The sequence below is a fragment of the Dipodomys spectabilis genome, unplaced genomic scaffold (assembly GCF_019054845.1).
Source record: "Dipodomys spectabilis isolate Male_0828 unplaced genomic scaffold, ASM1905484v1 ptg000459l, whole genome shotgun sequence".
In the NCBI taxonomy this organism is placed as follows: domain Eukaryota; kingdom Metazoa; phylum Chordata; class Mammalia; order Rodentia; family Heteromyidae; genus Dipodomys; species Dipodomys spectabilis.
The window spans coordinates 377,426-665,783 of record NW_024871136.1 but is presented as its reverse complement, the minus strand read 5'-3'; the positions used below and the strand labels follow the sequence as shown (position 1 = coordinate 665,783).

The 288,358-nt window shown below is 35.0% G+C and overlaps 1 protein-coding gene across 2 annotated transcripts; it reads left to right on the top strand.

Moving 5' to 3' along the window:
- The first annotated feature begins 155,639 nt into the window (after window positions 1–155,639).
- Window positions 155,640–284,436, top strand: Hdx (highly divergent homeobox). 2 transcript variants are annotated; one of them, XM_042668590.1, is made up of 10 exons: window positions 155,640–155,694; window positions 189,763–189,909; window positions 196,656–197,765; window positions 217,992–218,045; window positions 243,685–243,831; window positions 250,373–250,580; window positions 258,792–258,871; window positions 261,978–262,061; window positions 278,771–278,893; window positions 284,311–284,436. In XM_042668590.1, the coding sequence occupies exons 2-10, from the start codon at window positions 189,763–189,765 to the stop codon at window positions 284,434–284,436; spliced, it is 2,079 nt and encodes a 692-aa protein (XP_042524524.1). In that variant the 5' UTR covers window positions 155,640–155,694. The 2 variants fall into 2 exon arrangements, with proteins under 2 accessions (XP_042524524.1, XP_042524525.1); XM_042668591.1 differs by lacking the exon at window positions 155,640–155,694 and adding an exon at window positions 186,472–186,486 and having other exon boundaries at window positions 189,742–189,909.
- The last annotated feature ends 3,922 nt before the right edge of the window (window positions 284,437–288,358 follow it).

The following is a 288,358-nucleotide window of genomic DNA, read 5'->3' as shown; positions in this document are numbered from 1 at the left end:
AATATTTATGAAGTATCATAACTGTTACATGTTGCAGCATATATCTTATTAGAGTAAATTTAAATAAGTATCAAAAGCTTCTGAAAGTTAAAAGGTATGCAAAATTGATATCTCCCACCACCACAAAAATAATCTTCATGAAGTTCAGCAAGTACATATTATTAAGAGATGTGAGCATCACTTATTTATTAGGAAAAGGAGCTCATATCTAAAATAATTCCTCCACACTCCTGCCATCTCACCCACTTCCTTTCTCAATTTGTACTTTAAAGTGAGTACCAGAATGAATCAGTCCTCTTTGGAGTTCATAACTTATTCAGAACTTATTAGGTGTTTATCATCTGAATGCCAAAAGGAATGCTTACAACCAAATATTTTTTATATTACTTTTGTTTGACTTTCTAGATACTCCCTTCAATTATACTACATTATACTACATGGCTTTCTAATCTGAATCATTAATTTGGGAAATATTTCATATTTAGTCTCCAGCGGTCCCCAGAAAAATCAGGTCTATGATTCTTCAGAATGGAATTTTCTATTTAAGCCTAGTTTTAAAGACATAATTTTTTCGCCCCATTAATACAACACTCTTTCACTGTTGCTACTATGCTCCTTCACCAAACTCTTCATCCAACCTTCCTCCTTCACTAGAGGGTTTTCTAAGGATTTATATGTAGGTGCCCATCATTTTTCAATAGTAATGCATGTTTTAAAGAGTACCCAATATTGTAAAGTTATCTTTACTTCAAATTATTCTGATACTTATTTTAGATGAGGCAAGTTAAAATAGCTGTTTATGATTTATTAGCACGTATAACAGTATGAACCAAACACATTACTTGTCCAGTGTTAGTTATGGTCAACTCCTATTGAACTTCCTCAGTATATACAATACTGTCTGATACTCTATTATATAAAGTACTGTGGTTTTCATAACATCTTGGTTTATAACTAAGCATGCCACAAGAGTAATCTCTGACTTTAAGTGGTTTCAGATTGGTTACTTTCTCTAAGTTATGGCTAATATCAAATGATCCATAATGGAGAACTGCTACATCCTCTCTAATTTTCTGATTTATAGCTCTCATTTCTCACTAATGGAAATAATATTAGGAGTGGATTTTAACTTCATACTTATTCAAATAGATTGTTAGCCACAGATGCAATGCAATAAAGTGAAATTTAAAAATCATAATACTTTATAAATAGCTTTTTAAATATGTACTTTGCACAATATTATTTTATAATTAATTTATCTGTAGTAATCTCTACAATGTTGAAAAGGAACCAGGTAACTTCAGGGGATGAATGAGGTTGTGAAAAATGGGGAGAAGAAAAATGATGGAAGGGCTGACAAAAATCAACATGCATTGTATTCATAAATTGAAAATTTGAATTACCATCTCTTGGCCCTCTGCTGGAAAAGTAGAATCAAGTCTCAATAATGCCTTTTTAATTCTATCCTCTAGTATTATAGACATAGGACAGTACTGTATCATCCCTCTGTGAATATAAATACCTTGTACCTGCTTTATGATAAGTAGTAGTGACTGTGCTTTATCAGAGCTGTTTTTAATGATGTTACTAAAGAATTTTTTTCTTTCCAGATGATGATTGAGAAGTTAATTAAAAAAATGGTGCCAGGTACCACAACAGTAATAGAACTTCACATTTTTCTGGGGTTTTGTTTTTTATCTTTTTTTTCTTTTTATTAATGGATGTGCTGGATGTCTAATTTTGTTCAGATGACTGCAGAACCTGGAAAAGCTGTTGCTGCTATTGATGCATAACATAGTGCTATTATTGGTCTTTTTATATAAATATAAATATATATACATATATATAATTTGAATTTTTGGAAACTTTAGCTATGCTGTCAACTTTGGAAAAAGTATCCCAGTTTACTGTGTTGAGTTGGCATTGTACAGAAATCAATAGCCATATTGGTCTAGAAATGTTAAACTTAATTTTTTCCATTTGTACAGGGGTAAACACACTGTATTAAATATGTAAGGCCTTATCTATGTGGGTTTGATTAGAAACTAATAAAGTATTCTCTAAATAAAAAAAAAGAAAATTTGTACTTAACCTCCATTTTTACAGCTACTTAGAGATAATAATAATAAAGAAAACAAAACATCTGAATACATTTTGTTGTCTCAGCAAGTGTGATATAATTACTATAACTGAAATGTGTTCCACATCAAAGACACAGTAGGCATTTCAGTATATTATGGAAATAAAAATACCATATAAGATGATAGCTGCTATTGGTAATATGAGATTGGACTAGATATGTATCCTTTGAGATGATTCCAAAGGCATTTTTCAGTGTCTTTTAGATCCAGATAGTCTTTTGATAATTTCTTAAAATAGTAATAGAGCCTAAAATAATGTAAACTATATCTGATCATAATCTTACTATAATAAATGGTAGCTTCTGGCTGGGTCCTTACTGAAAAGAGAGAACATAAGTTTTGGTCTCTTTCACTCTTATTGTGTGTGTGTGTGTGTGTGTGTGTGTGTGTGTGTGTGTGTGTGTGTGTGTGTGTGTGTGTGTGTGTGTGTGTGTGTGTGTGTGTGTGTACTTGTGCCATTCCTGAGCCTTGAATTTAGGGCCAAGTGCTGTACCTAAGATTTGTTTTGCTCAAGGCTAGCTACAACTCCGTTTTTTGCTTTATTAGTGTGCTTAATTGGAAATAAGATTCTCACAGACTTATTTCCTTGGCTGGCTTTGAACTACAATCCTCAGACCTCAGCCTCCTGAGTAGCTAGGATTACAGACTTGCGCCAGCAAGACCAGATTCACTCTTATTAGCCTACCTAATTAGGACCACATCTTGGCAAACTCATTTAAAGTTAATTATCTCCAAAAGACCTCTCTCTAAAGGCAGTTACAGTGTCACTTAGGGTTCCAATATGTGAACAATATGGGGACACAGATTAGCAGTAGCTATCAAGTTCTATGATATCTTTCCTCAATGTCTTTTTTCTTTTTTGCCAGTTTCAGGGCAAATAAGAGTCTCACGGACTTTCTTGCCCGGATTGGCTTCGAACTGTGATCCTCAGATCTCAGCCTCCTAAGTAGCTAGGATTTCAGGAAAGAGCCACCAGCGCCTGGCTTCTTTCCTTAATTCCTTGATCAGTAATTTTCAAAAACTGATTTGTTGGAGGAGACAAAGGAAAAACTAGAATGAATAGAGAATTTACACAAGAGAAATCAACTGCAATTACAGAAGTAGAATTATAGATACGCATGGCTAATTTTTATTAACTGTTGTAGCAAAACAGACTCAGCATCTTCTGAGAGCACTTATATCTCAGAAATGTTGTCAAAAGGCCACTATATCCATAAGAAATGAGCATTGCCATAAAATTAAAATGGCTTTTACCTAGGATAGGGCATTCTACTGCTTGAAACTAAATAGCTTAATAATTAAGTACCCATTCATTATATGCTTACGTTTATCAATGATGAATAGATTTTCTAATATATCTTTGTTACATGTGTGTATATTATGTGAATTATATGTGAAATATTTTTAAATGAACTATAGATTCTGCCACCACTTTTCCAAGATATATTTATTTCCTTGAAAATGTGACTAAGCTTACAATAAAGAAAGTTTATTTACGAACTATAATGCATTTACTGTGATAGGCAAAAATGACATCCTAAAGTTCTCAAGATGAATTACCTGGGAAAGGAATAGTCAGGACTTGATTAGAGGACAACATGGTTTTATGAGCTCTGGTGCTAGACATTAGAAGCCCAAGAAAGTTAATGTTAGCATATTTATTTATTTATTTCAAAAAGTGGTGCTTTTCTCATGTGATGCAGATATTCCTGGATATTTCAGCTGTAACTCCAGGTCAGGTTTCAATGAAATGCTAGAAACCATGATTGAAAAGAAATGATTTATTGTAACTTGATGAAGACAGTAACTACTACATAATAATAAAGGTTGCCCCTTACCTTCATATATATATATATATATATATATATATATATATATATATATATACACACATATATACATATACATATATATATGAGAACTCTTAAATAGAGAACTACAGCGTTATGAGGAAACTATAGTGTGTCTACCAGTCCAGATTCTTCAGAGATAGTCCTATTCATGTGAGATTTAAAAAAAGGAGACTCTGCAATCATGAATTAATTCTCAGAGTAGCCATACACTAAACTTCATCTGAAAGATTCAGTTAAGGGGTAGAAGAGACCAGAATCATATGGATTTTAGACTTGCCAATCATTTCACATGAACCACAGAAAATTGTCATTTTATAAAAGTCATTATCTGGCAATTTATCAGTGGTCTCTACCCAGAAGGAATGGCAACATCTGAATCCCTATCAAGTGGACTTACACAAAGATACCATATTAGAGAGTTAATTGTGGAACCCCATTATGTCCTCCAAGTTGAATCTAAGGGAAGCAACATTGATAGGATATGGGAAATTTCCAAAGTGATAGTCTCCAGGCCTTCACTAAGGGAATTTCCAGAGGATGAACCTCAAGAAAAATAAGACGGGAGGAGTTCCAGGAAGATGGCGGAGGAGAAGCTTGAATCTGAACAAGCTCTTGCATAGAAAGCAGTTTTAGAGTTCCAGTGAACAGTCCTAAGCCAGAGAATCACACCAAGTGTGCCATCACAGGACAGAGAGTTAGTCAAGAGAGGGGAAGCCAAGGAGACACATCTGAGTGCTTGCCAGCAGCTGCCGCTGCGGCGGCAGGGCCGTGGCGGCAACCACCGCCGCGGAGTCATACCTGAGACACAGAGAGTCCGGGACGAAGGAGCCAGATGCAGCGGACGAGCGGATTCTACTCAACACCAGCAAGAACCGACAAGGAGCGGACATCTTCATCCTGCAGTTTGCAGACCGGAGACGACCCAGGATCCAAGACTCAGCGTGAGTAGAAGCCCGACGTCCTCACTCCTTCTCAGGGAGCAGAGGAGGGAAGGCCACCCCTCCCCCCCCAGCACCGGTGATCTCCATCTTGGATACCGACAAAGCTCGGAGGAGCTGCTAGCTCCAGCTCAGGCCTTGGAATAAAACGAGTCATTTAGCAGGTCACAAGAACTTAACGGCGAAGTGACCTCACAGACTCAGTTCCATCCAGGGAAAAGTCACCCAGCTCAGGCGCCAGCCATTGGAGTGGCTCTCCTCACTGGGTAACCAGAGCCAGAGGCTGCCCCTCCCTCTAGCAGCCTCCACAATCAATTGAAAAACAGAAACCCTGAGAATGGCTCCAGGGTGGGCGCTGTGAGTTTTTTCACAAAATAGCCCCAGGGAAAAGCTACTGTTTGTTGAAAGGCCTCAACTCTACCCAGAACCTAGCCTCATCACTGCATCCCCCTCTTTTGTGATTCTCAAAGCAGATCACCCTCCCAGTAAACTAACCTGGGAGGGGGATCTCAAAATCTTGGGTAAAGCAGAGCATTTTTCTGCCTGTTCCAACAAACTGACTTAAGAAACCAATCAAGCCACAGGACCTCAAGCTGACCAGAGACTCCAACAAGAGGCTGGTTACAGACAAAAGGGAGATACAGGCTTCTTCCCACCCCTCCCCCTCCAAAAAAAAATCAAAGAACTTTTTTTTTTCTTCTTCTTTTCTTTTTCTTTTTTTTTGTTACCTTATATATATAAAAAAAATTTTTCCTTTTCTAAAACTTTTATTAATCTTTAATTTTTGCCTCTTCTGAAAAAATAATTGTTTTCCAGTAACTTTTTTTTTTCTCCTCTTATAATTTTTATTTTAGGAATACGTGAATGTGCGTTTTCCTTTCTTGTCTTCTTTCTCTTTTTCTTTATTTCTTAATTATCTTTTTGTTTTTTGTCTAGCTCTACTGAACTTCTGATCTTTTCTTCTCACTTTCCTATCCTTTCTACCTTTTCCTCTCTTTTGTTCTTCTTTATGTGACTTAACTCTTGCCCTGCACATCCTCAGATAAACCCGTAGTTAACTAGTAGACCCTATCCCCCATTGTGTACACACTTAATCCACAAATTTATTACTCAATTCAAAACCTCTGAGACTTAAATTCATTAATAGCAGTACTACCTCTTTATACCTATATAATATTTTAAGCATTTTTTTAAAGTTTTTCACATCTCCTCTATGTCCCTCCCTTTCTCTCAATATATTCACATTCCTCTCTAATTAGATGGTCTTTTAATCTCTATAATAATATTAATTTTTACGTTTCTATTTTTTTTTCTGGTCTCTTTTCATTCCCCTTTCCCTTTCTTCTTTCTCTCTCTCTCTCTACTTGCATCCTACCCAACCTATTTCCTGCATTTTGACTAGGACATAGTTAACTCTCCCTGTGCCTCCCCACACCAATCTATTCCTATTTTTTACCCACATCTCTCCCTAACCCTAATAATTTCTGGTTTTCCAAATTCTTCTCTGCGGTTCGAAGTCCTTTAACATATAGTTGTTTGATGTTGAATAGATGTATCTGTTGAACTAGATTGTATCTGTAGACTATTGACTGTACAAATGCAAACTTTGGTTGATGGTTGCCTTAAGATAGTGTTCTAGCACAAAACTGGTGCTATCTTCATCTCAAATGGGCAGAGTAAGCCGGAAAAACACAAGAAAAATGGCAAATTCGGGTATCTCAATTCCCAATCTTGATAATCAGGGGTTAGAACAGATAATGAATAATCCAGAGGAGAGTTCCCAAATAGCTCTACAAACACTGCTGGCAAACACGATAAATAAGAAGTTTGACAACCTACAAAGGACTCTGTATGAGTGTGATAGGGAGAGAGAGGAGGCATCCCAGAAGTTTATACAGGAATATCATAAGCGTGAGGAAGCTACTCAAAAACTGATACAGGATTTGCGTGAACAACTTGAGAATACTCAAAGAGAAAGGGAGGAATGGCGTGAGCAGGCTGAGAACACTCAAGGAGAACTGCAGGAATCCCACGAACGGGAGGAAGCTAATCAAAGAGTAATACAGGAATTGAGAGACCAGGTAGAGAACACACAAAGATCACTAAAGCCATTCATGGAATCCATTAACAAAGAGCTGAAGGAAGTCAGGGAGACCACAAAGGCAATGCTGAATGGAACCCAACAGAAGGAATGGGAGTCTAAAGAAACCATAACCAATCAACTAAGTGATTTGAGGACAAACACTGAACACCAAATTAAGGAAGTAAAGAAATTCATACAAGACCTAAAACAGAGCTTCAACAAAGAACTTGAAGGCATCAAAGCTGACCAATTAGAAGGAAAAGAGATAAAAAACAAAGTAGAGAGTCTTGACAGCAGGTTAGACCATGCAGAAGATCGAATCTCAGGGATTGAAGACAGCCTAGATATTATAGAGAAAGAACATACAACCATCCAAGACAAGTCCAAGAAATATGATAGATCTATCCAACACCTGGAAGACACCATCAGAAGGCCTAATCTAAGGATAATGGGTGTAGAGGAGCACCTAGAAACAGAAGTTAATGGTCTAGGAAATTTGTTTAACAGGATCCTAGCAGAGAACTTCCCAAACATGCAAAAAGATAGGCCTATTCAGATACAAGAAGCCTTCAGAACCCCAAATAGACCAGACCGGAATAGAACATCCCACCGCCACATTATAATCCACACAGGATCAACTCAGAACAAGGAAAAGATCCTTAAAGCTGTCAAGGAGAAAAGGGTAATCACCTATAAAGGGAAACCAATTAGAATCACCTCAGATTTCTCAGCAGACACGATAAAAGCAAGAAGAGCCTGGAATGATGTATGCCATGCCCTAAAAACAAACAACTATCAACCAAGAATACTGTACCCAGCTAAACTCTCCTTCATAACTGAAGGCCAAATAAAAACCTTCCATAGCAAAGAAAAATTGAAACAATACATCTCCACCAAACCAGCCCTACAAAAGATTCTTAAAGATGTCCTACACATAGAAAACCAACAAGACCACAATAAAGGCCAAGAAACTGCACCCAAACTGAGAATCCAAGAACCATAGGAAGAACCCAGTTTTCGCAGGGCCCAAGAAGATAGATAACATGGCAGGAACTCCCAAATACCTCTCAGTCCTATCTCTTAACGTTAACGGACTGAACTCTCCAATTAAGCGACATAGACTGTCTAGTTGGATTAAAAAACAAGACCCTTCTATCTGCTGCCTGCAGGAGTCACATCTTGCCCGTAAAAACAAACACATTTTCAATGTTAAAGGCTGGAACAAAACCTACCAAGCAAACGGACCCCATAAACAGGCGGGAGTTGCAATCCTAATATCAGATAAAATAGACTTCAAATTAAAATTCGTGAGAAGAGATAAAGAAGGTCGCTACATACTAATTAAAGGATCTCTCCTTCAGGAGGATATTACAATTCTAAATATCTATTCGCCAAACAATGCAGCACCCAAATTTATCAAAGAAACACTACTTTCCCTCAAATCCCATATAGATCCAAAGACATTAATTGTTGGGGATTTTAACACTCCACTCTCCCTACTAGATGGATCAACTCGGCAAAAACTCAACAGAGAAACCACAGATCTAAACAGCTGCATAAATCAACTAGACTTAACAGACATTTACCGAACATTTCACCCAGCAGCATCAGAATATACGTTTTTCTCAGCAGCACATGGAACGTTTTCTAAAATAGACCACATTTTAGGCCACAAAGCAAACTTGTCTAAATTCAGAAACACTGAAGTTATACCTTGCATTCTCTCGGACCACAAGGGAATAAAATTAGAACTCAACACCAAAAGCCACCAAAGAATGTCCGGTATCACATGGAGGCTGAACAACACACTGCTGAATCATGAGTGGGTCATGGAAGAGATTAGAAAGGAAATTCAAATGTTCATGCTATTCAACAAAAATGAACACACAAAATACCAGCTCCTCTGGGACACAGCAAAGGCAGTACTCAGAGGCAAGTTTATAGCTCTGAGCTCCTACATCAACAAATTGGAGAGATCAGAAACTAACAATTTAATGACACATCTAAACCTCCTTGAAAAAGAGCAGCAAGATAAACCCCAATCCAGTAGACGGAAAGAAATAATCAAAATTAAATCAGAATTAAATAAATTAGAATCCAAAAAAACTATAGAAAGAATCAACAAAACAAAGAGTTGGTTCTTCGAAAAACTTAACAAAATTGACAGACCCTTAGCAAATCTTATCAGAAAAAGAAGAGAACACACCCAAATTAATAAACTCAGAGATGAGAATGGAAACATCACCACGGAAACAACCAACATTCAGAACATTATAAGGGAATACTTCTCAAAACTTTATGCTAATAAGTTTGAGAACTTGACAGAAATGGACCTCTTCCTAGCAAATATTGATATGCCAAAGCTAAACCAAGATGAGTTAAACTATCTTAACAGGCCCATATCAAGCATTGAAATAGAAACAGCAATAAGAGACCTCCCAGCTAAGAAAAGTCCAGGACCAGATGGTTTTACAGCGGAATTTTACAAGGCCTTCAAAGCAGAGCTCACACCAATTCTCCTCCAACTCTTCAATGAAATTGAAAGAGAAAGCTCACTACCGAACACATTCTATGAAGCCATCATAACCCTCATCCCAAAACCAGGCAGGGACTCATCAAAGAAAGAGAACTATAGACCCATTTCTTTGATGAACATTGATGCAAAACTTCTCAACAAAATTTTGGCCAACCGACTTCAACAATTCATCCAAAAAAATCATACACCACGATCAAACAGGATTCATTTCAGGGATGCAAAGCTGGTTCAATATACGCAAATCAATTAATATTATTCATCACATAAACAGGAGCAAGAATATGAACCACATGGTTATCTCAATAGATGCAGAAAAAGCATTCGGCAAGATCCAACACCCCTTTATGATGAAGTTTTTGGAAAAATTAGGAATCCATGGAACATTCCTCACTACAATAAAGGCGGTATATGACAAACCTACAGCCAGCATTATACTCAATGGTGAAAAACTAAAGCCATTTCCTCTTAACTCAGGAACAAGACAAGGATGCCCACTCTCTCCACTTCTCTTCAATCTAGTATTAGAATGCCTAGCTACAGCAATAAGACAAGATGCAGACATAAAGGGGATCCAAATAGGGAAAGAAGAAATAAAACTCTCCCTCTTTGCAGATGACATGATCTTGTATTTAAAGAATCCCATAGACTCCACTCCCAAATTACTCAAGCTGATTCAAAACTTTGGCAAAGTAGCAGGTTATAAAATTAACCCCCAAAAATCAATGGCTTTTCTGTATGCCAACAATGAGAAGTGTGGCTGAAATTAGGAAAGCAACTCCATTTGTAATAGCCCCACAAAAAATAAAATACCTAGGAATTAACTTAACTAAAGAAGTGAAGGACCTCTATGATGAAAACTTTAAAATCTTGAAAAAGGAAATCAACACAGAACTTAAAAAGTGGCAAAACCTCCCATGCTCCTGGATTGGAAAGATTAACATTGTGAAAATGGCAATACTTCCCAAGGCTATCTACAAATTGAACGCAATACCTATCAAAATTCCACCCTCATTCTTCAAGGAAATAGAAGAGGCAATCCAAAAATTCATATGGAACAATAAAAGAACCCGAATAGCAAAAACGCTCCTGAATGGAAAGAACACTGCGGGAGGAATATCAATACCAAATTTCAAACTCTACTTTAAAGCCATAGTAATCAAAACAGCTTGGTATTGGCATAAGAACAGACCTCAGGACCAATGGAATAGAATTGAAAACCCAGAAATGAACCCACAGACCTATAGCCATCTAATCTTCGATAAGGGAGCTAAAACAATAGAATGGAAGACAGACAGCCTCTTCAGTAAATGGTGCTGGCAAAACTGGTTAACTACATGTAGAAAACTAAAGCTAGATCCTTATATATCACCCTGCACCAGAATCAACTCCAAATGGATCAAAGACCTTGAACTCAAAGCAGACACTCTGAAAACATTACAGGATGGAATAGGAGAAACCCTGGGTCTTCTTGGCGCAGGCCGAAATTTTCTGAATAGAGACCCGGAAACACAACAAATCAAAGAAAGGTTGGACAAATGGGATTGCATAAGGTTGCAGAGCTTCTGCAGGGCAAATGACACAGCTAGCAAGATCAATAGAAAGCCCACGGATTGGGAGAAGAACTTTACTAGCCATACAACGGACAAGGGTCTCATATCTAAAATATACTTGGAACTCAAAAAATTAAACCACCCAACAACAAATCCTCAAAGAAACAACTGCCCAATAAGTAAGTGGGCGAAAGACTTAAAGAGAAGCTTCTCTGAAGAAGAAAGAAGGATGGCCAATAGACACATGAAGAAATGTTCAACATCCCTAGCCATAAAAGAAATGCAAATCAAAACAACATTGAGATATCACCTCACTCCAGTTAGAACAGCAAAAATCAAGAACTCTAACAACAACAGATGCTGGAGGGGATGTGGACAGAAAGGAACCTTACTTCATTGTTGGTGGGAATGTAAACTTGTTCAACCACTTTGGAAAGCAGTATGGAGGTTCCTCAAAAGACTTCACATAGAACTCCCCTATGACCCAGCAATCCCACTTTTGGGCATTTACCCTAATGTTTACAAACAAGACCACACTAAAGCTACCAGCACAACTATGTTTATTGCAGCATTATTTACCATAGCTAAGATATGGAACCAACCCAGATGCCCCTCAGTAGATGAATGGATCAAGAAAATGTGGTATATATACACAATGGAATTCTATGCCTCCATCAGAAAGAATGACATTTCCTCATTTGTTAGGAAATGGAAAGGCTTGGAAAAAAATATATTAAGTGAAGTAAGCCAGGCCCAAAGAACCATAGGCCCCATGGTTTCCCTTATTTGCAATATCTAGTATATGTATGAGTCAAGTGGAAAAGTTCAGATAATGTGATGTTAGGAAAACGAACCCTTAAATATGTATTTTAATGTTTTTGTTTCTTTCATGCATGTGTTTCTAACGCATTTATAAGATTATTTCTTTGTTGCTTTGTATGTCCCTCCCCCGCTTTCACTATATTTGATGTCAGTATAACATGTGGAGGAGATGGGGACAAACAAGTCGTTTAAGGATTCAGGTGGACCTGTTGCAACAATGAGAAGTACAAAATGTCATGTCAAAACCAGCTTTACAATGTCGGTGTGTGGGGGGGAAGGGGGGGTATGATTGGGTGCAGGGGAGGGTGGAGGCTGGGAAGGGAGGTGAAGGGTAAACAAAGGAGGAGGCTGCAATGCTTGGTAAGAAATGTACGCATTATCCTGCCCATGTAATTGTAACCCCTCTGTACAGTATGTTCTCAAATAAAATAAAATAAAATTTAAAAAAAAAAAAAGAAAAATAAGACGATGACAGAAATCTGATCTGAGATTAAAAGAAAGGCATGATTAAAATATGGAACAAATATGGGCTCTTTTGAATATTTTTGTAGGAACTATATAGACATATAGGTATATTTATCTCTGTATGAAATTAAAATGTCAAATTTAAGTCATTACTAAAAGTAATGGACAAAAAGCAGCTTCTAAATTAAGGAAAGGCTGACTGAAGCTAAAAAAGAAACCCTGAAGTTTCAAGTGTTATTTTTAATTTTTCAGTTCAGTACTTCATAAAAATCAGCTATTTACCAAGTTAAATTTCTACAATAATCATCAAAACAAGAGTACACGGACCAGTAGGGGAAAAGACGTTTTAAACAGAAAAAAAATAAGCCACTTATTATGGCTCATGCCTGTAATCTAGCTACTCAGGAGGTGGAGATCAGGAGTTAGGTTCAAGGTCAATTTAGGTAAAAAATGTTCACAAGAGCTCATCTCAAGCAATGAAAAGTGGGCCTACTTACACACACCTCTTTTTCCACCTATGCAGGAAGTGAAAATAAGATCTTGAGGCAAGCCAGCCTGAGTATAAATATGAGATCCTATTTTAAAAATAATTAAATTGGGTGCAAGTGGCTCTCATGTCTGTAATCTTAGCTACTCAAGAGGCTAAGATCTGAGTATTGCAGTTCAAAGACATCCTGGGCAGAAAAGTCCCTGTGAAATTCTTATCTCCAATTAACCACTCAAAAGCCAGAAGTGGTGCTGTAGCTGAAAGTGGTAGAACACTATCCTTGAAAGGCACAAGGAGGCTTAGGGACAGCGCCCAGGCCCTGAGTCCAAGCCTCACAACAGACAAAAAAATAATAATAATTAATAAAAAGGGCTAGGAGTATGGCTCACATAGTCAAACATGTGCTTAGTAAGTGCAAAGTTCTGAGTTCAAATCCAAATGCCACCCATAAAAAGAGAATGAGAATCTGAGAACAGTGGTTCACACATGTAATCCTAGATACTAAGGAATCTGAGATCTGAGGATCATGGTTCAAAATGAAAAGGAGCAGGAAAGTCCATGTGGTTCACACATGTAATCCTAGCTACTAAGGAATCTGAGATCTGAGGATCATGGTTCAAAACGAAAAGGAGCAGGAAAGTCCATGAGACTCATCTCCAATAAACTACAAAAAAGCCAGAAGTGGATTTGTAGCTCAAGTGGTAGAATGATAGCCTTTAGCAAAAGAATCTCAGAGACGGAGTCCAGTCACTGAGTCAAGTCTCAGGACCAGTAAAAATAAAGGACAACCGGGGGGGGGGGGGGGGGTGGAAGGAGAATGAGATAAAAAATGTAAAAAAAAAAATCCATAGAAACAAATAAGGATACAGATTTAAAAAAAAATTTGAAGCCCAGCACTAGTGCTAATCCTAGCTATTTAGGAAGCTGAGATCACAGTTCAAAACCAGCCTAAGCAAGAAAGTCCATGAGACTCTAATCTCCAGTTAATCACCAGAAAAGACAGAAGTGGAGCTGTGGCACAAGTGATGGAGCACTATCACCCAAGCTCTAAGTTCTAGCCCTATGACCAGCACAATTTTAAAAAATAGTGTACTAGTAATTCTATGAAAAAAATGAAAAAAAGCTCAATTTTAAAGGCAAAGATTGTAACATTACATTTTAAATTCTGCTGTTATTCAGGAAGTGGATCTGTGACTCAAACTGTAGAGTGCTAGCCTTGAGCAAAATATCTGAGGGACAGCATCCAGGCATTAAGTTCAAATCCCAGGACTGGAGCAAGGTTGGAGGCGCACACACACACACACACACACACACACATACACACACAAAGTTACAACCTCTTTGAACCACTGTTTTATACTAAGACCAAGTATTTGTCACCCCTATGACTAAACAGTCCTAAATTTTACTATATTTCCCTCAAAAACAAGGAAATATATTGGTGAAAATTGTAAAATGATATTCATAGCATGTTCTTTTATTATTATCATTAAAGTAGCTCTACTTTTATTTTATTATTATCATTAAAGTAGCTCTACTTTTATTATTATCAATAAAGTAGCCCTACTTATATACAAACTTGGACATGTACATAAAAATGTGAAGCTGAGCACTGGTGGTTCACATCTGTAATCCTAGCTACTCAGGAGGCTGAGATCTGAGGATCGCAGTTCAAAGCCAGCCGGGCAGGAAAGTCTGTGAGACTCGTATCTCCAATAAACCACTAGAAAACCAGAAATGGCACTGTGGCTCAAGCGGTAGAGCACTCGCCTTGAGCTAAAGAGCGCAAGGACAGCGCCCAAGCCCAGAGTTCAAGTCCCATTACCGACCCTCTCCCCCAAAAAGAGAGAGAAACAGAACAGATCCCCAAGGCAAACAATACTGCTGAAAAAAATCATAAATATACTGTTGAATGAAATAAATCAGATACTCTAAAAGAATACTCTATAATTTCATTGTCCAAAAAGAAATACAAGTATTTTAGTGGCAATAGAACTAAGAATGTGTGTCTCCACTCAAATTCATATGCTGAAGATTTAATATCCTGTGCATTGGAATTTGGAAATGTTGCCTTTGGAACGAAATTAAGCATAGATGATATGAGGGTAGGGTCCTCACAGTGGGGTGAGTGCCATTATAAGAAAAGACAAAATCCAGATGCTGGTGGCTCATACTTATAATCCTAGCTACTCAGATGGATAAAATTGGTTGATCTCAGTTCAAAGCCAGCTCAGGCAGACAAATCTAAGGATGGGATTCATATCTCCAATACACAGAAAAAAAAGCCCCAAATGGGGTGTGACTCCAGTGGCAGAGTGCTAGCCATGAGCAAAAAAAGCTGAGTGAGAATATAGGCCATGAGTTCAAGCCCCAGTACCACACAAACAAAAAAGAAGAGACAAAATAGACAGGAGCCAGTGTCTCGAATCTGTAATCCTAGCTAGTCTGGAGGAAGAAACTGAGAGGAGTACATTTCAAGATATCCCAGAAAAGAAAATTTGTGAGACCCTCATCTCAAAGGGAAAAAAATGCTGGGCTTAGTGGTGCATGCTTGTCATTCCAAATAAATGGGAGGCTGAGATTGCTGGGATTATGGTTCTAGGATAAGCACAGAAAAAAAGTTCTCAAGACCTTATCCCTAATATAAAAATTTTGGCATGATGAGGCACACATATCATCCCAACTACAGTGAGAAGTGTAAATATTCTGATTGCCAAAGCAAGGCTCTATTTCAGAAAATAACCAAGGCAAAAATGTATGGGGGGATGGCTTAAGTTGTAGCGTGCCTGCCTCAAAAGCATGAAGGTCTGACTTCAAACCCTACTACAAAAATTTTTTTAAGGCAAGGAAATACTTGTTTTCTCCTCCCACTCTCACCATACAACTCTCTTCAACATCAGATGATAACCTTTATCAAAAACCGAACTGAAAAATACTTTGATTTTTAGATACCTTAGTTTTGTTAACTGGCATTAACAATTATCTGTTGTTATAAATGGTGCATAGTACTATGGTATAGTAGCCCTAGGGAACTAAGGCAAAATGTTAGTTATCTCTGGGGCAATAAAGACTGCAAAGTGGCATAATTGGAAATGTTTTTGCATGTTATAAATCTTGCACACTATTATTTGAAGCATATATGTACATGCAAAAATTAATTGAGCTACACACTTAAATCCAGAACATTTTTGCACCTTACTGCATATGTTGCTTCAAACAATATTTTTCAATGCACATAAAGTTGATTTAAAAACCAAAACAACAGACTAAACTAAAATCTAGCAACTCAAATATACTTAGATACCGTTCTCATTTCTTTTTTTCTTCTTTTTTTTTGTCGGTCGTGGGGCTTGAACTCGTAGCTTGGGAACTATCCCTCAGCTCTTCAGCTCAAGGCAAGTGCTCTCCTGCTTAAGCCACAGCACCACTTTCGGTTTTCTAGTGGTTTATTGGAGATGAGAGTCTCATGGACTTTCCTGCCTGGGCTGGCTTTGAACCTTGATCCTCAGATCTCAGCCTCCCGAGTAGCTAGGATTACAGGCGTGAGCCACCTGTGCTTGGCAGTTCTCATTTCTTATCTAACTTCATCTGTAATTTTGTTTTGGTTTCTGATTCCTCTAGAAAGGTTTTTCAAAAGACAAGGAAGAAAGGTGTTAACAGAGATATGGAAGAAAAGTATAGTGAAATGAGACAAATTTATAACAAGAAAATTACTGACCACCAGAAAAATTTAAATTTAAAACATAGTTTAACTCTTGGGCATCTACTCTGAACGTTACAAGTGAGAATATAATAAAGACACTTGCCCATCCATGTTAATTGCTATACTATTCACAAAAGCCAAGTTATGGGAAAAGACCAGATTCCCTACAATAGATGAGCAGATCAAAAAATGTGGTACATATACACAATGGAATTGTATTCATCCACTAGAAAGAAAAATATGTCATTTGCAGGGAAATGGATAGACCTAGAACAAATCCTGTTAAGTGAGGTAAGCCAAGCTCCGAGAGACAAATGGCATATGTTTTCTCACACATTTGGAAGTACAACTGGACATGATAGCTACATATAGTACTCAAGACATTCACACACAGACTAAAGGAGGATACACTTAAAGGAAGAACTCAAAGGTATATGTCCTCTGGACATTTAAAATACTATTATCAAAACAAATTCCAGGAAATGGAAACTTATTTTTGTTCTTTTGGGAGGAGGTGTTGTTGTTGTTTGTTTTTCCTTTCTTTTGTATTAGCAGGGGCAGTAAAAGGGGAACAGAAAGAAAGAGAGGAAGAGTGAACAAATGCAATTGTAGTATTGAATATACACTATGTAGAAAATGAACTATGCAACTTATCGGCAGAGACAGGAGGGGAAAAGTAAAGGAAGGGGTGACATTTTCCAAAAAAGAAATGCATTCATTACTTGACTTATGAAGAGGTAAACCCTCTGTATAACACCGTAATAATAATATAATTACATTAATTTTTTGATTTAAAATTTAAATACACCCACACATTAATAAGCAAATATATTCTGAAAGACTGAAAATATTATAATTATTATTTCACACAAGCACACACAAAGAGTTTCCATACACTTTGTAACCATCTCTGATTCTTGAAAATATACTGCTAATGAAAAAAATTGCATATTATTATTAACAATGCAAAATTTGAAGTTCAGAATAGGTAAATGATCTGTACATTCACATGCCAAGGTATACTGACTCCTTTCTCCTCAAACTTCAGCATTAAGGGAGACAACTGAGTAAGAAGGGTAGCAAATGGAGAGGTAGTTATTTATGATTATTACTGACACTTATTAAAAAGGTTTTCTTTCATTTATATTCACCAAATATTTGTTTTCCTCCACCAAGGGAAAGATATGATAAGGAGTTAATTTTTCTTTATGGTAGAAGCCTAACTTCCATAACATTATGAATGCATGACCTCTTTTCTATTTGATTCTTAAGATCAGATATTTTTATTTGGAGAATAAATAGACCCTGCTAGAAATCTATAATCAAAATATAGTTATAAGAAATGTACTCATTACTTACTTATGTAAATGTAACCCCTCTGAATAGCACCATTACAGTAAAATAAAATTTAAAAAAATAAAAAATATAGTTAGACTGAAACCATTGAATTTTGCGCATTTACATTTAAAAATACTTAAAGGTGGGCTGGGAAGGTGGCTCAGTGGTAGAGCACTTGCCTTGCATGCCTGAGGCCCTGGGTTCGATTCCTCAACACCACATAAGCAAAAAGAAAAAAGCTGGAAGTGGCGCTGTGGCTCAAGTGGTAGAGTGCTAGCCTTGAGCTAAAGAGCTGAGGGACAGCACCCAGGCCCAGAGTTCTGGCCCCTTGACCGGACCCCCCCCCCAAAAAAAAAGTTAGAAAAAATACTTAAAGGATAAAAACACATTTATTTTGTACAATGTATTATGTACTATATCCACGAATGTTCCCAAAGATTCCCTTTCACCATTATATAGAAATTTCTTCCACATGCTATGGTTGAAACATTAAATATTTCCCACAGGCTGGGGTTTCAGTGTTTGATCCCCAGCTAGTGGCACTTTCTTGGGAAGTTCTAGAAACTTCAGAAGATTTAACTGGAGGAAGCAGATTACTAGAAGGATAGTGCATGAGGGTAGATTATCCTTGGCTCCAACCTGTTTCTTCTGCTTCCTATCTTCTATGAAGCAAATAAATCTTTGATGCCACATTCTCCTGCCACCACAATATTTTGTCCAAAGTATATGAGTCCAAAGTATATGAGGCATTGAACCTTGTGAAACCGTAAGCCAAAACAAACCTTCCATTATTTAAATTGTTCCCGTTATTTATTCATGTCACAACAAGGTAACTACCATCCTCAAACAGAACTAAAAAACTGTTACTAGAAATATCTCTAGTTGTGGTATTCATTGAGGCATATTTTTCCTCCATTCAGAAATGTCACTATCCACATAAAAGAAATTCACATTCTTTGTGGAGAAAAAACGTTTTTGCTCACTAAATGTTAAGGTTTCATCAAGCAATCTGAGAAGCTGAATGGATTTGTATTTTAAATACAAAGCTTAAAACACGTTTTCTTAGTTCTTAATGGCAGAAAATTGTACTAGATACTCTTTCTATAAAATTTAGTCTTAACATTGTTCACTCTTTAAACATTTGTTTCTCCAAATGTAGGGTAGTATATGAAAATTGTTTTCCAATTACTATTCAATATGCCTTTCCCTCCTGGTCCTACAATTTCAATATTCCATCTTGGATGGCTATAAAGGTCTTTATAAATGCTGATTATCTTCTGCAGAATTCAATCTAGAAGACAAATAAAACTCAACTTGATTCTAAAAGTTTTCTAAGTATTTCATTCTTCTTTTTGTTACTACTACCAACATGTGGAAAGCATACATTGTACCATGATTTAAAATAATGCTAGAATGGACTAAAAGGAATTTCTATTGAACTATTACAGTATGAACTTACTAAATAAAAAGTGATTAGGAAGAATATAGCTTTTCATTTCAAACTACCTGTGAATTAGAAAGCTGACCAAATGACAATGACAACCTCTTAAAGTCTGTAAATTACTTGATCTGCTTCTTTCATCCCTATGAAGCTCCTAGCTCATCTGCTGGTCATCTGCTATAGTAGTCTGGAAGGGGGTGGAGGGGCAGGGTGTTGTGTATTACTGTAAGAAATATCTCATAATAGCTCATAAAACCAACTTATAAGCAGAAAAAAATTATTTTTGGCTCACAATATTGGTATCTTTAGCCCACAACTGGTTTGCCTTACATTTGCTGAGCCTATGGCAAGGTAACACATCTTAGAAGGGAACATGTATCAGAGCAAAACTGATGGAAGTGGAATAAAAAGACAAAGGCCTGCCAACATCCTTAAGAGGCACAGCCCTGATTATAAGACCTCCCACTGGAGAAAAGCTGGAGAGAAGGAGAGCAGGATGAGGGAGAAAAGGAGGGAGGGAGATAGGGAAAGAAGGAGGGAGAAAAAGAGGGAAGGAAGAAAGGAGGAAGACAGAGAACCAAATTTACTAGAGCTTATAATTTGATTGTCCCCTCTAAAGCTCATACTGAAATTTAATTATCATTGTGAGGAGATGGTTCTATCTTTATGAATGGATCAGAGCTATCATCAAAAGAAAGGATTAGTTAGTACAGGAGAAGCCTCTTTATAAAAGGTTGTTTAGCTCTTTTTCTCTCTCTGGCTGATCTGCTCACTTGCCCTCCAACCTTTGACCACAGAATGAGGTAAAATGAAGGCCCTTCCAGATAATGGTGCCATGCACTTGTACTAATCTCCAAAACTGTGGGCCAAATGAAGTTCTGCTGCTTATAAATAAAATAATTTGAAATATTCTGCTATTTCTACAGAAAACAAAAGAAGATACTAGCCTGTTAGACATTTTTCAGACTCTAATATCATGAAACTACTCAGCTTCATACTATTCAGTGTTCTGTATAGGAGACAATAAATACCAAAAATCAGTTCTCAATACCCAGGCAGTCCCAAATAAGAAGGAGAAAAACTGAAAAGATTTCTGAAGGTCATAACAAAGGGACACAGGATTATGAAAACATAAGGCCTAATCACAGGACTACAGAATGTACTTCTCTTTCCTCCAAACCTTACCTGTACCTATTTACCATACATTGTTTACCCAGAAAAATCATGTGCAGTTCTTTACTATAACTACAAATATACTAATAAATCAAATTGAAGAGAGAGAGAACAGGACTAAAAAGGAGAGTCAGAGATGACATAGTTGTTAAATTATGGGATTGTAAATTTAAAACAACTGTGATGAAAATCTTAAATGTGCTGATGAAAACATTAAATGTTCTGATGAAAATTAAACACACAAGAACTGATGAATAATATAGACACAGAAATTTTCAAAAGAAACAGAAACAAATATTTCAGTTAAAAACACTGCTAGAACCAAGGGCTGGTGTCTAATGCCTGTAATCTTAACTACTCAGGAAGCTGCGATCTGAGCACTGCGGTTCAAAGCCAGCCTGGGAAGGAAAGTCTGTGAGACTCTTATCTGCAATAAACCACCAAAAACTCCAGCAGTGGAACTGTGGCTCAAGTGGTAGAACACTAACCTTGAGTAGAAGCAGCTTAGGGACAGCACCCAGGCCCTGAGTTCAAATCCCAGGACTGGCAAAACAACAACTGTATCAAAGTCAGGTACAATGGCACTATAATCTTAGCTACTCAGGAGGGTGAGATCCAAAGTATAGTCACTCTGTGCCAGGTTGGGCAAAAATTAATGAGATCCTATCTGAGCATGGTGGTGTACACCTCTCATCCTAGTTACTTGGGAAACTCAGGCGGAGAGGATAGAACTTCCCAACCAGACTAGACAAAAGTTTGCAAGATTCCATCTGATCAGAAAAAAAAAAACTCACAAAAATCCATTGGGCATGGTTTCATGTGATTGTCAGCACAGCTATGGTAAGAAATGAAATATGAGAATGATTGTCCAGGCTAGCCCAGGTAAAAAGTGAGCTCCTATTTCAAATATAAGCAGACAAAAGGGCTAGAGGGCATGGTTTAAGTGCTAAAGCATTTGTTTAGCAGATATAGAGTCCTGAAACATACTGCTAGCCAGCCAAAGAGACAAAGTGGCTTCCTCCTATATTTCTTGCTGCTCTGGAGGCTGAGATCAAAGCGAGCCTAGGCAGGAAACTATTTGAGACCCTTATTGACAATAAACTATCAAAATAGTCAGAAGTAGTGCTATGGCTCAAGCGGTAGAGCACTAGCCCTGAGCAAAAATCTCAGGGACAGAGCTCAAACCCTGAGTTCAAGCCCAAATACTGGCAAAATTGAAAAAAATAAATAAATACTATTCTAAATGAAAAACGATGAGCTCAATAATACACTAAATACATCAGAGGGGAAAGAATATCTGATTATGAGGATATAAAAATAGAAACTACGGGGGCTGGGAAGGTGGCTCTGTGGTAAAGTGCTTGCCTTGCATGCATGAGGCCCTGAGTTCGATTCCTCAGCACCGCATAAGCAGAAAAAGCCAGAAGTGGCACTATGACTCAAGCAGAGCTGAAGAGCTGAGAGACAGTGCCCAGGCCCAGAGTTCAGTCCCCACAACGGACCAAAAAAAAAAAATAGGAATTATCAAAACTAAAAAAGGAGTGGGGAAGGTTAGAAAAGGAAAATGTAGAATGGAATATCCAAAGAATGGGAAAATAACAAAACGTGTAATTTTTCACAATTGGAGTACTACAGAGAAAAGTAAGACAGGAAAGGGTAAAATTAGTATTTGAAAGACTGTAAGAATTCAAAAGACATAGATTTTATCTAAAATGATGTGATAATATCAGATATCTATCTCAGAAGTAATGTTAAAAAAATGTTCTTCATAGACAAGAAAAATCATGTAGGTAACAAATCTGAACTACATAAAGGAACAGGATTAGGAAAAGGAAAATTTATGGGTAAAAAGTTATTTTAAGTTGTATGCCACTGGCTCACACCTGTAATCTCAGCTACTCAAGAGGCTGAGATTTGAGGATCTGAGGATTCAAAACCAGCATGGGCAGAAAAGTCCATGAAACTCTTATCTCCAATAAACTACTCAAAAAAAGCTGAAAGTAGCACTGTGGCTCAAGTGGTAGAGTGCTAGCCTTGAGCACAAAGAAGCTCAGGGACAGTGCCCAGGCCCTGAGTTCAACCCACGGGTCTGGCAAAAGAAAGTTATTTTAATTATTCTTAGTTGATTGGATAGATAATATTTTTCAAAAGTATCAAAAAGCAAATTGTATTTCATGTTGTAGCAAAATAAAATAGAGTAATGACAGCAATAATCCAATGGTAGAAGTAATACGGTTATAGTAATGTACCAGTGCTTTTGGCATTGGACTTGGATAGTTTGGAAATGTTTATGGCAAACAAATCACTACTAGAGAAAAGTTTTTATAAAAAAGAAATAATTAGTAGGCTAAGAAAGACAGAACCTGGGAATTACCAGAGTAGTCAGGTGCCATTGGCTTATGCTTGTAACCTTAGTCACTTTGTGGGCTGAGATCCGAGGATCAGGGTTCAAATCCAGTCCAGGCAGGAAAGTACTTGGGATTCTCATGTCCTATTGACCACCAAAAAGCCTGAAGTGGAGCTGTGGCACAAGTAGTAGAATGCTAGCCTTGAAACAAAAAGCTCAGAGGCAGTGCCCAGGCCTGAGTTGAAGTCCCAACACTAGCAAAAAAAATATGTTTACAAGAATGTATGACAGTTTATAGAATTCATACATAAAGTGTATATCAGAAGCTGAAATGAAATATTATAATAATGTATTTTTCACACATATTACCTATTCAATTGGTTCTACTACAAGTATTATTGCAACTGTCATGCAGATCTATTACCATTTTATTTAAGTAATGGCATCATATAACATAAACATAAAATAATACAAAATATAAAATAATGTTGGTTCGAAATGAACCCCAAGAAAGAGACACAAGTGGTTTCATCTTTCTTGCTGTTGTTTTTAAGATATTTATAATGTACCCTGTGATTTTTTTTGTTTCTTTTGTATGTTATTCCACCATGGTATAACTGTTTTCACTATACTTGATTCCGATGCCCTGACTCTTGTATATACATTTTTTTTTTTAATTTGAGAGGGGAAGGGAAATAACAAAATGCTGAAATAAGGACACAGGTTGACCCATTGTAACAATGTACAAGACACTAGGTTGAAAACCAACTTTACAACTTCTAGGGGTGGGGATAGGAATTGGGGAGGTGGGGAGGGAAGGGATGGTAGGGGAAAAACAAAGGAAGAAGTAACAATGCTTGATAGGAAATGTCATTACCTTACTCATGTAACTATAACCCCTCTGTACAGTATTTTTACAATAAAAAATTAAAAAATAATGCTGGTGCCAGAAGCTCATGCTTATAATCCTAACTACACAGGAGGCTGAAATATGATTATCTCGTTTGAAGCCAGCCCTGGTAGACAAATCTATGAAAGTCTTACTTCCAATTAACAAGCAAAAACTGCAAGTGGAGGTGTGCCTCAAGTAATAAATAGAGTAGCAGTCATGAGCAAAAAGCTCTGAGTTCAATACCATCACACAAAAAAAATGTGTAGAATTTCAAAATAACTATATGTTTTATATTAAAAATATTCTATTTAAGCCAGGCACCAGTGACTCATGCATGGAATCCTAGCTAATCAGGAGGCTGAGATCTGAGGATCATGGTTCAAAGCCAGCCTTGGCAGGAAACTCTGTGACTCTTATCTCCAATTAACCACCAGAAAACTGGAAGTGGTGCTGTGGCTTAAGTGGTAGAACACTCGCCTTGAGCTGAAGAGCTGAGGGTCAGAGCCCAGGGCCAGAGTTCAAGCCTCACGGTGGACCAAAAAAAAAAAAAAATCCTATTTAAGACAAACAAAATCATTGTTTCATTTCATGACTCAGGAAGAAATGTGTTTTATATATTATATGCATCAATTGGGTTAAAATAAGCGTGATTCATCTTATTTGTGGTTCACTACTCAATTTTAAAATTTCATATTGGTTATTCTTAGTCTTCTTACAAACAGATCATTATGAAAAATAAATGAAGATAACTATCTCCATTTTGTCAGAATCTCAGAAGTTTAGGCTTGTTGGGCACAGCATAGGTTGGGGAGTACATAAGCTTTATAAAATCAAGTTTTCTATTGAAAAATTACCAGTTATTTGATCAGCCTAAGTTATACTTCAGAGAAAATAGTTGTTAAAAGAAACAAAATTGTGTGAGAGAAATTATTATGAATATGACCACATTACAACTAACTACTCAAAGCAATAAGTTTTCAAACAATCTAAATAGAATTGATAGAAAAAAATTAAAAATTGACACATTATTTGAAACTAGAGTAGGAAACATCACTTGCAAAATACTGCTGATAAGTGGGGTGCTGGTGACTTACACCTGTAATTCTTGCTATTATGGATGCTGAGATCTGAGGATCAGGGTTTGAGGCCAGAAGTGGAGCTGTAGCTCAAATGGCAGAATGCTAGTAGCACTGAGCTCAAAAAGCTCAGGAACAACACAAAAACAAAATTTAAAAAATATTGCAGATATATGGACTCCAGGAAACTCAAACAACCTAGATTTTTATCTCTGTTTTATACATGCAATTCAAATACAGCTCCTCAGTTTCAATTGACTTCTTAGTTACCCTAAATGTAAACAGTAAGTTTAGAAGTATTGGAGAAGGTATATTATATAATAGTATATAATATTTTATATATATATGTATATATGTGTGTATATATATATATATATATATATATATATATATATATATACTCTGTTTTATATAGATTTAAAAAGTCTGGCTTGCTTTGCATGGGCAAAGGTTATAAAAGGATAGCTTATAAACAAAAATCAAAATAGTCAACAAATATATGGAAAGATGTTCATGTTAATCGACGTTTAGGTAGATTGAAAGTAAATAATGAATTCTTGTTTTACATCAAACTGATTTAAAGATGTTATAGAATCCATTGTATATTGTCAAATTTGAGGTAGAACTTGAAGTGCTACAAGTTTTGGTGGGAAAAAAATCACATCTGCTAAAATATAATAAAGATTCAAAACTAGTACACCTAAATTCTTCCCATAAATCTGCAAAATTGTTATAAACTATAAATCAATTACTTGGTATTTAAATTGGCTGAATGGTACAGTCTCATCAGAGAACATTATGTGGCCACGTAAAAGAAGGAATTAAAGATATCAAAAGAAGGGCCTTCATGAAGTGTTGTTGTGTAAATAAGGAATACTAAAACATCACTTATACTGTTAAATCCAAATTAGTACTTAAAAAATTAGAGAAAACTGTACATTATTTTAGTAGTATTTGTACAGGTTTCCTATATGGATAAAGAGAATATATCATAGAATAAAAAATGGTTACTGGAAAATGAAGAGGATATTGATATTTGTATGGCAATTGAGGAAAATAAATCAAAGTAACAAAACTGAACAAAAAAGTTTGCAGTTCTCATTAGATTTTAAAGATGTTAGGATTTGTGTCCTTACATGGTTAAGAGGTCACTGATACTTATAAACTGCTAGGTAATAATAGTCTATAATTTGACACTAGGAATATATCAGAGGCAAAAAATGTATTTAAGTGCCCATTGTTATAATATTTCCTAATATCCTATTTTGTATGCTAAAGAATTTAAATCTTTCCAGACCAATGAATATTTTTAAAATAAAAATAATATTCTAATTAGTGCTTTCTAAACAAAAGTATACCTACTTGGTTTTATGTTATTAAAGCCTATATATAAAAATAACAATTTTTCAAATCTGCAAGAGTCAATAATGTACATAAAGAGTAACAATATGTTGTTGCTGAGAATGTAATTTTCTATGTCAGACTTTACACCACCACGATAATAATTGTTTGATTTATCAAATAAAATAATAAAAACATATCTCACACTTTTTACTTTAAACACCCTAAAATAAGCTAATCATGATTAATATTTACTTTCTATTACAATAGACCTCTTAAAAACATATATGTATATATGTTTATTTGAAAGATAAAGAATCTGAATCCGGTGGACCCATTGCAACAATGAGATGTACAAGTCCTTAAGTCGAAAACAAACTTTTCAACTTTCCTGCGGGGACGTGGGGGGGGGGGGCGGGGGGGAGGATTGGTGGGGGGCAGGGGGAGGATGGGAAGGGATTGGAAGGGGAAACAAAGGAGGAGGCTACAATGCTTGATAAGAAATGTACTCATTACCTTGCCCATGTAATTGTAATTCCTCTGTACAGTATTTTCACAATAAAAAAAAAAGAACATAAGTAGGGAATCAGCAAAATTGTTAGAATGGAGAATTCTAAAAAAAAAAAAAAAAGAATCTGAATCCTAAGTGTTAAATGGTCTTTAGTGATAAGATCAAGCCCAGAACTTCTGTTTCCAATTCCAAGTCTACATTCTTTCAAGTGCTTCAGAATGTTATATGTACTAATTTATTATTATTATGTTTTTTTACAAGTAAGCATACACAGGTGTTTCAATTTGACATATCCATTTATGTATATGATTAATCTTGATTAGTTTTACCTCTTCCATCATTCTCCCCTCATTTATTCCATCTCCACCTGTCGCCCTAACATTAATTACTTCCATTTTCACATATATATAGTGAGTGTTATCACTGTATCTGCTTATGAAAATTTAGAAAATCACTTTATTTAAAAAATAAAAGATGAAATTTTGTTTTTCTAAACACTAGTAATCTCAGTGTCCAAGGAGTTTTCAAAAGTACATTGAGTCTCAAACTGCACCAAACTTCTGTACATAGTTCTACATTAGTAACAATCTCATACTTACCTATTTAATTAATCTTGGATATGCTAAAAAAAAAAGTTACTTCCTGAGGCATGTTTAATTAAATATTGCTAGAGTACTGTGGCTTTTTCCCTGTAAATTAACTGAGGGGACAGTGTTCTGTAAGTCAAATGGCATCATCATCTAATGTTTTTCTCTTCAAGTAATAGAAAAATCATTTCATAGTTTACTATAACTCTTAGACCAGTAAGGAAAAGTAAAGAAAAGGCCTTTAGTATTGTATTTTGTCATAAAATTAAAATCACTGAGGTTAGATGCATTCAACTTATGGCTTGCTTATTCGAAAAATTTCTTGACAATTACTATCATAATATGCCCATATAATTAGCTAAGATTGACAACTTGAATATCTGAAGTTCTAAGAGTAATTTTATAAGAAAAATTGAGAAGGGAAATACTACACATAATTTTGTCAATAATAATAATAATATTTATTAAACATATAGTCTTTGTGATGATTTGAAATGCATGCTTCCTTACACAAAGATGAATAACGTTATAGTTTATCTTCAAATAATTTATATATTTATAAGAAAAATAATAAAATATCCACTCATAAATATACACACATAAATACATGCACAAATATAATAAGTAAGCACAAGGTGTTGTTATGAAAACTCAGATTAGACATTTCTTCATTAGTAATGTTTTCAGTAGTTTACAAATGCAAGTCTGAATGCTAAAAGGAAGTAATTCACAGAAGAAAAAACAACAAAAGCAATTGAGAAATTTTAGAACTTCATTTAAAAAACTGGAAGCAAGATTTTATTCTCTGAAGGAGTGACATTGGATTCAGGTTTTTAAATTGTCCTAACATTAAAAATGATGATAATTGGAAATAAAATTTAAATAAATAAAATTGAAGTTTGTCTTCATTTAAAACGATTAAGCATTGAAATAAATTGATACACTGAAACTAGCAATAATTCTTAAACATATTGGTATGCTAGGAAACTACTATATCAACATAATGCTAGAAAAATGTTATTCACCAAAGCTCTTTTCTACCTCGAGAATTAAAACTTAAAAAGAATATAATTATAATATTATGTTATTTATATATTGCCTAATTCAATTTATTTGACAAAGCAGAATATGCCAGGGCAAGTTTACCCGTCACTATGTAAACAAAATACTGCAACAATACAAGGATTTATAGTTGTTAATTATTTTTATAGTAGTTTATTATCTCTAAAAAAAGTTTCTATAAGTAAAAATAGCAAGGATTGTCAAACTTTGCCAAAGTATTCTTTGATATAAAGCTAGTTAAAAACAAAAACTATGTCACTGGCTCCTGCCTGTAATCCTAGTTATTCATGAGGCTGAGATCTGAAGATCAAGATTCAAAGCCAGACTGGGCAGGAAAGTCTGTGAGACTTTTATCTCCAATTAGCCACCAAAAGCCAGAAGTAGAGTTATGTAGAGTACTAGCCTTAAGCAAAACAGCACCCAGGCTCTGAGTTCAAGCTCTAGGACTGACACAGAGACAAGAAAAAAAAAGCTAGTAAAAAAGTGATAGGCTGATTAAGATCATACTCATCTGCAATTCCAGCATTAAGCCATCAGGAATCCCAGCATTAAGGAGGTGGAATGAGGAAAGTGGTAAGTTCTTGGTACATCTGAGCTCCATACTGAGTGCAATGCTAGCATAAACTCAATAGCAAATCCCTGCTTAAACACCAGGAGCTGGAGTTATAAATCAGTAGTTGAATGCTTATGTGCCAAATGCAAAGCCCTGGGCCTCATCTCTGGCCTCAGGAAAATAGATAAATAGAATTTGAGGTAGTGTTCAGATCTCTCCTCCTATCAGAAAACACTATTTGCTAGGCATCTGTCAATGTGAATACCTTATCTTAAAGGTTAAGTATTACTCAATTGCAATAACTTTTTAATTAATAATAAAATTAATCAAATTAGTTGGATTTAAACTTTTATTTTTTGCACCTATTATTTTAAACAACTATAATTTTCAGTGAGCACTGGTTCTATCCAAAATAAGAATGTAAATGTATTTTACTGTGTTTATTTACTGTCATCATTATGTTATTTGCTTGCTCATAATAATCAGATAATAATATAATTTTTAACCCCTAAATAGCACCTCAATATATTAAATCCACCTTTAATTAGCACATTAATTATAATATTAATATAGGAAGTTTTTATTGTTATAATGTGTTTTATCACAAAAGAAAATTGTACGCTTAAAGTTAGAGATTTCAATGGAAACTTTTACTCATAAAATATCTTTTACAAAAGACTAAAAAATAATATTGCTTTTATGTATAAATATTCTATGAACCCTGGGTACCTAAGCATGTTTTAGAACATCTTACCTTCTACCCAAAAACGAACTTCAAGGACAGAAGATGTCGCAGTTGGATTAGGTTGAACATAACGTAGCAAATGCGACATCTTGAAAATTGATACGAGAAAATCTTCCAGCAATTAATGTTTAAGTCTTAGATTAACTGAGTACCTAAGAATGAAATAATATAACTTAATCAGGTTCAGCTATTATGGTTCTATATAGATTGAATTGTATTAGCGTATGATATAAGGTATGGGATATTGGAAGAAAATAGTATGATATTAATTAATAATTGAACTATTAATTGGGCACCTTATAGTAAAATGTAAAATTTTATTTATAAATCAATCACAATCAGATCCTATGGGAATTGTGTATCTACTAAGAAGGATCAAAAAGGAAGAGGTAACAATGCTCGATAGGAAATGTACTCATTACCTTAATCATAACTGTAACCCCTCCGTACAGTGTTTACAATAAAAATATATACAAAAAAGATTTAAGACAATTTGCAAAAAATGTGAAAAGCTATTAAGACAAGTATTATTCAAAGGAAATGTTAAGAAGTTCATGCTAAACTAAAATGTGAAGAGCAGATGACCTCTTATGTAAGCCAAAGAAGACTAAACAGAAAAGAGCCTTGAAAAAAAATCTTCTTACCTATATCAGAAGTGTTTTGTAAGAAAAAAATTGAGAATTAAACTTTCTAAAATTTAAAATATTCATTTCAAAGTTATGAACTATTATTAATCTTGATAATTGGAAAGCTCCTATTTGTTTCATCTTGTAAAGCTCACACTTTATTACTTAACTATTAAAAACCACATTAAGAAAGATACACAAAATGATATAATGATGAAAATTTAAAAATTAAGAATACACATGTTTTATTTTTTTTTTGGGGGGGGGGTCCAGTTGTGGGTCTGAACTCTGGGCCTGGGCACTGTCCCTCAGCTCTTCAGCTCAAGGCTAGTGCTCTACCACTTGAGCCACAGCGTCACTTCCGGCTTTTTTTTCTGCTTATGTGGTGCTGAGGAATCGAACCCAGGGCCTCATGCATGCAAGGCAAGTGCTCTACCACTGGGCCACCTTCCCAGCCCCTACACATATGTTTTTTGAATCATTTCCCCCTTGAATAATTTTTATCTACTTTGTTTTGTCATTCCTGAGGCTTGAACTTGGGGCCTGGGAAATGTCCCTGAGCTTTGCCACCTTTACCAGAGCTCCACTTCTAGCTTCTCCCTGTTTTTCAAATATCATCCTCCTGAGAGTAGATTAACTAGGTGTGAGTCATGGGCACCTGGCTTTAATTACATTTTATCATTGTATTTAGAACTGCTTTATAAGATAAAGATCATTATTCATGCCAAACAAATTGCCTAAAATCACAGTCAAATGCTTTCCTTTAAAAAATGTCAAGTATGAGTGTGCAAAATGAAATATCACAAAATAAATTTTATATTGATTACTTATTAAAATAATGTATTGGTTAAATACAATATATCATTAAATTAATTCACCTGTTTTTTGTTTTTTTAAGCTGGGCTCAGTAGGAGAGTCAGCCTCTCCCAGTTACAGGTGGAGGAATAATTAGGAGGATTGTAGTCCAGGCTAGACAGGCCAAAAATAGAGATCCTATCTGAAAAATAAGCAGCGAAAAGGGCTAATGGCACAGTTAAAGCAGTAGAGCACTTGTGTAACAAATGTGAAGTTCCAAGTACAAACTTCTGTACTACTGAAAACTTGATATAGCTATCATTTCCCCAGCCAAATGAGCAGGACCAAATTAGATGAATGGTACTGTCCTGTTTTTCCCTCTCCACTTAACCAAATTTACTCAAACTTTGTATCACACAGTCACTTCTTGAATTATTGAGGGCTATTTTGTGTTTCTCCATGCGTTGTTCTTCAAGAAAACTGAGTTTGAATCTGAATCTCTTTTTAAAGTGAAAAGTGGAAGGGCTTTTTACAGTAGTGTTATCCAATAGAACATTCTGTAATGGTGGAATATTCTATAGTTACATTGCTCATAAGGTAACAATTAATCATATAGAGCTAATAGTTAAATGTGCCTAGTGAGAACTGGGTGTTCAAAATCGATTTACTTAATTTTTATTTATTAAAAATGCATTGTGAAATTCGGCACTGGTGGCTCACACCTATAATTTTAGCTATTTACAAAACTGAGACCTGAGGATTGTGGTTAGAAAGTTTGTGAGACTTTTATCTCCAATAACTACCAAAAGAGGTATCAGTGGACCTGTGGCTCAAGTGCTAGAGCTCTAGCTTTGAACAATACAAGCTCAAGGACAGTGCCCAGGCCTTAAATTCAAGCCCCAGTACCAGCACACACACAAAAAAAATTGTCATTACATTGTCATCATTGTTTTAGCATTTCTAACTAAGTATTAGCATCATAGGCATTGTGGATAATCTTAGACTAAAAGTAATGTCTAGTAGGAGATAGGACAGTATGAAACCATCATGATGTTCACTGTGTGATTTTCTGTTGTCTTAAAATGAATGATAAAAGAATAAAGGCGCCTACCAGTGAAGGCTGTACAGAAGGAGTAGAATCGGAGGTAAGAGGAAGAATGTTTCTGTTGGCTTCAATGGTGAACTACTGAAGACTTCTCCCAGTTACTGTGAAAAAAATCAAAATAAAGTTAGTAAATCAAATACTTATCAAAGTTCTATCATTTAATAAGTTTGTTAAAATTAAAAAGAAATGTTTCATTTAAGTACTTTGAAAAATTAGGGAGTACCTGCTTATTGTTTGTGAATCATGGAAGTTTGTGAATATGGTATCATGTACAAATGTTTAAAATAAGGTTTTTGAAAAGCAGTGGGGATCATTTTGTCTATTTTTCTTTTATTTAAAATGTAGAATATTTGTCTAATTTATCTAAATGTTTTTGTTTTGGTGTTTGGGGCTTCCATTGCATCTTCTTTCAATTCTAGATGAGAAGAGGATTGTGGCCTATTTTCTCCTCTTGCAAATCCATATGAGTGGTTAAATACACAACACTTACTAAATAACGTTTAGTAAATTTTTGTTAAGGTGGGGACATAGAGAAAGAAGGGAAACATAATATTGCAAAACATTCTTAAAATAAACTAATATAATAATATCTACTTATCTAAAAGCAAATGTCCTAAGATCGTGGAAAAAAAATTTCCTCTTGGAGATCTTAGAGTACTTATCTATGTTAATTACCATTGAAAAGAGCTAATTAACCTTGGGTTATGTAGAAAAGATTGGGTATATTGGCTTGTACTGTGTGCTAAACTGGAAACTGGAGGATCAGTAATTGTTCACATTTTCCATCGGGTCTAAAGGGCTTTGAAAACAACACAATAGGTAGTGTACTAACCATATCAATCTTAATAGACTGTTAAAACAATAATTTAATATATTAGTCAATCAGACTGTTGATTATTTCTATAAAACTATTATATAAATAATATCGAGAGGGAAAATCAAAAGGTAAATCAATTGAACAGGAATTTTTAAACGTAAGAGTTACCGTCAAAAGGCCTATGAAACATGGAAGAAAACATTAAAACAAAGTGGTCAGAATGGGCGGCACAGAAATGCTCCCCACACACACCGGGGTCCCGGTTTCCGAAATCTAAAACTCAGTGGGAAAATATTTTCCACGCGTCTATCTCAAATCTACTTCTCTTAAAACTCTTGTTCCCTTCATCTCCTATTTTCCCAGTAGTTTTCAATGTCATACTATCTCTGATTAAGGCAAGGGGCCTTCGTCCGAAGTCCCAACGCAACCGTCAGCCAAACCGTCGGTCCGCTAACCGAATCTTTAGGTCACGCGCCTGAGCTGCGCCACTGCTGAGCTCCCACCTCCCGTCTTTGGCTCCGCTTCTATTCCCACCGTTTCCCAGCTCCGTCCCCACTGCAAGTTCTCCCCATTCGTGTGGTGGGACCTCCATTTATCCAAAGGTGAAGCTGAGAAGCCTCAACAGTCCGATCACCTAAGGCCAGGGGAGCAAGTGCCGAGGGGTGGCACTCCCTATCCCCCTCCCCCGTTTCCACGGCGAGCCGCGACCGTCCCCATGTCTCCACGCCATTCCAACCCTTCCGCAGACGGTTGACAGCGGCGGTGAGATTGATTTCAAATCTTCCTCACTTAGCCATGACTGCTACCCTGCGCTCCCCCGAATAGCCACCCCAAGGACTAAAGAAAGCCACCCCATTACTTACCTATTCCTTCGATCCATCAAGCCAAAGGCTTTGGGGACACCGAGCCCCTCAACTACCAAGCTGGCTATTGAATCTCAACGGCCACACACTCGCGTCACGTTTCGCGGCGGCTCGAGGCTCGCCCGCTCGGGGACCAGCAAGCGCGTGCCACAGAACCGCGGGCTCTGGTGACGTAATTTACAAGAGACCCTCACTGGGTGGGGTGGGGGGGGGGGTGGAGTGTGGTGGGGTGGTTGAGGTCCTGCAGATAAGTGGCGCACTCGGGTGCCAGGAGGTGGGGGGAGGAGGTTGCTGAGGAAACTGCTCTTTCCCTTTCCTCACACTTTAAAGCTATTTGAGGGGCAAAAAGTTAGGTTTCTCTGAAAAAATGTCCCAAAATTTGTGGCCTGCTTGTAAAGATTCTCCCAATATTCACACACACACACACACACACACACACACACACACACACACACGCCAAGACGATTAATTCATTCAGGGAGAGAAAACAAAAATTCAGCGGGAAGCAACAGGTGATCATGAATTTCCAAATTAAAAGCGCTGCCAAAATGAAGACGCCTGGCGAACGTTTGTGGAGACATTCCCTTTGCCTGTCTTAATCTTGATCGGTTATAAAACTCCAAAGCAAATATGAGTTGGGATCAGGGGAGTAGCAGAGGGTTGGAACTAGATTTTCTTGTTCTTTAGATTATCAGTTATGCGTTTAGATAATAACTGTTACAAGTAGATATGTGCTAGTAGCTCGTGTTCGTAATATATCTCATTTTTTCCCCTCCATTTGAACAAAAGAAATCACCAGGACACTGCATCTCTTGTGACTTTATAAATCTGGGTTGAAAAAACAAAAACAAAAACAAATTTTTCTTTTGTGTTTCTCACAGGTCTCCTCAAAATCTTTTCTGAAAACTCTTTTTCGAGCACCAACTTTTTAAAAACCTGTACTCACTACACATTGTACCACCATGGGCAAACAAGTATTTTAATATACCTCCTTTCCAATGGAAATGCCTAAAAATTCATAAAATACATAAAAATTTACATAAATATCCCTATTCCCTGGGAAACATTTCTTTCAAGGACTTCAGGTCCTGAAAAATGACCCACAATCCACCAGAAAAATATTTGAGCTAAATGTACCTGAAATAAACCTGAAACTATTTTTATTTAATTCCCTTATTTTACAGATAAGTAAACTGAGGCCTGCACAGAAGAGACTTATTCCATGTCACACAGTGATTTACCACTAGACCTAGAAAAAAAAGCCCAGATGTATGTAACCCAGAGCAATGCCCCCTCAAAATCTCATACTTACCATATTTAAACAGCACCTCAGGCAAATAGAGAAACATCTTCTAAGTCCGACGTAGTTTTCTGTCATGTAGGATCTACACACAAGAAGGGTTTGGGGAAACAAAACAAAGCAAAACAACAAAAAAATATCCAAACGCAAATGATGACAAAGGAAAGCAAGTGATGTTGAGTAGACAGAAGCAGAAGCAATAGATAAACAGCATTTTACAAGCATGAACATACATGAATCAGTGTGAATGTATATGAATCACTTGAGACCAAATTAAATTATTTATAATAAGTTAACAAGCAAGGAAAAAGATGCTGGTTCACACTTATTTATACAAACTTTCATCATGGCTACCTTTATTACCTATATAATAGCATCTTTTCTACAGTTTGTTCATTCTATACATATCCATTATACAAATGCATATTGCAGTTGTTATTATTATTATTGACATAACTTTGGGATGCTCACAGCAAAAATGACTCTAGTCTTGACTTGAGTATAACATTCAAAAGCCTCTGTGTTCATAGAAGCTAGATTAGAGTTGTGAAAATTGTGAAAATCTTGTTAATTAGTGGACTATTTTTCTTTTGAGCTGGGCATAATATTTCACTTGTTGTTATTCCCCAGGGTTTCACTATCATGCAAGTTAAACTGATAAACTAATCTGTGCTAATTGGTTAATAATTGTTGCCTATATACCTCTAAAATATTTGTGATTTAGCACTAGCTTTATGTGCTGAGTGGTAACAAAGAACAATGGGTAAGCTTTAATAACTCCTCCAACCCCTTTCCATTTGTCCCTTAAAATATTATAAGAAAGAAAACAAATTTAAGATAAAAAACTATCGACATACAAGACTACCTAAATCCTGTAATTTTAAGGAAAAGAGCTTTGGATATGCAGCAGGGATATGAAATTACATCACAGATTTCAAAGGGTTTTCAAAGTAGAAGAGTTTAAAATATCAAGTCACAGACTTTAAAGGGTTTATTACATGCCTTTTTTCATTTCCATCAACAGATGATATGCCATTTGCCCCAAACAAGAAAAAAAATTACATGAATATATTGCCACTGATATATTTCATTGAATATAGCAGCTATTTAAGTACATGACTTGATAAAAAAAAACTATTAGCCAAAACTTTAATATAAATCAGTAACTCATTTTCATTAATATTAAAACTTCATGCATAGTGTTGGTGAATCTTGTATTGCTGGTGGGATTATACTTGCAAATCTCCATAATAACAACCATACCATGTATTAGCATAGAAATTTATACCTCTTCAAGCTTTTTGTGTACATTTTGAGAATATATCAACAACACTACCTTGCACCCCCCACCCCAGGTTTTCTATGTCTCTTCTATTTCACACTCAAAATCCTACCACACAGAAACACAGTAAAAGTGCTGCAGCATATTTACATATTTTACTAAGACATAAATGAAATCATAAATCAAATTTAACTATGTCATCACAATTAATTCATATTTCCATTTCCTTCTGTGCAAGACTCAAGTACCTCAGACAAGATAGACCTCTGGTTTATATAAACCAAAAAGATTCTCTTTAAAATTTCTGTGAAAACATGGGGACTGTAGTTACTAATGTATTGTTTATTTGAAATTTACTCACAGTAAAGAATCAAACATGGATTTTAAGTATTCTCACCACAAAATAGAAAGGTATCTATGTGAGATGCTAGATATTTTAATTATCTTGATTATGGTAATCATTTCATTATTATGTATATATGTGCATGTATGTATTTCAAAGCATCATATTACACACTTTAAGTATATATTCATAATTTTATTTTCAATTGTGCCTCAGTAAAGCTGAAAAATATCAGTTAAAAATCTCATATCTCAAATATTTAACCCTAAATTGAATCTTTCCAATAAACAATTCTCCACATTACAAATTCATAAGTAGCCTTCTGAAAACCTAAATAAAACATATTCTTAATCTTTTAACTGTAGTTCTAACTCCTAAATTCTATTCTTTATCTTTTCAATATTAGCTGGTAAAAGCAAAAGCTACAAAAACACTTCACTTTTCTTTCTTATTTTCTTCATTGATCTACCGTACAAGTCAGACACAGTTGCTTACCACAATTCAACTATAAATTTATAATAAAAAGTGACTCACGTATGAAGAAGCAGCAGGTTGTCACATTAAAGATGAAATTCAAACAGCACTGACTCTCATAAGTAAGAGAGCTTACCACCAGATCTGCTCTCTGAGAAATGCTTCCCAAATCTAACCTACTCCCCTAAGCAACAGCTTTAATCCATCTACTGGTCATTGCTCCCTCTGACGTTATTTGCTGTGCTGTAGTAACATCCAGTCACATGGCAGCTCCATGGGAGGGAATATGTAACAAGTATCTTACAAATCATCTTCTACATCTGTGTGATGCCATGTGAGCTGCAGAGTATCTCTACATAGATTATTTTATTTGAGCCTCTTTGCTAAGTTTTACAAGTGGTTAGGAGGGGCAACTGTTATATCCATCAGCAGATAGGAAAGCTGAAGCTCTGCAAGGTTCAATTATTTGCCCAAGTGCAGCAGTGTGAGCTAAGAAAAAGGACTTAGACTTGAAACAAAATTTTTAAACTGAGATTTCTGTGTTTTCTTTACCACTCCTCAAACAGAAATAAGAATAAATTTTACAATTTGTTACAATTATTTCAACTTCTCTTTCAGAGAACAATGGACAATTCATTGTATAGGACAATCATAAGATCTGGCTTTCTGCATGGTACACTATTCTAGCACTAATTCTACTGTTCCAAGAACTACTTGCTTGGCCCTTAGTCTCTATTGTTGTTAATCATCCAACAGACACACACACACACACACACACACACACACACACACACACACAGCTCTTTAATCACTGTTTTATGATACCTTTCACTTACTGGAATTAAACTATTGCTTTGTGCAAATGTTCCCACAATTTCCTATTCTGCATGTATTTTCATCTCACTACCTATTAGTATCAACTGAATTAACCTATTAACTCTACTTTCTCCAACTAAAACTCCTTGATAAGTTGTTTCTTACAGAAAGAAGAAAACTCAATTAGCAACACACAAACACACACATATATAAGTAGAAGCACACAGAGAACTTTCAGTAATTGCATAAGTGAACCAGGAAAATCCTACTTGAATCAACTAGTATTTGGATGAAATAGCCAAGGAATTCTGGAAAATAAAGGGAGGAATAAAGATTCAAAGTGATAGTATCTTTTCTTCAAGTAGGAAAAGACTGACTACATTGATCAGAGGTCCCTGGTGAACTTGGAATAATAGACATAGAGTCCAGATTTGAAACACTAATAACAACAGCAAATAGTCACAATTATTGAGTACATATTCCATGCCAGAAATTGTGCTTACATTTATTTAGTATTTAAAATGAAAATGTACCAGGATGTGACTAAAAACTCCTACATAACTAGCACAAGTAAAGAAACAGAACCTTATCTAGATTAAGCAATTAGGAAAATATGATTTTCTGTTCTTCCAACAGTCTATTGTATAGTTATTTTGATTCTTATTTTCTAGATTAAAAAACTAGCTGAGATGCTAACGTATTTAACATTACACAGCTTGTAATTATCAAACATAAGTTCAGAATATTTCTGCAAAATTCATGACACACAACTATTTCTAACGGGTTACATGATGATATAAAAACCAGAGATAAGACTAAAAATTGAATAATCAATAGAGCTGAAAGAATAGTTAAGAGAAAGAAGCCAGGCACCGGTGACTCATGCCTGTAATCCTAGCTACTCAGGAGGCTGAGATCTGAGGATTGCAGTTCAAAGCTAGCCTGGGCAGGCAAAGTCTGTGAGACTCTTATATCCAATAAACCACCAGAAAACCGGAAGTGGTGCTGTGGCTCAAGTAGTAGAGTGCTTGCCTTGAGCTGAAGAACTGAGGGACAGTGCCCAGGACCAGAGTTCAAGCCCTATGACTGACAAAAAAAAAAGAGAGAGAGAGAGAGAGAAGTAATCCTTTAAAATAATTATAGATTTGAACTAGTGGAGAGGAGAAATCAGAGATACAATAAAGGAAACTGTTAGATTGCCAAAAAAAAGGAAGAAAGCTTAATCAGGAAGAAAGGAACTCCCTCTTTTACAGCAGAGGTGGATAAGAGTTAGCCTAACTGGACAGGCTGATGGGGAGTGATTGTTAGAGGCAATGTAGCCATCTTGGTTGAGACTGAGAGCGCAAGACTCAATAAAAATTTAAATATCATTTCAGGTTGTATCATTGCTGTACTTAAAAGAAAATGGTGAGAAAATGGTAATAATCCGGTAATATTTGTTGAATATTTAAATATAACAGGGACTGTTTTAAGTCATTTTCTTGTTCAGTCTCATCTAAATTGAACAAACCCATTGTATGAATGGAGAAATTGACAGTAACAGGCTAACTTGAAAGTAACAAAAAAATCATACTTGACAGAATCAGGAAACTGTAAAAATGAGTAAAAGGCATGCATAATTGACCTGCTTCACACAGCTTAAAAGCAGACTTTAGTGTATTTGTAATCATTGGACTCCATTTGTATTTATAATGAAGTAAAATAATGTTGATGATGATCTTGAATTTTTGCAGAAAAGTAGATTCAGAATTCAATGAACTCTGTTTAAAAAAGAATCAATATACCTGAAACTCCTTTTTCTGCTTTTTTTTTGGAACAGCATTTCCCTATATAGATTTCAGGCTGCCCTTCAATTCCAGATCCATCTGTATTAGCCTCAGTATCTAGAATGCTTGCATTATAGGCCTATGCCACCCTACATGGTTTTGAAATCCTTTAAATGACTTAAATCCAACGTATTTATTTATAAATGGTGTCGCTATTTCTAGGAAGTTAAACAAAAGTTAGACAAACAAAAGTAAACTTCTCAGATTTCATCACCCAGATTAATTCATTTAACATGGATGTTAGGTAGCTAGGACTTTGTAGTACACATACGTGAGGTTTATGTACACACACACTCTTGTATAAAAATAGAAACAGAGCAAATCTTTAGAACCATGCATAGAATAAAAAAAATGAAAGCAAAAGCTTGCATTTTGAAAAAAAAAGAAAATGAAAAGAAGCATGTTAAATATCCAGTTCAAGTTCACAAAAATAAGCTAGTACTTGTGAGGTTCAAAATTTAAATCTAAGCCATCCAGTTCCTTGTACACAAAAAACTTATTTATTCATACATATAATCCAAGCTACTTGGAAGACTGAGAACAGGACTATCAGAGTTTGAGGTTAGTCAGGACAAAAAAGTTCACAAGACCCTTTCTCAACTCATAGTTGAATGTAGTGGTTCAAGGCTGTGAACCCAGAAATAGGAAATCTAAATAGACAGATTTTGCATGGCTCAGAGGTACATCTGGGTGGGCAGTGAAACCCTATTGTAAAATTAACTAGTGACAAGCAGTGATGCAGGTATGTCTCAGTGGTATCATGCCAAGCTATCAAGCTCCAGGCCCTGAGTTCAAAATTCCAATAAGGCAGACAAAGAAGAATTAGATACGTAGATGAGAATACAAGGAGACAAATATGGGAGATGTGAAAACAAGCATAGGGTTAAAGAGAATTGAGATCAGTGGGATAAAAAATATACAGAAAGAAGGGAAAATGAATCAAACCTTTTGTGAAAATCCTAATGTAGTAGAAATGAACTATCTGCCAGGAAGAAAGACCTGAATTGGAAATCTTAGTAAGGCACTAAGTAGATGTTTACATATCAATAAGGAATATGTAAATTGCTTATTTACATAAAGTGAGAACCATTCTCCAGAATGCCTTTATTCTACTAATTCTAAATTTTATTACTATTTGGCTAAGTGGAAATATTTCATACTTTTAAATCAGTAAGTTTAAATTAACTGTATCTCCCATCCCACTTCTACCCTATCACATTAACAGTTTATTTTTAAAGTTATCTACCAAAATGTACAGAGAATTTGCAAGCAATAAGCATCCATATACAATATTACAGGAGAGTAAAATTCCCTAGCCTGTCATAAAAGGGTGTCATTTCCACTGTCTCTTTGGGGATAATGTCTAAATCTGAAGGTTTGGAAGGATAAAGGATTAAACTTCATTTGCACTCATTAGCACCTCACTGGTAGTTTAGAAATTCTTTAGCCAAGAGACTAGGGCTTATCAGTGTGATAAGACTCTAGGAGGAAAAGATACAAGAAAAATACAACGCTTATAAAACCTTTGGTGTGGGGAGGTGGGAGGTTGGGCAAAGACTTGTCCTTGGCGTTCATTGTTTGGCCAGAGGGAAAGCCACAAGTTGTCATCCATATGATTTTTGTTTTTAAAAATTCTCAGAAAAATCTCATCAAAAGAAAGCTACAAGTTTGCTCTTGTGTGTAATGTTAGCTACTCAGGAGGCTGAGACCTGAAGCTCACAGTTCAAAGTCAGCCTGGGCAGGAAAGTCGATGAGATTCTTTTTTTTTTAACCTTGAATCAACTTTATATTTCCATTCAGTAGGTATGTATAAGCAATTTGGAGGAGAAAGGTTGAAAATGCATACTTAAAGTGTGCTAAGGTGGGTAAAGCCATCTTGCAGTACCTTCATTTCTTTATTAGGTATGTTGTTGATTTCCTCCTAACTTAATTTTTTTTATTATGAAAATACTGTACAGAGGGGTTACAATTACATGGGCAAGATAATGAGTACATTTCTTATCTCCAGTTAACCACCAGAAAGCCAGAATTGATGCTATGGCTCAAAGTGGTACAGCCAAAAAGAGCTCAGGGACAAGGATCAGGTGTTAAGTTCAGTTCCCAAGACTGCCAAAAAAAATTTCCTAGTTCCTGAGTAAATCTGTTGCACTATCAAGCAAACTAAATAATATTTCATTTGAAAACAAATGTTTTTTTCTTTCATGTGATTGTTTTTAACATATTTATAAGATGATTTCTTTGTTGCTTTGTATGTCCCTCCCCCATGGTATAACCCCTGCTTTCACTGTATTTGATGTTGGTATAATTTGTGGAGGAGAAGGGATAAAACAAATCTTTCAAATAAGGATACAGGTGGTCCCATTGCGACAATGCGATGTACAAGATGTTATGTTCAAAAAGGAACTTTACAACTTTGGTCGGTGGGGGGCGGGGAGGATCAGGTATGAGGGGCTGGGGGGGAAGGGAAGAGATGGGAAGGGGAAACAAAGGAGGAGGCAACAATGCTTGATAAGAAATGTACTCATTACTTTGCCCATGTAATTGTAACCCCTCTGTACGGTATTTTCACAATAAAAAAATAAATAAATAAACAGAAACAAAGAAAAACATTGCAAAACAGTAAACAGAGAGAAGCCTATGTCAAAATAGTAAACACTAAGGATGCACGGATGGTAATAATATATCTTTGCTGAGTATTTTCATTATTTCAACAATTCAAATCCTTTAAACATATTATCACATGTATTTGTACAGGAATGTCTCAAGTTTTTCATGATTCAATGTCATTGGACAATAAGTGTTCTCACCATGACAAAAGCTGGTATACATAAAGATAAATTTACTGTATTATCAGTATTTCTGGTTCTGCAAGAGCATAAGTTCAGAAATATTAAGCAACTACTATTGAGAAAGTGGATAATATTTAGAATCTCAAGCATAGTATTTTTTGCCCATCTTAAAGAGTACATTATTCCTGATCAATAATGTGAATTCAGAACATAACTAACTGGAGCATCATACTAACTGATTTAAAAAATACACTACAAATCTATAGTAATCAAAATAACATGGAAATATCACAAAAATGGCTGTTTCAACCAATGGAACAAAATTGCAAGTTCAAAAATAACCCTACAAATTTATATTCAATTGATTTTCAACAACATTTCTAAGAATACACAATGGTGAAAAGACAGTCTCCTCAAGAAAGGGTGTGAGGAAAGCTGAAAAATTTCCACATGCAAAACAGTGAAATTGGACCCATATGTCATACCACACAGAAAAATCAACTCAAAGCAGATTAAAAATGGAAATGTAAAAAGTAAAACTGTAAATCTACCAAAACACATAGGGGAAAGCTTTTTTATATAAGTTGTGCAAAAATAGAATGTCTGTGTAACACTAAAAACCCTCTTTACAGCAGTAGGAATAATCAACAAACAAAAAAGCAATCTATGAATGGGAGAATATATTTGAAAACCATATATCTGATAAGGAGTTACTATCTAAAAATACATAAGCAAGGGATATAAAATTTTAAAAAATCACTTAAAATTTGGGAAAAAGAACAGAAAAGATAGTTTTCAAATGAGAGCATAAAAATAGCCAGCGGATATATAAAATTGTTTAGCATCACTAATCATTAGGGGAAATCAATTTAAAATCAGAATGAGGTATCAACTCAATCTATTAACGTAAATAAGTACTGAAAGGGATGTAGGTAAAGGGACAATTTGCACACTGGTGGTAGAGTGTTAGTTACTATACCCATAATGGAAAAAAGTAGGGAAATTCTTCAAAAATTAAACTTAGAAATACCATATGATATAGCAATCCAACATCTCTGTATATATCTAAAAGAAACAAGTTTGATATGTCTAAGAAATAGCTATACTTGTATATTCATTGAAACATTGTTTGTAATAGTCATGATATAAAACCAATTGAGGTTTACATCAAGAGATGAATGGATAAACAAATGTAGTGTATACACAGAGTAGAATGCTATTTAGCCCATTAAAGATGGTAATTTTGTCGGGTAATTTTGTCATTAGTGACAACATAGGTGAATTTAGAGGACAATAAGCTTAATGAAAATACACCAGATATAGACCAATACAACGTGTCTCACTTATACATGGAATCTTAAAATTTTTATTTTATAAAAGCAAAGAACAAGCTTCAGGGGGTATGGAAGTGGGGAAGAGGGAACGGAAAGACATTAGTCAAAAAGTAAAATTTTTAGTTAGACAGGAGGATTAAATTCTGGAGACCTATTTATAAGATGTATACTAAAGTTAAAAACAATGTATTGTGTTATTTAAAAATTACTAAGAAAACAGATTGTCTTGCTAATATTATCACCATAAAAATTATATGAGATGATATTAATTAGATTAATTTAAAAATCCTTGGTATAAACATCAATTAAACTCATGCAAAATGTAAATATATACAATTTTTTCTTTTTGAATTATGTGTGCAAAAACTGGGAAAAATAAAAGCTTAAATTAAAATTTTAAAAATGAAATATAACGTGTAAATTATAACTAGTGCTGATTCAGTACACAAAAAACTGATTTGTCTTCTTCAAATAAGACGCTGTAGATAGTATTTATGTTGTGCACTGATTCTGAATGGATAGATTTGAAATCTTCCATGTCACTATTATTTTTCCCAGATTGATTGTTAATGCATACTTAACTGTGTTGATTTACTACATTCAAGATTCCTAAATTAGTTTGAGGAAAATACTAGGAGCTTCATATCCATTGGCATCTGACTCAGATAAATGAACCTTCCCATATTTGTCTATTTCTCTGTTCTGAATTACTCCACTTTCCATATTTACTCAAAAATCAGCCAGTGTTATTCCTGTTGTGCGGTCTCATCATCTAAAAACCAGAACCAATATCACCACACAGTCCTGCTTGTGGATCACATGAAATAATGTATGTGTTTCTTAGAATACATATAAGGTAAACTAATTATTCCTTAGAAATTATACGCATAGGGGTTGGAGGTGTGGCTCAGTTGGTGTCAGGTACTGGGTTAGAGTGCTGGTCCTGAACTTAAAAAAAATTGTACACATATAAAATATGATCTCTTTTCCTCTTTTAAAGTAGTTGTTTATTCTTGCTTAAGCATTAGAAAAATTTCTTTCAGGTTAAAAAAAGCAAGGCAGAAATACCCATAATATTTTTATCTTTATACAAAGAGGAAACTTAGAAGGGACATTTAGAAAGGAGTGTTCAACACTGAAACTTTTCCATCAAACAGAAGACTATAATGAACTTCATTAGGGAAGAGACAAGCACAGATAAGAGCAGGCTTCTCTACATGGTCTGGTTTTTATACTGACAACCTGATCTATAGTTTGTATAAAAATTTAACATTTTACAGTAGTGGTGCTTGGCAGAAAAATAACAGCCTTCTTAGAGAGCTTGACAATGTAGCTGGCTACAGTGCTAATATTAGCAAATAACAAGACCATTTCAATTTTCCATCAAGAAAGATAAATTAAAGGAATAAGTGAAAAAGAAGGAATGAGAATAGTGGCTTAGAACTCACATCACTTATTTAATTCTGACTACACTTTTGGTACAAGGTCCTCATGAGTATCATGCCTGAGTTCATGGCAGGGGCACAGCTGACAAAAGCATAGGACTCTAGCACACATTCTTAAGCATTCCAGAACTATTTTTAACTGCAACAGTAAATATCACATTTTTTTCTAACTGGAGAGTAAGAAACCATGGTGAAAACATAAAGAAAAGTATCTGTGCACTTAATAATATGCTTACATACTGTTCCTTTATTCATTCATTCTCTCACCTCTCTTTCTCTCTTTCCTACTTTCTCCTTTTTCTCACTCTCTCTTCCCTCCTCCTATCAAAGATATTAAATTACTCCTGAGTCTTATTTTGCTATTGAGTCAAATCTACAATTGTGACCTCAGTAATGACAGACACACTGCTCTATGTCAATTATTAAAATTACAGAATATTGTTTCCTACTGAGGTCAAAATAGACAGGGTTTGAGGAGTAACTTTAGACTCAAGGACTCCTGAGTTCAACACACGTGGAAGATTATATATTTGTCATAGTATCCACAATTTAAATCACTATTTAAAAATATAAAAACTGAGTAGTTCACCATGCTATAAGAACACAAAGCAAGTCACTGATTTAATGATCAGAAAAAAAAATGAAAGGAGTCACAGGAGGCCTATGTGATTGGAATACTAATAAGATCCACTAACATCACTGATATCTCTGTTCCCTCTTGAACCATTCCTCATTTATGAGTCAGGTTGAAATCAGGGAATTACATGCTGAGGAAAACCATTTATCCTAACTTTAATTGATCTGACAAAGAATCGATGTAATCCAGTTGGTCAGTTTACCAACTGAATTAATATACTGTATTTGAATTTCTGTCTTTGAATTACCTGTTAAGAATATAGAGCTCAAGGAATAATAATAATGAGAAATAAGTTGCATTTGTGAAAGGAATGTTTACATATAAGTAGTTATTTGGGAACATTTCTTTCCTCCAACTACCCTGAATATAATCACTGTAGTCAATCAACAGCAACTTGAAATAACTACCTTTACATAAATGTAAATCCAAACAGGAGTTAATATCTGTTTATCCAAACAGTCCATTGAAGCCTATTCCATTTTGTACTTTAAATTCTAAATTATTATCGTTGTTTGATCCAGTAAATTATTAATGCTGTGACTTTTAGGATAAAAAATTATTACAATTTCCAGACAGAATGGCCTACAGTCTTCCAGTGTATGTACTGTAATATAAAACAGAAATGATAATCTACCCTAAGAAGGACAGAAATTTTTGAGATCTTTTAAGGATTAGGTAACTATTTTATGTATTTTATCACTACTTGCAAATTAAGGTACAGATAGGGAGGTAATTTAAGCAACATTTGACTCTATTTCAGAAGTCCAGAGCTCATACTCCAAGCTTAGCATATAACTTCCTCAGTAACCTTGAGTAAGTCACTTAACTTCTCTGTGCCAAATGTCTATATCTGTAAAAGAAAAAAAATGAAAGATTTGAATTGCATGGTTCCTGGAATATCGCATGCTATGATTTTTGCTTCATTTGTTAACCTTGGAAACACATCACAATCAAAATCATTTCCCCTTGTTTGTTTACTTTTTCTAATAAAACTATAGAGTAAATATGTTCTCCCTAGTAAATACCTTTCTGACACTTTTCCTACCCTTGTGCCTTAATTTCTTTTGTCATGACACCATGGGAAAAGGAAGGTTATGGTGTCTACCACTGCAATGTTATCTCCAGGATGGTGTTGCTTCTAATCAGCTTCTAAACCTCTAATACATATTAGCCCCCCACCATATCCTTGAAGCTCCTCAAACTTGATATTGCAATATACAGATAGCAAGAACAGCAATTTAGAGCTTAAAAATTTTGCATGCTAGCTGGATGCAGGTGGCTCAGGCCTGTAATCCTAGCTACTCAGGAGGCTAAGATCTGAGGATCGCGGTGCAAAGTCCTTGAGATTCTCACATCCAATTAACCACCAGAAAACCAGAAGTGATGCTGTGACTCAAGTGGTAGAGCACTCGCCTTCAGCTGAAGAGCTCAGGGACAGCACCCAGGCCCAGAGTTCTAGCCCCATGATCGACAAATAAATAAATAAATACATGCTTTTATCCATTTAATTTTCTCACAACATTTCAAGAAAGTAGGCCTGGTTATTTAGCTCTATTTCACAGAGAAAGATACATGCTTAGAGAAAATAGTTTTCCCTTTCTTTATGCAGTACTGGGAACTGAACCTAGGTCATCATGTTTGCTAAACAAGTGTTTCAACACTGAGCAACATCCTCATCCTTTACAGAAATTCATGTAATAAAGCAATATATGGGGGGGAGAATATTTGAACTTAAAGGGTCCAAGTCAAGAACTTACACCTCTAGCTACTGTGGCATACTGAATACTTACTGTTGCACCAAGTATGTGTTCTCTAGACTGTAAACAGTATGGAAACTCGAAGGTGCTTAAAATAAGCTATAGTACTTGGGAACATTGCAACATGTATACTTCAGAACATGAATTATGTACACCTAGAGAAAGCAACCATGGGTAACATTTTGGGATAAACTAAGTGGAATGGAATTTTAAAAGAATAATGCAATATTAGTAATTTTCTAAAGTACATAAAATAGGCTATTTTTATGGAACTGCAAATAGTGGGAAAAGAAAGGACCATTCAATAAATTTCTATAAAACGATTTTACATAATTAAAAATAGCTAAGTTTAGAGGAAATCCAGTGGCAGGCAGAGGTGAAAATGAGAGAGTTATGTGTGTATGTGTATGATAGAAGTACATTTTATATTTGTCTATGTGTCTAGCTGAAATGTATATATATAAATATGTTTATATATAAATAAGTTGCATAATGAAACCTACTAAAACTGTTAAAAAGGAAGAGGAAGGCAAAGGAGGGGAAAGGGTAAAGATTGTCAAAAAGTAATGCAGAGGGTGAATTTGATCAAATTATATGTAAATATCACAATGAAAGCCCTTTGTGCAATTAATTTATACTAACAAAAATTTTAAAGCATTAAAAAATTAAGCTCATCAACAAATAACATTCTCAACAATAGATACTAAATAGTTTTTCTAAGATCTATGTCATTTATTTATTTATTGTTGGTTGTGGGGCTTGAACTCTGGGCCTGGACGCTGTCCCTTGGCTCTTCAGCTCAAGGCTTGCACTCTACCACTTGAGCCACAGAACCACTTCCGGTTTTCTGGGTGGTTATTTGGAGGTGACAATTTCACAGACTTTTCCTGCCCTTATCATATAAGGGTTTTTAGAAACCCATATATAATAATGTTTTATATAATATTAAGTTAAATGACATATTAGTAAAAAAATACAATAAATATAATAGCTTAATATCATCCCTATGTAAAATATTTTTGTAGTAATGGGAAAATATTCTGATTCCAAGTAGAAAAATATTTAGTGATAAAGCTCAGTAAAACCAAGAAATGGCTACATCTATGAGAGGGCCAAGGGGACAGGGGTAAACTCATGTAGGGAGAGAGGGAGTATAATGCAGTCAAGAACTCATTCTATATACCACAAAATTAAGAAAAGTTAGGAAAGGGGTGGGTCAAAGGGGGAAACACTGATCAAGGTGCATTGTTTTAATTAATTTCTTTGTTGCATAGCATCTTTTATGTATAACTACTTAGAGATAATTATTTAAAAATTTGAAAACATGAAATAACAATAAACACTCAGAATAAAAATTAAAATGTGTCAGGCACCGGGGCCTCTCACAGGTATTCCTAGCTACACAGGAGGCTGAGATCTAAGGATTGCAGTTTAAAGCCAGCCAGAGCAGGAAAATCCATGAGACTCATTTCCCATTAACCACCAGAAAAACCAGAAGTGATGCTGTGGCTTAAGTGGTAGAGTGCTAGCCTTGAACTGAAGAGCTGAGACACCTCCCAGGCCCAGAGTTCAAGTCTCATGACTGACAAAAAAAATTAAAATGTTCAGTGAACTAGAAAAAAGCTAAAGAAAATAAAAAATAAAATCACCACTATCATCAATGTTGCTAACATTAAAACTATGAAATAATGGGGTTTGTTTTTCTCATTTGCTTATTTTTGCTTTTAATGGATAAACACTATACCTACACATATGCATCATGTGGTAAAATTTTCATATATTCCTGCTAAAAGCATTAAATGCTGCAAATTATCACAAAAGTAATTTGCAACATATAAACATCCTTACAATTCTTCATAGCCATTTGCACAATACTCTAAATCCTGAAAGGGGATCTGAAAAATGTCCAAATATTTTTATGTATTTGTGTTCCAAGGCAAATTTTTTTTAAAAAAGGTTTAGGTATAACATGTGTTGATTAAATGAATGTCAATAGTTACAAGTGATGGAATATTGTTTTGTCCAAACTTAATTGCTGAATACATAATACCAAGAATTAGTGTTATTGAATTAAAAACATGTACATACATAATCAATGTTTTATCTTTAAGTTATATAGAACTGTGTTTATCAATGTCTACAATCAATGTACAAAATTAACTAGTTAATATTTCTAATGACATTTGTCTTTTCTTCTCCCAAGAATTCATATATTAATTAGCTAGATTTAACTATTTCAACATGTATACACTCCTTAAAATCTTACATTATATATGTATTTTATTTGTTAATTAAAACTGAAAAATTCGAAAGAGGTCTATATATTGAAGAAAGATGAAAGGTCTTTCCATTTAGAACCAGAGATACACATTCATAAGCATCAGAAGTCAGGCAGCCATTTAAGATGAGCCAAACACAAGCTCCTGAACAGCCAGAACCAAAGTTGTTTCACTGTAGTTCATTCTTTAAAACATCCATTTGGTTTTATAATTTAATAAAAATTAATAGGATGAGACAAATTAGAATAAGAAAATAAAATTTAAAGTGCATTCAATACATCAAATATAAATTAGAATAGCTAAATGCTATATTAAAGGATACACACACTAGTATTCAAGAAGCTTAGATACTATGGCCTCATAAATCTCAACGGTTAAATAAGAGGATTTAGTGAAATAATCTATAATGGTTATTTTACCTCTATAAATGAAATGAGTCTGATGTATAATATCTTGGATATTTTTCCTCATGTCAGTTTTTCTTCGAAATTACCTCTATGTTCTCTAAGGGGAAAAATAAGAACTGAGATTTTCTTTTTAATATATGTTTTTAAATAATAACACAATATAACTATGTTAATAAAGATCGAGTTCACATTTCTATTAGAAAATTAATGCTTTACATTCCAAGTGATCTACTATGAAATACTGTTCAGTTTTACTGATTATTTACCTAAGGAAAAATTCAGGGATTCCATCTTTGTATATTGTTCCTGTGAACCAATACTATAAATCATGCTTGCTGTGAAAAAGAATTCTAGTGTTGGATTTTTAATGTAATCAATTGAACATAACAAGAAAAAAGGCATAATTAACTTGTAGTTTTTGAAGTGCTCTAAATTAATACCACTGTCTTCACTCACAGCTTTTTCACATAAGTTGAGGCATTTTACATTTATTTCTTTATATTCATATATCTTTGTGCTTATTTTATTATTATCAGTGTTGTTTATATAAAATTCACAACAAGCCTCAAAAATAACCAGAAAGAAAAGAAAAACACATCACGAAACTGAATTTTAAAAAGGTTATTTAAAATTCTTAGGGTCAAAATTTTAGTATAGACTGAGAGAAAGATCTGATTTTAAAATTCTGACTCCAGGGAAAGGGCAATGTCTGGATTTAGTTACAAACAGCAGTGATGCAAAGGTGACATTTAACATATTTGTCCTCCTTGGCTGGTAACCTCCTGCCTAAACACAGTCACCTAACCTTTCAAATTCCTTTAACAATTCAGTCTACCTTCTAATCTAGATGTGATTTAATCAAGGAAATGAATGTCCAATAAACTCTCAGCTGCTAATGATTTGCTTTAAAGTATTTCTGCCCAAGAGTTATTTAAACGCTAATAAGAGGTCTAATACACAAAATTGTTCCAGATTTAAAGGAAGTAATATAAGTAATACTTCATGCACAAATTTTAAACATAAGTTATTGCAGATATTTGGTAAGATTTCTTGACTCCCATGTTGTTGGGTATGGTCTCTTTCTCAAGTTGATTTGGTTAGAAGTTGGCCAAAAGTTTGAAAATAAATATTGGTCCCTGAAACCCCAAAGATGCATATCAATATTGCTACTTAAGCAAATTAACCACAATTTTTAAATGTATGTTTAAAATTAGACAGAATAATCTAGTCTATATTAGAAATTATACTTTGTAATGTTTTTTCAATTAAACTACCTCAAACAATAGCATAGCATTATATAAAACTTTCTTTTTAGCCCTGGTCACAGGATTAGCTAAGGAAGGTTAGTTTATTAATATTGGTGGTATTAAAAGGAAATACTGTGTATTTAAATGGAACAATATACAGATGGTTTTCTTTACCTCTCACAAATTATAGAGAACATCAAAATAGTTTTTATAATTATGAACTGCTCACAAGTAAACAGAATTTTAAAATCACAGAAAGAAATCATTCATATACCAGATAGAAAATCATATTACCAAAAAGTGTTGAAGACCCATTTGGCATACAAACATTAGTAAAAGTACTAAATCTAAACACCATTAAAAATAGGAATATCTGGTCATTCTTTTCTGTTTTTCTAATGCAAGCAATTTCCTGAATCACACCAAAATAAAAGTAAAAATTTATCATTAAATATGAAACATTTACATTAAACTATTCAATTATTAAACTAATGAACAATTTCAGAAGACTTCTTGTCTATCCTTTTATAGCCATAAGAAAATTTCTTTTCTTTTTATCTCTTTTATCTGACTCCACACACTGAATAGCTAGCTAGATTTGTAACTGCATTGAGTGTAGTTCAAGGAAAAGCTCCATTTTATTTAACCTACTGTCATCAAGTAAGTTTATAGTCTGAGTAATTGGATTATTTTTATCTGTCACAAAAGGGACTTCTTACAGAAGAGAGAAATTGGGCCTTTATTTTATTATGTATGTATTTATTAGATTGGCAAACCTTTTGGCTAATTACCAGAATGGTTGTGCCTGGAGGAATTACAGTGATTTGGGCTATCATAAGCTACTAAAAGCTGGCGGTATAACTCACTGCTAGTGCATTTTCCTAGCATGTGTGTGGAATCTTGAATTCAATTCCTAGCATAAAAGACCAAAGAAAACAATGAATAATATACAATGAATAATATAATAAATAAAATAAATGAGATGTATAAGATGTTATGTCAAAAAACAAACTTTGCAACCTTGGCGTGGGGGTGGGGGAAAGTGAGGTGGGGGGGGGGGGAATGGGAAGGGATTGGAAGGGGAAACAAAGGCGGAGGCAACAATGCTTGATAAGAAATGTACTCATTACCTTGATTATGTAATTGTAACCCCTCTATATGGTATTTTCACAATAAAAATAAAATAATATATTTAGAAATGAGTCAGCTGTTTAGAAATATCAAGTGAATTTTCACAAAGGCTAACCATGCAGAGAGCAATGAAATCCCCACTAGCACTGATCAGACTCTAAGAAAACATGTTCTTTCCTTATAATGTCATGACGAATATGTTCATTCATGATATCCACAAGTATTTGGAATGTCTCACAGTTAAATATTGTGAAAGCAGTGGAAAAATTCCATCTGTGTGCACTACCCCTCGCCTTTCCCCATTCCCATCAACTATCAGTACTGTCTCCGTAAGGACTCCAGAATTTTCATGTCTAACATAAACTCTGACAAATTAATTCTGTTTTCTGTAACTGCAATGCATAATTGACATATGCATAAAATCTAACACACTTAAAAACCTACATAATTTATGTTCTTTCAGTGTATTAAAATTACAGCCTCTAGAAGCATCTGTGGAAGCTACAAGCAGCAAAGAACAACATCTTTTTCAATGGAAATTAAATAGATGGTCAAAACAAACAGCTAAATGCCATATAACTGCATGTGGATTACCATTACTTTTCTTTCATACCAATATTCTCATTGTCCTCTCCCTTTCTCACATAAGCTTAATATAATATGCAATTAGGAGGTTAAATTCATCATACCTCAATCAAAAGTGGTTTTATACTATATTAACTTTTGGTTAAGTACACATGTTTTTGTTACCTATATAAGTTTAAACTCTCCGGTCATCTGGACAAAAACTGTAATTTATTTTAAGAGTTATCTCTAGTCAATAAACCGTAGTTTTTTGTTTTGTTTTGTTTTTGTCGGTCGTGGGTCTTAAACTCTGGGCCTGGGCGCTGTCCCAGTGCTCTTCAGCTCAAGCCGAGTTCTCTACCTCTTGAGCACCACTTCCGATTTTCTAGTGGTTTATTGGAGATCAGAGTCTCTTGGACTTTTCTGCCTGTGCTGACTTTGAACCGTAATCCTCAGATCTCAGCCTCCTGAGTAGCTAGGATTACAGGCGTGAGCCACTGGCCCCAGGCAATAAAGCATAGTTTGACTCGCTTAAAAGAGAATAATCTCCCACCATCAGCTGACATGTCATCCCCATTAGTGGTGTTTCTTTATATCTGATTGCTAAACATTTGGTATTTTCTTTTCTCACATGTTTCTTACATATTTCTATTTTATTTTCATCTGCAAATTCACAATAGATGTAAGCAGCTAGTATTTTCTTTTTTCATTTTTGATGTTTACTTATAATTTATAAAAAAGTTAAAAAGGATTCAAGCCTACCTGCTGGTGGCAGTCCCACATAATCTTATACATATCTAAAACTGGTTTACAGATCAGCAGGGTAAGTACCATTAATGACATCTAGAAGCTTACCTAATAATTTCTTCACTCTGTGTGCCAGGGACTTCATCTTAAATGTTAATGTCTATTTTATTTGTGTTCTTCTAACCTTCCCCAGCTACTAATTAATCTTCAAACACCTTGTACATTTCAAATATTTAGGTTAATTGCAAAAACTCAGGGCTTTATATAGTACCAAAAGTCCCCCATGCTATCTGCTTTTGCTTTTGCATGCATTTATGAATGGCCTAGTGATTTTGAAATTAAAACAAAATATTAATGCTTTCTCTGATGTGATTAATAAGCTTAGTTCATATTTTGATTTTATAGTCAATTTCTAATTAGCCATGGTACCAGTGAGCAAAGATAACATGGATAATTGAAATTAACTACCAAATGTTCTCAGACCTCTATTCCAAATTGTCCCATCAAATCTTTCCCCATGGTGATTACTGGGTGAAAAAAATATATAATGTATAAAGTGTCACAGTTACTGTCTAAGCTTCAGGGAAGAAAAAAGAAACAAAACAAAACCCCCAAACACAGGAGAAAGAAAAAAAAAGGAATAATTTTGATAATCCAGAAACTGTATAATTAATCCCTAACCTGTGCTGACTGTTGTTAGCAACATTTTAAACCCTGTAACTACTTATTAAATCCATTTTCTTTTATGATAGCGACATTATAATCAGTATGCAAAAATTACCTTGACCACATATAGCCAATGTTTCTCAAATTAAATGCATTTTCTAAATGGGCTTAACATTTAGCTTCAGCCTTTATTTAAACAATTAATTGGCAATTGAAAAGAATATAACCCATGCAGTTTTATTCAACTTTTCCTCATGTACCTGGCACATGGTAAACACTTAATAAATACCTGGTGTTTTGTTCAGTTATTACTGTGCATTAGCAATAGTACAGGATGTGGTATGCTAAAATGTTTGGATCAGACCTCCCTACTGAAATGTTCCACATCACTTGAAAGGAAAATTAGGATTTTCATTTGAAAATTCTAATTACATATACACAAGGATATATGGACCTGACTTGTTAGTTAATTTTAATCTTCAAATCATGTATACACCTAAATTATAATTGTACTGACAGAAACAAGGAACAGAAACCCTGCTAACTTCAGGATTAGAATGACTTGACTTTTTAAAATCAAATTTCTGACTGAATGCCAGAGTTCACCAGCCTTAAACCCAGAATTGCATTTCTTGTTTTAAACCTATGACATTCTGGAAGTAACTGAATTTTGCAGCTCCTTAAATAAACACATTTCCTCAAAGGAGCATTGAGAATATGTTAGGGTACAACAACCAAGCGTTTCTAATTAGTCTTTGTATTGAATATTTTTTAAGGTAAATCTCAGCCACAGAGTGAGCCCCAGGAATTTTCTATGGATACAGGAGGTATCACTTGAATAACAGGAATATTCTACTGCTTCATCTTGATTAGTAATGAAATAGCCATCGTTCAAATGCAGGTAGTAGAGAGGCACTAATCAGGAAAATGACAGGAAAGTTACTTCTAAACTAATTGTCCTTCTGCTAAATGAAAAACTAAAGCACCATGATACAGCTTAATCCTTAATGCATTGTTTGCTTGGAATGAAAATGCACACTAGTCTTACCAACCTAAAACATAGATAATTTGAAATTACATTTTGATATCTTTTTTAAGTAGGAATATACATCTTGAGTTACATTTAGATCCAGTAGTCCTGAGATAGGTATGGTCTCAGAAAAAGGAATATAAATTTAGTAACAATGTACTGGCAGTGTATTTTCTTTCACTCATATTTATAAATATACCAGGTAATACAGTAAGATGGTCTCAAATAATTTTGTTTAGTTAGTGGCTTGAAGTGGACATGTTACATTGGTGGAAATCCCAAGAGTCCTAGATTTCCAATTGTTTTTCCTGTTATTTATATTTAGATAATTTACAACTGAAAAATAATAAGATGAAAAGACTAATTGCGTGTTAAGAAAACAATGTTTTATTATGTGGAGTTGGCAAACTAAATGTTCACAGGGAAATATAGGTAGTTCCAATAGCAGACAAATGCATTAGCCAAAACTTAATTAAATTTGCTCCAAAGGTATCAATGCATTTTTTAAAAGTGGCAACAAGTGTGATATAATTTGTCAACTGAATTTCATCACTCTAAGCTTTGACTCATCTTTTACTGTGATCATAAATTCTCTTTTTCTTCATCCCTGTACACAATTTTGAAAATGAGGTATATTGCCAACTTTTTGGCATTTGACACCTCTCATCTTTTGACAGAGGCTTGTTTCTGTCTGGTTATTCATGCACACATATCTGTCATGTAATTGGTCAAATCAGAAATCATCTTGGATAAAATACCTGAGAATTAGCTTTTCTAGTATTCTTTTAATTTATTTTTTATGATCTCTAAGCAGTTGTACAAAGGCGTTTCAATTCTACATGTTAGCTTATGAGTACAATATATCATGATCAGTGTCACTATATCATTCTCTCCATATCTCCCAATCCTACCCAGTCCCTCATTTTTCCTAGTACCAATTTCACATATATACATTAAATATTATGACTCTCTTCAATCTAGTATTCTTAAATTGCTCTGGAAAAATATTCATTTTTCTAGAAAGTTGACTAGTGATATCAGCATTATCTATTTCTGAATTCACAGTTCATCAAATGAGAAAAAATAACATTGAAATGACTGAGATTTTGCCATATATCATGAATGGTGATAAATTACAATACCCTGACTCAGCTGAATTCTTTTATTTTCGTAAGAGTAAATATCTTTAAAAAAATTCCTAGTGTAACAGGTCTGTACACAATCCATTTCTGCATCATCCCCAAAATCAAACAACTTGACTTTCCACAACAAAAATAAATAATATAATTTTAATTACATTGGAATAGTGTAAAATCAATACAGAAGAAAACAGAATTTTCTCCAATAACATTTTTGCCTCTTACTTTTAGATACTGATTTCATTCATGTCCATTAAGGAACTGAACAATTTACTCATCTTAAAAACCATGCCATTAATGCGCTTAGGTGTAAGAAACACACATTTTAAATCTTCCTACACACATAGTCAGAGTTACAGATACACAGATAATTGTAAGTTTTCCTGAGGAATTCCCCTAGTGATAACGTACTTGCAGAAAAACAGCCTCTGTCATTTTCTATGACAATCATTACACTAAGCAAAATCTGTAGCTTCCACTGTAATAGTGATTATCCTAAAACACGAGCATTTTCAAAATAAATACACGCTAACTGGGAAGAGAAGCGTGGCAATTAACTAGGGTCACTGACATTAAGAAAATCATCTATTCCAGACTGCATCAGCATTCTCAGGATCCTGACCAAAAACTCTCCACAAGTGCTAAATACATGCATGATTTCCAACCACACGACATCATTTCTTTTTAAAGAAGAAAAAAAGCATGTAATCTGAGAGATTAAGAGCCACACAAACATAAAACCAGTATATTATCCCGAGCATAAAGAAGTATATAGACTTGCCTGTGTTTGTGTACTGAAGCATTCAATTCTAACAGCACTTACTGCTAAGCAGACACCGGCGGCATGCTTGCTGTGAAGCTCAATCAGCCCCGTTTAATCAGGCTTAAGGGAAACTACTGTATTACAGCACATATGGATACATTCAAAGTGAACTTACAAGTGACTAACGACGAATAGGATCTATCATTCACACCAAGAAGCAAAATCAGAAAATTGTATTTAAAGCAGAGAAGGCTATCAAAATATAGAAAAAACATCACCTTTCCTCCAAGATATGCTGTGGTGTCTTGCTTGCCTAACAGTTTCTGTGATAATACTTTCTCAGTGCTACTAAAGAAGAGAGGACAGGCAAGAAGAGCATAGAGGAAAGGAAAGGAGAAAAGAGGAGAGGGGAGGGAAGAAGAGGAGTGCTTTCTTCTCTCTCAGAGCATATCAGAGAAGGGACTGCTGTACAAATTTAGAATGTAGACTCACAATCAGCCATGATAGTGTGTGTGTGTTTGTGTGTGTGTGTGTGTGCTTTAATTAATTCTGTACCAAACCACTAATGAATTCAATTAACCCCATTAGTTACCTATCATACGTCCCCTGTGGTATAACATTCTCCACCAAGAGCATAAATACTATAAATAAAAGCTACTCTAATTTGTGCTAGTTTTTATTCTAAGATCTACTTATTAGACTCTCAGAAATATTTTAAAAAATAGATCCATTGGAACAATTTAGGCTTAGGGGCTTCTGGCTCAAAATTCAGCATTTCTGAATTTCATAATTATTATTTGATATAGGGAAAAATAACAGAACTGTAACTTGCTAGTCATTTCATCTTTGTTAAAATACGGTGTTATTTAAATTAAGAAAACATATAAATATAATCATTTCATTGGTGTCCATTATACTGCTAGAAAAACTGGCTATTTTTATAGCTACATTTATAATTCAGAAAAATTGTATGGACTTAGGCTATGACCCTAGGTTGAACTTCAGCATATTAGATTCATAATTTGGAGAAAGGAAGTATAAAATACGCAATTTGAAGAATCACTCTCTTGCCAGTGTTAAAAAATCTCTTTATTGCATATTGGCCTTGGATGCAACTTTTCATTTCTCTCCCAAAGTAACTATGAAGTACACTAATCAATGCATAAACAAACACTGACCGAGTAACTCTCTTCTCATCATTGGCCACAGGTAGATATATGAACCTCACTAGATATACTGACACATTCTTAAATCCGTTTTTATGAGATTAAAGAATAAATGGGTTGTGTGATACATCAGGGTATTTTTTTTGAGAAAGAAAACAGGTATCATTTTTTTAATTCCTCTGTATATTTCCAAGGTATGCATTCAATTTTGGAAGGAAACATTGCTTCTAGGAATGTGCTGGTGTGTATTTTACACCTTTGCAGTTTCCATCCCAAACATTCTCTTTTGCTCAAAGGGATTTGCAGCCAGCTCAGCGTTTGTTACCTCATTGCTTAAAGTGCTCTGCGACATTCCTATGCCCAGAAAGGCATTAATCGAGGGCCACATTAGGAGATATATCAGTGTACAGTGTAGGCAATTTTCTGTCTGTGATGGCCAAGTTAGAGAAAAATCACTCATGCTGACTAATTTTCTATATAACTGCAGTAAACGTCAACTAGAAAGAATCTTCTGGAATGGGTCTTTCCAATTAGAATGACTTTCCAGATAGCTAAACTTTATTTACCATTTTTCCTGAAAAATAATTTTACCTTCATTTTGGATGAGGTGAATTTCTATTTAAATTTAAAGAAACAATATAAAGAATATAATTCATGAGTGTCTTTCCATTCATGTTTAATGCAAATTAAAATTTAGTATATGAGAATGCTATCATGTATAAGGATTCACATTGTCCCTGTCTTTAAAGCAAAAAACAAAAGCTATAATCTTTAACCTTTTCTTTTTTGGCTAATGTTTTAATTAGAGATCTCATTTGGAATCTGAACAGTGTACAATGTTATTTTACAATAATGCCCCTGGGGGCCCAATTCCCCCTATGCTAAATGACCTGAGATTGCAATTCTTTGTGAATTTTTGTTTCCAGGCTATATTGCTTTTCTGTCTTTTCTCCATCTCGGTCAGACTGTCATCTGTCAATTTAGCTGTCAATGTACTTGCCTTTTGCAGCCCTTCTTCTCACTTGTAATTTTCTGAAGATTTGAACACCATATGTTCAAACTCCTTAGAATTGGAGAGAAATAATCAAAGCACTGGCTTTTAGTGATCATTTTTGTCTCTCAGATCACTTATTTTTTTTTTTACTTCTTTCTTGGTTCCAAGCATTATTATAATAGATCAGACTTCCAAATTACTAAATCCAGTTAAATAGTGTTAAAAGTAGGTACTTTTGGACATGCATGAATCTGTGGCACATTCAAGACACTCCATAGTCAACTTGCATCAAATAGGTGAGGAAAAATATCTTCACAGCATCTATATTATTAAGTAACTTCCCAGAGATGGTCACTCAGTTCTTGAGGTCACCAGTATAATGGTGACCAGATGAAGATTATTAGTTTCTGTAGTATATAGAAAGTTTTGTACACAGGAAAAAAATATTTCAAGAAACTGACAGCTTTATCCTCTTAAAACTAATGAAGATAAATCACCTTAAGAGTAATGAAGTTACAGGTGATAAGATTTTTAAGTGGAGTTTCTTCCAGCACACAGCCATATTAGAGTAATTCATCTTTCTGTGTGGTTACACTGGATTAGGAGTCAGGAGATCTGGGTCCTCATCTTGGTTCTGTAGCTGTTTTGCTGTATGGCCATAAGCAAGTCATTTAACCTCTATATGCTGTGTTCAACAGTCTTGAACCTAAAGATTGTGTATGAAGAAGCTCTTTTGTTAAAAGGGTAAAATATCTTCACAAATGTGTAGTACTCTCCCTGTCAGATCAATAAAATAAGGAAAAATCCCCATACTATACTGATCATATAGTCAACAGACCATCATTTCAAAGCTAAAGAAACTCAGTCTCAGAAATTAGAATGGCAGAGTTATAGCATTCGAAATAGTAAAAAACAAACAGAAATGGAGCAGGCTACTAATTCTATGACAGCATTTGTGTCTCCATTACTGTACAGTTAGTGGATGCCAGAACTCAATGGTGAACAGCTAAACAGTGTGCTAAATGGAAAGGATCAGTGCTGTTATCTAGGTTCATTTATATCAAACCAAGACACAGTGGAAAGTGTTTCTCTTGAAAGAAACTAAACAGAAGACTGAGTAGTTCAGAGGCTTATTTATTTTTCCTCAACAAGTTAATGCCTAGGGTTTTGCAAAGAGTAAACATTTTAATTGGCCTCTGTTTCAGCAGAGGCCTTTGCAAAATCTATTGGAAAACTTAAAACTTTGAGAGGATTTTGTTCACCACAGAATGGACACCAACCTGGAAGTTACCAGAGAGTGATGGGAGATGTGAGGAATGGATAATGTTGGGTTTTCTGATTTGAGGGGAATTGGGGGAGAAGGAAAGGAAGGCAGATCTAGAAAATAATGGAAGAAAGATAAGCAGTTGGAAGAGATCCAGCCTTATGCCAGAAAATTTCTATATTTCATGTGATTTACATTTCCCATACAACTTATGAGATACTATACCCATTTGACAGAGAGTAATACCAGCACTTCCTATATGCCATACAACTTGAAAAGAAATTCATGTATGTTTAATCCTTACAACAGCCTTTAGTTGTATTATTATAATGCTTAATCACAACAGGAATATAGGTGTGCTATTATAATGTTGTATTTTATTATTATATATTGTTACAGTGTTGCCTCATACAATAAAATTATTTCCCAAGAACAAGCTTGAGAACTTAAGTCAAAAGCAGCATGTCTAAGATCACATAGCTAGAAAGTAACAGCCTGGACTAAAATTCAACTCTGCCTCCAAATCTCAACATCTACTAAAGTAATCTGAACTTTGAGCTCAGATTAGTAAATATTGTAGACAACTATATCTAAAGTTGAGTAGGGTCTTTGACAGAGTCTTTGGATAAAACAGATTAATATGGATTGAGTAGCAATAATCAAGTATATTAAATATGAGTACAACCCAATAATGTAATATAGGTCTCTAAATACTTGTGAAGCCTTAGACTCCCTTTTTTACATATTTGAGATATAAGCAATGCAAAACAAACCATATATATATTCAATGTGTAAAATTTGATGAGTTTGCATACATGCAAATACTCATGGATCCTGTAATTAACTTAATAGACATATATACCATCCTGCAAAATTTCCTTGTCAAACACTGCTTTTCTTGTAGTAAGAACTCTTAATATGAGATCTACACTTCTAACACATTTTCAATTTCATGATACAGTGTTGTTAACTGTATGCAGTAGTTCTCTAGAATTTATTCATCTCATGCAAGTGTATTCTCATATTTATTGAACAATTTCCTATGATATTTAATACCCTGAACAAGGATGGTATATAAATAATTGATGAATAATATAATGAATGAACGAAAAGGTAAAATTGAGAGCCTTCCATTCATTGACTGCAATATTTGAAACGCCTAAATAAAAGAGAAAAAAATCTTAATTTGAGTTCAAACTTCACCATTTACTTTCTCGATGAATTTTATTTAGTTAATGCATTTCTGTAAAAACAAAAAAAAAATCCTTGTATAAAAATGTAAAAAGCTCATGTCTTATTACCAAAAACAAGCTCATATCCTGACTCCACAGACAATGATAATTCAAATAATGAGAGAATAATGAAGATACAATTGTAAACATCTGATTTTAATGAGGAGGGAAGTTAACCTTTCATGAACACTTATTTTGTGCCAAGCATTACCCTTGTGTAATACATATATTCTGTATTCATCACTACAACTCTACAAAGCAGGTAAGGGTAGTATATTCAGTTTATAGTACCAGTAAAAAGTTCAAAGAGTAAAAACTGAATAAGTATCAGTTCTTATTTTAAGAAATTAAAGGATTTGTGGCTGGGAATGTGACTTAGTGGTAGAGTTCTTGTGTAACATGCGTGAAGCCCTGGGTTTGGTTCCTTAGAACCACATAAACAGACAAAGCCAGAAATGGTGCTGTGGCTTAAGTGGTAGAGTGCAAGCCTTAAGCATAAGAAGCTCAGGGACAGTGCTCAGGCCTTGAGTTCAAGTGCCAGAACTGGCAAAAAATAAATAAAGACTTTGTGTAACACTAACAACAGCAATAGCAACAAACGGCAATAACAAAATACCCTAGAATGTCTATATTACATCCCTAACTTGGCCAATAACTTGAAGAGTTCAGCTAGAATTTTCCATTGCTGAAATATGTCACTCTAAAAAACTGAGAGCAATAGATTGTCGTCGTTTCCTGCTCTGTTTTTAAATGTTTTTAACTAACAGTAACATAACTTAGGTTCGTAACAGTAACATGACTCTGGTCCATATTTCTAGCTGCAGGAGGGAGCTTTAGACTCCTCTAAAGGAAAGTATTTTGTGTACTTTGTACATTTGTAATTATTGGCTTGTTTCCATGGAAACCACTAGCCTGAGTAGTAGGTTTTATTTCCATCCTCATACTGAAACAAATTTTGTCTTTCCTTTCCCCTATCCTACTCTATCATGAACTCCTTACTGGAATCTGGTGGCTTCTGCTTAGTGGATGAGCTCACTGAAGACCAATTTTGCTTTTCTTGGTGAAATTAACAATTGCTGTCTTAATTTTCTCAGGAGTAAGGCTATAAATAATGGAACATATGCCTATAGATTGCATGGATGTTTACAAGTTTTCAATTAAGAATTATGCATGTACATATTACTTAATTTTATCCACATTGATAACACTCCTTCATCTGTACTTCTTGTTTAGTCCACAAAGATTTTGCCTTCTATGGATCCAGCAATGATTCAGAAAACTTACTTGAACTTTTCTAAGGTGATAGTGTATAGCATGTTTACAAAAACCCTTTAGCTGGCAATAATGATAAAAAGCATTATTGATTTGTTTCTAGCTTAGAAAGCACATTAGTCATCTATTTTCTAGCAATGAGGTGATGATGTGCCTCTGTTTTGTCTATTTTAAGAAAAAAGTCAACCAAGGTCCAGAAAGATTTATAATTTATGTAAGGTAGCATGGCTGAGAAAAAGGAGATCTAGTATGCAAATTGGGCATTCTGACTTCAAGCCTACAATTCATCCCTATTCAATATTGTTTGTCAACCTTAGAAGTCTCACATTTTAGGGAAGCTAAATTCTAATCATCTAATACTCCTTGGCTATATGACTTTAGTCAAGTCATTACAAGTCTTTGTGTTTCAATTTCTTCATCTGTGAAATGAGATTGGATTAAATGTTCTTAAATGTCTTTTTGGTTTTTAATATTCCATGATTATGTGTGCACACGTGCACACACAAAGGTTTTCCTGTAGAGTAGTCCTTCATTTCCATAGTAATTATCACAAGCACAAAGATAAGTACTGGCATTGCTTTCTCATAATTAAATCCTATATGAGTACCTATATATCATCCTATCCCCTTCCATGGCTTAGCTCATTAGATAAGGAACAAGTAAACAAGAGGAGGTTGTATTTCACCGAGTTCTATTTTTATTTGTATTATTTTGAGAATAAGTCTGATAGAAATTATCATAGTTCAATCATAGCTATTATTTTGTCTATTCACCATACTACCTCTCCTACCCTACTATTGTTAAACATACAATTCTCATTCCCCCATGAATAGAGCAGAAAATAATTGCATGACTTCCTGTCATAGGAATCTTTCTTAATTTTGTTTTAGTATCTAGTCTCAGGTATTTCTAGCTATTTGCCCTTCTTTACCAGGCTAATAGGATGAAAAAACATTGGAACCTTTTTGGGACCTGTCACTATCTAGAGAAACTCTTGGACCTGTTACTATCTAGAGAAACTCTTGGTGAAGCTTTTTCTCCATTTAGTCAAATCAGTAAATATTCTGTAACTTTTACTTGAGAAAGTTTAGGGTTATGTTTGACAAATGGACTTGAGCTAGTATCTTTCCCCATGAGGAAGTGTGTGTGTGTGTGTGTGTGTGTGTGTGTGTGTGTGTGTGTGTGTGTGTGTGTGTGTGTGTGTTAATTTCAAGGTAAGTAGTCCCCAAAGTGAATTATATTTCTCCTAGTCCTGATTTCATTGAGATGTGGTATAACATGAACAAACCATTTACATTGAAGAAGGAATGGAAAACTGTTTTAAGAATAAAATTTAAAGAGGTTGGGAAAGTGGCTCAGTAGTAGAGTGCTTGCCTTGCATGCATGGAACCCTGGGTTCAATTTCTCAGCACCACATAAGCAGAAAAATTTGGAAGTGGCATTGTTGCTCAAGTGATAGAGCACTAGCCTTGAGCTGAAGAGCTGAGGGACAGCGCCCAGGCCCAGAGTTCAGGCCCCATGACCGGACCCTCACGCCCCCCAAAAAAAAAGAAATAAAAGGATAAAATTTAGTGTAAACAAGTATTTTTAATGAAATATTTTTGTTTTTTTTTTTTCAGTTTACCACTGGAAGTTTTGGTATTTTGTTTTTCCCTTCTTAGCTTGTCAAGAAGACAATTGAGGTAAGTTAATGATTTAATACAGTAGTATAAATAAGAAAATGATAAAATATAAGTAAATGGCTAAATAAGGCACAGTATTTACATCTATTTTCTGTATAAATTTAACCAGGCTGCTTTACCTTTCTGAACCTTACATACACAAAATGATAGCAGTTGTTTTTACACAAACTCAAGAACCAGTATGAGATGGTAAAAAAAAATCTGCCTGACATTTGCTAAATTCAGTAATTTAAATGTGAAGAATTTTTTTGTGAAATTGTATGTGAAAATATCTGATTCAACCATGCAGTGATCAAGTACTCCATGTAAATGTGTATTTATCTTTGGAGTCTCCAATGATTCCATAGGACTTTCAGTAGATTGGCAGACACATATTGTATGTTAAATTATATTTTACTGATGCAATAATAAACATTTACATTTTTGTAGTTTTCTAAATCTAAGGAGATTAAGCAATCTACTCCTGGGACACATAGTTTATCAGTAACCAGCAACCAGATCTAGCTCATGCTGTCTCCATCATGCCAAAAGGATGTCAAATAATGAGCTTTTTTTGCCAATTTCTCTTTTTTTGATGTGCTTTTATATCTATACAAATGTATGTATTCACTTCTAAACACATGTACATATGTATGTGTATAAGTAATCACCAATTGTTTAAATACTTTAGAAATTAAAGGGATCTTTTTATAATGGAAGATTTTACATTTATATAAAAATAGAGATACCTAATAAATCCCCAAATATCCATCCCCTACTTACAGCTTTTTACATTTTATTAACCTTGTTTCATTTATTCACCCAAACTCCACCTGACTACATTTAACTTTTCCCCAGTGTATTTTACAGCAAACCTTAGACATGTGATTACTTCCATAACGCTGTAGTATGTGGCTTTTTCTGATAAATGATTTGTTCTTTAAAATACATAGTCAACACTCCACTATCTAACAACATTTATAATAATTCCTTAACATCTTCTAATCAACTGAGAGGATCTTTTTGTAAATAAAAGTGCTCAGTAAAGGTGAGCTAGCCAAGTTGATTTATTCTTCAGTATATTCTTCTTCTTCTTAGAGTAAATGCCTGGAAACTGTCATACTTATAAATTACCAATATTACAATAATATAACAAAGTTTATTTAGTTAAATGTATGGTTCTCCATCAAATTATTTGACAGCTTACTGTCCAGACATTAAGAAAGATCACAACTGGAGAGATTTCAGCAGTCAGTAATTTTTCAAATAAGGAACCTGTATGTGTTGTCAGTATCACTGAAGGTTAACAAGAAACATCTACTACATGATAATAGGCCAGAACTTAACTCAAGGTCAAAATGATAGTCTACCAAATCAGAGAAGATACTAAGATACTAGTGATTGGTAGAGTTTACAGAGCAACAGCTGATGAAATTTAGCAGCAATTACTGGTAGTCTTGTACTTTATGGGCATTTGAAGAAAAGTGAGGCAAGTAAGGGATCAAGGAAAGGACACTAAATTCTTGTTCTCTTATTTATGCTCACTTTATAAGTGATTGCTGTCCTCCAGAAACCTTCTCAGAAGATGTTAGGTGCATATTTCTGACACGAGATTAGGGTAGGCATCAAAAACTAAAAAAAGACAAAACGCCTATTTGAAAATGGCATATGTCAGAGTAAGAACTGAAGAGTCTATTTAGCACATCAAGAAAGGTAAACCTGGGGAAGCAATGTTAGTATGTCTCCAGCTCTGTCCTTAAATAGAATTACTCTCATAGATAGATAAAGCATCCTGACCCCTAGGAAATGATAGTTTAGGCTATAATATGAACAAGTTTTCTCTAACAAAATTAACTATCCTTCCATACATTATTTTTTCTTCTTTTACACTAAGTAACTCTGTCTTTGTAAGGAATTTTCTGATTTGTTTTTCTTTATTATGGAGAAAGAAAAGAATATGCCCTGGGTAGAAGACACAAAAAGCTGTAAAGTAATTCATAAATTCTGATACTGGTATAAATTCTGATATTATTATATACACATTTGCTGGAAAATCAGTATTTTTGAACGTGGAGCATAAGCTGCACTTTTTTCTAGGGGCCAGATCTCAAGCTTGCCAATAATCAATATATGTTAGTAATTTCCAAATAGTTCCTTATTAAACTAAGGAAATCAGCGGTGCTCGTCTCTGTTTCTTCTCTTCTGTTATCTATATTGTCTTTTCCCTTACTAAGGTGCCTTCCTCCAGTCAGATATTGATGGATTTTCCTAACAAATACTGCTTTTCATGGCAGACACCATTCTAGGTTGCTCAGTTAGTCTAAGAAACATTTTACTAGTAGACACAGGTGACTAGAAGCAGACCTTACTGGAACCTCCCAAATTACTCCCCTTAGTCATCTTGGTCAAGTTCTACTATTGCATTCCTGTTTCCACAACCTTTGTTCCTATTCAGTCCTACTGGATCACCACACTTTAGTTTTCTAAGGAAAAGAGATCCATTTTGATTAATGTTCTTGTTGCCTATTTTACCAGCTTTGATGTTGATAGAAATGTAACAGTAAACTAAATTATTATTCCTATCCTCCAGATGACATTGACAACAAAATATCACACACACACACTCTCTATATAGATCTATCTATCTATCTATATTACAACTATATATATATATATAAAGATACACACCATTTATACAAATTCATACATAAATATCAGCAACTTATATTAGGATGGATAATACATTGCGCCTAAGCTCCAGGTGATGAAAGTATGTTTTAAACTCATCCCTTTTTCTTCATTTTCTCCCTTCACTGTAAAGTCAGTTGCCAAAGCAATACATTCTCTAGCCCTAACATTTTTGCCAGCATCAATGTATTTTTATTTCTTAACCATTATGTAAGGCTAAGAGCAAAAACTTCCTTCCAATGAGATCTACCATTTTCTAACTGAACTCAAGATCACAGGACCAGCTAAAGTGCTCAGCTCATAACTCCATTCAGCATCATTCTAAAGCTCACAATGCATGTTACTTCTTACTGGAAGATAATTCTAATAGAGAAATGTGGAAGCGTAAGGTAGGGAAAGGAGGAAAAGAAGAATATCAGATTAATAGATTACCACAAGGCTAGCACAAACATAAATGTCCAGAGACAATACATATAAAAGAACTGGGTTAATGAGCTTATGCTCTGCTGTGAAACTGAGCTTTGAAATTTACTAAACAGGTGGTTTCGGGTAACTTCACCTGTCCAGTCTCAGAAACTCACATTGAGTATAATAGCTATATCATATATTTGTAATGTTAGGATTCAATAAAATAGACACATTTCCTATCACACAGAAAATAGCCAACAAGTTCTCTCATAATTCACAATTTCAGTATCTTATTTCACTTTTTATCTCATAGAAGATGCTTAAGGTACATATTTTATCTTTTCTACTAGATATAGACACCCATTTTATTCATATTATAGTTCTGCCTTTGGGCACCTGCCATAATGTACAAAAAATATGTATGTAATGTATTTTGAGAATATGTAATATGTATGAGTTAAATTTCCATAATTTTGGTAGAAAAAAGGACTGATCTTACCTATATGTTTTTGATTATAGTGATGAAACAAAACAATCCAAATATAAGGTAAGAAATTGTGTTTTTTCTTAAAAGAATAGCATATTTTGAAATATTGAGATGATTTGGGGTGAAGTTGAGAGAGAATGATGGGGTGAGTCTAATCAAAGAACATTGTATGCATATATATGGATATATAAAAAAATGCCTTCCTATAACTAACTGATGCCAATAAAAACATGGAAAAAATGTATTCTCTTAGATGTCAAACTTCACAGACTATACCAAGTTAAACTTAGTTATCTATTGCAAGAGCTTCAGTGAACATAACAAATGGACAAATTTCTTGGACACTTTAAATATGAAAGGAAATTTAAGAAATTTCTTTATTAAAAAGACACTGTAGCTGGATGCCAGTATCTCAAGCTTGTAATCATAGGCTCAGCCAGTTCAGAATCCAGTCCAGGAAGGAAAGTCTGTGAAATTCTTATCTCAAAAAAAAAAAAAAACCTACCAAAAAATCCAAAATAGAAGAGGCTGAAGTGGTAGCACACAAGCCTTGAGTGCAAAAGCTAAGAGAAAGTGCCCAGGCCCCAAGTTTAAACCCCAGAATCGCACCAAAAAAGACATTGTAAACCAGTGTATTCATGGTACTGAAGCATTTGTTCCCTCTTCCTTTAGGAATACTCTGATTTCCTTTTCCAGGTTGACTTTCCTTCCTATGCTAGTTTACCTTAAGAATAATGGGAACTGTCCTAAAGTTTGACTCTTCTTGGCTTATTAGAGGTAATATTTTCATGTTAAAGGGACACAGTATTACTAAAGACAACGTGACAGTGTTTCAAGAATGATTTTTAATTGAACAAAAAATTGATCGATGTTAAAATGCTGTATAAAAGTTTCTATTTCAGACTGTCATCAAACTTAATTGAATGCTATACTCATCTGGGTCAAAAAATTGTCTTAGAACTTTGCCAGGAATATAGACTATGTTCAGAATAGATATTCTAGAACCTATCATAGTTCACACAATATAATACATAGATATTAATTGAGCACTTGAATTCTGTCATTCCTAGCCTTATTCAAGGGCGCATTTATCTGAAAAAACAAGAATATGTACTTATTTTCTCTTTTGAGGCCCATGTTTCAGGAACCCTTCCACCCAGAGGCTTTTGGAAAGTCTTTTGACAATAATAAAATAGTAAAATCAATTCCACCAACCAGACTGATGTTTCCTAACATGCTCTATCAATGAGATTCTCTAGGATGTTTTCTTCTTTTATTTCCCTCTGGGAACATTTCCTTAGAACACTGATGCAATGAATCTGATTTGTGTTGCAACACTAATTCTGAAGAGTACTTTCCAGTAGCTTTCTTTCTAAGACATAGGATCACTGTATAACTATTTCAAAACACTTGTTGATAAGCCATTGGAAGCTTACTCAAAAACTGAAATCTGTATTATTCCCACTCTGGAAACTTTACTTGTCCCCAGAATTTTCCAGCCTTTTTTTTTTTTTTTGGTCAGTCATGATGCTTGAATTCTGGGCTTGGGAGCTGTCCCTGAGCTCTTCAGCTCAAGACTAGTGCTTTACCACTTAAGCCGCAGTGCCACTTCCAGGTTTTTCTGTTTATATGGTGCTGAAGAATCGAACCCAAGGTTTCATGTATGCAAGGCAAGCACTCTACCGTTGAGCCACTTTCCCAGCCCTCCAGCTAATTCTTAAAACACTAGTATCTAAAAACATACCTTTCAACAAATGTTCGGAGACATTCATGTAACATGACTCTAAAATAACTGACCTCATCACTCTTCTCTTCTAGCAAGTTATATGTGGATCCTAACATTTACCTTTATGTATAAGAAATTGAGAGTGAAGTAAATCTCTTACCATACTCCTCTTGAAGAATGTGTCTTCTAACTCCATACAAATTATGAAAATTAGGTTCAAGCAGTGTTTTGGGTTTGTGGCTATATCTGCCTCTAAACTGTGAATGCCTGAGTTCTAGGAACAGTTAGGTTGCTTTACCCCAGCTTTCATGTACTCCTCTAATTTCGTTTGTTAGCACTCATGTTATCATGGATAAAAATCCATTTTGAAGGTTTTAGAGCCCAGAAGTCATCTCTTTATGTTTTTATTGTAAAAGTAGTTACAGAGGGGTTACAGTTACATGAGTAAGGTAATGAGCACATTTCCTATGGAGCATTGTTACCTCTGCCTCTGTTTAACCCCCACCATCCTTTCCCTCCCCACTTCCCCAACTCCTCCCCTCCCTCCCCCCAAGTTGCACAGTTCATTTTCAACATAAGGTCTTATACATCTCATTGTTACAATGGATAAACCTGTATTCTTATTTAAGGATTTTGTTATTGCCCTTCCTCTCCCCAAATTAGAAAAATGTATATATGAGATAAAGGGTACCGACATCAAATACAGTGAAAACAGGGGTTATACTGTGGGGGAAGCACATACAAAAGAAGCAAAAACATCACATAGTACATTTTAAATACGTTAAAAAATAGCAAGCAAGAAAAAAACAGTTGTGTCCCTATCTTGGGGTTCATTTCGCTTATCATTTAATATGGTCATATATCCTGTGGTTTCCCTTATTTGCAATAACTAGTATACATCTAGGACAATCAGAATTCATCTTTAGGCAGTGTTTCTGTAGGTTTTATCTTCTTTTCTACCTTATTAACTGTGATATACTCTATCACAATACTATGTGGTCATACTTGTTTTATTTTTGGTCCGGTCATGGGGCCTGAACTCTGGGCCAGGGTTCTGTCCCTCAGCTCTTCAGCTCAAGGCTAGCACTCTACCACTTGAGCCACAGTGCCACTTCCGGCTTTTTTTCTGCTTATGTGGTGCTGAGGAATCGAACCCAGGGCCTCATGCATGCAAGGCAAGCGTTCTACCACTGAGCCACCTTCCTAGCCCTGTGGTCATACTTTTTGCAGTAAATTTTATTGTGTATATTTTAGGTTTATAACATGGTGATATGGATACATACACATAGTAAAATTATTTACACCAGTGAAACAAATTAATGTAGCTATATTTTTGTGACAAGTGCAGCTAAAACTATACATTTTACAAAAATTCTTCATGCAATATAATTTTGCCAATTTTTTGTGTTCTTTTTTATTCTATTTTACACATGTGGACAGAGGCCAATGCTTACAACGCCAGTAGCTACAGGTACTGTGCCAACTTCTCCTCAGAATGTTGCAAATTATATGACATTCTAATTTAAAATGCCATAGCATTTTAATAAAGGACCACTGTTTTAATCATTCATGCAACTATGTGCTTGACCAAATCATTAATTTCAATGGGTCTCAGGTGCCTCGCCTCTATATAGATAGGTAGTATATTACTTTTCAAAAACACCCACATATTTGAAAAATATTTGCTACCTTATCTGTCTGTATAAGATGAAAGAATAAAGGCCATTTTATTCTATTCTTTCAAAATCTATCAACAAAATTTTTTAAACAAGAAAAATAATCTCTAACTTCAAATAGTAAGTGACTGAAATAACAAATCACAGACCAGGCAACAAAACTGCTAAGTATCACCCAATTGGATTCAGTGTGTGGGAAGTATCTAGAAATGGAAGGCAGGCTTCTCAGTCCCAGAAATTTCCGTAAACGTTACCAAGTTTTCCTGAGCTTGGAAGCTTCCATCTTTCATCTAACTTTTTATTTATTAAACAATTTTATATATTTGTAAATCTGTCTTTAGAGGAACTTCCAAAGTCTATGGTTTATAAACAGATAACTATTTTTTTCTGAATTCTTGAGTTATTTGGGGAGACAATTTATATGGAACTGAATATTCTTTCAACATTGGCTTATATTCTTTACTCGTACTATTTTTCAAAATCTATGTGTGTGTGTCCAATGCAAATTGTTTATTTCTTCATATTTAAATAAGAATATTTTCTTCTGAATGATATGGTGAGAAAGAGAAGTCTGGGAAACTCGATAATTTCTCTAGTTCATTGTGATCATTCCAACAGGTTGGTTTCTTTACTTCACCTTGGGTATGTTGGCCTTCAGTTTTCTGTGTTTAAAAGGTAAGTAGTGTCAGAGCAAGTCATAGAATTTCCACAGGCTTTAAGTGTTTTATCTGGCAATTGGTCCTTCCCCCTTTTCACTGCATCGCTCCTTTTGTCAGTTTTCTTTGGGTAAGAAATTAGATGATGAAAAGTAAAATGAATGATCACAGCTGGGTCCCGGTGGCTCACTCCTGTAATCCTACCTACTCAGGAGGCTGAGATTTGAGGATCATGGTTCAAAGCCAAGCCCGGGCAGGAAACTCCATGAAACTCTTATCTCCAATAAACCATCAGAAAACGGGAAGTGGCACTGTAGCTCAAGTGGTAGAGCACTAGCCTTAAGCTGAAGAGCTGAGGGACAGTGCTCAGGCCCAGAGTTTAAGCCCCATGAACGACAAAAAGAAAAAAAAGAAATATCACTGCTGTTAATTTGCCTCTAACTTTATTTTTCATGCAGTTTTTAAAGATTCTCTCTAAATACACATATACATATGTATGTATATACTATAAGTTTCTTGTCCTGGGTGTCAGCCTAGGGTCTTCCTAAGTGCTCAACTACTGAGCCATATCTTCAGCCTCACATATTTCTTTAAATTTGTAGTAGATCAAGTCTTTTCCTTTATCATATTCTGGTTGCTGAAACTGAGACTTTTATTTTAAGAAATTATCTATACTTTGAATTTGACTGAATTGATCCTCAAGTGGCTTAAATACACGTCATTATCTCTCCTATTTCAGTTATAGTGTTAGGTCGGTATATTTGATTAGATTTGGAGTTCAAGGCCTTTTTGTGGTTCTTAGATGTTACAGTGGGTCTTACATTTTTCTATACATAGCTATATAAGACTTTATAAAAAATACACATAAAAATGTGAAAACATGTTGATGAAATTTTTCAGAAAGTATGATGAACATGTAGAGGTAGAGAATATTGTAGAAAATATAAAAATTAAATTAGCCTAAGATTTCTAATATCCAACTGATAGACATTCCAAAACAGAAAGTATGGAAAATGGAGAAGAAATTATGCAGGAATCCATCACATTAAATGAATAAATACTCGAAGTGGCTTGTCATGAAATTGACAGTATAAAAAAACCTATGAACGCCCTTCAACAAAAGACCATCAGGAAGAGAATTGTTGTTGAATAAGTTAATTGTATTGCTCATTGCAGCATCAGAGAAGAGATAATATAGGAAAATGAAAATACTTATACAATGAGCATCTTAATTTTTCTCATTTCCTTTGTATGTGTTGCAATGTCCCTTCAAATTTCTCTAAGACTTATTCTTTTTTTTTTTTAAATTTTATTTTATTTTATTTGAGAACATACTGTACAGAGGGGTTAAAATTACATGGGCAGGATAATGCATACATTATAATGCAGCCTCCTCCTTTGTTTACCCTTCACCTCCCTTCCCAGCCTCCCCCCTCCACCCCACCCAATCATACCCCCCCTCCGTCCCCCCCCACACCGACATTGTAAAGCTGGTTTTGACATGACATTTTGTACTTCTCATTGTTGCAACAGGTCCACCTGAATCCTTAAACGACTTGTTTGTCCCCATCTCCTCCACATGTTATACTGACATCAAATATAGTGAAAGCAGGGGTTACACTGTGGGGGAGGGACATACAGAGCAACAAAGAAATAATCTTATAAATGCGTTAGAAACACATGCATGAAAGAAACAAAAACATTAAAATACATATTTGAGGGTTCGTTTTCCTAACATCACATTCTCTGACTTTTTCCCCTTGACTCATACCTATACTAGATATTGCAAATAAGGGAAACCATGGGACCTATGTTTCTTTGGGCCTGGCTTACTTCACTTAATATAATTTTTTCCAAGCCTTTCCATTTCCTAACAAATGGGGCAATGTCATTCTTTCTGATGGAGGCATAGAATTCCATTGTGTATATATACCACATTTTCTTGATCCATTCATCTACTGAGGGGCATCTGGGTTGGTTCCATATCTCAGCTATGGTAAATAATGCTGCAATAAACATAGTTGTGCTGGTAGCTTTAGTGTGGTCTTTTTTGTAAACATTAGGGTAAATGCCCAAAAGTGGGATTGTTGGGTCATAGGGGAGTTCTATGTGAAGTCTTTTGAGGAACCTCCATACTGCTTTCCAAAGTGGTTGCACAAGTTTACATTCCCACCAACAATGAAGTAAGGTTCCTTTCTGTCCACATCCCCTCCAGCATCTGTTGTTGTTAGAGTTCTTGATTTTTGCCGTTCTAACTGGAGTGAGGTGATATCTCAATGTTGTTTTGATTTGCATTTCTTTTTTTTTTTTAATTTTATTTTATTTTATTTGAGAACATACTGTACAGAGGGGTTACAATTACATGGGCAGGATAATGCATACATTTCTTACCAAGCATTGCAGCCTCCTCCTTTGTTTACCCTTCACCTCCCTTCCCAGCCTCCTCCCTCCCCCCCACCCAATCATACCCTCCCTCCCCCCCCCCCCACCGACATTGTAAGGCTGGTTTTGACATGACATTTTGTACTTCTCATTGTTGCAACAGGTCCACCTGAATCCTTAAACGACTTGTTTGTCCCCGTCTCCTCCACATGTTATACTGACATCAAATATAGTGAAAGCGGGGGTTACACTGTGGGGGAGGGACATACAAAGCAACAAAGAAATAATCTTATAAATGCATTAGAAACACATGCATGAAAGAAACAGAAACATTAAAATACATATTTGAGGGTTCATTTTCCTAACATCACATTCTCTGACTTTTTCCGCTTGACTCATACCTATACTAGATATTGCAAATAAGGGAAACCATGGGACCTATGTTTCTTTGGGCCTGGCTTACTTCACTTAATATAATTTTTTCCAAGCCTTTCCATTTCCTAACAAATGGGGAAATGTCATTCTTTCTGATGGAGGCATAGAATTCCATTGTGTATATATACCACATCTTCTTGATCCATTCATCTACTGAGGGGCATCTGGGTTGGTTCCATATCTTAGCTATGGTAAATAATGCTGCAATAAACATAGTTGTGCTGGTAGCTTTAGTGTGGCCTTGTTTGTGATCATTTGGGTAAATGCCCAAAAGTGGGATTGCTGGGTCATTGGGGAGCTCTATGTGGAGTCTTTTGAGGAACATCCATACTGCTTTCCAAAGTGGTTGAACAAGTTTACATTCCCACCAACAATGAAGTAAGGTTCCTTTCTGTCCACATCCCCTCCAGCATCTGTTGTTGTTAGAGTTCTTGATTTTTGCCGTTCTAACTGGAGTGAGGTGATATCTCAATGTTGTTTTGATTTGCATTTCTTTTATGGCTAGGGATGTTGAACATTTCTTCATGTGTCTATTGGCCATCCTTCTTTCTTCTTCAGAGAAGCTTCTCTTTAAGTCTTTCACCCACTTACTTATTGGGCAGTTGTTTTTTTGAGGATTTGTTGTTGGGTGCTTTAATTTTTTGAGTTCCAAGTATATTTTAGATATGAGACCCTTGTCCGTTGTATGGCTAGTAAAGATCTTCTCCCAATCCGTGGGCTTTCTATTGATCTTGCTAGCTATGTCATTTGCCCTGCAGAAGCTCTGCAACCTTATACAATCCCATTTGTCCAACCTTTCTTTGATTTGTTGTGTTTCCGGGTCTCTATTCAGAAAATTTCGGCCTGAGCCAAGGAGACCCAGGGTTTCTCCTATTCCATCCTGTAATGTTTTCAGAGTGTCTGCTTTGAGTTCAAGGTCTTTGATCCATTTGGAGTTGATTCTGGTGCAGGTTGATATATAAGGATCTAGCTTTAGTTTTCTACATGTAGTTAACCAATTTTGCCAGCAGCATTTATTGAAGAGGCTGTCTTTCTTCCATTCTATTGTTTTAGCTCCCTTATCGAAGATTAGATGGCTATAGGTCTGTAGGTTCATTTCTGGGTTTTCAATTCTATTCCATTGGTCCTGAGGTCTGTTCTTATGCCAATACCAAGCTGTTTTGATTACTATGGCTTTATAGTAGAGTTTGAAATTTGGTATTGATATTCCTTCAGCAGTGTTCTTTCCGTTGAGGAGCGTTTTTGCTATTTGGGGTCTTTTATTGTTCCATATGAATTTTTGGATTGCCTCTTCTATTTCCTTGAAGAATGAGGGTGGTATTTTGATAGGTATTGCGTTGAATTTGTAGATAGCCTTTGGAAGTATTGCCATTTTCACGATGTTAATCTTTCCAATCCAGGAGCATGGGAAGTTTTGCCATTTTTTAAGTTCTGTGTTGATTTCCTTTTTCAAGATTTTAAAGTTTTCATCATAGAGGTCCTTCACTTCTTTAGTTAAGTTAATTCCTAGGTATTTTATTTTTTGTGGGGCTATTACAAATGGAGTTGCTTTCCTAATTTCAGCCACACTTTTCTCATTGTTGGCATACAGAAAAGGCATTGATTTTGGGGGGTTAATTTTATAACCTGCTACTTTGCCAAAGTTTCGAATCAGCTTGAGTAATTTGGGAGTGGAGTCTATGGGATTCTTTAAATACAAGATCATGTCATCTGCAAAGAGGGAGAGTTTTATTTCTTTCTAAGACTTATTCTTAGGAGCATAAATTTGCTATAACTTTCGTAATTTATAGCTAATTCTGTGCAATTAGATATACAAGGATATATAAGTACACAAAACACCATACTACAAAATTGTCAATAAAATATAATTCAATGATATGTTAAATAAAGGGGCATGTCATATTTAACTTACTTGTTTCAGTATATACGAAATAACAGAATAATGTTTAATCTATTAATCTTTGAAGTTTCAAAGTGAAGGAAAAGTAACAAGCAAAATAAGAAGAAAAGAAATTTCTAGTTTCAGGCAAATAGCACATTTTTTCCTCTTTGTAAAAGAGAGAAGAGTACATTGATATACAAAAAGATGTTTTCTCACACACACACACACACACACACACACACACACACACACACACACACACACACACGGGTATCATACAACTAACTTTATAACATGAGCCCTTTACAATTTTTTAAGATTTTGCTGACTTTTTAACTCCATTGAAATATGTGAACAAATTAGAGAATGTTTCCCAATTTATACAAACTCATCTCTTTCCTAGAAAAATAAGGCAATTTACTCAAAGGAAAATTCTTTTCATTTGGTATTTTTTAAATTTTTATTTCAATTATTAATATATATTAATTATTGTACAAATTAGTTTTACTATCAATGAGATTTTCATATCTTACTTTTGGTATCTAAAGTCTCTCAGATATCCAGCTAAATGCTGCATTTTGTGTGATACATTAAATTTCCAGTTTGTTGTTTACAAATCAAATCTGTGACATATAGCTTTAAATCACCAAAAACAACATGGAAAGAAAATTGAAAATATTAACATTGGGAGATGCTGATTAGTAGTAGTAAAGTTTAAGTTTTCATGTTTTATATGATTTTTAGCTAACAATCTTTTTAGGAGTTAATTTTTAACACAAATTAAATTTAACAAATTTTCTAGTACTGATTAGAGAAAAGAGACCATTATTCAATTACAATTTTTTTTATTCTAGGTACCTGTTGCCTGTATTAAAAATTCCTTAGAGTGAATACTATATTTCAAAATTGTCCTATGATATTATTCTAATTAGAAAACTGTACACAAGGGTTAATATAATGACAAGAAGTATAAGAGAAGCAGGCTCTTTTCCTGTAGGAAGCAGAGGCCTGATTGAAAACATATTTTTGCAGTTGATTCTAGTTTGGTTTCATATTTTCAAAAGTTGACTAAAAATCAATCTTCAACACTAAACAATCAGATAAAACCGCCTAATTCTGCAAATGAAACTGAACTAAAACTGTTTTCTTTTTTCCTTAAATATTTTTTATTGTAAAGACACTGTACAGAGGGGTTACAGTTACATGAGTAATGTAACAAGTATATTTCCTATCAAGTATTGTTACCCCCTCCTTTGCTTTTCCCCTACTAAAACTGTTTTCTGAATGAAACATAAGACCAAGGAAATTTTGAAGTAAGGATGGGGGGAAAAGGTTGTTCTAATCTGAGGATAACTGAAAAACCATAGAGATTTGAATGTGATTACTTTTGTAGCACAGGACTTTGTAGAGCAATTGGGAGGCAAAAGACCAGTATTTTCGTTATTAGTTTGTATTGTTTCACGTTCTTCACTTTTGGAATGGACTTTGATAACAAATTTCACTAATATTTTGATTACTTTTAAATAGTTGTATGAAGGACTTACCATTTACCAAATCACTTTATGAATACAATGCATTGTGATTGTTACACATTTCATCATTCTCACCCATTCCTTCCAACCCTACTACTCTCCTCAGTTTTCTAAATTTTACAGGCTATGTATTAAATTTATGACTCTCGGGAATTCAGATTTATTCTGGGCCAGAAAATAAATATCCCTAGATAAATAGTGATTAAGACTTGCCAATGCCCAGACATTTCTTGGTAAAGTTATTTTCCTGACTTCAGATTTCCTTCAAATGATTCCTGGTATTAGAAGTCATGAGGGCAGAATTACCAAAACTCTTTGGGAAAGATAATGTGATGCCCAATAACAAGAAATCAAGTTATCTTTCAGAGTGAGCAAAAATGATGAATCATTGTAGAATTTTACAAATCAGGAAACAACACCTATGATCCTTTTCTTAACATATGAAGAAAAGAGGAGTTAAAAATTCAACAATGAGAAAATCACATAATCTAATCTTAAAATGAGTTAATGCAGTAGCAGAAGTCACAGCAGCAGTGACATTTTCATTGTGCTTGCCTGCCTGACATTTTCCCTTAAATGGCGTCCTAATAAATTTCTTTACTTTTCCTACTTACTGCTTTGGTAAATTCGTATTAAATTCTTACTTTTCTTAAAAAATGAAGGAGAAATGTCTGAATACTTCTCAAAAAGTGTGCAAATGATTAGCAGGTTTATGAGAAAGTAATCAACATCAATATTAGAGAAATATCAATGATAACCACAATGAGATATTATTAAATAGCTATTATCAAAAAGTCAAAAAATAATATGACAAGGTTGTGGATTAGAGAAAAATCTTGCACACTGATGTAGGAAAGTAATCATAGTCAATATGAAAAAATGGTATGGAGGCTTCTCAAAAAAATAAAAATAGAACAGGCTTTTAGTGTCTCATACTTGCAATCTTAGCTACTCAGAAGTTTAAGATCAGTGAATCGTGGTTCAAAGTCAACCCGAACAGGCAAAGGCACGAAACTTTTGTCTCCAATTAACAAGAACAATGCTAGACTGCAATGTATGGCTCAAGTGGGAGAGTGTAAGCTATGAGCAAGAATGCTGAGTGAGAGCAGAGTCCTGAGTTTAAGCACCCGTACTAAAACACATGCGCACACACACTCATGTCTGTCAACTGATGAGTGTCCGTCAACGGAAGAGTGTGGACTGGCTTCCAATCACCATCCTCAGATCTCAGTCTATTCAGTAGCTAGGATTACAGATGTGAGCTGCCAATGCCCAGCAGATTATTTAAAAAAAAATTAAAGACGTAGCTGGGCACTAGTGGCTCAAGCATGTAAAAAGTAAGCCCATAAGATTAATCTCCAAACCAGAAAGCCAGAAATGGAGTTGGGGCTCAAGTGGTAGAACGCTAGCCTGGAAAAGAAAACGCTGAGGGACAAGCCCAGAGCTTGATTTCAAGCCCCAGGACTTGGGCACAAACAAATTGAAAGACCTAAGGAAGAAAATAGAAGGGCAGGTGAAAAACATAGTAAGCAAGCATTAAATAACTTTAATTATATAACTGTTATTAATCTGAGAATCTTAATTACAGAATAGAAATGTTCTGGCACTGATGTGATGAAATAAACAATACAAAATGAAGATATGAGGAAGAACAGAAAGAAAATATGAGGATGTTAATTCTTCATCTTTCATAGCAGTTAGGGAATAACAGACTTGGAAATTTCATTATAGATTTGAAATAAATTTCAAAATTTGAAATACAATTTATGAAAATAATTATTCCAACATGAATATTTTCGTAATGATTTTTATTAAAATTTTAAAACAATTAGTAATCTTATAATGGTAGGTAAAACACTTACTTGAAGTTAAACAATTCTTTAATGTAGGTTCTGTTTTGTCTGTTAAATTTAAGGGACACTTAATTTAATGTTTTTACTTTTTTTGGGAGGGGGGTCCAGTCATGGGGCCTGAACTCTGGGCCTGGGCGCTGTCCCTCAGCTCTTCAGCTCAAGGCTAGCGCTCTACCACTTGAGCCACAGCACCATTTCCTACTTTTTTCTTTTTGCTTATGTGGTGCTGAGGAATCGAACCTAGGGCCTCATGCATGTAAGGTAAGCGCTCTACCACTGAGCCACCTTCCCAGCCCATGTTTTCACTTTTAAATGGAATTGACAATTAAGCTATAAGTGATTCTGCCATTGGATTAGTTCATTCAAACGTATGTGATAGATTAAAATTTTGTACTCCTTTGTTCACTTTGAATAAATTGAATTACATGTTCATACCTTTGCTCTTGATCAGTTAAGTGCAATTCTCTAATCTTTAAATCTGATTTAGTCATGAATGCTTGGCTAATATGATGCTAGCAGAGAAGATGCTTATTTCAACCAAAGACTTGAAATCTATCTACAGTTTTGTCTTGGTTCTTTTGGGCTTCTGCCATGTCCATGAAAACTTATCTGTACAGTTACTCTTCTGTCAACCTAGATACCATAATGAAATAGAAGAAACAAAATCAACAGAGATACCTGCAATCTTCTTGTTTAACACGACTAGCATTTTGCAGTTGTTACATAACAACAAGCCACTGATACAGTGTCAACCTATCAATAGAATGATGCTTTCTTCCATTTGTTTGTGTTTTGTTTGTTTGGGGGCTTGAACTCAAAGCCTGGGTGCTATCTCTGAGTTACTCAAAGCTAGAAGTTTACCACTTTGAGTCACAATCCCACTTCCAGTTTTCTGGTAGTTAATTGGAGATAAGAGTCTCATGGACTTTCCTGCTGGGTCTGGCTCCCAAATGTGATTCTCAGATCTCAGCCTGCTGAGTAATTAAGATTAAAGGGATGAGCCACCAGTGCTTGGCAGATCCATGCTTTCTTTAAACAGCATATAAACTTATTTGTGTCAGAAATGATTCTACCAAATATTAATAATGGTTGTTTCTCAGTAGCATGATTTATTTTTTAAATGCATTCTTTTCATATTTACACATTGTTTGAATATGTACAAAGAAAAGTCGTTGTTACAATAATACAGTCATTTCTGGCCTAATACAGAATTACATTATGAAAAATCAAAATGATAATTAGAATTAGCTCATTTCTGACTAAACTTGAAAGTTACTTATTATGTCTTGTACCCTAGAATATATATTTCAAAGATTTTGCACGTACATAAACTTTTGTTAGTTTAATTTCTTTGAAGTAACTTTCACCTTGCTATTAACTTTCAGATATGTAAACATAAAGCATCCTAGAAAACAAGAAAAATATTGTGACTATCTGACAAGCTTAAAGGCATGCCCATCTCTTGCCAATTTTTTAATGCCTTATTGATTATAACTTTTCAGTGTGACATACTTGCTCTTAAAACTTTTCTGAAAAGCTGATGGGCACCTCTGGCTCATACCTATAATCCTAGCTACTCAGAAGGCTGAGATCTGAGGATCTCCATTCAAAGCTATGCTGACAAAAAAGTCTGTAAGATTATTTCCAACTATCTATCAAAAAGTCAGAAATGGAGCTGTGGCTCAGAGTGGTAGATCGCTAGCCAAGCCTTGAGCACAAAAGCTCAGGGACAGCACTTAGGCCCTGAGTTCAAGCCCCAGGACTCTCTCTCTCTCTCTCTCTCTCTCTCTCTCTCTCTCTCTCTCACACAAACACACACACACACACACACACACACAACCTTTCCCATATGATGGCATACTGACATGCATAGCATCATAATTATTCAAATAAAGGGAAACATACATTTTTAAAAATTGTGATAATACCGTACAGAGGGGTTACAATTACATGGGCAAGGTAATGAGTACATTTCTTATCAAGCATTGTAGCGTCCTCCTTTGTTTCCCCTTCTTGTTCCTTCCCATCCCACCCCCCCCCCCAGCCAAAGTTGTAAAGTTCGTTTTTTGACATAACGACTTGTACATCTCATTGTTGCAATGGGTCCATCTGCATCCCTATTTAAACAATTTGTTTTTTCCCTTCCCCTCCACAAATTATACTAACATCAAATACAATGAAAGCAAGGGTTATACCGTGGGGATGGACATACAAAGCAGCATAAGTTTTAAAACACCGGGCCAAATTTAATTTGTCCACATTATCTTCCTATCTGGAAAACTTTAGTGAATTAAACCAAAGATTCACAAAGATAATCACTGACCTGATTTTTATTTCATTTTGAAAACAAAATTTGAGGGAACTCTCTGAACTTCTTTTAGTTCTGATAGCTACTTAATCCATGAATTGTCTTTTGCTCAAACTGTCATATTAAAATAAAAAAATTAAATTTCTTACCTTATCACAATCATACTCAACAGTAAACTGTCAAGAAGTTTATCCTATAGTAATACCTATCCTTAGTTTGGAGAAAAGAAAAATGAGAAGAATGAAATCTACCTTAAAGTATTTGAAAGGCTGCCATGTGGAAAAATAGAATTGTTTTATGTTTATCTTTTTAGAAGGTCCAAAGCAACAGATGGAAATTGTAAACTGATAGATTTTAGTTCAATATTATAAAAAACTTTATAACTAAAACTGTCAAAGTTTGATATATTCAATCTAATGGGGTAAGGAAACTTCATAATTGGAAGTATTCAAGCAGAGCATAGATGATCACTTCTCAATAAAGTTATTAAAGGAAATTTTCAGGATTTGTATTTGGTATAGAGAAGAATAGGTGGTTGAGCTATCAGAACTAAAGCCCATTCTGACTGCAAGAACTGAAGATTCTTTTACTTTAGAACAAATTTTGCAAGAAAATAAGACTTCTAACACACCCCTAAAAATAACCTAGTAGCAAAGCCAAAAGGCAAAAGATAAACTTGGGAAAAAAATTGCAAACTATATGATGTCAGAGAGAGAGAATACTTTTTATATGAATAATAAAACAGGGGACAATCATTAAAAAACTCAAAGAAAAAAATCATTTCACAAAAGAAGAAATATAGATGGCCAATGAGAATAATAAAAATTTAATTATCAAATAATATTTAATAATAAAATGTATGCTAACCAGAACATATTTAATAGTATGTTTAATTAAAATATTTTGAATAGTAAAATATATTTAGCAATACATTAAATAATAGTTAATAATAAAATGGATTTTATTATGGTAATAAATAAATATAAATCACAGCGACAAAAGGGTATAGTTTTACTTCTAAAATAGGGAAATTGATTAACAATCCCAGTGTCTGAAAGTAAATAAAGGGTAATCATTCTAATTCTGACAAAAGCAGTCAACAACCAAAATATATTTTCCTATACTTGAAAAATGCTGAACGTTTTTAGTATTTTCCATGTGGCAAGTAGTTTTTAAAAATTTTCCTTGAATTGCCTCAATAAACCTTCCTCATTAGAAAGTTCAATATTATATTCATTTTGCAATCGAAAAACTGAGATTTAGGAAGTTTTGATTTCTTCCAAAATTCCAAAAAGTTGATTAGTAGAATCAGCAAATGACCAAAAGTATGTCTCACTCCAATGGTAAAGCTGGATTATGCTAACTCTGATGCTTTTCAATACTGTTGTCCTACTTTTCCCTCTATTCTTCATTCTAGTATATTGTCTCTCAATCACTTGTGTTATCATTGTCTGAACATATACATTAACAATACTCCAATATGATAATCTTACCTATCCCAATTTGCACACAGACTTAATGAAATTCCATTGGAATCTTATACTCTTTCCATCAATGTAATTAATAAATTTTGAATATGACTCTTCCAAGCATACCACTAAACTTTAATCATTGAATAATATTTACCAAAAGGACTCTTCTACTCCAGCCTAAAATATTTTTCTTTTTTCTTTCTTTCTTTCTTTATTTTTTATTGTGAAAATACTGTACAGAGGGGTTACAATTACATGGACAAGATAATGAGTACATTTCTTATCAAGCATTGTAGCCTCCTCCTTTGTTTCCCCTTCCCATCCCTTCCCAGCCTCCCCCCCCCCCGCCCCCCCACCTAATCCTCCCCCCTACCCTCCCTCCCCCGCACCAAAGTTGTAAAGTTCATTTTTCGACATAATGACTTTTATATCTCATTGTTGCAATGAGTCCACTTGTATGCCTGTTTAAACGATTTGTTTTTCCCCTTCCCCTCCACAAATTATGCCGATATCAAATACAGTGAAAGCAGGGGTTATACTGTGGGGGAAGGATATCCAAAGCAACAAAGAAATAATCTTATAAATGTGTTAGAAACAATCGCATGAAAGAAAAAAAAAACAGTTGAATACATATCTTAGGATTCATTTTAAATTACATCAGCAGTTTATATATAACTAGAAATCTTGAGCATTTATTCATATATTAATGACATACTTCGGAGAACTGTCTGTTCAATATGATTACTCATTTATTAATTGTAATATTTTTTAATTTGTTGTTTATTTTTGAGTTTTAAAATTGTTTAGATATTAATTCCTTTTCCAAGAGTTGATTGTAAATTTCACAATGAAGCTAATTAGAACAATTAATTTATATTAATAAAAAATTTAAATTAAATAAAATATATTAAAATTTTAGCCTAGTTTTTTTTTTTAATTTTATTTTATTTTATTTGAGAACATACTGTACAGAGGGGTTACAATTACATGGGCAGGATAATGCATACATTTCTTACCAAGCATTGCAGCCTCCTCCTTTGTTTACCCTTCACCTCCCTTCCCACCCTCCCCCCTCCCCCCCACCCAATCATACCCCCCCTCCCCCCACACACACCGACATTGTAAAGCTGGTTTTGACATGACATTTTGTACTTCTCATTGTTGCAACAGGTCCACCTGAATCCTTAAACGACTTGTTTGTCCCCATCTCCTCCACATGTTATACTGACATCAAATATAGTGAAAGCGGGGGTTACACTGTGGGGGAGGGACATACAAAGCCATAAAGAAATAATCTTATGAATGCGTTAGAAACACATGCATGAAAGAAACAAAAACATTAAAATACATATTTGAGGGTTCGTTTTCCTAACATCACATTCTCTGACTTTTTCCGCTTGACTCATACCTATACTAGATATTGCAAATAAGGGAAACCATGGGACCTATGTTTCTTTGGGCCTGGCTTACTTCACTTAATATAATTTTTTCCAAGCCTTTCCATTTCCTAACAAATGGGGAAATGTCATTCTTTCTGATGGAGGCATAGAATTCCATTGTGTATATATACCACATCTTCTTGATCCATTCATCTACTGAGGGGCATCTGGGTTGGTTCCATATCTTAGCTATGGTAAATAATGCTGCAATAAACATAGTTGTGCTGGTAGCTTTAGTGTGGCCTTGTTTGTGATCATTTGGGTAAATGCCCAAAAGTGGGATTGCTGGGTCATTGGGGAGCTCTATGTGGAGTCTTTTGAGGAACATCCATACTGCTTTCCAAAGTGGTTGAACAAGTTTACATTCCCACCAACAATGAAGTAAGGTTCCTTTCTGTCCACATCCCCTCCAGCATCTGTTGTTGTTAGAGTTCTTGATTTTTGCCGTTCTAACTGGAGTGAGGTGATATCTCAATGTTGTTTTGATTTGCATTTCTTTTATGGCTAGGGATGTTGAACATTTCTTCATGTGTCTATTGGCCATCCTTCTTTCTTCTTCAGAGAAGCTTCTCTTTAAGTCTTTCGCCCACTTACTTATTGGGCAGTTGTTTCTTTGAGGATTTGTTGTTGGGTGGTTTAATTTTTTGAGTTCCAAGTATATTTTAGATATGAGACCCTTGTCCGTTGTATGGCTAGTAAAGATCTTCTCCCTTAGCCTAGTTTTAAACTAAAGAAATGTTAAAAGATTATTTCAGATAGCATCTTATGGCCAGCATTATCATTATTATTATAGAACATTTGACAAAGAAACAATATTGAAATATTGATATATTATTGATACTTAAAGTAATATTTTATTCATATTTTCTTCATTCTTAAGTTTTTTCTGTTCCAAGAACTCAACTGTGTTACCACATTACATTTAGTCACCATGTTTCATGAGACTGCTTTTGGTTTTGTGGTTTCTTAGAGCTAATTTAAATAAATACATAAAATAGGTTACTGCAGTTATAGCATGTGAAGTTTTTTATCTACTAATTTAATTTTGTGCAGTCTCACTAGGTACATAATTTATATCAAAGCTCCAATGATGATAGCTGAAATCATTCACACAAAACCTCTGAAAAGAATGTAAGCAACTTATCAGCATTAATTGTATAACTATTAATGAAAATGAATCTCTCCAATATATACAAATATTGTCACAATTTTTATTATTTGTATAGAAGAAGGACACATTTATAACCTTAATTTAGCTACTAACAATTTTTTCCTCCCTGTTTCTTAATTTCAAACTATCATAAAAGTTATGGGAAGAAAATCTTCCTTAAAGCCTTTCATGTGCTGGAGAAAAGCATAGCTAGTGATTTATTGAAATAATATTTTTTAAGTAAGTATGCACATTGAATATGCTGTAATTAAGATCCCCATTTAATTATCTTTTAACTTGAAGTAATGGTACCTCATCCTTACCAACAAGATTGAAAATTACTAAACAAAGGCTGAGATGGGCTGAATATTTGTATCTTCTGTTCTTCAAATTGAAACACTCATTATCTAATTGGATAGTGTATGCAGGGACTTTTGGAAGATGATGAAGATTACATGAAGTCAGGAGGGTGAAACTTTCATGATAATATTAGTATCCTTACAAAAATGGAAGTAGGTAATTGTTCCCTCTCCTATACATCATAATACAGAAAAAAGCAGACATCTAAACACAGGATGAGCACATGAAATCAGCTGTACACATTCAGATTGTGAAACTCACAGCTTTCAGGATATGAGACAAATGTTTGTTGTTTAAGCCATAGTCTGGCACTTTACTAGAGCAACTTGAGCTATGACAGAAACTATTCTATTATTGAAAAACAAACATTTAAAATGTGAGTAAAGATTCTACAAAAGCTGTGTCAACAGATGAAGCTTATTCATTTTTTGCACCATTTTACAATATTTTTTTATTTGAATCCACTTATAATAGCTATGAGAAAAATTCAGGTATCCTTTTACTGATGGGCTATTCTAAACCAGGTTTATTTTCTTCTTCAGTTTGAATCTAAACAAAAAGCAAGCTCTATAAGCTCCTCTCCTCTTCAGATCTCTAAATTTCCTTACAATTCTAAGGATAGATTGAAATGATCAACTTAGGATAGTCAGTTACATTCATTCAAAGTAGTTAGTGACTGTACATCATGTGCTATAAAATAGGGCAAATTGAGGTGGCGCAATGCAGTAGTCAAAACATTAGTTTTGAAATCTATAAGGTACTAGCTGTATAACCCTGAACAAATAATTAAACTTCTCTCTACCTTTGTTTCCTAATCTATTCAATTGAGACAATGATTTAAATCAAAGCACTGTAAGAATTAAAATGACAGTAGTTGGGAATGTGGCTTAGTGGTACAGTGCTTGCCTAGCATGCATGAAGCCTGGTTCGAATCATCAGTACTACATAATGCCAGCACCAGGAGTGGCTCTGTGGCTCAAGTAGTAGAGTGCTACCCTTTAGCATAAGAAGCTCAGGGACAGTGCCCAGGTCCTGAGTTCAAGCCCCAGGACTAGCAAAACATTATTATTATGAATAATAATAACAACAATAATAATATGACAGCAGTAGGCAATGCAGTTGATAGTTATTATAACAATATATCAGAAAATATTCAAATTTAAGTTATATGACTTACTATTAACTTATTTAAACTGTGTTCAAAATTTCTGAAAACGTAAGTGTACTGATAAAAGTTGTGATTCCCTCCAAATTTAGTGCATTTTCTGTTTAGGGATATATGAACTTAGACATGGTTACAAAAGTAATTACAGCTTCCCTTCCCTATTTTTTTTCTAAAGTGAAATATCGTATTATCAAGATGTAAAATTTACTCTGTCTTCCTCTCACATAATAAATCCTACAGTCCCATTCTGAGATGATAGTATAATCAGTGCTGAAATCTTTTCCAATCTGGGTCTCTGGGTGAGAACAATGTGAGCAAAATGATTTCTCCACCCCGCTGACCATAACTGACAGGTAGGTTGAGAGAGATAGAAACCCATGTTGTTTATAGACCATTGGGATTTGAGGTTTATTTTCCAGCTTAATCTAGCATAATGTGACACCTCCAGATGACAATCATTCCTTACAAAATAAAGTAGAAAATCACAAATCACTTGCCTAAGCACCTTGATTATCTTTTTGTGTCTTGGCAATCTTTACTTTGTGAGGCTTCACTTATCTCCTACCATAAAAGCTGAAAATACCAGTTATTTTCTTTCCCCGACACTATTGAAAATAGGATGTGAAAATACTGAGCCTTTGCCAATCAGAATCATTCTCTGTAGACTTTGAATGGAAGCTAATAATATAAGGACATAGGGGTCATCCAGAAATAATTTTGGTGATGGTCAGTGACAGTAGCAACAACTATAACCAATTACTGGACTCTGGAATGGCATGAACTCCTGTGTCAGTTTCCAGTGTCTGTGATTAAATCAGTGAAACCTATGAAACCTGCAAGTTCACTTCTGTGGTCTCAATGGATTCCAAGTATATGAACACCCCTTTCATGGTTAATTTTTTCAAGAGTCAATTTCTGTTTGTTGTTCTTCAAGAAACTTGATATAAATTTCAAGCACTCAATATAACTTAATTCTGAATGTTATTTTCCATTGGCTAAAATGCAATGCTTTCCACCATTCTATCAGGTCAGAAACATCATCTTAATTGTTTTTCGCTTCAGAGTCTATCAGAGTGACAATCGCAGGATAGGCAATCAAAAACTTTATGTAAAGTTCAGTAAATCATAGCACAAACGATTTCCAGGAATTCAACTGACTGTCTTACCTTTAATTGTAAAATTGTCTGCTTTTTATGCACATTTTTTCTTCTACAAAATTTTTGTTTTACCATGGAATATTAGAGTTAAGGCAGATTTAGCAATTTGCTATATTTATTTAGCAATTTGCTATATTTATATAGCAATGTAAAATGTTTGCTTTTATTTTATAACAGCGTGGGAGAGTCTAATTTATATTATGTGAAGGATACTGAAGTTAAAATACAGGTTTAGAATAGACTTTGATTCTGATCAACAAAAGCCTAGTTTTAGCTTTAATTTGCTCATCTAGATTTGTTTTTGTTTGATGAGATGGCTTTACTACATCTCTCATGTAGCCTTTTTATTGAATATTCTATTTAGCAGCAACTAATTCCCAGCAGTCCTTAAAAGCAGAGCCTCTGCCTAGCTGCATATGACTCTGTACCAACCCTGTGTGTACATGCAAATGCAAGGTAATTAGCATAATACCTTCTACAAAGTAGATACGAGATATAGACTTTTTAATGGCCCTTACCATTTTGCACCCACTACACTTTCATTTATGAAACATGGTCAGGGTACATACACTCTAAAAGAGTTCAGCTTTACTGATGGAAAATCACTTGGTGCTTTGCTTTTTTCCATTTTCATTTGGTAATATCTGTGTTCAGCTGAAGCTTCTGGGAAATGTCGTGAATTTAACAACAAAAAAAATAAAGGTTTGCAAAACTGCTTTACCACAAAATAATGTCCAGACAGAAATAAATGCAGTTATAGGCAGATATTTAATCATGTGCAAAATAGAGTAGCCAGAAGATAAATGTTTGGATACATGTAAGCTGGTTTTCAAGTGAAATCTGATGGATGTCCTTCTATAGAAAAATCTAAACATGTTACAATAAATAAGTCATGCTATCATTAGGTCACAAAAAGTTAAAATTCTTAATGTCTATATCATCTAGCAATTTAAGCTAAGGAAATAATTGGAAAGCTATTCAAAATTTAATCTACAAAGATTTTCATGATGATACTATTTATTGCTCCTCCTGGAGAATAAATCCAGGGCCTTGTATATGTTAGTAAGTATGTTACCACTGCGTCATGCCTCTAGCTCTCGGATTTTTTGAGAGTCTCACCGAGTAGCACAGATTGTTCTTGAAATCCAAATCCTTCTGCCTATAACTGTGCTAGGAATACAGTATGTGTCATTTACTCAAAACTGATATTACTTATAATCATGATAAATTAAAAATAAAATATTAGACAACGATGAATTAAGTAAATTATAGTAGATCCATACAGAGTTAAGGCATATTTTGATTAAAATCATAGTGTGGCAGAATATTAACTGACATGGGAAAATAGTCACAATCCATTATTGAGTTAATATGAAGGCATATGGACAAAAATATATAATTATAGTTTGATCCTGAAATACAGTTTAATCCAAAGTCTGAACATTATTATACACATATACATGCCTCTCTTGTGCTATATGTAGTGTATATATATATACTATATATATATATATATACATATAGTGTATATATACTATATATATGCACATATATCTGACATATATATGATGGATGTCATAGGTTTTTGCAATATATTTTATAGTATATAAAGACTTCAAAATGAGTAAAATATGATTCTGCTTTGGAGTAGACATATAATCATTCTTATAAATCTAACTGATTTATAGATACATGTAAAAGCATTAACAATTATATCTGAATAGTAGTATTGCAGATGATTTTTAGTCACTGCATTCTTTTGTGCTGTAACTAGTCTTCTGTATTTGGTTTGTATTTACTTTTGTAATTAGAAAAATGTGATGTAAAATATCAGTTATGGAAAAGAATAAAGGAGTTTTCTGTTATAGCAATACATATTTATTATATCTTATGTATTGAAAAATAAGGCACATGCTCTGGGGAAATATAACATATGTTTTGATATATAGATTCAACCTGTAATTTATAAGAGATTGAAGAGAACCATATTGTGTTATTTAAACAGAGTCAAACTAATTCCTCAAGGTAAAACAAACAATTTAGATGAAGCATTGTTGATATTCAATCCTGATTATTTCTATTTTGTCTGCTTCTTTAAATCCATAGGTTATGAGCTCTTGTAAATTGACAGAGTTTCTGTGATGAATGGGGGTTGTGTTCTTCCTTATAAATTCTCTGGCAACCAGATCAGACTTAATAATAGTCAGCTGCATGTCTTACTTTTATACCTCTTAGAGACTTCCTAATAGGTGCCAGAGTCAGTGACTCTGGGTAGCCATGGATGCAAGAAGAATCAGCTCAGGAGCTGATTAGAATTAGAGTCAGAGCCAGACTAGAAGACAGAATTATGAAGAAGCCTATTTTCCCCAGTGCAATCAGATCAAATTCACACATTACCTAGACATTTGCAAGGATAAGGCTTGTGACATCACAACGAACATAGTTTCAAAGGTACAGATGATAAGGTCCATATTCTCAGGAATTTAGATTCTAAATTAAATCCACAGGAAATGATGGTTCATAACAATGAACCATCTCTCAATGGCACATAACAGTTTAGTCCAAAAACCAATATGAAACAGACGTCTGTTTATGTCCTAGAAATGTACATATTTATGTCTCAAAAGATAGTCAATTTACACTGTTGAAAATCAAAATACCCTGTGGAGAAGACACCAGTAACAATGTATAATCTATTTTCAGAGAAAAAATAGAGCATATATGTATACTAATCAAGCATCAAAAGATTGCTTAAGGCTTTGGACAAGCTTAGAATTTCAATTAACTATTACCTTAAACACTGTCTTCATCTTTTCCCCTGCTTCTTGGTAAACAGAATTTACATCGCAACTTTCAAGATACCATTAGGTTTTCTTCTTCATCCCATTTCTCTAACTTCAATCATAATTCTCGTTTATTTAGAAAAATGACAAAATTTTAAAAAGAAGGGAAACAAAGTACATCTTTCTTCAACTTAATAAATATACAAATTGATATAAGCAAATACTTGATTCAGGTATCTTGAAGTATTTTAAAAAGATAGTGGCAGCTGTGGTAGCTTCCACTATCAAGAAAAAAATTCTTTGCTTCTTAGAATTACAAACTCATTTTCTGAAAAGTCAAATGTAACAAAACCAGATGTAATGACTGAGATGCGTAAGTATCTGGGGTAGAGAGAGAAACATTGTTATGGCCGTATAAATATGAATCAGTACAATGCTGGATATTCTGTCTACAAAGCCAGGCTTCTATATGCTTTCAGTATTTAATGAGGATAGTTTGCATTTTGCTAGCTGTTGGCTAGGTGTTGGTAAAAAGGCTGCTTTCTCTGATGATGAACAGGCACTACTTAACAAGCATGTCTAAGACTGAAGAAATCTTTTTAAGGCCATATAAACAAAATGTCCATATGTTCATTGAGTTCTTTGTATTTTTAACAATGGCAGCCTTCATGTGCAGCTTTGAGCACCTGGTGTCCTTTGAAAAGCAAACAGATTTTCAGATGCATTATGGAACTTCACAGTTGCTTTTAGTTGTTTAGCAAGGCACATAAAACATCCTTGTGCTGTCTTTACAAACAGTATTTTTCTTGTGAGAGAAAAGCAATAGCAGTGATGACCATGCTGCAGACAACCAAACAACTGGCCAAACAAAAAGACACAGTAAAATAAATGAATTAGGGAACTTGTTGAGAAAGAAATATAGTTCTTATGATATTGTCATTGACAGAATGAGCAATTCTATCAAGACAAATTTTCTCTTTGTATACTTGATGACATTGCAGGAAAAATAGGAACAAATTTGCTTGTAATGGAGAGATATAATATAAAGTTTCAAAAGCAAAAGCAGGATTCAAACCTAGTATAAACTTAAGATTATTTTTATTAGGTTACCAGCAAAAATCTAATTTCAACACCTGTCCTTTTTCTCATATCATAACTAAGATAATCTTGAAAACAGATACATACAGTCTCTACTTATACAAGGCTCATATCTGAATTGCATGCATTCTTCCTCTGCGTTCCCATGGCACAGTATGTGTTATTATTAGCACTTCTTAGATGAAGTTGTAATTAGACTATGTCTTCCTATCTCATAGGGTTGCTATGAAAATTAAGTGAAATAAAAATACATATGAAATGTAGAAACAAGTAGGCATTTTGCAATTGGAATATCTTTCTATTTTATTTTATTTTATTGTGAAAATACTGTACAGAGGGGTTACAATTACATGGGCAAGATAATGAGTACATTTCTTTTTTTTTTTTAAATTTTATTTTATTTTATTTGAGAACATACTGTACAGAGGGGTTACAATTACATGGGCAGGATAATGCATACATTTCTTACCAATGCTCAAGCATTGTAGCCTCCTCCGTTGTTTCCCCTTCCCATCCTTTCCCATCTTCCCCCTACCCCAACCCAATCCTCCTCCCCGCCCCCACCAAAGTTGTAAAGTTCGTTTTTGACATAACGACTTGTACATCTCATTGTTGCAATGGGTTAACCTGTATCCCTATTTAAACAATTTGTTTTTTTCCCTTCCCCTCCACAAATTATACTGACATCAAATACAGTGCAAGCAGGGGTTATACCGTCGGGGAGGGACATACAAAGCAACAAAGAAATAATCTTATAAATGTGTTAGAAACAATCACATGAAAGAAAAAAACATTTGAATATCTTTCTATTTTAATAAAGCAGGCTTCTATTCATATAAATTATTTAAGGAGTCTCAAAACAGACCCCTTATTCTGTAAAATGTCTCCCCACAGTCCCTTCCTTGAAGCTTGGAATTCTGCTATTGGATTTTTCTTTTTCTTTCCTCTTCTCATTCCTTCCTCCCTCCATACATGCCTATAATATGCTTTAGTCAAACATCTCTTTTAATCTTTTCCTGTATCCCATTCTTTTTAGCAATCTTTTTTTTACAGTAGTAGAACTTAAACTAAGAGCCTTGCTCTCTATCTCATTCTTTTAAATAATCTTTTATTTCTTCTTCTTTTTTTTTTTAAACATTACTGGGACTTAAACTCAGAACCTTGCTCTGGCTCAGTCTGATTGGCAAGTGCTCACTCCATCACTTAAGCTATACCTCCAGCTCTACTTTATTCTGGGTTTTGTTTTGTTTTGTTCTGGAGAAGGCATCTCATAAACTTTCTGCCAGTCTGGCTTTGAACCTGTCATCTGTTGCAAGGCCTCTTAAGTAGGTAGGATTACACACATGAGCCAATGGCATTCAGTTCTTTTAAAAAACTTTGATGTGTTTTATTACTCTGTTTTCATATGTATAAACCAGCTAATTGAGAAGTAGAGATCAGGAGAATCACAGTGAAAGATCAGCCTGGGAAAAAAGTTAGCAAGACTCCATCTCAACCAACAACTTGGCGTGGTAGTTCATACCTCTGGTCTCACCCACAGAGATATGTAAGTAGGAGATTACTCATACCTATTAACCCCTATGTATCTGGAGTCACAAGCAAAATTTCAGGATGCCAGGCTCACTGATTGAGAGTGGGGTCTTGCTAACTTTTCTCACAGTCTAGTCTCATACCTCCCTAATAGCTGGGATTACAGGTATAAACCAACAAGTCCAGAAAAAAATCTAGATTTCTAAATGTATCATTGAGCTATATCAGTCAATAGATTGCTTACTTCTAGACATATCTCTTTAATCCCCTGTAGTAAGATCTGTTATTTTTAGCAAAGTGCCTTCTTAATTGATTAACTGATCTGCCTAGGTGAGATGATATATCATCATCAGTCTTCTTTACTTTATCAAACCATTTGCAGTACGAAAGCTTTGCAGAGAACTCTATAATAGGGTGAAAAGATAAAGTAAGAACATTGTGTAAATAGGCCTTAATGTATGTTGGCCGACAGTGGGAGGATGCCATATACCTACTGAATCTACTGAAAGAAGATGTTTCACTTCAGAAAAAAATAGAGAAGACAAGCATAAATCATCTGGTAATGTGTTAAGGGGCTGGAGGTTAAGACTTTCAGAAATACTGAAGATGCTTTGTTGGCACATTCATTCTTGGTCTGCTTTTATAGTAGTTTTCATAGCATATTTAACGTATGAATTACAATTTCATATGGTAGCTAAAGAACTAGTCGTTCTACACATCTATCTGAGATTTTCTCAATAATGTTGCTTGTCCTTTTTCCCTTGGCCCCATGTCTGCTTCTTCATTTATGTCAGTAAATAGGAAAAAGTTTCCCTCCCCAGATATATTTGTATCACAAGGACAGCTCTAAGTCTTTAAGTGTTTTGATTTAAGTGTTATGATTCTACTTGAGGATAGTTATGAGCTTCATACCATACTGACACTGCTACATAGCCATTTACCAAGCAGACAACCAACTTCTAAACTCAATAATCTAGAAGTAAAGACTATAATTCTCTCCAGAAAGAAAAGGATCATTCTATTCAATCAGGCATGATGATACTAGAAAGATATATTCTGCATTGACTGTCTATGACAAATGAAGTTTTATTTGTCTGGGTAAGTTAACCTACATTTTACTATTGGTTCCAAATTATTAAGGAACCAAGTGTTTATTGATGGATTAATTTAAAGGTATTTGTAGATATTCTTTGAAAACAGAAGAAAATATAAAAGCTAGTATCATTTTTCCTAGTTAACATGTAACATAGTAGGTTTTCCATAAGTGAGATACCAATAAAATAAAAATGTGTACATTTTGATGTTTGATTTTCATCTCTTTGTTCATGGAAAGGAAACAGAAAAATAAAAGTTTCACCAAGTCTTTGGATTTGTGAGAGACAGCAGGTTACCTTGGAGTTAGACATACCCAAATTCACTCCTTATTAGTGAATGGCCTTGAGAGAGTAAAATCACCTTATTGAGTCTCCATTCTCTCCTATGTACCATTAAAATAATATTGTATCTGAGAATTAATGGAGATAAGAATTTACAAACAAAAAGCCTATCAGCTAATGGCACAAAGAAACATGTATGGTATGTAGGTATTTTGTGGTTGAATTGTACCAGCCTTCCTAAAAACATGTGTTGAAGTCTTTTCCCACACTATCTCAAAATGCAAACTTTGGAAATAGGGTCATTTCAGAAGTACGATGGGCTCTATTCCAACATGACTATGGTCGTCATAAGAAAGCACAAAGACACAGTGAATGAATGGCAAATGGTGATGAAAGAGTTCTTCACCTACAAGTCAAAATACCAACCATTTTGGCAATTCATCTGAAGTTGGAAATAGGCAATGAAAGATTTTCCTATAGGTTTTAGTTTTAATTTTGTCTCTCTGACACTTTGCTTTTAGACTCCTAGTCTTTGAATCCATGAAGGAACACATTTCTGTGGTTTGAGAACACCCAGTTTGTAGTACATTGCTACTGCAGCTCTAGGAAACAAATAGTGTATTTCTTTTGAAAAAGCCTATTACTCAAAATGACTCGTATATTTGGGACATGTTGGTAAACAGTTACAGTGGCTATTCATATGGAGTTAACAATTTCACAAGTAGAAAGCCAGTAATCAAATAAGCACAGCATATAATGGTCAGTTTGTGTTCACTGTATTGAACTCATATATTTTAGTTCAAAGCCATGTGTTTAAAAAGTAGTGGACATCTGTTATACCTATACTAGCACTTGGCAGGATCCAGAAATCCAGCTGAGCTAAATTGTGAAATTTTGTCTCAAAAAATCAATATCATTAAAGTTATTTTTTAACTGTATTTATCTTCTACTATGAGAAAGTGTTGTGGTGCAAACTTGACCTGTACTTATTCATGCTTTCTTGATCTTGAGTCTGAGTTCCAGGCTAGGGTAATGATTACAAGAGTTACTTCTTTGTCATGTGACCAAATACCTGAGAGAAATACTAAAGGGGAGGAAGGATTTATTTTTGGCTCATGGTTTCAGAGGATTTAGTCCATGGTCACTTAGGTTAGCTTCGTGACTTTAGGCCTCGGATGAGGCAGAACAGTATGGTGACAGGGTATGTGGCAGAGGCTACTTACTTCATGGTGAATAGGAAATGTAAACAGAGAAAAGCAACCTAGAGTCTTGATATAACCTTCCAGATAAACTACAGCTGACTTACTTCATGTAGACCTCATATTCTAGTTTCTATCACTTCTCAAAAACAGCACTAGAAGCTGGTAATCAGTGGTTCAAACATAATCCTGCTGGGTACATCTCATTTTTCAAACCAGAGAGGCTACATGATACTTAGCATAAGTGATAGGTATAGTACTCATTTATTAGAGTTGGCATCTGCCAGGACATACTTCATTTCTTGTTTCTACTCCAGAGTTCTATCAGATCTGTCTGTCTGTCTGTCTGTCTCTGTCTCTGTCTCTGTCTCTGTCTCTCTCTCTCTCTTTCCTCCCCCCCTCTCTTATCCCTACCTTACTTAAGTATACAAGAGCCTTTATACGGCTGATTCAGGACTAAATCTGGGTCAAAACACACAGATCAACTATTGCTACATTAAGATTTTGGTGCCTGTGCTGGCTCTACAGATAAGGACACTTGTGTCTTCTTCATTCAGATACACTGTCTACTCTGTTCTGATAGTGATAATATACACTGAATAATTTATGAACAAAATAAATTTCTCTTAAAATTCTGATGGCTGGAAGGTCCCAAACCAAGGCCTCAATAGATTTGGAGTCTGATGAAGAATGAACCTTGTAGATGATACCTTCTGTGTTCTCCCATGCTCCCATGCATCTATTTTTCTAGTATACTAGTCTTATTTATGAGGGTTCCAGACTTATGACCCAATCAATCCTCTCCTAATATAGTCTATTTCAGGGATTGTGTAACATATGACTTTTGGCAAGATAGAGCACAACATGCATCAGTCCCATGTCAAGTTATTTTCTTCTGTTTTGTTTTTCATTCGCCCATTCAGTTACATGCTGTCCCCTAGAAGGGGAGCAAGACATGTTTTCCGTATCCTCAAAGACCCACTACACTGAAGATACCTTTTATTTTCCAGAGAATCTTTTCTGAGGTGGAAGCTTTATTTTATGTCATCTTCATTCTTCCAAATAGAGTTTCCTAGCTAGATCCATGCATTTTGGTGAGGGATTACAGTGTTCAAATTCAAAAGCCAGGTGAGGACTTAAGAAAAACTTAGTTCTGTTATTTGAGCATAATATTATTTCATGGGGAAAGACAATTATGAGATATACTTGATACTCCACATCTCTTCACATGATCAACCCAGCTCAAGTGCACATATTGTAAAAGCTGAACAGCACTTAAAACCCAAGGTTGTTTGTTTCTTGATCCTTATGAGAATGTTTGATAACCACAGTGGTGCATTTAGTATTCATATGGGGCAGGCCATCTCACCATTGAACAAGACCTCTGGTTTCAAGAGTCCTGGGAAAAAGTAGGATTCAAGAATCGTAGGCTCTTTGTCCAAAGCTGTAGCAAAAGAAATGGTGGCTCCAGTAACAACTCCAGTACTCTCTCTTCAACTTCTTTCCCCACGACCCCCATAATCCTACTGGATCATTCCTTCTCTTGCCAATCAGCTTCACCTTAATGGAAGGATTCTCTGGCATTAGAAACAGTAAATAAAACATGGTTTTAATGGAAACAAAAGAAAGTATTCTTAGGACTGTCAAGGGTCATTTCTAGCTCTATACAACGGTGAGCTAGCTGGAGCCACAGCAACTATTGTGGTAAAATGAAGGAATATTGAACTGGAAAAACAGAATTTAAGCCTCAAATAGCACATGAAAATGATGAAATGAGTGATGATAGCAATTCTGAGCTGCCTACCTTTGGTTTTATTTTCTTTGATAGAAAAAATAACAGTTCTCTTAATGATGGTCAAACATAGATGTTAAGAAAGCATATAATGTTAATGAGGCAGGACATCTCTAAAAGGTGTGAGAAAAACCCAAAGATTGAATCTACAGGAAAAGAGGTTAGAATGACTTATCAGAGACTTTATTTCTTTGTAAGACAATTGGAGGTTGTTAACAGACAAGGAAAAGAATATATTTCAGATTGGGCGTTATGGCATAAATTCTAGATGATTTCTGCTTGTATTAAAGCTATTAAAGCTTGAAAGAATGCTGATGGCCTGAAAAACTTTTTGCGTGTCTATGAGGATGATGATGTTATGCATAATGTGGAACCATTACATTTAAAAGCAAAAAAAAAAAATAGTGAAATGCTGACAGACAGGACATTAATGATAGTTTATATAGTTCACTTTGTGTAACATTCTAATAATTTTACACTGAAGTAAAATATATTTCTTACTCTATAATTTAATCCATTTTAATGCTAACTACTTAAGAATTAATGAGTAGGGTAATGCACAGTGCTTTAACTACTGTTAATAAGCTTCCATCTAACCACTGTTCCTAGTAAATTGGAAATCCATAAAACTGAATAAAAAGTCATAGCTCCTCTTCAGTATATGTGTCCAGAAAGTAAGTGGATATATGTTCCACAATGAAAATCATCAGAGTTTTTTTCTGGGTAACAAAGCACTGCATGAAGTTTATAACTATTGTTATTTATTTGACTAACACATAAAGAGGTTTTCAGAAGCAAACCATTTATTGAGATCTGTAAAATATTTTAGCTTAATTATAATGAACTCTGTGGAAAACAAGAATTTTAAATACCTTTATTACCTTTAAATAGTTGTACAAAGGGATTTCCATTAACAAACTTACTAGTTAATATAAAGAAAATTTAAGGCAAAAAATCTTTAAATGCTCTAATAATCCAAATTTTGACAGGAGATAATTACTATTTTACTAAATAATAAAACAGACATAAAATTAAAGATAACCTGTAAGAGGAAGCCAACTACAGTAGGCCATACTAAAAATAATTCATGCAGATATATTCAACAGTAGATTTTCAGATAAGATTATGTCCTTATTCAGGTAAAACTTAATTCAGAAGATATTCCCATGAGCACTATAATATCACCTTTTTTTTGTAGACTATGAAAATAGAATCACTTCAACGAGTTTTATTATAAACATTAATTATTACATAATTAATAATGTTAATATTATAAGCTCAATTATATGTAATTGTATGGCAGATCACTAGAGCTTGTAATAAATTTCAGAAAAAACAACATTTCTTTAGATGCCCAACTCTATTTCTACTCACCATTTATATAATAAATATTATGTAACTACAGATTATCTATTTTACAATTATATATAATAATATTTTAAGTATTGTATTAACATAAATTCATTTTATGTAGGAAGATACAGACATAGAAAGAAAGGGAAACAGAATTAAGGAGCAGGATGTAAAACTTATCATTAACAATAAAATCTGTTTTGTCATTCTTTCCAATTGAGCATCAGTTTGTGACTCTTAAATAAAACATTCTGTACACAATATGCACTGAGGGACAATTGAAAATTTTCATTCTTGATATGATGAAAAAGAATTGTAGAAAAAGTTACAAACATTGGCAATATTGTGAAGAAAAGAGAACACTTGTGCACTGAAATGAAAATATCCTGTATGGAGTTTTCCAAAGATATTGAAAATAGAAGTCAGACACAATTGGCTGATCCCTGTCATATTAACTACTCAGGAGGCTGAGTTCAGAGGATAATAGTTCACAATCAGCTATGGCAGAAAAGTCCGTGTAACTCCATCTCAATCAGCAAAAAAAACCTGACCGGAGGTGTGGCTTAGGTAGTAGAGCACCAGGCGAAAGAGAAAAAACTAAAGGAACAAGTCAAGTGAGTTCAAGCCTTGGTATTGGCAGTAAATAAAAAACAAATAAGTGTGTGTGTGTGTGTGTGTGTGTGTGTGTGTGTGTGTGTGTGTGTTCAATAGAGCTATCCTGTGATCCAGAAATCCTTCTTTTGAAAATATGTTCAAAGCAAATGACATCATTACTGGGTAAATATATCTGTCCGTATATATCCATATATATGCGTATTGCAGCATCATTCATAAGATCAAGATATGGTTGCAATGTCAGTATCTAACAATAGACAAATGGTTAAAGAAATTTAAATAGTCCAAAATTCAAAGAAGCAGTAAATAGAAAGAGAGTTGTTAGGGGTTGAGGAGAGGGAAGAAATGAAGACTTGTTCAATGGGTATAAAGTTTAAGTTATGAATGTTCTAGAGATTTGCTGTACAACTTTGTGCCTGTATCTAATAATGCCATATTGGGCATTTGAAAATTTATTTAAGGGCTTGACTTCATGTTAAATATTCTTTTTTTGGGGTGGGGGGGTCCTGTCGTGGGGCCTGAACTCTGGGCCTGGGCACTGTCCCTCAGCTCTTCAGCTCAAAGCTAGCGCTCTACCACTTGAGCCACAGCACCACTTCCGGCTTTTTTCATTTTGCTTATGTGGTGCTGAGGAATCGAACCCAGGGCCTCGAGCATGCAAGGCAAGCGCTCTACCACTGAGCCACCTTCCCAGCCCAAATATTCTTTTTTTTTCTGCCAGTCTTGGGGCTTGAACTCTGGGCCTCTAGGATTACAGGTGTGAGCCACCATCGCCTGGCTACGTTAAATATTCTTGTAGCAAAAGAACAATAAAAACCCCACAAAGGAATGCAGGAAGATTTTTGGAAGTGATGAGTATATTTCTACCTGGGTAGTGGAAATGGTACAATGTGTATGTATACATGTGGAAACTCACCAAAGTTCTTATGTCATTCAGTTATATTAACTATGTAGCATTAAAATATATAATAAAAAAGAAGATATTTATTATGGCTGCTGAGTAGAAGCCAAATAGCTTAGGGATATATTAAGAGAGTATCTTTCTATTTCAAGAAGGTTATTATGGTAACACTGTGGCATATATTTGGAGTAGAACTGGATAAACGTAGAATTATATGGCAAAATCTACAAGAGTTAGTGATGGATTGGATAAGGGAAGTGATGGAGGAAATGGGAGGAAATGAAAGGTGGCACTTAAATCGCTGGCTTGTGCAACGAATAAGGCACATTTCAAGCATGAAATATTTCCCTTCAAGTGCCTTTCATTTCTTTTAGTTTTTGGAAGTAGCAGCGAAATGTTCCTCATTTCAGCCTTGGAAATGATGAATTTCAAGCACATATGAGATCTTGAGTAAGCGCTTGCAATATGGGTCTGGCACTCAAAAGAGGTCTGGTCTCTATCTAACTAAATACCAAATGTCATCTACATGAAATTAAATCTGATTTCTCTACCTCTTAGAAGTACTTACCTTATGAGTAAGCAACTAATTGTATGGTCTAGTAGGAAGATCAGGCTCACAGAGCTTTAACATTGAATCACTACTGTGCCATTTACAAAGTGGCCCTAGTCAAAAAAAAGATCCCCAAGTATTCTGAGGTGAAATTTGTTAAAAGTGAAGGTGGTAACATCTGATCTATCTGGTTGTTATTTTTGGGTGTGTGTGTATGTTTTTTGAGTCCCGGCGCTTGATCTCTGGGTGTGGGCACTGTCCCTGGATTCCTTTTGCTCAAGGATAGCACTCTACCATTCAAGCCACAGCACCACTTCCAACTTTTTTTGTGATTAATTGGAGATAAGACTTTGGGCTTTTATGAGTATCAATAAAGAGGAGGTATAAGAAAGTAAACTATCACACTGATTTCAGAAGGAATCGAACATCCCTTGGTTTCTGTTACCTAACTCCTTTAACTGTAGAAGAATAGATTCTGAGAATTTTAAGATACCTAGGAGCTTATATAGTCCAGTGCCCATATTTATCTTACAAGTAAATAAGGCATAGAGCAATTAGTGATTTGTTTAAAAACACAAAGCTGATTTCCACAAGGCTTGGATTTGTATGTTTCAATCTCACAATCATAAGACGCTGGTAGTTTCTTAAGTCTCATTTACCATTTTGTCAACTGAATTCTATTGCATAGAAGCATTATTACTGACTTTTCATGAAAGGTACATGTGGGTATGGTGTGGGTATGGGGAATGATAGAGAGAAAATAAAGTTTTTAGGTCTTGTGCACCTATTATTTTCATAGAAAATGTTTTGTGGCTAAGGTTTCTTGGCTTCTTTGCTCTAACCACAAACACCAAGGGAGTTCAGAATCAAGGCCGTCTGAATTGTTCTGACTTTACATTTATCTGATATAAAATTGATGTGACACTTTAATACCAGTAAAAGGGTTTCGAATGTCTAGAATATGTTTGAAGATATTGTTTAAGGAAATATAGGGAAAGTTATTGTTATAAGTCTTTGTTCTTTTGACCTGAAATTAAATAGGAAAATATCTGTAATTTACATTACCATCTGCTGGATCTAAAGTACAGCTATAAGTGACATTATTCTTCTATTTGCTCTACTTGTTCATTGTTAATTTTCTAAAGCCTGTGAAGCTCAAATGTATTTTCCTCCCTCCGAAGATAAGAAGCATATCAAAAATAGAGAGGAGTTTTTTACTTTTGTCCTTGAACAACCATTCTCCCCTCCTATGTTCCCTCTTTCCACACATCCAAGCACACAATGTCAGTACATTGCTTAGTACATTGAAAATATTTGATACAAAATAGTGGAGTTCAATTTCACAAGGCATCTAATGCCAGATTTGCTGTTCTGGGAATAACAGTTTCTAGATGGATAGGTTAACAAGGACAAAATTAGTTTGTTCAAAGTAATGTAATGGGTTGGGCTGATGCAGTTATTTCAGTAGTCCCATCAGTAATGTTTACAAGATCTTCTCTGAGCTGAAGTACGATGAGATGGCTGAGACTGTGTGATACAAGGTCTATCTGGACGGGAAAATGATTGCTAAATGCGAGTGGACATGATGGAAGGCAAATGTGGAATCCAGAATGAATCTTGCTAGATCAGTTCATTTATGATGAACTGATGTTCATATACATGATGTTCATATACATGATGTCCATATACATGATTCAGGTAGTTTTCTAGCAAGTTTTCTTGTCAAAAATATAGGTTTCAGTAGTATTCCAGTAGCTCACATCTGTAATTAAGCTACTCAGGAGACTCAGATGTGAGGATTGTGGTTCAAAGCCAGCCTGACCAGGAAAGTCTGTGACTCTCTTATCAACAATGAAACATCAAAAAGATGAAAGTGGAGTTGTGACTCTAGTGAACACAAGCCTGGAGTGAAAAAGCTAAATGAGAGCACACAAGCTCCGAGTTCAAGCTCTATTACCATCTGTATTTGTGTCTATGTTTGTGCATGTGAATGTGCACATGTGTATGTGTGTACATATGTATAAGAGAGACAGCAAAGTGATGGTAAGATGGAAACACAAGTAGAGCTGCTTTTTCCCCTAAAACATTCAGTTACTACACTTGCAGATAGACTTACCCTTCCTCTGCTATGGGATGCTCAGTCATCATGGGAAAATATGTAGGAAAGAGAACCAAACTATTAGCTTGGACATGGATATAGTATTCATACTGCTAAAAGGTGAACACTCTATTTAATAACTTGGACTTAGATTTGGCAAAGCATAAATCCATAAAGTGCTTTTGACTGCCTTTGTTCAACATCAGGTTTTTAAAAAATGTGCTACAACAACTATTTTCTCTGCCAGAAATTTAATTATAATTTTACACTTATGCCCCAAGAGAAGAAGGGAATTTCTGTGTTTCCCTCTGTATTTCTCCTTCCTTTATTCCAAGAGAAACACTATTTATGGCAACAAATGAGCTCTACTGCAACAACAGCTTCCAATTTTCTTCCCTGGGTAAATTTAGCTAAACTGCCAACATTTCAAATCTGCTTATGGCATTTGCCTCATACATTTATCCCTAGCCATCTGAATATGAGGAAAATGTCAACTTGCTAGTGGGTCTACTGCATTGTTTCATACACAAAACTATAAAATACAATGTCTTTTCCCATCTCTTTTAAGGCTGAAGTCTATCGAAAGTATCATTTAGTTGTGGGAGAAGCTTAGGCTAAAACTGAAACAGTGGAGCCAGAGGACTTTGAAGTACAGATAGAAACTTCTAAGGGGAGAAAAATAATAAAAGTTCATCCGTATTAACAATTAAGTATGCTTATGGAAGGACACTTGCCAGATCAACAAATGAGGAATCTTTTCAAAGATAAATATTGTGATAATCAAAATTGTTGACCAGAGTCAAAATTATACAATGAAATTAAAAGACTGAATGATGTAGGATAGGTACTAAGACTGGGAGTCAGAACTGTATGTGCTATGCCCTGAATATCTCTGGGCTTCAAGTTCTTTACAAAGAAATAAAGAGCAAAATGAAATAGCAGAGCTACAAAATCACCATCGCCATTCTCAGTACTGGAATGAACCAATGATCTCAGTAACTCTATACCTCAAACCTCTGAGATATTACTACTTGTGATACTATTGATTCAACGCTCAAAAAACAGACAAGGTGAATAAAAACATTTGGGTGTCTTGGATTTAAAGAGAATAAATGGCTGCTACTGAACCATTTCTAGTACTTAAATTAAATATAACAAAGGCATCAGTCCTTAAACATGGCAGCCATATGAACATATAACTAAAAGAGCCACCTTAAAACAGAAAGCATTATTCTTCAATTTAAAAAAATCATTAAACACCATATCGATTAAGACAAAAAAGATTAGAGCTCAACCAAAGCCTCAAAAATTATTATTTAATATTCCCAAGCCTTTATTCAATTCAATTTTCTCAGCCATCAATGTAGCTTAGAACCTAATTAAATATGTGTGCTAACTTGTAAGCCTCTGATCTTTCCACTTTTTTCTCTAGTCCTAATAATACTACCAAAACAACCTTCCCCAAAGATTTATTTGCCTAGCTTCATCCATCTTTGATCAATGACAATCAATGATTAATCTCTGAATCATATCAAAAGTCCTTGGTTTGGTAAATAATGTTCTTGTTAAACTCATCTCAATTCTTTGAAATGTAACTCTCTTCCCTGGACAGATTTACTCTATTAATCCTCTGATCGTATTTTCTTTACTTCTTATCTCCATATCTTTCTTAACAGAGACTGTGTCCCATTTCTGAAATATTTCTCTGTTAGTCAATTGGCATCATGTACTTTTGACTCATTACAATCAAAAACATTCATTAATCCACCCATATTAAGATTAATACGTTGATTTCTATTAATTTAGCACCTTAATTCATACATTTGCTTGAATTGTCTAAAGTGACTTTAAATGTTTTTGTTAATCATATTCATTGTAGAAAACAATCATATGCTAAAAGAAGAACATTTAAGGCTAGTCCACACTATAGAAGTGGATTTCTCAGAAATATAGTGTGCAGAAAAATAATCTGGAGGTGCTTGTTAAAATAGGAAACACTGAACCACACTCACAGATTTTATTATACAGGAAATTTAAGAGGTCACCTGGGAAGTATCACATTTTAAGTGTTTGCATGGTTCTTATAGAAGTCGTTTCCAGACCACATGATGAGAAACACTGCTGGAGTATGTCATTAATCCCTATTTTACTTCTGCTGAGAATTTACCACCATTTTCTTGTTTGTGAATACTAAGGCTATATCTCTCTTGTTTAGATATGTCAATATATACCTCAAAGCTTTCAAGATTTTTGATAAATATTTCTTAAAGCTATGTGTTTGTTTTTAGTATTTTTCAAATTATGACAATATTCATACTTGCAAAAAATAGAGGTGTACTATGTGGTATAAATATACATTAAAACTCAAACCTTTCATTTCCCTTCCTTGCCTCTAATGAGTGAAATTTATATCCTATCTCAAATGTTATAACTGAATGAGTTTATTTAATTAAGGAATAATGGAAATAAGTATGCCAATAGACATAATGATTAATATTCATGTATTTTTTTAATTTGAAAGTGTTACAGCTAGTGGGAGATTCAAAGAACCTAAGTTTTATCCCCTAGTTGAATATATGAGAAGAATATGATCCCAGTGGAAAAATGGTCACTTTGATAAATATATGTGGATAAAGACTCATCAAGATTTAGATTAGACACGGCAGACAGGAACAGTAAAAGCAAGGAATCAAAAATAATTTTAAGGTTGTCAGTCTAGAAGATAAGATAAATGATGGTGTCAGTGGTGGTAAAATCCAGAGTGGTGTTTGGGGGATGAACTGAGTTTCTTTCTTGACAAGTTAAATCTCAAGTGTCAGGAATTCATGAAAAGGGATTTATTAAGAATTACTGAAGTTAGTATTGTAAAGTGAAGTCTAGGGACTGATCTATGGTTATAAATAAAAAATTATCTTTAGCCCTGCCACAGTGCATGTAGTTTTGGAAAGTCATAGTTTCTGTGAACTTCAAGTTTCCTCATCTGTGAATATAAATTATTAGTCTATTTGTCTCACTTTGCAAAGCTTTGTGTGGAGCACAGAAGATGTGTTAGAAGACTATGTGATAGAAAAGTAATTGAATTAGATGCTACTTGAATCAGAATATCTGTAAATTACTTTGTGAATTATAAAGAACTCTGTTACACACATAAATGAAGATGATAATAATTAACTATTCTTTTCAATATCTATAGAATATTATGCTAATAACACTATAAAATGAACCAAATAGGAATAATTATGTCCTTTTGAGATATTTAAAGATATCCTCAAGTCCTAAGCAGATAGGCAATTGCCAAGAAATGGCTACAGTTAAAAATCAAGGAAGACTTTCTTAATTCTTCTATGTATGGGAGTTTTTGACGTTACTGTTAACTTAAAAATTGGAGTTACTGTTAAGAAACTCTTACTTAAGAAATTCAGTACAATTTTTCTCACTTGGTCTCACTCAAATAATGTCTTTCCCTTAACAATGTGCTTTACAAATGTAAAGCTAGCATGTGTTATGTCTTAGAATGTACTGTTACTAAAGGATTGCATATTTTTGACAGAGTTGGAAAAGTGTCCTATCACACTTTAATAATTAATAACATCAAATTTGGAATTCAGATATACACTCATAATGGGAATTTAGTACAATGACACCTTATTACTTTACAGAAAAATCTCTCCTTTGCTTTTGACCTACCTTTTCAAACCAGCAGAATCATACCAAAGCAAAAAGCTAAAAGTCAAGTTAATCTCTCTACTGATGAAGTTGAGGGAATTTGAACACAAAATACATTAGAATCCATGAATTCATAATGATATTTAAACCAAACAATATCAAAGTAACAAAAAATAAAATGTTCAAAAAGAAAACATCGACAAATCTTATGTCCTTTAAGAAATCATCTACACCATGTCTAAATGTATAATTGACAACTTAAATTACAAACTGCTATACCATTTGCTCATCTTTCAGTAACTAAGGTTCACCATAAGTACAGCAAGCCAAAATGCCATCTGTTGATCAATTGTGGTTAATTAGGATTGAGCACCCAGGCGTTTGTTGTCAGCAACCAAGAAATTAAAACTCCTAGTTGTTTCTAAAAACTGAGTCCTGACAAGCTCATCCCAAAGAGTAATTTATTTTATTTCTTGCTGTAGAGACAATATAAGGTAGTAGGAATAGTGCAAAGTACAGAGCTATATAAACTATATCTTGTCTTCTATTTTAAATGTCGGTTACCTTGGAGAAGGCTCTTTCTCTCTTAGGGGAAAGTTCCGTGATCCTTTCAGCTCTAACGTTTTATGATTTGATCGACATTATCTCTAAAAATACTTTCAGTTTCCTGCAAAGTGTTTGTCTACTTGAAAGGAGAACTTCCTGTGGAATAGCCATGATGGTACATTTCAATAATTTCCCCTAAATGTTTCCAAATGTTTGTTCATTGATGCATATATAATAGTCTTAACCTAATTTACCAAAGTGAATCAACTAATTCAATATCACTTGTTATTCTTATTTAATAAGATGAAGTAGTGGGACTCGTGCCCAATGGTTTAAAATACCTATAATCTGTTTACACATAAGTAAAAAATGTTATGTTATAACTAGGCATTTATTGACAAAATATTTTTGTACTTGGGGATTCTTTCTTTCCTTGCTATTATATATTCAGCTAATGGACTTGAAATGCCACTTCTAAGTTGCCTGATAAGATGGGTCATTGGAAGGAGAAAAAGCAAACAGCATTGATTTGTGGCAATTTTGGACTTTTTGTGGAAACAATGAAGCCTTAGTAATATGGAAAAATTGTTGGTAGTGTGTATGGCAAATTGTTTCCACAATGCACATAGTTTACAGTTTACATTAACATATAATTCATATTATATGAAGCAAATCAAAATGTATTAGATGATAAAACATTGGAATTATGATTATGTTAATATAATTTTATTATTATTAAGCTGTTGTACAGAGGGGTTACCAGTCCATGAATCGGGTGATGACTACAATTCTCTGTGGACAATGTCACCCCTTTCTTTGCTTTTTCCTAGTTTCCCCCCCATTCCTATCCACAAATTGCATAGTTCATTTCTACATAGATTTTACTGAATTATGACTGTATTGTTCCCCTTTTCTGCAGGATGTTTTATTAATATAAAGTAGTTTACAAGGTAGAGCTTATTGTGACATCTCCCCATATGAGTATAAAAAAACTTGTACATCACCTCCTTCTGGATGATTTTTCATATATTCTAGAGCTCCTAGTAATTATCAAGCCCTGATAACTAAAATAATGCTGTTGTTACTAGGCAAACCTAGCAATCAAGAGACTTACTGTACCATGTGACTGCCTATTGGATATAACCTTGAGTTCAATCATTTATTTATGGTTTCATTCAGCAAAGTTACACAATCTCTTCTGCCATATTGCATTGTAACTGGAAACCCTATGGTAGAGCTTCTACAGCTAACTTTAAATGTAAAGAAGATAGCTGTATGTAGGGAAAGCATTGACAGATAGTTGTTTGAAAGCATCAGAGTGAGCCTACAACTCAGTATTCTCCTAGCTAGATCTAGATAAGTCATAATTCACGGTAGTTGCATAAACTCAGTGAACAAATTTAGGAAAGGTATGTTTGTTATCAAGGTGATACTTAGTGAAATTCCTATGTGAATGAACCAGAAACCAGGGGATTGGAAATCCAGTGAAAAGGAGGGCTGTAACAACTAATGTGGTAGAATAAAATAAGACTTTATAAATGAATTATATCTATATAATTTTTTAGAGGAGCTAATGCAATTTCATGACTTTAAATACCATTTGTACTTTCATGACTACCAAGTTTACATGTCCAGTCTGTCTCTCCTCTGATATCTAAACCCCAAATGCAACTATCCAATTCAATCTTGATATGGCCAACATGGAATACTTATTAGCAAGAGTATGTTAAAGTGTGAGGTAGGTCCATTTATTGCTCAAATTACAACTCTCTGTTTCGGGCTGGGACGGTGGCTCAGTGGTAGAGTGCTTGCCTTGCATGGATGAGGCCCTGGGTTCGATTCCTCAGCACCACATAAGCAGAAAAAAAAAGCCAGAAGTGGTGCTGTGGCTCAAGTGGTAGAGCCTTGAGCTGAAGAGCTGAGGGTCAGCACCCAAGCCCAGAGTTAGGCCCCATGACCAGACCAAAAAAAACAAAACAAAACACCTCTGTTTCCATTGAACCTGGAAAAAATCCCTACCCCTTACCATTATGTCCTAGATATATGCCCTTTTAACTTATTCTCCTGTGTACTCACTATGTTCTCTGCACAATGACGTTTTTCTATGCTTTGATGCAAAATTTGTTATTACTACTTGATAAAATAATCTGTCCCTGAGGTCTTCCATATAATTGGTGCCTTCTTGTAAATCCTGTCTCAGCTGAAATACTGCCTCCTCAAACATGCTTTATTTATATACTCTGTATGAGGAGCCCCTTCAGCCCTCAACCAATATCTATTTTTTGATTTACTTGTTTTTCCTTCTACTTTTAGTAATCTATGCATTGAAGGGATGTTGTCTGTATCTTTAGTGTCTAGAACAGAACCTGTCACATAATAAATTCTCAAAAACTAAACATTAACTAGGTAAATGAAAGAATTGGTATGTGAACCTGGCAAGTCTTTTATGTCAATCCTAGTTGCCCTTCTTTCTTCCTGTTTCAATGACAGAAAGTTCTTTACAGATACCACATGAGAGAACTAAGTAATTAGCAGTTTTCTCAATAAAGAGATATCAAAAATATCATAGCTCTTATTACCTATTCAGAAGCTTAGAGGAACTATCCAGACCACTAAACCTAAAATATTACTAAACATAAAACAATACTCAGCATCATACTGAAAAATGAAGACTACTGACATATGAATACATGTATATAGAGAGACAGTATAATGAAACTTGTCACTGTAAGATAAGATGAAGAGAAAGAGGGAGCATAACAATTTCAATATAATCACGAGTGTGAACTTAGTCAAAGTATACTGTATCTATGGAATAATCACAATTATATACACTAATGCTGTTAATGTATGTCAATTTTTAATCCAGCAAGCAGCTATGCTATGTATCAGCCCAGAAAAACACTTTAATAATTTGCTATCTCAAGACCCTATGATGACTTAGAGAAAGAGTTGGCTGCTCTAAAAGCTATGGAAGACTTCATATAAATTACAGTAAATCACTATTTTTCTTAAACTCCCATGCATCCTTGAAATTTTTCTTTCTTGGCTGCAAGAAGGAAATGGATAACAATACTCTGATTTGAGGAACAGGAATTTATGTCAAGGACTTTTAAGAAACTTGAATTTTATATTTCTTATTGGTTAAATAAAAAGCAAATGCCTGAGCTGTGCCTATGTAGTTAGATAGGAGTTAAAACAGATGGTATAACTCTATGACTTTCAAATATAACAATTCTTTTTCATTCAAATATGTTAATATTTTTTATTCTAATTATGGGTTTTATCACCACATATATACCATTATAAAGTAAAAATTAAATGCACAAGTTTAGAGTTTTATAGATGTTTAAAAGCATTTGACTATAGTAAGATTTGACATATTTTGACTAACATTATTTTCTTGCTTGGCTGAAACCACACTCTAATTTTCAAGTGGCTTTACAGTGGCATTTCAGTGTAATAAGTTGCAACTTGTCTAAAGAACCAACTTGGATTTATGACTTCTTTCTTTCTCTTGTATTAGCAAAAGAACATTAGGCAATCAAGAAGTATGGCAATTTACAAAAATTTTCAAGGTTTTAGGGAAACTAGTTAATGTGAAAGTTCTGGCTAAGACTAAGCATAATTTAATTAATATTCTTTCCTTGTGGCCAAATTTTTCTCAATAATGGATTAGCATTTTTATCTAAGGGTACAAAAATAACAGCCACATTAACTCAGATTAATTTTATTACTTCAAAAATATTGCCAATTTTTTTCACAGTGCTTCAAGAGAAGTATTTTTTTTAGCATAAATAGAAAATGTGTTTGTTTTTCCTCTTTAAAGACTGATCTAATGTTTATTTTACTTATTAACAAAGTCAAGCATGATACAGCCCATAAGTACTCTAATCTGGGGAGGGAGTCAAAACTTTCAGAAGAAAAATTATTTCTGTTAAATCATTTTAATCATTCTACCTTTGAGGAAATCTGAATGAGCACACTCTATACGATCCACTTCCTTTAAAAAAGCTAAGGTTAAAACAGGCAGAGCTATAGAGCAGAAGTAGAAAGTATTTGTGCTGTAGCCCTGTTTCCACATCCATTTAAATATGTAAAACACCAAAAATGCAGCATCCTAATCTGGTGTGGACTATATCAGAGACAAAAGAGAAATGGATATTTCAAAATACAACCCTTGACTATCTTTGAAGTGCAGTCATTCTTTTAAAGAATAATCTACCCAATTTTTATTTTTATTTATAATGAGAACTACAAATAGTTTCATTACATGATGCTTCATTGGTAACATATAACCAGCTAAACCAGAGGTTAGGGCTCATTGTCCCATAGCTCTGCTGTATCGTGAATATTATAAAGTCATTACTTTTCCCATCTACCTTCCTTAGAGTTGTCTGGATTACAATATTAAATTAAGTGATTCTATTATTGTTGAAGATCCCCACAATCTTTTTGAAATTTTACTTATAACAATGTTTGTGCTTAGTGATCCTTAACTAGCAACTTCACATCTTATTGCTAATAAAAGTATCTGAGTAGACCAAAGGCAGCAACAATTCACCCAATCATTGCAGTCACATTTTAATTAGCTGTTAACATGCCTCCTTGATAAATAGGTCAGAAAAAGCTTCAATCTGAGAATCAATATCTAGTAAACATCTATCATATAATCTACACTACTCTGAGAGCTATACCATCAAAGACATATTTTAAAGAGCAACATATGCCAACAATTTATTACAGTCTATATAGAAACTGACACTAGTAAAATGTTTAAAACACAAAACTGGAAGCTATGCTCAGGCACTAAATGGCTGATACACACAGTGAGGGCTGCAGTAGCTCATTAAAGAAAAAATAATCACTATAATAAAAAAGGCTTTTGGGAGCAAATAATTCTGCACTGTAAAGAAGATTAAGAGGGCTCACTTTCTCATCAATGTTAGACAATGTTGTGAATTACTATTACAACTGCTTTTTAAAAGGAGATGAAACAATTGCAAGAAAGAAAAAAAATATTTGAGTCCTTATCTTGGGGTTCATTTCGCTTAACATCAACTTATCTGACCAATTCTGTTTGTTTCAGACATATACTAGTAATTGCAAATAAGGGAAACCATGGGACCTGTGTTTCTTTGGGCCTGGCTTACTTCACTTAATAGAATATTTTCCAAGTCTTTCCATTTCCTAACAAATGGGGCAATGTCATTCTTTCTGGTGGAGGCATAGAATTCCATTGTGTGTATATAGCACATTTTCTTGATCCATTCATCTACTGAAGGGCATCTGGATTGGTTCATATCTTAGCTATGGTAAATAATGCTGCAATAAACATAGTTGTACTGGTAGCTTTAGTATGTATGTCCCTCCCCCATGGTATAACCCCTGCTTTCACTGTATTTGATGTTGATATAATTTGTGGAGGGGAAGGGAAAAAACAAATTGTTTAAATAGAGACACAGGTGGACCCATTGCAACAATGAGATGTACAAAACGTCAAAAAACGAACTTTACAACTTTGGCGTGGGAGTGGATGGGGGTAGAAGAGGGAGGGGGGAGAAAGGGGTGGGAGAGGGGGGAGAATGGAAGGGATGGGAAGGGGAAACAAAGGAGGAGGCAACAATGCTTGATAAGAAATGTACTCTTTACTTTGCCCATGTAATTGTAACCTCTCTGTACAGTACTTTCACAATTAAAAAAAAAGAGAAAAAAAAAGAAGAGAAAAAAGAAAAAACGAAAAAACAAATGCAGCTAACAAAAAAAAAAAAAAAAAGGAGATGAACCTTATGGGTTTTGAAAGCTATTTGTGTTTATCCAATGTGAATCCTTAGAATGTATGCATTTGGTAATGTATTATTTTCCACTTTTAATATGTTGCCTCACAGTTCTTTTCAAGTTTCATGAATGTGGTTGCTACCTAGACACATTATTACCCTGAGCTAAGAGTATGAAGGTTTAAGTGTCAAGGGTTATAAAAACATAAACTTTTCATTTCCTTCCCGCTTCCTCTCAATACCCAGGTAACTGTTAGGAAACACATCAGAATCACATCAAGAAAAGTCACATTTTAACAGTAGCAGATATATTATGCAAAATGTGGTTTAAAGCATAATTTTTATTTTTATGTGAATATAAGTAAATAATATGCCTGCCTTGCCCTTGCCTATTATAGTCTCTTAGATACTTGGGACCATGTTTAATTCATGCTTTTATGATCTCTTCCTCACCCTACATATTTTGTATGGTAACCACTCACTGAATGTTTATTGAAGGGGAGCCAATATTAGTAGTATGGATGTGGAAGAAAATAATGGCAAAAATTCATTAGAAATTACAAAGAAAACAATCTAAATTCAGAAATCCTGTTTGGAAATATTCTTTCATCTGCAAAAAGTCATTGGCAAAGCATATTCAATTTTCTTGATGATATTTTCTATTACATTCCCATTTGTACTCATGGCATCTTCCTGGATAATATGCTCTTTTAAATAGTTTATAAAATCATATGTCTCTATGCACATGCACTTAGGCTTTCTTGGAACAATATGCATGCTTTTCCTACTAGTGTTTTCTTATTAGCAATTAAGAAGCAGGTTTTCCTCATGAATTTAAATTAGTTCTATTTCTCATAATCCTCAATACATTTACTTCTGCGAGATGATGCACAAAGAAGCTACTGGATATTTTTAGAAATCATCAGTACTTTCTTCCATGAAAGTTTCCAATACTATAGGTTTCATTTACTCATTCTATGTGCTCAATATGTCACAGAAATTACAAGTGTGTTTTTTTCTAGGTAATCTTTTGAAAGATTTATTCCCTTTTCTGGGACTTTTCAGTCTGGGGTTAACAGATATTTGAAAAAACAAAACAAAACAAAAAATAGTGGTACTTTCCATAAGGGCTTCTAGTAAATTAATTTGGAGGTATTCTAATTATCTCTGATTTATAACATAAAGCTTTGAAAGAGATTTCATGATTGTATAAAGTCCTCAAGAGCAATTTTGGGCCTGTAGGATTATTGTCACATCCTCTAGCCACCAAGATGGGTGACAGAATTATTTATAATATATAACATTGTAAAATAATCTAAATGGGATGTGAAACAACAAATAACACTCTCCCAAATTTTAATTGAAATACATATTTTTAAAAAAAGTTTTCAAAGGGTGTTAGTATTACTTAAGTACCTGTCTAGCCATCATGAATTTAAATCCCAGGAAAAGGGAAAGAAAGAAAGAAAGAAAGAAAGAAAGAAAGAAAGAAAGAAAGAAAGAAAGAAAGAAAGAAAGAAAGAAAGAAAGAAAGAAAGAAAGAAAGAAAGAAAGAAAGAAAGAAAGAAAGAAGAAAGGAAGGAAGGAAAGAAGGGAAGAAGGGAAGAGGGAAAGAAAAAAGAGAAACAGAAAGAAGGAAAGAACAAAAAGCAAAAGAAAGAGGAAAGATCTAAAAGTTTTATCATAATCTTTATTATCATTTCATTATTTCGTACCTCGATGCTCCAAATTTCCTCTTGGAAGCAAGTTATTTGAAATGAATCAGGTGTCATCTTTAAAATGCATTGTTAAATGTTTTATGTCCACTGCCAGTCATGTAAATATAGCACACTGGTCTGGAGATACTTGATAAAGCATTCTTCTCAACTCCTGGGAAAGCTACCAATTAATTGTTACATATTTGCTTCAAAATCTTATTTAGAGCTAACCAAAACCTTGTATATGACTTCTATCTTTTCTAGAATAAGTTTTTTTGACAGGTGAGAATAATCCTTAGCTACTAATGATACACAGTTGGAAGCTTTTAAAAAAATTAATTGATCTCATCCAAACATTAAAGAGCTTCATTGTTCAGCTTATATCTTCTTTTCCACCCATGAGTCATTCTTGAACTCAGCATTCAGTGTACAACCCAAATCTCATAGCAATCATTCATCCAATTATGTTTTAATTATCTATTATGTTTCTCCTATGTACTGGAAACTATTTTAGGTGTGTGGGAAGAAAATTTAGGACACTAGCTAAACCGGAAGTCTAGTGTGGTGTCTGAAACCTGTGTCTTAACTATGATCGAGGAGGGAGGAGATTGAGGGATTGTATTCTGCTTGAAGCCAGCCATTAGCAGAGAGAAGTTCTTGAGGCTTCATGTTGACCAGTGGCTGGCCTGTTATCCCCAGCAACAAGGGAAGCACAAATGGGAGGATTGTAGTCCTCTTTCACCCCATCCAAAGAATAAAGCAAGACCCTACTTCAAAAATAACCAATGCCAAAAGTGATCGAAAGTGTTTCAAGTGGTAGAGTGCCGGCCTAGCAAATATGAAGTCCTGAGTTCAATCCATAGTACTGACAAAATATTAGTGTCTGAAGACATAAAGTTTATCAGGAGAGACAATCAAATAGATAACAATAAATGTGATTATAACTTAAGGACCACAACACTCTGAGAGCTTAGAAATGGGTTGATTGTGGAAGAATGTTTATCATTTTCTTCCAAGGCACTGTTATTCATTGGTTCCTTGCTTTTTTTCCATGACATTTAGAATTCCTTTTCTTAATTTACATATACTTAAAAGTGTGTTTATTTATGGTGAATATTTATTTCTAATTGGTGCATGAGCACATATATTTATGAAATACAAGATGACCTTTCAGTACATGCATATAGTTTACTAATAAGAGGTACATATTTCTATCATACCACTTATCACATTACATTCCAAGAGTTTTTTTTTTTTTTGTGGTTGCACTCTGAGAAAACTGTAAGATCAGACCTGGAAAATGAATGTGGGTTTAAATCTTTTCTATGAAATTTGGATGCTATGACCTTAGACAGACTCCTAACCCTTCTGAACTTCCATTTGCTTATGTTTAAAATGAGGTTATGGAACATTTCTTCAAGTATGGCTGAGAATTAAATTATATTATGTAAAGTAGACAGTACACAGTACTAAGAATAAATTATCTTTCTTATCCATGACAGGACATTTGCATCCATTTTGTTCCTTAAACAATGCCTAGTCCATCAGAGTTACTTGATACATGTTGCAGAATGAATTTTCCGTACAGAATATCTGTTTTTAAACCAGAAAGTCTTTTTCTGAAGGCATATACTATACAGTCTAGAAAACTCAGACTGTATGTGCAATACACCTTGATGTCCTGGAGCTGCTGATTATCTCAGTTTTAACACTACAAGATAATGTTGAACGCATAGGCAATTTCTTTTGTAAGAGGCTGACCTTTCTTAAGCAACTCCATAAGAAAGGAGTGGAAACATTCAAAAGGGAGAAAATTGCTGGCTGCATTTATTAATCAACAATTATCCAATTTTCTGCCAGGCAAGAGAAATGTAAGGCATGATTTCTACAGTTAAGGAGCTTACAATCTAGTTGAGAATACTGACTCATGAAACTATTATAACAATTAAGTGCGAAATTGTGTAGTGCCAATTCTCAATGCAGTAGGAGTCCGGGAAAGGCAGAAATCAGTGTGAGCTGTAGAATGTCAGGAAAGGCGATTAAGTTAAGGCTTCAAATGAAAAGGCAAATTTTCAGGCCTTGGAAGACAAATACAGAAAAACAGATTATTTGTAAGACTTTCATTGTGCTACTGTTTTTACTTTCCAATTCTCTGAGAAAAAAAATAAATTGATTTGCGCCTCACACACTTAAACCAAAATATTTACTCTCATATAGTTGATATAAAATGCTTCTTCACATAAATCCTGCTATAAAGCGTTTTCAATTCATACTGTAAAAAGAGAAAGTATTATCAGGTACTATATAATAAAAAAGTCATCATGTATGTACTTCATGATTACATTTGCGTGTGTGTGTGTGTGTGTGTGTGTGTGTGTGTGTGTGTGTGTGTGTGTGTAGGTGGTGAGGCTTGAACTCAGGACCTAGGCCCTATCCCTGAGCCTCATTGTGATCCAGGCTGGTGCTCCACCATTTTGAGTCACAGCACTACTTCCATTTGTCTGAGTGGTTTATTGGAGATAAAAGTCTCATGGGGACTTTTCTGCCTGGGCTGGCTTCCAACTAACTACATTCCTCAAATCTCAGCCTCCTGAGTAACTAGGATTACAGACATGAACTACTGGTGCCTCACACAATTACATTTTATGATGAATTGTAACTTATAGCGTTGTGACTAATTATCATATAAACCAAATTTTAATAGCATAACTATTTCTGTTCAAATGAGTATACTTCTAAAATACCCTATTGAATTACCAGATTTCATGATTTACTTTATTTTTATATAGTAAACATCTATTTTTAATATGAGGGATTTCATTGCGATATTTTCATAAATATACTCAGTATATTTTGAACAAATTCACCCCTCCACCATATTTCCATTCTCCCTTTCCTTTTTTGCCTCTTTATTGAGTATTTTGGTGATTTTCATCATTCTATCAATGCTATAATTCTCTTTGTCTCTGTCTCAGTCTCTGTCTCTCTCGCTCTTTCTCCCCTACACTTTCAAACCTCGTTATGCCCTTCTTTGACTTTGTTTTCCTGTTGTGCCTAGCTTGGAACCCAAGACTCACATATGTGAAGCAAGCACTTTGCCACTGAGCTGTATATTCAGACCTTAACTCTCAGGGTAAATAAAAATTTTATTTAAAATTTCGGGCATTTATAACTCTTTTTTCTTCCTTTGTTACTTCACAATTTTTGTGATACTGGGGATAGAACTTTGTATCTGACACTTTCACTCATTGACTAGTGCTCTACCACTTGAGTTATACCTCCAATACCAGTACTTCATTTTTGCAAGCATTATTTTAAGAGAAACATTTAACTTGAGGTGGCTTAATTATATAAAAAGCCTAGAAAATTAGCATTTCTATCTTATGGATGGGTTGGCATTCATGTGTACAATATTTAGGTTAAGCTTAGCGAATTACTGCTTCAAAATTTGGCAGAAACTAATATAATACTACATATAAATATATATTGTGAAAGTATGATTTCCAGCAGCCTTTCCTATGTTATTTGCTTGTGATCAATAATACAAAGACACAGAGAATAAAACAAAATTCCCCAAATATTCTTTAGAACTGATGAGAGAAACTGGCAAAATGTACAAAATGGTCATGAAATAGTGCAGTAAATGATCCTATAAGAGAAATATTTAAAATCATTTTTTGAGGAAGAGAATATGAATTCCTCCTAAAACTTTAAATTGTGGATGGACAGTTTCTTTAAAGGGCAATAGCAGGATGCAACAGATAAGGGCTCCGAATCCTTCCTTTTATATTAACTTGGTTAATGGAAGGGAATGGGCAATCCAAACACGGAGCAATCCATCCATCATTCCCATTTGGATTAAACCTGTATTTTATGTGTGCATTTTTTTTTACTGAGTAGACATGTTTCTTGAAAGATAAACAGTATTTAATGTGTGCATATGTGTATGTGAAAAACATCTGATTTGATGTTAATAATTATTCATTGAATTATTTTAATATTCTTTAAAAATTTTTAAAGGTAGTTATACAATATTTTTCACTATAAAAAAAACTTCAGTATATGATGAGACAAACAAGATATATTTTCTGTCCTACATGAATTTGCAAGCTTGTGAGGAAGAAATGCATATGCACAAACTATTACAAAGCAAATGTGAAAATGATATACCTGAGAATGCAAATTTTCTTCACATGTCTTTATATATGGAACCTAGAATAAAAGATTAATTATAACTCTGTAAAGATATCTTCGAGGATTTTAATTTCCTTCGGATAAATAGCTTGCTGAAACTCTAACTTATAATAAGGATATAGCTTATATACTCTATAGGACTTAATCTTTGTGTGTTGGACTATCTCAAATATCAAAAGTAGGATTTCACAGAAAATGGATTGTGACAGAGTTCACTGTGCTGATGACCAAAGAACTTAAATTCCCAAACACATTATCAGAAATATGAGATGCTATGAGAGCACAATAGAAGAGGAACAAACTACATAAGGCAACACTTCTGCAGTAAAGGGCTTGGTAAGCTTTCACAGAAGGTGAGCTATTATTTAATTTTAATGTGATGTATGATATAGCTTAATACAAGATGTGTGGGAGTTCAAAGGGAGAACATAAACAGGAAAACTAGACAGTGGACTAAGAACAGACTTTGGAACACTCTCAATGCTGAAAGCATTGAGAATTAAAGTGTGGGCTTTTGTACTGTAGGTAATAAAGAAATGAGTATCTGAGTACTCTAAATGGAGCCATTTTCAGGTAGGTTTATTTTTTTCTACAAGCAGTGTGAATACTTTATTGTAATGCTGAAAAATTAATTGTACGGAAAACAGTTTTTTAAGCATTGCAATAGTACAGGTGAGAAATACTGATGATCTAAATTACAGTAAAATGAACATTTCTTTAAATTGAAGTACTAGGGTTTGAATTTATTACCTCATGCTTGCTAAGCAGATGCTCTACCACTTGAGTCAGGGCCCTGCCTTTGTTGTTTTTGTTATTTTTTCAAATAGAGTATATTTTTGCCCTGGTAGGACGGGACTTCAGTTCACCTCTTTATGCTTCCTATATAGCTTGGACGACAAGCACATAACAGCATGCATAATTTTATATTTGTTGATATGGAGTGTCTTGAATTTTTGTCCAGGCTGCCTTTGAACCACAGTCTTCCCCATCTCTAGGAATACAGATGTGAATAAGTATGCTGGGGCTAATGTTAGCACAATTTTAAAGAAATTGACAGATACGTAAGAAAGATTACAAAAGAAAGATCAAAAGGACTTGTTAACTACTTAAATGTGGGCAAGTAAAGAATAAACAGTTGAATTTGTCAGTACGAAACAGAAAATCCAGAAGTGTCACTGTAGTTCAAGTGGTAGAGTGCTAGCCTTGAGATCAAAAGAAGCTAGGGGACAGTGCCCAGGCACTGAGTTTAAGCCCCAGGAGTGGCCAAAATAATAAAAAAAAGAATAAATGGTGATTTAAGGTCTCTGTAAAGACAACAATTTCAGTAACATATTTGGGCACAAAGAAAGAGATAGAGATATGAAATCTATGCTTACCACATAGCTGGGTTAAAGATATATGCTACAAAACCCAGTTTATTTGTTGAGATGGGAATCACATTAACTTTTTGTGCAGGCTGGTCTCAAATCTGTATCCTACTGATATTCTCATCCTGAGGAGTTGAGATTGTGTGCACCACAAAGCCTTCACCGCCCTCTAATTGATTTCATTTGAACAATAAAATTAAATCTATAACTCCGAACTGTTTTTGCATGTAAAAGTTACTTATATTCTAACTTTTGAGTTAATCTTCTGCGTTGTTTGCAGATGTGTACAGGGTTGAAATATAAACCCCTAGAGAGACCTTATATTAAATAAAATCGCTGGCAGAATTATGCTGGAGGTGGTAGTGGGTGTAATGAAATGCTTCCTTGCCTTCTAGGGGAGTGGAAAGGGGAATTAGCAAGGAGAAATATTAGTAACTGTGAAAAACCTCACTGTCTTTTATATAAGAATTTAAGTCTGGATATGTTGCCCTCATGTGTAAATGAGGACCTAAGAGAAAGTGTCATACTGCTAGGAGAGCAGGGAGGAATTGGAAATTGAATTTTCTTTGGCAGACCTTTGTTCATCAATGAGCATGGCAATAAGTTTTGTAATGATAGCAGTGTTATTTTGAATCAGCCCAGAAAAAAACCATCACAAATATACTTCCTTAGATGCCAGTTCTACACATCTTAGACAAAAAGTATTATTTCATAAAATAAAAATATCTTGATTGAGAGATTAATCTCTTGTGAACTCTACATTAGTGACCAAAACCACAAAATGACTAGGAGCCATTTCAGATGACACTAAGCTACACAACACACAACTGGATAATATCCTTCTCTAGCATCCTCTTCTCTAAACCAATGGCCATTTAAATGTGTGTACATGAAGTACTAGAAACAGTGCCAATGTAAAGGGTATCTTTTTTATTAGCTGGACAGTAAAATGTCAGTGTTTAATAAAGGTAAAATTGACTAAAAAAGGTCTAAAGTCAAAAGAATACCTTTAAAATCAACCGTTCTTCAAGAAGCATTGTACTCATAAACTGATTTGTTGAATGTTAACTCTTTGTACAATTTAACAATAATAAAATATTTGTAAATTGATATTTCTTTATTAAGAACTGAAGATTGTGCATTATATATACATATATGTATATATATAAAACCTTAAAGTACTCTTCAACTTTTACAAATTGTTATTGTAAAGGTGATGTGCAGAGGGGTTACAGTTACATAAATCAGATAAAGAGTACATCTCTTTTTGAACAGTGTCACCCCTTCCCTTGTCTTTCACAGTTTTTCCCTGCCATTTCCACCCACAAGTTGTTTAGTTCATTTTCAGCATAGTGTCTAGTGAGTACCACTGCTGCATTTGTTCACCCTTTGTCATATCTGTGCCTCCCTTACCTTCCCAAAGACAGATAAACAAACAAGACAAAAGGAAAACAAAAACAACGAAGAAAAAACCCTCTTGCTTCCATTTCCTGGAGTTAATTTCCATATGTATTATTTTATATGACCAGATGTCCATAGCTATTTCACCTTTGTGATTCTCTCCTAAGAATATCTTCCTTTGGTCTCACTCTGTGTTATATTTCTAAAATTAGGAATGAGACAAGGATGTCACTCTCTCCTCTCCTCTTCAATATAGTACTGGAATTCCTAGCAAGAGCAGTAAGGCAAGAGGAAAACATAAATGGGATCCAAATAGGGAAAGAAGTAAAACCATTTCTCTTTGCAGACAACATGGTCTTGTATTTAAAGAACTCCAAGGATTCCTCCCCAAGTTACTTGAGCTGGCCCAAAACTTTGGTAAAGTAGCAGGGTACAAAGTCATCCCACAAAAATCAGTAACCTTTCTGTTTGCCAACAATGAGAAGAATGAGACTGAAATCTGGAAAGCAACTGCATTTATAATAGCTTAAAATACTTAGGAATTAATGAAACATGTGAAGGATCACTATTGTGAAAACTTTAAAATATTGAAAAAAGAAATTGAAGCAGATTTAAGGATATGGAAAAACCTTCCATGCTCCTGGATTGAAAGAATATCATGAAAATGCCAATACTGTCCAAATAATTTTACAAATTCAATGTCATACATATCAAAATCCCAATAACATAGTGTACTGTATATGTTGTGCTACATATACCAAGACTAGTAAATAAAAAATACATTTTAATTGTGTGTGTGTGTGTGTGTGTGTGTGTGTGTGTGTGTGTGTGTGTTTTGTCTTTTAGTCCCGGGGCTTAAACTCAGGACTCTGGGCATTGTCTCTGAGCTGTTTTTGCTAAAAGCTAGCACTCTAGCACTTGAGCCACAGCTCCACTTCCAGCTTTTTGATGGTTAATTGGAGATAAGACTTTCATGAATGTTCGTGCTTGGGCTGGCTTTGAGCTGTGATACTCAGATGTTAGTCTCCTCATTAGCTAGAATTTCAACCATGAGCCTCTTTAGCCCAGCTCATTTTAATGATTTACATTATCAAACTATGTAGAGGATATGAATAAAACTATAAAATTGTAAATAGTCTGAAACAGTGTATTAGAAATATTTGTCTAAGAATTTCATCCTTTTTGCTAATGGTGAAGCAAAATAGTTTGGCACCAAGTGATGGTGGCTCACACATGTAATCTTAACTACTCAGGAGGCTGAGATCTGAGGACTGCAGTTCAAAGCCAGCCTGGGCATAAAAGTCCGTGAGACTCTTATCTCTAATAAATTACTCAGAAAAAAGCCAGATGTGGCACTATGGCTCAAGTGGTATAGCATGCTTGTCTTAAGCACAAAGAAATTAAGAGACAGCATCCAGTCTTGAGTTCAAGCTCCAGGACCGGCAATAAAGAAAAGAAGAAAGGAAGAAAGAAAAAGGTAATTTTCATTTCAGTCACACCACTTGGTTTCCAGTCTGGACTGTGTCATGTATTGGCTATCTGGTTTAACATGAGACAGTTGACATCTCCAACACCCTTGTTTAATTCTTTTTTTTTTTTAATTGTGAAAATACCATACAGAGGGGTTACAATTACATGAGCAAGGTAATAAGTACATTTCTTATCAAGCATTGTTGCCTCCTCCTTTGTTGCCCCTTCCCATCCCTTCCCATCTTCCCCCCCACCCCCTCCCGCTCCCCACTACCCCCCCTGCCAAAGTGGTAAAGTTCGTTTTTCGACATAGCCATCTTGTACATCTCATTGTTGCAACGGGTCCACCTGTATCCCTATTTAAACAATTTGTTGTTGTTTTTTTTAATTTTTATTTATTTATTTTTTTTATTGTAAAGCTACTATACAGAGGGTTGCAGTTACATGAGTGAGGTTATGAGTACACTTCCTCTTGAACATTGTTACCCCCTCCATAAACAATTTGTTTTTTTCCCCTTCCCTTCCACAATTTATACCAACATCAAATACAGTGAAAACAGGGGCTATACCGTGGGGGAGGGACATACAAAGCAACAAATAAATATCTTATGAATATATTAGAATCAATAGCAAGAAAGAAAAAAAACATTTGAGTCCTTATCTTGGGGTTCATTTCGCTTAACAGCAACTTATCTGACCAGTTTTGCTTGTCTCAGACATATACTACTTATTGCAAATAAGGGAAACCATGGGACCTATGTGGCTTACTTCACTTAATATAATTTTTTCCAAGTCTTTCCATTTCTTAACAAATGGTGCAATGTCATTCTTTCTGATGGAGGCATAATAAAGGAATGCAATGCCAGCTTCACAAAGTTAATGTAAGATTAGAAGAAAACTATAAAACCAAAAAAAATTATGAAGTTACAAGTGTAAAAAAATTGAAGTGTTAAAGTATATATGGGGAAAAGTAATAGTCTTATGACAATTATTTGTGCAAGAGTTTTGATTCCTCTGTATCATAAACCCAAATAAATGTAAAAGTTAAGTATAAAATTGGAACCTATACATTATAATAAAAATTAAAATGAATAAATTTGCACTATATATCAGTGAAGATACTTCTCATAATATTCAACATTGGAAAAGGTGAGATGATAAAAAGTTTCCTACAGGTTATATTGTAGAATGGTAATATTTCAAGAGAAATTTATCAATATGTATTCAAAGATTTAAAAATGTACATAACCTTTGACTCTGCTACTCAGAGCTTACTTGTTTAAAATAATCAAATATTTGAGCAGGCATTACAAATAAAGATATTCATTGCAGAATATAAATTATCACAAGATTTAAGAAAACCAACATGTCCAGCAGCTGGGAATCTTTAAATTGTGGTATACACAATTGAGCAATTTACAGCAATTAAAGGCCATATTGCACTGAAACTTTCATTGTATTTCAAATGAAATTTTGTAATATATAATATCAGTATAATTCAGATTCAAAAAAAATTGATGATTGAGAATAACATGATAAGCAAGGATTTGTTGATATTCCTATGGTAAGCTGAAATTGCTCCTTATTTATCTTAAAGTGGTGTTATTGGTGTGCATAGAAGTTCTGTTTTTAAATTTTTCTTCCAGGACCAGGGCTTGGACCCAGGGCCTGTGTTCTCTTGCTTTCTCATGGTTGGCACTCCACCACTTAAGCCATGCTTCCAGCCTGCCTTTTTGCTGATTAACTGGAAATGGAGTCTTGCAGGCTTTTCTACCTGGGCTGATGTTGAACCACAGTCTTCCAAATCTCAAACTTCTGATTGCTAGTATATATAAAGGTTAGATGATGCATTCTTAATTTTTGAAAAGTATGCAAAATTACTACACTAGATAATATTCCCATGGCATAAGGGTTCCTGCTTCCCTGCATCCTCACCAGTATTTGCTGTTGTTGGTATTCTTGGTATTTACTTTTCTAACTAGGACAAGATGGAATCTCAAATGTTTCAATACTCAATTATGTAATTGACAAAGATCCTTTGTAGTGAATATGTGCATTGTGTAATTAAACACACTTACACACACATCATGTACTAATGACAAACAAATGAATACAAAAGTAACCACCCACAGGTACAATTTTTGTGTGTAGTAAAGTTGCGTAACATCTACTCTCTTGTATCACATAAAATAAGACATCTTTTTTTAAATTCCCAACCCCATTAACATTTATTTATTTATTTGTTTGCCATGTAACAGCTCAAACTGGCTCATCCGTCCAAATAAGCAACACATTCAGCTAGTTTGTCTGTTTGCTGTCCTAGGCTTCATCCAGGGCTTAGGCATTGTCCTTGAGCTTTTTTAAAAAATTTATTTATTTATTTTTGTCAGTCATGAGGCCTGAACTCTGAGCCTATACGCTGTTCCTCAGCTCTTCAGCTCAAAACTAGCACTCCACCACTTGAGCCACAGTGCCACTTCCAGCTTTTTCTGCTTATGTGGTGCTGAGGAATCGAACCCAGGGCCTCATGCATGCAAGGCAAGCACTCTACCCCTGAGCCATCTAACTACCATCAACATGGAATACATTAAATCCCCTGAACTCATTCAGCTTATAAGTGAAAGCTTGAACCATTTGACCAACATTTACTCATTTTTCAACTTCCTTTTGTACATTTTATTGTGACAGTTTAGCTCCTAAATTATGAATTGATACTTTCAATTTTTGCTTCTGGTCCTAATAATAGATGGGGCCTATGCACCCTAGTGGTACAGACTGAAGCCATAGACATGACCTCATACCATTCCCCTATGAGAGAATTATATATAATTATAGAAATATAGAAATTATAGAAATACCTAGTATATAATTATATTACATTCCATATATGGAATATATAATTACATATAATATATGTATGTATAGATACATATACACAATATAATATATGTAATATATGTAATAAATATGTGGCATATAATATTATAAATATTATATATATAGCCACAGGCATGACCTCATATCATTCCCCTATAAAGGAATTAATTATATATTATTTGTCTGTATTTCTATAATTTCTATTTATATAATAATATATAATATGATATACATGTTGTATACTATATATAATTCTCCTATGAGGGGAATTGTATTTGTGAATTTGACACATATTCTTATGTATACAGGTTCTTGGGCTACAAACCAATATTTTGAGGGAAGAAGGGAGAGAAGCAATGAGAATGAGGCAGAGATGGTAAATTTATTCAGTGTATTGGGCATGTGTACAGAAATCTCTCAATAAGGTTCCCTCTGATTAAAAATGTATATTAAATAAAAAATAAATAAATAAACATAATATAAAAGAACTTAGCCAGATATTAAGGCACAAGAGTCTTGAGAACTTAAATTAATATAGGCTTTGTTAGAAGATTTACAAATAAAATGTTAGTATTTTGTCTGGATATTTGGATTTGGAAATAGCAAGTAATTAAACCTTGAAGACTCAAGAAAATCTATGGGCTGTAGTAGCTGTCTTAGCCAGGGATTTAGTTCTATGAATGATTTCTTGATTCATTCAAAAGAGGTTCATTTTACTTGACATATTATCTAATACACAACTCACATGTCTTTAATTTTCTTTAATGGTTTAATTCTTTTGCTGGATCATGCTAAATGTACCACCATAGCCTGAAACACACTATGTAGTCCAGACCAGTGTCAAAATTGTGAACCTCTTGTTTCAGCTCTCCCAAGTACTGGGATTACAAGTTTGTGCCAACAAACCTGTATTACATTAGTATATTGTTAATCATTTAAGTGCTATGTGTGAAACTGCAAGGGAAATAGAAAATCACTTATCTTGAAAAGTTATCGATACTTTGAGGTTTGAGAAACTATGCTGGCTTTACTTCTAATGACTGAATTTGAGATGAGAGCTGAAAGGTTTTTGGAAAATATATATCTATCTTCTTTTCCTCCAGAGAAATTACGTTTGAATAACTTTGAAATATGATTTGAAATAAAATATTCATATGATACCTTGTCACTTTTAAATAATAAAATACATTAGGAACACAAAATCATTGGCAATAATATTACATTCTCACATAGATCTTTGAAGTTAAGGAAGAATCATTTGTACCATTGAAGTTATTCACCCTGATTTTTTAATGCTGTCAGAATTTGATATTAAGTATCTGTATTGGTTCACTTTCCTGCCATTAATGTAGGAGAGTTCTTGTTGCCTTACATCTTCTCTATCAAATGTCATTGTCAGACTTCTATTTTTGAAAGTATTATGGATATGGTCTGGTATTACATTAATGTTTTTATGTACATTCCTTAATTTTTATAGAATTCATAATAGGCTTATTTGAGTTGATGTTCTATGAAAACTCAGTTCACAGTATTGTTCAGACGTGTAGAATGTTTAGAAATTATGATAAATGGAAATTAGTATTAAATATCAAACATTACATATATTCTCACGTTATAATTTTTCTTGCTTTTGTTAAATATAATATTTTTGAGAAAAGTTATGGTAATCTAGTAAGCTCCTTAAGACATGATATGATATACCAAATAGTAATCATATGATATACCAAATAGTAATCATGAATTCAATTTTAGGATGCTATACAGTACATATCACAAAATTTAACATTTTACCACTTTTACATTTTACATATAAATTTTGGTGGCATTATATTCACAATTTCGTTAATAGTAACCAAAGTTTTATTAGAAGTTTTTCATCATCCCAGGCAGAAATTCTACACACATTAAAAAATGCTTCCCTATTCTATTCCTCCTCTAACATAGCCCATGGTAAGTTTTATTATATTTTGCAACTGTACAAATTTGACTAGCATAAGTGTAATTATACAATATTTGTTACAGTATAACAAGGTGCAATCTTGTACTATATATCAAATCTTCTTTTCTTTTTAAGTCTAAATAATATTATATCTCATTCATAGATGATAGATAGATAGATAGTAGATAGGTAGATATACATATTACATTTTTGGTCATTTTTAATGTACAAGCACTTTCTTTTCTTGGCTAAATTTCTTCATAAATATTTTATTGCTATCAGTGCTACCATAAATTGAATTATTTTCATAATTTGTTTTTATGAAATGTTTATTGTTGGTACATAGGCATTCAACAGATTTAGTCTTTTGTTATTTCCACGACTTTGATGAAGTTTCTTTTTTTTAATTAGACCGAACAGTTTGGGGAAAATGTGTAGCATTTTCAACACAAGATTATGTCCTCTACAAATGAGTATCTCCTTACTTTCCAAATTGTAGGTCCTTTGTTGCCTTTTCTTGCATAATTTCTCTGGTTAAAACTTCCAAAATTCTATGGAATAGAGGTTTCAAAAGTGTGATTCCTTGTCTTATTCCTTGCTCTTAGGGGAAAGTTTTCAGTCTTCTGCATTATGCTGCTAGCTGTGGGTTTGTCATATGTGGATAGCCTGTATCATCTTGAAGAAATTTTCTTATATTATTAGCATATTGAATGTTGTTTTGTCAGGAAAGGGTGTTAGACTTTATGAAAGGATTTTTTTCTGCATCAGGTAAGAGGACTCAATTTTCCCCCTTAATTTGAGTAAGACCATGTATTATGTTATATCACCATATATTATGTTAATCCCACTTGATCATGTCATTCACTCTTTTTAATAAGATGTTTAATTTAGTTTGCTAAATTTCTTTGAAGCACTTTTCACAAAAAATATCAATTTTGTAAAACTATCCATACAAAGTTTTCTTATTATTATATGATTTTTGTCTGGCAATACAATGAGTTAGTTAATAATTGCCACCTCCCTATTCTTTTTTTAGTAAGTTTTTTATTGTGAAAATACTGTACACAGGGGTTGCAGTTATATGAGCAAGGTAATGAGTACATTCTTATCAAGCATTGTTGCCTCCTCTTTTGTTTTTCTCCTATCACGCCTTCCCTCCCACCTCCACAACTACACTCCCCGCCCCACCTAAATTGTAAAGTTCATTTTTCAACACAGTGTCTTGTACATCTCATTGTTACAATAGGTCAACCTGTATCCCTATTTAAACATTTTGTTTTTCTTCTTCCCCTCCCCAAATTATACCGACATCAAATACAGTGAAAACAGGGGTTATACCGTGGGGGAGGAACATACAAAGCAATAAAAAAAAAATCACATAGTACCTTATAAATACGTTAGAAGCAATAGCAAAAAAGAAAAAAAAAACCACTTGTGCCCCTATCTTGGGGTTCATTTCACTTAACTTCATCTTACCTGGTCATAGGTACATAGCTTTTGACCTTTTCTACTTGTCCCAGATATGTACTAGTTATTGCAAATAAGGTAAACCATGAGACCTATGTTTCTTTGGGCCTGGAATACTTCACTTAATATAATTTTTCCAAGTCTTTCCATTTCCTAATAAATGGGGCAATGGCATTCTTTCTGATGAAGGCATAGAATTCCATTATCTATAATATATTATATATATATATATATATTGAATGGATCAAGAAAAGGTTATAGATATATATAATATATATATATATAAAACATATATATATATATATATATATATCTGGGTTGATTCCATAGCTTAGCTATAGTAAATAATGTTGCAATAAACATAGTTGTGCTGGTAGCTTTAGTATGGTCTTGTTTGTGATCATTTGGGTAAATGCCCAAAAGTGGGATTGCTGGGTCATAGGGGAGCTCTATGTGGAGTCTTTTGAGGAACCTCCATACTACTATCCAAAGTGGCTGAACAAGTTTACACTCCCACCAAAAATGCAGTAGGGTTCTCTTCTGGCCACATCCCCTCCAGCATCCGTTGTTATTAGAGTTCTTGATTATAGCCATTCTAACTGGGGTGAGGTGGTATCTCAATGTTGTTTTGATTTGCATTTCTTTTATGGCTAGAGAGGTTGAGCATTTTCTTTTTTTTGCGGGGTGGGGGGGGGGGGGAGGAGGGGGGTCCGGTCGTGGGGCCTGAACTCTGGGCCTGGGCTCTGTACCTCAGCTCTTCAGCTCAAGGCTAGCGTGAGCCACAGAGCCACTTCCGACTTTTTTCTTTTTGCTTATGTGGTGCTGAGGAATCGAACCCAAGGCCTCATGCATGCAAGGCAAGTGCTCTACCACTGAGCCACCTTCCCAGCCCCGAGGTTGAGCATTTCTTCATGTGTCTATTGGCCATTCATTCTTATTTCCTCTTTGGAGAAGTTTCTCTTTAAGTCTTTACCCCACTTATTTATCAGGCAGTTGTTTCTTAAAGGATTTGTTGTTGGGGGATATAATTTTTTGAGTTCTAAGTATATTTTAGATATGAGACACTTGTCCATTGTATGACTAGTGAAGATCTTCTCCCAATCCGTGGGCTTTCTATTAATCTTGGTAGCTAAGTCCTTTGCTATGCAGAAGCTCTGCAGTTTCATGCAATCCCATTTGTCCAACCTTTGTTTGATTTGTTGTGTTTCTGGGTCTCTATTAAGAAAATTTCGGCCTGAGCCAAGGAGACCTAGGGTTTCTCCTCTTCCTTCCTGTAATGTTTTCAGGGTGACTACTTTGACTCCAAGGTCTTTGATCCATTTGGAGTTGATTCTGGTCCAGGGTAATATATAAAGATCTAGCTGTAGTTTTCTACAGGTGATTAATTTTACCAGCACCATTTACTAAAGATGCTGTCTTTTTTCCATTCTATTTTTTGTAGCTCTCTTATCGAAGATTAGGTGGCTATAGGTCTGTGGGTTCATTTCTGGGTTTTCAATTCTATTCCATTGGTCTTGAGGTCTCTTCCTGTGCCAAAACCAAGCTATTTTGATTACTATGGCTTTGTGTAGAGTTTGAAATTTGGTATTGATATTCCTCCAGCACTGTTGTTTCTGTTAAGGATCATTTTTGCTATTGGGGGGTCTTTTATTGTTCCATAAGAATTTTTGGATTGCCTCTTCTATTTCCTTGAAGGATGAGGTTGGAATATTGATAGGTATCGCATTGAATTTGTAGATAGCCTTGGGAAGTATTGCCATTTTTTGCAATGTTGATCCTTCCAATCCAGGAGCATGGGGTTTTTCTACTTTCTAAGTTCTGCTTTGATTTCCTTCTTCAGGTTTTAAAATTTTCATCATAGAGGTCCTTCACTTCTTTAGTTTAGTTAATTCCTAGGTATTTTTTTTATGGGGCTATTACAAAAGGAGTTGTTTGCCTGATTTCCATTGTGCTCTTTACATTGTTGGCATACCGAAAAGCCATTGATTTTTGAGGGTTAATTTTATACCCTGCTACTTTGCCAAAGTTTTGAATCAGCTTGAGTAATTTGGGTGTGGAAACCGTGGGATTCTTTAAATACAAGATCGTGTCATCTGCAAAGAGGGAGAGTTTTACTTCATCTTTCCCTATTTAGATCCCTTTTATGTTTGCATCTTGTCTTATTGCTCTAGCTAGGCATTCTAATACTAAATTGAAGTGGAGAGAGTGGACATCCTTGTCTCATTCCTGAGTTTAGAAGAAATGGCTTTAGTTTTTCACCATTGAGTATAATGCTGGCTGTAGGTTTGTCATATATAGCCTTTATTGTATTGAGGAATGTTCCATGGATTCCTAATTTTTCCAGAGCCTTCATTATAAAGGGGTTTGAATCTCGTCAAATGCTTTTTCTGCATCTATTGAGATAACCATGGAGTTTTTATCCTTGCTCTTGTTGATGTGATGAATTATAATAATTGATTTGCGTATATTGAATCAGCTTTGCATCCCTGTAATGAATCCTGTTTGATCGTGGTTTATGATTTTTTGTATGAATTGTTGAAGTCATTTTGCCAAAATCTTATTGAGAACTTTTGCATGGATGTTCATCAAAGAAATAGGTCTATAGTTCTCTTTCTTTGATGAGTCCCTGCCTGGTTTTGGGATGAGGGTTATGATGGCTTCATAGAAAGAGTTCAGTAGTGAACTTTCTATTTCAATTTCATTGAAGCACCTCCCCATTGTTTTGGAAGAGTTTGAGAAGGATTTCTTTTCATTCTTTTTAAATATCTGGTAGATTTCACCAGTGATGCCATCTGTTCTGGGCTTTCTTTATTGGGAAGTTTTAATGACTGATTCAATCCCCTTACTAGTTATAATTCCATTGCTTTTGAGTTACTGTTGATAGATTATTCATTTCCTATATATTGCCCAATGTGTTGGTATAAAAATGCTCATAGTGGTCTTTTGTAATTATTTTTTTTCTATAAATTAAACAGTACTTATATTCTTTCACCTCTGATTTGATAACTTGAGTCTCTGTCTCCATCTTTGTGTATGTTTGTGAGTGAGGCATAAGTTGCCTTGATGTTCTTTATCTTTCATTCTTCCTGAAGATATGAAGGAATAAAGATAAGTTGTTGATTGTAAAATCATTTTTCCTTTTACTGCCTTCACTTATAGTGATAAATTTCCTTCTAAGCATCTTTCACTGCATCCTACAAGTTTTTTGCCTTTGTTAAAAGGATCTTCTCTATCTTGACATCAGAAAGAAATACTTATATTGTCTTTGACAAGGTTATTCTTTTTCCTCCTGCAAGTAGATATTTTAGTGTGGTATGAGTCAGACTTTGGCTTTTTTTCCCAAATTGATATCTCATGCCTCAGGAATATTTCTGAATAGACACTAATATGTAGTCACTTCTGTCATGGATGCCATTTCCATGAAATTATAGAACTGTTTCTTTTCTGTTTTCTATTTTTCTGGTTTATGTATCAATCCAGGCACAATTACTACTCTAGGTTTTAGTTACCATAATTTTAAAATAGATTGTGATGACTGGCAGAACAATGTCTTCCATTTCTTCTTCAAAATGTCTTCACTATTCCTGTCCACCTTTACTACCATGGAACATTCAAAAATCAGCTTCTTAATTTCCTAAAAGCATGAAAAAATTCTATAACTACATTGCATTTTTAGACCAATTCAAAAAGTAATGATACATTTAAATTAATGTTTTTCAGTATTTAGACATAATAAATTAGTATTTTGCATTTTAATGTCTCAAAAACATAACTTTTCCAGCAAAAGGAGGGCTTACATATTTTACATTAGATTTATTCCTTGTGAGTGTGTGTGTGTGTGTGTGTGTGTGTGTGTGTGTGTGTGCTGATACTTGGTGTTTAACTCATGGCTTGGTGCTCTTTTTTTTCATAAGGCCTTTTCACTTTAGGTTAGCTCTCTAGCACTTGAGTTACATCTCCCCCTCCAGGTTTTGTTGGTTAATTGGTTATTAGTGTCATGGACTTTCCTGCTTAGGCTGTCTTTGGACTGTTACCCATCAGATCTAGCCTTTTGAGTAGCTAGGATAACAGGAATGTTCTATAGATGCTCCGAAGATTTATTCTTGTATGTGTATATGATTGTATGTTGTGTGGTTGTGTGCATGCAAGGACATTTTAACATTAATTCCAATATTTGGTGTTGCTATATAAAATAATCATAGGGTTTTTTGTTTTGATATTTTTTTTGTCGGTCATGGGGCTTGAACTGTGGGCTTGGGTGCTGTCCCTGCACTCTTCAACTCAAGGCAAGCATTCTACCGCTTGAGCCACAGTGCTACTTTCAGTTTTCTAGTTATTCTTTGGAGATAAGAGACTCACAGAGTTAATTGGAGATGAATCTCATGGGAACCTCCCTGACTGGGCTGACTTTGAATCATGATCCTCAGATCTCAGCTTCCTGATTAGCCTAGATTACAGGTGTAGGCTACTTGTGCCCCGCTATCATAGGTTTTTAAAATAATGATCTACTAAGGTTATTTATTAATTCTAATAATTTATGTGTCGATTTTGACTGAAAAGCTCAGGTCTTTTTTTCCCCCCTTAAGGACTATGCACTGAAATTCCACAGAGTACCATAATCAAGAACACAAACTACAAGTATTTGGGGAAATCTAGTCCTTTATACACTGTGTAAATATATAACTATTATGAAAATAAATCTGGAAGTTCTTCCAAACATTAAAAATAGACCTACATATTTTGCTACTATACCATGCTTGGGAACTTTTAACTAAAGGATTGGAAGACAGGATAAATACAGACACTTACACACACATGTTTATCACAGTATATAGTGTTATTTACAACAGTCAAACAGAGTGAAAAACATATTGTGGACTATTAACACAATCAGGTATTATTCACTTATAGAGAATGAAATTATGTAATTAGCAAGAAGATAGAAGTGGATATCATCATGTTAAGCAAAATAATCAGAGTTCAGGAAAGTGAAAGTTATATTTAAAATAGTTAAAATATTTAAAATATGTATGTGTTTATACAATAATTGTATATATATACACATTCACACAATAATTGTAATTTTCATGCTTTGGGGAGGCTAAAGGGACATAGGAGAGGGAAAGATTATGATGAGGGAGAGTAAGTTTAGAAAACGTTGTTTGTACATAAGAAGATGACATAAAGAAACCCATTGAAAACTCTTGAAAAATAGTGGCAACTGAAGCTTAGAAAAGAGCAATGGAAAGGGATAATCTTATCAAAACGCAATATATATATATATATATATATATATATATATATATATATATATATATTAGAAATATAGTGAAATCCCTCTGCACAGTGAATATGAATATGAACTAGTGAAAAAAATAAAGGGTGACACATATTAGAGGAAAATACTGGAAGGAGACTTTCAATCCAGAACATGACCAGTGTTGTAGTTTCTTCCAATCACGATTTACTTAGAAAACTACAAGTGGAAGAGGTGCCTTAGCTAGAGTTTTTTCCATTTGGTTTCCAAAGCTAACATGGTATTTTTTTAAGAATAAATTGTTATACAAGAGTATTTATTCTGATTTTTTACTGGAAATATTGTATCTGAACTATGAATCATCTTATTCACATTTCTGTTTACTTCTTTAGTAATACTTGTATTATAAGTTAATGAAATGGATTTATTCATTTGTCAATATTTGTTTTGTGTATATTAAGGCTATGCCATTAGATGCATAACATTGGGGCTTTTTTCACATTATCTTAGAATATTATCACTATACATTGGCTTTTTATCCACTGTAATATTTTAATAACATTGAAGTCTAATTTTTATGGCATAGCTATGATACTTTAATTGAACAGACTAATTTTTTAAAATAACAATAACTGCTGAACAGCATAGGTCAAGTGATAAGAGTACTTGCCTAGAATTCACAATATCATTGGGTCAATCCCCAGTACTGAAAAATATGGGGGGCTTTCCCTTTCCTGGTATTTACTTTTTTAATTGGAAGTTTAAAATTGATTTTATTTTTTGTTGGTTGTGGGGCTTGAACTTAGGTGAGCTCTTGTGTTCAAGGGTTATGATCTACCACTTTGAACCACAGCTCAACTTACAGTTTTCTTGTGATAAATGGGTGATAAGAGTCTCATGGTCTTTCCTTCACTGAGTTTGCTTCAAAATGTCATCTTCAGATCTCAGTTTCCTGAGAGCTAGGATTACATGTATGAACCACTGATGTCTGGTTAAAATTGAATATTTTTATAATGTACAACACATTGATTTCAAACGTGAACACTATGGTGTGGCTAAATCTAGTTAATTAATTCATCTGTTACCTCACTTTTTGTGGTAAGAAAGCAACTATTCCTTAGCAATTTTTAGGAATATAATACCATACTTATTCTTCCATTCTCACTTAAAATTTAAATTATTTAAACAACTCCCAAACTGCATCTCCCAAACATGAAATTCCTTACTTTTATTAGTTTGCCATTTTAAGATTCTACATATAAGCAAAATTATGCAGTGTTTGTTTGTATTGCTGGATAATTATAGTAAAAATGTCTTTCAGATATATCTTATTTTGTCCCAACTGAAAAATTTCTGTACTCTGTCCATTATCTCTGTAAAACTTAGTCCATTTTTAAGAAAAAATATTGTTTAAAAAAGTTGAATACTACAGAAAAGGATGATTATTGTTTGACCTCCTAAACTTTTGCTTAGATTTACCCACATATTTTCTAGCTTTTCATTATTTTTGAGTGTTGTTTCCATCTTAATTTTGTTTAAAAACATTTTCATAAAAGATAATTAGTTAATAGATATTCTCAGAGAATGTAGAATTTCAGTTGGTAGAATTTTCTTTGTTCAAAACAATAAGCAGGAGCTCCAGTGGTGCAATCGATTAGCGCATGGTACTTATAAAACAATAAGCAAATTAATTCTTTTGTCTTTTGACTTCCATTGCTGCCAGCAGGAGTTTAGATGTCTGTCTACTTACCGCTCCTTTGAAGATAAAGCCTCTTTGTAGACTATTATTAAAGCTATTCTTTTTCTGTAAGGCTCTATTTGGTTTTGCTTTTTTATTCTTTCTTTTTTGTCATAGTTGCTGTTTTGTTTTCTTTTTTATTTTATTGTAAAGATGCTGTATGGAGGGGTTAGTTACAGTTAAATGAATATGGCAATGAGTACATTTCTTGTCAAGCATTGATACCCCTTCCCTTGTTGTTCTCCCACTATCCCTTTCCTCCCCTACTTCAATCACTCCTTCTCACCCCCCCCTAAAAATGCAGGGTTCCAAAATCAAGTACAGTGACAACAGGGTATATACCATAGGGGGAAGAACATACAAAGGAAACAAAAAAAATCGCATAGAACATTAAAAATAACACAAGAAAGACCTTCCTTCAATATATTGAAGGAAGACCTCTTCCTTCAATATATTCTATTCAATATATTCACATAGCATCATCTTATATGGTCATATGTACAGAGCTTTTGAGCTTTTCTGCTCGTCAGATAAAATTTTCTTTGAAGTATACTAATTATTGCAAATGAGGGAAACCACAGGACCTATATTTATTTGGCTCTGGCTTACTTCACTTAATATAATTTTTTTCAAATTCTTTTCATTTCCTAACAACAGGGGTGGTGTCATTCTTTCTGGTGGAAACATAGAATTCCATTGTGTGTGTGTGTGTGTGTGTGTGTGTGTATATATATATACATATATATATATATAATTTTCTTAATCCATTCATCTACTGAGGGGCATCTGGGTTGGTTCCATATCTTACCTATGGTGAATAATGCTGCGATAAACATAGTTGTGCTGGTGGCTTTAGTGTGATCTTGTTTGTGATCATTTGGGTAAATGCCGTGAAGTAGGATTGCTGGGTCATAGGGCAGCTCTATGTGTAGTCTTTTTAGGAACCTCCATACTGCTTTCCAAAGTGGTTGAACAAGTTTACACTCCAATCAACAATGGAGTAGGGCTCCCTTTTGGCCACCCCTCCCCCATCATCTACTGTGATTAGATTTCTTTATTATAGCCATTCTAACTGGGGTGAGGTGGAATCTCAATGTTGTTTTGATTTGCATTTCTTTTATGGCCAGAGATGTTGAGCATTTCTTCATGTATCTATTGGCCATTCTTATTTCTTCTTCAGAGAAGCTTCTCTTTAAGTTTTAGCCCACTTATGAGTGGGGCAGTTGTTTCTTTGAGGATTTGTTTTTGGAGGATTTCATTTTTTAAGTTCTAATATATTTTGGATATGAGGCTCTTGTCTGTTTTATAGCTAGTGAAGAATTTCTCTCAGTCTGCAGGCTTTTTATTGATCTTATTAACTTTGTCCTTTGCTATGCAGAATCTCTGCAGTTTCATGCAATCCCATGTGTCCAAACTTTCTCTGATTTGTTTTGTTTCTGGGTCTTTATTAAGAAAAATTTAGCCTGTTCCAAGGAGCCTAGAGTTTCTCCTACTCCACTCCTCTTCAAATTAGTATTCGAATTCCTGGCTAGAGCAATAAGACAAGATGCAAACATAAAGGAGATCCAAAAGGGAAAGATGAAGTAAAACTCTATTTGCAAATAACATGATCTTGTATTTAAAGAACCCATGGACTCTGCTCCCAAGTTTCTCAAGCTGATTCAAAACTTTGGCAAAGTAGCAGGACATAAAATTAACCCTCAAAAATCAATGGCTTCCCTGTATGCCAATAATGAGAAGAAAGCAGCTGAAATCAGGAAAGCAGCTCCTTTTGTAATAGCCCCACAAAAAATAAAACACCTAGGAACTAACTAAAGAAGTGAAGGACCTCTGTGATGAAGTGTTAGTGAAAAAAACCTCCTATGCTCCTGGATAGGGAGGATTAACATCGTGAAAATGGCAATACTGCCAAAGGTTATCTACAAATTCAGTGCAATACCCATCAATATCCCAACCTCATTCTTCAGTCAAATAGAAGAAGCAATCCAAAAATTCATATGGAACAATAAAAAGACCCCGAATAGCAAAAACAATCCTTAGCAGAAAGAACAGTGGTGGAGGAATATCAATACCAGACTTCAATCACCACTACAAAGCCATAGTAATCAAAATAGTTTGGTGCTGGTACAAGAACTGACCTGAAGACCAGTGGAAAAGAATGGAAGACCCAGAAATGAGCCCGCAGACCTATGGCCACCTAATCTTTGATAAGGCAGCCAACAAAATAGAATGGAAGAAAGACAGCCTCTTCAGTAAATGGTGTTGCAAAATTGGTTAAACACCTGTAGAACAGTAAAATTAGATCCCTATATATCACCCTGCACCAGAATCAACTCCAAATGGATCAAAGACCTTGAAGTGAAAGCAGACACTCTCTCTTTTTTGTGTTATTGGAATTTGAACTCAGGGCATTTTGCTTGCCAGGCAGGCATTTTACCATTTGAGTCACACTCCCAACCCTAAGACTTTTCTATGTCTATATGTGGATTTCTTTTATTTCCATTTTTGATCCATTAAGATTTTTGAATCTTTAGTGTTCTCTACTGTCATTGAAAATTTATAGTCATATCTCCATAATATTTCATCTTCATCCTTTTTCCTTCTTCTGTAACTTTAACCTCATGATAGGTTTTATCATTTTATTTTCCATTCTTCCTATGTCTCTTGAATACATTCAACATTTAAATTTTTCTGTGATAACAGCATACTTATTATCTTCTGTCGTATGTTCTATTCTGGTGTATAAATTCTTTCAGTTATTTCTAATTCCCTTCTTTATATTTTGAATTTACTTATTATATTTAATAAGGTATACAAAGGTTTCTATTCAACATGTCAATTTACGAGTATAAAGCAACTTTATCACTGTCACACATTCCATTGTTCTCCTCCATCTTTTCAAATCCCATCCATCCCAAGTTTCCTTGTTCCATCTCTACATATGTACTGAGTATTATAACTATTTGAAAACCATTTCATTTTAATATGTTTGAACTTTTATTAGTTATTTTTGCTTTTGTATATTGTGTTAAATATGCTTTTCTCAGAAATGCTTGACCAATTTAATTTCCTCTAAAATTGTGACAATTCTCTTTGAATTCTCTGAACCTAGAATCATATTTGCTTTACAGTATATTTCTGACAATCGTATTAGCTGAACCTGTTTTGTATCTGTTATTGTTCCTACTGAGTTTTTCCTACTGGTACTTAGGTTCTTCATATACTTGATGTCTATATACCATTGTTTATTCTTTAATAATTATGAGAATAAAGTTGACTTCATCCAGAGAGTTGTTTTCTATAAATGGGTGACTAGGGGACCTATGAATGTGTTATCATGTTCAACTAAATTCACAGCTCAGGCTTTCTGCATGATTCAGGCAAGTTATTTTGGGGTTACAAAAATAGTTTATTTGAGCCAGGCACCAGTGGGTTACACTTGTAATCCTAGCTACTCAAGAGGCTGAGATCTGAGGATCATGGTTCAAAGCCAGCCCAAGCAGGAAAGTCCATGAGACTCATCTCCAATTTAGCACCCAAAAAGCTGAAAGTGGATTTGTAGCTCAGGTGTTAGAGCAAAAACCTTGAACAAAAAGCTTAGAGACAGTGCCCAGACCCCAAATTCAAGGCCCAAGAGTGGCACAAAAATTAGTGCACTTCTAGTTATCTATAGTTCGATAGCAAGTAACACAATTTGATTTTTCAAAGACTTCCAAATATTCTCAGGGCCAAAGCAACTCCTATGCTCTTCTGACATCTCTAGAGTTTCTCTCACTTTAATTTTTCCTGGTAAATACTAACTACTTTATCATTTCTTTGTTACCTCTAAAGAGTTTTGAAACATATACTTGATCCAGAATTTAATTTTTTAAGAAAATATGTGCTTTATATTGCCAAATAGAACACAGTTGTGCATTTAAAAGGATGGTACTATTTCTCCAACACTTCTAGATACTATAGTGAGACAAATTTCATATTTATGACCATAATTCCGAAAACTAAAGTTGCACAAATTAGTATTCAATGAGTATCCAAATTATTTTAATTTATTAATAATTTATTTATTTTTAATTATCCTTAAGTAGTAGAAAGGATAAATTTAATCCACCATGTCAGATTATGAGTATAATGCATTTTGATCAGTGTTACTGCCTTTGGTCATTCCCCTCATCTCTCTAAACCTGACTCATCCCTCAATATTTTTAGTTTCATTTTCACAAATATACATTAAATTTTTGTCTGCAATATTCAAATTATATTTGTAGAAAGTATGCTCCAATGAGCCAAGCCAAGCCAAGCCATACATTAACCTCGTGGTCTTGTTCATTCATCCCAGTGCTCAGAGTAAATAGAATCTTGGAGTCCCTCTACTGTACCTCCCTTTGCCTCAGCCCTCTCCTTGCAACAGATGTGTGTGTGTGTGTGTGTGTGTGTGTGTGTGTGTTCCTTTACCTCAGCCCTTATTCTGCGATATATGTGTGTGTGTGCATGCATGTGCACATGCACATGCATGTTTTTGTGTTGCTTGGAAACAAACCTTGGAGCTTTCTATGTGGTAGGCAAGCAATCCGCCACGGAGCTACACTCTAGCTTTGGCAGAAAAAATTCAATCTGCCCACCTTAGCTTTTCCCTGAGGTTTACTTTGGCGTAATGTTTCCCACGCCTGTCTTACCAAATCTACCTCTTAGGAAGAGAAATAGTGTACCATCCCAGTGCTCTTTACATTTCCTTTATTTAATTTGATAAAAGCTCCACACTATGAAACTACTTACATGCCTAATTGTATGTCTTTGGGTACTCAACTTTGTTTGTCTTAATCATTATCATTATTTCTCTTCCTAGGGTGTATAATGCAGTGGGTGAGTAGGTGGTACTGTGGTGGTGGATAAGCATAAGCATTTAATTCCTCTAAGCAGCATGTATAACTAAACTTAGTCCTAACCCATAGTTATGAAATTTTACATTACTAAGGTGAACAACTCTTATGAAATTACTAACTTCATGACCTTTGGCTTATTTGTCACATCACAGCAATAGCATACCTGATACGGTTTTTAATCCCTCCCAATACATCCTTTCTTTGTATATCTTTGTGGATTTGGAACTTTATTTATTACTTCACATAAATAGTCTTTATCTTCTCCAAGTTCTTTGATATATGTGACCTATGATCTTTGGCATATGAGACATAAATTCTTTGACATATAAAGTGCTAATATTTTTGAATTTCCTCTTTTTTCAGGCTATGGTATTATTCTTTATAAAGTTGTAACGTCTAAGTATCATCTTTTAATATATGATGTGATTCAGATAGCAATGTATACAAAGTCTTCATATATAGAATGTGAACTTTGAAAATGGATAATTTGCAAGTAATCCAGTCATTCTTTAAAATTGCAGATCTAGTTTTTAATTATTTTGATTTTTAAAGCTTCTATACTCACTTCCATAGTTCATACAGTAATTTACATTCCCACCAACTGTGTATAAAGATTATTTTTCCTAGGGCCTCACCAGTATTTGTTAATTGTTTGCTTGATAGTAGCTATCCTGAGTTGGATGAGATGGAATTTCAACATTGTTTCTATTTGCATTTTCTTTACATTAAGGATGTTGAATATTTTTTCAGATATTTATTAAGCATTCTTTTGAGAATGATCTATTAAATTTATTTGCCTATTGATTGGTTGGATTATTCTTTTTTATTGTGAAAATATGGTACAGAGGGGTTACAATTACATGAGCAAGGTAATGAGTACATTTCTTATCAAGCATTGTTGCCTCCCTTTTTTCCCCTTCCCATCCCTTCTCATCTCCCCCCCCCCCCCCCCACACACACACCTGCCCCGGCCCAGCCAAAGTTGTAAAGTTCGTTTTTCAACATAACGACTTGTACATCTCATTGTTTCACTGGGTCCATTTGTATCCCTATTTAAACGGTTTGTTTTTGCCCTTCCCCTCCACAAATTATACCAACATTTATAAGATGATTTCTTTGTTGCTTTCTATATCCCTTCCCCATGGTATAACCCCGGCTTTCATTGTATTTGCTGTTGGTATACAGTTCATTTTTCGACAAAACGTCTTGTACATCTCATTGTTGCAATGGCTCCACTTGTGAGAAATTGATTGGATTTGATGTTCTATTCCCTTGTTGTCCCACTATCCCTTCCTTCCCCCACCTCCCACATTCCTCCCACCCACATAAAGTTGTAAAGTTCGTTTCCAATATATCTTGTGGGTATCATTGTTGCAATGGGTCATCCTGTGTCCTTTTTTCAGCATTTTGTTATTCCCTTTCCCCTCCCCCGAATAGACAAATGTATATGTAAGATGCAGGGTACCAAAATCAAGTACAGTGACAATAGGGATATACCAAGGGGAATTCAATAGTAAACAAATTAAGGTTAACTCATCTTTCCCAGTTAACTTCAAACACTATACTCTGTCCTCATTTTCTGTTTTCCTATGCACTTAGTGTGTTAGTAAATGTTTAAGAACTAGCATGCTGATAAAGGGAAAGCCCTTATTTGTACCATTTGTTGATTTTCATGTTACTACCCCAAACATGGCTGGTGTGTGTGTGTGTGTGTGTGTGTGTGTGTGTGTGTGTGTGTGTGTGTGTGTGTGTTTGGGTGCCAGTCCTGACACTTGAACTCAGGGCCTGGGTGTTGACCCTAAAGTTTTTTGCTCAAGGCTAGTGTTCTACCTACTTGAGCCACAGTTCCAATTCAAACTTTTTTGGTGCTTAATTGAAGATGAGTCTCAAGGGATTTGCTGCCTGAGCTGGCTTTGAACTGAGATTCTCTGATCTCACCTACTAAGTAGTTAAGTTTACAGGCGAGAGACACTGGCACTGGATTTCCTGGCTGATTTTTAACTACCAATGTGCCATTACTGGATATGTAGTTGGGAAGAGATGCACATGATTAATGTTCCTGTGCAAGTGCTGGAAGTCTTCAGCACACTACTCCCACTATTTCTATTCTTACCCTCATATTCCAAGGAAGAATAATATTTAATATACTTCTACAAATATCAAATCTCTTTGGATTTGGCTATCACACTTTTGGAGGTAGAAAAAAGAGTTGCTTTAGTGTGGTCTTGTTTGTGAACATTTGGGTAAATGCCCAAAAGTGGGATTGCTGGGTCATAGGGGAGGTTTATGTGGAGTCTTTTGAGGAAACTCCATACTGCTTTCCAAAGTGGTTGAACAAGTTTACACTCCCACCAACAATGCAGTAAGGTTCCCTTCTGTCCACATCCCCTCCAGCATCTGTTGTTATTAGAGTTCTTGATTATAGCCATTCTAACTGGAGTGAGGTGGTATCTCAATGTTGTTTTGATTTGCATTTCTGTTATGGCTAGAGAGATTGAGCGTTTCTTCATGTGTCTATTGGCTATCATTCTTTCCTCTTCAGAGAAGTTTCTCTTTAAGTCTTTAGCCCACTTATTTATTGGGCAGTTGTTTCTTTGAAGATTTGTTGTAGGGGGATTTAATTTTTTGAGTTCCAGGTATATTTTAGATATGAGACCCTTGTATGGCTAATGAAGATCTTCTCCCAATCCGTGGGCTTTCTTTTGATCTTGCTAGCTATGTCCTTTGCCATGCAGAAGCTCTGCAGTTTCATGCAATCCCATTTGTCCAACCTTTCTTTGATCTGTTGTGTTTCTGGGTCTCTATTAAGAAAATTGTGATGTTAGGAAAATGAACCCTTAGATATGTATTTAAATATTTTTTTCTTTCATGCATTTGTTTCTAACACATTTATAAGATTATTTCTTTGTTGCTTTGTATGTCCCTCCCCCATAGTATAACCCCTGCTTTCACTATATTTGATGTCGGTATAATTTGTGGAGGAGAAGGGGAAAAACAAGTCGTTTAAGGATACAGGTGGACCCGTTGCAACAATGAGAAGTACAAGTTGTCATGTCGAAAACGAACTTTACAACTTTCGTGGTGGTGGGGGAGGGTTGAGTGGGGGGGGCGGGGGGAGGCTGGGAAGGGATGTGAAGGTAAACAAAGGAAGAGACTGCAATGCTTGATAAGAAATGTACTCATTATCCTGCCCACGTAATTGTAACCCCTTTGTACAATATGTTCACAATAAAAAAAATAGAAATATAAGAAATTAAAAAAAAGAAAATTTTGGCCTGTGCCAAGGAGACCTAGGGTTTCTCCTATTCCATCCTGTAATGTTTTCAGAGTGTCTGCTTTGACTCCCAGGTCTTTGATCCATTTGGAGCTAATTCTGGTGCAGGGTGATATATAAGATTTTAGCTTTAGTTTTCTAAAAGTTAACCAATTTTGCCAGCACCATTTACTGAAGAGTCTGTCTTTATTCCATTCTATTTTTTTAGCTCCCTTATCGAAGATTAGATGGCTGTAGGTCTGTAGGTTCACTTCTGGGTTTTCAATTCTGTTCCATTGGTCCTGAGGTCTACCAGCATGACTATGTTTACTGCAGCTTTATTTACCATAGCTAAGATATGGAACCAACCCAGATGCCCCTCAGTAGATTAATGGATCAAGAAAATGTGGTATATATACACAATGGAATTCTATGCCTCCATCAGAAAGAATGACATTGCCCCATTTGTTAGAAAATGGAAAGACTTGGAAAAATTATATTAAGTGAAGTAAGCCAGGCCCAAAGAAACATAGGTCCCATGGTTTCCCTTATTTGCAATATCTAGTATATGTCTGAGTCAAGCAGAAAAGGTCAGTTAATTTGATGTTAGGGAAATGAACCCTAAGAGATGTGTTCAAATGTTTAATTTTTCTTTCATGCGATTGTTTCTAACACATTTATAAGATTATTTCTTTGTTGCTTTGTATGACCCTCCCCCACGGTATAACCCCTGCTTTCACTGTATTTGATGTTGTTATAATTTGTGGAGGGGAAGGGGAAAAACAAATTGTTTAAATAGGGATACAGGTGGATCCATTGCAACAATGAGAGGTCCAAGTCGTTATGTTGAAAAGGAACTTTTCAACTTTGGTAGGGGAGGGAGGAGGGTTGGGTGGCAGGGGATGGGGAGAGGATGGGATGGGAAGGGGAAACAAAGGAGGAGGCTACAATGCTTGATAAGAAATGTACACATTATGTTGCCCATGTAATTGTAACCCCTCTGTACAGTATTTTCACAATTAAAAATGTTAAAAAAAAAAAAAAGAAAAAAGAGCTGCATATTTGAGGCTATACCTCAGTGTCTACACTTGCCTCAGTACATTTGATTTGTGTAGTGAGTACATAGGTTCAATACCCAGCACTGGAAAAAAGAATATTAAAGACCTTCCTTATTACTTAAAATGTATAGCAGAATGATGATACTTAATGAAAATAGCATATTTTTCAGGTTTTAAAAAGCTGGGTGTAATGACTTTTACCTATAATCCCAGGTACATAATATGTATATGTAGGAAAATTATGACATGGGCCAAAATTTGAGGCCTTATCTGAAAAATAATCTAAAATTTAAAAGAAACTAGAAGTATGACTCAAATGTAGAGTGTTTGCAAGACACTGAGTGCAAAGCCCAACACTAGCACATTAAAAATAAATACAAACGAGTGTAATTTTGTAATTGCATTAGTATCTTAATACTAAATCCTTGTCTACAAAATTTTTAAAAATGGTGGAGGTAAGTTACCATGAATATCAACAGCCTAACTACAGGCTACATTAACTTATATGGTAAATTTTAAAGACTGGCCCTTGTCATATTAATTACTGAATCTTACCTAAAACTCTGTATTACTAGAAGTATAAATTTAGATTTTTTTAAAAATCTACTAAAGACTCACATGTATTATACCAATTGGGAAAATATTGAAGTATATTGCCCCAAGGCTGAAACTAGATGACTATAGGTCCTCTTCTTCTCATGTGCCCCCAAATATATTTGGGAACATAAAGCAGAATTAAATAGTAACAATATGTTGTGTATCTTGACAACAAAACTTTAACCAATATTCTAAGACAAATTAGGGCTTTTTCTTGAAAGAAAAATAGTAATTAAAATAAATTTTATAAGACAAGTTTATAAATGATCATATAATATTTTCACACAGGTTTTGTAATACAACCAGTAGAAGAATATAAAATTCCAAAACGATTCACAAAAATTTCATTACCAAATAATTTTCCAATGTGTCAGGTAGAAAACCTACTCTAGTGGAAACAATAATATTAATTTAAGTTTGAAAGATATTATGAACATTCATGAGATACTCAAAGTACTTCATATTTTCCTCTGGGATTTATTGTTGGAATCTGCCAGAAGTGTTTTTCTACTCAGATGCACTTGATCACAACCAGGTGTTCTCAATTTCTTACTCCCACCTCCAAGGCCCATCTGGGCCACACTAGGATTATTAAAGCTCCAACCAAAGTCTGAACATCTCTCTCATTTATCAGAATCTAATTGGCCTTAATATCCTTCCTTTTATCAACACATGCTCTGTGGTTTAAGCATGTATGACTTTGGCATTTTTTTATTTACCTTGACTTCTGACCATTCACATTCTTGACTGATATATCTTGAGTTTATCTTGTCTCTGGAATTATTCTTTTTGGACTGACCTTTGTAATTAGTTCTGTCTGGCTTTTTGCCTACCTGTTTAGACCCTAATGCTGTTTTTCTGGAAATTTGTCTACTTATTGAAGCTTGTGTTCTTTAACAGAGTTTTTAATTTCTAGGCTGAACAACTTTGGAAACAGAATCATGTTTACCCTGACTTTTGCTAAATATATGAACTGCTATAGATTCCTCCCAACTACCCTACTGTTTCTGACTTTTGCCTACTCCATAGTGGTAGTGTACCTACTTTGTTCACATGGCTTCAACTGATTGGTCCTATTTTTACTTAAATCCACTCCTTGAATTCTTAACTTGCCATGCCAAACCATGGCTTTTCAACTTTCATCTATTAAACGGTACTGAAAATGAGTTTATTAAGACTCATTTTTAAATGATCATCAATGCTATTTGCTCAAAAGTATATTATTTAGTAAATTACTGATCCATTGTCCTTAGGTAATTCACTTGATGCTTCCTTTCTTCATCCTTAAAAACTGATGGAAAAATTGAGTAAAAATAAGATATGATTTTCTTATTCACTTTATTCCGAAAATTCCTATTTCATTGCTTATATTTTTTACTTCAGAGTGGTTTTCCTAAAGTTTGTCAAATTATTCTGAACTTTTGAAAGTTCACGTTTAGTAGGATATGGTTACACAGCCCTACAATCCCAGTACTCAAGAATTGGAGCCAGGGGGATAGAGTTCTAGGACATCCTGGACTACACAGACACTTTCTCCAAAAAAAAGGGCTGAGGGCAATCAAGTGACTGCCTATCACACTCAGAACCAGTGATTTGATCCTCAGTACTGCAGAAGGAGAGGGGGTAGAGGGAGAGGGAGGAGGAAGAAGAAGAGGAAGATGGAGAAAGAGGAAGGAGAGGGAGAAGGAGGGGGAGAATTGGAGGGAAGTGGAAGAGGGAAGATAGGGAGAAAGGAGGGAGAGTGGAAGAGGGAGAGTGGCAGAGGATGAGAATGAGGAGGAAGGGAGGGGAAGTGGGAGGAGGAGGAGGCAGATGAAGAGAGAAGTGAGGAGTCCTTTTCTGCCTTTCCTTCTGTGACCCTTTCTGCAACTTGTATATTGCTTTAGTAAAATTGGTGTTTTTCTTCTGGTTTCTTTTGTATATATGTGAATGACAAATTATGTATCTGGACACTTCTGCAGATATATTTTTCTTTTTCTGGTGAAAGGCAATCTAAATATATTTCCCTTAATTTAAAATGAAGAATAGTAGTTCCTTCAACTCCTAAAAGCATTTAGTCCCTTCAGGAACAGATGAACCTCCAGATCAATTATGAGTACCTTGTTAATATATTCATGGATTAAAGAGGATACTGATTTTGGGATGAGTCACACTTCATAGTGCTAAATAAGTAATTTATTCCATTCCGTAAAACTTCTCTGAACTACTAATACATTCATGACCAAATAATCCACGTAATACTATAATGAATCATTTATCAGAAAAATTTTTGCACTTAGGATCTATCCATTCCAGTCACTTCACACCTGACCCATAGAAAACCCCTAACTCTCCTTTCCATAATAGGTAGTTAATTTATATGTGCATATTTCTGGAGAAAAGATATGACATATTATCAAAAGTATCTATGAGCCCTTATTTATTTATTTTTTTTGGTCGGTCATGGGGCTTGACTTCAACTGGGCCTGGGCTCTGTCCCTCAGCTCTTCAGCTCTAGGCGAGCGCCCTACCACTTGAGCTACAGCGCCACTTCCGGTTTTCTGGTGGTTTGTTGGAGATAGGAGTCTCACGGTCTCTCCTGCCCGGGCTGGCTTTGAACCGTGATCCTCAGATCTCAGCCTCCTGAGTAGCTATGATTACAGACGTGAGCAACCAGCGCCTGGCTGAACCCTTATTTTTTAATTAAAGGTATAAACTTAGATGTCTAGTAGTATGGTATAAATAAATTTTAATATAAAATTTAAAAAAACAGAAATAAATTTGCCCATTCATTCAAGAGAAGTAAATTTCTTTCTGGATATATACAAAATATGTTTGGCCCTGGGGAAAGGGCATTTGCTATTGCATAGCTGGTAATTAGAATAACTGAGGCTTTTGTATCTCAGTGTATCTTGAGAGTCTGTAATAAGAGTAGGAGGAAGAACATTGCCATGTCAGGAATATTTGTGTCATGTTAGAAGCAAAAGACTACACTGCTGAAGACATAATTTTCCTAGACTCATTCAATATAAGGACTATCATACTGCATTGCATTTTTCTTTAAGGATGCTCTAGTAGCCTAAGAATACTTTAGAAAAAAATGCGTTTGTAATTTTATGTGACTGGCACATAATAGGAGCTAAGTATTTGTGGAATGAAATTGCCTTTATTATTCCACCTTATAGTAACAGCTTGATAAAACAGGTGTCTTCCATCTTAGTCTGACATCAGAAGCCACTAAAGAGCTTGCTTAAACACTAATGGGTAGACCTTTCTCAGAGTTCTTAAATCTATAGATGGAGACGAAGGTTGTGCATTCCCAACTAATTATCAGGTGATACGATTATTGGTGGTCTAGGGAAAGCATGCTGGTATCTACTGGCTTAGTTTAAGTGGAAAATCAGTAGCATATCACATTGTAAAAACCACAGTGAGGCGCCAAAATAGGTTTCATGTGAGAAATGTTGGAGGCAGATAAATTTGGTTAATATGTACTCTATAAAATTAGGTACATTAATAAATGAAATGCACAAGAATTCTATAAAGAATATTAAAGAATCAATAAAGTATGACAATATTTATGATGAAACCTTTTTAGTACAATTAATATACACTAATTTGAAAAAGAAAAATTAATTTTTTAAAGATCATTACATGTGGAGTAATGATTCAGAGGGTCTTTCTTTAGAGCTCAGAAATATCAAGCCTGGAAGCTATACAATAGGCTCATAAGGAAACATACACGTATGCTTTTTCTTTTCATCTAGTTCACTGTTCTCAGTCCTCATCAGCCTGGATTGATAATTTTGTATGCCCTTTAAATGATGCTATAAATATCTAAGTGGCCTACAAAGGAAAAATATTCCCTACCTACTGGCCAAATTACAAGAACAAATTTTCTCCAATGGCATTTTTTTATTCAGAGACTCACTATGTTGATCAGAGTGGCCTGGAACTCACAATGTAGCCCAGACTGGTTCTCCTGCCTCAACATTCTGAGTTCTGGGATTACAAGACATTGTGCCACCATACTCATAGTTTCAGATGGCATCTCCTTATCTACTAAATAATAAAATCACAACTTTTGTGAATAATTGAAATGATTGCAAATCTGTACATTTAGCATTGATATTTTTATTCCAAAATTATTTTCTCTATTCTTTGAAACGGGGGTACTTAAACTGATAGCACTCCATTTGAATTTTTTCATCATGTTTTAGTGTACAACTTTGAATGGAGCTATGAATAAGCTGCAAAATTCCTAAAAGCAACTTGTTATTTTAAATAAGTCTTATCTTGGGTTCATTTCTCCTAACATCAACTTATCTGACCGTTTCTGCTTGTCTTAGACATATACTAGTAATTGCAAATAAGGAAAAAGATGAGACCTATATTTCTTTGGGCCTGGCTTACTTCACTTAATATAATTTTTTCCAAGTCTTTCCATTTCCTAACAAATGGGGCAATGACATTCTTTCTGATGGAGGCATAGAATTCCATTGTGTGTGTGTGTGTGTGTGTGTGTGTGTGTGTGTGTGTGTGTGTGTGTGTGTGTGTGTGTATGAGATTTTCTTGATCCATTCATCTACTGAGGGGCATCTGGGTTGGTTCCATATCTTAGCTATGGTCAAACATATTTATAAGATGATTTCTTTGTTGTTTTGTATGTGCCTCCCCCAGGTTATAACCACTGTTTTCACTGTATTTGATGTTGGTATAATTAGGGGAGGGGAAGGGGAAAAAACAACTTGTTTAAAAAGGGATACAGGTGGACCCATTGCAACAATATGTACAAGACGTTATGTCAAAAAATGAATTTTACAACTTTGGTGGGGGGGGGAGTGGAGAAGGGATGGGAAAGGGAAACAAAGGAGGAGGCAACAATGCTTGGTAAGAAATGTACTCATTACCTTGTCCATGTAATTGTAACCCCTCTATACTGTATTTTCACAATAAAAATATCTAATAAATAAATAAATAAATCTTGTATTGTCAGCTGGACTAGAAACATTTCAAGAGGAGGGACTCTGCTCATCTCTCATATTACCTTAATTTCAAGTATACAGTTCATACTTATAGGATGTTAATTTTTCATCAGGAGATCATCTCTTAAATTTCCATTTTGACCCTTATGGGTCTTTCTTTGAAATGTCTCTGTCATTTCTATTTATTTCTGATCTTTACGCCCTGATCTAGACCCGAGTCACCTAGAAGATAGATTACAGTTATAGCTATCTAACCAGTTTATTTTACTTCAAATTAATGACTTGAAAATTGTGCTTTAAGTTATTCATTCAAGAAGTAATTACTGATTTGGGCATTTTGCAACCAGGACTTTCTAGATGTCAGATAGCACACAAAATAGACAAACAACCTCTGCCCTCTTGGGGCTGAATTTGCAATAACAAAATAATTGGTACATTTGACAGTAAATGCTATGAAGAATAATAAAACAGCAACAGGGGTATTAGTAAATCTTAAGAGAATCACAATTTCCCGTAGGGAACATGTATTTAAAGATGCTCAAGTAAAGCAGTAAGTCATACAAAGTTCAGAGGCCACAATAGTATAAGGTCTATTATGTGAACATAAGCTTTACTTGTTTGAAAAATGGAAAACAAGATGGCATAATTGAAAAATGAATTAGTGGCAGGAGATGAGGTCAAAAAGACAGTAAACTCATTAATTAGGGACTTAGGAGCATGGTAAGAAACTTCCATTTTTCAGTTTATGAGAAAAGAAAACATTTGACCATCTGGAGCTGGACATGTACTGACTTTTAGTTGCAGAAGTCACCTAACTGCGTGTAGAGTTTGAATGAAAGAGAATTAAGGCCCCTTGCCCTGGGGATATGGGTGGTTTTCAACCAAATCGAAGTTTTCTGCCTATTATGAAAGGTCTTTATTATCACTCTATCCTATTTGCAAGTATCCCTCAACACATACCCTTTATATGTCAAGCTGGTTTCATCATGGGCATACTAACTTCATACATATTTTATGCTTCTCTATCACTACCTCTCTATTAAGACTCTGGCTTCCTTTCTTAACCAACAGTCAGATTTCAATTACAATAGAATGCGTTCCCAACTTTTCTATCTTACAGATATCCCCAGTCATAAATCAATGCAGTTCATTGCTGTAATTCTTGACTAAGCATATGATCATGTACATTGTTTTATTTTAGTGTTTACTGGCTACTAATTTTATCGTCTAAATGATGCTGTAAGTTTTACAGTAGAGGAGAACCAATAAATTTTATATCTCTCATAACATCCATCATATTTGGGGAGCATATCAATTGAATGTGACTGATGTAACATGCAGTTTGAGATGTTTTCCTGTAATAGTAATCAAGTAATTTCTGACAGTACAGAGCTTGAGGTAAGGTGAAGAGAGCTTATAATTTCTTCCCTCATTCACCATGAACAACCACTTACATATGACTACCATATGACTACTAATTGAAACTTTCAAAGGCTCCATGAAGGCATCATCTTTTAACAAAACTCTGTGTGTGTGTGCGTGCGCGCGTGTGTGTGTGTTTGTGTGAACTGAACACTAACTGTTCAATCATTTGGTCTGGGCAGTGTGAGACAGTTTCACTGAAAGAGAATCTCAAGTTTGGTGACCTGGCAGCACCTCTCAAATGTCTGTCATGAAACTACTATAATCACAAGGATGCTGAATGTTTACAACTATCCAGATGGAGAATAGTAGAGGCCTGGTCATAGATATAACTGATATGTCCGGGGGTGGGTAGGGGGACAGAGGCAGCCCTACTGCAGGCAGCCATCTCTCCTTCCCCCTCCCCACTCTTGGGTTCTGGGCTGAGGCCAGGGACTGTCCGGAGCTGATCTCGGGCTCTCATTGGCCGCTGTCTTTCGTGACGTCACGATCATGATGAGAATTGATGATCGGACACGCTGATTTCATTGTCTGAGGCGGCAGTGGAGACCCCGGAAAATTCTCACGGAATCCTCCTGCCCCAGCACTGACCTGATCTGGGATCCTTTGATCCCTTTCGTGACCACATCACACACGAGGTAAGCGCCCAAGCTGGGTGGGTGTGAAGGGGGAAGGAGGGTGTGAAAGGCATTGGGATAAAGCTGTGCCCAATGGGGGGGGGGGGGGTGGGGGGGAGGCTGTAGGTTCTTTGGCCTAAAGAGGCAGCCAACAGATTTGTGTAGCTTCTAGGGAGCTAACTGTCTCTACCCTTCTAGCAAACGTTGGCAGCAGCATGAGGTTACAAACAGCTGAGAATAGAGAAACAGTGGGTATTGCCAGACAGCGCAGGACCTTGCTCTGACACAGGGCTATGTTTGGGTCGCACTTTGGGCCAGTGGTTATAGGCAGTGGTGCTTCTGCTTCTGAAGAAAGGAGAGGGTTGAATTCTACGAACACTTCTAGATTTCACTGGACAGTAGATTTCTCACAGCCCTACTCAAACGCACCCAGTGCGATGCGTCTGCGCATTAGCAACTTGGGGAGGAGGGGGCGGTGTCACGTAGAGAAAAGGCTTGGAGTTTGCGCAGGCGCTCTTTACCTTTATCTGGAGGGGGGTGGGGCTGAGCACTGTCTGGGCTGAATTGGCCTTAGGATATTAGAAATGCTTGGCTGAGGATCTGCCATTTATTTTGAATATGGCAATATAAGCAACCCAGAATGAGCCTGACAAAGTTGAGAAGGCAAATTCTAAATTTACAGACATTTTGATTACAAATTATGGAAAGAATTTGTGGGATAGAAAGTTTTCAGATGAGAAACCAGGTGGAAAGAAAAAAGAACATTAATTATTAAAATAAATCAAACTTTCAGCCTTTTAGGAGGAGCTCTGATTTGAGGTGACTTTCAGTAATTGCGAACATAAAACGCTTTAGAAATACTCAGAATGAGATCCACTGTAGGGAATCAGTGAAAGCAGATTTCCTTTCTTCTCTCCCCTAATCCACACTGGCCCTATCTCATAAATCTTTAGTCTCTGCTTAAGGTTTGGTGCTGTTCTTTTTCTTCTGTGTTTAAACTAGAACCACTTAAGTTAAATTCTATTTTAGGGGACTTGAACACCTGCTTCACGTTGGGAGAGGACTTGTTACTCAGTGCTTATGAGGAACACTCTTGCCGTCTCTTCTTGAGGAATTGTGCAGTTAGTGTTATTAGTTCCCTTCATAATCTGTTCGTTGAGTCCTATTTAATGGAAGAATCTAAATTTTTCCCTGTTTCTTATAGCCAAGAGATTTTGGCAAATTTTATTTTGAAATTCCGTTCACATTATTCGCCATTTAGAATCTGAACTTTCATTATTTCCCCACCAGTCACTAAAAGACTATCCTAGCCAGTGCTCACTTATGCCCTCAATTCTTAACGTATCCCTTCACCACCACCCCCCCCAAATACTGGTCTGTGAACCAAAATGTTCTTGGCTCCTTATTTTGTAATTTCAACCCAAATTCCAACAGAATTTAAAATATTTCAGAATACCATGTATTTTTATTGAACTGTAAAAGTCTTATTTTACTGATCTTCAGAGTACAACTCTCTTTAAGGTTGTCTGAACCATCTACCCCCATAACTTTGCTTATCATCCTATGATATCCCAGCATATATTCACTTCTATATAATTATAAAAGTTACATTTCTACGTAAGTGCCTTTAGAATCCATTCAGCTGTCATGTACATTACCTCTCCTATAATTCTTATACCAGTTCTTATGTGTATCTCTTCTTATAGCCACCTATCTGTGGCCTTATTTGCTCTGTGGTGTGTGTGGACTGGCCTGCTTAGACTTAGCTAGTCTCCTGGGATAGGATAAGACAATACTATACACTTTTCCATCTTGTCTACAACACCCAGGTCAATAATCAAAATAGGTATTTAAGCTTTTTTTCTTGATAGTAATTCCTTGGAAAAGGAATAACATTGTTAGAAAGAGAACTACATCCATACGACAACAGGCAAGGGATCCCCCAATGTGTGGATAAACCTGAATAACAGGGAAAAAGCATTATGAGCATAAATATCTAGGGAATGGCTTCCTGATAGATCATGTCTTCTCAAAATCAAGGGACTATTACCTTTATTTGTAATTTTCTCAATGGAAGATACTGTTTGGAAATAGTTTCTCATTCTACACTTCCCTTTGATGACATTGCATCATATATCTTCTCTCTAAGTGTACTAAGTACTCACTTTTTATTTCATGATACCTGTAATTGTCTTATTTGACTATCCATAATAGTTTACATTTGTACATCTCTTGAATTGCAGTTCATTATCCAAATGGTTGCCATAATTACTATTATATTTGTTGCTACTTTTCTATTTATTTGATTTCAAACTGCACTGTTCAATGTAGCTCAAATTTTACTAGAGTGATAGAGTGATTATGATTTAGAGACATTGTACAGATTTCTCATTGACATCTGATTACTTTGAGGTACCACCTGAATATCATGTCAAGTTTGGGAATATGGAGTAAAAGTAGTTCAAAAATTACTTTAACCTGTAAATTTGAAAATAAATTACATAGATTATTATGGAGGTAAGCTGGAAGAAACTTTTCAATGATTACACAGACTCCTCATTTCACATATGAGAAATCTGAAGCTCAGAGAAGTATCTTGCCAGCATTAATATTAGGCATTACTCTCACAAATAAATATAATATATAAAAGATATACTATATGCTATATAATATATTCTATAACATATGATGTGTATTGTGACATAGACAATGTATTATATATAGTATAGCATGTATATGGTATATTATATTATGTATATGTTATATAATTTGTCATGTGACACATATATTGTAAATCACATAAATCATTTATGATATATGATATATAAAATATATTATACTATTTAAATCCCAGCACATTTAGACCCTCACCACATGCCTATGAGGTAATTTATGATATTATTTCCCATTTTACACCCGAGAAGCCAGATGCATGAAATAGTTGACTTTTCCAGGACTATACAGGTATCAAATTCAAGTTAGGAAACAATTATGAGTCTGTCTGAATCATTGCCAAATTGCTTAGGTCCCATGGTTTCCCTTATTTGCAATAACTAGTATATGTCTGGGACAAGCAGAAAAGCTAAGATAAGATGATGTTTTGCAAAATGAACCCCAAGATAGGGACACAGGTGGTTTTTGTTTTCCTTGCTATTGTTTCTAACGTATTTATAAGGCACCATGTGATTTTTTGTTGCTTTGTATGTCCCTCCCCCATGGTATAACCCCTGTATTTGATGTTGGTATAATTTGGAGGGGGTGGGGGAGGGAAAAAACAAAATGTTTAAATAAGGATACAGATTGATCCATTCCAACAATGAGATATACAAGACTCTCTATTGAAAAATGAACTTTACAATTTAGGCGGGGGTTGAGGGGGTGAGGGGTGGGGGTGTAGTTGAGGAGGTGGGAGGGATGGGATGGTATGGGAAAAACGAAGGAGGAGGAAACAATGCTGGAAAGAAATGTACTCATTACCTTGCTCATGTAACTGTAACCCCTCTGTACAGTATTTTCACAATAAAAATTATTTTAAAAAAGAATGGTATTGTAATGCATTTTTTGCAGAAATTTCTGGATTACCAGTTCATTGTGAGTTATAGGTTTGTGTATACTTGTATACTAATATTTATCAGGAATCGTATTATTTCTAGAAAACTACTGGTACTTGTATTTATTTTAAATACTTTATTAAAATATACTCAAAGTACATTAATTAAAATACATTCAATTGTAACAATAATACACTGTCTTAATCTAATAGAGTTTTAGGTATAATATGTATCTTTGGATTTTCATTTATTTATTTTATCTATTTTTAATATGTATTTTTATAGTTTTAATTCTATCTGATTACAATTGCATTATATGGAAGGTATTTTAATACATTGTAATCCTCAATAGGATAAAAAATTGAATTGTTGGGGCTGGGAAGGTGGCTCAGTGGTAGAGCGCTTGCCTTGCATGCATGAGGCCCTGGGTTCGATTCCTCAGCACCACATAAGCAAAAAGACAAAAGCCGGAAGTGGTGCTGTGGCTCAAGTGGTAGAGCACTAGCCTTGAGCTGAAGAGCTGAGAGACAGCGCCCAAGCCCAGAGTTCAGGCTCCATGACTGGACCCAAAAAAAAAAAAAATTGAATTGTTGGTATCGATTTTAAGGGAAGTCACTTAAAACTGAAGTGTTTGGTGTCATGTACTAACATTGAGTATACTATATTTATGTATGCAATGTGAAAGTAAAAACTGATAATTTTAGGAAGGTAAATAAAGAAACAAAGGTCTAGACCTGGGCATACAACTCAGAAGTAGAACACTTGCCTAGTATTGTGAGATCTTGGGTTTGATCCCTACACAACACATACACATACCACACATACCCCCCTACACAGAGAGCTGGAGAGTTAGCTTACTTACTCTTAGTTTCTAGTCTTCAAATTCTTCATTACAATAATTTCAAATCTGCCTGTGATTTTTTATTTTTTAATATTTTTATTATAAAGATACTGTACAGAGGGGTTACAGTACATAAGTAAGGTAATGAGTATATTTCCTATCGAGGATCATTACCCCTTCCTTTGATTTTCCCCTACTATCCCTTCCCTCCTCACCTTCCCAACTACTCCCTCCCCACCCTCCCCCCAAGTTGTAAAGTTTATTTTCACATAGTGTCTTGCACATCTCATTGCTACAGTGGGTCAACCTGTATCCTTGTTTCAGCATTTTGTCATTTCCCTTCCTTCCCCAAACTAGAAAATGTATATACAAGATGCAGGACACCAGAATCAAATACAGTGACAACAGGGGTTATACCATGAGGGAAGAACACACAAAAGAAACAAAAAAATCACATAGCACATTAAAAACAACAGCAACAAAGAAAAAAACTTTGTATCTATATCTTGGGGTTCATTTTGCTTAGCATCATCTTATATGGTCATATGTACATAGTTTTTTTTATCTTTTCTGCTTATCTGGTAAGATTATCCTAGATGTATACTAGGTATTGCAAATAAAGGAAACCATGGGACCTTTATTTCTTTGGGTCTGGCCTACTTCACTTAATATAATTTTTTCCAAGTCTTTCCATTTCCTAACAAATGGGGAGGTGCATTCTTTCTTATGGAAGCACAGAATTCCATTGTACATATGCACCATATTTTCTTGATCCCTTCCCCAAGCAGCAAATCCTCAAAGAAACAACTACCCCATTAATAAGTGGGCTAAAGACTTAAAGAGCGACTTCTCTGAAGAAGAAATAAGAATGGCCAATAACACATGAAGAAATGCTCAAATTCTCTAGCCATAAAAGAAATGCTCAACTTCTCTAGCCATAAAAAAAATGCAAATTGAAACAACATTGAGATTCCACCTCACCCCAGTTAGAATGACTATAATCAAGAAATCTAATAAAAACAGATGCTGGAGGGGATGTGGCCAAAAGGGAACTCTACTGCATTGTTGGTGGGAGTGTAAACTTATTCAACCTCTTTGGAAAGCAGTATGGAGACTCCTCAAAAGAATCCACACAGAGCTCCTTTATGACCCAGCAATCCCACTTTTGGGCATTTAACCTAATGATCACAAACAAGGCCGTACTAAAGCTACCAGCACAACTATGCTTATTGCAGCATTATTCACCATAGTCAAGATATGGAACCAACCCAGATTCCTGTGATTTTTTTTTGTGCCAGCTAGTAGAAAAATTACCTGGAAAGAGACACAGATGTAGGTACACTGAAGCTGGATACTTCAGGTTGCACCATGACAGTTAAGTTGAATTTATATATGCTATCCATGAAGACAGTACTGTCTTACCTATTGGTCTCCCATTACGTTATAACGAAAATTTTAAGTCCAATTAAGCTAATCCTTAGCATATTTAAACCTATTATTTGCCAAAAAGTCTAAAGGTGAGGGAAATATCTCCTCAATCAATCTTCTCTTGGAAATGGAGACAATTTCTCTTATGGTTCTTAAAATAGCCATGTAAACAGATAGCATACATGCCTTCAGCAGGCATTTTTTTTTGGGGGGGTCCGGTCGTGGGGCCTGAACTCTGGGTCTGGGCGCTGTCCCTCAGCTCTTCAGCTCAAGGCTAGTGCTCTACCACTTGAGCCACAGCGCCACTTCCGGCTTTTTCTTTTTGCTTATGTGGTGCTGAAGAATCGAACCCAGGGCCTCATGCATGCTCTACCACTGAGCCACCTTCCCAGCCCTTCAGCAGGCATTTTTGCCATGTAGGCAATCCTTTGAACGTGGTATTTGTGCAAGGTCAAACACTTAGTATGACTGAAGATTTATAGGCTGATGCCATTCTATGTTCTGTATATTTGATGAGTGGTAGGTTCTATGTCAGTGAACTCAAGTAGGCATGATCTCATATTTTTTAGTAAAATCTTTGTGTGTTTGCATATTTGACACCTGACTACTCTCTTTCTGAGCCTATACTATGTACGACATTTTTATACATATAAAGAATGATGTTTAGTTGGAAAAGGACTGTTGTATCAACCCTCTATATCTTCCATGGCACAAGGCACATAGACCTTTATTCTTTCCTAGCATCAAGCCAACCAACTCTTCATTGAGTTTTATGAAATAATAAATTAAAAAAATTATATGCTTGGTACTACAATTTATTGCTTTAATACATTCTTATTTTGTTAGCTTGATCTACCTGTTGTGTGTTTTATGGATAGAATAGATGTTCTATTAAAGAAAGTAATTACCTGAGACCCATTTTCCAAATAGCTTTACCCTTTTATGGACCAACAATTTTTTGTATGTTGAAATCTTCTCAACAGATCTACAATTGGAAGACACCTAGGGCACTGTCAAATGTGGGAGAAATACTATACTCTCCTTTAGTGGGAAATGTTACATTAGATATTAGTATTCTCAACCGTGACTCAACTTCATCATTCTAAGACAACAGTGTAACCACTACAAGTTATTTGTGAATATATAAATTAGTGACTAATGTAGTAACTAAGGAATTCCATTAAGAATCTCTAGCCTTCCTTTCAGTAGTGGTAAATGGTAAAATGATGCTGAAGGCAAGTTTGAAGTATTTTTCTAAACTAGAAATGATAAAGAGAAAAACATTTTTTTTCAATTCTTTATTTTTATATAGAGCCAATTTACTTTCCTGGCTGGGTTTGCTGTATTGGTATATGTTAAGTTCCTGATATTTAAAGTATATTCTATGGAATTCCAACATAAGCATCATCTGAAAAATGTTCAGAAATGGCAAAGTTCCTGACACAATTCCAGAGAAATGAATCAAAAACTGCATTTTTGCCTGTTCTGGAGCTTGAACTCAGGGCCTGGGTGCTGTCCCTGACCTCTCTGTGCTTAAGGCTACCACTTGAGCCACAGAGTCACTTCTGGCATTTTCTGAGTAGTTTATTGGAGGTAAGCCTCATGGACTATCCTGCTTGGGCCATGATCTTCAGATCTCAGCCTAATGAGTAGCCAGGATTACAGGCATGATCCACTAATGCCTGGCCCAAATCGGCATTTTAATGAAATCCCTGGATGGTTTATATGCACATTAAAATCTGAGAGGTACTGATACAAAGTGAAATATGCCTTTCTGTACAATCTAGATTTTAAAATTCCAGTGGTCATGCAAGAGTGACTTTCCTTTCTCTCAAGTCTAATATTGGGGATTCAATATTCTGCTTATTACCAGAATTGAAACCTATAGGCTGATAAAGAAAGTCAACACTTAATCTTGTTAACTTGTTACTGAGGTGATTAATTAGTGTCATGGGTTAAATTGCACTTTCCATTCAGATGTTAGAATCTTAACCCATAAGCATCTCAGAATGTAATCTTATTTCTAAATAAAGTCATGCAGATGTGATTAGTTAAATTAAGATTAGGTCATACTGAACCCAAGGGGACTCCTAATCCAATATAACTGATGTTCTTATAAAAGGGGAATATTTGGGTAAAAGCACAAATATTGAAAGAATTCCATGATAGTATGTAGATCATCTACAAACCAAAAACAGATGCCTAGAACAAATTCTTCCCACACAGTCCTCAAAATGTAACAACCCAGGGACCTAGGGATTCAGTCATAGACACTTATCCAGCATAGTCAAGGCCCAGGGTTCTATTCTCAGGATAAAAACAGAACCAACCCTACTAATAAGCAATTAAGACTCCAGCCTTCAGAAGTGGTGGAAAAGTTTTTATTAGTCACTCATTTAGTATTTTATGACAGCAGTGCTAGCAAACTAACAGTTCGATAATCATTTACATCCTCCTCAAAAGCACTTATTTAGTTTGTTTTCTATAATATTCTAGACATTGTAAAAAGTGATTTAAATATTAAATAACTTAGGATACTGTAATATGAATTTGAGTTAAAACCTCTGGTCTTAGTTTATTGAACTGTGGAATGACCTTCCCTTTATTATATTTAAAGGTATTTCTAGCTTTAAATTTCTATGATTCTATCACTTTCTTGAGTTAAATTAAATCTCAAATACAAGTGAATTCCTTAGAATTGTTAAGCCTTTCTTCATTACGCTTTTACTAGAGTCATCCTAATTGTTCATTAGCCACTTTCTAACCTTGCAGTGGCACTTTAAATGAGTCATAAACATTGAGAAACTCCCTTGTCCATTTAGATTTTTGACCTCCTTGAATTGATGTAAGACTTATGTTGAAACCATAATACATTAATGGTGCTATGTATGTGAGACATACTCAATAAATAGGTATATATATTGCCAAATGTCTGATATTATGTTATTTCCATAGTGGCAGCCTTTGGGAACGGTGCCTTGGAGAAGAAACTTCTTTTGCTATAGGCTCTATTCTAATTCTCAGCACTGTAGGATATTTTAAAGTAATGTGTTTCAGAATTCACAGGTGAAACTATAGTTTCTAAGTAGCTATTTGTTTCAAAAGTGGCTATTTGTTTATCTTAAGTAAAATATTATCTGTAAATGATTAATTTCTATACCTGATTAACAGCACAATTGCTACTCCTTTGACTCATATGCATGATAAGGATAGCCAAGAGAAATACAGTGTCAAAAACCATTAACAGTTAATGTTAATCCTATTCTTCAAATAAAGTATATTTTTTGTTTGGCAATATCATGTACTTTTGATTTTGGCTTCACATGAAGCAATAGCTCTCAAACTTAAGTCTGAAGATACCTAAGAATCCAAGGACATAATTTCAGACCATATTTCAGGATATATTTTATGAAAATTTTTCCAAAACAATTTTAAAAGCTATTTTTAAAATTAATATCTAGTTTGACATTTGATAATATATTAAGAGATGTATCCAGACATATCCAAACCTATCACCCAGAAACAACACTTTATCTGTAATATTTGGCCAATTTTCTTTTTTTCCCTCTTCATTGAAAAGGTGATGAGCATGAGGGTTACAGTTACATAAGTAAGGCATTAAGTACATTTGTTTTTAATCATTGTTACCCCATCCCTCCTTATCTCCCACTTACCCCTCCTTTTTTCCCCCTCCCTAAGTTGTAATGTTCATATCGAACATAGTGTCAAGTGACTATCAATGTTTCTGTGGTTCATCCGTTGTCCTGCTCTTTGCGTGATTCCCTTTCCCTTCCACGTATTGCATTATATAATGTACAAAATACAAGGTACAAAATACTAAGAGAAATAAAGAAAAAATAAAACAGTAGAGAAAAGAACGAACTACATACAGGGTATAATAAGAACCTCTTGTTTCAGTAAGTTAGAGTTCATGTTGATATGCTTCATTATATATATGCACTAAGCAGTTGGGTTATTGAGAATCTGTTAAGAATATCATATATAAATTCTAGTTCTAACAAAAGAGGGAATGAGACCTACTTTTCTTTGGGTCTGGATTACTTCACTCAATATATTTTTTTTCCAAGTCTTTCTATTTCCTAACAAATGGGGCAATGTCATTCTTTCTGATGGAGGCATAGAATTCCATTGTGTATATATACCACATTTTCTTGATCCACTCATCTACTGAGGGGCATATGAGTTGGTTCCATATCTTAGCTATGGTAAATAATGGTGTGATGAACATCGTCATGCTGGTGGCTTTAGTGTGGCCTCGTTTGTGGTCATGGGAAATTCGAAGAAGTGGGATTGCTGGGTCATAGGGGAACTCTATGTGTAGTCTTTTGATGATGAACCTCCACACTGCTTTCCCAAATGGTTGAACAAGTTCGCACTCCCACCAGCAGTGTAGTAGTGTTCCCCTTTGGTCACATCCCTGCATCTGTTGTTAGATTTCTTGATTATGGCTATTCTAACTTGTGTAAGGTAAAATCTCAATGCTGTTTACATTTGCATTTCTTTTATAGCCAGAGATGCTGAGCAATTCTTTATGCGTCTCTTGGCCATTTGTATTTCCTCTTCAGAGAGGTCTCTCTTTAGCCCACTTTTTTAATAAGGGTGGTTGTTTTTTAGGGGGGGGTTATTTTTGGAGAATTTAATTTCTTGAGTTGTAGGTATATTTTAGATATGAGACCTTTGTCTGTTGTATGGCTGGTTAAGATCTCCCAGGCTGTGGGGTTTTGATATATGTCCTTTGCCAAACAGAAGCTCTACAGTTTAATGCAACCCATTTGTCCAGCCTTTCTTTGATTTGTTGTTCTTATAGATTTTATTAAGAAAGTTTGACCTGTGCCAAGGAGCCCTAGAGTTTTTGCCATTCCTTCTAGTAATATTTGCAAGGTATCTGCTTTTACCTCGAGGTAAAATCCATTTGGAGTTGATTTTGGTGCAGGGTGATATATAGGGATCTAACTTTAGTTTTCTACACGTGTTTATCCAATTCTGCCAACATCATTTATTGAAGAGGCGGTCTTTCTTCCATCCTATTTTTTTGCTTCTTTGTCAAATATTAGGTGGCTGTAGATCTGTGGGCTCATTTCTGGGTCTTGGAATCTATTCCATTGGTCCTCAGGCCTGTTCTTTCAGTAACAAACTGTTTTGAGTACTATGGCTTTGTAATAGAGTTTGAGGTTCGGTATTGAAATTCCTCCAGCATTGTTTTTCTTGCTAAGGATTGTTTTTGCTATTCTGGGTCTTTTTGTTGTTGTTCGATATGAATTTTTGGATTGCTTCTTCTATTTCATTGCACAAAGAAGTTGGCTGGGTATTGCTTTGAATTTGTATATAGCCTTTGGCAGTATTGCCATTTTCATGATGTTAATCCTCTCAATCCAGGAACATGGCTTTAATTTCCTTTTTCAGATTTTTGAAATTTTCATTGTTTGGTTAAGTTGATACCTAGGTATTTTATTTTTTTGAGGACATTGCAAATGGAGTTGCTTTCCTAATTTCAGCCTCTGTCTTCTCATTGTTGGTATAGGGAAAAACTACTGATTTTTGAGGATTGATTTTATGCCCTGCCACTTTGTCACAGTTTGGATCAGGTCAAATAACTTGACAGTGGAGTCTATGGGATTCTCTAGATAGAGAATTATGTCATCTGCAAAGAGGGAGAGTTTTACTTCTTCTTTTCATATTTGGATCCCCTTTAGGTTTGCCTCTTGCCTTAGTGCTCCAGCTAGGAATTCCAATAGTATATTGAAGAGGAGTGGAGAGAGAGGACAGTCTTGTCTAGTTCCTGATTTTAGAGGAAATGACTTTATATTTTCATCATTAAGTATTACACTGGCAGTAGGCTTGTCATATACAGCCTTGATTATATTGAGGAATATTCCATGGGTTTCTAGTTTCTCCAGAGCTTTCATCATAAAAGGATGTTGGATCTTGCCAAATGCTTTTTCTTCATCTACGGCGGTAATCATGTGGTTCTTGTCCTTGCTTCTACTGATGTGTTGAATTACATTTAGTAATTGCATATATTGTGCTCGCTTCAGCAGCACATATACTAAAATTAGTAATTGCATATATTGAATCAGCTTTGCATCTCTTATGACAATTTTTTAACTTGGGTTTTTACTTTCACTAATTTTGAAAAGAGGACACTACAATACACAGTCTTTCATTCAACTATATATTAAAAAATAACCACATAGTCATCTGATGTATTATGATGTAGGTATCTAATGGAGTAAGAGTTAAATATCCTAAGGCAGAGGACCTCAGGGACTCAGAAAGATAGATTTTGTTGGTTTAAGAAAGATTTTTTTGTATTTACTGCTTTCAAAGGAAGAATAAAGGAGATATACCCATTGCAGTTGGATTTGGCTTTGTATTCTATGAACATTTTAAAGACTTAAGCATTTTATTCTATTAAAAGAGTTTGTGAGGATATACTTTTATTATTTTAATTGATAAAAACTGTGTTTATAATTATAAATGTATGATCAACATGATTTTTTAGACAAATTTGTCTATGTAGCCCAGGCTCTCCTGGAACTTGTAATACTACTTCCTCAGCCAATGAGTGCTAGGACTATTGGTTTGTACCACTAAATCTGGCCAACATGATGTCATGATACATGGCTATACATGTGATATATGTGTTAGATAGCTAAGTCAAAAATTAACATACATATAACTTTACATAGTTATCATTTTTGTGATAACACTTAAAATTTACTTTTAACAAATTTCAAGTAATCAATTTATTGTTACTTTTATGTATAGTTAGCATATGACTATACTTTACAGTAGACCTTTTGAAATTATTCCTTCTGTGTAACACTTTTGAGTTCTTTGTCCAGTGGCTACCCAATCCCAACTCTTGCTAACCACCAGTGTACACTTTGATTCTATAAGTTCAACTGGTTTAGATTCTACATTTAGCAAGACTGTGCACTATTTTTCTCCATGTCCAGCTTATTTATTTTAACATAATATCTTAAAGTTTCATTTATATTGTTGCAAATAATGAGATTTTCTTCTTTGTTGTGGAACCTGACATTGCGTATATGTATATCACATTTCTTTTATTTGTTTCATTTATCAGTAGAGCCTTAGGCTGATCCCACTATGTCTTGGCTATTGTAAATAACATGGCAATGAACACAGAAATGCAAATACCTCTTCAACCTGATGATGTCATTTCCTTTGAATATATACACCATAATACTATGACTAGATTATATGATAGTTCCATTTATAATTTTTGGGGAAAACTGCTGTTTCTATACTGATTGTAGTGATTTATACCTAAAATTTTATGAGTTCTTTTTTTGTTGAGGGGATAAATGTATGTTTTCACCATTTAGTTTATAAAATGTACCTGTTTCTTTGCATACTGTTTCTACATTATATACTTGTGTGTTTATACAGTGTTACCTACTTACCACTAGATGGTGTGCTTTGAGGTTATCTTCCTCTAACCCCTCTGGAGCATATATACTTAAACTTTTTCTTCTGGATTTTTGTAGACAGATGGATAGAAAATCAAGAGTAGGGGTTGGAAAGGTGGCTAAGTGGTAGAGCGCTTGCCTTGCATGCATGAGGCCCTGGGTTCGATTCCTTAGCACCACATAAGCAAAAAGAAAAAAGGGAGAAGTGGCACTGTGGCTCAAGTGATAGAGTGCTAGCTTTGAGCTGAAGAGCTGAAGGACAACGCCCAGGCCCAGAGTTCAGGTCCCACGGTCGGAACCCCCCCCCCAAAAAAAAGAAAGAAAATCAAGAGTAGGATGAATAAAAAACCTGATAGTCCATTATGTTACACAAAACTACTACACAAAACTGTCTACACAAAACTACTCAACTTTTTACATCTATTGTACCAATAAAACTCAGTAAACACTAAAAGGATGTCTATCTAGAGTGAATGAAGAAATAACACTATTTTTTTTAAATTTAATCACCAATGAAAATTCCTTCTGAGCAAAGAGTATGAGAAGAGATGAGATTTAATTATTTAGATGATTGGAAAAGATAAAAAGAGAACTATTAGGGACAAATTCTCATAATAGTAAAAGCTAAGGGACAGAGAAGGTTCTTTTGATATAATGAATTCATAATCACTTTTTCAAGGTTTGCCTATGATAAATTCCATACAGTTTCTCTCAATAGTAAATTACAATGCAGGCTACATATTCAAGACATTAATTTGTACTCTTAAGTAAGGTTGTGCAATGTTAGCATCAATGCCTTGGCAGCACAAAAACTTATAGACTAGTGAAAGGTCAAAGTGATTTACTTGTACAATTTGTTTAGGACTAAAAATCTAAAAGGAAACAATTTTGTTAACAAATATGTAGGAGTGAAGGTACTGTTTAGTTCATCAGGAGATGCTAAAAATCATGATCATTGTCCTATGTTCTTTATAGGTGTGTATATATGACATTTTTTGAAAGTGGAACAAAAATTACAGGGACAATAGTTCATTTATTTTTGCAGTTTAGGCTCTGTTTAGATTTCTGTCACTCAACTAATAATCTGTTTGAAAGTGATCTAGTACTCTTTTATAATAATATGATTTTTAAGTCTGAATATATGTGAAGGTATTTATAGTTTATAGATATTTTAATTTTAACATTAACACATTATAAAGACAAGTGTCAATAAAAGTTAATAAATTATTATAATTGAAACATTCTGAGCTCTAAGATATTTATTTCTTTGGTACAAAAATTTTTGAGGGGCTGGGAAGGTGGCTCAGTGGTAGAAGCATGCATGAAGCCCTGGGTTCAATTCCTCAACACCGCATAAGCAGAAAAAGCAGGAAGTAGTACTGTGGCTCAAGTGGTAGAGCACTAGCCTTGAGCTGAAGAGCTGAGGGATAGTGCCCAGGCCCAGAGTTCAGGCCCATGACCAACTAAAAAAAAAAAAAAAAAAAAAAGCAAAAAACAAAAGAAAGAAAAAAATTGAGATCTTTGAAATGGTAGCATTATAGATGTAGCTAAAAATGTGTGTATATATCCCTTAGATACAAATATTTTCATGTTACATTGAGAAATAATTTATGTTGTTACTCTGAATCCATATTTAGCTCTGATGTAGTTGGAAAACATGAACATTTATTACATAGAAATTTTTAATGTTTGTTTAAACGCAGTCAGTGTGCAATTTCTTTATGCCCTGAGAAAGTCATGTAGTTTTTTTTAATTATTTCCTGTTTCACAAGTGTTAGAAGCCAAGTGTATACCTAAAAAGAAAGCTTTGCAATGTATTTCAGTAATTTATAGCCCAATAAATAGATAATGACTATCCTTTTATAGTCTAAGTATAGATTGGTTGACTGTTAGTAGACTTTATGTTTAGGAGATGCTGTAATTTATTTCTTGCATTATCCATTCTGGCAAGTCAATTGTAAAATAAGGTAAATAGAATATTTTGTAACTATGTGAATCATTAAATGGGAATGATAAAGTGACAGCTTCTTAGAACAGATTAACAACAGCAATTATTTTACGTGTTCTAATTTCATTTTGTTTGAAGTAGCCATTCATTACTGTATATTTGGGCTGGGAAGGTGGCTCAGTGATAGAGTGCTTGCCTTGCATGCATGAGGCCCTGGTTCGATTCCTCATCACCACATAAACAAAAAGAAAAAAGCCAAAAGTGGTGCTGTGGCTCAAGTGGTAGAGTGCTAGCCTTGAGCTGAAGAGCTGAGGGACAGCGCCCAGGCCCAGAGTTCAGACCCCACGACTGGACCCAAAAACAAAACCAAAAAAACCCAAAAACATTACTGTATATTTATTGAATCATTTGTTAAATAAGGTGTTATTTAATAACTCATTTTAATTGAAGAATGCACCTAGTTTAATATATCCTTTTACATTCATACCAAATACTTCTGCAGAGCACCCTCATTTGTGGACATCATGGCCATTATTAACTTTAGCATTCGTCAATATTCTGAAAGGTCTGGTCTAAACATAGGCCAGTCTTCCTTTCTTTTTCATTTGAAATCTATACACAAATGGTGTAGAAATAAATTGTTGTATGTTAAAATAACCTTTCTCAATTGGAACCTAACCACATTATAGCTTAGCAAATATTTTAATTAAGAGAAGTCACCATGAGAACAGGATGCATTTTATAGCACCATTTTCTGGATGAGGAAACTTAGGTTCAGGAGGTCAATTATCTCTGGTAAGGTTACAAAACTAGGAAGTAATGAACCTTAATAAGTACAAAGGTAGCTTGATTCTCACTCCACCATTGCAAAAGGTCACCTAAAACTTATGCTTACATCCATGATGTAGTAAAACCAACTGGATTTACTATTTCATCTTATATATCTAAAAACTAGAGAAAATAATTATTTTAGACTTTTGACAACGCAACAATGAATGAAAATTATTGAAAGGAGGCAAATCAACAGAAGGAGTTCCATGAGCATTCCAACTCACTACCTAGGGAACTTCTAGATGTTAAGTCAGGAAAAAGCAATCCACTAGGATTTTTTCTGAGTAAAGGAGACAGATTTCAGAGTTCAGAAAGAACAATGGTCAGATTTCTTTTCATAATCAAACAATTTTTTTTATTTATTTAATAAGTTTTTTAATTGTGAAAATACCATACAGAGGGGTTACAATTACATGAGCAAGGTAATGAGTACATTTCTTACCAAGAATTGTTGCCTCCTCTTTTGTTTTTCTCCTACCATCCCTACCCTCCCATCTCCATGACTACACTACCCCCACCCCCCCCTCAAAGTTCTAAAGTTCGTTTTTTGACATAGTATCTTGTATATCTCATTGTTGCAATGGGTCCACCCTATTTAAACAATTTGTTTTTTCCCTTCTCCTCCCCTAATTATAGCAACATCAAATACAGTGAAAACAGGGGTTATACCGTGGGAGGGACATACAAAGCAACAAAACAATCACCTTATAAATATGTGAGAAACAATGTCAGATTTTGAAGGACAGTGTAATAGAGAAGCAAACATCATAAAGAGAGAAAGAAACAACATAATGAAAGGCATCAAAATCTTTAGAGAGCTTTCAAGTCTTTGGGTGAAAACTGTTCAGCCTAAAGGCATGAAAAAAATTGAGACACCCACACACACAAAAAGCCAACAACTGCACAGGCAAAATAATCCTCAAAGTTAACATAAAATCAGGAAATTTTATATCCCCATTAGCCAAGCTGAAAAGTAATCTAACATTTCATGAGGTATTTAAGAGTGTCCACAGAAGGCTGGTGTCCCATTAATGGAACAAACTAATTCTAAAATAAAGACAATTTAAAAATTTAAATTTGTCTAGTGAATGCAAATCTCAAAGGAATCAAACTACTTTCAAGTAACAAACTATTCCAAAACAAAGCTTTCACATATTTAAAGACTACGACAATATCCAGGAACAAACTTAAATGTATTAATGTTAACTGAAAAATTATCCAGTGTATAAAGAGAAAATTGTATACCTTATAGCTTAGTGAGATAGCAATAAGAATTTAAAGAAATATAGAATTGTTAGAAAAGAATGTTATGAAACACTGATATTATTCCATTCTATACACTAAAAAAAGGAGGCTGGGGGGCCTATGGCTCACATCTGTAATTCTAGCTACTGAAGCGGTTGAGATCTGAGGATTGCAGTTCAAAGCCAGCTTGGGGTAGGAAAGTCTGTGAGACATTTATTTTCAATTAACTGCCCAAAGGTTAGAAATAGAGATGTGTCTCAAAGTAGTTGGGTACTAACCTTGAGCAGAAAAGCTCATGGACAACATCAAGAATCTGAGTCCAAACCTCAGGACCTTCCCCCCCAAAGGAAACCCCACAAAACAAAACAAAATATTTGAATATGGTAGATCCAAGGGAGACTTCAAATAAAGCAAAGTTCAGCAAAATAAAAGACAGTAACACAGGTATTGAAAAGGGGTGGGATCAAGGGGAAAGGGATAGATAAATGAAGAGGGCGAAAATGGGAGAATGCAGTCAAGAATTCAATGTATATATATATATATATATATATATATATATATATATGTATATCACAGTTTCTGTGGTATATTTTCACAATGGAATTCTATGCTTCCCTCAGAAAGAATGACATCACCCCATTCATAAATAAATGGAAAGACTTGGAAAAAGTCATAGTAAGTGAAATAAGCCAGACCCAAAGACACATAGATCCCATGGTTTCCTTCATTTGTAATAATTATTATATGTCTAGTATAGTCCTAACAGATGAGTAGAATAGCTCAATAGCTCTGTATATATGACCATATAAGATGATGCTAAGTGAAATGAACCCCAAGGTATGGACACAGAGGTTTTTCTTTGATGGTGTTGTTTTTAATGCACTATGTGATTTCCTTTTGCTTTTGTGGGTTTTTTTCCCTATGGTTTATCCCCTGTTGTCACCCTGGGTATTGTATATATATATATATATATATATATATATATATATACATATATATACATATATGTATATATATATATATATATATATATATATGTTTATCTTAATAGGGGAAGGGACGGGGAACAACAAAATGGTGAGACAAGGACAAAGGGTGAACCAGTGCAACAGCAATACTCACAGTATGTTGGGATTGAACTTTACAACTTGAGAGAGGATTGGAGGGGAAGTAGGAGAATAATGAGGGAGGGGATTACCATAAATTATTTTTAAAAAAAGAATCCAATATATATCCTACAAAATTAAGAAGAGTGGGGAAAGAGATAGGAGGGGCAGGATGAGTGAGAATGGTGAAAGAATATTGATCAATTTCAATTGATCAAGATATATTGTATTCATAAAATTCATTGTTTACTGGCAAACAACAAGAAAAGAGAGGAAACCACAAAAATAAAAACAGCTATTCTTTAGTAATTTACACTGAAATTCTAGAAATGTTGTAGTATATAAACTAGCAAGTGCACAATCCATTTAAAAAAATTTTTTTTTGGGGGGGGGTCCAGTCATGGGGCCTGAACTCGGCCTGGGCGCTGTCCCTCAGCTCTTCAGCTCAAGGCTAGTGCTCCACCACTTGAGCCACAGCGCCACTTCTGGCTTTTTTTCTTTTTGCTTATGTGATGCTGAGAAATCGAACCCAGGGCCTCATGCATGCAAGGCAAGTACTCTACCACTGAGCCACCTTCCAAGCCCCTGCACAATCCATTTTTAACAACAGTTAAGTTATTGTACTAGGAAAAAAGTGGAGCAAAATTTATAGTTTGGATCTAGAAGGTGGGAAAAGAATGGAAAATTTTTAATTATTAAAATTTAATATTTTAAGATAATAGTTTAAATTTAATATTTTAAAATATTTTAAAATAATTTTACTCCTTTAAAGTATTTAAAAATAATGAAAATTAAAAATTAATTGTTAATATTAAAAATTTTTTTAATATAAAATTTTAATCTACCTAAAATTCCAAGTTTCATGAAGACTAGGAGCCTATATTATATTCAAAAATGTCAATGAATGCTAAAAATAGAAGAGATTATGAAAGGGCACCAGGACATTTTATGAATTAGTTGCTGAAATCCAGGGAAAAAAAGAAAAAAATATGTAAAGCAGGCAAAAGGGGAAATGGGGTAGGAAATGCACTTTTTGTACTCAGGGTATATATGCGAAGTAAAACTAGGTAATTTGAGAGGATGACTAGGGTTGGGATAAATGCAAAGGGAAAATGATGGAATGGGTGAAATTGATCAAGATGCATTGCACACTTACATTGACATACTGATTGAAACCCCTTTATACAACTACTTAAAGGAAATTTAAATAAATAAATGAAAAACCAAGAAAAAGAAAAAAGTAGAGCAACTTCTTTAAATTACTGAAAGAAGCCAGGCATCAGTAACTCATTCTTGTAATCAAAACCTTTTGTCCAAAGCCAGTGTGGGCAGAAAGGCCTGAGAGATTCTAGCTCCAATTAAGCAGCAAATGCTTGACTGAGGGTTGATCTTAGGGCCTTGTACTCCAGCTCAGATTTTTTTGCTTATAGCAAGAATGTGAGTTCCCACCCCAATACCTGCACTAAAAATAAATAAGTAAAAAATAATGAAAGAAAAAGAAATCTGTTAACCTAAAATTCTATAGAAAAAAAATAAAATGAAGGTGGTCCTACTTATACAAAAGAAAAGAATATATTACCATCAAGAGTACTCTACCAAAAGTTGTTGAGGAAGGAAAATGATAGCAAAATGAAATATGCTCTTAGTTAACAATAAGAACAATGGAAATAATAAATTTGTTGGTAAACATGAGAGTACTTTTTATTTAAAAAATTTAGATGATAACTAAGTTTTAGAACAAACATTTATTGGAGACTTTAAAACATACATCATTTTGTATGTTCTTCCCCCTATGATTTTGATTTTGGTACCCTGCATCTTGTATATACATTTACCTAATTTGGGGAGGAGAAGGGGAATAACAAAATGCTGAAACAAGGACACAGGATGACCCATTGCAACAATGATATTCACAAGACATTATGTTAAAAATGAACTTTAAAACTTCGGAGGGGATATAAGATAGCTCTTTGTTGCTTTGTATGTCCCTCCCCCACGGTATAACCCCTGTTTTCACTGTATTTGATGTTGGTATAATTTGTGGAGGGGAAGGGAAAAAACAAATTGTTTAAATAGGGATACAGGTAGATCCATTGCACCAATGAGATGTACAAGATGTTATGTCGAAAATGAACTATACATCTTTGGTGCGGGGAGGGGGCTGGTGGGTGGGGGTGGGGCGTGGGTGGTGAGAGGGGGTGGGGTGGAGGGGGGTGTTGGGGGGGTGGTAAGGGGGAGGAGATTGGAAGGGATGGTAAGGGGAAACAAAGGAGGAGGCAACAATGCTTGATAAGAAATGCACTCATTACCTTGCCCATGTAATTGTAACCCCTCTGTACGGTATTTTCACACAAACAAAAAACTTTGGAGGGGAGAATGGGGAAGATTGTGGAGGGAAGGGATAGTGGGAGAAGAAGGGGTAACAATGCTCAACAAGAAATGTACTCACTACCTTATGTAATTGTAAACCCTCTGTACAGCATCTTTACAATAAAATAAAAATTTTTAAAAATACATAAGAGGAAATGTGGAATAAAGCAACACAAATTCAAGTGAAAGAAATTAAAATATACCCTGAAAGATTCTTCTGTTATATGTATAGTAATATAGAAACTCATAATGGCAGTGTATGTAGAGATCCTATCTATTAAAAATCATTAAATGGCAAAACAAAGTGAAAAACCAACAAAGAAATAAGATAGCATTATAAAAACCACTTATATTGCAAATGGCATGAAAAGATGAAAATGAACAGAGAATAGAAAGAAAAATGAAAAATAGGCTATAGACTTAAACACAACCATATCGATAATTACATTAATTGAAAAATTGTCTAACACACCAGCTGAAAGGCAGATATTGTCACCTTAGACTTAAAGTCAGATATATGATACCTTCAAGTAACTCATTTTAAGTACGAAGACACCGATGGATTAAAAATGAATGAATGGCAGGGGGCCTGGGAAGGTGACTCAGTAGTTGAGTGCTTGTCTTGTATGCATGAGGCCCTGGATTTGATTCCTAGCACCACATAAGCAGAAAAAGCCAGTAGTGCTATGGCTCAAGTGGTAGAGTGTTAGTCTTGAGTTGAAGAGCTGAGGGACAGTGCCTAGGCCAACAGTTTAGACCCCACAACCAACCAAAAAAAAAAAAAAAGACAAAATATATCATGAAACATTAGCCAAAAGAAACCTAGATTCTATTAATATCAGATAAAGAAGGTTTTAGTGAAAGAAATATTATCAGCAATAAATAAGGTCTTTCATGTTAATAAGGGATGATTTGTTAAGAGAACATAAAAATCTTAAGTATTTACGTACCTAGTAAGAGAACTCTAAAACATACAAATATAGCAAAAAAATAATAAAACGGAAAAAAGAAGCAAACAGATATACAGTTAGATTCAGTAGTTTTAAGACTTTCTCTTAGAAACTGCTAAAACAAGCAAAGTCAAAATCAGTCAGTACTTGTTCTCAGACTTGAACAGTAACTTGACTATTCCACCAAACAAGAGTCTATTCTAAGAAACACATAAAAAATTGATCAACATGGATGGATATTTGGTGGTAAAAAAAGTTTTAATTGCTGGGTGCCAGTGGTTCGTGCCTGTAACCTTAGCTACTCAGGAGGCTGAGATCTGAGGATTGCCGTTCAAAGCCAGCCTGACAGGAAAGTCTGTGACTCTTATATCTCATAAACTACCAGAAAACTGGAAGTGGGTCTGTGGATCAAGTGGTAGAGCGCTTGCCTTGAGCTGAATAGCTGAGAGACAGTACCCAGGCCCAGAGTTCAAGCCCCACATCTGACAAAAAAAAGTTTTAATTATGACAAGTTAAGAAAAACAAACAAACCCTTTAATCAGCCTGGTGCCAGTGTCACACCTGTAATCCTAATTACTCAGGAGGCTGAGATCTGAGGATTAAGGTTCAATGCCAGCCTGGGGAGAAAGTCTGTGAGACTTTTATCTTTTATTAGCCAGCAAAAAGTCATACGTGTAATGCTCAAATGGGGGGATGCTAGCATTGAACGAAGTACAGCTAAAGAACAGCTCACAGGCCCTGAATTCAAGCCCCCAGTACTGACACAAAAGAATTGAAATCACGGAAAGAATGTTCTTTAATAAAAATACAATCAGGGTAAAACTCAATAAATGAAAGAAATTGGGGAAAATCTCTACATAGTTGGGAACAAAACAATATGCTTGCTATTGATAGGTCAAAGAGGAAATCACAAAGCAAATTAGAAAGCACTTTGTACTTGATGCAAATAAAATCATTGCATATTAAAATTTGCAGAATGCAGTTAAATCAATACATAGAAAATAGTTTAGAACATAGTTAATAGGTATGACATTTGAAAAAGTATTTACTCCAGCAGCACTTTAAGTATAATTAAGAGAGCAAATTAAGCCCAAATAGGAGATAGCAGGAAATGAAAAAAACAAAAAAACCCATAAAGACAATGAAGAATGCAATGAATACAAAAGATTTATCTTTGACAAAAGACTGTACAGACAGGAGAAGACAGGAATTGCCAATATGAAGAATGAGGGAGAGTATCTTTTACACATACCTCATACACATAGCCTAAAGGTAATTTTATACTTTTTTTCTTTTTTTGCCTTGAACTTGGTTAAGGCTTGTGCTCTTGGTTGACATTATTCCTTGAGCCATGTTTCTGTTTTATGGTTTTGCTTGCTAATTGGAAACAATAGTCTTATAGATATGTCTGCCTGGGCTGGCTTTGAACTGTGATTCTCAATTCTTAGCCTCTGGAGTAGTTCAGATTATAAAATTTTTTTAATGTACGTACATTTTGACTACACCTTGTTATACGAGGTGAGGTATGGAATTTTCCACTTGGGTATCATATAGGTACTCCAAAAGTTTGAACTTTTGGAGAATTTAAGATTTTTCTGATTGGAGATGATCAAACTGTAATATCAAACTTATATAAGCTTTCAAGAAACAGATGTGGAAGTAAAGATTGCAAATCAATGCAAGTAAAGATTGCACTTTCTCTGTCTCATGCATCATACTAAAAGCTGAGGAATAAAAAGATGAGAGCAGCTTCTTGTCTTTCAAGAGCTTAAGGTTTATGAAATGAAGTAAAAGAAGCAGCTCTTCCCTGCTATACCATCCATTCTGCCTTATTGACTATTATAGATCAAGGCAGATTTTCCTACATTACATAGCAAGATAAAGATAAAACAATTCCTCTATAAAATAAACAACCATGTACTGGCCATGTACATGTACTTGTCCCAATTCCAACCCTACTTCCTCTGTATGGTTACGAACAATTTAATATCTCACCAAGTATTTGTATTTGCCTATTTCCTTAATATTAAGCAAAATAGGTGGCAGTTGGTTTGTTCACGAAAAGATCACAGCCATAAATTGTAATTCACAGCCAGAACTTATTTTTGTTTATTTGTCTTTTTTTGTTTGTTTTGGTTTGGTTTTGAGACAATCTGGCCCAGGATAACCTCAAATTCACTATACTTTTGCTTTGGCTTCATAAGTGCTTGGATTATTGGTATGTATCAGTCCATCTCAGAAAGACAATTTTTATTCACACTTCCTATTCTATGACCATTTAGTTCATAATGTACAAAATAAAATAGCCATTTAGTTACTAGAAACCTTCACTACACACAAAGTATATTTCTTTCACTTATATTTAATCTCTCCAGCAAATTTAGGGGAAAAAGTCACCCAATTTACAAAATGTGGCCCAAATGACAGTCATAGGTGCTTCTTAGGCTTTTGCTAAAAATAAATGAGCAGATAAATAAAACTTCTTATCTTTAACCTAATCAGAAGAGGTAAATCAATAAAAAACACAACTAAGAAAATGAGGAGAGTGAAAGGGAATAGCCTAAGGCAAGTCCACTGTCAGCATGACAAATAACAGCAGATAAAACAGGGAGTGAGAGACAAATTATAAAAAGAAGATTCAAGAACCACATGCCCTTTAATGAAGGGATAAATACCTTTACATGATTATTAGAAGGCCATTTAATAAATTACGTTATAATGATTACCCAGTCTTACAAAAGAGAGTTTAATTTCCTTTTATACTCTTTGCTTTAAAAAGTAAATATATAACTTTAAAGGGTATTTCTGTTTAAAATAATTACAAAACATAAAATAAAAATAGTTCCAGAAATTAGTCATGACAAATAAAGTGGTAGGTATACTGTAAGTTTCTAAAAGCACTCATTTCCCAAGATATCTTAGAAATTGGAAATAGTTACTGGAGACATTTCAAATACTTTCACACCAAATTATTTGGGCAACCAACAGCATACATTTATATAATAAACATGCAATGTAATGGTTATGAGAATTTAAATGCCAAGAGACAATTCCTGGAAATACAATGTTATTACTTTCTTTCAATTCAAATGTTTTAAGCTATAACTTATTTAAAGTATAGCAAATTCATAATGTCATGATTTTTTTGTTTCTTTGTATGTTCCTTCTGCACAGTATAACCCCTGCTTTCACTGTATTGGATGTCTGTGCCCTGCATCTAGTATATACATTTCTCCAAATCAGGGAGGGAAAGGGAAAAAACAAAATGTTTAAATAAGGATACAGGTTGACCCATTGTAACAATGAGATTTACAAAACACTATGTTGAAAAAGAACTTTACAACTTCTGCAGTGAGGGTGGGAAGGGTAGTTGTGGAGGTGGGAGGGAAGGAATCGTAGGGGGAAAACAAAGGAAGAGGCAACAATGCTCAATAGGAAATTTACTCATTACCTTGTTCATATAACTGTAACCCCTCTGTACAGCATTTTTACAATAAAACATACAAAAAATTTTAAAAAGCGATTATGTGGGATTATTTTTCACATTCTTGACTAGTAATATCAGCCATCAGATGAAAGTTAAATACAGATTTAATATGCTTTAGAATGAAATTTTATAGAAGTTAATATGATCTGGGTTTTTAAAAATTAAACTCTAGGCATACAGTTTTAACCAAAATGTTGATTACAGCTAAAATATCTAGACAAAATTTTACAATTAACTTTCTAACTTCCTAACTTAGAAGTGAATAAAAGCAGGCAGGTTGGGAAGGTGATTAGAATGTAGAGAAGGGACCATATGTGAGTAATGTTTTCTGCTTTTTTCTTCCTCATATGGCATTGACCCAAGGTTGAATCACATTCATTCAAGTGTCATGTGGTACATTGCTAGACAAAACTGTAGTAGAAGTGTGCTGTCCTAAGAGTACAGGAGAAACTTTTGGGTGTGTATTTGTCTTTATTGTCTCTATGAACCTCCTTTATCATTTTTGTTTTAAAATGGCTCTAGTTGAAGAGCTATGCTTTAAAACAATGGAATAGCCAAATGAACTCTTAGGGGAAAGTGCATAGTTTTGGCTAATACACTATTAAATGTGGCATTCAAGGAATTCCAGAGAGTTGCAACAAAACCAAAGCAATGGAACAAAAGCATTAGAAATGGAACTAACTGAGATAACTTATCTAAGTGACACTAGTTTGGGAACAGAGCCAAAAATGTTATAGCAAATGATTTGAAAACTAAACTAACCTGCCTACAAAAGGTAAAACAAACTGCTATATGAATTCACTTTTATCCAGAGGGTTGTAACAAATATTCAAAAATTCAAGATGGAATCTAAACTTACTCAACAAGAGGTACCAGCAACAACATGACATGTAGATTCGAATATAAAAAAAGATATAGAACAGTTGTTTTAACAATGCTCTCTTCCATGAAACTAAATACCCTGAAAAAGAGTAAAGCATCACAGGTTTCCAGCAGAGTAAGAGAAGCTAGAATATAGCACCAAATGGAAATTATAGAACTGAAATTTCATCATCTAATAATTTTTAAAACTTCCTTGTAGTTTTAATAGCATACTGGTGATAACAGCAAGAAGAAACAATAAAGTGTTGGATAAATCAATATAAATAATTCATTCCATTAAAAAAGACATGCAAATTAATAAAACCTCAGGACCTGTGGGGAGATATAATACTATTATAGTCATGCCATTGATTTTTGAGAAAGATAAGAGAAAATATTGTATAGAAAAATGATGCAGAAAAATATTTTATTTCAACTAAATAATGGATGACAACCCCACTGGAAAAAATGTTGTGAAAATTGTATAGATACAAGGTCTTGGGTCTAGTAACAAGATAAACTCTTAAGAAAATCATATCCAAACACATCATAGTCAAACTTTTGAAAACTAATGATGAAAACAATTTGATAATAGCTAGAGGGAAAAAATCAAATATAGGAGAGCAAAGATTTGAATAGTTACACATTTCTTATGAGAATTCAGGGAGAACAGAGACAGTAGGAAAAATTTAAATGCAGACACAAAAGCATTGTCAAATCACAATCTGATAGCTACTGAAAATATGTCAGTAATGATGATGAGATAAAGACATTCCCAGATTAAAAAAATGGAAAGAATTTTTCACTAAATCTACTCTAAAATGTGGAAGTAAGTACCATACAATATATGACAAATACAACGTAACGGGGACACAATAATGTTATTGTGTGGTTGCAACTGTGATTGTAAAATAGTAAAATAGTGTGTAAAAAGGAAAAGCTAGGTATATATATGTATATATATGTGTATATATATATACATTACAATCTCTAAAGCAATAACTTTCAAAGGATACAAACAAATTTAACCCCAAAGTGAATAAATTAAAACATATTACCAAAATCTAATCACATAAACCAAACAAGTTTGAAAAATGAAGAATAGAAAAAAACAGCAGGGTCAATTAGAGAGAATGACATAAAATACTGTATATAAACCAAGAATATCAGTACTTAACTTTAAGTGGTCTAAACACATGGTCAGCCTACATCTGTAATTCTAAACTATCAGGAGATTGAGAAACAGAGGCATAGGGCTGGGAAGGTGGCTCAGTGGTAGAGCGCTTGCCTTGCATGCTCAAGGCCCTGGGTTCGATTCCTCAGCACCATATAAGCAAAAAGCCGGAAGTGGCGCTGTGGCTCAAGTGGTAGAGCACTAGCCTTGAGCTGAAGAGCTGAGGGACAGTGCCCAGGCCCAGAGTTCAGGCCCCACGACCGGACCCAAAAAAAAAAAAAAGAAACAGAGGCATATAGGTGGAAGAAATGTTCTCTCTTTAATTAGCAAAAAGCAGAACTAGAAGCATGGCTCAAGTGTTAGAGTACCAGTCCAGTGAGCAAGCACGAAGTTCTGAGTTTAAGCCACAGTACTTTTGCTCCCCTCAAAAAAGATATATTGTCATATTTTTTTTCTTTTTTGGGGGGGGGTCGGTCATGGGGCCTGAACTCTGGGCCTGGGCACTGTCCCTCAGCTCTTGAGCTCAAGGCTCTACCGCTTGAGCCACAGCGCCACTTCTACATTGTCATATTTTTAAACTCAGTGCTTCATTAAGGAATCTACTTTACCTGTAAATAACAGATTAAAAATAAAAAGATACTATAAAACCATAGTAATCAAAACAGCTTGGTATTAGCATAAGAACAGACCTCAGGACCAGTGGAATAGAATTGAAAATCCAGAAATGAACCCACAGACCTATAGCCACCTAATCTTCGATAAGGGAGCTAAAACAATAGAATGGAAGAAAGACAACCTCTTCAGTAAATGGTGCTGGCAAAATTGGTTAACTACTTGTAGAAAACTAAAGCTAGATCCTTATATATCACCCTGCACCAGAATGAACTCCAAATGGATCAAAGACCTCGAAGTCAAAGCAGACACTCTGAAAGCATTACAGGATGGAATAGGAGAAACCCAAGGTCTCCTTGGTCCGGCCAAAATTTTCTGAATAGAGACCCAGAAACACAACAAATCAAAGAAAGGTTGGACAAATGGGATTGCAGAGCTTCTGCATGGCAAAGGACATAGCTAACAAGATCAATAGAAAGCCCACAGATTGGGAGATCTTCACTAGCCATACAACGGACAAGGGTCTCATATCTAAAATATACTTGGAACTCAAAAAATTAAATCCCCCAACAACAAATCCTCAAAGAAACAACTGCCCAATAAATAAGTGGGCTAAAGACTTGAAGAGAAACTTCTCTGAAGAAGAAAGAAGGATGGCCAATAGACACATGAAGAAATGCTCAACCTTCCTAGCCATAAAAGAAATGCAAATCAAAACAACATTGAGATATCACCTCACCCCAGTTAGAATGGCTATAATCAAGAACTCTAACAACAGATGCTGGAGGGGATGTGGACAGAAGGGAACCTTACTTCATTGTTGGTGGGAGTGTAAACTTGTTCAACCACTTTGGAAAGCAGTATGGAGGTTCCTCAAAAGACTTCACATAGAGCTCCCCTATGACCCAGCAATCCCACTTTTGGGCATTTACCCAAATGTTTACAAACAATACCACACTAAAGCTACCAGCACAACTATGTTTATTGCAGCATTATTTACCATAGCTAAGATAAAGAACCAACCCAGATGCCCCTCAGTAGATGAATGTGGTATATATACACAATGGAATTCTATGCCTCCATCAGAAAGAATGACACTGCCCCATTTGTTAGGAAATGGAAAAACTTGGAAAAAATTATATTAAGTGAAGTAAGCCAGGCCCAAAGAAACATAGGTCCCATGGTTTCCCTTATTTGCAACATCTAGTATATGTATGAGTCAAGCGCAAAAGGTCAGATAATGTGATGTTAGGAAAATGAACCCTTAGATATGTATTTTAATGCTTTTTTATTTCATATATTTGGTTCTAAGGCATTTATAAGATTATCTCTTTGTTGCTTTGTATGTCCCTCTCCCACAGTATAACCCCTGCTTTCACTATATTTGATGTCAGTATAACTTGTGGAGGAGATGGGGAAAAACAAATCGTTTAAGGATACAGGTGGACCTGTTGCAACAATGAGAAGTACAAGGTCATGTCGAAAACGAGCTTTACAACGTTGGTGGGGGGGGGCGGATTGGGTGGGGGGGTAGGGGTGAGGTAGGGAAGGGATGTGAAGGGTAAACAAAGGAGGAGGCTGCAATGCTTGATAAGAAATGTACGCATTATCCTGCCCATATAATTGTAACCCCTCTGTACAGTATGTTCACAAAAAAATTAAATTAAATTAAATTAAAAATAAATAAATAAAAAGATATAGTTTGAGCTAGTGGCTCAAACTCATATTCCCTACTTACTCAGGAGGCTGATTTCTGAGGATCATGGTTTGAAGCCAGCCTGAACAGACAAATCTTGGTGATTCTTCTCTCTAGGTAACAAGCTGTAGGCATAGCTCAAATCGTAGAGTACCAGCTATGCATGGCAAAAATGAGAGCATGAGACTGTTATTTAATCCATATATACTTACATACATACATTCATACACATATAATCATGAATGCATAACCATAATACACAAACACCAGTATACACATATAATATGAATGCATCAGCATAATTGAGACCCAAATAGTTTCATAGTTCCAAAATAATTTCCTGTGCTGCCCTTTTAATTCACCCCTCACACCATCCCATCTTCTGAAATTATTGATCTGATGTGTGTGTGTGTGTGCACGTGTGCACGTGCGCTAGCATTGGATAAGGCCTTGTATTCTCCCTTGGATTTTAGGTGGTTAATCGGAGATGAGTCTCATGGATTTTTTTTATCCAGTCTGCCTTTGTACTGCAATCCTCAGATCACAGCCTACTGAGTAGGATTACAGATGAGAGCCACTAGTCCTGGCTGTTCCTAAAATTTTGACTTAAAAATACCATATAAATATAATAATACTGTATGTAAACATGAAAGTGAATAATAATGATGAATAAAAATGAAGGTGTTAAAATAATCATGTTTACCAAGATAAAGTTATATACATATATATATACATATATATGTATATATATACATATATATGTATATATATATGGTCTCCAGTGGCTCACTCCTGTAATCCTAGCTACTAAGGAGGCTGAGATATGAGGATCACAGTTCAAAGCCATTCTGGAAAGGAAGTTTGTTAGACTCTTATCTCCAATTAAGCACCAAAAGGCTATGGCTCAAGTGTTCAGAGTGCTAGCCTTAAGCAAAGAAAGCTCAGGAACAGCACACAGGCTCTGAGTAGCCCCAGGACTACCCTCTCCCTCCAACCAAAAAAAGATATATGAGGTGTTATATGTCTCAGCTTCACACTTTGTAAGCAAAATTATCAATGTTTCACTTCAAAATTCAGATTTACTTAGTTATCTATTTATTTGTTGGTGAGGAGCCTGGTAGCTGTCCCTCAGAGTTTTTTTCTCAAAGCTAGTGCTCTACCAATTGAGCCATATCTCCACTAGTGACTCTGCTTTTTAACTGGAGATAAGTGTCCAGAGCTTTCCCATGTTTGCTGGCTTTGAATGGAAATCCTCAGTTCTCAGCCTCCAGTCTAAGTAGGATTACAGATATGGCCCACCAGCTCCCACATGGAATTTACATTTTTATTTTGGAAAGAATGTGTTACAATTTAATTGGTAATGATTTTATGAATCCATTCCACTTTAAAAATCAAGCTTTTAGATAATGAGTATTAGTAATTTGGAGATACATTTCAAATTATTTAATCAGTTATGGCATCATTAAAGCAATGACTTAGGTCTGGCATTAATAAATAAGAGCAGCATTATATCTGAATGTGTCTGAAATATTTCCCCATAAAATATGGCTTTAGTTATCAGGAGCCTCTAAGGAAGCAGTCACTCCCACAAACTGTATGTTTTTAGTACTTCCAAAACAATAAATCTAAAATATTTTTCATAATTCTGTTTTCTTGAATAAGATGTGCTGAGCATAATTTGTCTTTCTAAATTGCTCTAAGTCCTCATTAAAACACTGAATCCTAAATCTGAGAGGAACCTTGGAAGGTACATACCTGAAAATGACAGAGAAGCTCAATACCTACTTATACTAAATATAAAGCATGATGATTTTTACATGCTTTACAATTTAAGAAATATGAGCTCACTAATGGGTGCTGGTAGCTCATGCCTGTGATTATAGCTACTTGGGAGGCTGACATCTGAGGATCATGGTTCAAAGCCAGACCAGGCAGGCTAGTCTATGAGAGTCTCATCTCTAGTTAGCCGCCAAAAGCCAAAAGTAGCTGTAGCTCAAGTGGTAGAGCCTTAGCCCTGAGCAAAAAAGCTCAGGGACAGAGCCTAAGACTTGAGTTCAAGCCCTAGGACTGGCAAAAATGAATGAATGAATGAATACAGAAAATGAGTTCACATCTTATTTTGTGGAAACTGAGATTGGTAGGCAAGAAAAGTTGTATAACCTAGCATTTTACATGCTAGGAAATGGATGCTCAGGAAATTAAATGATTTATCAAGTTGTCAGCAGTGGAGCTAAGCACAGAACACAGGTCATCTTATTCCTATAACTGACATGTGCCGAGTAGGTGGTAAGATACATAGAGGTTAGATTCAGAAATCTTGGAGTATACTTAAATTACTTATTACTTCAACATTTAATCTCCTAATTCAACTAGCTTTCCCACTGCAGCCCAATGAGCCCTGTTCTTATGGAACCAATGACATAAATAAGAAATCAACACTCAAAGTGAATATTTTTAAACTCTCTGCTTATGTTTCTCCCAAATAGTTAAAAACGTTCTGTGCTGTCATTTAATATCTTAGACCAAGATAAGTAGGGTACGTGAGGACAATAACAAGTTATCTTGCTTAAATGGGGTAATGTAGTTGCTGTGAATGAATGAAAAAGAATGAATTTCATGCAATTTGAAAGAAAAATTGTAGCTATCTTGAGAAAAGTGGCCTTTCTACTGAAGGCTACTGAATTTAAACTTAAAAGGTCTCAGCATTGCATATTTTCCAAGTTATAGATTTGGACAATAGTAGCTTAGTACAGTATTACCTGCATTTGACTGTGGGCTTTTAGTGAGGAACAATCCACTGTAATTTTGCTGTACTTTGTAAGTTCTTATCATACGTGGATCAGTAAAAGTTGTAGCCAACCAATGACAGGGCATTCCTATGTTACTGGGGCATCATTACATTTGGCTCTTTTCAGTAGGTCTGTCACTGTAGAGAAGACCACAGCCATGACCCTAATTATGTATTCATAGATTGAAGATCGTTACCCACCTCAGTACCCATTCCAAAGAACCTTGCTTCTAAATCCATACCAGAAGAGGTATTTCTGATATTTTTACCTCCATTTTCTGGACCATCTCCTGTATTTGTGACAGAACCATTTGGGGAAATGTACATCAAATTGCTCTGTAAAATGGCAGCCATGACAATAAAATTACTTTGATGAATACAATCCCTATCTCTGCTTCAAGCATCCTTGAATATTTGGTCAGGTTGCAGGTAAGAACTTTATCCTAGTACATTAGTATATTGCCTTCATGACCCACCCCTCTTCAGGAAGTTCTTTGTTTCTGAATATTTAATGGAGAAACTCCAATTTCATCTTTTCTTTACCCTCTCCCACATCTGATTTCTTCTAATCAGATCTTTCACATTTGTTCGACATACTTTATTAGCAAAAAAGAGTCAGGCAAAAAATTGCCTTATTAGATATCCTTGTTATTTCAAGTACCCAGAAGAAAGGAATTAATATTTTTATTTCCATTTCAGACATACTTTTTTTTCAATACATTGTACACTATGAAATTTTCTGTTTGGTTTGTTTCATGGTGGTTTTGTTGCGAATGTTTTCATACTTTCCAAGAGGAATATTACTTAGAAAAAGTTTTCTGTTTTGCAACTTTTAGAAATGATATTTTCAGTATGAAAACTTTTAACAAGAACCTTAAATTTCCTTAATCATATTGCAAGAGTTCTTTTGAAAAAAATTTAGTTCATCTTTTAATATATAGCTTGATGTCACCTTTATTTATGAGATTCACAATTTTTCCCCTTGATGTTAAACACTTTGTCTATTGATAGAAAAAAAATTAATTTATCTTTTCTGATAAGGATGGTATAAATTTAATTTAACAACACGTAGTTTTGGCATGGTTTATTTTTGGTAGAATTCACTGATTTTGAATTTTCATTTCCATATTATAGTTAATAAAATAATCATTTAAAAATAATTCTTAAAGCAAGACATTTTGAGACATTAAAGCTTCTGGTTTATTTTTGTACTTTAAGAGACATTTTATTTTAATATATAAAATAACCTCTTTATTGCAGAAAGGGGAAAAAAATACCCTTTTGTTTCAGAGCACAGCTTCTGACTGTAAGACATATGCCAGATGCTTTGCTTGACAAAGAACAGTAAGTGCCCCTGTTGATAATTGACCTTGTATGGCTACTACCATCTCTGGCTTTACTAGCTATAAATATTTATTTCAGGGAAAGAACCTTTTTCTCCTATGCACTGACACAAACCAGATAAGAGCTTTCCCCTTTTTTCATTTCTTGTTAGTTTTTACTTTTTTCATATGTAAAGTTGGTATTTTTAACAAATTCAGTAGTGTTTTATGCATATTTTTCATTGAGAAGCTGTCTGTCTTTAGCACACAAATTACTGCTCATTACTGGAGATTAATTCACTTAAAAAATCTTGCAGCTCAGAGCTCTGAAACTGTATCAAAAACAAAAAGCCCAAAGTATACACATTCTACACACACCAAATTTTTATTCCAATTTTCAGAGTATCTTCTTTTATTTTTAGATGAATCTGCGTTCTGTATTTACTGTAGAGCAACAAAGGATTTTACAACGTTATTATGAAAATGGAATGACAAATCAAAGTAAAAATTGCTTTCAGCTCATATTACAGTGTGCACAGGAGACTAAGCTGGACTTCAGTGTAGTCAGGGTAAGTATTGAGGTCTTACACAAATGTATAGCTTTGTATTACATGTTATGATTGCCTAAAGGCCATTTAGGACCTGAAAGTCCTAACTTTATAACAGCTTCATTTCCCTGACCTAACAGTACTATTTTATATATTTGTTCCTATAAATAGTTGGAAACACCAAAACCTTTACAGAGTGGATATTTCTTCTAAATATCTATGCTTTTTGAACTAGCAAATACCTTTAGGATTAATTGTTGCTCTTATGCTTCCCTTAAAATTTCAATTAATCTAGATATAACCTCCACAAGTGATGCTAAAAAAAGCGTTTTTCCAAGAGAAATCTCTGTGTTTTGTGGATTTTTGTTTGTTTTTGTTGTTGCTGTATTTAGATTTTTTCCCTTGGGCATTTATTATTTTAGTTTTTATCTTTTCAGAAAAATCTAATCAAGTTTTGTGAATACTTTATCCTCCCAAATAAAATGTATGCATCTTAATGTGTATCAAGGAAGGAATAAGACATCCCAAGGGAGGAAATTATCACAACCACAGTTACTTAGCTGTAAAAAAAATTCAGAACTACTACACTTTCATAAAGGCAATGAAAAAGCAATAAAGAGGAGGCAAGAGATAAATCTAACAAAACTAGTCATGAATTTTATTGAATGTGTGGGCCTTTTCATGTTTGTGTAAATGGTACCGCTCCTCTAGATGTGAAACCCTAGTGATCAAAAGATTAGCAACTTCCTATCTTTGGAGATTGTTAGGCTAATTTGGAAAAAAAGAAAAGATATCTGTTTGACTTTATTTTGCTTTTCTATGTACGATCAAAGCCTAGAAATAAAAATTTTTCAATAAGCCCAATTCCCAAGTATTTCTTAAAGGCTAAAGGAGAGCTGAACTTTCAAATAGGAAATTAAGACACTAATTCTGGGGGGAAATATCCAGAATATGTTTCTTGTTCGTTGATAACAAATGTCATGCTCATATTTGTTTAAGAACTAGAAATATGTCTTGTTTGTAACTGTAACTGCAGTACTTGAAATTCCCTTTATCAACCCACAGAGGAAAATATTTAATTGCCTTAGAAAAAGTAATATAAAATATTCCAAGTCCATGAGATTAAATTTTATAGTACAAACATTTTGCTATTTTAATTTTCCTTGTTTTAATTGTTTTTTCCCTTTTGTCTTATTCTTGACTTAAAGTAAAATGCCTTCGCAGGCAGTTGCACTGTCTTTCATATTCCTAATTTGTTATGGCAGAAACGTAGAACCTTTGTCCTTATAACTTCCTTGATTGTGCCTGAATATTGGGATTTTTGGAAAGCAAGTATATATATGTATACCTCAAATGATGTAAAATCTAAAACAATGAGGATGATAGATATAAATTTTTAGAATGAAGGATTAAAAGTAAAATATTGCAAAAATATAGGGATTTGTGTAGAGCAGATTCATCTCAAGAAAATAAAAATTCCATTCTAGCAATACGTAAATTTTACAGAAATTCAGGCTTCCATATTTGAATCTCAAGACAATTTTGATTGCTTTTTATTTAGAAAACAGGCAGTTGTTTATAAACTTACCACTTAATAATCCTTCTCCCTATATTTTCCTAACATAATGTAACCTACTTGAAAAAGAACATTCTTTATGATTTTATTAAAATATGTTACAATTCTCCAAAGAACTCATGCCCTACTATTTTAAGTATTTGATCCCAATGTGCAAAAAACTGAAAAGACTGAAACATGGAAGCACAAACAAATATAATGGGGTAGGGAGCAGGAAAATAAATAATGTATAGAAAAAGGAAAAGAGATTTAGAGACAGTAACTTTTTTCTTTGCTGGTCCTGGGGCTTGAACTCAAGGCCTGAGCACTGTTCCTGAAGTCTTCCTGAAGGATACCTCCACTACCAGCATTTTTGATAGTTAATGAGAGATATGATTCTTATGAACTCCTTCCAGGACTGGCTTACAACGGTGATCCTCACATCTCAGCCTCCTGAGTAGCTAAGATTACAAACGTGAGCTGTGCCTAATGAGACAGTGAATTTTTAAGAGAAAACTAAAAGAGAATTTTGTACACAAGTATTGGTGATTTGATGGCCTTTCCTGTTTTTTTTTTTAAATCTGTGCAGTGTAGCTTTACTAGTTCCTTAACTCAAATTTTCATATCATTTTGTTTGACTTTTTTTTCCCCTTCTCATCAGTGAGGCATTTAAAATGGGGAACATTTACATATGATAAGCCTAGGTAAATTTTGGATATTACATGTGAAAAACACCAGTTAAAATTTAATTTGTTGAGACCCCCTCCTCAAACAATGAATTTTCTTTATTTTCAACACGTTAATAGTGAACATTTCTTAAATATATACTTTGTGCTTTTCTTTCTTAGAGAACATGGGAAATAATTGAACCCCTTCTGACTCAGGTTTTTCATTATGGAAACCATTTATGATATTGTGCTATAAAATAATAATGCTTACAACTTGATAAGGTATATGGATCTATTTTCCCATTTGTTAAAGAACACAGATGGCTATTCAGTGATTTCTTACATTGATTTTATGTTTTCCTTTCTATTTTTCCTTTTTAATGAGCAATGTTCAGTGAACCTTCTTAATTTTAGTGCTACCAGGGTCCCTGCCATTAACAATCTCTACCACCAAATGCCCCTTCTATTTTGTTGCTTCTAATTTATTGTAAAGTACTAGTCCAGCTTTCATCAAATTATAAAATCAAAGAAAGTGGATTTTAAGCTTTGGTGCTGTGCTATTAAGAGTTGTCACATAAATCTTGTGACATGTGTGTTGTGTTCTGGACAAATGAGGTCGCTAGGCTGCTAGATAGCTGTTTCATGTGTGCATAATATTATTCTATTTTATTTTAATTATTGATGATACATAATATAAATATCTATTAAAGTATATATGCTATAAATTTTATGTATAAACTATAAAATTATTTAAATAAGCCACGATTTTCAATGTAGTATGATTAGTCGTGTGTGTGTATGCGTGCGCGCACGTGCGCTCACTGTCACTGTCCTTGATCTTTTTTCCTCAAGGTTAGCACTCTACTACTTGAGCCACAGCTCCACTTCCTGCTTTGTTATGATTAATTGACAGTAAGAATCTTACAGACTTTCCTGCCCAGACTGGCTTTGAACCACAATTCTCAGATCTCAATCCTGAGTAGCTAGGGTTATAGGCATAAGGCACCAACATCTGGTTTGAAAGCTTATGTATTTTTATAAAATTATGCACAAAACATCATGGGCTCAATTTTTACTTGAAAACTATAACCTGGAAATATTATGAATACCCACGAAATTTATAAATACTTGTAAAATCTTTTGTGCAATTATATTTATCTAAAGACATTTGTTTAAAAATGTTTAGTATATACCTCAAAACCTGTTAGTTTTTCTCCTGTGTCTCTTATAACATTTAGACTTACATGTTTTGTTATGTTTTGTTTTTTGCTTATAACTCACTTCTGCTATTTCATGAAAGTAAATCGGAGTGATTCTAAAAATCTCACTAAGAAATGAGTAGTGGTAACTCATGGCTGTAAGCCTACCTATGCAACAGGCTGAGATCTTAAGAATCATAGTTCAAAACGAGCCTGGCAAAAAAGCCCATGATACACCTTTCCAAAACAACCAGCGAAAACATGGGCTAGAGGACTGGCTCAAATATCAGAGTGGTAGTACTGAGCAAACAAGCTGAATGAGTGTAAGTCCCTGAGTTCAAACCAAGTATTAGAAAAAAAATCCCCCTATGTTGTTACGTGAAACAAAAGGAACAACCACAGTTTCTGGAATATTTTTTTAGTGGAAAAATAGTTATGAAAGTAAAATGGCTAACAGACATAACTAGTTCAAGAGTTCAGCCATTACATGTGTAGTGGAGAGGAATGTGTTTTGAGGTTATATAAGACTGACTGAATTTGTTCTGTCATATATTGGCAAGTATTTTTTTCCAAGGATATTTTTATTTGATTGGAAAACTCAATCTCTTCATTTATATAGTTAGAAAAATAATAGCTACCAAAGGAATTAAAGATTCAGCACCTGTTAATCTTCTTTTAAATATGTTAAAGATGTTTTTATTGTAAAAATACTGTACAGAGGGGTTACAGTTACATGAGCAAGGTAATGAATACATTTTCTATCAAGCATGGTTGCCTCCTCCTTTGTTTTTCCCCTACCCTCCCTTCCCTCCCACCTCCATACCTCCACAACTACACTCCCCCCCTCCACCTAAATTATAAAGTTTGTTTTTCAACATAGTGTCTTGTATATCTCATTGTTGCAACCTTTTTTAAATGCTAGACCTTGGGCTTGAACTCATGGCCTAGGTGTTGTCCCTATGCTTCTTTGGCTCAAGGCTAGTGCTCTACCACTTGAGCCACAGTGTCATTTCTGGCTTTTTCTGAGTAGTTTATTGGAGATAAGAGTCTCACAAGCTTTCCTGCCTTGGCTGATTTTGAACCATGACCCTCAGATCTCAGCCTCTTTAGTAACTAGAATTACAGGTGTGAGCCACTAGTAACTGGCATGTTAACTTTTATTTCCAGTATTACAATAATGTCAATGTATGTACTTATACTTTATATAAATTAGCATTGAAAATTACATAATTTATGAGTTTTCTGAAAACACATCAGAGAAGAAGCTACCCTGAACCATGTTTGTGTAAGACTAGTTTATTTAATGTTTTTATTTATTCATTTATTTTGTTTAATCTTAACAGATTAATGACTTCTGGTAGTTTTCATGCAATATGCATTTTGGAATAATTATGAAGTTTTGTAATTGTATTATGGAATATAACATTTCTTATTGCAAATTTTAGAAGAACTATGATTCAGCACAATAATCCTAGAATAATTATAATAAATTACTTATATAAAAGTATGTATTTTATAATCAAATCCTAAATGCCAAGCACTGATATTATTTTTATTAATAACTTTTTAAGTTTACAGAAGTAATATATATTCATTGTATACAATTTGGTATGTAGATGAAAGTGTAAAGAAGAAAATAACTACCATACATTAATGACAAATTAAAAAATTGCACCTTCTGACAAATTGTTATTATCTTTAGGAGAAAATTGCTCTAACAAATCAGCATAAAAAGACAAACACCCCAATATAAAAATAGGTAATGGATGAGCCACTCTATGAAAGTAACATAGTAACCATAGACAATCAACCACAACAGCAATACTTTGCTTTTATTAACTCCTGGATTAGTAAAGATGATAAAAATGTAAACAGTTGGTAGGGATGTGAGGAAACCAGTATTCTCATATGTCAGAAGGCACTTGGGAAATAACAGACCCTTGCAATTTCCCTTCTCATATTGCATTTTAATTAACAACCAACACAATGATACATGCACAATGAAGTGTGTTATAATACAATTTACAATTATTAATACTTTTAAAATTAACCGTTATGCTATATCCATACAGAAGTCATTAAGCTTGAAAATTGCAAATGTAGGGGCTGGGGGTTTAGCCCAGAGGAAGGGCGCCCGGTGTGCACAAGGCCCTGGGTTCGGTCCTCAGCCCTGGAAAAGAAAAAGAAAAATGCAAATGTATAGTTGTTTTAATGATACAAAGAATATTTTCTTTTCTTTTCCTTTTTGGTACTAATCCTGAGGGTTAAATCAGGACCTGGATACTGTTCCTGAGCTTTTGTGCTCAGGGTAGGGCTCTCTACCACTTGGGCCACAGTTCTACTTCTGGCTTTTTGCTGGTTAATTGTAGATAAGAGTCTCATGGACTTTCCTCACCAGTATGGTTTTGAATTGTGATCTTCAGATCTCAGCCTCCTGCGTAGCTAGGATTACAGATGTGAACCACCAATGTCCAACCAAGAGTACTTTCTAATTATGTTAAAAGAAAAACTTACTTTTAGGGGCTGGGAAGGTGACTCAGTGGTAGATTGCTTGCCTTGCATGCATGAGGCCCTGGGTTTGATTCCTCAGCACCATATAAGCAGACAAAAAAGCTAGAAGTGGCACTGAGCTGAAGAGCTGAGGGACAGTGCCCAGTCCCAGAGTTCAGGTCCCATGACCGACACAAAAAAACAAAACAAAAAAAAATCTTACTTTTAAAGTTGGACACCAGTGGCTCACACACTGCTTTCAACTTTTTACTTTATGCATGAATACAGAATACAATGTAGAATACCTTTCTATAATTTTGCCTACATCTGTGAATACATTTTAGGATAATTTTCTAGAAATTTGTTTTCTAGGAAAAAAGATATGAACAGTTTGAATTTTTTAAAAAAATTATTATTTTAATTGGCAAACATTAATAGTATAAGGGATTTCCTTTTGGTAATTCCATAGCTTCTTTCAGTGTATTTTGAACAAATAATGTTTTGAATTATAAATACAAAACAATAATTTACATATAAACTATTTATCTATCTATCTATCTAAAAATATATTTGGAACTCAAAAAATTAAATCCCCCAACAACAAATCCTCTATCTATCTATCAATCTATCTATCTATTTAAATTAAGTGGGCTTGCGGCAGAGAGGACCAGTAATACTTCCAGTTATCAAAGTAACTAGATATTTATTAGGTGAGTCCTTAATCACTGTAAAAAGTATTGTATCATTTTTTCCTTTTAGTTAGTTTAAATGACCAGTAAGAACATAATTTTCATTTAGAAATTAGTTTTCTTGGTTTGTGAATTTTTTCATAATGCTTGTTTTAAATCTTTTCAGACGTGGGTTGGCAATAAGCGAAGAAAAATGAGTAGTAAGAATTCTGAATCAGGAGCAAGCACAGGAACTGTTTCTGCTACTTCTTTGACAGCTCCAGACAATACAGTCAGAAATGTGGTTAATATTGCTGGACCCTCAAGCCAACAATCCTCTTGGACTTCTGCCAATAATGATGTCATTTTAACTGGTATATACAGCCCAAGTAGTTCATCAAGTAAACAAGGAACAACCAAACATACAACCCCACAAATTACAGAAGCACATAACATTCCCAGTCAGAAAGCCTCCAGTAAAAATGATACTGAGTTTCAGTTGCATATACCTGTTCAAAGACAAGTAGCACACTGTAAAAATGCCTCACTGCTCCTGGGTGAAAAAACAATTATTTTGTCAAGACAGACAAGTGTGTTAAATGCTGGAAACTCGGTATACAATCACACAAAGAAAAACTATGGAAGCTCTTCAGTGCATGCTTCTGAAATGTCAGGACCTCCAAAACCATCTGTATGTCATCGACCTTGCAAAATTGAACCAGTTGGGATTCAAAGGTCATATAAGCCTGAAAACACAAGTGTGGCATCACATAACTTATGTGGGCAAAAATCAACTATTAGAGACCCTTTCTGTAGAACACAAAACTTGGAAATCCGTGAAGTATTTTCGTTGGCTGTCAGTGATTACCCCCAGAGAATTCTGGGAGGAACTGCCACACAGAAGCCCAACTCAGCAGAAGGAACTTGTTTATCCATTGCAATGGAGACTGGAGATGCTGAGGATGAATACGCCAGAGAAGAAGAGTTGGCATCTATGGGAGCACAGATTCCAAACTACTCAAGATATTATGAAAGTGGTAGTTCCCTTCGAACTGAGAACCAAAGTACAACTTTGCCTGGACCAGGAAGAAATATGCCAAATTCACAAATGTTGAATATTAGAGATTTTTCAGACAATGTACTGTTTCAAAACAGAGACTACCATTTGACACCTCGGACCTTATTACATACAGCATCTAATACAATGTACAGTAATACCAACCCACGGAATAATTTTTCTCCACATTTTGCATCATCAAACCAATTGAGGTTATCACAAAACCAAAACAACTACCAGGTAATATGCATATTAACTTGTCAAGATTTTTCAAAGCTGTGTTTGTTTAAAAAAACTATCACTTTAGACCTGAATCACTTGGATCACTTAACTCATATTTTGAAGTGATTTGAGATTTTTACTGTGAAGTAGTGATTTAGAGTCTACTGCATGAGGAATCCTATGCTTTCTCTGTCAGGTTTACAAATGATGAGGGTTTTTAAAAAAATGGATATAGTAGTTTTTAATAACATGGCAACGTTTCCTGATGTTTAAAATGGTTTTGTTCAAGAAATGGTAACTTTATGGGAAGCATGGCATTTCCCATATCTAAAATAGGATTAAATTGTCTAGGCTCATCCTCTTGAATATAGATTATTCCTGTAATGGTTTTTACTTGCAGTTTGGGGATGTCACAGGATGAATGGTGCCATCCCTGGGTACAGAGCCAAGCAAGTCAATCATTTTCCCTAGGTGCCAATGGCTAAGAAGTCAAAACCTGCTGTAACTGAGCCAACAGCTTTTTCTAGAAGTAAAAGCTGTACTAAATGTTAAGTGGGCCATTAATCTTTCATAAACCGCATATAGGGAAAAGACAGTGTAGGAATTAAAGCGATTTTAGTCCTGTGTAAAAAATAGGTGTTATTTCTTTACTGTTTGACATATTCAATTGTTTGATATGTTTCAAATAATCTCTTCAGTGTGATATTAGCCTACCTCAAAACATTTGTTCAGGTCATCTATCTTCCCTCTGAAAAAAATCTGCTCTATAAAATTTAAATAACAGGACAAGAATGCATGACTTTTCTTTGATATTGGCTACACATTCTTATTATTCAGCCACAATATTTATAGTTTATCAGGGAGACTTTTTCCTGGCCTTGTCCGTCTTATAGGTTCCTGCCTCAAAATGTAAAGAAATGACATAGTACAGGAAGTGAATTTTGGCATCTAACTTTAAGGAAAGAATTTAATCTTCATAATTACTGATCATTTGGTGGTACTTCATGATTACTAAGCATTTTGGTTTGAATTCAAGAACACTAATAACAACAGATGCAGGAGGGGATGTGGCCAGAAGGTAACTCTACTGCATTGTTGGTGGGAGTGTAAACTTGTTCAACTACTTTGGAAAGCAGTGTGGAGGTTCCTCGGAAGACTCCACATAGAGCTCCCCTATGACCTAGCAATCCCACTTTTGGGCATTTACCCAAATGATCAAAAACAAGGCCATCATAAGGCTACCATCACACCTATGCTTTTCACAGCATTATTTACCATAGCTAAGATATGGACCCAACCCAGATGCCCCTCAGTAGATAAATGGATCAAGAAAATGTGGGATATATATATAGAGATAATTCATATATATATATATATATGCATATATATATATATATGAATTCTATGCTTCCATCAGAAAGAATGACATTGCCCCATTTGTTAGGAAATGGAAAGACTTGGAAAAAATTCTATTAAGTGAAGTAAACCAGGCCCAAAGAAACATAGACTCCATGGTTTCTCTTATTTGCAATAACTAGTACATGTGTAGGACAAGCAGAAAAGGCCTTTTTTTTACTGATTATTTTTTAGGATAGGACAGGTGTGCCTGGATGCACACTTAATCTGATTTGCCCTAATATAGGCTTTCCATCATCCCAGGGATCACAGGAATATGCATCTAGCTTCCCTTTCTCACTTTTCTGCCTGTTTTGGCCTTGAATCTTTAGCCTTGTATTCTCAACCTCTCATGGAGCTAGGATTATAGCCATGAGCCACAGGTACACAACTACTAGTCATTTCTTACTAATGGTTAACTAATTTGTGTTTGCTGTTTAAAAAAAAATGCTTAAAATGACATCAAATGGTACTAGTGTTATGTTATCCTCAAAACAGAAACCCTTTCATTCAACCATTTCTTTGTACTTTATTCTTTTAGCTTGGTCCCTAGTAACAAAAATAGCAATAATAATAATAATAGGCTAAGTGCCCACTAAGTGTCACAAAGTACTATTTAAATGCCTATCTCAATCTTCACAATGATTTGGACAGATGGATATTTTACTTAAGCTCTTTTCTTTCTTATTTTTTAGGCATTTTATTTTTACAGAAAAACTTCCCATCGATCTACAATTAGTAAATGATGGAAACCAGATTCCAACTCATGAATGTATTATTCATTTAGTTTTCTTTACAAATTACTGTACAGTACAACTATTTTGATTTTTGTATAAATGGCTGTAAGGTCTCAGAAAGTAGAGTATTATTTTTAGTTTTTTAATTAGGTCTACAACATGTTTATATTTAATTTCAACTCTAATGTTACTTGTGTATATTCTCTAACCTTTTATAAAGTATTTTAAGTGTTATGTTACAACAACAGCTTTTTGAATTTTAAGTTACTTAAAAATGGCTTAATTTAAATAATTTAGAATAGGACCTAAAGCCTAAACAGGATTGGATCCAAATTTAGTCTCTGCAACTTTCTGCTTGTCTGACTTCCCTATGTTATATGTGAATAATGACATCCGCTTCACAAGAAGGCTGTAACATGAAATGATACCAAGCAAGGTTCATTGTTTCTTCCGTGGCACATAAAGTTTCTCACATAACCAGGTATTGTAGTGCACACTTGTAATCCCAAAACTCAGGAGGCTGAGGCAGAAGTATAACAAGTTTGTGGCCATTGTGGACTGCATAATGAGATCTTATCTCAAAAACATAAGTAAATAAATAAATAAATGTGTATGTACATATTAACTCATAATTAGGAAGTGAATGAAACTCTACTAGTTCAGATTTCCTTTATATTCCAAGTAAATATTTCAGAACTCACAATTTTCACAGGATAATTGAAGAAGAAATAGCATTTAGTATTTGCTGAACTTATATCGGCAATCACCCTTACCTAAAGCATTGAAAGCCCATGTATTCCTGGTTATATCACACCAGAAAGAAATCAAGCCAGCTTAAACTGAGATACAGTAGGGTAAACAGTTTTGTTTTTGTTTTTCTCCACAGAACCGTAGGACATGACTTTTCCTATCTTTCTTTTAGTTAGTTGAGATTGGGTAAAACCAAGATGACCTGATGAAGTGTAATCCACAGAGGATAGCCTCCAAGGTTTTGATGAAGATACAGTATCACCAACCATCCAGGATCAGGACAAAGCAGAACCTATTGTCATGTTAGCAAATTTTTTAGCTGTGGGACTATAAGTAAGCAAGCAATTCTCTTAAGTTTCTTGTTCTGGAATTGACTGTAGATATTTGATTCATTTTTCCCCTACTGCTACTCAACTTCTACTGAACATGTGCCACTTTTCACAAACAAAAATAGTAAATTGCTAAGCATGAAATACACAGTGGATACAGAGAAGGTCAGTCAGTACTGCATTTCATCATTTATGTGATCTGGTAAGTGTATCTCTGCCCTTAATTTTATGAAAATATGCAAGAAAAAAAAGCAAATGGTGACCCCTATAAAGCAAGGTAAAAGACAGTGTGCTTAATTTAAATGGTTAAGTGAATTCATTTTTTTAATTTAATTTTATTTTATTTGAGAACATACTGTACAGAGGGGTTACAATTACATGGGCAGGATAATGCATACATTTCTTACCAAGCATTGCAGCCTCCTCCTTTGTTTACCCTTCACCTCCCTTCCCAGCCTCCCCTCTCCCCCCCCACCCAATCATACCCCCCCCTCCCCCCCCACACCTACATTGTAAAGCTGGTTTTGACATGACATTTTGTACTTCTCATTGTTGCAACAGGTCCACCTGAATCCTTAAACGACTTGTTTGTCCCCATCTCCTCCACATGTTATACTGACATCAAATATAGTGAAAGCGGGGGGGTTACACTGTGGGGGAGGGACATACAAAGCAACAAAGAAATAATCTTATAAATGCGTTAGAAACACATGCATGAAAGAAACAAAAACATAAAAATACATATTTAAGGGTTCGTTTTCCTAACATCACATTATCTGACCTTTTCCGCTTGACTCATACCTATACTAGATATTGCAAATAAGGGAAACCATGGGACCTATGTTTCTTTGGGCCTGGCTTACTTCACTTAATATAATTTTTTCCAAGCCTTTCCATTTCCTAACAAATGGGGCAATGTCATTCTTTCTGATGGAGGCATAGAATTCCATTGTGTATATATACCACATTTTCTTGATCCATTCATCTACTGAGGGGCATCTGGGTTGGTTCCATATCTCAGCTATGGTAAATAATGCTGCAATAAACATAGTTGTGCTGGTAGCTTTAGTGTGGTCTTTTTTGTAAACATTAGGGTAAATGCCCAAAAGTGGGATTTCTGGGTCATAGGGGAGTTCTATGTGAAGTCTTTTGAGGAACCTCCATACTGCTTTCCAAAGTGGTTGAACAAGTTTACATTCCCACCAACAATGAAGTAAGGTTCCTTTCTGTCCACATCCCCTCCAGCATCTGTTGTTGTTAGAGTTCTTGATTTTTGCTGTTCTAACTGGAGTGAGGTGATATCTCAATGTTGTTTTGATTTGCATTTCTTTTATGGCTAGGGATGTTGAACATTTCTTCATGTGTCTATTGGCCATCCTTCTTTCTTCTTCAGAGAAGCTTCTTTTTTTTTTCTGTTCCCTTCAGTATTGGGGATGGAATCCAAGGTCTCACACAAGGTAGGCAAGCATATGTGTGCTGTAGCCTCAGACCTTTAAAACAAACTTTTATTTTAAGACAAGATCTTTTTTTTTTTAATTTAATTTAATTTTATTTGTGAACATACTGTACAGAGGAGTTACAGTTACATGGGCAGGATAATGCGTACATTTCTTACCAAGCATTGCAGCCTCCTCCTTTGTTTACCCTTCACATCCCTTCCCAGCCTCCCCCCTCCCCCCCTAATCCCAATCCTTCTCCTTCCCCCCCTTCCCCCCCCTGCCCCCCCCCCCCCCCCCCCCCCCCGCACCAACGTTGTAAAGCTCGTTTTGGACATGACAACTTGTACTTCTCATTGTTGCAACAGGTCCACCTGTATCCTTAAACAACTGGTTTTTCCCCATCTCCTCCACAAGTTATACTGACATCAAATATAGTGAAAGCAGGGGTTATACTGTGGGGGAGGGACATACAAAGCAACAAAGAGATAATCTTATAAATGTGTTAGAAACACATGCATGAAAGAAAAAAACATTAAAATACACATCTAAGGGTTCATTTTCCTGACATCACATTATCTGACCTTTTCCGCTTGACTCATACATATACTAGATATTACAAATAAGGGAAACCATGGGACCTACGTTTCTTTGGGCCTGGCTTACTTCACTTAATATAATTTTTTACTAGTTTTTCCATTTCCTAACAAATGGGGCAATGTCATTCTTTCTGATGGAGGCATAGAATTCCATTGTGTATATATACCACATTTTCTTGATCCATTCATCTACTGAGGGGCATCTGGGTTGGTTCCATATCTTAGCTATGGTAAATAATGCTGCAATAAACATAGTTGTGCTGGTAGCTTTAGACTTAAAGAGAAACTTCTCTGAAGAAGAAAGAAGGATGGCCAATAGACACATGAAGAAATGTTCAACATCCCTAGCCATAAAAGAAATGCAAATCAAAACAACATTGAGATATCACCTCACTCCAGTTAGAACGGCAAAAATCAAGAACTCTAACAACAACAGATGCTGGAGGGGATGTGGACAGAAAGGAACCTTACTTCATTGTTGGTGGGAATGTAAACTTGTTCAACCACTTTGGAAAGCAGTATGGAGGTTCCTCAAAAGACTTCACATAGAGCTCCCCTATGACCCAGCAATCCCACTTTTGGGCATTTACCCTAATGTTTACAAACAAGACCACACAGAGAAGCTTCTCTTTAAGTCTTTCGCCCACTTATTTATTGGGCAGTTGTTTCTTTGAGGATTTGTTGTTGGGTGGTTTAATTTTCTGAGTTCCAAGTATATTTTAGATATGAGACCCTTGTCCGTTGTATGACTAGTAAAGATCTTCTCCCAATCCGTGGGCTTTCTATTGAATTGATTTTTTTTTAATATGGCATGTACATAAGGTGGGTATAAGTGCAATGGCATTATGGGGAAAACGAAATCAAGCATCCACAGTATAGTAGTGAACTCCACACATCCTTAGTATTTGTGGGATTTTCTCAGTAGTGGTCTCCTTGGAACCATAGGAAAAATGGTTCCCGTGGAAACCAAGGGTCTGCTGTATATTCTCAGAACCATAAATTTAAGAGAATTGCTTACCTACTTACAACTAGAAATTTTAAGCATTTTGGAAGACAAGTAGTACAAAAACAGGATGTACTGTTATTATTTTAATTTGTTAATTAACTGGATTTTCATCTTTCATGGACTTTAAAGGTATGAGCAATTCACCAAAGAGATTATTTATTTATTTGACATTTCTCTGATTTCTTAATATAGGCACTCATAGTTACAAACTTTAGCACTGCATTTCTTTTATACCAATGGTTTTCTATTAGCATAATGACATGTTGTATTCTATAATATTTTTACAATGTTATATGCAATGTTTCCTCTGATTTATAATTCATCTTGTCATCTTTTTCATGTTTAATTTATCAAAATTTTGTGAGTTTTCTCTTTAAAAGTGTAACAGTTGAATTTTTATCTTTTTACTATTTTTCTTGGTTTGTTTATTTGCTGGTTCTGGAGCTTGAACTCTGGGCCTGGAGTTTTGTGCTCTAAGTTAGTGCTCTACCACTTGAGATAAAGTTTCATTTTTGGCTTTTTGGCAGTTTTTAGTGGAGATAAGGGTCTCACAGACTCACCTGCTTGGGCTGGCTTCAAACCATGATCCTCAGCTCTCAGCCTTCTGAGTAGCTAGGATTTCAGGCATGAGCTACCAGCACCCAGCTGAATTTTCATCTTTTTTATTGTCTGTATAATACTGGAATGTGTTTCTCCTCTAATAATCATTATATTTCTTCTCCAAATGGCTTACTTTTCTAACTTCTTTGAGTTGTAGAATCATTATCTTAGATGTTTCTCATTTTTATTTTTATGCTTGAAAACAGTAATAGGTTTCTTTTTTTTGATTTTTTTATTGTGAAAATACTGTACAGAGGGGGTACAATTACATGAGCAAGGTAATGAGTACATTTCTTATCAAGCATTGTTGCCTCCTCCTTTGTTCCCCTTCCCATCCCTTCCCATCTTCCCCCCACCCGGCCCACCCATGCCAAAGTTGTAAAATTCATTTTCCAACATAACGTCTTGTACATTTCATTGTTGCAATGGGTCCACCTGTATCCCTATTTAAACAATTTGTTTTTTCACTTCCCCTCCACAAATTATACTAATATCAAATATAGTGAAAGCGGGAGTTATAGCGTGGGGGAGGGACATACAAAGCAACAAAGAAATATCTTATAAATATATTAGAAAAAATAGCAAGAAAGAAAAAACATCAGAGTCTTTATCTTGGGGTTCATTTCTCCGAACATCAACTTATCTGACCATTTCTGCTTGTCTCAGGCATATACTAATTATTGCAAATAAGGGAAACCATGGGACCTATGTTTCTTTGGGCCTGGCTTACTTCACTTAATAGAATTTTTTCCAAGTCTTTCCATTTCCTAACAAATGGGGCAATGTCATTCTTTCTGATGGAGGCATAGAATTCCATTGTGTATATATACCACATTTTCTTGATCCACTCATCTACTCTATTATGACTTTTTCATGCATGTCTACTATGTTCTGGCAACCTCTCTTGTCACCTGTCACTTTTCCCAAATAGCCCCTCTTCTACATTCATGAGTTTTTTTCCCTAGATTTGATATATTATAGTAAAGCTATGAAATTTGTTAAGTCTGGCTTATTTCACTTAACATGGTGTTTTCCATTTTTTTCAGTTTTCCTACAAGTGGAACGATTATGTTCTTCTTTATAGCTGACTTATATTGCAATGTATATGCATATATACATATATATATTTATATGTATATGTATATCAGTTGTAAGGCATCTCATCTGTTTCCATGACTTGACTATTGTGAATACAGCTGCAATAAACATGAGTGTACAGATATCTCTATTGCGTACTGAATTCCATTATTTTGGATATGAACTCAAGAGTGTTATTGTTAGATATAGGTAATAGGCTTGCCAAACATAGCCTTTATTATTTTCTTCTGCATTTTTAAATTTTATTTATTTATTTTTTGTGTTTATGTGGCACCAAGGAATTCAACACAGAGCTTAAGGCATGATGGGCAAGCACTCTACCACTAAGCCACATTCCTTGCCCACATTTATTATGTTATGATATGTTTTATCTGTTCTTTGTTTCTTCAGGGATTTTGTCATGAAGGCATGTTGAATTATGTCAAAGCTTCTTCTGCATCAATTGACAGGATTGCATGATTTTTGTGCTTTATTCTATTTCTATATTGTATTATATTTAAATAGGTTTAACTATGCTTGCATTCCTGGAATAAAATAAGTTTCATCATTGTGTATGATCTTTTTTGTATGCTCTTGAATGTAGTTTGCAAATATTTTATTGAAGAATTTTGTACTTACATTCATTATAATTAATAATTTTCTTGTTTTGTTGTCTGTTTATCTGGTTTTCCTAGCAGGGTAAGACTGGCCTATATATTGAAGCACATTGGTGGTCGTTCTTTATTAATGATCTGGTAAAATTCAGCTATAAATCCATCTAGTCATAGCTTTCTTTGTTATGAATCTAGTACTGCTTCAATTTCATTGCTTATAGTAAACTTATACAGGTAGCTTATATCCTCTTGGCTCATCTTTAATAGCTCACATGCTTCTACACATTTGCCCATTTCTTCTAGATTTTCAGTTTGTTAGAAGTTTTCCCTAATTTTCCTCTGAAATTCATTAGTGGTATTTTTTGTGATACTTATTTTCTCATCCTAACTATTAATTTGTCTTCCCCATCTTTCTCTTGGCTAGTTTTGAGAAGGGTTTGTCAGTCATGTTTATTATGTATCCTAAGAACCAGTATTTGTTTTAATAGTTCTTTGTATGGTTCATTCAGTATCCATCTCATTAATCTCTGATCTGGTATTTTTATTTCATTCTATAAACTTCCTTGGGGGAGAACTTGTTCATGATTTGCTAAGAGTTTGAGGTCTCAAACAATAGGCCCTTTCTGAAGCTAGAATCTTGCTGTAGCTCTGATATAAGAAGGAATGGCATGATTTCTTTTCTTTCTTCACTAAGGCCTTCCACATCAGAGCAGTCAGTCTCACCAAATCTCTAACCTGAGTTTATGGTTTGTAGCAGAGTGGACTTATTTTATTGTTTATTCCTTTTTTCTGTTGCTTCCATTTATTTCTGCTTTTCTGTTGTCCTGCTACATTTTTTGTGATTCATGATGCTCTTCTTTCTTTCTTCTGTGTTACTAGACTGTTCTCATTCATGAATTCAAAATGCATCAGGATTCTAACCATCATCTTGCAACTTTTTATATCTCTTTTCTGAGATTGTGTGCATTTGTTAATTTCCCTGTACAAATGGCTACATTAAAATATCATACATTTGCCTGGTGCTGGAGGCTCATGCTTATAATCTTAGTTTCTCAGTAGGCTGAGAACTGAAGATTACTGCTCAAAGCTAACCCAGGCAGAAAAGTCTCCATGAGACTCTTATCTCCAGTTAACCACTCAAAAACTGGAAGTGGTGCTATGGCTCAAGTAGTAGAATGCTACCCTTGAGTAAAAGTGGCTAAGAGCCAGCGTCCAGACTCAAGCTCCAGGACTGGCAAAAGAAATCTTATATTTCCCCAAATTTCACCCTTACTTCTAAAGCCTTTAGCTGTTTTAATATATACTTAGTTGGTAATATCTTTCTGTAAATTTGTGTAAGCATTTTTAATGTTTTTTTTTGTTTGTTTCTGTTTTTGATACAATCTCACCTTACTGTTTCCCATCATTCCTTCTAGATTAAGACCTGTGCTGTGTCACTTTTGGGTGTGTGAAATTAGGAGATTTGTGAATTAGGAGATAAAACGACCAGTCCCTGAGACAACCCTCAGACAGATTAGAGTAATGCAAATTATGTTAAATGTATTGTATTTCTTAGTCACAAAAGAGAATGGATAATAGGCCAATACATCTCAAAATCATGTCATACTGTCATAAAAAAGGTTAAAATAAGGACAACTAAAAATGTCATGAAATATCATTTTAAATGTGGAATTTTCTTTATTGCACATTTGTTTAATTTTTAGGTCCTGACTAAATTCAAGAGGTACAACAAAGTGATTTCATTGAGTCATTAGTTGTTTTTCTGGGGGTTTTTTGTTTGTTCGTTTGAGAAAATGTCTTGCTACGTAGCTGAAGCAGGCCTAAAATTACAGTACTCTTACTTCTGCCTCCTCACTACTGGAATTACAAGCATGTACCACCATACCCAACCAGATAGTTGTGTATCCATGATGAGACTAGGGTATAGAAATTCCTATTTCTTCACCTTGTTGAATTTTTTGGCATTTGTTTTTGTAATTATAAAGTGAATGTTTCTGCAAATATATAAGTGGTAGCACAACAAGAAGAGAGGATTATTTATTTTTTCCCCTTTTTGTTGGTTTTGTTTCTTGAACTCTGAGCCTGGGTGCTGTTCCTGAGCTCTTCAGCTCAAGAGGAGCACTCTAGCACTTGAGCCACAGCGCCACTTCCTGTTTTCTGGTGGTTAATTGGAGATAAAAGTCTCATGGGCTTTCTTGCCCTGGCTGGCTTTAAACAGGGTTCCTCTGATCTCAGCCTCCTGAGTAGCTAGGATTACAGGCAAGAGCCACCAGCACCCTGCCCAGACAGGATTTTTTTAAGCCTACCTTTTTTTTTTGATTCAGCTAAGAGTTGTGTCCAAAGTAAAGACATTGAATCATAATTAATGGTAAGAACATTAGTCCAGCCAGCAAAGATGATATTGTGATCACAACAGTGAAGTAAAAGCTGTTGTTTGGAGGTCTGGAGTCTGACTAAGCATGTTGTAAACTACTTCATATTGAATATAAAATGTTTTAGATGTTAAAGCTAACATTCAGATATTTTATTTTATGAAATTGGTAAAGAACCTTTATATTTTCTCAAATATCTTCTTTTATCTTTTAGGCTTTTATCTTCAAATTGTTGTAAAAAAGGGTTACAAATCAACATGCCCATATATGGGTACAGTGCATCTTAATCAGAGTTATCCTCTCAAACAGTATCCCCTTCTTAACTATCCCTTTCCTCACCAGTGATAACAACTTTTGCACTGTCTTTTTCACAGGTATACATTGAGTATTATGACTGTATTTATCCACTGTTCTTTTTTCCATTGATTCACCCTCTTCCTACTATCCCTCCCATTTAAAACTTGCTTTGATCTTCCTAATATTCATTTGGTTGAACTGTCTGTTAATTGTTCAAAGGATTTACACCATAGTGTTTCCTGAATATACTGTAGTCAAGTTGATGGTGTGTGTATGCACCTACCTCTGTGTCTGTTTACATTGGAGGTTGTATATTGAGTCTAAGATGGAAATATGAGGCCAAACATGTGCCCTCTGTCTTTCTGGGTCTGACTTACTATACTAAGGTATGATTTTTTTCTAGATCCATCTATTTTCCTGCAAATAGAATGATTTCATTCTTCCTAGTGGCTGAAGAAAATTCCATTTGTGTATATATGCATGTAGGTATATCTCTCTATCTTATCTATCTAATATTTTATGCATTCATCAGTTGTAGGACATCTCAACAGTTTCCATAACTTGGCTATTGTGAATTATGCTGCAATGAGCATGACTGTGCAGGTTCTCTTCTTGGATCCTGTCTTGTAATTTTTTTGGATAAATGCTCATTAGTGATATCACTGAATCAAAGAGTAGTTCTACTTTTAATTTTTGAGGAATCGCTATACTGATTATATTAATTTACATACGAATCAATAGTTTATTAGGATCACTTTCCTTCACCTTCATCCTCACCAGAATTTGTTGTTGTCAGTATCCCAAATAATAGCCATTCTGACTGAAGTTAGGTGGAATATCAATATTGTTTTGATTTTCATTTCCCTTATGAGAAAGGAAGTTGAGCTTCTCTTTATGATTTATTGGCTCTTCAGTTTCTTCCTCTGAGAAATGTTAGTTTAGCTCCCTTGTCCATTTATTGATTTGATTTATTGATTCTGTGAGGTGTGTGTGTGTGTGTGTGTGTGTGTGTGTGTGTGTGTGTGTGTCTGTATGTATGTGCTGTCTCTGAGCTTTGTACTGAATGCTAGAGAGAGGGCTCCCACTTGAGTCACAGCTCTACTTCTGGCTTTTTTGATTTTGTTGGAGATAGGAGTCTCATGGGCTTTCTTGACCAGGCTGGCTTCAGACCATAATCCTCAGATCTCAGCCTTCTGTTTAGCTAGGATTACAGATTTGAGCCATGAATACTTGGATTCATGCTTTAAGTTTTTAAACTCCTTGAATATTCTTGTTATTTTGCCCTTCTCAGATGGATTGCTGGCAAAGATATTTTTCATTCTGTACAGTCTTTTAAGCTTAGTGAGTGCTGTGCAGAATCTTTCTAGCTTAATGCAATCATATTTGTCAGTGCTCTCTTCTATTTGCTGAACCCTGGAGTTTTATTGAGGAACTTGCTGTCTATCTCAGTAAGTTTTCTAGTGTTTCCACTACTTTATCCCATAGTATTTCAAGTTTTACATTTCGGCCTTTGATCTACTTTAAATTAATATTGGTCTAAGGTTAGAGACAGGGATCCAATATTAGTCTCCTCCAGGTTTCCCAGAACCATTGTTGAAGAGGTATCTTTTCTCCAGTGTGTATTTTGGGCTCCTTTATTAAAAAAATCACTTGACTAGCTTAATGGGTTGATTTATGTGTCTTCTAATATGTTCCAGTACCCATCAGGTCTGTTTCTGTGTCTGTACCAAGCTGTTTGTTATTATTGCTTTGCAGTATAATTTAAAGTCTAGTATTGGTTTTGTTGTTATTGTTGTTGTTGTTGAGGATTTCTGTGGCTTTTTGTAGGCTTTTCATGTTTCCATATGAATTTCAAGATGGCTTTCTCTCTTTGTGAAGAATGACATTGGTATTTTGAAGGGTATTTTATTAAATTTGTAGATTGCTTTTTCAAGTATGGAAATTTTGACAGTATTAATTCTACCAATCCAAGAATATGATATATCTATCTTATCATGTTTTCTTCAATTCCTTTCCTCAAGTCTCAAATGTCAGTCATTTTATGTGAACAAAATTGGATAACACTCTGAAATGTTCTAGAAAGTAAAATTTGAATAAATTCGAATTTGTAATTTTATACTATTACTTTCTGTGTACTAGTACTGGGACTTGAATACAGGATGTGGGTATTATCCTTAGCTTTTTGCTTAAGGCTGGTACTCCACCCTTGAATCACAGCTTCGTTTCCTGTTTTCTGAGAGTCTTATCAGACTCTCAAAGACATTACTGCTTGGGCTGGCCTTGAACTGTGATCCTCCTGAGTAGCTAGGATTACAAATGAGAGCTACTAGTTAGCAACCAGCATATTCTGAGTATATTTTATAACTTCTTTGAAAAATATTGGAATTTAAATTTCCTTGGCATGAGCTGGGAAGGTGGCTCAGTGGTAGAGCGCTTGCCTTGCATGCCTGAGGCCCTGGGTTCGATTCCTCAGCAACACATAAGCAAAAAGAAAAAAGCCAGAAGTGGCACTGTGGCTCAAGTGGTAGAGCCCTAGCCTTGAGCTGAAGAGCTGAGGGACAGCGCCCAGGCCCAGAGTTCAGGCCCCACGACCGGACCCCCCCCAAAAAAAATTTTCCTTGGCATTAATTTTGGCTTATAATATTTAATTAATAAATTATGCAGGAGTAAATAAATTCCAAGTAGCATCTTGATTGTTAATAGCAATATTTTTTTCAGGCTAGGATTGTGGCTTAGTGGTGGAGTGCTTGCCTAGCATGCATGAAGCCCTGAGTCTGATTCCTCAGTACCACATAAAGAAAAAATGTCAGAATTGGTACTGTGGCTCAAGGTAGAATGCTACCCTTAAGCAAAAAAAGCTCAGGGATAGTGCCCAGGCTCAGAGATCAAGCCCCAGAACTGGCAAAACAATTCAGGTTAATAAACTATTCTAAACACTATTTTCCTTTGACTTAAATAGAAGAAAGATTCATGTGTTAAAAACAGTATGTCATCTGTCTAAAAGTGTTAGCATTTTAAGTGATGTATAAATATAATCTAAATGCTCAAGGCTTTTCCAGAGATGTAGTGAAAGAAAGAAAGAAAGAAAGATTTTTTTCAAATAAGTACTCATCTTTTCATCTATAATCCAGTACCTCTTATTCTCAACCAGAAAAAAAATTGCTCTCCCTCCCCTTCCCCCAGTTTCTTACTCCATACTAATTTCTCTTAGATATTTCCTTTTGTTGCATTTCAGAAAATCGTAGCCAGTGAATAATGAATGTCTAAATTAATTCAATCAATCAGCAAATATTTATTGACTAGCTATCATATATGCAGCAGTGTTCTCTGTACTCCACCTCATAATTGAAAAACACCTAGGAAACCTTGCTGATTAACAAGAATGATTGATAGGTTTTGATGTTCAACTAATACCAAAACAAGGATGGAAATCTAAAACTGATTTATGATGCTCTGGCTGCTGAACTTTGATCATAGACCCAGTTATTGCCTGATTGTTTCAGTTAATCAAATTCTGTCTAATAAAATGTTAATTAATAGAATTTTTCATTTTCCTGCTTCACATAAAATGCAGTATATTTCACATAATAGTGCTATCAGACCCAGAAGTTAATCTAAAATTTCCTAAATTGGATATCCAGCTTACTGCATCATTGTCTTTATGACAGATTCTTGAATCAAATGCATGTTTATATTTATATATAGAATCCATGTTTGATTGATTGTTACAGCAGCATCATATTATGTAACAACTGAATAATATGAAGTATAAGAAAGCAAAAATTTTCTTTAAAATTCTCTAACTTTGTGTTAGTCTTATTCTGAGTGTACAACCATTGAGTATTAAATACATATAATGCATAATTAGTGGTTTGATATATAATGTCTACTTAAAGTACAAGCATGATTTCACATGAAACAAATATGTTAAAGTTGGATTTAAAAGCCTATACATACCATATGATTCTATATCCAAATAAATGTTTACATCCTTTAGTAAATACAATGTTAGACATAAGACACATATTTCTTTTATTTTTTATTGTGAAAATACTGTACAGAAGGGTTACAATTACGTGGGCAAGATAGTGAGTACATTTCTTATCAAGCATTGTAGCCTCCTCCTTTGTTTACCCTTCCCATCCTCCCTCCCCCCCCACACAATCCTCCCCCCCCCAAGTTGTAAAGTTCATTTTTGACATGACAACTTGTACTTATTGTTGCAACAGGTCCACCTGTATACTTATTGAAACGACTTGTTTTTCTCCGTCCCCTCCACAAATTATACCATCAAATACAATGAAAGCAAGGGTTATACTGTGGGGGAGGGACATATAAAGCAACAAAGAAATAGTCTTATAATTGCGTTAGAAACAAATGCATGAAAGAAAAAAAACATTTGAATACATATCTTAGGGTTCATTTTCCTAACATCACTTTATCTGACCTTTAATGCTTGACTCAGACATATACTAGATATTGCAAATAAGGGAAATCATGGGACCTATGTTTCTTTGGGCTTGGCTTACTTCACTTAATATAATTTTTTCCAAGCCTTTCCATTTCCTAACAAGTGGGGCAATGTCATTCTTTCTGATGGAGGCATAGAATTCCATTGTGTATATATACCACATTTTCTTGATCCATTCATCTACTGAGAGGCATCTGGGTTGGTTCCATATCTTAGCTATGGTAAATAATGCTGCAATAAACATAGTTGTGCTGGTAGCTTTAGTGTGGTCTTGTTTGTAAATATTTGGGTAAATGCCCAAAAGTGGGACTGCTGGGTCATAGAGGAACTCTATGTGGAGTCTTTTGAGAAACCTCCATACTGCTTTCCAAAGTGGTTGAACAAGTTTACACTCCCACCAACAATGCAGTAAGGTTCCCTTCTCTCCACATCCCCTCCAGCATCTATTGTTATTAGAGTTCTTGATTATAACCATTCTAACTGGGGTGAGGTGGTATCTCAATGTTGTTTTGATTTGCATTTCTTTTATGGCTAGGGAGGTTGAGCATTTCTTCATGTGTCTATTGGCCATCCTTCTTTCTTCTTCAGAGAAGTTTCTCTTTAAGTCATTAGCCCACTTATTTATTGGGCAGTTGTTTCTTTGAGGATTTGTTGTTGGGGGATTTAATTTTTTGAGTTCCAAGTATATTTTAGATATGAGACCCTTGTGCGTTGTATGGCTAGTGAAGATCTTCTCCCAATCCGTGGGTTTTCTATTTATCTTGCTAGCTATGTCCTTTGCCATGCAGAAGCTCTGCAACTTCATGCAATCCCATTTGTCCAACCTTTCTTTGATTTGTTGTGTTTCCGGGTCTCTATTCAGAAAATTTCGGCCTGCACCAAGGCGACCTAGGGTTTCTCCTATGCCATCCTGTAATGTTTTCAGAGTGTCTGCTTTGACTCCCAGGTCTTTGATCCATTTGGAATTGATTCTGGTCCAGGGTGATATATAAGGATCTAGCTTTAGTTTTCTACAAGTAGTTAACCAATTTTTCCAGCACCATTTACTGAAGAGGCTGTCTTTCTTCCATTCTATTTTTTTAGATCCCTTATCAAAGATTAGATGGCTATAGGTCTGTAGGTTCATTTCTGGGTTTTCAATTCTATTCCATTGGTCCTGAAGTCTGTTCTTGTGCCAATACCAAGCTGTTTTGATTACTATTGCTTTATAGTAGAGTTTGAAATTTGGTATTGATATTCCTCCAGCAGTGTTCTTTCCATTCACGAGCGTTTTTGAAGACACATATTTCTCGACAGTAAGAAGTTCTTTGTATTTGCCTTAAAACTTATGATACTCCATCAGATGGCTTATTTTCTATGCCATGCATGAGATCTTTAATAATTTATTTTATATTTTTCTTCCCAATTCCTATTTCCCCTACCCCAGTTTCAAGTCTAGAATACATCTTGCCTAAACTATTATAATGTTTCTGTACTTCTTCCATTCATTATTATACACAAGGCATGTTAAAATTCCTAATATACATAAATACAATTCAGGCCCTACAGCTCATCTCTTTGAGACCTTCCATGGCTCATCATTCACTGCAGAGTAAGATTTAGGTGTTTGTGGCATTCATGTCCTCTACAAAGTGACACCAACCTTTCTTTAGTGCTGGTTGAACTGATGATTCATCAAACATATCCTGTCCACTTATATGTAATTCAATCAAACTTTTCTTCTCTACTGTGTCTCTTTTTGAATCCTGTCCTTCAAAAGTTTACTCGCTTTTTAAGGTTCAGATGAAATATTAATCCTCAAGGGGGTGTGATTTTGCCGTAGTTTGTACTCGTACTGCACTTCATTTATTGTACATCCACTATGGCACTTATCATAGTTCTTTGTATTAAAGTTATTCATGTTCCAGTCTTATTTCTTCCTCTCAAATCACGATTCTTTCCCTCCAGGAGATTATGTTTGTCCTATCTTTTTATTTCCTGTAGGACCTGAAACAGCACCTCATATAGAATAGAAATCTGCCAGACATTTCAAAAAAATTCAAATTAGTTGCCTTAGAAAGTAATATATACTTATGCTAATAATGTTCAATTTGCCAAAACGTTTTTGAAATTCTTTTACAACTGCTTTAAAAGCCTGTGGGGTTCTTTTAAATGGTTTCACTGGTGACAAATCATCATCATTTGAGGAAAAATTTGATTTTGGAAAATAGAATTCATTCTGAGACACACTTAGTGAATAATATGAATGTTCAATCTGGTTTTAATGAGACAGAATCTCAGGATGAGGTATGAACTGACAATTCCAAAAGTTCCCAAAATGCTTTCAACATTGTCAATATCCTTGTAATGAGTTCATAGCATCCTAAATTTTCTACTTTGAAGCATACAGCAATTTGGGAATGTAAGTTCTAAAATATTTGTTAAATCAGCTTTGTCTTCTTGTAGATTCTTTTGCAATTTTCCAAACCAGACTAAAGTATGCTTAAAATTGAAATATCATTTAAATGAGAAGTTTATTGCCCTTCTCATTTGATTACTGTATTTTATATATTCAAGTGAATGAGAACCTCTCTTCAATACTGTACCAAATAAAAACTCCCCAACATTGGAGAAACACTTGTTTGTAAAAAAAAAAAAAAAAAAAGAGAGAGACTTAAAAATTCAGCTATTCTGCCTGAGTTGTGCGAGGAAATTAAGAATACATTGGAAGTAAATGTTAGAGATTAGTTGAGCATAGATAGCATTTAAATGCCATGCAACTTTTCAGTAGTTACTAGTTTGAGGCTCTATTTTGTTTTATTTGTAAGTCCATGGCTTTGGCATATTTTCTCTAGAAATACTCTGTAGCTGTTTTTGGTTTATCCCCACTAATGGATGGGAATATGTGCACCAATAATTCAAAAGAATTGGGTATATCTATTTGTATTAAAAAAGATATGATTACCTTAGCAGATTTATCTTCTTCATTGAAGCTAATAACTGATTTTGCAAGCTTGACTAAACAAGCAACTGACCCCAAGCTTGATTTGTGAAATGAAAAGAAAGTTGTCTTTTAAAAAGAATTTTTCAGAAGAAATCATTTTATTACCTTTGGTTCATCACTGAAGAAAATCAACTGTTCACATCTTGTTATGATCTCTTTACACTAAAATCATTGCCTTTCTATTCAAATGATGTTTTACATTAAGTAAAATACTTTTTAGCCTATCTATAAAAGTATGATTTTTGCATATTGGTATATTCAGAAATCAAAGGAAACTGGCAGTTCTAGTGGTCAGGGACAGTAATAATTTATCTGAAATTTGAATGTAGATTCTGCAAATTCAATGATATTTCAGATGTACCTAGGCAAGAAGATGTCCAATAAAATTTGCTTCTTTTTTTGTATGTGTATTGGTACAGGGGTTTTTACTCAAGGCCTAGATGCTATCCCTTAGATTTGTTAATCAAGGATAGTGCTCTATCACTTGAGCTAATAGAGTTGTAACTCTACTTCCAGTGTTTTACTGGTTCATTGAAAATAAGAGATTCACAAACTTTCTTTCCCAGGCAAGCTTTGAACTAAGATGCTCAGATCTCAGCTCCCTACTCAGGAAAGAAGCTAGGATTACAGGCATGAGCCATCAGTGCCTGGCTTAAAACTTGTTCTTTTATAGTTACATTCCTATATTTAGTGTTGATAATGAAGTTTTTCACTGTTGCAAAAATGAGGGAATATACTTGCAAAGTACACAACTATTTTATATTTGAGCACATAGTTTCTAGTAGTTTCCCAAAAATGTTGGAAAAGATTTAAATACGTTTTACTTATCAAGTAAAAAGGAGCAGAATGTTATAACTATAAATGTAATCATTTCAACACTCTCATCTACATTTGTTTTAGTCATACATTATTCATACAAAAATCTTTATTTAAATCAAAAGGTCATTAAAATGTACAATTTACCATTTTAAAATAAAAAGTAGACAACATAGAGAATAGATTTTTGATGTGGCCTGAATATTGATAAAAATTGTCTCAGTCATTTGCATTGTAGGCTAAGATTTTTATAAAGAACGCACCTGTGGTAATAATAGTTTACTCAGTGATGATATTTCAAAGTAAAGGAAAGCAATATGCTTAAGTAGTTTATAGCATACACTTTTCATTATGGAGTCATCTTTCATTTTGTAGTAGTGCTCTACTTTTAAGTGTAACCAGTCTATAGTGCTTGCAACTTTTTCCAAGATTCCACAGAGGTAAGCACCGAATTTCCATTTCAATCATCCTATGTCTATAGATTTCCAAACTCCAGCAGAGCCCCAGCAAATACAGAGCCCTAAGATGCTCTAAGAATTTCCTTGAATTTCTAAAGAAATTTTTACATCATTTCTAATCTTTTTCCACAAAGGAAGACCCTTTATGTCTGTGGACTTCATTAAAGAAAGAATGTTGTCTATTTGGGGAATGTATTATGAATGCAGGCCTATCTTAACACTGTATATGAATTATTTGGTGTTGATCAACGTTCCAAAAATATGGATGCAAACCTTACTGAGATTCCATTTGTTGTTTTCACAGATTTCAGGAAACCTTACTGTGCCTTGGATTACAGGGTGTTCTAGAAAAAGAGCAGTAAGTAATCTTTATTTAAAGCAACAAGTTGGTTTCCTCATGTCATTAGTAGGAATGCCATTGAAAAAACTGCTATGATTTTTATAAAACTAGCAAAAACATAACCTTCATTAAATTGAATTTTCTCAAAGGACATATTTTTAGGTTAAAATATTTATGTACTCCAGGGGCTGGGAAGGTGGCTCAGTGGTAGAGCGCTTGCTTTGCATGCATGAGGCCCTGGGTTCTATTCCTCAGCAACACATAAGCAAAAAGAAAAAAGCCAGAAGTGGCACTGTGGCTCAAGTGGTAGAGCACTAGCCTTGAGCTGAAGAGCTGAGGGACAGCGCCCAGGCCCAGAGTTCAGACCCCACAACCAGACCTCCCCCTCAAAAAAAAGAAAGAAAGAAAGCCAGGCCCAAAGAAATATAGGTCCCATGGTTTCCCTTATCTGCAATAACTAGTATATGTCTAGGACAAGCAGAAAAGGCCAAAAGCTATGTACATATGACCATATAAGATGATGCTAAGTGAAATGAACCCCAAGATAGGGACACAAGAGGTTTTTTTTTATCTATGTTGTTGTTGTTTTGATGTATTTATAATGTACCATGCAATTTTCTTTGTTCCTTTTGTATGTTCTTCCCCATGGTATAACCTCTATTTACATTGTATTTTATTCCAGTCCCCTCCATCTTATATATATATATTTTTTTCTAATTTGGGTAGGGGAAGGGAAATAACAAAATGCTTAAATAAGGATATACGTTGATCCATTGTAACAATCAGATGTACAAGACACTATGTTGAAAACAAACATTACAGCTTGGCAGGGGGAGTGAAAAGTTGGGGAGGTGGGGAGGAAAGAGATGGTAGGGGAAAAACAAAGGAGGGGGTAACAATGCTCCATAGGAAATGTACTCCTTACCTTGCTCATGTAACTGTAACCCCTTTGTACAGTATCTTTACTATATATATGTATATATATATATATATATATATATATATACATAAAAAAGTGTTTTAGTTAGTTTTTACAATGGAATAATTTAACTAAATTAATCATTCTTAATTTTTTTTAATTTGGACAGTATAGGCGTTTGAACTCAAGATTTCAAACCCATTGGACAGGTGTTCTATCATGTCAGCCATGTGTAGGCTATAATTTTCCTTTTTTAAAGATAGGATCTCACTTTTGGACTGGGCTAGCCTGGACCCACAATCCTCTGATTTAAGCCTCCCATGTAGGTTGAATGACAAGCGAACCCCACCACACCTACAACCTTTTTTATTCTTTTTATTTTTTTTTGTGAAAATACTGTACAGAGGGGTTACAATTACATGGGCAAGATAATGAGTACATTTCTTATCAATCATTGTAGCCTCCTCCTTTGTTTCCCGTTCCCATCCCATCCTCCCTCTGCCTCCCCCATCCAATCCTCCCCCCCCAAAGTTGTAAAGTTTGTTTTCAACATAACGACTTGTACATCTCATTGTTGCAATGAGTCCACCCTGTATCCCTATTTTGAGATGGGTGCATCATACAAACTTTTCTGCCTGAGCTAGCTTCAAATTACCTTCCTCCCCATCTCAACATCCTGAAGAGCTGAGATTACAGTGTAAATCATTACCTCCAGTAATCAATCAATTTTTTGTTAATCAGATGTTTTAGCTGGGGACATGGCTCAGTGGGAAAACACCTGGTTAGAAAGCACTAGATTCTGACTTCATATACTGCAGGACTTCCACGAAAAGAAAATGAGGTTATTGGGACAGGATCTTGCCAATTAAGTGAAACTTTTTAAAATGAGACTGTCAGTCTGGTTTATTTAAAGGTTTTGTAAATAAGCATGGTGTGTATGTGTGTGTGTGTGTATGTGTGTGTTTCCCATTTTCTCCTGTTCCAAATAAAGTATTTTTTTTCATTTAGATTTAACATTTTTTTCTAAATTTCATTTTTATTGTTATTATTTTATTTATTTTTATTTTATTGTAAAGATGCTGTACAGTAAGGATTACATGATTAATGAGTACATTTCTTGTCATGCATTGCTATCCCGCCTTTGTTTTTCTCCTACTATCCCTTCCCTCCCCTACCTTTTCCACTCCTCCTTATTACTCCCCACCCCAAGTTGTAAAGTTCATTTCCAACATAGTGTCTTGTATCATTTTTACAATGAGTCATCCCGTGTCCATGTTTCAGCATTTTGTTATTCCCCTTCCCCTTCCCAAATTAGATAAATGTATATATATGTTGCAGGGTACCAAAATCAGTGACCACAGGGGATAGACCATAGGGGGAAGAATATACAAACAGGAAAAATGCATTAAAAATTACATTTAAAACAACAACAAAGAAAAATCTCTTGAATCCATATCTTGGGGTTCATCATGCTTAGCATCATCTTATATGGTCATATGGATATAGCTATTGAGCTTTTCTGGTCATCTGATAAGATTATCCTAGATGTATACTAATTATTGCAAATAGAACTAAAAAAAAACCCTCAAAGAAACAACTGCCCCATTAATGTGGGCTAAAGGCTTAAAGAGAGACTTCTCTGAAGAGAAAATAAGAATACCCAATAGACACATGAAGAAATGCTCAACCTTTCTGGTCATAAAAGAAATGCAAATCAAAACAACAGTGAAATTCCATCTCATCCCAGTTAGAATGGCTATAATTAAGAACACTAATAACAACAGATGCTGGAGGGGATGTGGCCACAAGGGAACTCTACTGCATTCTTGGTGGGAGTGTAAACTTGTTCAACTACTTTGGAAAGCAGTATGGAGTTTCCTTAAAAAAAAAAACTACTACTGTATTGTTGCTGGGAGTGTAAACTCATTCAAACACTTTGGAAAGAAGTATGGAGGTTACTCAAAAGACTACACATAGAGATCCCCTATGACCCAGCAATCACACTTTTGGGCATTTACCCCAAAGATCAAAAACAAGGCCATACTAAAGCTACCAGTACAACACAGTATTACTCACCATAGTTAAGTTATGGAACCAAACCAGTTGCATCTCAGTAGATGAATGTGATATATTTATATATAGAAAATATGATGTATTTATATATATATACCATATATATATATATACTGATATACTGGAATTATGTGCTTCCATCAGAAAGAATGACACTACCCCATTTGTTAGGAAATGTAAAGACTTGGAATAAAATATGTTAAGTGAATAAGCCAGATCCAAACAAATTTAGATTTAATATTTAAAGAGAGGGACATATTAATCTAAAAGTTCTATGACCATTTTGTGATATGCATTATGAAATATCTACCTATATATTCCTTTTTTTTTGCCAGTCCTGGGGTTTGAACTGAACCCGGGCACTGTCTCTGGGATACTTTTGCTCAATGCTAGCACTCTTATCACTAGAACCACAGAGCCACTTCTGCCTTTGTCTGTGATTAATTGGAGACACTCTTATCTCCAATTAATCACAGGAAAAGTGGGTGAGAGATGGGAAGGGATGGGAAGGGGAAACAAAGGAGGAGGCCACAATGCTTGATAAGAAATGTACTCATTATCTTGCCCACGTAATTGTAACCCCTCTGTACGGTATTTTCACACACAGAAAAAAGTGTCACAGATTTTCTTTCCCCAGACTGGCTTTGACTCAGGGTCCTCAGATCTCAGCCTCCTGAGTAGCAAGGATTACAACTATGAACCACTGGCACCGGGCAACATGTACAGTTTTTAAGTTTAAGAAAATTTAAATTAATGATTTAGTTTACAGAGATAAGGCATAATTGACTCATATCTGCAATCTTAGCTATTGAAGAGGCTACTATTGGAGGATTATAGCTTGAGTTGAGCTGAGGTAAAACTTTGTGAGACTGCTCCCCCATCTTAACAGAAAAAAGCTTTACATGGAGGCATACACACATCATTCCAAATACAGACAAAAGATTAAATAGGAGGTATTATGATTCAGTCTACTTAGGACAAAATAAGTGAGATTCTATCTCAAAAATAACACAAGCAAAAAGGGGTAGAAGCATGTCTCAAACAGTAAAGCATTTGTCTCACTAGAATTAGGCACTGAATTCAAATATCAGTATTGCAAAAAAATAATTTTACAGGAAGTTGTAAATAGACATTAAAAGCATGGGCTATTGTTTATACATTCCAGCAGAATATCACTTTTTCTCTTTACCAAATGCATGCTTCACATTTTACTGTTGACCTATTGGAAAATTCAAACTCACATATTGAAGTGTTTGGTGTCTATTACAGAGTCAATTATAATAATAGAGTCAATTAGTAGAAACAAAGACTAGTACAAAATAATACATAACATATTCAGAACTTGAAACATCATTTAAATCTGATTCTTCATTTGGTGAAAAATGGAATAGAAGCATGAATTTTGATCCTCTTGTGGTGATGTAGCTCCCAAATGATCATTTTACAACTTATTTTCTTTTGTAAGAACTTACATCTCAGATATGGTAGCAGAAACTTAGAGGTTCGGCTACCTGGAGGCTGAAGCAAGATGATCACTTGACTTCAGCCTGGTGTTGGAAATCAGCCTGGACAACTTATCAAGACATTGCTCGAAAAAAAAAAAAAATTAGCAGATTCACTGCTAGCAGAATGAAATGAGCTATATTCCCCCACAGTGCTACAGATCCAGTCTAGGGCCTTGCACATGTTAACCAAGTGCTCTACCACTAAGCAATATGACTAGTCCTGATATTTTTTTTAATGTTACATAAAGTACACAGGTCATTCAATTTCACTCTTATTTTACAATAATATATTTTAATTTTTCATTATTTTAGATTGGATTAATCAATGCCTCAAATTCTTGGTTACTGAAAACTTCGATCAGTATCTAGCACTTTCTATACACTAACAGCTCATTCTTTATTTGTTGGTGATGGATAAAAATGATGCCGTTCCTTTTATTTTTTTGGCAGTCCTGGGGCTTGTGGAGACTGTCCCTGAGCTTCTTTTACTCAAGACTAACACTCTACCATTTGAGTCACAACACTACTTCCAGCTTTTAATGTTTATCTGGTACTAAGGAATCGACCCAGGGCTTCATGCATGCTAGGCAAGCGTTCTACCACTAAGACACATTCCCAGCCCAATCCTTCATTTTTTAATGAAGTTATCTTATAGCAAATAGTTCATTTCCTAAGCAATCATAAATTTTAGAACAAATACATTTTAGATCAAATATAATTAATAAAATTATACTCTAAGATCATTTTGCCAAGAAAATGCTTGAGCATTTCATGCAAGAGTATTTTTAAGTGCCCTTATGTGAAAATTTCATGAGATATCCAACTCTATATGATTCAGAATAAAAGATGATAAAAAGAGATAACAAAAAATTAAAGCCATTTCCTCTTAACTCAGGAAGGAGACAAGGATGTCCACTCTCTCCACTTCTTTTCAATTTAGTATTAGAATGCCTAGCTACAGCAATAAGAAAAAACGCAAACATAAAAGGGATCCAAATAGGGAAAAATAAAGTAAAACTCTCCCTCTTTGCAGATGACTTGATCTTGTATTTAAAGAATCCCACGGACTGTACTCCCAAATTACGCAAACTGATTCGAAACTTTGGCAAACTACCAGGGTATAAAATTAACGCTCAAAAATCAATGGCTTGGGGCTGGGAAGGGGCTCAGTGGTAGAGCGTTTACCTTGCATGCCTGAGGCCCTGGGTTTGATTCCTCAGCACCACATAAGCAAAAAGAAAAAAGCCGGAAGTGGCACTGTAGCTCAAGTGGTAGAGCACTAGCCTTGAGCTGAAGAGCTGAGGGACAGCCCCCAGGCCCAGACATCAGGTCCCACAACCTGACCCCCCCCAAAAAAAATCAATGGCTTTTCTATATGCCAACAACGAGAAAAACATGGCTGAAATTAGGAAAGCAACTCCATTCATAATAGCCCCACAAAAAATAAAACAACTAGGAATTAACCAAAGAAGTAAAGGACCTCTATGATGAAACTTTAAAAACTTTAAAAAGGAAATCAAAACAGAGCTTAGAAAGTGGCAAAAACCCCCATGATCCTGGATTGGAAGGATCAACATCATAAAAATGGCAATACTTCCCAAGGCTATCTACAAATTCAATGCGATACTTATCAATATTCCAATCTCATTCTTCAAGGAAATAGAAGAGGCAATCCAAAAATTCATATGGAAAAATGAAAGACCCTGAATAGCAAAAACGATCCTTAACAGAAAAAACGGTGCTGGAGGAATATTAATACCATATTTCAAACTCTACTACAAAGCTATAGTAATCAAAACACCTTGATACTGGCACAAGAAGAGACCTCAGGACCAATGGAATAGAATTGAAAACCCAGAAATGAACCTACAGACCTATAGCCATCTAATCTTTGATAAGGGAGCTTAAAAAAATAGAATGGAAGAAAGACAGCTTCTTTAGTAAATGGTGCTGGCAAAATTGGTTAACTAATTGCAGAAAACTAAAGCTAGATCCTTATATATCGACTGCACTAGAATCAACTCCAAATGGATCAAAGACCTCGGAGTTAAAACAGACACTTTGAAAACATCACAGGATGGAATAGGAGAAATACTAGGTCTCTTTGGCACAGGCAGAAATTTTCTTAATAGAAACCCAGAAACACAACAAATCAAAGAAAGGTTGTACTAATGGGATTGCATGAAATTGCAGAGCTTCTGCATGGCAAAGGACATAGCTAGCAAGATAAGTAGAAAGCCCACGGATTGGGAGAAAATCTTCACTAGCCATACAACGGACAAGGGTCTCATATCTAAAATATACTTGGAACTCAAAAAATTAAATCCCCCAACAACAAATCCTCAAAGAAACAACTGCCCAATAAATAAGTGGGCTAAAGACTTAAAGAGAAACTTCTCTGCAGAGGAAAGAAGGGTGGCCAATAGACACATGAAGAAATGCTCAACCTCTCTAGCCATGAAAGAAATGCAAATCAAAACAACATTGAGATTCCACCTCACCCCAGTGAGAATGGCTATAATTAGGAACTCTAATAACAACAGATGCTGGAGGGGATGTGGACAGAAGGGAACCTTACTGCATTGTTGGTGGGAATGTAAACTTGTGCAACCACTTTGGAAAGCAGTATGGAAGTTCCTCAAAAGATTCCACTTAGAGCTCCCCTATGACCCAGAAATCCCACTTTTGGGCATTTACCCAAATGATAAACAAGACCACACTAAAGCTACCAGCACAACTATGTTTATTGCAGCATTATTTACCATAGCTGAGATATGGATCAAACCCTACTGCTCCTCAGTAGATGAATGGATCAAGAAAATGTGGTATATATATACAGTGGAATTCTATGCTTCCATCAGAAAGAATGACATTGCCCCATTTATTAGGAAATGGAAAGACTTGGAGAAAATTATATTAAGTGAAGTAAGTCAGGCCCAAAGAAACATAGGTCCCATGGTTTCCCTTATTTGCAATAACTAGTATATGTCTGAGACAAGCAGAAAAGGTCAGATATGTTGATGTTAGGTGAAATGAACCTCAAGATAAGTACTCCAATGTTTTTTTTTTACTTTTGAGTGGTTGTTTCTAACATGTTTATAAGACAATTTCTTTGTTGCTTTGTATGTCCCTCCCCCACGATATAATCCCTGCTTTCACTGTATTTGATGTTGGTATAATTTGTGGAGGGGAAGGGAAAAAACAAATCGTTTAAATAGGGATACAGGTGGACCCATTGCAACAATGAGATATACAAGTTGTTATGTCGAAAAACAAACTTTACAACTTTGGCAGGCGGCATGGAGGGGTGGTTGGGGGGGAAGGGTAAGGGGGTATATTGGTGGGGGGGCTGGATATGGGAAGGGATAGGAAGGGGAAACAAAGGAGGAGGCAGCAATGCTTGATAATAAATGTTCTCATGGGCTGAGAAGTTGGCTCAGTGGTAGAGCGCTTGCCTTGCATGCCTGAGGCCCTGGGTTCCATTCTTCAGCACCACATAAGCAAAAAGAAAAACGCCAGAAGTGGCACTGTGGCTCAAGTGGTAGAGTTCTAGCCTTGAGCAGAAGAGCTGAGGGACAGCGCCCAGGCCCAGAGTTCAGGCCTCACAATCAGATTACCCCCCCCCAAAAAAAAGAAATGTACTCATTATCTTGCCCATGTAATTGTAACTCCTCTGTACGATATTTTCATAATAAAAAATTTTAAAAAATCCAGTACTGCTTCTCATTGATCCCACTGATATGACATTCTGATTTGGACCCTCTGTATTTGTAACTTTTTCCATTACTTTAACAAAATACTTGACAGAACAACATAAACAAATGTATTTTATGTTTTGGTTCACAACTTCAGACTGCTTAGTCCTTGGCCATTTGTCCCTTGTGTTTTGGGGCCTTTTGTTGAGGCGGAATGTAATTGCAGTAGGAACATATGATGGAAACTGCTTACCTTATAGAGGACAGGAAACAAAATCTAAGGAAAGAATTGACACCAGGTATACACTTCAAACAGAAGCTCCTAAAGTTCTAGAGCACCAAAAGGTGGGGACCGGACGTTCAATACATGAGCCTATATTCAAACCGTAACAGCTTCCAAACTATTTTCTACAGTGAATGAATCATTATACATTTCCATTAGCCATGTATAAAGTTTTTTTTCTCCTATAACCTCACCAGCATTTATTGTATGTCCCCCTTCTCTTGATTATATCATTTTCTAACTGAGATAAAACGTAAATGTAGTTTTAACTTGCAATTCCTTGATAGTTAAAGATGCTGAATATTTTAATATATTTATTGGCAATTTGTACTTTTGTGATCTATCTGTTCAGTTCATTTGCCCATTTACTGTGTGCAGTAATTATTCCTTGATGTTTTATTTTTTGTCTTTTTTATATATTCTGAATTTCCATCCACAGCTGGTTAAAGAGTTCTCTTGTTCTGTAGGTTATCTCTTAACTGTTAATTGCTTATTTTATTCTTCAGAAATATTTTATTTTTCTCTGGCCTTAGTTGTTATTTCTTGATATTATTTCCTGAGCTAGTGGTGTCCTATAGTTACTATTACCTATAAGATCAAATATTAGTATATATGATATGAAACTTTTAAATTACTATAATCTTTAATTTTTACAAAATTCAACCATTTTATTTTGCTACTTGTACTTCTGGTGTCACTAAAAATATATCAAATTCAAGATGATAAATATAGACTCACTTTTTTGCAAAGTTTGTGGAATATGTAGGAATATTTGTGGAAGTTCAGAATAGAAAGACCATGGGAAGTGGCTGCTTCTGGAATCTATTATACATTTAATCATTTAATTAGCTATTAAAGCTGACATTATGTCAGTTAGCCAATTCAGAGGAATACCCTGCTGACCAGATTAGAAAGTGAAAGGGAAGAAAGTGTGGCTTGTCCACATCCCCTCTAGCATCTGTTGTTATTAGAGTTCTTGATTTTAGCCATTCTAACTGGAGTGAGCTGGTATCTCAATGTTGTTTTGATTTGCATTTCTTTTATGGCTAGGGAAGTTGAGCATGTATTCATGTGTCTATTGGCCATTCTTCTTTCCTCTTCAGAGAAGTTTCTCTTTAAGTCTTTAGCCCACTTATTTATTTGGCAGTTGTTTCTTTGAAGATTTGTTGTTGAGGGATTTAATTTTTTGAGTTCAAGGTATATTTAAGATATGAGACCATTGTCTGTTGTATGGCTAGTGAAGATCTTCTCCCAATCCATAGACTTTCTATTGATCTTGCTAGCTATGTCCTTTGCCATGCAGAAGCTCTGCAATTTCATGCAATCCCATTTGTCCAACCTTTCTTTGATTTGTTGTGTTTCTGGGTCTCTATTAAGAAAATTTCTGCCTGTGCCAAGGAGACCTAAGATTTCTCCTATTCCATCCTGTAATGTTTTCAGAGTGTCTGCTTTTTTGGTGGGAGTGTAAACTTGTTCAACCACTTTGGAAAGCAGTATGGAAGTTCCTCAAAAGACTCCACACAGAGCTCCCCTATGACCCAGCAATCCCACTTTTGGGCATTTACCCAAATGTTTACAAACAAGACCACACTAAAGCTACCAGCAGGACTACTTTTATTGCAGCCTTATTTACTATAGCTAAGATATGGAACCAACCCAGATGCCCCTCAGTAGACGAATGGATCAAGAAAATGTGATATATATACACAATGGAATTCTATGCCTCCACCCGAAAGAATGACATTGCCCCATTTGTTAGGAAATGGAAAGGCTTGGAAAAAATTATATTAAGTGAAGTAAGCCAGGCCCAAAGAAACATAGGTCCCATGGTTTCCCTTACTTGCAATATCTAGTATATGTCTGAGTCAAGCAGAAAAGGTCAGATAAGGTGATGTTAGGGAAATGAACCCTAAGATATGTATTCAAATGATTTTTTTCTTTCATGCGATTGTTTCTAACACATTTATCAGATAATTTCTTTGTTGCTTTGTATGTCCTTCCCCCACGGTATAACCCCTGCTTTCACTGTATTTGATATTGGTATAATTTGTGGAGGTGAAGGGGAAAAACACATCGTTTAAATAGGGATACAGGTGGACCCATTGCAACAATGAGATGTACAAGTCATTTTGTCGAAAATGAACTTTACAACTTTGGTGGGGGGGGGGCGGGGAAGATTGGGTGGAGGGGTTGGGGGCAGATAGGAAGGGATGGGAAAGGGAAGCAAAGGAGGTGGCTACAATGCTTGATAACAAATGTACTCATTATCTTGCCCATGTAATTGTAACCCCTCTGTACAGTGTTTTCACAATTAAAAAAATAAATAAATAAAAATCAAACAAACAAAAAACCAACAAAAAAAGAAAGTGTGGCTTGTATATTCAAACGTTAGAAACAAAAGCAAATACAAGAAATACGGTTTAACATATTTTGTTCATAATTACAGGACAGATACTAAAAACTAGAGATGTACCTTGGAAGATTATATTTAATACTCCCCACTAGATGGTTACCCTTTTTATTGTTTATTTTTATTGTTATTATTAAGAAGTTGTACAGAAGGGTTACAATTCTATAAGTCACATAGTGAGTGCAATTCTTCTTGGGCAAGATCATTGCTTCCTTCACTTTCCCTTAGTTTTCCCATGATATATTGAATATCATGACTGCGTTTGTTCACCCTTCATCCATTCCTGTGTACTCATGTTTTTTTTTTAATATGACTTCTATATGTCAAGCCCTTTTATTCATGTCTTAGATCCATTCCAAGCAAATTTTATGTCTGGTATAAGCAAGGATTTAAAATTCATTTTTTTGTATCTAGCTATTTATCCTAGATTTTCTGTTGATGGTCTTGACAGAGCTATAAAAAGTCAATTGAATATGGGTGCATACATTTGTTTCTGGTTTCTCAAATCTCTTCCACTGATCAATTGTTTGTCTTTAAGCCAGTATTACATAGTGATGATTCTTACACCTCTATTATAAAATTTTAAATCATGTTGTGTGAGTTCTCTTTAGTACTATTTCTTTTATGAGTGTTTCAAATATTCATGGTTGATTGAAATTTTATGTGAATTTAAGTTTATCTTTTTCACTTTTGTTAAAAATGGTAGCAAAAATTTAATAAGACTTGCATTGCTTATGTATATTGCTAATATACAAGTCTTCTAATATCAAGTCTTCTAATTTATGAACATAAGATGTCTTTTGATTTACTTAGATCTGTAATTTAATTTTTAAATCTGAAGCTTGAACTAACTCAGTTAAATTTATTTGCACATATTTTATTCTTTTGGTGTTATTATAAATACAATAATTTTCTTAATTTCCTATTAATATGAGGTATTTTCATGAGATTTTTTTGTATATTGAACTACCCTTACTTCTCTTGATTAAACCTTAATTGATCATAATATGAGCTACTTTAAAGTGCTACTATATTTCATTTTCCATTATTGGCTTGAATATTTCTACATCTATAGTCATATAAGATATTAGTATATAGTTTTTTTTACTTGTGATATCTTTATCTTACTTGGATATCAAATAACATTGACCTCATAGAACTTATACTCAATGCTTTGTAAGAGTTTCAGAAGAATTGATGTTAATTCTTTCTTGAATGTTTGGTAGAATTCACCAGTAAATTATATGACCTCATGTTTTTCTTTCTTGAAGGTTCTGATTACAGATTCCATCATTACCTGTTAATGATTTGTTTAGATATTTTACTTCCTCTCAATTCAATGTTGATGGGTCATACATTTATAAAACTTCATCCATTTCTTCAAGCATCCTCAAATAATGTTCATAGTAGCCTTTTATGATCTTTGTATTACAGAAATTCAGTGACATGACACCAGTACCAGTTAAGTACTGGTAAGGACCTCATGACAGATAGCATTACAATGGAGGGAGAAAGTGCAAGGTGAGAATTCATATGGTGAGATAAAAAGGGAAAGAGGAAATAGAAGATTTTTATTATAAGCAAAATAGGTCTAAATTTGGGCAATTCGATAACATGAACTCTCAATACTGTTAATTTAGAGCTATCTTATTATTGTATTGTCAAAGTAAATTAATATATAGGGCACTGGTGGCTCACGCCTATAATCCTAGCTACTCAGGAGGCTGAGATCTGAAGATCGCGGTTCAAAAGCCAGCCTGGGCAGGAAAGTCCATGAGACTCTTATCTCCAATAAACCACTCAAAAACCCAAAGTGACACTGTCGCTCAAGTGTAGAGCACTCTCCTTGAGCTGAAGAGCACAGGGACAGTGCTCAGGCCCAGAGTTCAAGCCCCACAACGGATCAAAAAACAAACAACAACAACAACAAAACCCAAAAACCCCAATGTCTGGGCTGGGAAGGTGGCTCAGTGGTAGAACGCTTGCCTTGCATGAATGAGGCCCTGGGTTCAATTCCTCAGCACCACATAAGCAGAAAAAAAAGCCAGAAGTGGAGCTATGGCTCAAGTGGTAGTGTGCTAGCATTCAGCTGAAGAGCTGAGGGACAACGCTCAGGCCCAGAGATCAGTTCCCACGACCAGACACACACCCCCCAAAAAAAGTAAATTAATGTAATTATCTTCCCTCACATTGGGATGTCTGGACATGAGGATGGCAGGATAATTTCCTGATATGCTTATACACCCATATTCAATTGACTTTTTATAGCTCTGTCAAGACCATCAACAGAAAATGTTAGGATAAATAGCTCTCTCTCTCTGTATATATATATAGAGAGAGATAGATAGATAGATAGATAGATAATCAAACTGTTTTGTCTCACACCTGTGGCCAGATCAAATGTTAGGTTTTTATGATCATATTTGTTTTATACTCATTGCCAAAGTTTTCCCGACAGATAAGAACAGAGTTAAGTAACATTTTATTATAAGCCTTTTGGAGTTTAATTACATTTTACAAAAGCAGCTCACACTTTTAGGACTTTGTTGTACTTTATTAACAGTAAAAATGCTTAGTGCATGTTAGGAAAGGCAGCTCCCTTTAACACACTTGTCTCCAACTGGCCAAGTCCCAGCAGGAAGGCTCTTACTACTTAACAAGCAGATAATCATGCCATGTTATTGACTTACAAAGCCATGAGCTAAATATATCTATTTTACTTTAGAAAAAAAGAAAAATATAATGTTCAAAACAAAAGACTGTGGAATAAAAAAAGACTCTATAAAATGCAATGGGAATAAAGGAAATAAGAATTTAAAGGCAAATGGCTACCAAGGTTCAGATTCATTTCACAGAACCATTGGTCATACACAGGTTTAGTGGGAACAAATGTAAGCTAATAAACAGGAATGCTGTCTCCTGATGTACTTACTATGTATCCTACTATGTACATACATAGTGCACACACAACAAAGTACACTGGCTGGTAGAAGATCCCAACTAGTAAAGGGTTTACCACTAATTTCATTCCTTAGTGGAGGTTATGCAAAACATATTTTATCAAATATATCTTATAATTGCATACAAAATATGGATATAGATAAGGATGACTATATATATTGCCAAAATTCTAGTTAAATTTTGTTGTTGGATTGACATTGTGAGAGATATGTAAAATTATCTCTATGCCTTAGTGCCCAACTACTTAGTTTGATACTATGCTTACTGCATTCATCTACAATTTTGACTTATGAACTTTTTCTCCTTTCTGTCCAGCTATCTTTTTAGCTCTGCACTTCTAAGATAGCTACAGGTCCATTTTTGGTAACAAGACAGTTCTTCCTAATTACATTCTATGGTCAGTTTCCTATTTTGCTTTATTTTTAAATGAATATCTTCTTGTTTTATCTATTCCTTAATGAAAAATAGAGAAATATAGTCAATAACTAAGAGCTGTTGGAAGTGAATGTGATTAGTGTTATTTGCATAAGCCTACAGTACATTCCCCTTCAGTTTCACAAATCGCTGCAGAATATTCATGTCCAATTTTTGGTTTACTTAACAAAGATTTGTAGAGAGCAGGAAGTACCAAACATGAACCTGGGATGCCATTATTCAGTGATTCCCTAAAATAGCTAATGACACTAGGTTTGTATATGATATGAATAATGGCATGATTATGTTGGCATGGAAGAAAATCAAATTTTTTCCATAACTAGCTATGATGCAGATATATCTTGGCTCCACAGGGGCTGTGACTCAAATTTAAGTGGTAAAACGTACACTATAGTCTATTTTATTATCTGAAAATCTATAATTTCTAAGATATTTTTTAAAACACACAAAAAATAATGTTCTTTATAAAAAGGCTGGGAAAGTATAAAGACTGTCCAGTGATTACTGCTCTTTCTAAAAGGGCAAGTTATTCCTAGATTTATCTGGTCTCACAAACAGGTTTTCACAGAAAAGCCAGTTGTATATTTCTCTGTTTTAAGATAAAGATAGCTATATGGCATAGTAGGTATCAGAAAGAGATTACATTTGCTGACTCCTTATGACTATGAACCTGGTTTATTTTGCATAGGTTTTCTAATTTTAAGATAATAAACCAAGCCCCAAGGATTAAGTACCTTGCCTCATATTAGGAAGATACATAACTAACTTGCAAATTTCTTTCTAGAGTTCTAGACTTTCTAGATTTCTTCTACTTTACACTGAAGAAAGTATTGTAACTTGTTTGTTGTTACCTAAGCCCCCTAGTACATGTCCTTCATAATCTGAATCTCTGATACTTATGCCTTCTAATTTTTAAGTTTTGGGCAATGGGAACTTTTATGTAAGTTAGTGATAGAGCTTCTGTGATATTTTGTTTACTTCTAGTTTGCTCTTGTACACAGATTAACAACCATCTCTCTTTTTCAGTGAGAGTACTACCTGCTAAGTTTAAAGAAAAAGCTTATTTAAGTCTGTCCAAAAGAATGTCAGTGTTATTCCAGAAAAATCATTAAGGAGACTAGTTATCTGCACTTAATGCAGCTTTTAAGCTGCTCTATGATAAGAATTTTTTTAAATTTCTTGTCAGTATAAAGGAATGTTCCATTACATTTCCCTACTAGAGCATTTTAATTAATTAATTGAAACTGCTTGTGAGACAAATGAAATCTTAACTGAGCAATGTCAATTAAAGCCTAAGAGTTCCCTGTTGATCTTGTAAGAAAAGTTAAGCCATATAAGACAGCTAAACGCTGGAATGTTGTTTGTGGTAGAGCTCATAGCCTAGCACATGCATAGTACTAGATTTGAATCCCAGTGAGTTTTCATTATTACAGTGCCTTTGGAAGTGTTGGGTCAGAGGTTTGGATGACAATGCAGATAGTCTAATTTATTGTGGTTCACTTGCAATTTTTTCCCTTTAAGATAGAGAACATGAAATTTTGAATCTGATGATGCTATGCTTTAAAAGCAAACCATGTTTCCCAGTCAGCCATGCAATCATGAAGAACAACAACTAAGATTCAATAGCTTCCTATGGAGCTAAGCTATAATGTTCAGTAGGTTATGTATAGTAAATGCATTTTTGAATTAAAATGATTTTACATTGGGTTCATTGATAAACAACTCCAATGCAAGAGCAGTTAGGGGTGATCTGGCTGTAACATTTGTCACCCATTGATTGCCAGGGTTGATTGCACTGACCTAGCTGATTAGGTGGGTGTCCCCTTCCTCCCTCACCACTCCATGTGTGTCCCTCCTGAAGCTGTGTGCTTGGTCCAAGAGGATGACCATCCCTGATAGAAGAGAATTGCTTTTCAGTCAAGGGTATATGAGAAGCTGCACTCCCCTGCTAGAATCTCCAAATAAGCTCTCATGGTGAATACTTTTGATCAGAGGCTAGAGATCTAAGAGCAGGCTTAATACCCCCAAAAGCATCTTTCAGTCCAAGTCCAAACAATAGACAAGACCAATGTGTCAGCTCAAAAAAACAAGAGGAAGCCAGACACTGGTGACTCACGCCTGTAATCCTAGCTACTCAAGAGACTGAGATCTGAGGATCACGGTTGAAAGCCAGCCTGGGCAGGAAAAGTCCATGAGACTCCTATCTCCAATAAACCACCAGAAAACCAGAAGTGGTGCTGTGGCTCAAGTAGTAGAATAATTGCCTTGAGCTGAAGAGTTGAGGGACAGAGCCCAAACACAGATTTCAAGCCCCACGACAGACAAAAACAAACAAACAAACGAATGAAAAGACAGGAGGAATTTTATCATGATCAAGCCTTTTGTTCAATACAGATCTTCAATTGCATGACTGAAGCCCACCCATATTAAGAAGGGCAATCTCAGTCTATGTTAATCTCCTTCAGAAAGAACTTAATAGGCATACTCAAAACAATCATTGACCAAATATCTAGGCAGCTCGTGATCCATTTAAATTGACAACCATGACAGAGATATATTTCATATATCCAAGGCATAGAGATGATCAGAATATAAAAGATACTCTCTTATTCAAAAGTGTACATATAAAATATATTTTGTACCATTTATCAACAAAATCAAATAAATCAAATACATAATGGACAAAAAAAACCTGAATATGTGTTGCTCCAAAAAATACATAAAAATGCCAATAAGCATAAGAAAAAATGCTCAAAAATATTAATCATCAGAGAAATGCAAATCCAAACTACATTGTGATATTAGCTCACACTAAAACAGAGACAGAAAATAACAAATGTTGCTATGGATATGAATAAATCATCTATATGCAGTTACTAGGAATGTAGAATGGTACAGCTGCCATAGAATAATAATATGGATGTATCTCAAACAAGTAAAAATAATAGTACCATTAGATCTAGCAATAAACCTTTGGTAATATATCCACAACTAAGTGAAATAAGGATCTCGAAAACATATTTGTATATCTATGACCATAGCAGAAATTATTCAGAACAGGTTGAAGATAGAAACAACCCAAATATCCATCAATAGTAGATGATTCGTAACCACTTACAATGGACTATTGTTCATCCTCAGAAAAACAAGGAGCCTGGCACTAGTGACTCACACCTGTAATCTTAGCTACTCAGGAGGCTGCAGTCTAAGGATCACAGTTCAAAACAACCCAGGCAGGAAAATCTGTGAGACTCTTATCTCCACTAAACTACCAAAAAGTCTGTAGTTGAGTTGTGGCTCAAGTGGTTGAGTGGTAATCTCGAACAAAGAAGTTCAAGGATAGTGCCTGTCACAGACCGGCTCTGTCGGGACAATGGAGGACACCTAGTGGAGGAACTGGAATAGGTGGGGAGATGGCAAACAGACAACTCACACACAAGAGGAGTGGATGCTGAGTGCGATTTAATGCAGAGGATAACAAGCTTTTATAGCAAAAGTCTCCATGAGAAAGGGCAAAAGGTTACACAATCTTGCTACAAGGCTTCATTCTTGGGTGGTCACCAGCTGGTCGCCTGATCTTGTTTTTTAGATGACGAGCTATGAAGATAGGCACTTGTTTTCGGCTTTACCTCTATTTTTAAGAAATACAATGGATTTCGATGTTTATCACCAATTAACCATTAACAAGAGCATATGGGCAAGGTGCTGAACAGAAAGGCATGAACTCTAGTACTTCATAGTTACTTTTGTTTAGTTTTGTACTTTATACGTTTTAAATCTTTTCTAAGCAATTGTGCTTAGAGGGTTTCCTATTTGTGGCCAAAAATCATGATATTCAGTATACTTAGTTAAATCTGGCCATATATCAAATTTAAGCTCATAGTGTCTTTTCTGTATCCCTTTCACATAATCATTTACTCTTTTCTATAGAAGCCTTAACTGTCTCATAAGATCTTTCTTGTTCCTTCTTTAATAGTAAGCACCAAGGAGGCCTAGATCTAGCAAGTCTCTCAGTAAATGAAAGAGAGTAATAGGAAGTTCTTTCTCCTAAGTAGTTTACCCAACGGTTGCCATCCTTATTATACACACCTGTAACAGGCTATGGATCTGGAGGAAGTCTCTGGGGTCCTCTAGATAATGGAGGATCCCACCATTTTCCTCTGATAAGCCATTGCCACCTTTTATCTACCAACCTTTTTAGGAATCTTATTTAGCTTTTGGTCTAAATATCCCTCTACATCTTTCTTATCTACAGGGTATCTATATGAATCTATTGTATATGTTTTAGGATTAAAGGGAAGTCTCCAATAGCCATACACTCTTTCTGCTCTAGCCGTGCCTACAGCTTCTTGTAAATCTCTTACAAACAATTCCTTCTGCTGAAGTGATGTCATGAAACCCCCAATACCTTTATATTTACTTATGACTTGTCTACTAGCCTCCATAAGAGGGGCTTTCAGGGTAGCACTTAACTCTGGTGAGTTAGTCATATTCTCAGGACACTCATCAGATGTTGGAGTCGTCATCACTTTTAAGAAAGAGCCTTGAATAAGGGAACGTTGAACATGAGTAAGTACAGTAAGCAGCAGGAACAGTAAAAGATTAATAGGCGCCCCTATACAGCGAAGAAAAGAAAAACAGCAACACATCTTTCCCAGGGGCTTGCCAGCCTTTTCCAGGAGGTAGGCCTCTTTGAAGCCCCATTCTCAGATCTGAAAGCAGGTTTCCCATGCTAAGCAGACTCCACCGGAGTAGGCGTGGCAAGTGCCCAGGTCCTGAGTTCAAGACCCAGAACCAGCACAAAAATTAAAAACAAATAAAAAAAACAAGGAAGCCTGGAGCTGGTGGCTTATAGCTGAAATCTTCTTGGCTACTCAGGAGGCTGGGATCAGAAGATAATAATTTGAAGACAGCATAACAGGAAAGTCTTTGAGACTTTGTCTTCACTTAACCATCAAAAGCCCAAAGTGGAGTTGTGACTCAAGTGGTAGAGTCTTAGCCTTGGGCAAAAGAATTTAAGGACAGTACCCAAGGCCTTGAGTTCAAGTTGCAGGACCAGCAAGCCTACGTGCGCGCATGCGTGCGCACCCACACCCCCCCCCCACACACACAAATAAAACTAAGAGACATTCTCACACATACTATTATTTGGAAGAATTTTTGAGGCTATATGCTAACTGAAATAAACCAGTACTTAATGAAAATACTTATGCTTCCACTGCAGTGAGCTTTGTAGAGTAGTTAGGTCTGTAGAAATGCATGGAGCTGGAGTTGAGAGAAATAAAGAGTTCACTAATGGGAATAAAAACGTTGTAGAGATTACAATATGAGCATATTTTAATGCTACTGAACTACAAGTGATTAAAGTGATCATTTTATATATATTTTACTATGATTTGAAAAAAATATTCAAGTTAAACTTTTTCCCCAAGAAATATAGTGCAATTTTTACATTTTTTCAAAATTTACTTTTTTGTTATTACAAAGATTATGTACAGAGGGACTACAATTACATGAGTCAGATAGTGAGTATATTTCCTTTCATACAGTGTAAAGTGTCTTCTGTTCCTTTATTCTCTCCCAGTTTGTCCCTTCTCTCTCTGGGCCTCTTTTTTTTTTTTTGTCGGTTGTGGGGCCTGAACTCTGGGCCTGGGCGCTGTCCTTCAGCTCTTCAGCTGTAGACTAGCGCTTTACCACTTGAGCCTCAGCCCCACTTCCAGCTTTTTCTGCTTATGTGGTGCTGAGGAATCGAACCCAGGGCCTCATGCATGCAAGGCAAGCACTCTACCACTGAGCTACTTTCCCAGCCCTGTCCCTTCTCTCTCTACTCATGATTTGTATAGTTTCCATTCATCAATGTCCAGTGAGCTCCACTGCTGCACTTTTTATCCTTTTTTCCCCCCTCAAGGTTTTTTCTTTAATTTTTAAATAGTTGTAGAAAGGGAAGAGGATTCTTTTGGAGGGCCTGATATTCAATATCTTAATTTACATAAGTAAACATGTTCACTGAAAACAGAGATTATATCAATGATTAAACTGCGTGAAATAGCATGAAATTTTCTAAAAATCTTTTACAAAATTTAGAGGCAGATTGCATTTCTAATAATAGAAAAGTGTACTCGACATGATTTTAAAATATTATTTGCATGAAAGATAGCACCCTAACACGTTTTACAGTTTGGCCATTTGAGGAGTATAACATTTTTTAATGAAGAAAATAGTGATTCTTTAAGCATTGCAAAGAAAAAAACATTAATGCATGTGGTCTCTATATATTTAAATGAAGAATTGTAATCCAAAAATATAAACGAAAAAAACAAACAAACAAAAATATAAATGAAAACATTTTCACTATATAAAAAATCACAAAGTCAAATAAAGCCTAGCATTGATTAAGACAGAGAAAACAAAAACTTTTATGCATTTTGGACCTCATTACAAATTACTTAAACTAGTATGTGTAGGTTTTTAGTTCCAGAACCCTCCAGGGATGTGCAAGTAGGTTATATAAAATCTTACAGTCTTGACCATGACTGGTTGCATAATGAGTACAACACAATGAAAACCACCAAATGTTTGAGAAGATGGAGGAGAATAGTAATATAGTGGAGGAGGTGATTGTGTTCAAAGTGCACATATGGAACTAGCACAATGAAATCCTCTCATAATTATAAATATAGATTAACTTAAAATAAAATAAATAAATAAGCCAAATGTTGTGATGCATGCCTGCAATCCTCGTGATTTTGTAGGCAGAGGTAAGAGAATCATGGTCTAAGGCCAGCATAAGCAAAAGTGAACAATCCTATCTGAAAAATAAAGTGGAAGGGGGGAGGCATAACTGAAGTGGTAGAGCACTAGCTTAGCAAATGCAAAGCCTTGAGTTCAATCTCCTGTACTACCAAAAAAGTGGAAAGTCTTTTCTTTGCATATAACATATGCTTTCATCCCACATACTTTATCTTATATCTAGATGTTTTAAAACAATGTCTGATATATTGTAAATGCTGTGTAAATATTTCTTATGTGGTGTTGTTTAGGGAACAATGACAAGAAAAGAAGAAGCTTGTTCAACACAAACAGGAGCCTGATTGGCCCAATTCCATAGCTACACGACTAAGACACAGGTTGCACCATATCCATGGGAAGTGGGGTTTCTCCACTTTCTTATTACTATAAAGCCTTCCTTTCACAGACTTAGCTTGTTCAACTTGGTTCCTCAGTACAAACTCATTTGATTAGTGGCGCACATGAGTAATACTAGTCCTCAAGAAATTGGGGCAAGTGCATTGTGTATTTTGAGACTAGCCTGGGCTACCGTGAGATCCTGCCTCAAAAATAAATATCTAGTTCGCAGAAGCAGATCTTGCAAAAGTGGCAGTCAGGGATAGAGGTAGATAAATAGTTGATGTTCAATAAGTATAGAATTTCAGTTATGTGAAATGAGTATGTTCTTGAGAATTTTCTCTACAGCTTTGGGCCTTAAATTTTTAAGAAGTTTAATATCATGTTGAGTATTCTTAATACACACAAAAACATTGAGGTATATCTATATATGTTGATACAGAAAGATTATTACAGTATTCCATGAAGTGGAAAAGTTTAAAATTTTAATATGAAATACAAGAAGTTTTTCAGGTATACATGCATTTTAAAAAATTATTGTCAAGGTGATGTACAAAGAGGTTACAGTTACATGAGTCAAGTAATGAGTACTTTTCCTTTTGAATCATGTCACCCCTCATTCTCCCTCATTCTCTCCTAGTTTTTCCCCTCCTGACTTCTCTCCTCCTCTAAGTTGTATAGTTCATTTCCAGTAAAGTGTCTGGTGAGTTTCACTCCTGAAATGATTCACCCTTTGTCCCACTTTTTCTTTTTCTTTCTTTCTTTCTTTTTCTTTTCTTTTTTTTTTTTTTTTGAACTCTGGGCTTGGGCACTGTCCCTGTGCTTTTCAGCTCAAAGCGAGTGCTCTACCACTTGAGCCACAGTGTCACTTCCGGTTTTCTAGTGGTTTATTGGAGATAAGAGTCTCACAGACTTTCCTGCCCAGGCTGGCTTTGAATTGTGATCCTCAGATCTCAGCCTCCTGAGTACCTAGGATTACAGGCATGAGCCACCAGCGCCTGGCTTGTTCCACTGTTTCTGTGCTTCCATTGGTGCTTGAATTCATGGCCTCATGTACTCACTTGGTTTTTTTCACACACGGCTGCTATACTTAGATTTGAGCTACACCTTCACTTCTGGCTTTTTGGTAGTTAATTGAAGATATGGGTCTCTTGAACTTTCCTGCCCAGGTTAGCTTTGAATTGTGATCCTCAAATCTCAGCCCCCTGAGTAGTTAGCATTACAAACATGAGCCACTAACACCTAGCTATATACGTGCATTTTTATCCTGAAATACTACTGAAGAAATTACTGTTAATTGTTGTCTTTGGTGTCAGAATTATGGGTTTGCAAGTTACGAAGACAGACTGTGGTTTATTCTTTGATTTTTTCATTCTATGACTTTTTGATTGTTTTACTGTTTTATTTCAAGGAATGGAGTACAGCTCAATCATAGAGAAAAATTAAAACAGTTAAAAGACATGGGCACTGCTATTTAAGGATATCATAATCTAGTCGAAATAAACTTTCATAACACATGTTTGATATCTCCAGAGAATGGACCAGTGTTTAAACTGGCAATTTGCATAGGGCAGGAAGTGAATTCACAAGGATAACAGAGAGGAGGATGAGGGATGTATTAGTTTAGTTAGAAAACTTTAACTGTTTTCATTTCAAATGAGTTTCATGTACATACAAATGTATAGTTTAATTTCATTGTTTTGTTGTTGTTGTTGTTTTGTTTTATGTAGCCAAACTAGCCTCAAACTCACAGTCTTCTCAACTCAGCTTTCTGAGTGCTGGGATTATGAGTGAGTACTGACACGTTGGGCTTTGGTAACTTGGTAATCCTCAGAGTTTAATCACCTAGTGTAATTTTAATAGCAAAGTGAAGAATGAAATGTCCTTGTAGCTGATGAAAAATCAGATTTCTGTCTATTCAGTTACCAAAGAAGCCAAGTGAAGTCAACGCAATTATCTGCTTTCTTGAGCCAAGCTTCATATTTATCTCTTTGCTGGAATGTTAATCTTCACAAAATGGACACAATGATTACCTGTTTTCTTTACTAGGGGCTGAGATTTAGGCTTTAGGGAAGAATGGGACTGACTGAAAGACCAAAGTGACTTCACAGGCTTCCTTAGGGGAGAATTCACCTTCTCTTTTAAATGTGCACTTTTCTTTCTCCTCTAAATGGGTATTTGCAGTTTTAATGCTGATTGATTTTTATTACCTTATTTATTTTCTTATTTAAAACATGCTCTTAGGAGCTTTAAAAATAACTGCTCTTCTCCCATAAGCTTCTAATTAATAGGCATTGTCATAATAGGTCGCCTTTAGCATTGCTAATGCTAAGATCCCAGCACATTTCCAGCAAATCAAATAAGGTTTTATTTAGTTCAATTTAAAGGATGAATCAGTGTTAGATGTCCTCTAAATGAATTACAAATTAATTGGCTGAGTGAGTTCTGTGTTGGGTTCATCATTCCTTCCATTCTGACAGTAATATAGGTTAACTTTCACTAGAGAATTTGGTTCAGTGGAAAATTATGGGAATATTTATGCTAGTTTTATGATGAATTACTTGAATCTACCTAAATTCTTGTATCTATTTTTGCTCTTGGTTTGGAGAAGTTTAGCTCCACAACTATTATTATATCAGTGTGGGCTGAATACCTAATATGACTTTTATGTTATAAACAAATTCAAGGGTTATTCCACTTGATTAAAGAAACTTGGATGCCATGTTTTGAATCTCTTAATGGGAACATATAATGTATTATTAGTACTTATAATAAATGTTACTTTTAAGCAAAGAGGAACAGAGTTAGCTGATAATCAAATTTATTAGTACACACAAACACACATCTTTTCCTCATAATCTCAAAATTCATATATTACTTTCCCCTCCACTGCTAAACAAAAGCCCTTTACAAAAGATTGTAGCTTTAAAATGTGTTCATTGTTTAGTGTTGCATGATTAACTATTCTAACTCTTTTTAAAGTCATTTCATATTCTGTATGTATAATTTTCCAGTGTTACCTGAATCTGGTGTTCAAATTTTATTTAGTGGGGAAATGTTAAAAAAAAGTTTATGTATAGGAAGTATTGGATTATCCTCTGTGTGAGACCAGATCATCAGGTAGCAACAGAATCTCAGAGCTTGCACCATGATTTGCAGAATTTATCTTTGACACACACTGTCTCTCTCCCATACACACACATGCACACACACACACACACACACACACACACAGAAGTCTTGTTTGCTGCCTCTCCTCTCTTTCTTCTCTACCTCCTACTTCCTCTATTTCTTCTCTCTCATCACAAATATGCACACACACACACACACACACACACACACACACACACACACAGCACAGAGCTATGTAGGATATATATTTTTATTTAAAGTCCATTTTTAGATTTTTCCCCACCACCTCTTGAGATAATTGGAACCATCATATGGATAAAACCACTATTTAAAAAACAGAGATATTTCTAACTTTGCCTTGTACTCAGTGGCCTATCAAATGACTTCTTTGACCTTTCTTTTCCTGATTCTTTATCAGCAAAATGAAGGTCATTATTCTATCACGTTTCTAATTCATTTCCTATGGATGCCTCCAGGACTCATTGAATGAAGCAATGTAGTTACCTTATGGTTTATTGGATTTCTTTAAAACCTAAAAACAAAAGGATTAGGATTACTATAAAATTTTATGAAGCCATAAGTATGATTGTACTTTACTACATTATTCTCTTAATTTTACTTATTTATCTTAAATAATATTAATACTATTAGGAGATTAATGTTTTAGTTTATATGACAAATCAAAAGATGACATGCTGATGTTATCCTCTTTTATTTTGAGCTATGTGTGATACACAAATGTCCATCTGCAGATTATTGACATTATATTTACACATAATTATATGTATTTACAAGTGTTATTTCCAAACTTCAACATGATTTAAATTCTCTCATTTATTTACTTATATTTTTACAATGAATATATTTCCCTTGAATATGACTGTTTCAAATTAATATTTTATATTGTTTTCAGCTAAAAAAATTAATCATTTTATCCAACCACACTGTATTGTTTTATACAAAAAATTGAAAACACGTTCATGATGAGAGAATAGAGAACTGCACTATGCATCTGTCTGCTATTATGTGGTGTTCATAACCTAGTACATCTCACCCTTATTATCATCTCTATAATATTGCTTCCTTGATTATTCTAATTTTCAAAACTGTAATTTTCAGCTACAGGATCGCACTCAGTTCAGTGACCGAGATTTAGCCACCCTTAAGAAGTACTGGGACAATGGCATGACCAGCCTGGGCTCTGTTTGCAGAGAGAAGATTGAGGCTGTTGCAACTGAATTAAATGTTGACTGTGAAATAGTCCGGGTAAGTCATTTTCAATAATTTTCATGCTGTTAACAAATGTGGAAACAACCCAAATGTCCATCAAGTGAACAGACAAACAAAATGTAGTAAATGCATATAATAGCATATTATAAACCCTTATAAAGAATTGAATATTGATGCATCCTTCAATATGGATATTCCTTGAAAACATTATACAAAGGGAGAGACCTAATCACCAAAGATCACATATCGTAGACTGCATTCATGTGAAACATGCAGAATAGGCACACTGTAGATGTGGATAAGTGGTTGCCAAGAACTAGGAGGAATGGGAGTGGCAGCTAATGGGTTGGGGTCTTCTTTTCTGCATAATGTATGTGTTCTGGAATTACTCCTGATTGATGCATATCTTTGTGAATATGTTGAAAATATTTTAATTACACACATTAAATGCATGAACTCTATGGTATGTTAAATATATCTCAGTAATGCTGTTTAAAAGTTGGATGACATGATCTGAAATACATCTCACATATTCATGTAATGAATGGTAGATTGAAAAATAGCCCAGACCAATTGTAAGGACAGTAGTTCATATTCTATTCTGAAAGCTGTTACTATAAAGTTTAAATTGTGATAACGCTAAGTATTTAACAAGTCTAAATAGAAATAATGCTGCCAATTACTTAACAATCAGCTTTTAAAGTTTGTAAAAGGGCTGATTTGAACATTTGCTACTTCCCATGATATAAGGATTCTCACTAGATGGGCAGGGTGGCTCATGTTTCAAGGCCAGACTAGTCATAACAGTTTGCAATAATCCATAACAATCAATGACTGAGTGCATTGGCACATGCCTGTTATTTTAGTTATGGAAGAAACACAAGTAGGAGGATCACAGTCCAGGCCAGCCCAAGCATAAAGCAAAACTCTACCTCAAAAATAACCAGTGCAATAAGAGAAAGTAAGGGTTACTCATGTGGTATAGTGCCAGTCTAGCAAGCATGAGGCTCAGAGTTATATCCTTAATATCACCAATAATAATTTTAATAGTAACAATAATAATTTTTAAAACCACCTATCACTGATGTCTCATTAAACACAGATTTAGGAAGGCAAGCGAACATTGGCTTTTGTGAAAAAGTGTAAACTGGCTTTACCACACCGTGGTGAATCATTGGAGAAAATCAAGAAGGAAATACTATTACAGAACAAATAACAAAACATAAAACTCTGCTAAATGAAATCACATAAAGGAATACAGAGAAAATTAGCAGAACATAGATTTCTTAAAATAAATACTATTCTAAAAATAAACACTCTTCTCCTCTGAGCCTTGCTTTTTCTTATTAGGATCCAGATAGGAAATCAATTTCAATCCTGTGTTTACTGAGTATGCTGCTATGTGTTAGTATATATTAACAAGGGGAAGAGAATGCATTAGATGCTTCCTATATCTAAGGACCTCAAATTCTAGTAAGAGGGATGACACAAGAATATAAATGAAAAGGAATTGGAGCAGGATCATATAGTATGGAAAGCCTAAGCAAAGGCCAAGAATAGGGAAATATATTATATATTATACATATATTTTGTTGTCATTGCTGTTTTTATTTTTTAAAATCAGTGTTTACATATGTACACAATTTAAGGAGTCATGTTCCTCCCTCTTCTCCTACAGTTTTGTAATAGCTTGAGACAAAAGCTTCCCATTTGTTTCAATTATTCCTTTGACATTTACTTCTATCTAGCAGTGATGTATTATTTTTTATTAGAATTAGCTTAGCTGTGAATTACTCAAAGTAGCAATGGCTCAAATGAGATATCATAATTCTGGGTGTAAGTCCAATGACTTTCTGTCTACAACTAGCATGGCAGTTCTACTCTATGAAGCCCTCAGAGTCCAAGGTATCTTCCATCTTCTGTTCTGCCTCCCCATGAGATAGCTTCTGCCTTGAAGGTCCAAAGTTATGGCCTGTGTATTTCAAGTAGTACAAATGAGAAGGATAGAAGGGTCAAAGAGTATATACCTCCTGTCCTTTCAAAGAAGGTCATAGAAACTGCTGTAATATTCTTTCATTTCTATCTCATTGGCTAAATGTTAGCTACATGGTCATAATAAACTTCAAAGAAAGCTACAAATGTAGCTTTACTGTGGGCAATCATGTGGCCAATTAAATGTGCTATAACTCTGGAAGAAGGTGAGAACCAATATGAGGAGTAGCTAACTGTCTTTCTCATATCTGTTTATATTGTTGCTTCTTGATTTTTTTTTCCATGTTAAGCATTTGCTGTTGAATTTTCACTATGATATTGAAGGCTTTTTTAAAAGAAAAATGTCTTTTCAACTCACCTTGTTGATCCTTTCACTTACAGGCATACTTTCTCTTTATCTTCCCTTAATTTTAGTTAGTGTGGTATTCTGTGATAACATTATTATGACTATGTAAATGCTTTACATCTTTGAATTATGCAGCCTGTCATGTTTTCCTCTTCTGCATAACATTATTTTGTTCCCCTAGAGTTTATAATTTAATTAGTTTTGTTTGTTTGCTTAATTTCCTATGCACTTACCACTAATTTATCCTCAGACCCTTTCCCGTATATAGACACATCTCCTAAGATATTCATACATATTTGGAAGTGACACAGTTTCATTATCTTAAAGATATATTTCCCATAGTTTTCAAAACTTGCTGCAAACTGTACTGCTTACTCTCTGTACTTGAAATACAACTGCTACTGTGAGATTCCCACTGTAATCTGTTTATATTTCTGCTCTTTGAAAGTATATATAAGATATCCTCGATTGTCTTCCAGTCTCTCTAGTGACTTTTTATTTTTTAAGATTTTTTTATTTAGTCTGGCATTGATAATATCAAACACCTTGTGCCAGGGTAGCTGCTCTCTATAGAAGGGCTTCCTTGATATCCATATGTTTCAAAAGAAAAGAGATAATGGTAGACTGTTCAAATATATACATATATATATATGCATTTACTGCATTTTTGTCTCCTTGTTAGTGTACACTAACATATAGCAGCATACTCAGTAAACACAGGATTGAAACTGATTTCCTATTTGGATCCTAATAAGAAAAAGCAAGGCTCAGAGGAGAACAATGTTTATACAGCATACACACACACACACACACACACACACACACACACACACACACACACACACACACACACACACACACACACACACGGCACACACAGCCATAGTTCCCTAATTTTATATGTAAGTATCTGAGTCCTAGCCAGGCACCAATGGCTCATTCCTACTCCTCTACTTATTCAGGAGGCAAAGATGGCGAGTATTGTTTGAGGCCATTTCAGGCAAAAAAAATTCACAAGATCCCATCTGAACAGAAAAATAAATTTAAAATAAATTGACATGCTAACACATGCCTGTCATCTCAGCTACAGCAGGAAGTATAAGTAGGAAGGTGATTATTTTCTATGGTATCCCAAATAAAAAGAGAGGCTCTATCTCAAAAGTAACCAGAGCAAAGAAAAGGGTAGATGTGTGGCTCAAGTGGTAGAGTACCTACTTGGCAGGAATGAAGCTTTGAGTTCAAACTCCAGAACTTTCAAAAAATAGAGTGATCAAATAACTTGCCCATGGCTTATACAAAATGTTTGAAAACCTGGATATTTCAAAATTAGAAATGCTGAATTTGGTCAGATAAGTTGGTGTTAAGCAAAATGAACCCCAAGTTAAGGACTCAAATTTTTTTTTACTTTCTTGCTTTTGTGTCTAATATATTTATAAGGTATTTCTTTGTTGCTTTGTATTTCCCTCCCCCATGGTATAACCCCTGTTCTCACTGTATTTGATGTTGGTATAATTTGTGGAGGGGAAGGGAAAAAACAAATCGTTTAAATAGGGATACAGGTGGACCCATTGCAACAATGAGATGTACAAGATATGTCAAAAATGAACTTTACAACTTTGGCGCTGGGGGTGGGGGGTGAGGGGGGTGATGGGAAGGGATAGGAAGGGGAAACAAAGGAGGAGGCAACAATGCTGGATAAGAAATGCACTTATTACCTTGCCTATGTAATTGTAACCCCTCTGTAAGGTATTTTCACAATAAAAAAAGAAATGCTGAATTTTAAATAGAAAAATCCCCTTTAATCGTTTCAATGAAGAAGGAATTTGATATAAAGAAGATTGAAGATTTCAGGGAAAGACTACATGGAAACTTTAGGCCCTCAAATGGATTGATTGATACTTACCATATTGACAAGGGCTATCTTCTTATTCAGTCTACCTAGTCTAATTCTAAAATCTTCCAGAAACACACTCAAGAACACACATGAAAGAATGACATTGCCCCATTTGTTAGGAAATGGAAAGACTTGGAAAAATTATATTAAGTGAAGTAAGCCAGTCCCAAAGAAACATAGGCCCCATGTTTTCCCTTATTTGCAATAACTAGCATATGTCTGAGACAAGCAGAAACAGTCAGATAAGTTGATGTTAGGCGAAATGAACCCCACAATAAGGACTCAAATGGTTTTTCTTTCTTGCTATTGTGTCTAACATATTTATGATTTCTTTGTTGCTTTGTCCCTCCCCCATGGTATAACCCCTGTTTTCACTGTATTTGATGTTGGTATAATTTATGGAGGGGAAGGGAAAAAACAAATTGTTTAAATAGGGATACAGGTGGACCCATTACAACAATGAGATGTACAAGACATGTCGAAAAATGAACTTTACAACTTTGGCGGGGGAGGGGAGCGTGGCGCGGAGGGGATGGGAGGGGAAACAAAGGAGGAGGCAACAATGCTTGATAAGAAATGTACTCACTATCTTGCCCATGTAATTGCAACCCCTATATATGGTATTTTCACAATAAAATAAATAAAGACAAGCATCAAATAATATTATCAACAACAACAACAAAAGAATGGTATTAGCTGTAAGCTTTGGGGCTTGGATATTTCTTCAAGAATGATCTTTATAATGAATTCATTATTTTTAATAATTATAAGGTTAATAAAGTAATTTATTTTATATTACAATTGCTTTTCAAGGAATTGGTTCATTTCACATAAATCATCAAATTTTTAGGGTTTTTTAAAATCTTTTTCATGTCTACAAGGTCTGTAGTGATATCATTTAACTTATTCTGGATATGGTGACCCTGTATGTTTTATCTTTTTTAAAGTATCTTTTCAGTCTTGCTAGATTATTTTTTGATTTCACTGATTATTTCAATGGTCCAATCTTTTCTTATTTTAATGAATTTAATCAGTTTTATGTTTATGCTGTAAAAGACCAAGAAGATAAAAACTAAATCTGCACACTGCAATGAAATATTTTCTAACTACGAACCTGACAAAGAATTTATATATAAAATATATAAAGGGCTTCCAAAACAGCCAGTTTTTGGGTTCAGTGAAACATTTCAACTAGACAGTGAGGAGACATTTCATTGAAGAGGATATATAAATGGCAAACTAGCACATGGAAAGAAGCTCAACATCAGTAGTCACTAGAGAAAAAATATACATTAAGAACTTGATGAATCTTGCTAGTAGAGTGCCTGCCTAGGCAAACTCCTGGGTTCAATACTCAGCACAGAAAATAGAATTACTGAATGTAGTAAATACTGGCAAGTATAGTGAGAATCCCTGTTTCTTATACACTCCTGACAGGAAAGTAAAATAGCACAGCTCCAGTGGAAAACAATTTGGCACTTTCTCATAATCTGTAATCAAATGACTGAAAAATTGAATTCTTGTACATTTATTCTAAAGATATTAAAACATATCTGCAGGAAAACATATATATGACTGTTGATAATAGCTTCATATGTAAAAGCCAAATGTTGAGACAACAAATTGTGATAATTTGTAAGGCATATGTTAGAGGAAACAATGAAAAGCATGAAAGCACTATCTGAAATTTTCTGTGACACCAAAAAGCAGAGATGTAACTCAGCAGTAGACAGCATGCTTGTTATGCATGAGACCCCAGCCTCCATCCTCAACACTTGAGGGATGGGGGACAAAGGAAGCCATTTAAAACTTGGTCTTAAGGCAAGGCATAGTGACCCAGTCCTGTAATCCTCATTACTTGGGAGGACAGTCTATGGCTCTCAGCCTTCTTGGGGAAAGTTAAAAAGGGAGTCTATCTGAAAAACAAAAGCAAAAGGACTAAGGGCCACAAAAATGTTTGGTCCTCCAATAATATTAAGTATGTGTATGAACCATAGTTATGACTATATACTTGGCTTCTTTGAAAAAAATAGTTCTTATTTTTTTGAAACATTTGGTGAATTGTGTTTCTCAAGACCAAAAGAAAATCTGAAACAAAACTAATCTGTAATAAACTAATGTAGTTTGAATTAATATCTAGATAAATAGCCTCTTTCTACTAATAAACTATTTTACATAAAATTATAATTGCTTATATTTCAGCTTATTGCCATAAAATTTTATTATTCTGTATACCTATTTCTTCTTTTAAATCATATTTTATGATGCATCCTTTATTATTGTAATGCCCAGAACTTCTAAGTTTTGTATGCTTACAAAACTTCCCCTTCTTTTCTCTTACAAAGACTTGGATTGGGAATCGAAGAAGGAAATATCGTTTAATGGGGATTGAAGTTCCACCTCCAAGAGGAGGCCCTGCTGATTTCTCTGAGCAGCCCGAGTCTGGCTCTTTGCCTGCCCTCACACCTGGAGATGAAGCTGGGCCTGATGTAGGAGATGATAATGACAGAAATGATGAAATATCTATCTGTTTGTCTGAAGGAAGCTCTCAAGGTATTTTATTTACTGCAACTCCTCATAACAACCTTTGTAACTTGATGCATTTTTTCCTTGCTTTTTAGCTCACTGCACTTCAAATCTGGAGTTTGCAAAACATTTGAGCAAGCATTTTAAGAGATACTTGATTTTTAATGTTTGTTCCTAAACAGTTTTCCATATCAAGTCATTACAAGGAACATTTGTTTACCACAGTAGTGATCTCCTGCACTTAAAAGTATCAGTTATTATAAATGTTCAATTGTAATTTCAGAAAGGATTTCCTTTTGGAGTGCTAGTCCAATTGGGTGAGAGCATTATGAAGACAGTCATGTAAGGATGTATAGTATAATGCAATTAACACTAAGCTTGTGGCTCAGCAAACTATGTGCAAGTTATAGCTTTTCCATTATCTGAAAATGTGACTTCAAACAAAGCATTATTTTAACTCATTGGAGTTTGGTTTCCTCAGTAAGAAGGCAAATTACGCTGTGTCATCATTGTAATTCTTCTCAATGTTTTCCTAAAGAAGATTGAAAATAATAGTATAGAATTATACCATTTGTACATGAGAAGTCTATTTAATCTGGCACCAAGCATTGAAAAAATTCTTATGCCATTGTATTAACATGTGTATTAATATTTGTTGCATGGCATAAAATTTATCCACTATTAATGCAGAATTCAATTATTTTTAGTAAATTTTATAGAGTTGTACAAGCATCATCATCATTAAAATCTCATTTTAGATCTTTTACATGACTAAAAAACTTTTTGAGCCCATTTATAGTGTTTTTCCTGTCACTATCAGCTCCAGCAACCAAAAATCTGCTTTCTGATTTTTAGGTGTGTCATTTCTGCATATTTTATATGAAAAAAATCATACAATATGTAAGCATTTTATATATAATTGAGAAATAGAGCAACAATCATGTAGTTTCCCCTTTTTTGCTTTTGTTTCATTTAGCTTTATTCAGGATATTGACACATTGATTTCCAGTTTATTATTTGTTGTTCAATTTTGTTTATAATATTTTCTGATACCATAACTTGAGCATATAATTTCTTGTTAATTATACTTTCCAATACTTTCTTCTATATTTTGAGACTCTGATGTCATAATTATAAAGTCTTCCCTTGTATTACAGTTATGAAAATATAGGTTTGTATTTGTTTCTGGCATGTTGGACTTGTTTAGAAAAATTGAGAATTAAAAGGAATTACCAAGACAGGGAAATAAATAGGAGAGACAAAGTTTGTTAAGATACATGTGAGGGCTGAGAGTGATAGATGGAATGACTCTCATCAAGAGGCATTGTACACATACATGGACATGTTCAGTTGAAACCTCCTTTACAACTATTTGAAGACAATTCTTTAAATGGAAAGAAAAGAAAAATGATGGGCAACCAGGCAAAGGGGTATAGTTCTAATATTGCTGCTCCTGCACCAATGTGGGGTTGAGGATGAGCTTTATAATCAGCTTAGTGGGTATTTGGCTGATTGGCTCTTTCTGCTTTGGGGGACGTTATTGACTGCCAGTCTCCTTTTCATGGCATGTTTTCAATTTTGCACTTGCATAAACATTTTGAGATCTCAGTTTTACATCTTCATTCCATCTGGCCCATTTTGTGGTCTTGACCAATCTCCACGTTCTGTTTGGATCATCTACCACGTCTCCTTAAATCAGGCCATCTCCACCTAGTGTCCTTAGGTATTAGATTTGCAGTCAAATCTTTATGTCAACAAGCATGTATTTTACCATTAAGTATGTGAGGAAAAAAACCTAGTTTTACTTTTCCAAATAGATAACCAGTTGTCTCTATGATATTTATTCATTTATTTATTATTAAGGCTTGAACTTTGAGCCTGGTTGCTGTCCCTCAGCTCTTCAGCTCAAGGCAAGTGCTCTACCACTTGAGCCACAGCACCACTTCTGGTTTTCTGGTGGTTTATTGGAGATAAGAGTATCTTCTTGAGCTGGCTTTGAATGGTGATCCTCAGACCTCAGGCTCCTGAGTAGCTAGGATTACAGGAGTGAGCCACCACCGTCCGGCTATGCTAATTATTAAATAATGTATTTTTACAGTGATTTTCAGACTGGCTTTTAAAACTCGAATATGCATGCATATCTAGACATATACACATACATTTACATACACATATGAAGACATACACACATGGCTAAAATTTTGAACTTCCTATTACATTCCATGGATATGATTGCTTAAAATTCTTTAATAAAATGTCTTAATATCTGAATGAGCATTTGCTATTCCTTGCTCTTGAAGTACATTGATTCTTCTATATGAATTTTAGAATTATTTAGCTATGTCTTTTCACAATTTCTTCCACAATAACCATTTAAGATTATTGCTAGTACTGTATTAAATGGATAAGCTACTATAGAAAGATCAACTTAGTTTTGCACATACTGAGTTGTAGATGAGACAGGACTCATCAATAAAGAACTGCTGGGTCATATGGCTCTGGAAATCAGAAAAGAGCTAAAGACAAGAATAGAAGTATGGGATTCATCAAGGGCTAATAATAGCCATAGAAAATAAAATATTCAATAAAGTAAGTTAAGAACAAAATAATGGACAAATACTATGCTTTTGTTGAGAAATATCATGATATGAGGGGCAAGGTCTGAAACCAATAAGAAGCTATTGAAATACATTCAGAAAAAAAGAGAACCAAGGTAGTAAAACCAAGGGTAGGTGAAGATTTTAGAAGAAACACATGTTGTCATCTAAATCATCTAATAGAGTGTGAGTAGAAAGAAGAAGCCATTGAATTGAGTGTTTCAGAGGGTCTTAGAGACAGCAATTAATTGCATACTCAGTGGGGAGGCAAGCAGATTGCAGTAGGTTAAGCAATGAAAAGGATAGAAAGCGGTCACTATTGAGAAGACAATGAATTCAAAAATGAGACATTTGAAGGTTATCATTGTCAATATTCAAATCGTTCTGTCAGTCTGACATACTCCCTCTTTTCCCCTTTCCTTCTAGTCATTTCTTATTGATAATGATGCAGATGATAACAGAATTTAGTGTGCAAGATAATTATGGAGTGGATCTAAAAATCATCAAGAAAAAAAAAAAACATTTCATCATTTCCAAACTTGTTACTCCTAATAAAGTTGGTCTGTTAAATATTTTTTTCTTATGTTAATCTTACTAAATTTTCTGTTTCTGGAGATGCCTGGAAATTCCCAGTAATTCACAAAAGGATCTTTACAGCATGATGCCTGGCAGTTATTCGTGAGGGAGTGGATAGGGACTTTTGTGCTTGTGTGAGTGTATGGGAGAGCTGTGAGGAAATATTCTGATAAAGAGACGTATGGAAGCCCTTAAATGGAGTTTCATTCACCATCTGCCACTTTCTCATCTAAAAGAGAATTTTAGAAAATAAGTAGTTAATGGAAAAAATGGAAGTTAATTTTAAAGTCCACCATAATGGTCCACTTTTAATATACCACGGCTCCTGCACTAGCATCCTTTGTCATATAATAGTGTGTTCTCTAGACAGCTGGCATAGTAATCAAGACCTAATGAGAAAAGGGAGAGGGAGAATTTAATGTAGAAATCAAAAAAATACTTGATGAGAAGTGCTATTGCCTAGAATTTCTCTCTCAGTGGCTTATTTTTCACAGCTGCATGGTAACCTTTTCATTCTCATCAGAAATTGTAACAGAAAAGCATTTTCAAACTCCAAAGACTCCCTTTTCTGTGCAGCTTCCTGTTAGTCCTGTCCTATTCTCTTCCCCATATTGCTGATACAGAATGCTAAATTGATTAATTTGACTGTATGATCCTTTAGTAATGACTCTGTTAATTACATCAGGAAGAGATTAATATCATAACTTTAAAATACGTTAACCGTATTATCATCCATTTTAGAAAAATGCAGTTAAATGTATGTCTACTTTGAGATTTCCACTAATTACATTTTAGAGATATACAGACAGAATAATCTCAGTAACAGAATCATATTATTTCAAAAACCTGACAACTGAGATTGGAGTCCTAATAACACAGTTGTTAACTGAATAGGATTAGAGTTTTCTAAATATCTAAGAAGAAGATCTGTCTTTAAAGCAAGGATCACATGCTTCAATGTTCAAATCACCAAGTGAAAATCATATGAGTTCTGATTTAAAAATCGGTATAAACTAACATGTCTGTTTTTTACTTACAATAAAAGGCAGGTTTAGCTAAAGTCAACAAAAGTGCTAGTAATCTTTTAGAGTTTCACATCTATTCATTTCTTTCTGAGAGGGCAGATAGCTTATGAATTTAGCATCCACTTTCTACCTGCAGCCTTCCTCTGTCCTGTTTCCTTTCCATTTCCCTGTGTGGAAGTGATGAGAAAAGGGAGTTGTGGTTGAATGGGACTGGATGTTTTTTGGGCTATGTGGGTTCACTCCTTCCACAACTGCAAACTTCAGCAAAAACAATACTTGGATGACTGAGCTCATTAATTTCAATATTTATAGCTACCGAAATATATTTATGGTTGAACAATTTTAAATATTTTTGTCATTCTGAGCACAAAATTTTAAAGCATAAAAACTCCATGCATAACATTAAATTGTACAATGATGCCTATTTTCAGCTGCATCTATTTATGTGGATATGCACATGAAATAATTCTGCATACAGTTACTTCATGTGAGTGCCCTCTAGAGTTTTAACTGATTAATGATTCCACTTATTTATTTTCCAATTAGCAAAGCTACTTTTCCTGAGGAATAGCCAGGTATGTTAAGTGTTTAGCTTTCAAACGTTCACTGGATTTGAACCTATCTGTAAGCAAAAGAAAGCATTCTTTATTCAGTTTATCACTTCACACCTTTTTATTTTAGAATCTTCAAAATGATCTTTATTATTATTGTAAAAGTGATGTATAGAGGGGCTACAGTTACATAAGTCAGATAATGAGTGCATTTCTTTTAGAACAGTGTCACTCCTTCTTTCACTCCTTCCCAGTTCTTCTCTCCTATCCCCCCACGAGTTGTGTAGTTCATTTTCAACAGTGTCTAGTGAGCATAACTGCTGAAAAATGTCTTTTAATCAAAGTCATCTAAAATAAACTACACATAAAGAATTTTGTCAGTATAGCAGAACGGTGTACAAAGTTATGAGTGAGAACAAGAATATAAGGAAAACTTATAAGGAATAATAATAGTAATGATCTTATTGGTGAAAATTCAATCCCTCTTTGGAGGCCACCAGTACTAATTTCAGCTTTGCAGCTACAGCAGATGACAACTCCCCTCCTTTCATTTGATTTAGTTGCCAATGATGTAGAACTTAAAATGTGTGTGATTTGAAATGAATGAATAGGTACAAGATCCTCCATCTAGGAACTATTTTTTCATAAATTTTGAATGGATTTGTTTTTCTTTATATTCTACAGATAAATGAGCTCATGTAATGTTTATTTTCTCTCTGTTTTATTTCCATTAGTATAACATTTTCCAGGCATATTCGTGTTGTAATCAACGGTAGGGGAGAAAAAGCCAAGAACATAGAGAATAAAAGTCTGGTTACCAAAATCATGTGAGGGAGAATGGGGAAATATAAGCCAAAGATACAAAGCAGAATATATGTAGAATGAATAATGTAATATAAAACATGAAAAACATAGTTAATGATAGTGTATTGGATTCAGATTTTGGCAAAATGCTTATATCTTCTGTTGTCTGGTGGATGGATATCTACATAAAATGAGAACTATGCTGATTAGTTTTATTGTTATATCTATTGTGTGTATGTGGATTATAGTATCAGGTTCTGTAACAAATGCAAAAAATATGATGTGTTTTTAAAGATCTAGTAAAGGAGAAAACAAAATAGAAATTAAATGTATAGAAAACACATTTAAATTCTCCTTATGTGAACCTAGGTATCTTAAACTTGAATTCTCATACAGAGTTCTTATAAATGAGTTTCTGGATCCACCCTGTTTTCCTGTTGTCACCCCCAACCTCATACAAGATACTCATTTATATCTTTACATGGAAATGGACTCAAAAAATCTTAAGAGGGCTGGTTAATAATTTGGTGCTACTTTCAAGGTGAAAAAAACTTTCAAATGCCAAGAAACAAATATTCTACTAATAGTTACCAAAATAATCTCTATACATTACTGTGAAGAAAAAAATATTTGCTACCCTGTTTTTCTAAGTGCTAGAGGTGAACAAAATCTACAAGACAATGTATGCAGATACTAGCCACATCCTACAGCTCAGTATGGAAAAGTTTTTGTTTTGTTGTTGTTTGTGCGTGTCCTGTGTGTTAGCGCTCTACCACTTGAGCCACAGCTTTACTTCCAGCTTTTTTGGTAGTGTTTTTAGTGGAGATAAGTCCTACAGCCTCTCAGGCCCGGGTTAGGTTTGAACCACAATCCTCATATCTCAGCCTCCTGAGTAGCTAGGATTACAGGCATTTGCCATCAGCTCTCCGTTTGGAGAGATTTTTCTTGTTTTTTTTTTTTGTTTGTTTGTTTGTTTGTTTTACTTTTTTATTGTAAAAATACTGTACAGAGGGTTACAGTTACATGAGCAAGGTAATGAATACATTTCCTATTGAGCATTGTTGCCTCATCCTTTGTTTTTCCACTACCATCCCTTCCCTCCCACCTCCACAACTACACCCCCCACCCTTAACCCCCTACACCCCCACCCCCGCCAAAGTTGTAAAGTTCGTTTTCAACATAGTGTCTTGTACATTTCATTGTTAAAATGGTTCAACCTGTATCCCTATTTAAACATTTTGTTTTTTCCCTCCCCTCACCCCGAATTATAGAAGTGTATATACAAGACGCAGGGCACCGACATCAAATACAGTGAAAACAGGGGTTAATTTTTAAACTGACTTCTCTGAATTATTTTTTCCTTCACTTTTAAAATCTTGCTGTATTTTAAAATATTTAATTTGATTAGAAAAGGAATATTTGTTTATTACTCAAATATTATGAAATGCAATCCAAATGAAAATAATCTGCATGGTAATCATCTGAAAACATGAATGAGGTGATATTTTTGTTAGTATTTTCTCTGTACATAAATACAGTGTTTGTGTACTGGTATTTTTGTGTGCATGTGTGTACAGATGCATCAGATATTCCTACCTTTTGACAAAATCAGAAATCTACTGCATTTACAGTTTTATATCATGTATAAGAAAATTATTTTACTGTAGGAAATATTTAAATATAAAAGGAAAGTATTTAAACATAAATAAATAATTGTAAGAAAAATAAAATCTATAATACTCAGAGAAAATAATAGCAATACTTTGATGCAAAATGGTGCTCACTCTATTTTTCCTCCAAGAATATATATTTTCTCTTACAAAATTAAAAGTACCTATTTCTACACAGTAGATGTTACCTTCATTTTTTTCCCACTTTCCAGTATATCCTGAATATTTTTCTCATTATTAGCAATTCTATATCTTTTTTAGTGGATCCATTGTGTTTATTGTAGTGATAAGTCCTAAATGATTTCTCTAATAATTCATTGTTAAAGGTAGATGTGGGGCTGGGAAGGTGGCTCAGTGGTAGAGCGCTTGCCTTGCATGCATGAGGCCCTGGGTTCTATTCCTCAGCACCACATAAGCAAAAAGAAAAAAGCCGGAAGTGGTGCTGTCGCTCAAGTGGTAGAGCACTAGCCTTGAGCTGAAGAGCTGAGGGACAGTGCCCAGGCCCAGAGTTCAGGCCCCACGACAGGACCACCCCCCCCCCCCAAAAAAAAAAGGGTAGATGTTTTCTCACTAAAATCTAAAAAAGATTAGGGGGAAGGAAAGAGGGCTTTGAAGAGTAATGTACCTGGGATGAATTTAATACAAGCAAATATATGTTTGTGTGTGTGTGTGTGTGTGTGTGTGTGTGTGTGTGTATAAACAGTACAACAAAATACTCTTATAAATACAATTAATTTATGATGATCAAATAAGCAATAATTTAGTAATTTTAAAGGTAGAAATTTCTTCCAATTTTCTCTCATAAATAGCACAGTGATGATCACCCTTGAATTTGTACTCATTCACATTTGTTTCTTAGAATACACTATTGAAAGTGGAATTGTTCATCAGTGCATGGATAAATGTCACTTGTATCTTTTTACAATAGAGAAATTTCTTAAGCAATCTGGAAAAAACACTCTTGATAAACTTGTGAAGTATGAAAATGAAACCTTGGCTTTTTTTTTTTATGTAGAAGAGCCCAGTGAAGTTGTTCCAAATGAGGGAAGGGATCATAAGGAAGAAGACCACCGTGTAGTATCTGCAGATAATGTGGTATGTACAGTTTGAAATTCTTTCCTCATTATATGATGGCTTTCAAGGACATGTTTCCAGTTCCTAACAGCATTAGTATTGTCGAAATAAAAGTGGTTCCACATCACAAATTAAAACAGAGCTGTTTCCAATGAAGGTACATCTCTTTGAGTGTTTCATAAATAAAATTGAAAATAGTTGAATTTTTTGACCTAGGAGACTTGCAGATATAAAAATCCAATACTTAGAGCAAATATGACATTTAATATATAACAAGTTATTTTACTTTAACATACTGAGCAAGGAGCAGATTACTTCTCATTTGACAGACGGGAGGATTAAAATGGAGTTTAGTCTGAATTCGAGAAGGAAGCCTTTGTTAATTCTGGTGCTTATAGCCCAGGATTTCTGACTCTTCAGTTCTCTATTCAAACCATACCTATCTACACTGTTCACCATCTTTTCCTTTTTCCAGTTAGATTGGACTCTGTTAGTCGTCTTAAAAATCACAGTGAAGAAGGCAAGACTGTATTGTGAGAGTATGAAAGGCAGTAAGAGACAGACCATGTGGGAATTAACTGAGCTTTGAGAAAATGTAAACATATAGTTCCCACTGCATTTGTTTTAAACAGTATTTTTTTTATGTTTTGATCCAATAAAAAAAATGAAGTTAGTGGTGTTGTGGCTCAAGTGGTAGAACATTAGCCTTGAGCAGAAGAGCTGAGGGACAACACCCAGACTCAGAGTTCAAGCCTCACGACCAACCAAAAAAAAGTCAGACAGAAAGGGCAATGTCACCATGCTTTCACTTTTCTTTTGAATTACTATTCTGTGCCTTGTTGCTATTAAAACATGATGTTGAAGATGGATTTTTTTTCCATTCTGAAGTGACTATGATGTCCAGATTTGCCTTCTATTACAAACATTATTTGTTTAATATCATTTATTGATAAACACCAACAATATCTAACATTGTTTTCTACCTGTATATGCATTATTTTTTAGATCATTTTAGTTCTGAAGCTCACATTAGACCCTACTATCACTAAATACAGCTAAACAGCTATAGTTGTGAGGCAAAGTTTGTGTGTGTGTGTGTTGTGTATGTGTGTGTGTGTCAGTCATGGGGTTTGAACTCTGGGCCTGGGGTGCTTTCCCTCAGCTCTTCAGCTCAAGACGAGCGCCCTACCACTTGAGCCACAGTGCCACTTCCAGTTTTCTGGTGGTTTATTGAAGATAAGAGTCTAACGACTTTCCTGCCCAGGGTTGGCTTTGAACCATGATCCTCAAATCTCAGCCTCCTGAGTAGCTAGGATTACAGATGTGAGCCACCAGCGGCTGCAAAGGATGTGCTTTTATCAGGTAGCACCTAACACTTTTTTTTACATAATTATGAATTGTGTGACTGCCATTAAATTCCACTAGGCAATAGGTTTGAGTTATGGTATACAAATTATATACAATTATTTACATATTGAAACTTCATTTCTCCTAAAGACTTGCTCAATTTTAACCTGAATTTCTCTGCATCAAATCTGCCCTACAGCAAACATTTGAAGATAATGAATGAAGTCATGACATGGTATGACTCATAGTCGCTTAAGCACCTAATTTTTCAAGAACAATTGATTTTCAGAGACAAAACTCCAAACTTTCAAAGGTTGATACCTTCTCACTGTAACTTTTGAATGTCCCCAATTATTCATGGATGACAAATCACCCAGATATATTAGACCTATTTATATGCACAAATCTATACACTGGCCTTTGGTGCCTTCCTTTCTAAATTACCTAGCTCCTTTTGCTCAAAACCAACCCAAATAGGGAGAGAATATAGAAAACATTAAAAAAAAGTATGAAATCTGAGGTCTAGGCAGAGCCGACATGATTAAACCTCAAGTTTATAGTGATTATAATGAGAAAAAAAACATTAGATTCACCTCCAGGCAGTAGTAGAAAGCAATTTCATTGCAGTTGTCCTTCTGACTCAGAAGTCTGCAGGTCAGGAGCCTTGTAATGGTATTGTATCCTTGTAGGCAATATATTAAATATGATCATTCCAAGTTTGCTTATGACTTTTAATCACCATTATTTATTGCTGGATAGGAAACCTCATTTAAAATTCTTCCTACTACATGCTGCTATTCATGTGCTTGTTTTTGATAGGTTTTTTAGTTTCTGAATCTAGCTTACTTTTTCCCTTTTAGAACTTTTCTCTGGGTTAGCAGAATTTAAATATTTAAAGATATTTTACTTCTGGAATATGTTTTTTTTCATGTGAAAGAAAAATGTAGAGCTGATTTTATTATCTTTTAGCATTGCTGTTCAAAAAGTGTTATATGACTAAAGAATTTACCCTACTCTCATGGACAGAACTTATTATTGTTCTTTTAATCAGCACTAAGCCATTTTGGTCATTCTTTTGACAATTAATTAGTGCCTACTATGGACAAGATACTAGCAAACTACGTTGTCCCTTAATTCTAAAGCTAAAGGCAGTTTTGCCTCTCCCTCTTTCTCTCTTTGCTTGTCACTCCCTTTGTTACTGTCTGGTGAAGAAACAAAATCACCACACAGTTTACATCATTACATCGTAGATGTCTGCTTTCAATTATCTAGCTAATGGAAAGCAGTAAATATGTAATTTAAAAAAATGTATCTGGCTTTGAATAACATGCAATATGTTGTCATTTTCCAGTAGAAGTAAGGAAGACTAATGTAGCAAAAGAAAAGAAAGCCCTTGCTAACAATTATATATGCTTACCATTAAAATATACTACCCTTCCTTACAGGAGGAGAGTTTCCTATCACAGGAGGGCGCTATTTAAGCAGAGTTGAATGCATATGGGGTGCTTTTTGTTTCAAGGATAAAAAGAATTTTGTTAAAATAATATTAATTTTCTATTTTCTAAGGAGTCATCCATTAAAGGTAGGAAGAAGTAGGACAACATACATAGTGTGTAACATAAGGGGTTAGTCCATGATCAGTTTCTTTTTGATAGCTAGATAACTCAGTCACTAAACCTAAACATTCAATAGATATATGTGCTATACATTGAGTATAGTGATCTGACATGTAAATGTATTCATTCATTTATTTGTGAAAACTTCCCTACTTTTGTTATAGAAAATAGAAATTATCGATGATGAAGAAAGTGATATGATAAGTAATTCTGAAGTGGAACAAGTGAATTCTCTCTTGGATTATAAGGTAAAAGTAATTTCAAAATTTACATACATTAGGACAAAGTATTAAATGAGGCAGACATTGACATTACCTATGCTACTCCTATTTAGCATATTAAGCATTCTTTCTCTTGGTCAATTTGACAATCAGAGTGCTGAGTATTTTTGTTAATTTTGTCTGGTTTAGTGGCTATGGTTTTAGTTTACTGGTGCCTAGAAATGGGAACAGTATGTAGCGGTGGTTAATGTGTAATGTATGCCCAAACCTTTTCAAAGGCCATGCTCTTTTAAAATAATGATAAAGGGGGCAAGCATGATGCATCATGCTTATAGACACAGCTACTTAGGTGGAAGAATCACTTGAACCCAGGAGTGCAGCAGAGACCAAAAAGGAAGAAAAGGAGAGGCAGAGACAGAGGCAGAGAAAGAAGAGGAAGAGAAGGAGGAGGAGGAGGAGCAGGAGCAGGAGGAAATCAATGGCAGTAAAAATCAATGGCAGTAAAGGAGAGATTGTTTTCCAGTGACCCTTATTTTATCTTGGACTGCAACTATGCCAAATACAATCTTTACTGGGCTGGGAAGGTAGCTCAGTGGTAGAGTGCTTGCCTTGCATGCATGAGGCCCTGGGTTCGATTCCTCAGTACCACATAAGCAGAAAAAGCCAGAAGTGGTACTGTGGCTCAAGTGGTAGAGTTCTAGCCTTGAACTGAAGAGCTGAGGGACAGCGCCCAGGCCCAGAGTTCAGGCCCCATGACTGACAAAAAAAAAAAAAAAATATATATATATATATATATATATATATATACATATACATATATATAATATACTTATTCCAGGAGAATTTTGAAAACAATTCTAAAAAAATATAGAATGAATATGAATAGAAATGCCCTTTTCTTAATGTCACCTGTTACTCAGCTGAAAGGCTTCCTTTGACAGCATGCCATACATAATTTTGTTTATATTAAATTTTGACATAAGCTGTCAATCTGTATGTCAATATGTTTTCTACATAGATGCAGAAGGACTAATTTGTATCCTATCTTGCAGGGTAACTTTGGGATGTTCTAAAATTTTGGCTCTATAGTCTTTGTTTCAAAATACAAATTTTCTTTTTGTATAATGTCATCATTGTTTAGAGCAGAGACTAGTAATCTTAAGAGCATTTAATCAGAAAAGACAACAGCTGTCACTTTCTCAAAAATCTTTTTAGTTTTACTATAATTAAATTTTATGTCATCCAACAGATTCTGTTTTCCAAATGTTCATAACATGTCAAGCTTTAAAATATTGAATGTGGTAAACACAGAAGGAAATTGTCTTTTGAAATTTATTTGCTAACTGGTCAAAGAACATGATACAATGTTTTATTTAAACTGTATTTCCAGCTAAGAGAATTATAAAGTTGTTGGTCCTGAAGTACAAGAGATCATGCTAATCTCTCCTACATGGTCATATAATATTTCTAAATACCCAGTTGAGGATTAAAATGACTCTGCAGGCCACCACTTGGCACAGGCTATGGAAAGTACAGACGAGAAGGACAGCTGTTAAGTGTGCTGCACTTAGCACTCCCCACCAGGTCAGATAGGGTTGAGCCCAGGACTCAGGATTCTGTCCAAGACTTCTCTCATCAGCAGGGCAGCCCATTTGAGAAGCTAAAGACTAGGGCAGGGCCGAACAGAGTCCAGGGAAGAAATGGAAATTAGCGCTTTTACTGACTTCTAAAGGACATTTTACCCACCAAGTGTTTCATAAATACTGTGGGAACAAGGAATTCCTCACAATCCTATCAAGGCTATGTTTCACCGCATAACACCATCCATATAAGCTTCCTTTCTTTAATTCTAAAAGAAATCCTTACCTATAGAGAAAATATATCAGTGTATAATTTTTTAAAAATACTTCAGTTTATCTCATTTATGAACTTTGTTACTTTAATTCTAAAGTAAGAATGGGTTAAACCTCACATAGCAGTTGTCACTGTAGACATCAGTATGTTTACAACAATTCAGACATTTATTATCTTTGGAAAAAATTATTGCACTCTATTTAAATATAGATGTTAATATTCCTTGTTTGGAAATGAAAATCACTTTGTTGATTTCTTATGTGTATTCATCAGAAGCATCTTGAAAGCAGAGAGCTTATTCCCCTATGCATTACCTGCTTGGAGCCCATCATTGCTCAGTAACTTTCATTGCTGACTAATTGCAAAAATTACTTAATTTGTCTATGGAAATAATTTTAATACCATTTTGATCAGGAGATGGACTATTATAAAGTTTCCTACATTGAATTAATCTATTACTCTTGAAGTTTATTAAAGTAGATGAATATTTTATGGTAAATTAGATCATTATTGATATACAACCATCAACACTCAGTTTGGACAGAGTTAATGTTTAAGATACATCACTAGAAACTGATATTGCTAGGTGTTATGCTCATGAGACAAGTCGATGTAAACAGTACCTTAGGCACGAATAGCTATATAATACCATAGAACCTCAGGCTTGATAGCCATTAATAGCCCGCTCAGAGATCAAATATCTGGTCTACCTGGAACCTTTTGTGCTCCCAACAATCTTGGAGAGGTATTGAAAAGTATTCACTGAGAATGTAGGAATAATCTTAACAAAAAGAAAAATAAGGTAGTTTTTTCTGTATGAAATTCAGTGGCTTATCTTAGTTTCTTGCACAAGCATTCCATTTACTTAGGAAAAATCTCTAAAATATACATAAATTATTGCTGTAATCTAAGAAGCATTTAATAGGCTTGCAAAAAAGCATCACGAAGAAGGAAATGAATACAATATTCAATTATCTTAAGGCTGTTGATGTTTTTCAACCATTTCATAAATACCAATGAGGAGAAATATTACATGAAAAATTAAAACCTGCAAGTGAAAAGATGTTTCTGACTTTAAAAAATGTAATGTTTTCAAAATGCTTTTTGATGGTCTGTGAGGGCAAGTCTGAAAGTGCATTCAAGAGAGGTCCTACAATAATGAAGATAGATATTTCCTGTATTCAAAAAGACTTCCTGAGCCGGGCGCCAATTCATGCCTGTAATCCTAGCTACGCAGGAAGCTGAGATCTGAGGATATTGGTTAAAAGCCAGCCCGGGCAGGAAAGTCTAGGTGTCTCTTTTATCCCAATAAACCACCAGAAAACCATGGCTTAAGTGATAGAGCACTCGCCTTCAGCTGAATAGGCATAGAATTAGTAAAGTAAATAAATAAAACACAGATGAAGCATGGTGAATTTTATTCTAAGGTTTACTTGTAACTTAGATAGTTGAAGGTTCTTTGGATAAGAATTTAGCTGGTACACATTTCATTTGATATTAAGTGGTCTGAAAAGAAAGGTTTTATCAGATAAAGTAAATTCTAAACTGAGCTGGTAAAATAAATGATGTCTTAAACATATTCATATACCATGAAAACATTACGAGAAGGAATAGGAGAAACTCCAGGGCTCTTTGGCACAGGCAGAAATAAAGACTCTGAAACACAACAAACCAAAGAAAGGTTGGACAAATGGGCTTGTGTGAAATTGCAGAGCTTCTGCCTAGCAAAGGACATAGCTAGCAAGATCTTTACTAGCCATACAACGCATAAGGGTCTCATATCTAAAATATATTTAGAACTCAAAAAATTAAATCCTCCAACAACAAATCCTCAAAGAAACAACTGCCCGATAAATAAGTGGGCTAAAGACTTAAAGAGAAACATCTATGAAGAAGAAATAAGAATGGCCAATAGACACATGAAGAAATGCTCAACCTCCCTAGCCGTAAAAGAAATGCAAATCAAAACAACATTGAGATTCCACCTCACCCCAGTTAGAATGGCTATAATCAAGATCACTAATAGCAAAAGATACTGCAGGGGATGTGGCCAGAAGGGAACCTTACTGCATTGTTGGTGGGAGTGTAAACTTGTTCAACCACTTTGGAAAGCAGTATAGAGGTTCCTCAAAGACTCCACATAGAGCTCCCCTATGACCCAGCAATCCCACTTTTGGGCATTTACCCAAATGTTTACAAACAAGACCACACTAAAGCTACCAGCACGCCTATGTTTATTGCAGCACTATTTACTATAGCTAAGATATGGAACCAACCCAGATGCCCCTCAGTAGATGAATGGATCAAGAAAATGTGGTATATATACACAATGGAATTCTATGCCTCCATCAGAAAGAATGATACTGCCCCATTTGTTAGGAAATGGAAAGGCTTGGAAAAAATTATATTAAGTGAAGTAAGCCAGGCCCAAAGAAACATAGGTCCCATGGTTTCCCTTACTTGCAATATCTAGTATATGTCTGAGTCAAGCAGCAAAGGTCAGATAAGGTGATGTTAGGGAAATGAACCCTAAGATATGTATTCAAATTTTTTTTTCTTTCATGCGATTGTTTCTAACACATTTATAAGATCATTTCTTTGTTGCTTTTTATGTCCCTCCCCCACAGTATAACCCCTGCTTTCACTGTATTTGATGTCGGTATAATTTGTGGAGGGGAAGGGGAAAAACAAATCGTTTAAATGGGGATACAGGTGGACTCATTGTAACAATGAGATGTACAAGTCATTATGTAGAAAAATGAACTTTACAACTTTGGTGCGGGGGTGGGGGGAGCATAGCGGGGAGGATTGTGGGGGGGATGGGAAAGCATGGGGAGGGATGGGAAGGGGAAACAAAGGAGGAGGCTACAATTCTTGATAAGAAATGTACTCATTATCTTGCCCATGTAATTGTAACCCCTCTGTACAGTATTTTCACAGTAAAAAAATAAAAATTTAAAAAAAGACTCCACATAGAGCTCCCCTATGACCCAGCAATCCCACTTTTGGGCATTTACCCAAATGATCGCAAACAAGACCATACTAAAGCTCCCAGCACAACTATGTTTATAGCAGCATTATTTGCCATAACAAAGATATGGAACCAACCCAGATACCTCTCAATAGATGAATGGATCAAAAATATGATATATAGATATATAGATATATACATGCATAATGGAATTCTATGCCTCCATCAGAAAGAATGACATGGCCCAATTTTTAGGAAATAGAAAGACTTGGAATACATTGTATTAGGTGAAGTAAGCCAGGCCCAAAGGAACATAGGTCCCATGGGTTCCCTTATTTGCAATAACTACTATATGTCTAGAACAAGCAGAAAAGGTCAAAAGCAATGTACATATGGCCATATGAGATGATGTTAAGCGAAATGAATTCCAAGATAAGGACACACTTGGGTTTTTTCTTTCTTGTTATTGTTTTTAACATATTTATAATGTACTATATGTGTTTTTTGTTTCTTTTGTATGTTCTTCCCCCAAGGTATAACCCCTGTTCTCACTGTTTTGATGTCAGTGCCCTGCATCTTGTATATACATTTTTCTAATTTGGGGAGGGGAAGGGAAATAACAAAATCCTGAAATATGGATACAGGTTTACCCACTGTAACAATGAGATGTACAAGACACTATGCTGAAAATGACCTTTACAACTTTGGGGGGGGGGGGAGGGAGGAGTTGGGGAGGTTGCAAGGGAAGGGATGGTAAGGTAAAAACAAAGGAGGAGGTAACAGTGCTCAATAGGAAATATACTCATTGACTTATTCATGTAACTAGAACCCCTCTGTACAGTATTTTTACAATAACAAAACATAACAAAATGTTCATAGAATGAATGTGATTAATATTACCGCATCATTCTCAAATGAGACAACAAAATGCCCTCCAATGCACTGATTTTTAACATATTTTTGAACAGTTTTGTTTTAAACTAGTGCTGTTCACCAGCTGGAAGAATAGTCACAGCTCACTTTCAAGGTCCTTGGCAATGAAGTTGACTGATAATTTATTCATTTTATTTATTTCTTATATTTTCATAATTTTTATGTTTAATTGTAAATTGACAGATTATATTGGTTTATATATTCATGAGGTAAGAAATGATGCTATGATTTATTAATGCAATGTGAAATAATTAAATCAATCTAATTAGCATATCCATCACCACAAATATCTATTTTCTTTGGGAAGAATATTTGCTCTCTTAATAATTTTGAAATGTACATCATTAACTATATGTATTATATATACTTCAGCTTTAAAAATGAAGAATATTTATCATTTTTGAAGGCATAGATTGAATTGGAAAATATTATGATAAGTATAGAAAGACTAGTATTCATGATCTCACATTTAGGTAGAAGCTAAAGCAATCGGACTCAAAAAAACAGTGGACAATGTTGGTTATCATACGGTGGGGGATGAGGAAAGGGGAAGATGACAGATGGTCAAAAGTACAAAAGTACAAAACTTCAGTTAGACTGAAGGGATGATTTTATTTTGGTGTTTTGTATTGTTCTGACACAGACTCTCATATGTTACCTGGGATGTCCTCAAACTCATAATCCTTTTTCCTCAGTCCTCTTGAGTTCTGAGATTATAGATATGCATCAACATGCCTAGATGATTTCTTTCTTTGAAGTGCTGTGTGTGCGTTGTTGTTGTTGTTGCCCTTGTAGTTGTTGGTTTTCTTATTGTTATTTTATTAGGGGGGAGGAATTGGCTGTATATTGAATCCTGAACCTTAAGCTTGCACTCTACCATTGATTACTCACTCAGCCCCTTTATTTTTCTTATAAAACAGTCTCACTATGTAGAGTATACTGGCCTCAGATTTGCAATCTTCTGCCTGACTTTATGTGTAGATGGTACTGCAAGTTTGTACCACCATTCTTGCTTGTGTGTTTCGTACATTTAATCACATGTATTATGTGATTTCAATACAATCAAATTATTCTCTATAATATAAATTAAATGAGTTTTGACAAGTGGAAACTTCTGTATAATTACCACTACAGTTCAGTTATTTGCTAAGAAAAGTTTGGAGTATTTCTGGTTTGTAGATATTATGAATAAAGCTTCTATAAATATTCATGTATAAATATGCTGCAGATATGTTATTTTTTTCATTTTAGGGGACCACCTAAAAGTAGAATTACTAGGTGAGAAATTATATGGTGAATTTTATTAAAACCAGGAAAATGTTTTTTTAAAGTATCTGTATCATTTCACACTCTTACCTAATTGTTCCATATTCTCATGAGTACTTGATTTTGTCAATCACTTTAACTTTAGTAATTCTAATATGTTAATATTAATATCTCATAGTTTTAACTTGTTTTTCCTTAATGGAAAATTGTCCTATTTTTCGTATGCATATAGATCATATACTTTATTGATAAACTGTGTATTCAGATATTTTGCCTGTTTTCAGTCTACTGCTGGTCTTTGAATTGGTTTATAAATGTTCTTTACAAATTCTGAAGTCTTTAATTTCAGATATGTAAATTGCAAGTATTTTGCCAATATGTCCTTTGCTTTTTTATATTTTTTTTTACTTTTTTTTTTATTGTAAAGATACTATACAGAGGGTTACAGTTACATGAGTGAGGTAATGAGTACACTTCCTCTTGAACATTGTTACCCCCTCCATTGTTTTCCCCCTACCATCCCCTCCCTCCCTCCCTTCCCTGAGGTTCTTTTTTTTTTTTTTTTTTTGATTGTGATTAAGTGATTACATAATTTCAAAGTCACAAGTTCATTCTAACTTCCCTGGAGCAAATTGTCTACCACAGTCTGTAATATATAACAGTGTTCACATGTTATATACCATATTTGTGATCAGCAGCATGGGGATATTTAGTAGTGGTTCAACCAGATGAGCAGGAGTTCTTGTTTCCTAAGTCCTGTTAGTTTTGTCGTATCACCTAACATTTTGGATTTAGCATCCACTTATCAGGGAGACCATGTACCGTTTGTCTCTGCGTTCTTGGCTTACCTCGCTCAACATGATTCCTTCTAGCTCCATCCATTTCCCTGCAAATGCCATTATTTTGTCATTTCTAATGGCTGCATAATATTCCATTGTGTATAGATACCACATTTTTTGGATCCATTCATCTGTGGTGGGGCATCTAGGTTGTTTCCATATCCTAGCTATTGCGAACAGTGCTGCAATAAACATGGAGGTGCACGTGTCCTTGTATATTGGTTCCTGTTGTTCAGGGTAGATGCCTAGAAGTGGTATGACTGGGTCGTAAGGGAGGTCAATCTTTAGCTTTCTAAGGACCCTCCAGACTGCTTTCCAAAGTGGTTGTATAAGTGTACATTCCCACCAGCTGTGTAATAGGGTTCCTCTTTCTCCACATCCCCTCCAGCATTTGTTGTTGGCTGATTTGTGGATGTGGGACATTCTGACTGGGGTGAGGTGGTATCTCAGGGTTGTCTTTATTTGCATTTCCTTCACCACCAGGGATGATGAACGTTTCCTCATGTGTTTCTTTGCCATTTTTATTTCTTCATTTGAGAAGTCCTCTTTAGTTCCCTTGCCCATTTAGTAATTGGTTTGTTAGGTTTGGGAGGGATTAGTTTCTTGAGTTCCCTGTATATACAGGATGTTAACCCCTTGTCTGATATATTGCTGGTAAATATTTTTTCCCAATTAGTTGGTTGTCTTTCTAGCTTAGTTGCGATAGATTTAGCTGTGCAGAAGCTTTTTATTTTAAGGTAGTCCCATTTGTCGAGGCTCTCTCCAACTTGTTGTGACCCTGGGACTCTGTTCAGGAAGTTCCTTCCTGTGCCTATTAGTTCAAGTGTCTCTCCTACTCTGTCCTGCAGTAGTTTCAGAGATTCAGGTTTAATGTTAAGGTCTTTAATCCATTTTGAGTTGATGTTGGTGCATGGTGATAGGCTGGGGTCCACTTTTAGTTTTCTGCATGTGGCTGCCCAGTTTTCCCAGCACCAGCGGTTGAAGAGGCTGTGTTTCTTCCATTGTATGTCTTTGGCTCCTTTGTCGAATATCAGCTGGCTGTAGGCCTGTGGATTTATATCTGGATCTTCTATTCTGTTCCATTGGTCTTCGGGTCTGTTTTTGTGCCAGTAACATGCTGTCTTTGTTATTATAGCTCTGTAGTAGAGTTTGAAGTTCGGCATGGATAGCCCTCCCATATTGTCTTTATCCCCTAGAATTGTTTTGGCTATTCTAGGTCTTTTGTTGTTCCATATAAATTTTTGGACTGTTTTCTGTATTTCAGTGATGTACATCATTGGGATTTTAATAGGAATTGCATTGAATTTGTATATTAGTTTTGGAAGTATTACTATCTTTACTATATTAAGTCGGCCTATCCAGGAGCATGGGAGGTCTTTCCATTTCCTAGTGTCTTCTGCAATTTCTTTCTTTAACTTTTTATAGTTCTCATTAAATAGTTCTTTTACATCTTTGGTTAGGTTAATTCCTAAATATTTTATTTTTTGGGAGGTTATTGTGAATGGGGTTGCTCCCTTTATTTCCCTCTCTTCCTGTACGTTATCAGTGTATAGGAAGGCAACTGATTTTTGTGGGTTTATTTTGTATCCTGCTATTTTGCCGAAGTGACTTATGATTTCTAAAAGTTTGGGGATGGAGTTTTTGGGATCGTGGAGGTATAGTATCATGTTGTCTGCAAAAAGGGATAGTTTAACTTCTTCTTTCCCTATGCGGATCCCTTTAATGTCTTTTTCTTGCCTTATTGCCCTGGCTAAGGGTTCTAGGACTATGTTGAAGAGGAGTGGAGACAGTGGACATCCTTGCCTTGTTCCTGTTTTTAGGAGGATTGGTTGTAGCCTTTCCCCATTAAGTATAATATTGGCTATTGGTCTGTCATAAATGGCTTTTATTGTTTTTAGAAATGTTCCTTCTATTGCTATTTTCTCCAGAGCTTTTAGCATGAATGAATGTTGAATTTTATCAAAGGCCTTTTCTGCATCTGTGGCGATAATCATGTGATTCTTGACCTTGGCTCTGTTGATATGCTGGATTACATTTATTGACTTACGTATGTTAAACCATCCCTGTGTCTCTGGGATGAAGCCTACCTGATCATAGTGTATTATTTTTTTATGTGTTTCTGGATTCTGTTAGCTAGAATCTTGTTAAGGATCTTTGCATCTGTGTTCATCAAGGAAATTGGCCTGTAATTCTCCTTTTTGGTTGGGTATTTGCCTGGTTTGGGGATGAGTGTGATATTGGCTCCGTAGAATGAGTTTGGGATAGCTCCCTCCTTCTCTGTTTCTCTGAAGAGCTTGAGGAGTATGGGTATTAGTTCTTCTTTAAAGGTCTTATAGAATTCTGCTGTGAATCCATCTGGTCCTGGGCTTTTTTTTGTTGGAAGACTTTTGATAGCTTCCTGTATCTCATTATAGGATATTGGCTTATTTAATTGGTTAACTTCTTCTTTGCTCAGTTTGGGTAACTTGTATTTCTCTAAAAATGCATCCATTTCTGTCAGATTTTCTTCCTTTAGAGAGTATAGCTTTTGAAAGTAGTCTGTTAGAATTGTTTGGATATCTTGGGTACGTATTATGATGTTTCCTGTGGCATCCCTAATCCTATTAATATGGGTTTCCTCTCTTCTTTTTTTAATTAATCTTGCCAACGGGCCATCAATTTTGTTTATTTTTTCAAAGAACCAGCTTTTTGTTTGGTTTATTTTGGTTATGGTTTTCTGATTTTCTAATTGGTTAATCTCTGCTCTTAATTTGGTTATCTGGCTTCGTCTAGTAGCTTTAGGTCCCATTTTTTCTTGTTTTTCTAGCTGTTTTAGTTGCAACATGAGATTATTTACTTGGTCTGTCTCCATTCTCTTGATGTGGGCACCGAGGGCAATAAATTTGCCCCTCAGGACTGCTTTTGCTGTGTCCCACAAGTTTCTTTGTGAGGTGTTTTCATTTTCATTGAGTTGTAGGAAATGCTTTATTTCTTCTCTGATCTCTTCTGTTACCCAGGCCTTGTTAAGGAGTGTGCTGTTCAATTTCCATGTATTAGAGAAATTTCTGCGGTATGCTTTGTTATTGAGAGCTAGCTTGATTCCACTGTGGTCAGATAGGATACAGGGGATTATGTCGATCCCTTTGTATTTGCTTAAGTTCCTTGCATGAACTATGATATGGTCTATTTTGGAGAAAGTTCCATGAGCTGCTGAGAAGAATGTGTACTGTGTTGTTTTAGGGTGAAATACTCGGTAGATGTCAGTTAATTCCGCTTGAAGTATGGCCTCACTTAATTCGGTAGCTTCTTTGCCAATCCTCTGGTTGGTAGACCTGTCCTTTGGTGAGAGTGGCGTGTTAAAGTCTCCTAGTATTATCGTATTGGGATCTATTTTATTCTGTAAGTTTGAGAGCATTTGTTTGACATATCTGGGTGCACCGATATTTGGGGCATATAAGTTGATGATGGTTATATCCTCCTCTTGGATTGTTCCCTTTATTAATATGTAGTGTCCGTCCTTGTCTTTCTGTACTGATTTTAATGAAATGTTTATTTTGTCAGATATCAGGATAGCTACACCTGCTTTCTTACTGGGGGCATTTGATTGGTAGATCCTTTTCCACCCCTTCACTCTGAGTTTGTTTATATGTTTGGCTGAGAGGTGGGTCTCCTGAAGGCAACAGATGGATGGGTCTTGTTTTCTGATCCAGTCCTCAGTTCGTTTTCTTTTAATTGGCGAATTCAGCCCATTTATATTAAGAGAAAGTATAGAGAGATGCATTGTTGTCCCTGCCATTCCGTTTTCCTAAGTTTTTCTTCTTTCCTTTCCTCCTGTGCTTGCTCAGTTAGACTTTGAGTAATGCCTGTTTGGGGCAGGTCCCAGTTCCTGGTTGCTTTCTTCTGGTTGTGTCCCCCCTCTTAGAACTCTTTGTAATGCTGGCTTAATGTTTATGTATTCATTTAGTTTTTCTTTGCTATTAAAAGTTTTCAGCTCTCCATCGAACGTGAATTCTAGCTTTGCCGGGTATATCAGTCTGGGTTGGCAGTTATTGGCTCTCAGGGCTCTTATGGTGCTTTCCCAGGCTTTTCTTGCATTCATTGTTTGTGTGGAGAGATCTGCAGTGATTCTAATTTTTTTCCCGTTGTAGTATAGCTCCTTCTTCATTTTTGCTGCATGCAGGATTGTTTCCTTATTATTTAGATCCATCATTTTTACTATAATGTGTCTAGAAGTGTTTCTCCTGGGATCTTGCTTGTTGGGTGTTCGATAAGCTTTTGTGATGTAGTTAAGATGGTCGTTTTTGAGGTGGGGAAAATTTTCATTGACTATCTTGTTAAATAGGTGTTGCATTCCCTTGCTCTGGAATTCCTCACCTTCGTCCACTCCGATTATGCGAAGGTTAAATTTTTTAGCATTATCTGCTTGCTCTTGAATTTCCCTTTGGTTTAATTTGAGTGATTTTTCCATATCTGTCACTTTTTGGTCCAGTTGGTGTATTCTGTCTTCTGTATCTGACACTCTACCTTCCATTTCATTCACTCTGTTGACCGTGGCTTCTATTGTGGTTTGCATGGAGGAAATGGATCCCTTTATGGATTCAATGTTGGTTCTCAGAGTACTGATCTCACCTCTCAATGAGGTGAGATCAGTATGCATTACCTCTAATTTGGCGTTTATCTCACTTCTTACTGAGGTTTGTGCAGCTTCTATTTTTGCATCCAACTTTTGTTTGATATCCTGTATATCTTTTGATAGTTCATCCTTGTGCTCTTTCAATTTCTGATCCATTTCTCACTTTATTTCTTGAGTCATTGCCTCCAGCAACCCTTGGATGTAGCTTTTGTCTTCCATTCCTGCTTTGCTCCCACTGGGGCTCTCCCCTGCGTGGCTGCTGGCTTTTGAGGTGAGCTTGCTGTCCTGGGTAGTGGTAAACCTTGTGATTTTTCTCTGTGATTTTCGCATGGGGGTTCAGGAGACTGCTCTTCAATTTTGTTTTGGTGTGTCTGTCTTTGCTTGGTTGCTGATTCTGTATTGGTAGAGAGAGTCTGTGCCTGATCTGGATTCTGTTGGGAGCCTATTTCCAGCTGGTATTCTGACTTACTTAGGATTCTCAGCTCTCTGCTGTAGATTGCTGGCAATTCCTGCCTTTGGAAGGGTTGAGCAGCCTAGACTGCTTGTGTTTGCTCCTGCAGGTGCTCTTGGGAAGATCAGATGCTCTGGATGCACTCTCCCAAATACTGGAGTCTACTATGGGCTCCTGATGTGTTTTTGTTTGTTTGTTTTGGGCTGGTTGTGGGCTTGAACTCTAGGTTTGGGTGCTGTCCCTCAGCTCTTCAGCTCAAGGCTGGCACCCTACCATTTGAGCCACAGCACCACTTCTGACCCTTTTTGCTTTTGTGATGCTGAGGAATCAGATCCAGGGCCTCATACTTCCAAGACTATCACTCTATTGCTGAGCTGCCTTATCAGCCTGAGCTCCTGCTTACTATCAGGTGCTGGCAGCCTGTGTTGCCCAATTCCCAGCCTAGGGTGGAGTTTTGGTGGGGTTTGGGCTTCTCTTGTCCTGAGCCTCCAGGTCTTTTGTTGTCACAGGCGTGCTTCCCGGGGAGTGTTGTTTCCTGATTTTCTCCCCTCTGTTGAGGCATATGCTCAGCTTTTTACTTCAGTTGGGAGGAGTTGGTTGTGTTGCTCAGGCGCCGGTCCCCGGGCCTGGTTCCGGCCCCAGCCTGGAGCGCTCTCGTTAGGCCTGTGCTAATGTGTATACCACCTAGGTTATGCAGCCTGGAGGACACAGTTCAAATTTCTTCTACTGTTGGTAGACTTGACCCAGGGGCGCTGTTCCTGGCTTGGGCATTTAAGCTCCTTTCCAGGGGCACTCTTGCTCTGGCCTGGCCAGCAGAGTGTGCTCCACCGGCTGGTGGAGCTCTCGAACAGTTCCCAGTTTTAGTGGGTCCTGTGGTCCGGGTGTTGGGGTAGGGTGTCTAGGTCAGGGTCTGGGGATTCCCTCCAGCTCTGGTCTCCCTTGAGGGATTCACTGTCCCCTGTGGGGTACCCACCCTGTAGGTCGTCAGTTGTTGTTGCAGTCCGAGTTCAGTTGGGGTGGTTGCGGGCTGGGTTGGGCGGCCTCCGCCGGGTCGTTGCAATTGCGATCGGGCGGGTGGTCTGCCGACAGGTCCCTTTGTCGCGCTGCTGGTGCCGGGCGGCTTTGGCGGGATGGAGCCTCTCCGCTCCTGTGGAGAGTGAGGGGTGGGGATGGGATCCTCGTGGAGACTCCCAGCTGGTAGGTTTCTCTGTTCCTGGCGATCCGCTGTTCTGCAATCCGGTACCTGGTGATCTGCAAGCAGCCCCCTGTTTCTCTGGGGCTCTGGCAGCCCCCGCCGGGCCGGCTGGCCGGCAGCTTGGCGCACTGCTGCGCGGCCAGTAAAGGTTGGGGGAGGGGTCTTCGCTCTTCTCTGTTCTGAATTTCTTCTTTTCCTCTCTTTCTTTTTTTTGTTATTTTCCACCTCTGGTTTTCCTCTGAGTGTTCGTCTTTTTGTTGTTGTAGGTCTCTTGGGGAGATTAAGCGTTGGAACTCGAACTCTCTTTTTGGTTGGAGAGAGCTGTGGCGTTTCTCTACTACCCCGTCGCCATCTTGGTCCCCCCTCCTTTTTTATATTTTTTAAAGTGATTTTTGAAGTCAGTTTTGTAAATGAAATCATCAGTTTCATAATTTTGTGTACTACATAGGAAAAATTTGCCTTACCCATGGTCGCTATATTTCTATTTTTCTGTATATATTGTGCAATTTTAGAATTTACGTGTACTTGTATGATCTATTTATTATTATATTTTGTATTTTATGTGAAGCTAGGGTGCACAATCATTTTTTACCATTATGTTTTTTGTTTTCAAGGTTTTTTGCAGTCTAGGTTTTGAATTCAAGGTCTTATGGTTGCTAGGTAATCTCTACTCTTGAGACACATGCCCAGAGCTTTTTGCTTTAGTTTGTTTTTCAGAAAGGGTCTCACACTTTTGCCTAGGCTAGTTTCAGTCTAGAAGTCCTCTTACTTCCACTTCCCACGTATCTGGGACCATAGGCATGTGGCACCACACTAAGCCCATAATTCTTTATTTCTTCATGTTAATTTATAATGTTAAAGCATTTTGTTTTTAAAAATTTGACTTTGTTTCTTCTTTGAAAGACCTCAGAACCTTTGTTGATAACCATTCGTGTAACTGTGGATCTATTTTTGGACTCTCTATTCTGTCACATTGATCTGTATGCCTATGCTTTTGTCAATTTGTGTGTGTGTGTGTGTGTGTGTGTGTGTGTGTGTGTGTGTGTGTGTATGTGCACATGCTGTTCCTTGGGATTGAATTTAGGGTATGAGAGCTGTTTCTGAACTTTTATGCTTAAGTCTAGCCCTCTATCACTTGAGCCACAGTTCCACTTCTGGCTTTTTAGTGGTAAATTGGAGATAAGAGTGTCACAGACCTTTTGCCCAAGACGGCTTCAAACTGCAAACCTCAGATCTCAGCCTCCTGAGTAGCTAGAATTATAGTTGTGAGCCACTGGTGTCTGGCCAATACTATACTTTCTGGATTACTCTTGTTTTAATCATAAATCTAATCAGAAGATTTGCCTGGCTATTATATTATTAAAACCTTGTAAATGTCAAAATGTAGAAGTTCAAAATTTGAATTATCAATATAATAGCCATTTTCCTGATTAGTAAGTGGAGTCTTGGAGAAATTAATTAGCCTACCTAAGTTTACAGTTATCAGTAGATCTAGTACTACAATACCCCTAACTCCTAGTCTAATGTTCTTTCCCTGAACAACTAGCAAAAATAGTGAAGAGAAACAGTCTCACTCAGTTGGACAAACTTACATATATATTAGGAGATATTTTCAAAACAACAGACATTGTATAATGTATAGTTCAGCAAACTACTTACAGTTTAGTAATTTCAATCCCCCAATAAATATTTTAGTTTTCAGTATTTGCCTTCTGAATGATGTATTCAGCATAGCTGAGTCTGCCATTGCTCTTGGGGTTAATTAGATTCTATTTGTAATCCTAATCCAAATGCTAATTGGGTTTGATATAAGAGGATTCTTTCCAAGAAGAGAATGTTTTCTTGTCCCCCCACCACTTTACTGAAATTTAGTTGATTGGAATTTTTTTTTAAAATTTAATTTAATTTTATTTGTGAACATACTGTACAGAGGAGTTACAGTTACATGGGCAGGATAATGTGTACATTTCTTACCAAGCATTGCAGCCTCCTCCTTTGTTTACCCTTCACATCCCTTCCCAGCCTCCCCTCTCCCCCCCTAATCCCAATCCTTCTCCTTCCTCCCCCCCAGCCCCTCCCCCCCCCCGCACCAACGTTGTAAAGTTCGTTTTGGACATGATGTATGAGTCAAGCGGAAAAGGTCAGATAATGTGATGTCAGGAAAATGAACCCTTAGATGTGTATTTTAATGTTTTTTTCTTTCATGCATGTGTTTCTAACACATTTATAAGATTATCTCTTTGTTGCTTTGTATGTCCCTCCCCCACAGTATAACTCTTGCTTTCACTATATTTGATGTCAGTATAACTTGTGGAGGAGATGGGGAAAAACCAGTTGTTTAAGGATACAGGTGGACCTGTTGCAACAATGAGAAGTACAAGTTGATTGGAATTTTAACCTTACAAAATTTTTCTGTTGTCAATTTACCTAGAAGTCAGCCTTTGAGTAACAGGATAATTTCTCTCTGTATTTTTTTATCTTTTTATACTAAACCTTTATTTTATTTATTGTCTTTCTAATTTGATTCCTCTTTTAAAATTTCATTGTGTTTTGTATATATATATAGACAAAAGGTTTACACAGGGTAATTTTATTGTTTGATTTTTTTTCTTCAGAATGAAGAAGTCAGATTCATTGAAAATGAACTAGAGATTCAAAAGCAAAAATACTTTAAACTTCAGACTTTTGTTAGAAACTTGATACTAGCTATGAAAGCTGATGATAAGGAACAACAGCAGGTAGGTCCCAGAAGAGACTAGTAAGCCACAATGTATCATGATGAAAAATGGCATGTCACTCTTAGGTTCTTCATACTTTTTTCATTTTTATTCTTCATCCTTGCTTGCCATGGAGGAAGTTGTTGCTAATTTATGGTCTTTTTAAACAGTAATTTTCTTGAGAGTGGGTATTCACTACTATTGTGGAAAATCAAAATAACTTATTAATATACTTTATTAACCCCAGATTAACCTTTAACAGGAAGAAACTAATTTTTAAATGAATTTCAAATAAATTTCTCTATTTGTAGAGATGAGGCTATCCTAACTACAGAGCCACATTTTGCGAATAAAAGAACTGAGGCATTTATTTACCTCTTCTGGATCTTATCTGGCAGCTATAATTAGAGTACACAAATAATATGCTGCTCATCAGTAAAAAAATATGGAATTACTTTGTTAAATTCTTTGTTAACAATGCATCACTTTTTAAAAACTGTAAGTAAAGTTACTGCTCCGCAGAAATGATAAAAATGCATTGTTTGGTGCTGTGAAGTGTTGCGTAAAAATTCCTTCCAAATCATAATTTTCACTTCATATCGTCATGGAAATCTATGTACTATTTAATTAGACTTGAAAAGGAATTCTGTAATTATACAAAGCTACATTTAATACTAAATAACAACAAATTTGTTGCTGAATAGTATGACTAGATGCTGAATCCTTATCATAGGAGTTCTATATGGGCAGAGTCAGACACACTATTACTTAGTAAGAACTCTCTGTAGGTTTTATTCAGCAAGAAATATCAGGAGTACAAAAATCCATGCCTTATGCCTAGGCAAGACTGTACATACATAGCCTATCTAGAGCATCTCAAGGGAGAAGATTAAAGTCTTAATATCCAATAATTCTCCCCTTTTTCAAAGAAAAAAGGCTTTATATATTTAACTGGCATGTTGAACCACAAAATTTTAAACTGGAAGAATATTCTCATGAGACTCATGCTAGTGTGTATATTATGTGTCAAGTTACATGAATTTTACTCCCTTAGCCCTAAACACATATATACATCCCAAGACAGTAGCCTTCAGTTACTGTTGCCAGCTTTCTTTAAGTAGATTGCTTCATTATGTGAGTTAGGCTTACTGGAATAACATGCTGAAAATGTGCTTGCTTATAGACACCCAAAATACCAATTTTAAATGAAAGAAGTGGTAGTCTTGAACATGAGAGTCTCATAAATTTTAAATAACGGTTTAAAACACCCCACAAAATTAGGTACAACCTCAAAATAACTTGGAGTGTGTTTCCAGTCCCAAACATCGTAGCATGGCTTGAATTTAGCTATATGACCAGTTAACTATCAGTTATCTATATCTCTTGACAACTAGGAATAGCATATAAACTCTACCTTATTTTCTTATTCTAAGTTTTTCTTTAACTTGATTCTTTCTCAAAGATCAGTAACAAATGAGAAAAGTAATTGTGTTATTTTTGCTTTTCTCCTGCTATTCTATTGTTGCTCTGATAAAAAAATCTAGTGAACTAAGATATGGAAAAATACTTGGCTAAAAGAAAAAGTGATACAAAAATTTTACTAACTGTTACAGCCTATATAGTCAGCAAACAAAATAGAAACCATTGATTTTCCTTCTTGAGATTGGCAGGTGGACCTTAAAATATTATTTCAAAATGTAAAAGGCCCCAAAACCTGAAATTCCAGCAACTGGAATTGGAGGATCACAAGTTCGAGGCTGGTCTGGACTATATAATTTCAAGTATAAATATAAATACATCTAAACATATAATTTTATATACATACATTTTTATATCTGTAAATATAATATAGGGGTATTTATATACTTATATATGTATAATATATATAGGTATCTGTTTTTCTTTATATATACATTTTTATTTATAACATGCATGTATGTAACTGTAGGAACAAACAGTAGTGGTCTATGAAAGTAATCTAGTAATCTCTTAGGTGCTTGAGCTTTGTACTATGGAATGTTTAGAGGGTTATTTCTGGAAATAATTTTTGTCCTGCCTAATAAAAATGAATCACTGTCACTGCTTTCTTCTATTGTGCTGATCCTGGGGCTTGAACTCAGGGCTTGGGCAATGTCCCTGAGAATTTTTGTTCAAGGTTACTGCTCTACCATTTGAACCCACTTCCTGGGCTGGCTTTAAACCATATCCTCAAATCTAAGCCTTCTCTGAGGAGCCAGGATTACAGGCATAAGCTACTGGTGCCCAGCTGGATTCTATTTTTAAAAACTTTAATATTTTTTCTTCATGTGTCTATTGGCCATTATTATTTCCTTTTCAGAGAAATTTCTCTTTAAGTCTTTAGCCCACTTATTTATTAGGCAGTTGTTCCTTTGAGGATTTGTTTTTGGGGGATTTAATTTTTTGAGCTCTAAGTATATTTTAGATATGTGACCCTTGTCTGTTGTATGGCTAGTGAAGATCTTCTCCCAATCCATGGGCTTTCTATTGATCTTGCTAGATATGTCCTTTGCCATGCAGAAGCTCTGCAGTTTCATGCAATCCCATTTGTCCAACCTTTCTTTGATTTTTTTAATATTGGTTTAGATAAACTGAATAAAATGAGTGGTCCACAGAATATTTTGGTCTTGTGGAGAAATCCAGGATTTTGAAAAGCATGATTCTCTGTGACTGAAACATTACATGATACCACGTTTGATTTTATGTTTGGTTATTGGTGATTTTTTTTTTTAGATAGAATCTCACTATGTAGCACAGGGAGAACTGGAACTCGTTTTGTAGCCACTTGCTATAAAGACAGAGTTAGCTTTTAACTCTCAATTATCTTGCTTCAGCCTCCTTAGTACTGGAATTACTGGTGTGTACCAACAACAGAGTCAAAAGTTTTTTGTCTGCTTTTTAAATTTTTTTGCCATTTTAAAATTAAAACAATGTTTCTAGCATTGTTCTGTCATTAGTTATGAAATTCATTACCCCTGATATTTCACTATATGATCTTAGCCAAATTAATTGCCATTCTTAAACTTCAGTCTCTCCACTTTTCAAGGAAAATGAAAATGAGTATCATTTAGAAGTTAAAACATTCACACCTTAGTACATACAAAGAGTGTTTTGGAGATTGTATGCATGCTAAAATTACTATTGATTTCTTGACAAAGATGATACTTGGTCAGATAGTTGTGATTGCTGAAGAACATATATTAAACAAAATTGGATATGGGAATGTAGCTCAGTAGTATAGCAACTGTCTAGCAAGTATGAGACCCTGAGTTTGGTTCCTAATATAGAAAACCAAGAACAAAAAAAGGAAAGTTAATTGTGTTGGTTTTAGTCTCTATAAAAAAGGCAGTCCCAATGATTATTATCATCATGCAAACATCTGTTTGGTGTTCCAATACTGCAATCAAGTGACACACTAAAAAAAAATTTTGGAAGCGAACTTTGTACATTCACAGTACCATATATTGCCTAATCTATTCAAGTTTTCATGTATCTTACTATGCTCATTTTAGTTAACTACACTTAATTCAATGATGAAGTAATGATAATGGCCACTTTGAATTTTAGGTTTCTCCATCAGAATTTAGAATATAATTAAATCTCCTCATCCACTTGGTTTTTAAGCACATGTTAAGTGAGTGATAATTTGAACACTTTTCCCTCCTTAATAGAACATATTCGAAATTGTATAGTAAACTTAATCCAGTGATGTATTACTGATAGTTTGATCTTATCACCCAACACAGCAAAGGTTCCATTGTACCTAAATTGGGTTCTTGATATACTGTTGTTCTAGAAGACAGTGGTTCTGTGTCCTAGTACTGTAACTCAACACCACAGAAAACATGTTGAACTTTTATGTTACTTTATTAATACTCTTTTCAGCAAGAAGTTCATAGAAAACAATGTTATAAAATAAATAGCAGCGTTCTTTTTTCCCACATAAAAGCCAGCCTTTTGTTACACTGCCTGACAAAACGTAGGAAGTTTTAATCTGTGCTACAAGGCAAAAAGTGTAGGATGTATAGCTGTCACTTCTTTTAATAAAGAAAAGAAGAAATGTACTCATTACCTTGCTCATGTAACAGTAACCCCTCTGTACAACATTTTTACAATAAAAAATGTACCAAAAAGAAAAATGAAAAAGAGAAGAAAAATAGGAGCTGGGAGCTGGTTGGTGACTTACGTCTATAATCTTAGCTACTCAGGAGGCTGAGAACTGAGGATCACTGTTCAAAGCCAGCCCGGGCAGGAAAGGCCATGAGACTCTTATCTCCAATAAACCACTAGAAAACCGGAAGTAGTGCTGTGGCTCAAGCAGTAGAGCACTTGCCTTGAGCTGAAGAGCTGAGGGACAGCACCCAAACCCAGAGTTCAAGCCCCAAGACCAACAAAAAACAAAAGAAGAAAAAAACAAAAAGAAAATAGGACAATACTTCTTATCTCAACTGTAGATTTTATATGTTCTCCAACAGGCCCTGTCTTTCCATTCCTTAATTGGAGAGTGGCAAGATTTCATTTGTATCATGTCCCTTTGTGCTTGTTTGCCACTGTACCCAAAGCCCATATTACAAATAATGTTGTGTAAAAATTGCCAGATATGCTACATTATTTTCAGTATTGGGAGCAGCAAATCAATCATTTATGTCCAATTTCTTATGGTCAAGTGGGAATGAGCACTGTCAACCACATAAAACCTGGTTAGTCATTTATTTCTCTAGTATAGATGCATGTTCTGCAAGTCCCTATGAAACAGACCATGACCAAGCTTAATTCACAGTTCTTGGTTTATCCTAATTACTCCCGCAGAGGAATGAGCATCCTTCCAGATACATCATTACAACAGCAAGATTCACCAACTGAACTGGCCCTATTTGGTGTTTGCCATCTGTACATATGGCTATTGCCTAAGGAAAAGGGTAAAAGTTACTCTTTTCAAGTTGTTAAAGTTAAAATAGAATAGCAGAACTTCTTTTCTGAGTTTATTCACCCAATGAAGAACGAAATGGTCTTTTATAATGTGATTTTGTCTAAAGGATAGCATAGCTAGACATGGATATTTTAATAAAGGATACACTTTTCAAGCCCTTTAGCCGTGATCAGTGAACACTCAAAACTAGTATGAAAATCACTTAGCTCAAACACTTAAAAGCACTTGACTCAGAATAGTTGCTCATTTTCCTCCTGATTTTCTCTTGTTATTGGATTTTATTCTATATTATCCACATTCTCAGTGTTTAGTATTTTCTTATTTCCTTAATAATGTGTGAAGAATTTTTCTTTTTGGTAAGGCATATGAGCCTTACAGGGAAATATACATTTTTATTTCCATAGAATATATCAAAATGTGAGGATTATGTTATTATATATAATTTCTAAAATTCACATATTAATCCAAAAAAATGTTCTTTCTGACTCAGGCATTGCTCTCAGATTTACCTCCTGAATTAGAAGAGATGGATTTCAATCAAGCCTCGCCAGAGCCTGATGATACCTCATTCAGTGTGTCTTCTTTATCAGTGAAGAATGCCTCGGACTCTTTGTGATTTGAGGGGGGATATATGATGTAGTCCTTTGGCTACCTAACAGGTGTGCATTTCAAAATAACTACATTCTGTTGCCCTAATAGTATTCAGTTGGAAAAACAAATTGTTGAAACAAACCTATTCTGTGAAGGAAGAAAAAGATATAATGGCTACAAAGCAAAAAATAATGCATGTAAAATTTAAAAGCATTGCTTGAGAGCAAACTAATAGAACTCTGGAAAATAATTTTCAGCAAGTCATCCTTTATATGGATTATGTCTAATTTCTGAATGAGTTTTGCTTTGCTTTTTATAAGAACTTTAGTTCATAGTTTTAACCAGAAATGCAAAAAGAACCGTATTTCCACATATCTTACAAAGTCAATAACACTTTATTTAGCCTTTTTGTAGCTATTACATCTTTCTTCCTCTTTCCTTTTCCTATTTCCCTATACTTTTACTCAGGAAAATTAACTAAAAATTAAAGGCATAATTTTTCAAAATATTTAACCTGGATGAGTCCTGGGATTTATTTTTCCACCCTTATCAGAATTTGACTTAAGCTAATAATTGAAAACTAAAGTGATTTATTAGTATCCAATTATAAATTTTGGTATTCTATTAACTAATCCAAGGGAAGGGGAAAACATTAGGGAAAGTCAATTCACCAACATAAAGTCAAATAAATCATTAGTCTGAATGGGAATTTTTTGATGCTACAAATGACAAATATTGATGATTCACACTGTAATAGTAAAGTTGTATAATTAAGACAAAATGTTGCACAAATATTTCAAGTTTATCACCATCTTCATAATATTTTTTCAGTTGTTACATTTTATGAAACATGAAGTCCAGGTAAGCCACTGAGATTTTTTTTTAATCTAGTCACTCAGCTTTGCCACAGAATTTACCTCATTTCTACATAAGGCCTGTACAGAGCAATCAGCCAAGGATATATTTTTATTTCTATTTCTTTGATTGTAAATCATAGTCTTCTGAATTTCCTGGATACTATTCTCTGTATATATACCTAAAATGGGCATGATTCCTAGTTACTCTGTTAGTGGGAACCCAGGGGCAACATACTGAGACTGTTCTTTGCAGACCTTCCCTTCCAAGGAACCAGATAGTATTACTAAGACCCATAAAAGCTATGGTAGTTTCTCCCTAAGCTCAAAGTATCATATATTAGTAACCTGGCAGTGTGGAATTTGTTGCATGATTAACTTATCTATACCTAAAAAAATTAATGAAGTAGTTCGATGGATGTTTTTGGTCATTGAGTTTCAGATATTTACAATTTTTTACATTAGTGCCAATTCCAATTTGGAATCACTGATACTAATTTTATGAGTGCAGAAAGGTAACCATGAGTCTCTTTAACCTTGAAGTGTCCACTTCTCCCTGCATCAATAAGTTCATTGGTGATCCTTCAGTTTGTGAAGTATTTGCTTGATTTGATATTGCTGTCATAACACTGCCATGGTTCCTTTGTTGGCAGAGATAGTTTACTAGTCAGGTATGTTCTCTTTTAACTAAGACCATATAGCTCTTTGCAAACAACGTTTAGTATACCTTACTGACAAGTCAAATTCCAGAAAAAGAAAAGAGCACTTAGTAACAGAACCTGAGATATTAAGATTCCATTTGTCAATCCTGTCAGTCCCTTCATAAAATAGATTCCTCACTATATACAAGAAATACAAAATAAAACACCATTTCTTAAATACTATGACAAAAATTGAAGCATTTAACTTTCTATCCTAGTGTCTCCTTCCTAGTCCATGAATCAATGAATTTATCTTTTAGCTCAGAGTTCTTCTGCTTTACTTAAACCATCTCCCTAGTTGGTTCTCATTACAGAATAGAGAGGAAAGTCCATCCTTTAACACTAAAGGTTTTTTACTTTTTACATCTTAGAAATTAGCTACTAATTTAAAAGTATTTCTTAAACTCCTGCTAAAGGAAGACATTGTGGCAGACATTGGATTTCTCAGAGAGCTGTCGGTTTGGAAAAGAATTATTTTCACTAGATATGGGGTATATGCCTATAATCCAGCATTAGGGAAGCTAAAACAGGAAGATTGTCATCTTAAATCTAGACTAGGCTATCTAATCATAGCTTTATTAAAAAAATGCGGGAGGAGGCAATTATTTCTTACTATATTTTTCAGATATATCAGTGAAAGTTTTTAAACTAGAAATTATAACTAATGTAAAGATTCTCCTTTGTGTGAGTTATAGAAGGAATTCTGCTCTGCGTTTTGGTGACACATTGCAGATTATTCTCTTGTCCCTGCTTAAAGTTCCCTTGTGAAGCAGGGTGCCAGTGGCCCATGCTTGTAATCCTAGCTACTCAGGAGGCTGAGATATGAGGATCACTGTTCAAAGCCAGCCCGGGCAGGAAAGTCCTTGAGATTCTTATCTCCAATAAACCATCAGAAAAAACAGAAGTGGAGCTGTGGCTCAAATGGTAAAACGTTCGCTTTGAGCTACACAGCTCAGGGACAGCGCCCAGGCCCGGAGTTTAAGCCCCATGACTGACAAAAAAAAATCCACTGTGATAGAATTTATGTATATTATAACAGCACATTAGGACTCCTTTTATTTTGACATTTATATTACAGCACCACAATTCGATTTTTTTTTAATTAAAACACTCGTAAAATAAAGGGTGAATTTTCAGTATCAGGAATCAAGGGTAAACCCCAGAACAAAAAAAATCATAATAGGCAGATTGCAATCATGTACCACAGATTGTGTAATAGATGTCTAGGTCAAGCATTTAACTAAAAACAAGTCTGAGAATGTAGTAAGTGGTAGAAGAGTATTTGTTGAATCTGTGCCCAGATCCTAGGTTCAGTCCCAAGCATGTTTTTTTCACATATATAAATTAGATTTGTTTTGAGATATTTTAAAACAAGGAAAATACCAGCTTTTGACTGCTCTTCTGAACATTTTCATGGGTGAAGGTTAAAACCAACTAATGTTTCTTTCTTTGGGACTTTGATAATGTTAAAGCAGGTCATACTAGTTAAAACATCTCTCAGAGAAACAGAAGCCAATGTGAAAAAAATTCTATTAACTACACTTGGATATCTACTTTAAGATTAGTATAACCAAGTGATTTCTAAACAGGAAATGCGTGAGAGTGCTTAACTTCCAAAATATGTAAAAAAAAGAAAAACAAACAAAACCCTCAAATGTTAGTACTTTTCTCATTTTAATGAAGCTAAAATTAGTCCAAGAAAATGAGAATTGCAGTTACCCTAGGAAATAGGAAAATTAACAGGTACAAGTAAAATATTAAAAGGAAAATCGCCTTTTCCAAGAAACCTGGGGATATTTTGTTTTAAGGTCAGTTATCCACAGCAGGGCTTTTGTACTGCCACTGCAATCATGTGATAGAAATGTTAGTTATTGTTGGAGAAGAAAGGCTTGTGGCCCAGTCACTTCCTGTGCTCTGTACACTACGAAAATCTCAAAGGATGCCCAGAAAACCAGTTCTCCCAAGACATATTCATCTGCCAGGTCCTTTGATATTAAAAACGCTCATAAGTTTGTAAGAGAACACATAAGTGAGTAAGGAATCTGACCTTTTTGTGCAGAGGCCATTAGACCAGTATCCCAGGCATTCTTTCCTCATCTAAGCCTCATTATTTATGATCATTTTAAGTGAAATCCTAAATTTCACTTTATATTACAGGGATAGTATACTAGGAAATTTTCTGATTTTGAAATCTATTAGGTTTTCATTCCGATCTTAAAAATACATAATTGTTGGAACCATTTTGAGAAAAATTTCAGCACACTATATCTTAATGATGGGTAGATTTCTCTTTGAAGTTGACTTTATCCTTGGCAGACAGCTCATTATCATCCCTTCAACCAAGCTATGCTCTGTAAATACTGTAATGGAGGAGTCTACTAACTTGTGAACC

Bases quoted from the DNA above. Each gene is read 5' to 3' on its own strand.
- Hdx (XM_042668590.1), top strand. From the start codon at position 189,763: ATGAATCTGCGTTCTGTATTTACTGTAGAGCAACAAAGGATTTTACAA. The intron at 218,046-243,684 runs GTAAGTAATCTT...TGTAATTTTCAG, and splicing joins GGTGTTCTAGAAAAAGAGCA to CTACAGGATCGCACTCAGTT. The intron at 258,872-261,977 runs GTATGTACAGTT...CTTTTGTTATAG, and splicing joins TAGTATCTGCAGATAATGTG to AAAATAGAAATTATCGATGA.